The 288,358-nt window shown below is 39.5% G+C and overlaps 2 protein-coding genes, 1 long non-coding RNA gene and 1 pseudogene across 6 annotated transcripts; 1 reads left to right on the top strand and 3 right to left on the bottom strand.

The window, feature by feature from the left end:
• Window positions 1-59,088: 59,088 nt before the first annotated feature.
• On the bottom strand, window positions 59,089-270,364 carry PRRG1 (proline rich and Gla domain 1). 3 transcript variants are annotated; one of them, XM_084870520.1, is made up of 4 exons: window positions 270,305-270,364; window positions 178,188-178,238; window positions 139,242-139,402; window positions 59,089-61,514 (listed from the first exon to the last, which is right to left on the bottom strand). In XM_084870520.1, exons 2-4 carry the CDS (start codon window positions 178,195-178,197, stop codon window positions 61,029-61,031), a joined length of 657 nt encoding a protein of 218 aa, XP_084726646.1. In that variant the 5' UTR covers window positions 178,198-178,238; window positions 270,305-270,364; the 3' UTR covers window positions 59,089-61,028. The 3 variants fall into 3 exon arrangements, with proteins under 3 accessions (XP_084726646.1, XP_084726645.1, XP_084726647.1); XM_084870519.1 differs by lacking the exon at window positions 270,305-270,364 and adding an exon at window positions 184,914-185,126; XM_084870521.1 differs by lacking the exon at window positions 270,305-270,364 and adding an exon at window positions 181,049-181,151.
• LOC311615236 lies at window positions 90,697-115,549 on the top strand. The gene is made up of 3 exons (XR_014793745.1): window positions 90,697-91,322; window positions 109,977-110,085; window positions 114,969-115,549. It is a non-coding gene; the product is annotated as an uncharacterized lncRNA (long non-coding RNA).
• On the bottom strand, window positions 243,290-243,602 carry LOC311615606 (small ribosomal subunit protein uS14-like; annotated as a pseudogene). Its single transcript has one exon. The product of its transcript is annotated as a small ribosomal subunit protein uS14-like (transcript).
• Window positions 270,365-277,873: 7,509 nt separating the features above from the next.
• Window positions 277,874-279,479, bottom strand: LOC311615605 (uncharacterized protein; the record flags this gene model as incomplete). The annotated part of the gene is given in 3 exon segments (XM_084870927.1): window positions 277,874-278,112; window positions 278,115-278,381; window positions 278,384-279,479. Coding segments are annotated over 3 exon segments (1,206 nt in total). The 5' UTR covers window positions 279,084-279,479.
• Between the last annotated feature and the right edge of the window lie 8,879 nt (window positions 279,480-288,358).

Raw genomic sequence — 288,358 nt, 5'->3', positions numbered from 1 at the left:
ATATATATAAAAGCAGCAAGAGAAAAGCAGGTAGTTACCTATAAAGGAGCACCCATACGATTGTCAGCTGATTTCTCAACAGAAACCATGCAGGCTAGACAGGAATGGCAAGAAATATTCAAGGTGATGAATAGCAAGAACCTACAGCCAAAAATAATCTACCCAGCAAAGCTATCACTCAGAATTGAAGGCCAGATAAAGAGCTTCACAAAAAAAAAAAAAAAAAAAAAAAAAAAAAAAAAAAAAAGTTAAATGAGTTCATCACCGCCAAACCAGAATTATATGAATTGTTGAAGGGGGTTCTTTAGGAAGAGGAAGAAGATAAAGATAAAAATGATGAACAACAAATACGTAACTATCAACAAGTGAATCTAAAAACCAAGGGATTTAAAAAATCTGATGAACAATATTAACTGGTCAATATAATAGAATCAGAGGTATGGAACGGGAGTGGACTGACGATTCTCAGGGAAAAAGGAAGTGGAATGTGGGAAGAGACTGAACAACAACTATGCACCTATGGATGAAAACAATGGGGGATGGGGAATGGACAGAGAGTGGGGTGAGAACCTAGTGGAGGGGAGCAATTGAGGGGGCGGGAGAGAACACATTTGTAATAATCTGAACAATAAAGATTTATTAAAAAAAAAAAAAGCTAAAGGAGTTCATCACTACCAAACCAGTATTAGATGAAATATTGAAGGATATTCTTTAAAAAGGAGAATAAAAAAGAATATAAAACATATGAACAATAAAATGGCAGCAAATATATGTCCATCAACAACTTAATCTAAAAATCTAAATAAATGACCAGGAATCCAATGAACAAAATAAACTGATGAATAAAATAGGCTAGAGGCATGGAAACATGTAACAGACTGACAAATCTCAGAGGAAAAGGGAGAGAGGGCGGGAAGAAATTAACCAAAGAAGTTATATGCATATGCATCACCTATGGACACAGACAATAAGGCAGTGAAGGCCTTTAGTGGGGTAGGCTTGGGTGGAGGGGAGTTTTAAGGGGAGAAAGTAGATGTCTGTAATACTCTTTACAATAAAGATTTAAAAATAGAAAATGCTAAAAAAAAAAAAAAAAAAAGTAAATATGATGTATCTTGGTGTTTTCCTCTTTAGATTCATCTTGTTAGGGACTGCCTGTACTACTGGGTCTTGGATATCTGTTTTCTTTGTCAGATTAAGGATCTTTTTAGTCAGTTCTTCTTGGAAAAGATTTTCTGTCCTCCTCCATATATATATATATATATATCAATATATGGGACCCCTATAATGTGAATGTTAATATGCTGATATTGTCCCAGAGGTCCTTTTAACTCTTCATTTTTTAATTAATTTTTCTTTTTGCTGTTCCAGTCAGATTACTTCCAGTACCCTATCTTTCATGTCACTGACCTATTCTTCTGTATCATCTAATTAACTGTGGGTTCCTTCTATTGAATTTTTTTTTCATTTCAGTTATTGTATTCTTAAGTTCTGTTTGGTTCTTTTGAATATTTTCTATGTCTTTGTTAAAGTTCTCAATGTGTTCATCCATACTTCTCCTGAGTCTGGTTTGCAGTCTTATGACTATTACTTTTAACTCTTTATTTGGTAGACTATTTATCTTCATTTCATCTTGTTGTTTTTCAGGGGATTTGTCTTATTCTTTCATTTGATACATATTCCTGTATTTTCTCATTTTTTATTGAATTTTTTGTTGTTGTTTCTACATTTATGTAGATCAACTACACCTTGCAGTATTGAAAGAGTGGCCTTATGTAGAAAGTACACTGTGGGGCACAGTGGACACCCCCCCACACACACACACACACAATCACCAGAGCCAGGAACTCCAGAGTGTTCTCTGTATAGGCAGCATGTACTCTTCCATTGTGGTTGGGCTGTGACTCTTGTGGGTGGACTATAAGGTTAGGCTGGTCCCTGGCCTATCTGGATGTGAGTCCTGGCTACAACTGCTGCAGGTGTACTGGTATGTGGAGCATACCCCTGGCATGGCTTGCTGTGGTGTTTGGCCACAACTGCGGCTGTTGTGCTGGTACCCAGGGCAGGCCTCTGGTGTGGGTGGCTGTGAGGTCCAGCCTCTACTGTTGCATGTGCATTGGTATATGGGTACTAGCCTCACAGAGTGGGATGCTGATTTGGGGGGCTGTCTCTGCTGTCATTCAAGGCTTCCTACTGGATGGGTGGCAGGGTAACTCTTTGAAGGGGCTTCAGTGCCTCCCTGGGCCACCTGCCAGATAGTTTGTAACAGGTTGTCACTTTGGAAAAGGTCTTTAGAGAACACCATTGTGGGCTGAATGGTAAGTTGGTTAGTGGAAAGTGTCAGAACTGGCACCTATCAACATCAAGGGTGGCTGTCTGGGTGGAGAATAAAATACAATAAATAAAAATATGGCACCAGAAAGTGCTTCCATCCCTGAAAATCAGATCTCTGCTCCTCTAACACACACCTTAAAATTAGTCCATGTATCTCCATCACATATGACCCAGGCACTTCCGTGCTAGGACTCAGAATGAGTGAATTTGTGCATGGGCCTTTTAAGGGAGGAGTCTCAGTTTCCTATAGCTGTTCAACTCTCCCGACATAACCTCATTGGTTTTCAAATCCAAATGTTATAGGGGTTCCTCTTCCTGGTGCAGGTTCCCAAGGATTGGGAACCTAATGTAGGTTTCTTTGCTCTTCAAACGAGATCTCTATGGTTGTAGAGTGCCATACTGGGGGTGTGGAATCTAACTAGACCCCATATCCACCCCTCTTACCCATCCCAATTTAGCTTTTTCTTTATATCCTCAGTTATAAAGAATTTGTTCTGCTAATCTTCATGTCACACTCAGAGATATTTGCTTCACATGTACTTGTAGTTTTGGTGTGTCCATGGGAGAAAGTGAGTCCAGGATCTCTTCACTCCACTATGTTGATCCTGCCTCCCCTTAAATGTGCTTTTTAAAGTTTTGTATTAATAACTGGAAGGGCAAAACAATCAGAAAGAGTAAGTCAGAAAGGTGTCTTCCTTTGGATGAGTGATTGTTCCTGAGACTATTTCATGTAAATTGGCAGTTTCTTGAGATACAGCTCTAAAGGACAATGCACAGCAGTGAGCAAAAGATTACAAGCTATGCTTTCCTTTTCTGATTAGAGAAATAAAATTCCAAAGTTATATAACAGCAAATATGGAGGTACTGAAGTATTTTCATAAGTACATTGTATATTTACTGTGGTAAAAAAAAAAAACAAAAAAAAAACATGCACGTGCACACGTACGTGCATGTACACACACACACACACACACACTCACACACAACACCCCTGAGAAATTGTAGGTCCCTTTGTAAATATTAAGAAGACACCTTGCATTTGTTTTTCATTTTTTATTTTTTGGGGTGTGTGTGTGTGTGTGGTTTTTTACTTTGTTTCTTTTATAGCCTACATGGTTTTTGTCCTTTCCCATCTGACTTATTTCACTTAGCATAAGACTCTCAAGATCCACCCACGTTATTACACTCATAGATACAGAAAACAGAATGGTGGTTACCAGAAGGGAAGGGGTGGAAGGGTTAATTAGGTAAATAGAGTCAAATATATGGTAACAGAAGGAAACTGGACTTCAGCTGGTGACCATCCAATAAACTATACAGATACTGAATTATAATGTTGTACACCTGAAATTTATATAATGATATTAAACAATATTATCTCAATAAATACATTTTTTTAAAGTGAAAAGGGCATCTTGGATTACTGATTCAGTGATAAATATATCCTAGGAATACTGGTTCTTAAGAGTTTATATTTTCAGCCCAAGTACACAAGATCTATATAAAAGTGACGTTTTACAGGTATGGGCTTATCATAAAAGTACCAAGAATAACTCAATTCTTTATTTTCTTTGCGATGGTCATACTTTATTTCAGTGTGATGACTGGCAATGCTATTTCATAATTATCTTTAAGTATTTGACATACTCTTCCTATGAAGTACATAAATATATTAGGTTTGAATCATTTGCTATTTAGTCCATCAAAATATTTGACTATTGAGAAATCCATATACATGTCAGTGACCATTTTATTGAAAGCCTGGCAAGTCTTCTTAATCTACACCAAAAATATGTCTGCTTATATTCCTACTAGTGGCCCAATTCATGAAATTCATGCGGGAGGTGGAGGGAGGTGTCCCTCAGTCGCCCTGCACCGTCTCCAATCTGGGACTCCTAGGGCAGTGGTCAGTAAACTCATTTAGTCAACAGAGCCAAATATCAACAGTCCAACGACTGAAATTTCTTTTGAGAGCTGAAAACCAACTTCTGCACATGGGCCATGAAGTTTCAATCGCACTGTACGTGCACACCAGCACGTGGTATTTTGTGGAAGAGCCACCCACACTCAAGGGGCCAAAGAGTTGTATGTGGCTCGCGAGCCACAGTTTGCTGACCACTGCCCTAGGGAAATGGCTGACTGCCAGTTTAGGCCTGATGCCACTAACCCACAGGGATTGGGCCTAAACTGTCAGTCGGACATCCTTCTCTCAATCAGGGACTGCTGGCTCCTAAGTGCTCACATGCCTGCCTGCCTGCCTGATCGCCCCTAACCACTCTGCATACTGGTCTTATTGCCCCCAACTGGCCTGCTAGCCCTCAACTGCCCCCTGCTGACCTGCTGGCCCCCAACTGCCCCCCCACCGGCCAGCTCACCTCCCAACTACTCCCCTCTGCTGGCCTGCTTGCCTCTGACTGCCATCCCTTGCCGGCCTGTTTGCCCCTAACTGCCTCTGCCTTGGCCCCACCACCATGGCTTTGTCCAGAAGAACGTCAGGAAGGTCTCCTGATCTAATTATATATTACCTTTTTATTAGTATAGATAGGATACCACTTTAGTAGGATTATCTTCACTTCCTAATTAATTCATAAACTATCTCCTAAGAGCAGAATTTGCAAATCCAAAGGTTATATTATTCAAAGCAAAAGTTGAAACTTAGAATCTAAGAAGTATAGCCCTTGATGAGACCACAGAGGCTATCTCATTGCAGTAAATATTGCTAAGTACCACTGATATTTTTTTATATCTCCTCTCTCTATTTAGTAAAAATTATAATATTTATCTGGGAACATGGCTACCCAATACAGTCTTCTATCCCATGTATCTCTTGGAGTTAGTTGGGCCAGGTCACTAAGCCCTGACCAATAGGATGTGACAGAAATAATCGGTTTCCTCCCTTTCTGTCCCCGTTATCTAATGGATGAAATTCAGAGATGGTGGTCATTATGGTGGGTCATCGTGGACCATGTAAGTGGGGAAAATACCCTATAAAATGAATAACAATAGGGGAGGAGTCTGGACCCTGTAACCCTGAAGGTACCACACTACCCTGGAATGCTTATGCTTATACTTCTACAAAAGAGATAATGTATGTTCTGTTATACTAGTCAAATCCTTTCAGTTTATAGGTGATAAAGCAAAGACTCAGAGAGATAAACTTGCTTAGAATCACTCAGCCAGAGTGTGGCATTCCTTAGAATCTAATTCAGGCCTTTGATTTAAATGCTTATTTCTCATCATCTACTGTCTCCATGAAAATGAGGCCACTTAAACACAAAAATTACATGTAAAAAAATCACTTTTAAATTTAAACTACACTTTTACTTATTTTTAATGCTTTTTCACTAAGAATGGAGCTTTGAAACAAATTAAAGACTTTCATCAAATACAATAAAACATTAGATATTCAATCATTGAGATTTACTGATACATGTAAATTTCACTTTATAGTTACCCTTCTCAAGTTTATAGCATTGCATTTAAGTGTCTTTGATAATAAAAATAGAACTGATGAATGATAGAATATGCCTGTAGGATTTCTAAACATTTCAAATGGCTCAGCTTACTCTAAATAGCCTCAGGGCAATAATCAGGGTGCAATTATTTCTGTCAATTTTGGGTGTGGGCTGGATATCATCTAACCTTCTTTCTAAAAAATGAAATTTTCTCTAGAGTAAATTTTTGTTGTCACAATTTCATCTGCTATTTTTTTAAAGGTAAGCAAACATGCATTTATTAGTTTCTAAATAAGAAGCTTGATGACTGCTTCTTAAATTTGGAAGTTAATTAATGATTTAGAAAAGTTAGCGGGTGATCAGGCCAGCAGGGTAAGGCAGTTTGGAGGGACCAGGCCTGCAAGGGAGGAAACTTGGGGGTGATCAGGCTGGCAGGGGAGGGAAGTTGGGGGCTACCAGGCCTGCAGGGGAGGGCAGTTGGGATGACCAGGGCTGCAAGGGAAGGAAGTTGGAGGGATCAGGCCTGCAAGGGAGGACAGTTGTGGGGGACCAGGCCTGCAGGGGAGGACAGTCAGGGGCAATTGGGCTGGCAGTGGAGGGTTGTTAGAGGCAATCAGGCCAACAGGGGAGGGCAGTTGGGTAGGTCCAGGCCTACGGGGAGGGCAGTTGAGGGCAATCAGGCAAGCATGGGAGGGCAGTTAGGGGCACCCAGGCCTGCAGGGGAGGGCAGTTTAGGCCTATAGGAGAGGGCAGTTGAGGGGGGAAGACCAGGCCTGCAGGGGAGGGCCATTAAGGGCAACCAGGCTGGCAAGGGAGGGTAATTAGGGATAACCAGACCAGCAGGGGAGGGCAGTTAGTGTCAAAAGGGCAGGCAGGGAAGCAGTTATGTTTTGATTAGGCTGGCAGGCAGAAGTGGTTAGGGGAAAGCAGGCAGGCAGCAGGTGAGTGGTTGGGAGCCAGTAGCCCTGGTGACAAATTTAGTCTTTGTTACCCACAAAGGGTAAGTGCTCTCTTGACTTCTAACACTAGAGATTACTTTGCCAATGTTTGAATCTTATATAAATAAAATCACAGAATCTGACTACTTTTGCTCAAAATTATGTTAATAAGATTTGTCCACAGAGAGACAAGATGGCAGAAGAATAGGCAGACATATCCTGAGCCTTGTTCTGGAACAGAGCAGCTGAAATGAGAGGAATCCAGCCCGAATTGGCAAAGGTGATGCAGCTGGTGAGACAGTTTGCAACTGAGAAGGGCAGAGATCTCCTGGAGAAGGGGTAAAATCGGGGATCTGGGCAATATAATCTGCCAGATTTCTATGTCCAGAAGGTCAGAGGAAAACTACACAGCACTAAGCCGCATCCCTGAGGACAGGCAAAGTGTCTAACTGTGGGAAGAAGGGTCCACAGGACTGTAGGAGGTAGTGGATTTTAGACCTTGGAGTCTGGATTAGGGATATGAGCTCGAAGGCAGCCCTGGAGAGCCAGCTTCCCAGCCGCACAGTCCTGGTAAGAGAGGAGCTTGTAGAGACATGGTCCCTCCTCACGTTGGGGTCTGTGTGTTTCTCCATTGAACCTACTTCGTAGGACCTTTCAGATACAGAGGTGCAAGAGAAGTGGAAGAGTTATGGAATCTGGGGAGAGTAGGTGGTGGATGGTCTAGAAGAGGTGGAAGTGTGTCTAGTGTTGAGCCACATCTGGTCTCCACTTGCCATTTTCTCCTGAGAGATAACCCCCCCCTCCAGTCTCTAGGCAACCAATATAGCCACACCCAGATTCCACCCTGATTAACACCATGAAATCTCAATACTCTCTGAGGCCATAGGAACTGCCCAAAAGAAAAGTCTTTAGAAGCTAGGTGCCTCAATTATGCAATTACACTGCCAGGGCCATTCAAAGTGCTTCAGTATGCCTCGCTGGCAGTCTTATTGTGGGTGCTCCTGTGAGCCGCCATTGGGAGTAAGCACATATCCACCACAGGTGAAGCAGCAAAAGCTGAATCTGTCCACCCTACAACTACAGAACTCTGGGCAACACAGTCACGTCATTCTTGAGTGCAGGCCCCCTGAGCCATATGACCCTGACAGACAGTTCCTTGGTGCCACTGTGAGTCCCCACAGGGCAAGCATGATTTCAATTTAGGGTGCAAGACAACAAAAGTTGGCATACTTCCCTACATGACTGCTGACTTCTAGACACGGCAGTTGTAGCTCGCAGGCCTACATCAAAAGAACCCAAATAGTTCCAATAGGGAACTACACTAGATTACCAAGCCCAGGAGAACTGAGAGATTACACCAGTAGCACCATCCCTAAAAGAACCTGGGTAGAAAAGCAATTGGATCTACAATTAAAACATTATAGAAAAACATGGGGGGCAGGGGGTGGGGAAGGGGGGGAGACACAAAAAGGTAATCCCCAAAGGAAAGAAAAAGAGGAAACACCAGAAAGGGAGTAAAATGAACTTGAGGCTAACAGCTTAAGTGAGAAAGAATTCAGAGCATTTGTTATAAAGATATTTAAAGGGATGGATGACAAATAAACACAACTCAATGAGAACTATTGAGCTGAATGAAAATGTCACCAACATGAAAAGAAACCAAGAAGATATGAAGAATGACATAGCTGCAATAAAGAACACATTGGAAGCCTTTTAAAGTAGACTAGAAGAGGCTGAGGACCGCATCAGCGAATTAGAATACAAGGTAGGAAAAAAACACACAAACACAGCAGTAACTGGAAAGAAGACTTAAAAAGCAAGAGTAGAGCCTAAGGAAGCTTTGGGACAACACAAAATGAAACAACATTCGAATAATAGGGATACAAGGAGAGGAAGAAAAGCAAGAAATAGAAAACCTCTTGGAAGAAATAATGACAGAAAACTCCCCTGATACTGGCAAGAAAAAAAACTATGCATGTCCAAGAAGCACAGAGACACAAAAAAATTGAAACCCAAAAGACCGACACCAAGACACATCATAATTAAATTGGCAACCACTAATGACAAAGTAAGAATCTTAAAGGCTGCCAAAGAGAGGCAGAAAGTTACCTACAGAAAGATCTCCAATTAGAATATCAACTGATCTCTCAACAGAAACATACCAGGCCAGAAGGGAATGGGATGAAATATACAAAGTGATGCAATGCAAGGGACTGAATCCAAGAACACTATACCAAGCAAAGCTATCATTCAAAATTGAGGGTGAAATCAGGAGCTTAATAGACAAAAAAAAAAAGGCTAAGGGAGTTTATTATCACCAATCCAACAATGCAAAAAATGCTAAATGGACTGCTGTAAAAAGAAGAAAGAGAAAGTAAAAAAGAAACACAAACACTAAGGAAAAATATGTCAACAAACATGTACGTTTCAATAACATTAAACGTAAATGATTAAATGCACCAATCAAAAGACATAGGGTAGTTGAATGGACAAGAAAACATGACCCATATATTTGCTGTCTACAAGATACCCACCTCAAAGCAAAGGATTCATACAGACTGAGAGTTAAGGGATGGAAAAATATTTTTCAGGCAAATGGAAATGAGAAAAAAGCTGGGATTGCAATACTTATATGTGATAAAATAGATCTCAAAGTAGAGGCCATAATAGATAAGGAAGGCCACTACATAATACTAAAGGGAGCTGTTCAGCAAGAAGCAATAACTCTGGTAAACATATATACACCCAACGCAGGACCACCAAAATCCATAAAAAATCTCCTGGAAGATATCAAGGGAGAGATTGACAACAATACATTCATAGTAGGAGACTTTTTAAAAATATATATTTTATTGTTTTTTTTACAGAGAGGAAGAAGAGGGATAGAGAGTTAGAAACATCGATGAGAGAGAGTCATCGATCAGCTGCCTCTTGAACACCCCCCACTGGGGATGTGCCCACAACCAAGGTACATGCCCTTGACCGGAATTGAACCTGGGACCTTTTAGTCCATAGGCCGACGCTCTATCTACTGAGCCAAACCGGTTTCAGCATAGTGGGAGACTTTAATATAACACAGACATCACTGGATAAATCCACTAGACAAAAAATCAGAAAAGAAACAGCAATTCTAAATGACACAATAGATCAAATGGACCTAATTGACATCTTCAGAGAATTTCACCCCAAAGCCATGGAATATACGTTCTTCTCAAGTGCACACGGGGCATTTCAAAAAATAGACCACATATTGGGTCACAAGAAAAGTTTCCCCAAATTCAGAAAGATTGAAATCAAATCAAGCATTTTCTCAGACCACAATGTCATAATATTAGAAATAAACTATAGCCTTGAGGGGGACAAGATGGCGACTGAACAGACGGACTTGTTCTGACCCTGGTCCCAGAACAGATAAAAGCAGCGTCTGAGTCGCTCAGGGAATATTGATTGGCAGCTAAGGGGCAGTGGAACTCTAAAAGAAGGTAAGGAAGGGTCCGCTGGACAGGATTTCCTGATCAAGCAGCCAGCACTGCCACAGCGGCGACGACCTCTCCCTACCTCTCCTAGAGGGAAGGCTGCGCCATCTTACCAGGAAAGGAGGATCTTCTCTGAGGCCTGGAAAAGCCCACAGCAGAGGAGACCAACAAGCAGTTGTGACACCCCGATCGGCGCAAACACTTGGATTCAAGGGAGTTCTTAGGTCACCCACAAAAAGGTCAGAGTTTACGGGGATAGCATGAGGGTTCTGGGTCCCACGGTGCAGGCAGCGACTGTAGCCACGGAGCTCTGCCCCCCCCCCCCATTGTAGCCGCCGAGCGCCCAAGAGGCCACCCTCGCCGAGCTGCGCCCAAAGAAGGCCGCAGCGAGAATCCTGCCCGGTGACACCCAGTGCTGGGTTTGGCGTAATCTTCCCCAGAAGCGGGACTTTTTTTAAAACGCCAAGGGACACGGGACAGATTGTTAAGAATCGGGGCTGTCCCGCCAAGGGTGGAACATCTGGACATCTTGGCGCCTGATCCCCTTCAACCCCTTGCTTCTGAATACTAGGGAAGGACTTCCCAGTTGGGCATATCCTGGGGACTGCAGGGGGAAATTGCCTTCCTGGAAGCGGGGGTTCAGAGCCAGAAGAGAAAGTCTGGGAACCAGCAGGCACTCTGCCAGCTAGAGCCATAGAGAAAGAAGCCAGAGCAACCAAAAAGACTGGGAGGTCAAACCTGCCAGCTAGGGGCTGAATTACAAACTGCCATTTTTTTCTTTACTTTTAATTAATCAAAAATAAATGGACACAAATAACTAAGATATAGCCTACTTGAAATTAAGGACTACCTTACAAAACTGAAGTGCAGTGGAGCGCTGGGAGCTGCAAGACTGTCTGGTCCGAGAATCAGGCGTGCCAAGTACAATATCAGAGGAAGCAAATGGCCACTCCTGGACATTTTTATGCTAATTTTACTATTTTTTATTTTATTTTCATTTTTTACATCTTTTACTTAATTTTCATTTTTTTACATCTTTTACTTTAGAAACGAATTTTTTCTTTTTTCATTACTTGATTTTACCTTTTCAATCTCAATCATCACTATTACTACTGCTATTTTGCAATTTTTGTATCCTTTTTCTTCTTTTTTTTTCTCTTTTCTCTCCAGTACCATTTTATTTTTTCTTTATTTTACATTAGGAGTAATCTTCATTCTATATTAATCTCTACTATAGCATCGTTCTACCCTATCTCAACTCAACCTTTACACCATCATTTTCTTACTAAACTTTACCCTTTTAGTCTCCTATCTATCCTATCCCTTTCTGGCTTTAGTTTTTCCTCTATTCTTTCTGTATACCCCCTGCTAAAGCTCCCACTATACTTATAGACCTAAGTTCCAACCCCTGATCCAAATGTATAAATACCACTCTCTGCACTATATTAACTAGTTAAAAAAAAACAACACAAAACTGTTCTCCTCTCTATGCCTTTATCATTGTTTGTGTGAATGTTGATTATTGTGAATCTTTATGCTTTTTAGTGAAATTGTTATGCATATTCCTGGGTTGTTATTGTTGCTTTGTATTTCTTTAAAAAAATCCTTTGTTTTTGTTTGTTTTTTACTTCTGTACATCATAGCCTTACCTAATAATAGTGGATATTGTAGTTTGTATTAATCTCCAAGTATTGTTGCTGGCATTGGCTGGTATTAGTGGTTTTTCTATGGGAATTTTATCCATATATATATATATATATATATATATATATATATATATAGTTTGTTTCCCATTTCTCTCTTAGTCTGCTTTCTCTCCTCTCTCTCTCTCTCTCTCTCTCTCTCTCTCTCTCTCTCTCTCTCTCTCTCTCTCTCTTTTCAATTTTCCCAACTTCATTTTATCATTACTTTTTTTCTTCTTTTTCTATCTCTTTATCCCTATTTATTTATTTATTTATTTATTTATTTATTTTTATTTATTCTACCTTTCTTCCTTCTCTCCTATCCCCTAATTTGCCTTTCTATAGTGGTAACTTTTATTAGAGGTTATTAATATCATAAATACATTCCTGTTGAGTGACTCTTGTGTTGTACCTGGTAGTGTTGTATTTTGTGCCTTTAAATCAACGCAGGAGAAGGAACACCACATAACCTGACATCCTGAAAAGAGAGACCATGGGGAGACAAAGAAATACCCCGCACATGAAAGAAAAGCAGGCATTACCAGAAAAGGAAGTAAACGAGTTAGAGGCAAGCAATCTACCAGAGCAAGAATTTAGAGTAATGATCATACGATGGCTAAAAAGAATGGAAGAGAAATTTGACAATAACCAAGAAGAAATGAGGAAGAACCATGAGGAATTGAAGAAGAACCAAGAGGAATTGAAGAAGAACCAAGAAGAAATGAAAAATGACATCGCTACCATGAAGAACTCAATAGAAAGCATCAAGAATAGACTAGATGAAGCAGAGGACTGCATCAGTGAGGTAGAAGACAAGATGCAAAATAATACCCAATTAGAGCAGCTTCTAGAAAAAAAATTAAAAAGCAGGTGGAGAGCCTACGGGAGCTTTGGGACAATACAAAACAAAATGATATTCAAATAATAGGGGTTCCAGAAGGAAAGGAAACTAAGGTGGACATGGAAAAAGTATTTCAAGAAATAATGAAAGAAAACTTTGCTGAGATAGAGAAGAAAAGACCCACACAAATCCAAGATGCTCGCAGAGTCCCAAGCAAAATGAATCCCAGAAGACAGACTCCAAGGCACATTATAATTAAATTGGCAAACAACAAGGACAAAGTAAGAATCTTAAAAGCAGCCAGAGAGAGACAGAAAGTTACATACAAAGGAACCCCCATTAGAATAGCAACTGATTTATCCACAGAAACTTATCAGGCCAGAAGGGAATGGGATAAAATATACAAAGTCATGCAAAGGAAGGGTCTGAATCCAAGAATACTGTACCCAGCAAGACTATCAATCAAAATTGAAGGGGAAATCAGTAGCTTCACAAACAAAAAACACTGAAGGAATTTATCTCCCCCAAACGAGCAATGCAAGAAATGCTAAAGGGTCTACTGTAAAAATAAAGAATTAGGAAGTAAAGAAGGAACATGGGTATAGAATGAAAATGGTGTCAAATGAGTACCTATCAATAATAACCTTAAATGTAAATGGATTAAATGCTCCAATCAAAAGACATAGGGTAACAGATTGGATAAGAAAACAAGACCCATACATCTGTTGTTTACAAGAAACCAACCTCAGGGAAAAAAAACGCACACAGACTGAGGGTGAAGGGATGGAAAAAGGTTTTCCAGGTGAATGGAAATGAAAAAAAAGCTGGAGTAGCAATACTTATATCTGACAAATTAGATTTCAGAGTGAAGGACATAACAAGAGATAATGAAGGTCGCTTCATAATACTAAAAGGAGCAATCCAAGAAGAAGAAATAACCCTGGTAAATGTATATGCACCAAATATGGGAGCACCGAAATACATAAAAAAAACTGCTGGATGACATTAAGGGAGAGATTAATAGCAATACCATCATAGTAGGAGATTTTAATACCCCACTGTCACCCTTTGACAAATCATCTAAACAAAAAATCAGCAAAGAAACATCAATCCTAAATGACGCACTAGACTAGATGAAATTTATAGATATCTTCAGAACATTCCACCAAAAAGCCACAGAATATACATTCTTCTCATTTGCACATGGGACATTCTCAAAGATAGACCACATTTTGGGACATAGGCAAAGTATCTTTAAATTCAAGAAGATAGAAATCATATCAAGCATCTTCTCAGATCATAATGGCATAAAACTGGAAATTAACTACAATAAAAATAATCCAAAGAAATCAAACACATGGAGACTAAACAGCATGCTATTAAACAAGGACTGGGTTACCAGAGAAATCAAGGAAGAAATTAAAAACATCCTGGCAACAAATGACAATGAAAACACAACAATCGAAAATCTATGGGACACAGCAAAAGCAGTTTTGAGAGGGAAGTTCATACCCTTACAAGCCTATTACAAAAAACTAGAAAAAAATTGTAACAGATGATCTAACTGTACAACTCAAAGAGTTAGAAAAGGAACAACAAGAAAAGCCCAGTGTAAGCAGAGGGAAGGAAATAACAAAAATCAGAGCAGAGATAAACAACATAGAGACCAAAGAAACAATACATAAGATCAACAAAACCAAGAGTTGGTTCTTTGAAAGAATAAAGAAGATAGATGAACCTCTAGCCAGGCTAACCAAGAAACAAAGAGAGAGGACCCAAATAAACAAAATCAGAAATGAAAGAGGTGAAATAACAACAGACCCCACCAAAATACAATGGATTGTTACAAAATACTATGAACAACTCTATTCCAACAAATTGAACAACCTGGAGAAAATGGACATATTCCTAGAAAAATACAAACTTCCAAAACTCAAACAGGAAGAATCTAAATATCTCAATAGAGTAATGGCTTGGGAAGATACTGAAACAGTCAGCAAAAAGCTTCCAGCAAACAAAAGCCCAGGGCCAGATGGCTTCACAGGAGAGTTTTACCAAACATTCAAGGAAGAACTAAAACCTATCCTCCTCAGACTATTTCAAAACATTCAAGAGGAAGGAACACTTTGATACTTCTTCTATGAAGCCAGCATCACCCTAATACCAAAACCAGATAAAGACAACTCAATGAAAGAGAATTACAGGCCAATATCCTTCATGAACATAGACGCCAAAATCCTCAACAAAATTCTAGGAAATCCACTCCAGAAGAACATCACAAAGATCATTCACCATGACCAAGTAGGATTTATTCCAGGAATGCAAGGATGGTACAATATCCGCAAATCAATAAACCTAATACATCACATAAACAAATTGAGAGATAAAAATCATATAGTCATATCAATTGATGCAGAAAAAGCATTTGATAAAATCCAACACCCTTTCCTGATAAAAACTCTTAACAAGGTGGGAGTACAAGGATCATTCTTCAACATAATAAAAGCTATATATGATAAACCCACAGCCAACATTATACTCAATGGGCAAAAACTAAAACCATTCCCCCTAAGAACAGGAACAAGACAGGGATGCCCACTCTCACCACTCCTGTTTGACATAGTACTGGAAGTACTAGACATTGCAATTAGACAAGAAGAGGAAATAAAAGGCATCCAAATTGGAAAAGAAGAAGTAAAGTTATCCTTATTTGCAGATGACATGATAGTGTACATAAAAAACCCAAAAGACTCTATTAAAAAACTAATTGACTTAATAAATGAATTTGGCAATGTAGCAGGATACAAAATTAACGCCAAGAAATCCATGGCATTTCTATACACCAACAGTAAAACTACAGAAACAGAGACTAAACAAGCAATTCCATTTACCATCGCACCAAAAAAATTGAGATATCTAGGAATAAATTTAACTAAGGAAGTAAAGGACCTATATGCGGAAAACTATACGACACTGAAAAAAGAGATAGAGGAAGATTTAAAGAGATGGAAGAACATACCATGTTCATGGATTGGTAGAACCAACATGATCAAAATGTCCATACTTCCTAAAGCAATCTATAGGTTCAATGCACTCCCCATTAAAATACCAATGGCATATTTCACTCACCTAGAAAGAACTCTCCAAAAGTTCATTTGGAACAATAAAAGACCCCGAATAGCCACAGCAATCCTGCGAAAGAAGGGTAAAGTAGGAGGGATCTCAATACCAGACTTCAAACTATATTACAAAGCCACTGTTCTCAAAACAGCCTGGTACTGGCACAAGAACAGACATATAGATCAATGGAATAGAATCGAGAACCCAGATATCAACCCACATCACTATGCTCAATTAATATTTGACAAAGGAGGCACGAATATACAATGGAGTCAAGACAGTTTCTTCAATAAATGGTGTTGGGAAAATTGGACAGACACATGCAAAAGAATGAAACTAGATCACCAACTTATACCATACACAAAAATAAACTCAAAATGCATACAGGACTTAAACATCAGACGGGAAACCATAAAAATACTAGAAGCATCCACAGGCAGCAAAATCTCAGACACATGCCAAAAGAACTTCTTCACTGATACTGCCCCTAGAGCAATGGAAGCTAAAGAGAAAATAAACAAATGGGAGTACATCAAAATAAAAGGATTTTTTACAGCAAAAGAAACCATCAACAAAACAACAAGAAAGCCCACAGTGTGGGAGAACATATTTGCAAATAATACCACTGATAAATGTTTAATCTCCAACATTTACAGACAGCTGATACAACTAAATAAAAGGAAGATGAATGATCCAATTAAAAAATGGGCAATGGACTTAAATAGAATATTTTCAAAAGAAGACATAAGGAAGGCCAAAAGGCACATGCAAACATGCTCAAAGTCACTAATTGTCTGAGAGATGCAAATCAAAACAACAATGCAGTACCATCTCACACCTGTCAGAATGGCCAACATCAACAAATCAACAAACGACAAGTGTTGGCGAGGTTGCGGAGAAAAAGGAACCCTCGTGCACTGCTGGTGGGAATGCAGACTGGTGCAAGCACTGTGGAGAACAGTGTGGAGTTTCCTCAAAAAACTGAAAATAGAACTCCCATTTGACCCAGTAATCCCACTCCTAGGAATATATCCCAAGAAACTAGAAACACCAATCAGAAAGGATATATTCACCCCTATGTTCATAGCAGCACAATCTACAATAGCCAGAATTTGGAAACAGCCTAGGTGCCCGTCAGTAGATGATTGGATCCAAAAACCATGGTACATCTACACAATGGAATACTATGCTGCCATAAAAAAGAATGAATTCTCATCATTTGCAGCAACCTGGATGGAATTGGAGAGCATCATGCTGAGTGAAATAAGCCAATCAATGAAAGAGAAACACCACATGACCTCACTCATTTATGGATAATAAAGAACATTATAAACTGATGAACCAAAAGATAGATATAGAGACAGTAAAGCAACAAGCAGACTGTCAATTTACAGTGTGGAGGGGAGGGGGATCTGGGGGAGATAAGATATCAACCGAAGGACTTGTATACATGCATATAACTACAACCAATGGACACAAAACTCTGGGGATGGAAGGTATATATGGGAGGGAGGGAGGGGGGCAAAAAAAATTCAATAAAATATATTTAAAAAAAAGAAATTAGAAACACGAATCAGAAAGGATATATGCATCCATATGTTCATAGCAGCACAATTCACCATATCTAAGACCTGGAAACAGCCTACGTACCCATCAGAAGATGAGTGGATTAAAAAACTACGGTACATCTACACAATGGAATACTATGCTACAGTAAATAAGAAGGAATTCTTACCATTTGCAACAACATGGATGGAATTGGAGAGCATTATGCTAAGCGAAATTAGCCAGGCAGAGAAAAATAAATATCACACTATCTCACTCATTTGTGGAATATAATGAACAGTATAAACTGATGAACAAAAATAGATCCAGAGACATAGAAACATCAATTAAACCATCAAACCTCAGGGAAGGTGGGGATTGGTGGGAGTAACAGGGAGAGACCAACAGAGGGACTGTGTGCATGCATATGAGCCTAATCAATGGACACAGACAATAGGGGGGTGGGACATGAGTGCGGTGGGGAGTAATGGGGGAATAGGGACATATATGTAAAAAATAAAAAATTTATAAGAAAAAAAAATATATATATATATTAAATCTAATCTATACAAGTGGTCACCATAACCTTAAGAGAAATTGTTTCATCTGACGAAGATTTTTAAATGAAACTCTCTATGGCCTGAAAATAGAGGTTTCCTTTGAAAGTCATAAGGCTTGTAATTTAATGTCAATATATTTGGCCTCTTGAACAAAAGTAAATAATTTGTGTGTTTGCCTTCTTGACAAAGTTTATATAAAGTTACAAAAAGAAAATGACAGCCAGTTTGAAATTGAATTGCCAGGGCCCAGACCAAAGAATATCCTTACATGATATTATCCTACAATGTCATTATAATTTTTGTTATTTTACAACAGCACATTATTACACGCCCCCCCCCCAAAAAAAAAAAAAAACTTACAAACTAATTATCTGAATGTTTGGCAGCAATTTAAAAAAGGACATGAAAGGATTTAATCCCTTTCAGAAGGAATTAAGGCACTGGGAAGGCACTGGAGCTTTGTATATTGTCCCCTCTTGCCAAGAGAGACCCTCCTTTTATAATCCAATTGTCCATAGCTGTTGTCTGAGCTTTCTGTTCATGCTGAGGTTGAAACCTCGTGGTGGCTAGTACCATGGATCTGTCTCTCACCCAATGTTGTGAGCTGGGCCCTCCCTGGAGAAGAAACCTGAGTCCTCCGAGATATGTGATCAGTGCTGGGGCCCACCAACAGGTGAGGGGATTTTAAGACAGGAGCTGGGCAAGGAGGCCATGGGGGCATAGGCTACCAAGGAAACATAACTGAACCTCAAATCACCCTCCTTGTTCCCGGAGGATGGCTGCTTAGTCAGAGACGGGTAAGATTCCTCAGGAAAGGAACAACCTAAGAAGGCACAGTTGCAAAGGGGCCATCAGGAGAGAACGTGGAGATTAACAGAGGTGGGGCACAGACCCTAAACCCCCCAACCTTTCAGGGACCTGAACCCTCACCCCTGCTGAGTGAGGTCTCCTACCCCCGTGGCTGCTTTGCTTCCCACGCCCAACTCAGAACAAGACCCAGGTAACAGACAGAGACTTAGCCCAGCTCAGATGGAAACTCAGGTAACAGACAGAGACTTGCCAACAGCAGCTGCTCTATATCTAAATCCAGCATAGCACCAGGAATGCTGAGGGCCTACTCAAGAATGGAAATAATCCTTTCCACTAATATTTACAGGGTAAATAAGATTGTTTTTAGAGTATTAAATTTGACAGTAAAATAGTAATCAAATTTTCAGGTTAATTTAAATTGGTTAATAGAAATAAATGAACATCCAAGAAAATTTAAGTGTACTGGATAAAAAGCTGTTCTTAAAGTATTAACTAAAATTTCTATTGGTAGTGCATCTTGTGGTAAAGTTGCTTAACATGAAATGAACCTAAATTTGTCTTATTTTTGTGCAAAAACGTAAAATTTAAAGTTATCAAGACTACATTACAAAATTTACAAAAGCATCCATTAAAAAAAAAAAAGGAGGGATAGTAGGGTAATACCATGTAAGGAAAAATATCCTGTAAGTAAATTACATCTAGAAAATTTTTACTGTAGAAAATTAATTTTCATTTTTAATGCTAACAGCAAGACACCCATGAAAATCACACATGGTGTCTAAATAAGCCAAAGGAAAATCGTTTGGGCTAAAATAAAAAGGATCCCAAGTCAGTTTTATAGAAAAGATTCCTTTATTAACTTTTGGTCGAGAATATGTTTGTGTATTTTCAGAAAACTACTCCAAACCATGGGGATTCCTGCAACAGAGAGTAGTTGTCAGGTCTGTTCCAACCACTAAGAAACAGTCCAGAGATGGAAGACACTGACTATGCCTGGACATTCTAGCAGTCAGCAGATGTGCATTGCTGCAGGTTGCCCAGGACCAAAACAGAGAGGGTTGGACTGCATTGCCACCTTCTGTACATCATCCAGATATCATTGCTGACATATATACATAAGGAACTACTTGATGTTGAAACGGGGTCTCAGAACTGTTGGACATTGAAATTGGGACTCAAACATTTTTTGTTATTATATGTTTATTTCTAGTCTGCAGTTGCAAGATTTTTCAAAGAAAAGAAATGGGGAAAATAGTTATACATATAAAGAACCATTGAACAAACTGTAAAACTATAGCGGGAAGGCAAGGGAGGTTGGGGGTGGGGGCTTTTAGAGATCAACCGAAGGACTTATATGCATGCATATAAACATAACCAATGGATACAAGACACGAGGGGGGGGCAGGTGAAGCATATGTGCAGGGGTAGGGAATGCTGCGGGGAGGTTAAGGAGGGAAATAGGAGACATATGTACTACTATTTGAATGCTTCAAACAATAATAAAAAAAAAAGATTTATCCAAACTTATGGGTTTAGTTTCACTTAGCATAATTCTCTCCAGTTCCATCCATGCTGTTGCTAATGGTAGTAATTCCTTCTTTTTAGTGCAGCATTGTATTCCATTGTGTAGATGTAGCACAGATTTTTTCATAGATAATATTTTGTGGAAACCCTTAACACGAAACCCTTAACAGGGCCCACTCAAGGTCCAGTTTCTGGAGGCCACACACTAAAATAAAGAGAGAGAGACTAGAAAAGAGTTAATTTGGGACAAATGGGTGGCCAGGCAGGAGTCAACCTCTAGTGGGAAGACTACCACTAGGCTCTGGCCTTGCCATTCCTTTTATTGAGGCTATGGGATACACCCGTTGCCTTTAAGCAGCTTTGGGAAATACCCATAGCCCTTGGGCAGGTAATAAGTGGATTATCATATCAGTAACAGTTTACATGATTATAAGATGGGAAAGTTGCCTCAGTTACCCTTGTCTCAATTATATAGGGAGTGGTTGGCTCTGACCTTTCAGAGCTTCAAGGTTGACCAGCCTCTTTCTATTAGTGAGACAATGATTGGTTTCTGGCAATGTTTCACTATGTTAATGTATGTATTCATATATGTATGTATTCCACGGTTGAACATTACCCTGTTTTTGCCGATATAGGTAATTTCAGCTTAATGTAACTTTTGATTTAATGAAAAATTATATGTCCTCAAGTAATCAGACCATCTCTTTCTGCACCCTCACTCCCATTTCCCCCTGAGAATTGTCAGTCTTCTCACTTACCATGCCCCTGATTCTATAACATTCACCAATTTATTCTGTTCATCAAGTTTTTTATTAATCTTATTTTTTATTTTTTGCATTTTAATTTATTTATTGATGAAGGTATTACATATTTGTTCTCATCCCCCATTACCTTCCCAAGCCCCCCCCCACACACACACATACACACAAATGCCCTCACCCCCTTGTTATCTGTGTCCACTGGATAGGCTTATATGCATATATACAAGTCCTTTGGTTGATCTGTACTCCTTACCCTCACCCTCCACTACTTTCCCTCTGAGGTTTGACAGTCTGATCAGTGCTACCCTGTCCCTGGATCTGTTTTTGTTCAACAGTTTATGTTGTTCATTTTTCCAATAGATGAGTGAGATAATGTGATATTTATCTTTTTCTGACTGACTTATTTCACTTAGCATAATGCTCTCCAGTTCCATTCATGCTGTTGCAAATGGTAGGAATTCCTTCTTTTTAGAGCAGCATTATATTCCATTGTGTAGAAATACCACAGATTTTAAATCCACTCATCTGCTGATGGGCACTTAAGCTGTTTACAAATCTTAGATGTGGTAAATTGTGCTGTTATTAACATAGGGATACATATATCCTTTCTGATTTATGTTCCTAGCTTCTTGGGATATATTCCTTCAAGTGGAATCATTGGGTCAAATGGGAGTTCCATTTTCAGTTTTTTGAGGAAACTCCATACAATTCTCCACAGTGGCTGCATCAGTCTACATTCCCACCAGCAGTGCACAAGGGTTCCTTTTTCTACACATCCTCACCAACACTTGTCATTTGTTGATATGTTGATGATAGCTATTCTGACAGATGTGAGATGGTACCTCATTGTTATTTTGATTTGCATCTCTCAGGTGATTAGTGACTTTGAGCATGTTTTCATATGTTTCATGGCCTTCCTTCTCTCTTCTTTTGAAAAGTCTCTATTTAGGTCCATTGTCATTTTTTTTTTATTGGATTGTTTATCTTCCTTTTATAAAGTTGTATGAGTTCCTTGTAAAAGTTGGAAATTAAACCCTTATTGAATATGACAATGGAAAATATATTCTCCCATGCAGTGGGCTTTTTTCTTGTTTTGTTGATGGTTTCTTTTGCTGTGAAAAAGGCTTTTTATTTTGATGTAGTCCCATTTGTTTATTTTCTCATTATTTTACATTCTCCTAGGGGCAGTATCAGTGAAGACATTCCTTTGACATATATCTGAGATTTTTCTGCCTGTGGATTTCTCTAGTATTTTTATGGTTTTCCATCATATGTTTAAGTCCTTTATCCATTTTGAGTTTATTTTTGTGTATGGTGTAAATTTGTGCTCTAATATCATATTTTTGCGTGTATCTGTCCAATATTCCAAACACCATTTATTGAACAGACTGTCTTGACTTTATTGTATGTTCATGCCTCCTTTGTCAAATATTAATTGGACAGAGTGGTTTGGGTCAATATCTGGATACCCTATTCTATTCCATTGATCTATATGTCTATTCTTGTGCCAGTACCCGGCTGATTTGAGAACAGTGGCTTTGTAATACAGCTTGAAATCTGGTACTGAGATCCCTTATAATTTTTTCTTCTTTCTCAGGATTTATGCAGCTCTTTGGGGTCTTTTTATTTTTATTTTTCCAGGTGAATTTTTGGAGAATTCTTCCTCAGTCTGTGAAATATGCTATTGGCATTTTAATGGGGATTGCATTTAATCTATAGATTGCTTTGGGTAGTATGGTCATTTTGATGATGTTGATTCTACCAATCAATGAACACGGTTTGTTCTTCCATCTGTTTATGTCTTCCTCTATCTCTTTTTTTAGTGTCCTGTAGTTTTGTGCATATAGGTCTTTTTCCTCCTTAGTTAAGTTCATTCCTAGTTATCTTAATTATTTTGGTGCAGTGGTAAATGGGATTTCTTTTTTAATCTCTCTTTCTGTAAGTTCATTATTGGTATATAGAAATGCCATAGATTTCTCGACATTAATTTTGTATCCTGCTACCTTACTGAATTCATTTATTAAGTAACAAGTGTGTGTGGGTTTTTTTTTTTGTTTCTTTTTTTTAATGGAGTCTTTAGGGTTTTTTGTGTTTTTGTTTTTTTTTTCGTACACTATCATGTCATCTGTGAATAAGGACAGTTTTACTTTCTCTTTTCTAATTTGGATGCCTTTCATTTCTTATACTTGTCTTATTGTAATGGAAAATACTTCCAGTACTATGTTGAAAAAGAGTGGTGAGAGTGCACATCCCTGTCCTGTTACTGCTTTTAGAGGAAATCATTTTAGTTTTTTTCCATTGAGTGTGATGTTGGCTATGGGTTTATCATATATGGCTTTTATGTTGTTGAGGTATGATGCTTCTGTTACCATTTTGCTGGGAGTTTTTATCAAGAAAGGGTGTTGGCCGAAACCGGTTTGGCTCAGTGGTAGAGCGTCGGTCTGTGGACTGAAAGGTCCCAGGTTCGATTCTGGTCAGGGGCATGTATGTTGGTTGCAGGCACATCCCCGGTAGGGGGTGTGCAAGAGGCAGCTGGTCAGTGTTTCTCTCTCATCGACGTTTCTGGATCTCTATCTCTTTCTCTTCCTCTCTGTAAAAAATCAATAAAAATATATTTTTTTTTAAAAAGAAAGGATATTGGATTTTGTCAAATGCTTATTCTGCATCAATTAATATGATTATGGGATTTTTATCTCTCAATTTGTTTATGTGATGTATCACGTTTATTGATTTGGGGATATTGTACCATACTTGCATTTCTGGGATAAATCCTACTTTGTCATGGTGTATGATCTTTCTGATGTACTGCTGGAGTCGATTTGCTAGAATTTTGTTGAGGATTTTAGCATCTATGTTTATGAGGAATATTGGCCTGTAATTCTCTTTCATTGTGTTGTCTTTATCTGGTTTTTGTATTAGGTGATATTGGCTTCATAAAATATCACTTTGGAGGTGTTCCTTCCTAATGATTTTTTTTTGAATATTCTGAGGAGGATAGGTTTTCGTTCTTCCTTGAATGTTTGGTAAATCTCTCAAGTGAAGGCTTCTGGCCCCTGGCTTTATTCACTGGAAACTTTCTAATGACTGCTTCAATTTCTTCCATAGTTGTCAGCCTATTGAGGTTTTTAGAATCTTCTTGATTGAGTTTTGGAAGGTTGTATATTTCTTTTTATTTTTTTCATTTTTATTAAGATATTATATATGTACATATCATACCATTGCCCCCCTACCCCACTCACATACATGCCCTCGCCCCCCAGTATTTTGTGTCTATTGGTTATGCTTATATGCATGCATACAAGTCCTTCAGTTTATCTCTTATATCCCCTACCTCTCCCTTACCTTCCCACTGTAATTTGACAGTCTTATGCTTTACTGTCTCTGTATCTATCTTATTGTTCATCAGTTTATATTGTTCTTTATTATCCATAAATAAGTGGGATCATGTGGTGTTTTTCTTTCATTGATTGGCTTATTTCACTTAGCATAATGTTCTCCATTTCCATCCAGATTGCTGCAAATGGTAACGATTTCTTCTTTTTATGGCAGCATAGTATTTCATTCTGTAGATATACCATAGTTTTCTGATCCAGTCATCTGCTGACCAGCACCTAGGCTTTTTCCAAATCTTAACTATTGTAAATTGTGCTGCTATGAACATATGGATGCATATATCCTTTCTGTTTGGTGTTTCTAGTCTCTTAGGATATATTCCTAGGAGTGGGATTACTGGGTCAAATGGGAGTTCCATTTTCAGTTTTTTAAGGAAACTCCATACTGTTTTCCACAGTGGTTGCATCAGTCTGCATTCCCACCAACAGTGCACTAGGGTTCCTTTTTCTCCGCATCCTTGCCAACACTTGGCATTTATTGATTTGTTGATAATAGCCATTCTGAGAGGTGTGAGATGGTACCACATTGACATTTTGGTTTGCATCTCTTTGGTAATTAGTAACTTTTGCATGTTTTCATGTGTCACTTTACCTTCCTTCTGTCTTCTTTTGAGAAGATTCTATTTAGGTCCATTGCCCATTTTTTAATTGGATCATTTATCTTCCTTTTATTAAGTTGCATAAGTTGCCTATAGATGTTGGAGATTAAACTTTTATCAGTGATAACATTTGCAAATATGTGCTCCCATACAGTGGGATTTCTTGTTGTTTTGTTAATGGTTTCTTTTGCTGTAAAAAAAGCTTTTTATTTTGATGTAGTCCCATTTGTTAATTTTCCTTCAGCTTCCATGCCCTAAAGGCAGTATCTGAAAAAGTTCTTTCAGTAATATGTCTGAGATTTTACTGCCTGTGGATTCCTCTAGAATATTTATTGTTTCCCATCTTTTTTTTTTTCTTTTAAAATATATTTTATTGATTTTTTACAGAGAGGAAGGGAGAGAGAGAGAGAGCTAGAAACATCGATGAGAGAGAAACATCAACCAGCTGCCTCTTTCACACCCCCTACCGGGGATGTGCCCGCAACCAATGTACATGCCCCTGACTGGAATCGAACCTGGGACCTTTCAGTCCGCAGACCTCCGCTCTATCACTGAGCCAAACCGGCTTCGGCTGTTTCGCGTCTTATGTTTAAGTCCTTTATCCATTTTGAGTTTATTTTTGTGTATGGTGTAAGTTGGTGGTCTAGTTTCATTTTTTTTTAGTATGTATCTGTCCAATTTTACAACACCATTTATTGAAAAGACTGTCTTGACTCCATTGTATGTTCACACCACCTTTGTCAAATATTAATTGGGCAGAGTGGTTTGGGTCAATATCTGGATTCTCAATTCTATTCCATTGATCTATATGTCTGTTCTTGTGCCAGTACCAGGCTGTTTTGAGAACAGTGGCTTTGTAATACAGCTTGAAATCTGGTATTGAGATTCCCTCCTACTTTATTCTTCTTTCTCAGGATTGCTCTGGCTATTTAGGATCTTTTTTAGTCCAGATGAATTTTTGAAGAGTTCTTTCTAGGTCTGTGAAATATGATGTTGATATTTTAATGGTGAGTTCATTGAATCTATAAATTGCTTTGGGTAGTATGGATATTTGAATGATGTTGATTCTACTAATCTATGAACATGGTATTATCTTCCATCTGTTTACATCTTCTTCTATAGCTTTTTTCAGTGTCCTATAATTTTCCAAGTATAGGTCTTTTACCCCCATAGTTAAATTTATTCCTAGGTACCTTATTTTTTTGTTGTTGTTGTTCAATGGTAAATGGGATTGCTTTTTTAGTCTCTCGTTATGTAAGTTCACTATTGGTGTATAGAAATGCTATAGATTTCTTGGCATTAATTTTGTATCCAGCTACATTTCCAACTTAATTTACTAAGTATATCAGTTTTTTTATGGAGTCTTTCGGGTTTATTATGTACAATATTATGTCATCTGCAAATAAGGACAGCTTTACCTCCTCTTTTCTAATTTGGATGCCTTTTATTTCCTCTTCTTCTCTAATTGTAATGGCTAATACTTCCAGTACTATGTCAAACAGGAGTGGTGAGAGTGGGCATCCCTCTCTGTTTCTGTTCTTAGAGAAAATGGTTTTAGTTTTTGCCCATTGATTATGATGTTAGCTATGGGTTTATCATATATAGCTTTTATTATTTTGAGGTATGATCCTTCTATTCAAACCTTTGTGATAGTTTTTATCAAGATACTGTGTTGGATTTCATAAAATGTCGTTTCTGCATCAATTGATATGACTACGTGATTTTCATCTCTCTGTTTATGTGATGTGTCACATTCATTGATTTGCAGATATTGTACCATCCTTGAATTCCTAGGATAAATCCTACTTGGTCATAGTGTATGATCTTTCTGATGTACTGCTGCATCCAATTTGCTAAAATTTTGTTGAGGATTTTGGCATCTATGTTCATGGGGGACATTGGCCTGTAATTCTCTTTCATTGAGTTGTCTTTACCTGGTTTTGGTATTAGGGTGATGTTGGATTCATAAAAGCAGCTTGGAAGGGTTCCTTCCTTTTGAATTTTTTGAAATAGTCTGAGGAGGATAGGTTTTTGTTTTCCTTGAATGTTTGGTAAAACTCTTTTGTGAAGCCGTCTGGTCCTGGGCTTGTTTGCTGAAAGCTTTTATGACTGCTTCAATTTCTTCCATAGGTAATGGCCTATTGAGCTGTTTAGATTTTTCCTGATTGTGTGTTTGGAAGGTTATATTTTTTTAGGAATATGTCCATTTTCTCCAGGTTGTCCAGATTGTTGTAATAGAGTTGTTCAGAGTATTTTGTAACAGTCCTTTGTATTTCAGGGGGGTCTGTTTTGATTTCACCTCTTTCATTCCTGATTTTGTTTATTTTGCTCCTCTCTCTATGCTTCTTGGTGAGTCTGGCTAGTGGTTCATCAATCTTGTTTATCCTTTCAAAGAACCAGATCTTGGCTTTTTTATCTTTTGTATTGTTTCTTTGGTCTCCATGTCATTTATCTCTGCTCTGATCTTTATTATTTCCTTCCTTCTGCTTACACTGGGCTTTTCTTGTTGCTCTCTTTCTAACTCTTTGAGTTGTAGAGTTAGATAATTTGTTACCATTTTTTCTTGTTTTTTTTGTTTTGTTTTGTTTTGTTTTTTGCAATAGGCTTGTAGGGATATGAAATTCCCTCTCAAAACTGCTTTTTCTGTGTCCCATAGATTTTGGATTGTTCTGTTTTCATTGTCATTTGTTTCCAGGATGTTTTTAATTTCTTCCTTGATTTCTCTGGTAACCCAATCCTTGTTTAATAGCATGCTGTTTAGTCTCCATGTGTTTGATTTCCTTGGACTATTTTTTGTTGTAGCTAATATCCAGTTTTATGCCACTATGATCTGAGAAGATGCTTGATATGATTTCTATCTTCTTGAATTTGAAGAGACTTTGCCTATGTCTCAAAATGTGGTCTATCTTTGAGAATGTCCCATGTGCACTTGAGAAGAATGTATATTCTGTGGTTTTTTGGTGGAATGTTCTGAAGATATCGATAAATTTCATCTGGTCTAGTGCGTCATTTAGGATTGATGTTTCTTTGCTGATTTTTTGTTTAGATGATTTGTCAAAAGGTGACAGTGGGGTATTAAAATCTCCTACTATGATTGTATTGCTATTAATCTCTCCCTTAATGTCCTCCAGCAATTTTGTTTTTCTTTTAATGTATTTGGGTGCTCCCATATTGGGTGCATATATATTTACCAAGGTTATTTCTTCTTCTTGGATTGCTCCCTTTAGTATTATGAAGTGACCTTCATTATCTCTTGTTATGTCCTTCACTCTGAGATCTAATTTGTCATATATAAGTATTGCTACCCCAGCTTTTTTTTTTTTTTTCATTTCCATTCACCTGGAAAACCTTTTTCCATCCCTTCACCCTCATTCTGTGTGCATCTTTTTTTCTGAAGTGGGTTTCTTGTAGACAATAGATATATAGGTCTTGTTTTCTTATCCAGTCTGTTGTCCTATGTCTTTTGATTGGAGCATTTAATCCATTTACATTTAAAGTTATTATTGATAGGCACTAATTTGACGCCATTTTAATTCTATACCCCTGTGTTCCTTCTTCACTTTTTATTTCTTTATTTTTACAGTAGACCCTTTAGCATTTCTTGCATTGCTGGTTTGGTGGTGATAAATTCTCTTTTTCTGTTTTTGTCTGTGAAGCTCTTGATTTCACCTTCACTTTTGATTGATAGCCTTGCTGGGTACAGTATTCTTGGATTCAGACCCTCCTTTGCATGACTTTGTATATTTCATCCCATTCCCTTCTGGCCTGATAAGTTTCTGTGGAGAAATCAGTTGCTAGTCTAATGGGGGCTCCTTTATATGTAACTTTCTGTCTCTCTCTGGCTGCTTTTAAGATACTTATTTTGTCTGCCAGTTTAATTATAATGTGCCTTGGGTCGGTCTTCTGGGGTTCATTTTGCTTGGGACTATGTGAACATCTTGGATTTGTTTGGGTTTTTTCTTCTCTATCTCAGGAAAGTTTTCTGTCATTATTTCTTGAAATACGTTTTCCATGTCTTCCTCAGTTTCCTTTCTTTCTGGAACCACTATTATTCTAATATTGTTGTGTTTTGTATTATCCCAAAATTCCTCCTGCTTTTTAATTTCCCCCCCCCCCCAGAAGCTGCTCTAATTGGTTATTTTTTTCCATTTTGTCTTCTCGCTCACTGATGCAATCTTCTGCTTCTTATAGTCTACTCTTGATGTTTTCTATTGAGTTCTTTACAGTAGCAATGTCATTTTTCATTTCTTCTTGGTTCTTCTTCATTTCTTCTTGGTTCTTACTCATATTGTCAAATTTGTCTTCCATTCTTTCTAGCCATCTTATGATCATTAATCTGAATTCTTGCTCTGGTAGGTTGCTTGCCTCTAACTCGTTTACTTCCTTTTCTGGTGATGCCTGCTTTTCTTTCATATGTAGGCTGTTTCTTTGTCTCCCCATGATCTCTCTTTTCAGGATGTCTGATTATGTAGTTCTCTCTCTTCTGGTTGATTTAAAGGCACAAAATACAACACAACCAGGTACAACACACAAGGCACTGAATAGAAATGTGTTTGTGATATTAATAACCTCCAATATAGGTGACTAGAACCCAGATAACATAAACATACAATCAAACAAAAAGATTAGGCAAACCAATCTTACAAAAAAAGAAAAAACTCAATATAGTTAACATTTAACATACAATTACAAAGGGATAGAGAAAAAAACTTTTTTTTTTTTTTAGGACAGCGACGAGGGAGGTGTGAATTGGTTTGGAGCAGGGGTTTGGAAATTAGATATACACAAGTAGGATGAAATTTTAGGAGGCGGTAAACAGAAAGAATAGGGAAAATATAGAGCAGTAAAGGGTTAAGGAAAAGATTAGGAAGAGAGTGATGGCATAAAGGTAGGGTTGAGATACAATAAAGCATTGGAGAAGGAAAGATAAATATAGACTGTAGAACAGTAATCCTTAAATAAAAAATATATAAAGATAGTAATAATAATAATAATAATAAAAATTATAAAAATAAACGAAATTTAAAAAAGGTAAAATAGTAGTAGTAATAATGTTGATTATGTGTACAATGTAATAATTAAAAAGGTAAAATCAAGTAAGGAAAAAAGAAAATAGTTTCTTGAGTAAACGTTGCAAATAATGAAAAACAAATAAAAAATAAAATTAGAAAAATTTAAATAAAATTTGCAGTAATGAAGGTCATTCACTTCCTCTATTGTTCTGTTTGGCATGCCTGTTTCCCAGTCCAGACAGTATTGCAGTTCCCTGCATTTCACTGCTCCTCATGTTATAATCTGGTCCTGATTTGTAAGTAGGTCTTGCTTTGATTTTATTACACTAGGGTCAATTTGTGATTTAGCCTCTGGGGTGGCAATGTTTCTAGGTTAACTTCCCGGGCTCTAATGCCTCTCTATTTTTTCCCCCTCTCTGCGGCACTGATCTATGGGGGGGGGGGGGCGTGCAAGTCTGAGTCAACTGTAAAATCCTGTAATTCTCCGATATCCCTCTGAGTCAGATCCAAATGTGTTGCTCTTTAGATATCTCCACTATTAGGAGCCCCGTCCACTTTCATGGGTGACACCCACCCAACAACCAGGGGCTTCTACTTGTAATCACTGCCCCTGTCCTCCAGTTTCTGCGCGCTCAACGCGCCTAGGCTTTGGTCTTCACTGTGAGCACTCATTCACCCTCTCCCTGTGAAGTCTGACCTTTACACCATGCAGTGGGACACTCCTTTGTGTCCAAGTGTTCCCACTGCCTGGGATCAGCATTCTGGGGGTCAAAGCTGCTTGGTAGTCACTGTAGCTGTGGATATTCAGGCCTCTGACACAATCCAATTTTCCCTTCAAGATGGCAAAATTTCCCCGTCCAAGCGTGTACGTAGCTCCGGGAAGGGACCTAGCACCACTGTGGGTGCTTCCCTGTCAGGGGCACCCTGATCAGCAGCCCCCCAGTTTCTTCTGTTGTTTGGCTGTCTCTTGGCTTGCTAATAAACACTCCCTGCATGACCCTCAACTGCTCTCTCTGCTTCAGGACAAAGCTCATAATCCGCCTATCTATTCTTCCGCCATTTTATCCCTATTCTACTTGATGTCTTTTGATTGGAGCATTTAATTCATTTAGGTTTAAAGTTATTTTGAAAAGTACTTGTTTGTAGTCATTTTTATTTTTTGTGTGTGTGTTCTTTCTTACCTTTTTATTTCTTCCTTTTACATTCCCTTTAGCATTTCTTACATTGATGTCTTGGTAGTAATAAACTGCCTCAGCCTTTTTTTTTTTTTTTTTGTCTGGCAAGCTTCTGATTTTCTCTTGAATTTTGATTGATAGTCTTGCTAGATAGAGTATTCTTGGATTTATACCATTGATTTGCATCACTTTGTATTTCTCTTTCCATTCCCTTCTAGCTTGATGTGTTTCTGTTGAGAAATCATTTGATGATCTAATGGGAGATCCTATGTAGATAACTCTGTATCTCTTTCTTGCAGCCTTTAAGATTCTCTCTTTGTCATTAACCTTTGCCATTGTAATTAAGATGTGCCTTGTTGAGGGTCTTTCAGGGTTCATCTTGTTTGGGACTCTGTACTTGTGTGATGTTTTTCTTCCCCATACCAGGAAAGTTTTCAGTCAATATTTCTTCAAATAAATGTTCTAATCCTTGCTGCTCTTGTCCTTCTGGCAGCCCTATTATATGTATGTTATTTTGTTTTTTGCATTGTCCCAAAGTTCCCTTAGGGTCTTCTCCTGCTTTTTAATTTTTTTCTCTAGTTGCTGTTCAGATTGAGCTTATCTTCTAACTCACAAATTTGGTCTTCTACTTCTTATAGTCTATTGTTGAAGCCCTCCATGGTGTTTTTGATTGTAGCTATGTCATTTTTTATTTCTTCCTGATTTTTGCAATGGTTGCTGATTTTCTCATCCATCTGGTGTATGAACTATATTACCATTACTCTGAATTATTTTTATGTCATATTGCATGCTTCTGTTTCACTTATTTCCTTTTTTGGCAATTCCTCCTTTTCTTTTCTCTGGCATTGTTTCATTATCTCTCCATTATGACTATCACTAGAAGGTTCAAATATCGAGTTTCAGGGGCCTGGGCTTGTTCAGTGGGAGTTTTTCACCCTACAGGTGTCACTAAAGAGTTCTGACACCAAGACATGTGGCTTCTATGGGTTGATGGGATCCATGCTTGCCCTGGGTCAGAGTCACAGGTGCTTTTTGTGATTTCATGTGTGCACCTAGAATCAGGGACCCTGCCTGTGCCATGTTGAAACAGAGAACCCGCTGGGGTGTGCCAAAAATCAAAGTCCCCTAGTGTGTGTCAGGAGTCAGAGGCTCCCTATGTCCATGATGAGAATCAATTATCAGAGTCTGTTGCTTGGTGCTATCTCAGACCGAGAATCAGGGTCCCTATGTGTTTGATGTGTTTCTGTTGAGAAATCATTTGATGATCTGAGGGGAGATCCTATGTAGCTTAGGATCCCATGCGCCAAGAATTGGAGTCGCTGGCTCTTATTGTGAATATACTGGGAATCAGGGGTCCAGGTGCACACCATGAGAAACAGAGTCTAGTCACTGGTGCTCATTGTTGCCTCCTGTGTGGAGATCCAAGGTACCCAATCTGCTTGGGAGGCTGGGTTGCACAGTCGCACTGTAACTCCTTCCATGCAGAAAGCAGCCTTCTGTGTGCACTTGCCCTGAATCAAAGTCAGGTGGAACTTCCATTCAGTGTGGTTGTGGAGTTTGGTCATGTAGGTGTGATCTGTGGAAATAAACTCCCCATATTAATTCACTCAGGCTCAAATTCAGTGCTGCCTCCCTGTGTGGGCCTGGAGTCTGGTCGTGAGGAACAAACTCCCCAAGTTCACACATTCAGGTTCAAATTCAGTGCAGTCTTCATGCTTGGGTGCATGGTCTGGTCATAGGAAACGAACTCCCCAGGTTTGCAGCCCCAGGCTCAAATTCAGCACTGTCTCCCTGAGTGAGCATGGGATTTGGTCACAGAAAACAATCTTCCCAAGGTAGAATGCCTAGGCCTAAATTCAGCCTGGGTGCAGAGCCTGGGTGAGGGAAACAAACTCCCCAAGTTCGCAAGTCTAGGTTGAAATTCAGCGTAGCCTCTCTGCTAGGGTACAGGGTCTGATCATGAGAAACAAACTCCAGGAATTTGCACCCCCAGTCTCAAATTCAGTGCTGTCTCCTGGCGTGGGTGTAGGGTCTGGTTGCAGAAAACAATCTCCCCAAGGTCATGCACCTATGCTCAAATTCAGCAGTCATCCTGCCTAGACGTGGAGCTTAATTGCAGGAAACAAATTCCACAAGTTTGCATGTCCAGGTTAAAATTCAGTGCTGTCTCCCTGCCTTTCATGGGTGTGGGATCTGGTCACAGAAAAACAATCTCCCTAAGATGCACACCTAGGGTCAAATTCAGCACAGTCTCTCTGCCTGGGCATGGAGACTGGTCTCGGGAAACAAACTTCCTATGTCCGACACCAAGGTTCAAAGTCAGATAGAGCTGCTGGTGCTGTGTGTGTGTGTCCAGATAGCCTGATTGTGAGGCTGGGATATGGCAGCTCCTATGTTGCTGACACAGGGGTGGTGGGAGAGGGGGATTGGCTTTGTGACTCACAGAAATCTGCAGCTGGGGTGCCTGGAGTCTTGGTGTCCCTGGGTCTGCAGCTGTGGTTGCAGCTCTTCTACTAGAGCAGCTGTAGGGTCCCGGTTTGCTACCGAGACCAGACTGGGTGGTGGCGAGACTAGGATCCTAGTCTCAAGCAGTTCTGTTCTTCCAGATGCCATTGTCTCTGTGCTTCAGGTGTCCTCCTTGGAGTGTTGGTGGCAGCATCGGGATTTTACAGTCTAAGACTGCCCGGATTTGGCAGCCCCTTGGAATATCTGCAGGATCAAACTGTCCCTATTTCACTCACACACACATCCACACACGTCCACTCACTCCCTTACTCTCTCACATACTCTCCCTCCCTACTTTCCTGCCAGTCACCATCTTTTTTCCTCCTATTCATTTGATTTTTAGATTCGCTTATTGATAGGTATGTATTTGTTGTCACTTTGTTGTTTATAATTTTTTATCTTTACCTTTTTTCTTCTTCTTCCTATTCTTAAAGAATACCCTTCAGCATTTCATATAATACTGGTTTGGTGATTATGAATGCCTTTAGCTTTTCCTTGCCTGTGAAGCTCTTTATATGACCTTCAATTCTAAATGATAGCTTTGCTGGGTAGAGTGATCTTGGTTGTAGGTTCTTTTTATTCATCACTTTAAATATTTCTTGCCACTCTTTTCTGGCCTGCATAGTTTCTGCTGAGAAATCAGCAGACAGTCGTATGGGTATTCCCTTGGAGGTATATATATCTCTTCTTCTCTTGCTGCTTTTAAGATTCTTTCTTGTCTTTTGCCTTTGGCAATTTAATGATGATGTGTCTTGGTGTTGTCCTCTTTGGATTCCCCTTGTTTGGGATTTTCTGAGCTTCTTGGACTTATAAGTCTACTTCTTTCACCTGGTGTAGGAAGTTTTCTGTCATTCTTTCTTCAAATAGGTTTTCATTTTTTTTTGCTCTCTCTCTTCTTCTGGCACCCCCATAATTTGGATGTAGGTACATTGAAGTTGTCCCAGAGGCTCCTGACACTCTCTTCATATTTTTGGATTCTTTTTTCCTTTTGCTCTTTTGGTTGGGTGTTTTTGTTTCTTTGTATTTCAGATCTTTGATTCTTAGGATCCTCTGGTCTACTGTTGAATTTCTGTATATTATTCTTTATTTTGGTTAGTGTATGATTAATTGTGACTGATAATTTTCCTTTTTTTTTTCATTCTCACTAAGATCCTTGAAGGTCTCATTAAGTTCCTTGGAGGTTTCTAAAAGATTCTTGAGTATCCTTATAACCATGGTTTTGAACTCTATCCAGTATTTTGCTCTCTTTCATTTCTTTCATTTGTGACTTGTTTCTTTGTCTCTGAATTTTGACCTCTCCCCGTGTTTGTTTCTATGAATTGGGTAGCTGTTAAGTCTCTTTAAGTTGATAGAGTGGCTTTGTGTGGTAGGTGTCCTATAGGGCCCAGTGGCTCAGCCTCCCCAACAAGAAATTCTTGTTGCACTCTTTTTTGGGTTGTGTGCACAGTTTTGTTGTAGTTAAACCTTGATTGCTTTTGGTATCACTGGGAGGAATTTAACTTCAGGCCCGTTGGTTGTGAGGACCAGCTGTATCTACAATGGAAGAACTGCTGTGCAGGAGACACTCTTATGGGGTAGTACTTTCTTCAGTGGGGTTTTGGTGATCACTGAGTCTGCCCCTTGAGTTGTTAATTATGGATGTGAAGAGTTGTAATTTGGTATAGTCTCACATTGGCTCTTGGATACATTGGTTCTTGGATCTTTAAGGACATGCAAAGTGAGCCACCGTCTGGGGCCACCCAATTGGAGCTACAGATACATCTGCAAATTCTTCCTCTATGTGTTGGGTTTTGAAGTGCCCAGACGAGGCCCAACTGTGAAGCAAGGCAGATTGCTGATGCTGGCATTGGGTGTTCTTTTGATAATTTGGGGGCTCCCTGATCCAGCTTCTGCCTATTTGACATGTTTTTGGCTGAGAAAAGACAGACCATTCATATGCAAAAGCTGCTGTGCACAGTTTGGGTGTGGTTGCAAATTGGGTAGGGCAGGGTCTCAGGGAATCCCCAGGACAGAGCAAATAGCAATGACTGCTAATCAGCCCTGCTCTGGAGAGTCCCCAGTTCAGGAACAATGACTACTGGGAGCACTTCCATCTGAAAGAAAGCCGCCCTTTCATTCTTGCTCCAATGCCAGACAGTCCAATTTCTCCCCATATGTGTCTGGGTCACCCAGAGTCTCACTCGGAACTGGAGTTCAGAGCAAACAGGAACTTGTATCTCCCTTTAGATTAAAAAAGCAGCACACCTGGGTGCCAGCCCGTTCTGGGCCTCTGCATCTCCTATAATTCAATGTGTTTTCTTCTTTACCTCTCTGGTTGTAGTAATGCCACTCAACCAGCTTTCCCTTGGTTCAGGATGATAGTTGCTTTGTCTTTTAGTTGTAATTTTGATGTGGTTGTGAGTGGAAGCAAGTACAGTTGTTTACCTATGCCACCATTTTGGTTCTTGTCTAGCGTTATCTTTAAGGAAGGGGAATGACGGAGCCTTCTTGGGGTGTCAGAAATTCCTTGACCTAGGTGTTGGGTTTCATGAATGTATTAATCAATATGTAATTTATATAAGTTTTAGAAATTGTATGTTTTTTTAAATACATAAAAAGTTTATTAAAAATAGGTTGGAATTGAATACAGTAGAATAGAAGTTGGGATGTATTTGCAGTACTGCAGTTATGAAAAGCCCTCCCCTACCTATGCCAGCTGACCTCCCCAAGATGGCCAAGCCAACCCCCTGTGCAGGAGACAGTTTACATGAAGTTCACTTGCTTGTTGGAAGGGGCCTTTCTATATATTAACAAAATAGCAGTTTGACAACATCATCTCTTGGAGGCATGTGTGGAATTTGCCCTGTGGGGTTGCCACTGTCTGAGGGTGCCTAGGAGGAGCCCTCTCAGACTATGCAATTCTTCATAACTGAGCAGGCCCCTCTACTGACTTACACACACCTCCCAACCAAAGCCCTGGCCACATGAACATATTTACACTCGCAACGAAAAGGCTTATCCTACGACTCTCACCCAAGTGGTTCCCAGGTCAGAAGCCCTTGCCCCTTCTATTTGAAGTGTGTGTCTTTTCCTAACTGACAAATTTGTAAGAGAACAAAAAAGAGAGATCATGGGGAGACAAAGAAAGAGCCCACATATGAAAGAAAAGCAGGCTTTACCAGAAAAGGAAGTAAATGAGATAGAGGCAAGCAACCTACCAGAGCAAGAATTCAGAGTAATGATCATAAGAGGGCCAGAAAGAATAAAAGACAAATTTGACAATATGAGTAAGAACCAAGAAGAAATGAAGAAGAAGCAAGAAGAAATGAAAAATGACATCACTACTGTAAAGAATTCAATAGAAAGCATCAAGAGTAGACTAGAAGAAGCAGATGACCACATCAGTGAGCTAGAAGACAAGATGGAAAAAAAAAAACCAATTAGAACAGCATCTGGAAAAAAAAATTAAAAAGCAGGAGGAAAGTCTAAGGGAACTTTGGGACAATAAAAAACAAAACATAACAATATTAGAAAAATAGGGTTTCAGAAGGAAAGGAAACTGAGGAAGACATGGAAAACGTATTTCAAGAAATAATGACAGAAAACTTTCTTGAGATAGAGAAGAAAAAAAAAACCCACACAAATCCAAGATGCTCGCAGAGTCCCAAGCAAAATGAACTCCAGAAGACCGACCCCAGGGCACATTATAATTAAACTGGCAAACACCAACGACAAAAAAAGAATTTTAAAAGCAGCCAGAGAGAGACAGAAAGTTACATATAAAGGAACCCCCATCAGACTAGCAACTGATTTCTCCACAGAAACTTATCAAGCCAGAAGGGAATGGGATGAAATATACAAAGTCATGCAAAGGCAGGGTCTGAATCCAAGAATACTGTACCCAGCAAGGCTATCAATCAAAATTGAAGGGGAAATCAGGAGCTTCACAGAAAAAATCAGACTAAGGGAATTTATCTCCACCAAACCAGCAATGCAAGAAATGCTAAAGGGTCTACTGTAAAATTAAAGAAATAGAAAGCAAAGAAGGAACACAGAGGTATAGAATAAAAATGGCATCAAATAAGTACCTATCAATAATAACTTTAAATTTAAATGGAATAAATGCTCCAATCACAAGACATAGGGCAACAGATTGGATAAGAAAACAAGACCTGTTGTCTACAAGAAACCCACTTCAGAAAAAAAAGATGCACACAGAATGAGGGTGAAGGGATAGAAAAAGGTTTTCCAGGTGAATGGAAATGAAAAAGAAGCTGGGGTAGCAATACTTATATGTGACAAATTAGATCTCAGAGTGAAGGACATAACAAGAGATAATTAGGCCACTTCATAAACCTAAGGGAGCAATCCAACAAGAAGAAATAACCCTGGTAAATATATATGCACCCAATATGGGAGCACTCAAATACATTAAAGAAAACTGCTGGAGGACATTAAGGGAGAGATTAATAGCAATACAATTATAGTAGGAGATTTTACTAACCATCTGTCACCCTTCGACAAATCATCTAAACAAAAAATCAGCAAAGAAATATCAATCCTAAATGACTCACTAGACTAGGTGGAATTAATCGACATCTTCAGAACATTCCACCAAACAGCCACAGAATATACATTCTTCTCAAGCGCACATGGGACATTCTCAAAGATAGACCACATGTTGGGACATAGGCAAAGTCTCTTCAAATTCAAGAAGATAGAAATCATATCAAGCATCTTCTCAGATCATAGTGGCATAAAACTGGAAATTAACTACAAGAAAAATAATCCAAAGAAATCAAACACATGGAGACTAAACAGCATGTTATTAAACAGGGACCGGGTTACCAGAGAAATCAAGGAAGAAATTAAAAACATCCTGGAAACAAATGACAATGAAAACACAACTATCCAAAATCTATGGGACACAGCAAAAGCAGTTTTGATAGGGAAGTTCATATCCCTACAAGCCAATTGCAAAAAGAAAACAAAACAAAAAAAAAAAAAACAAGAAAAAATGGTAACAAATGATCTAACTCTACAACTCAAAGAGATAGAAAAAGTGCAACAAGAAAAGCCCAGTATAAGCAGAAGAAAGAAAATAACAAAAATTAGAGTGGAGATAAATGACATAGAGACCAAAGAAACAATACAAAAGATCAACAAAACCAACATCTGGTACTTTGAAAGGATAAACAAGATAGATGAACCTCTATCCAGGCTAACCAAGAAACAAATAGGGAGGACTCAAATAAACAAAATCAGAAACGAAAGAGGTGAAATAACAACAGACCCCGCTGAAATACAAAGGATTGTTACAAAATAGTACGAACAAATCTATTCCAACAAGCTGAACAACCTGGAAGAAATAGACATATTCCTAGAAAATACAACCTTCCAAAACTCAATCAGAAAGAATAGAAAAATCTCAATAGAGCAATGGCTTGGGAAGAAATTGAAACAGTCATCAAAAAGCTTCCAGCAAACAAAAGCCCAGGGCCAGATGGCTTCACAGGAGAGTTTTGCCAAACATTCAAGGAAGAACTAAAACCTATCCTCCTCAGACTATTCCAAAAAATTCAAGAGGAAGTAACACTTCCAAACTCCTTCTATGAAGCCAGCATCACCCTAATACCAAAACCAGATAAAGACAACTCAATGAAAGAGAATTACAGGCAATATCCCTCATGAACATAGATGCCAAAATCCTCAACAAAATTCTAGCAAAGCGGCTCCAGCAGAGCATCACAAAGATCATACACCACGACCAAGTAGGATTTATTCCAGGAATGCAAGGATGGTACAATATCTGCAAATCAATAAACGTGATACATCACATAAACAAATTGAAAGATAAAAATCATATAGTCATATCAATTGATGCAGAAAAAGCATTTGATAAATCCAACACCCTTTCCTGATAAAAACTCTCAACAAGGTGGGAGTACAAGGATCATACCTCAACATAATAAAAGCTATATATGATAAACCCACAGCCAACATCATACTCAATGGGCAAAAACTAAAACCATTCCCTCTAAGAACAGGAACAAGACAGGGATGCCCACTATCGCCACTCCTCTTTGACATAGTACTGGAAGTACTAGCCATTGCAATTAGACAAGAAGAGGGAATAAAAGGCATCCAAATTGGAAAAGAAGAAGTAAAGTTATCCTTATTTGCAGATGACATGATATTGTATATAAAAAACCCAAAAGACTCCATTAAAAAACTAATTGACTTAATAAATGAATTTGGCAATGTAGCAGGATACAAAATTAACGCCAAGAAATCTATGGCATTTCTATACAACAATAGAAACAGAGACTAAAAAAGCAATTCCATTTATAATCGCACCAAAAAAATTAAGATACCTAGGAATAAACTTAACTAAGGAAGTAAAGGACCTATATACGGAAAACTACACGACACTGAAAAAAGAGATAGGGGAAGACGTAAACAGATGGAAGACCATGCCATGTTCATGGATTGGTAGAATCAATATCATCAAAATGTCCGTACTGCCTAAAGCAATCTATAGATTCAATGCACTCCCCATTAAAATACCAATGGCATATTTCACCAACCTATAAAGAACTCTCCAAAAGTTCTTTTGGAACAATAAAAGACCCTGAATAGCCACAGCAAACCTCAGAAAGAAAAGTAAAGTAGGAGGGATCTCAATACCAGACTTCAAGCTGTATTACAAAGCCACTGTTCTCAAAACAGCCTGTTACTGGCATAAGAACAGACATATAGATCAATGGAATTGATTTGAGAACCCAGATATCAACCCAAATCACTTTGCTCAGTTAATATTTGACAAAGGATGCACAAATATACAATGGAGTCAAGAAAGTCTCTTCAATAAATGGTGTTGGGAAAATTGGACAGACACATGCAAAAGAATGAAACTAGATCACCAACTTACACCATACACAAAAATAAACTTAAAATGGATAGAGGACTTAAACATAAGGCGGGAAACCATAAAAATACTAGAGGCATCCACAGTCAGCAAAATCTCAGACATATGCCAAAAGAACTTCTTCACTGATACTGCCCCTAGGACAGTGGAAGCTAAAGAGAAAATAAACAAATGGAAGTACTTCAAAATAAAAGGCTTTTTTATAGTAAAAGAAACCATCAACAAAACAACAAGAAAACCCACTGTATGGGAGAACATATTTGCAAATTTTATCACTGATAAAGGTTTAATCTCCAACATCTACCAACAGCTTATACAACTAAATAAAAGGAAGATGAATGATCCAATTAAAAAAATTGGCAATGGCCCTAAATGGAATATTTCCAAAGAAGAGAGAAGGAAGGCTAAGAGGTACATGAAAACCTGTTCAAAGTCACTAATTATCTGAGAGATGCAAATCAAAACATCAATGCGTTACCATCTCACACCTGTCAGAATAGCCAACATCAACAAATAAACAAAGAACAAGTGTTGGCGAGGTTGCAGAGAAAAAGGAACCCTCGTACACTGCTGGTGGGAATGCAGACTGGTGCAACCACTGTGAAGAACAGTATGGAGTTTCCTCAAAAAACTGAAAATGGAACTCCCATTTGACCCAGTAATCCCACTCCTAGGAATATATCCCAAGAAACTAGAAACACCAATCAGAGAGGATATATGCACCCCTATGTTCATAGCAGCACAATCTATAATAGCCAGAATTTGGAAACAGCCTAGGTGCCTGTCAGCAGATGATTGGATAAAAAAACTGTGGTACATCTACACAATGGAATACTATGCTGCCATAAAAAAGAAGGAATTCTCATCATTTGCAGCAACCTGGATATAACTAGAGAACATCATGCTGAGTGAAATAAGCCAGTCAATGAAAGAGAAATACCACATGGCCTCACTCATTTATGGATATTAAAGAACATTATAAACTGATGAACCAAAAGTCAGATATAAAGACACTAAAGCAACAAGCATACTGTCAAATTACAGCTGGGAGAGTAGGGAAATCTGGGGGAGATTAGAGAGCAACCAAAGGACATGTATACATGCATATAAATACAATCAATGGACACAAAATTCTGGGGAGGGACGGTATGTATAGAAGGGGCAGGGCAATGTTAAAATATGTACACAGATAATAATTTAATTTAAAAATTTTAAAAAATTTTTGTAAGAGAACAATGTGGTACAGAAAAATCTTTCAGACTCCTCCTCAGGACTTTGTCAAAAAAAAATCTGTTTATAATCACAAAGTAATTAATAATTTTAACATCACAGAATATAAAACAGTGTGAGGCCCGTCTCCCAAACATCAGCCACAAATTCATAGCTGAAGAAATGACGGTGGTAACTAATAATTCAACAAATGGAAATTAATTAATTCTATTAGAGTATAAAAATAGCTTGATTGCCACACAAGTTATTCTTAGGAATTTAAATAAGTTGCTGGGTGGGAGCATCCCTCCCTCCCTGCAGCACATGGATATCACTCTTGGTTGAATGTAAAATCCCTGAGTAGTAGCTTAACCTGGTGTCCCTTGTTACTCACATCCTCACTCTGTGCTCCTATTCATGCAACACTGAATTAATTAGTGGCATCCTTACAGATCTCCTCGAGCATCCGACATACTTAATGTTCTAACTCCAACTGCCACCCCAAAAATCACCAGTAGTTTAATATAACTAATCTAATATTTATAAAAATAAAATATTATAAACTCAAAATTTTCTGTTGGGAAAGTTTTCCCAACAAATATATAAGTGAATCATAAGGGGTTGCACCTGTGAGGAGCCGGCAGAGAAAAATTTCTATATGTTTTTAAAAGTGTTAGAGAGTGAAAATGTTGGAGCATGCTTCTAGAGAGGCTGTGGACTATGCCCCAGATAGAGTTAAAAGTGCTGACACCAGGCCAAGCCTTGAGATACAGTCTCATGGCCCCTTCCCAGAATGTGGGCCTTCTTTCAAGGGCAAAGGAGAACTGACTCCGTTTTGTACTGTGTCTTCCATCTTGTGTAAGTATGTCTCCGACATAACTCCTTTCCGAAAAAAACCACAAAATGTATCAATTAACCAACCCACCCTTAAATCAGCCAATAGAAATGCAGAGGGAAGTAACCCAGCGTAACTGGACCCTGGCCCTCACCCCACCAATCAGAACCAGCCAACTCAGTGGTCCGAGCATCACCCCAGCACCCAACCTTAAACCCTATAAAAGGACTACACTTTCAGAGCTCAGGGCTCTCTGCATCCTGCCACTATGTCAGTAGAGTCAGGAAGACCAGGCTCGAGTTTGAATAAAGGCACTTTTGCTTTTGCATCGGACTCAGCTCCCTGGTGGTCCTTGGGAGATCTTGAAATCTGGGCATAATATTTGTGGGCTCATCCAGGATCCCCAAGATCCTGAGGGACCTCTGATCCAAAGAGCCTGACTGGCCATGGTAGGTGTCTGTTTGTTCTTTGTCTCTCTTGTGTGAGCTCATTTCTGAATTTCTGGTAATGCCCGACACGGTCTAAGTGGACACACTGCTGGAAGGCCACAGGTGGGAGGAATTGGGAGACATTCTGATCCTCCTTCAGGAGAGACGTGTATTCCCCTCACGAAGAAAGTGTATTCCCCTTAAACTTTTGGGAGAAGGTGGGTTGCTCCCACCAATTGGCGTGAGGCCGTCGTCTGATTTTTGGTTTTGCTTCCATGGGGTTGGAAGGCTGTTCTTTGGGGCCATTTGTTTGTCTATATTTGTATTTCTCTGTTTTATTCTGTGGACATATGGGAGTATTTGTTATCTCTGTTGTTTAAATTGTTAAAGATAGGGCAGACCTGCTGTGATGGTCTGCAAACGTTTAAACAGTGACGATGAGTTATTTTTCTCAGAGATGTTTGCTCTCTATCTATCACAGTAGATAGCCCATTTAGCTAATAAAAATTTCTCTCTCTGTTTATATGTTTGTATAAGTAAGGGTTTCGTTTGCTATGATTTGTAAATTTACTATATTAAATTGAAATTGTAATTCCTAAGGTTAATTTAAAGGTATACATTTATAACATTTCAAGGAACAAAGAACTTTTATTTATGGCTTTATTATCTCTTTTGGTAATTGGAAACTTTCAAGGAAAGGGCGGAGAGATTTAAAGACCCTGTCCCTGCCTGTGACATCATAGTCTAACATGGAACTAAGGCTGGAGTTATTATTAACCATCTAAGGACCCCTAAGTCTAATAGCATCCATAACTGGATTAAAGGTCTTTTCTTTAGGAGGCCATCCAGGCTTTCAGCTTGCAAGAAATCTCCCTACACACCCTTTTTTTTCATCCTCCATATCTTTCCAGACTGACTAATAGTCATTTTTTCACAGGTCAAAACTCAGCCTTCAAAAGGGAGGACTGCTACAGCGGTAGTCTGTAGTTTTCTCTGAAACTCCCACTGTTTCTATTCTCCCCTCTGTAGAAATTGTCTTATTCTGATTCACAATCCAAAAGAAAGACAAGCAACTGGACCAGGGGACAGGACAGGGTGGGAGGGGATGGTCGGAGAAATTAAGAGTGGTAAAGGAGTGTAGGGGCTTAGAGCAAAGATCTATGAGGAAAACAAGAGTTACAGATTTAAATGAGAAAAAAAAGTATCCTTAAATGTAAAAAGCCTGGTTATACAGGATCTCAGACCACTTTCCTTGTTTCCCCTGCTAAGGACAGAGTAAATGGTTAATGCAGAGAGGGGGAGGGGGTGTCAGCAATTGATTATGAAGCTGGAAGAGATAGGGTTTTGTTTATTTTTACTGGCTGCAGACAGCTCTGCTGGCCTTGGTGTCTTATCAGAACTTCTAGCTGCCCTGGTGATTTAAAACTGGTTGCTAGGCAGACTCATCCCCCAAGAACCAGATGAAAGAAGGAAGCTTGAGTTGGCAAAGTCGCCAAGTCTGACAAAACCAGTTTGGCTCAATGGATAGAGCGTCGGCCTGCGGAATGGAAGGTTCCAGGTTCGATTCCAGGCAAGGGCATGTACCTTGGTTGCGGGCCTCTGACAAGACCCACTTTTCCTTTAAAGGTGGAGAGATTTCCCTGTCCAAGCCCATAGGTAGCTCTGGGAGGAGACCCAGCTTTGCAGTGGGTGCTTCCCTGTCAGGGGCACCCTGATCAGCAGTCCTCTACATTCTCTTGGAGTTCGCCTGTCCCTTAGCTTGCTAACAAACACTCCCAGCGTGACCCTCAGCTGCTTTCTCTTTCTGCTTCAGGACAAGGCTCAGAACCTGTCCATCTATTCTTCCGCAATTTTGTGTCTCTAATAATATCAAATTTAAATGGCCAAATGAGACAAACAGTTCTGAGACCGTTCCTCCACCACTGATCAAGACTGGGTGGTGCCAGGTGTCAGAAATAAGTTCAGTTTTTGAGCTTGTTGGGCAGACTTGGCGACTTTTTTTTTTTTAATACATTTTTTAAAGTGGGGGGTGTGCAAGAGGCAGCTGATCAATGTCTCTCTCTCATCAATGTTTCTAACTCTCTCTCTCTTCCTCTATGTAAAAAATCAATAAAAATGTATTAAAAAAAAAAAAAGTCGCCAAGTCTGCCCAACAAGCTCAAAAACTAAACTTATTTCTGACACCTGGCGCCATCCAGTCTTGATCAGTGGTGGTGGAACGGTCTAAGAACTGTTTGTCTCATTTGGCCATTTAAATTTGATATTATTAGAGACACAAAATTGCGGAAGAATAGACGGACAGGTTCTGAGCCTTGTCCTGAAGCAGAAAGAGAAAGCAGCTGAGGGTCACGCTGGGAGTGTTTGTTAGCAAGCTAAGGGACAGGCGAACTCCAAGAGAATGTAGAGGACTGCTGATCAGGGTGCCCCTGACAGGGAAGCACCCACTGCAAAGCTGGGTCCCCTCCCAGAGCTACCTATGGGCTTGGACAGGGAAATCTCTCCATTTTTAAAGGAAAAGTGGATCTTGTCAGAGGCCTGAATATCCATAGCCACAGCAACCACCGAACAACTGTGAGCCTCAGAACCCCAGTCCCAGGAGGCGCAAAAACTTGGACTCAAAGGAGCGCTCAATGAGCGGTCAGATTTCGCGGGAGTAGGGTGAAAGACAGAAGCCCACGCGCTATGCAGAAGCTGGAGGACTGGGGCAGTGTTTACAAGGAGAAACCCGGGGCTGTTCGGCTGGTGTATCCCCTTATTATAGAACGGGCTCCTAATAGGGGAGATATCTAAAGAAAAACACGTTTTAATCTGACAAGGAGGAACATCTGGAGAATTACAGGGGAGTGCAGTTGGCTCGGACTTGTACCCCAGCCTCCACAGATCAGTGTCACAGAGAGAAAAGAAAAAAGCTAGAGGGGCTTTAGAGCCCTGGAAGTCAACCCAGAAACACTGCTACCCAGAGGCTAAATCACAAATTGACCCTAGTGTAATAAAAAAATCAAAGAAAATCCCGCTAAAAATCAGGACCACATTACAACAGTGAAACGCAGGGATCTGCAATACTGTCCTGACTGGGAAACCGGTGTGCCAAACAGAACGATAGAGGAAGTGAATGACCTTTACTACTACAGATTTTATTTAATTTTTTAATTTTTATTTTTTAATTTTTGTTTTTATTTTCATTATTTGCAACATCTACTCAAGAAACTATTTTTTTTGCCCTCACTTGATTTTACCTTTTTAATTAATACATTTTTATCTGTAATTAGCATTATAACTACTACTATTTTACCTTTTTATATTATTTACTTTTGTTTATTTTTATTATTATTTGTTTAATTGTCATATTATTTGCTCTTTATGTTACATCGAGATTAGTGTTCTAAAGTCTATTTTTACCTTCCCTTCACCAATGCTTTATTCTATCTCAACCCTACCTTTATGCCGTCACTCTCTTTCTAACCTTTCCCCCTTTAATGTCCTGTTTATCTTAACCCTTTCTGCTCTAGATTTTCCCTATTCTTTCTGTTTACCCCCTGCTAAAATTTCACCCTATTTCTGTATATTTAATTTCCAACCCCCTGCTCCAAGCCCATACACACCTCCCTTTTCGCTGTCCTTAAAAAAACAAACCCACCACAAACAAACAAACAAAAGAAAATAGTCTTTCTATATTTTGTAGTTGTATGTTGAATGTTAACTATATTGAAGTTTTATGCTTTTGTGTGAGACTGTTTTGCTTATTCTTTTTGCTTGATTGTATGTTTTTGTTAGCTGTGTTTTAGCTGGCTTTTTACTTCTGCTTTCCCTTTCCACGCTTGATAATAGTTGGTGTAAATTGTATTAAAATCCAGATACTTGTTGCTGGCATTTGCTGTGATTAAGGGTTGTTCTATTGGGATTTGCATCTCATATATATAGTTAGTTTCTCCTTTCTCTCTTAGTATTGTTCTAGTTTTTCTATTTTTTTCCACCTTCTCTCAACTACATTTTACCACTCCTTTTTTTTTTTTTTTAACTCTTCTATCTCTCCTACCTCATTATTTGCCTTTCTCTAATGCTCACCTTTACTGGAGGTTATTAATATTATAAACACATTTCTGTTCAGTGCCTTGTGTGTTGTACCTGGTTGTGTCGTATTTTGTGCCTTTAAATCAACCAGAAGAGAGAGAACTACATAACCAGACATCCTGCAAAGAGAGATCATGGGGAGACAAAGAAACAGCCTGCATATAAAAGAAAAGCAGGCATCACCAGAAAAGAAAGTAAACGAGTTAGAGGCAAGCAACCTACCAGAGCAAGAATTCAGAGTAATGGTCATAAGATGGCTAAAAAGAATGGAAGACATTTGACAATATGAGTAAGAACCAAGAGGAAATGAAGAAGAACCAAGAAGAAATGAAAAATGACATCGCTACTGTAAAGAACTCAATAGAAAGCATTAAGAGTAGACTAGAAGAAGCAGAGGACTGCATCAGTGAGCTAGAAGACAAAATGGGGGGTGGGGAATACCCAATTAGAGCAGCATCTGGGGGAAAAAAATTAAAAAGCAGGAGAAGAGACTAAGGGAACTTTTGGACAATACAAAACAAAACAATATTAGAATAATAGGGGTTCCAGAAGGAAAGGCAACTGAGGAAGGCATAGAAAAACTGTTTCAAGGAATAATTGCAGAAAACTTTCCTAAGATAGAGAAGAAAAAAACACACACAAATCCAAGAAGCTCGCAGAATCCCAAGCAAAAAGAAACCAACCCAAAAGACCAATACCAAGGCACATTATAATTAAATTGGCAAACACCAACGACAAAGTAAGAATCTTAAAAGCAGCCAGAGAGAGTCAGAAAGTTACATACAAAGGAGCCCCCATCAGACTAGCAACTGATTCCTCAATGTAAACTCATCAGGCTAGAAGGGAATGGGATGAAATATACAAAGTCATGCAAACAAAGGGTCTCAATCCAAGAATGCTGTACCCAACAAGGCTATCAATCAAAACTGAAGGTGAATTCAGGATTTTCACATACAAAAACAGACTAAGGGAAGGTATCATCACCAAACCAACAATGCAAGAAATGCTAAAGGGTCTGCTGTAAAAATAAAGAAATAGGAAGCAAAGAAGGAATACAGGGGTATAGAATAAAAATGGCGACAAATAAATACCTATAAATAATAACTTTAAAAGTAAATGGATTAAATGCCCCAATCAAAAGACATAGGGTAATAGATTAGATAAGAAAATAAGACCCATATATCTGTTTTCTACAAGAAAAACATTTCAGAAAAAAAGACACACACAGACTGAGGGTGAAGGGTTGGGAAAAGGTTTTCCAGTTGAATGGAAATGAAAAAAAAAAGCTAGGGAAGCAATACTTATATCTGACACATTAGATTTCAAAGTGAAGGACATGACAAGAGAAAATGAAATCCACTTCATAATACTAAAGTGAGCAATCCAACAAGAAGAAATAACCATAGTAAACATATATGCACCCAATACAGGAGCACCAAAATACATTAAAAAAAAAAAAAAACTGCTGGAGGACATTAAGGGAGAGATTAATAGCAATACAATGATACCGTGTTTCCCCCAAAATAAGACATCCTCCGAAAATAAGACCTACTTACAGATTTCCTTTTGAGTGAAATATAAGGCATACCCCCAAAAGTAAGCCCCCCCCCCCCCTTAGGCTAAACATGAGAGATTTGGTCCACTGATTCTGAAAGAAATGGAGTCACAAGAAATTCAAGAGGAAATTCAGGAATTGGATTGTTATGATCATGTTCAAAAGATGATGACATGATTGTTATTGAATAAATAAGTAAATTCTTGATACTGTAGGATTAACAGTTTGTCTGGTTTGTGTTGACAACTGCCATACTACCATACCGTATAGAGGTAATAAAATTACTTTAATAATTAATGTGTACTGTATTCTTCTTCATGGAAAAATAAGACATCGCCTGAAAAGAAGACCTAGTGCAGCTTTGGGAGCAAAAATTGATATAAGACACTATCTTATTTTTAGGGAAACAGGGTAGTAGGAGATTTTAATACCCCATTATCACCTTTGGACAAATCATCTAAACCAAAAATCAGCAAAGAAACATCAATCCTAAATGACGCACTAGACCAGATGGAATTAATCGACATCTTCAGAACATTCCACCCAAAGCCACAGAATATATATTCTTCTCAAGTGCACATGGGACATTCTCAAAGATAGACCACATGTTGGGACATAGGCAAAGTCTATTCAAATTCAAAAAGATAGAAATCATATCAAGCATCTTCTCAGATCATAGCTGCATGAAACTGGAAATTAACTACAATAAAAATAATCCAAAGAAATCAAACACATGAAGATTAAACAGCATGCTATTAAACAAGAACTGGGTTACCAGAGAAATCAAGGAAGAAATTAAAAACATCCTGGCAACAAATGACAATGAAAACACAATAATCCAAAATCTATGTGACACAGCAAAAGCAGTTTTGAGAGGGAATTTCATATCTCTACAATCCTATTGCAAAAAAAAAAAAAAAAAAAAAAAAAAAAAAAAAAAAAAAACAGGTAACAAATTATATAATTCTACAACTGAAAGAGTTAGAAAAAGAGCAACAAGAAAAGCCCAGTGTAAGCAGAAGGAAGGAAGGAAATAAAAATTAGAGCGGAGATAAACGACATAGAGACCAAAGAAACAATACATAAGATCAACAAAACCAAGAGCTGGTTCTTTGAAAGGAAAAACAAGATTCATGAACCTCTAGCCAGGCTAACCAAGAAACCAAAAGAGAGGACCCAAATAAACAAAATCAGAAATGAAACAGGTGAAATAATAACAGACCCCGCCAAAATACAAAGGATTGTAAAAAAAAATCCTACGAACAACTCTATTCCAACGAACTGGACAACCTGGAAAAAATGGACAGATTTCTAGAAAAATACCACCTTCCAAAACTCAATCAGGAAGGATCTAGAAAGCTCAATAGACCAGTGACATGGGAAGAAATTGAAACAGTCATCAAAAAACTTCCAGGAAACAAAAGCCCAGGGCCAGATGGCTTCACAGGAGAGTTTTGCCAAACATTCAAGGAAGAACTAAAACCCATCCTCCTCAGACTATTCCAAAAAATTCAAGAGGAAGGAACACTTCCAAACTCCTTCTATGAAGCCAGCATCACTCTAATACCAAAACCAGATAAAGACAACTCAATGAAAGAGAATTACAGGCCAATATCCCTCATGAACATAGATGCCAAAATCCTCAACAAAATTCTAGCAAATCGACTCCAGAAGAACATCACAAAGATCATTCACCATGACCAAGTAGGATTTATTCCGGGAATGCAAGGATGGTACAATATCTGCAAATCAAAAAACATGATACATCACATAAACAAATGGAAAGATAAAAATCATATAGTCATATCAATTGATGCAGAAAAAGCATTTGATAAAATCCAACACCCTTTCCTGATAAAAACTCTCAACAAGGTGGGAGTACAAGGATCATACCTCAACATAATAAAAGCTATATATGATAAAACCACAGCCAACATCATACTCAATGGGCAAAAACTAAAACCATTCCCTCTAAGAACGGGAACAAGAAAGGGATGCCCATTCACACCACTCCTGTTTGACATAGTACTGGAAGTACTAGCCATTGTGATTAGACAAGAAGAGGAAATAAAAGGCATCCAAATTGGAAAAAAAGAAGTAAAGTTATCCTTATTTGCAGATGTCATTGTACATAAAACACGCAAAAGACTCCATTAAAAAACTAATAGATTTAATAAATGAATTTGGCAATGTAGCAGGATACAAAATTAATGCCAAGAAATCTATGGCATTTGTATATACCAATAGTGAACTTACAGAAAGAGAGACTAAAAAAGCAATCCCATTTATCATCACACCAAAAAAATAAGATACTGAGGAATAAACTTAACTGAGGAGGTAAAGGACCTATATAGGGAAAACTACAGGACACTGAAAAAAGAGATAGAGGAAGATGTAAACAGATGGAAGAACATAGCATGTTCATGGATTGGTAGAATCAACATCATCAAAATGTCCATACTTCCCAAAGCAATCTATAGGTTCAATGCACTCCCCATTAAAATACCAATGGCATATTTCACAGACCTTGAAAGAACTCTCCAAAAATTCAGCTGGAACAAAAAAAGACCCAAAATAGACACAGCAATCCTAAGAAAGAAGAATAAAGTAGGAGGCCTCTCAATATCATATTTCAAGCTGTATTACAAAGCCTCTGCTCTCAAAACAGCCTGGTACTGGCACAAGAACAGACATATAGATCAGTGGAATAGAATAGAGAATCCAGATATCAACCCAAATCACTATGCTCAATTAATATTTGACAAAGGAGGCACGAACATAAAATGGAGTGAAGACAGTCTCTTCAATAAATGTTGTTGGGAAAATTGGGCAGATACATGCAAAAGAATGAAACTAGATTATCAACTTACACCATACACAAAAATAAACTCAAAATTGATACAGGACTTAAACATAAGTCAGGAAACCATAAAAATACTAGAGGCATCCACAGGCAGCAAAATCTCAGACATATGCCAAAAGAACTTCTCCACTGATACTGCCACTAGGGCAGTGGAAGCTAAAGAGAAAATAAACAAATAGGACTACATCAAAATAAAAAGCTTTTTTTACAGCAAAACAAACCATCCACAAAACAACAAGAAAGCCCACTGTATGGGAGAACATATGTGCAAATGTTATCACTAATAAAGGTTTAATCTCCAACATCTACAGACAGCTTATACATCTAAATAAAAGGGAAATGAATGATCCAATTAAAATATGGGCAATGGACCTAAATAGAATCTTTTCAAAAGAAGACAGAAGGAAGGCCTAGAGACACATGAAAACATGCAAAAGTCACTAATTATCCGAGAGATGCAAATCAAAAGGACAATGTGGTATCATCTCACAGCTGTCAGAATGGCTATCATCAATAAATCAGCAAAGGATAAGTGCTGGGGAGGTTGTTGAGAAAAAGGAACCCCCGTGCACTCTTGGTGGGAATGTAGACTGGTGCAACCACTGTGGAGAACAGTATGGAGTTTCCTCAAAAAACTGAAAATGGAACTCCCATTTGACCCAGTAATCCCACTCCTAGGAATATATCCCAAGAAACTAGAAACACCAATAAGAAAGGATATATGCACCCTTATGTTCATAGCAGCACAATCTACAATAGCTAGGATTTGATATAGCCTAGGTGTCTGTCAGCAGATGATTGAATAAAAAAACTATGGTACATCTACACACTGTAATACTATGCTGCCATAAAAAAGAAGGAATTCTTATCATTTGCAGTGACCTGTATGAAATTAGAGAACATTATGCTGAGTGAAATAAGCCAGTCAATGGAAGAGAAATACCACATGATCTCACTCATTTATGGATAATAAGGAACATTATAAACTGATGAACAAAAAGATAGATACAGATACAGTAAAGCAACAAAGAGACTGTCAAATTACAGCGGGGAGGGTAGGGAGATCTGGGAGAGATAAGAGATCAACCGAAGGACTTGTATGCATGTATATAAGCATAAGCAATGGCCAAAAAACTCTGGGGAGTGATGGCATCTATGGTAGTGGGGGGTGGGGTGGGGATTGGTAAGGTATGTACACATATAATACTTTAATAAAAAAATGAGAAAGAAAAAAAATTTGATGTGATTAATAATTACAGTACATTGTATAATCTTTAAAAAGAATGGAAAATATATTGTGGGCCACTTGGTCCTTGTGTGTATGTGTGTCAACTCTTGTTATAATTTTAAAATCAGTAATATTAATGGAAACACACTCAAGCAGAGGAGCTTTTAAGAAAGGTCAGGGAGTCTAATTACAGTACAGAGGTCACTGGTCCCCTGCCATGCCACGTTCGTCATCAGGAGGCAAGCGATTTTCCCAGAGGACCGCCAGATGAAAACACCCTAGTGGGAGCACCTCCTTTGCCACCTGGGACCCATGCCATGTTCCCTGCCTCTGCCCACCGGCATCCATTGTCCATCTCCTCCAGGGGTTGTTTTGAGTAGTGGTGGTAGGATCAAGGAAGGGAATTCCCTTGTGACTCCCTGCATCCCAATGAGATCCAAGAACTCCCAGCGACTCCTTGGGCACTTTTCACCGTGTTCTGTTAGGTGGCTTAAAGTTGCAGCTAGAAATTCTCCCATTCCCCTTTCAGGCTTATCAGAATCTGAGGTCCATTTGTATAGGGGAAATGTAGTATTTATTTTAAATTTTAAGTGTCTGGAGGCCTGTGAACAGGGTGCTGGGCCTGCTCCCTCTTCCCTCTGCCTTTTCTAAATATTTTTAAATTATAGAAAATTTGAGGCATGGTTATACATTAAAAAAAAAAAAAAAAAAAAAAAGGCCAGCAGCAAATAGGAAGGAATTAGTATGCCTATTATAGGAAGCAGGAGCACTGAAAGAGAGAATGTCTTGGCAGGTTAGCTAGAGAAGCAAAAAGGGAGACTCAGACTCCAAAGTTCTTTAACTTAGAGAAAGAGGACTGACAGGACTGGGGCTCCTTTCCATTAAGCCCCCAGGGTAACCTTACAAGTTGGGGCAAACCTGTTAGTTTCCTGGTGGACACTGGGGCAGCCTATTCAATCTTGACAGAGCCAATAGGACCCGTAACCTCTAAGAAAACATCAGTCCAAAGAGCCACTGGACAAACTGCCTGTTTTCTTTGGATATCAAGAAGGACTGTGGACCTCAGAAGAAACACGTACTGGAGGAACGCAGCCGCTAAACTAGACCAAAGTGGAACAACGGGCCTTTGAGGCCCTTGCACCTCTACCTGAGCGAGGTAAGAGGCATTGCCAAAGGGGTTCTCACTCAGACTCCAGGTCCCTGGAAGAGACCTGTTGCCTATCTGTCTAAGATACTAGACCCCGTGGCAGCAGGGTGGCCAGTGTGCCTCCGGGCAGTGGCCATCACAGCATTGCTGATAAAGGAGGCAGATAAGCAGACTCTGGGCCAGGAGATAGCCCTGACAGCACCCCATGGTGTGGAGGCCTTCCTTTGAGGTGCTCCAGAGAGATTGATGTCAAACACCATAATCACCCAGTGCCAAGCTCTTCTCCTGGACCAGCTCTGTGTCTGGTTCCATAAAACACTGGCCTTCAACCCTGCCAGCCTGCTTCCAGATGATCAAGAGGAACCCATTCATGACTGCATAGAGGTAACAGACGCAGTACAAACAGCTCACCCAGACCTGACAGATGCCTCACTTTCATCATCAGATGAGGTACTGTTCACGATGGGAGTAGTTACATTCAGGATGGGATCTGAAATGCAGAGGGAGCAGCAGTCACCCTGGACTGCACCATTTGGGAACAGTTCCTGAATAGAGGAACCAAGCACAAAAAGCCGAATTTTTTACCTTAATCCAGGCCCTTTAATGGGGACACAGTGCCATCCCCCGGGAAAGAGGGTCACCAACTGCAGCCAGAAATGATATTAAAAATAAGGAAGAGAGTTTAGCCTTATTAGAGGCCATCTGGCTTCCAAAGGTAGTTGCAATAGTGCACTGCAAAGGACATCAGAAAGGGGAGACAATTAAAGCCAGAGGAAATAGAGCCGCAGAGCAAACTGCCAAGGAAGCCACCCAAAAACCAATGGCGCCTTTACAAGTCTTAATAACCCTGCCGGACTTCGACCTACGATGGACCCCCTCCTACACCAAACAAGAGGAGGAATTGGCAAAACAGAAGCAAGCCATCAAAAGACAAATGGTTTGTGAACCCTACCAGATGACAGACTGTTGGTCCCAGAGGCTCTTGGTCAGACGTTAATTGCCCAGTTACACCAGGTTATCCACTTAAGCATCACCAAGACTTCTGAACTTCTGCGAGGCAGATACAACCAAGATAAGATAATTAAAAGCATAGTCATTAGAAGTACTGTCTGTGCACAGGTAAATGCTAAGCAAGGTAATAAGGTCCCCCTGGGAATTCAAGCCCCAGGAAAATTCCCCAGGAGAGCATTAGGAGGTGGATTTCGGAGATTAAACCACCAGCATCAGGGTACAAGAACATGCTAGTTTTTTAGACACCTTCTCAGATTAGGTTGAAGCATACCCCACTAGGACAGAAACTGCCTCTATAGTAGTCAAGAAATTACTCCAGGAGATTATACCTAGATTTGGGCTGCCAGTAGTTATAAGATCATATAACAGCCCCACCTTTGTAGCCAAGATATCTCAAAGTATATAGCTCAAGCCTAGGACAGGCACAAGCAGGACTCTAAAACAGAGTTTAACTAAATATGTCCTAAAAACCAGTGAAAACTAGACCAACCTTCTGCCCTTCCACCCTTTTATGGGCCAGGTGTACCCCCTACTGGAAAGGGTTCTCCCTTTTTAAGATCATGTATGATAGATTTCCCTCCATCTTTCCCAGGGTCAGGGAGAAACTCGAAGCTAGAATTCATAACCATTCCCTTGCTCAAGTTCTTATAGGCTTTACAGTCTACCCAGAAAGCAGTCCAGAAGCATGTATACCAACTTCTGATCTCGTCCATCCACCCTGGTGACTCTGGGTAAATAAATTTACCACACAAGGACTGACTCCTACCTCGAAAGGACCATCCTGACAGCAAAGTTGACGGGATCCCGACGTAGCTTCATCACACCTGGCTTAAGACAGCCCAGGCAGAATAGAGAGTCCAGGACTCTTCGGACCCTCTAAAGACTGCTCCTGGCCCTCATTCTGGGCCCTTATCTTATAAATGGGCCCACTGACTTTACTCATCAAAGAATTAATTCTATTAAGCTTATTATCCTCATGGGTCAATATAACTTCCTCACCAACAATGACCCAAAAGAGTCAATGTTTTGACTCATGTACATAAAACAAGGGGGGAATGTTAGAGAGTGAGAATATTGGAGCATGATTCCAGAGAGGCCATGGACTATGCCCCAGATAGAGTTATCAGCGCTGATACCAGGCCAGGTATTGAGATACGGTCTCATGGCCCTTTCCCAGAATGTAGGCCTTCTTTCAAGGGCAAAGCAGGATTGACTCTGTTTTGTACTGTGTCTTCCATCTTGTGTACCTATGTCTCAGACATAACCACTTTCCGAGAAAAACCACAAAATGTATCAATTACCCAACCCACCCTTAAATCAGCCAATAGAAATGCAGAGGGAAGTAACCCAGCGTAACTGGACCCTGGCCCTCACCCCACCAATCAGAACCAGCCAACTCAGTGGTCTGAGCATCACCCCACCACCCAACCCTAAACCCTATAAAAGGACCACACTTTCAGAGCTCAGTGCTCTCTACATCCTGCCACTATGTCAGTAGAAGCAGGAAGAACAGGCTCGAATTTGAATAAAAGCACTTTTGCTTTTGCATCGGACTCTGCTCCCTGGTGGTCCTTGGGGTATCTTGAAATCTGGGCATAACAAAAGTACCTTGTTATGATATTTTGAACAACTCTCTGGGGACTGATGCTTAGAAAATGAATACTTAGACTTATAATATAGTCTTAAAATTCCTCCTCAAATATAATTCAAAATTTTATACCATAAAAATCAAGTCATATTTACATTTGTTTAATGACATATCACATTAACCTTTAGTTTTTGAGGTAACTACACTTAAGAAGCTTCCCTGTTATTACATATGTTTTCTGTGATTTCCTTTCTAATTTTCTAAATATCAAGTGCAATCTATTCTGCTAAGGAGGAAAAAATCCAGGTCCTTGATATCTTTAGATAACACTATTTCCAGTACTTGGCAATCTACACCACTGCAGGGAGTTCAGTCTATCCTTTTGAAGCAAGTGTTTCCATTTTGTGTCATGCTAGCATCATTCAAAAGTAGTACAGAAAGTTCTTTCTTGCTGAGAACACCCTGAGGTTGTCACTAGATAATCTTTTATTTCTGGAGTAATATTACTTAAATCCTTAAAAAAAAGAAAAATAATTTTTACCTTGTTAAAAAGACCATAATTCATAAGAATTTATGCAACATGTTTATTAACTAGTCATAATATAATTAAAACATGGTAGAAAAAGTCTCTTGAGTTTAAAAAAAAGCTTTATTTAGCATACCAAAAACATAGAGATATAAGAAAAACATTACCTAGTATAAACATAAAAATAGTTAAATACCATAATTTAATGTAAACCAAGTGTTTAAAAGTGTGAAATATCATAATGAAACTTACACAAAACCAAGTTAAAGCAACCTCTAGTTATCATATCAGATCATCAGTCTTTAAGTCATATTTAACAATGAATCAAAGACAGCATCAGTATTGTATTGTTCAATATAAAAAAAGAAATATAATTTATTTTAAACAGATACAATTAATTGTGATATTCAAAAATAGAGAGGAAGATAGTTCTAGTATTCTAGTTATAACTACTACATGTGTAAGTTTGGAAACCTTTCCACTGGAAGAACTCCCATTAAGCTCATTCTTTCATTTAAATGCGAACTGGTTGATTCAGTTTAATTACTGCTTAAGAAAGGCACTAAATATATCTGAAAAACTAAATCTTTATTAAAAATGATCAAAGGTGAATGTGGTATCTGTCAGGTAAGAAAGGCAAAAGCATAAAAATATATTTATTCCAGACAAGCCCCTTTAATTATAAAACATATTAAGAAACTCAGTTTATAAAACCAGGTGGCATAGCAAAAGGGTTTTTAAAAATGTAAAACCCAAACAAACAAATTCAAACCAAACTAACCAAACAAACCTAAGAGAATGCTTCTTAAAGAAAGTGGTATTTTGTTTATCCTGTCATCATGATGCCAATGCTGCCAGGAGGGAGACCTGTTACTGATGCCACTTATCACTATGGAGTAGGAATGCTTTCTTTAACCAATAGTCTGAAAAGCTGTGGTCATTGATCAGTTTAAACATTTGGATTTTGTTTCAAGGATCAACACTGCAGTTCAGGTATCACTAAAAGGTAACATTAAGCCCAGTATCAGGTGTTTGAAATGTAAAATAAAGTTGCAAAAAAATATATATATATAAAAAGAATATATACTTAGTAACAGAACATTCTGATCCTTTGTATAATCTTGTAATTCTGAAACTTTTGGTCTCCAGATCTCCTTATATTCTTAATTTTATTGGGGATCTGGGCGCCAAAGAGCTTTTGTTTATGGAGTTGACATCTATCCATATTTGCCATATTAGGATGTGTACAAATTTAAAAAGTATTTATTTATTTAAAAATTAAAAAGTCCACTACGTGCTAACATAAATAACTTTTTAAATAAAATAGCCATATTTTCTAAAACAGAAATAAGATCTGAGGGAAGATGGCATTGTTTTATATTTTAACTATTTTGAGGGTTAGAATAAAAAGATAAATAATAGCTTTGTAATATTATAATAGTTTTGATCTCACTTATCCCCTAACGGGTCTCAAGGACACCCCAGAACTCATGGGCTGCACTTTTGAAAACTGCTGTTTAATCTAAGGTCTGATATTAATGACATAAAAATCTATACAAAAGGAGCCTTAATTTTCATTGTAGAATAAACCAAAATACACACACGAGTCACAGTATTAAACACTTCAACTTTAAGCTTTAACTAGAAGCCAAAGATCACCATGGCTAAATTCAAAACAGTATTGTCATTTCTGCTGAGACCAGGGAGAAGATTTATTCATTTTTAGCCCATGAAAGCTACAAAACCTATTAACTAAGCACACCTGTTCTATTTCTCTTTCTATTGATTTTTTTTTACAGAGAGGAGGGGAGAGAGAGATAGAGAGCTAGAAACGTCGATGAGAGAGAAACATCGACCAGCTGCCTCCTGCACACCTCCTCCCGGGGATGTGCCCGCAACCAAGGTACATGCCCTTAACCGGAATCGAACCCGGGACCTTTCAGTCCGCAGACCGACGCTCTACCACTGAGCCAAACCAGTCTCGGCTATTTCTCTTTCTAACATTTGCTTAATCCTGTTTGTGTTAAACTGGCTGTCTCTTTAAGTTGGCACAGCCTTGATATAGACCAGAGAATGACAGTTTAACTAATAGCCTTCACACTCAGATCAGGAACATGTCAGCCATTTACGGGGCAGCCTATTTTATTTCTCATTATGTAAAAACTCAGAAAAATTTTAGGGGTACGGGGAGAAAATTCTCTCTTAAGGACAATAAGAACAATGCTATGACCTCTTCATATCTTACAAATTGCTTTCATACACACCATATCATTAGATCCTTTGATGTAACTGGAGGACAGGGCAAATGATTTTACTGCCATTTCAGAGTTAAGGAATTTGAGGGCCAGATATCGGACTTTCCTGAGGTACCATGGCAAGTATATTACAGAGAGGGATTAGAATTCATGTCATCTGACTCCTGGTTCAGGATTCTCCTAAGCATTTCCTCTTCCTTTGGTTTCAGGGCAAGATTGAGGGAGGGGTCAGTGGGGATGGAGATGGAGGCAGTAGTGTATGATACTTACTAAACCTTCATTCCATTGCTTCATCCACTATTTTACCCAACACCAAGGAAGCCTGGGAGTGGCAGAGACATCTTTCTGACTAATAAAATGAATTTCCCACTAGTGACATAAATTATGGAACTTTGTATAAAAACACTGTCGTACTTTTCTTTCTGAGCTAGTTTATATTGGCAGTTCATTCATAGCTGTTCACTCTGGTTCAAAGAAAAAGTAAAAATCATGAAGTTAAAAAAAAACTGATGAAAAAAAACCCAAAATGAAATAACAAGAACAAGATCTTTGTTAAGCTATTATAACTAGATTTATTGTGCATCTGGCACAACTGACTTTGCAATATTCCTCCACCAACTAGAGAACAATATAAAAATTACAATTCTCAATTTAATGGGAAATTGGCTCAATCATCTTGACACAGAGACTTCAGTCTATAAAAAAGGATTAAGAAAATAATTTTAAGAATTTTATTTTAACTAAATTCTTAGGTACTTGATGATTCTATGGTGGTAGGAAGAGTAGAAAGTAGAATAAAAAGTAATAAAACAGTGAGAAGAAAATAATTGTTGTCACCAAAGAGCAATGGAGAAATCTTTATTCACTGTCATTAATACATATTTGTACTTTAGAAATTATTCTGTTTGCAGGAAATCCCCTCTACCAAGATGTTAATACAAATAGCATGAGACATTCAAAACTAGTAAGCAAACACTGTTTAATTGGGAGGTGGAACAGTCAACAACAAAAAAATTCCCTCCTATAAAATTAGCCAAATCCAACTATTTACCAATAATTTTCTTGCTATACACTATAAGTAAGTTATTATTTACTGTCCCTTACATTTATCTTCCTGGGATGTTCTGAAAATCAAGATGGACTACATGCATTTTCTTCTACTAAGGTAGTTGAAGAAAAAGTTTAACAAAAGCCAGTAAGAAACAGAGAAAATACTAAGTTCATCTTATTTTCAAAATTGAACTGCATTTCACTCTCTATTACACAACTTGACAGTCTCCCCCCTCCCCCATTTTTAGTGAGTAATTTACAGGTGATTTAGACAGAAGTTAATGGCTATTTAACACATTGCACATATGTTGGGCTGATGTACACACTGGTATATATGCATATATGTATATATGCATGAATACACATACACACATATGTATAACTCATCACATCACATAAAGACCACTGTTTTCCCCTCTTCACATATTCCTATTACCTAAAATGAGCATGTATAATGATTTTATAGTAGGAACCAAAACTAATTAAAATCAAATCAGAAAATGTGAAGTGATATACTGTCAGAGTCCAATAAAATAAGTCAATGCATACTTATGTAGTGGTAAAGTGGTAGACAGTTGTTTTATTAGTATTCTAAAAATGATTATAGTAAAAAGAAGTTTGCTGTTTCATTTGATGGTGGTGACCACAGGCACCATAGCAATGGCACAGGATGAGTTGGAATTGATGATGTCCTCATACTCCGGGGGGGGTCCTAAATGAGCTTCTGTTTCAACCCTCTGAAGGTTCATCTGTCCCGTGGCTTCCTCATAGGTTGGTGGAGGATCGCAGTTGGACAGGTGAGTGGAGACAGAATCTGAGCGCCCAACTACATATTCCAGAAAGCCTGGTGAAATTCCACTGCTATCAAACACTTCATCTGGTGGGGGAGGTGGAGTGATAATATTAAGGTGCTGAGGGAAAGGGATGTGATCTTCAGTCACTGTCTGTCTGCGAGTTTTGTTTTTTAGAAAGCATCTCCAGATTAGGAAAATGACAAGGAGGATAATAAAAAGGCCAAAGATTAATGGAAAGGTGAGGTAAAATTGAAACCAGTCACTTCCTCTGCTACTTTCACCTTGTTGAGCTTTTGTATAGGTGTTCCAAAACTCTTTCTGAAAGTAAAAGACAAAATTATTGAAAATCAGTATGATCAAAAGATATGAAATATCAAATGAACAAATGTATGGGGTCTACCAATATAATGAAAAAACAACAACAACAAACCGGCTTTCTTTGTTTAAATGACCTACAGTCTACATTTTTCATGAAAAGAAATTACAAATAAATCATAGTGCTCACTCTGGATCCTTCCTAAAATAGAACATGAGTCATCTTCAAGACTTGGAGTTATTTATAATTTTAGCTATGACATTTTATTTATTTATAGAATTTAAAAAAATCTTTCCATTACATTTAACATACAATATTTCATTAGTTTAAGGTATAAAACATAGGTATTAGGCATTTATATATATAACTTACAAAGTCATCAATCCAATAACTCTAGTACCTGACAACAAACATAGTTATTATAATAATATTTGCTATATTCTCTATTCTATACTTTATATCCCCATAACTGCTTTTATAATTGGCAATTTGTACTTAATCTCTTCACCCTTTTCACACATCATCCTCAATCCCCCTCTCATCTGGTAATCATCATTTTTTTCTCTGTATCCATGAGTTTGTTTCTGTTTTGTTTGTCCATTTATTTTGTTTTTTGGATTCCACATATAAATGAAAACATGTGGTATTTGTATTTCTTCTTTTTAATAATTCTTTATTGCTGAAAATACTATATATGTCCTCTTTTTCCCTTCCCCCTGTGAAACCCTCCCAGCTCCCCCTGCACCCCAAGGCCTTCAGTACCCTATTGTCTGTGTCCCTGAGTTATGCATACAAGGTTGAGTACCTCCTACCAATCCACACTCCCCCACTTTCCCTATAAGATTCTGCACTCTATTCCATGCTTCCATGCTTTTGGATCCACTCTATTCATCAGTTTATTTTGTCACTTAGATTCCACATATGAGTGTGATCATGTGAAACTTGTCTTTTCCTGACTGACTAATTTCACTTAGCATGATACTCTCCAGGTCCCTTCATGCTGTCTCAAAGGGTAAGATCTTTCTTCTTCTTCTTCTTCTTCTTCTTCTTCTTCTTCTTCTTCTTCTTCTTCTTCTTCTTCTTCTTCTTCTTCTTTCTTCCTTCTTCCTTCTTCCCCTTCTTCCCCTTCTTCCTCCTCTTCCTCTTCCTCTTCCTCTTCCTCTTCCTCTTCCTCTTCCTCTTCCTCTTCCTCTTCCTCTTCCTCTTCTTCTTCTTCTTCTTCTTCTTCTTCTTCTTCTTCTTCTTCTTCTTCTTCTTCTTCTTCTTCTTCTATTAGAGGCCTGGTGCATAAAATTCATGCATGAGGGGGGAGGGCCTCAGCCCAGCCTGCACCCTTTCCAATCTGGGACCCCTTGGAGGATTCCAACTGCCAGTTTAGGCCCAATCCTGCAGGGACATCCCTATCGCAATCCAGGACTGCTGGCTCCTAACTGCTCGCCTGCCTACCTGCCTGATCACCCTTAACCACTCTGCCTGCAGGTCTGATGCCCCTAACTGCCCTTCCTTGCCAGCCTGATTGCCTCTAACTGCCTCTGCCTCAGCTCTCACCACTGTGGCTTGGTCTGGAGGGATGTCTGGTCTAATTAACATATTACCCTTTTATTAGTATAGATGGTTACTGAACAGTGCATTCTGGGGAACATGGGGAAGTGGTCCGATGACTAAGAGACCAGGGTCATCAGAAGCTGGGAGGTTTGGTTTCACTCAGCAGAAGATGGGCCTGGGATCATGGGCGAGGCCTGAACTGTGTTTAGGTTTGAGGAGCCTCCCTCCTCCAAGCAACACTTGCTCAGTGGACTCCCGCACAGCACTAACCCTGACCCGGGTTTAAAACTGCAGCGTTTCAATGTACAGGATAAAGCTCCAACCAATGGAGCCACTTGGCCAGGGAAGTTATTCTTGGCTTTCTTTTCCTTTATAATTTTCTTTTATTTTTTACTCTTTTTATTAAATCTTCATTGTTGAATGGTTTACATAGGTCCTCTTTCCCCAACTAACCTTTTCCAGCCTACAATCCACACCAGGCCCTCACCATCCCATTGTCTGTGTCCAGGGGTGATGCATATATGCACACAGGCCATTGGTTGATCTCTTCCCACCCACCCACCCTCCCCCACCTTCCCTCTGAGGATCCACAGTCTGTTCATGCACCTGTGTCTCGGGATCCATTTTTGATCATCAGTGTATTTGACTCATTAGGGTTAAAAGTACTCTGCTTGTGATCACTTGGGTTTTCTAAAGATGCAGTTGATCATGTACAATTTTTTTTTCTTTTTCCAAATGTACTTGTGTACTCATTGGGAATATAGATAACAGAAATAAAAGTCTGTGAACAAGTTGGGATTAGGATGCTTTTTCTTTCGTGATGTACATGATCCTGTGCTCCGCCCTGTTGAGAACACCGAGTACTGTGGTTGCAGGGAGGCTCTCATTAGCAACTCATCCACATAGAGCCATAGCCTCCCTCTCCATCAGCCACAGCTCCTAGGACAGACATAGGCACCCTTCAGTAGAGGTCGGGGCACTTGGACACCTTCCGCAGGCTTGTCTCCTGTCATCACCCTGTGGTGCCCACCTTCCACATATCACCCTCTTGTTCCTACTCCCAGGCCTTTCCATGCACTTCCTCTCATCCTGCCCCTTCTCTCCTCCCGTCATGTCAGGAGCCTCAGGTGCTGTCCCTGTAAAGTCTGTGACACTCTCTATTGCACTGTTTCATCTAATTCTTCCATGGCATCCAGTGTTTCTTCTGCCTCGTTAATTTGGTTTGAATCTGAATGGAAATAGATCCATCTTCTATTCCATTTGTGTCCTTTCCACCCCTAGATGGTCAATGTTGTGTCCTTAGTATGTAGCTATAAGATGTCTCTGTGACTGAGCTGTGAAATCTTTCTCATTTCTCTTTCCTTTTCTTTCATCTCAGGATAACTAAGCTGTGCGGTTTGTATGTAACTAAAGGCCCTGGGAGTACAGTGGTGAGCCCTATGAATTCATTTTATTCTTTATTATATTATTTGATTCCTGGGGTTGAATTAAACATGAAAACATACCCTTAGATATAGAATCTGAGATTTCCATGGGAGTTGACACTGAGACATGAGACATATGTGTTTATTGGTCAGTTTCCTCAACTATGAAACAAAGGTTGAACCTATCCCTTGGATCTTTCTGAGGGTGGATATGATACATCCAGAGGGATTAACTGGGAGCTTGGAGAATAAGATTGGAAGTCAACAGACACTTGTTTCCTTTACCCAGACAGAGTTAGAAAAAAACAGCTCTTTTTATCATATCACCAGGAAGGGCTATGCCTGTGGGAGGAGGTGCAGGGAACTGGGGCTTCCTCCTTGCTCCTTCCCTGCCCTCCCTCCCTCCATCCCTGCACTGGCCCAGCTGCCATTGTGAAAATGACCAACTCAGGATTTGGCCCTGTCCATCTCTCAGGGAGGAGCATGCACAATTCTTGCAGACATGGAAGCAGCTATGGAGTAGGGAGGTGGCGGTTTTTCCCAAGGAGGGTGTTTGTGCTTTAAAGTTGACGCTCTTTTTCCACCTCCCAGCAGTGAAGGCTGAGGGTTGCTGCAGATGTTGAAGTCCTTGTTGAAGTGTCCACTCTGGAGTATTTCACAGCAGTGAGTCCACATCTGGGAGGCTGTGCAGTGAAGGTGCCACGTTCCTTTCAGAAGAAACTGAGGATCAATGGGAGTCTGTAGCTGGGGGGAGGGACCAAGAGGTCTGCCTTGTGCCCACTTGCCAGTCTCCAGACTGGTTCCCCTTGGTTCCCTGTTGGCCATTCATCGATGGGAGCATGGGAACGGGATGGGGGGAGAGGAAAGGACCTAGAGGTGCTCCATGCACTTCCTGGTGTTCGGGCCTCTGTTCGGTCATTTTGGATGTTATGGAACCTGGCTTTTTATAGTGTTGACTAGAGGACAAGTGCATGAAATTCATGGACAGGGGTGTGTGTCCCTCAGCCCAGCCTGCATCTCTCCAATATGCACCCTTTAAAATCTGGGAACCCTACTGGGATTGGGCCTAAATGGGCAGTCAGACACTCTCACAATCCCGGATTGCTGGCTCCCTACTGCTCGCCTGCCTGCCTTCCTGATTGCCCCTAACTGCTTCTGTCTGCCAGCCTCATCACCCCCTAACCAATCCCTTGACAACCTGATTGTTGCCTAACTGCTCCCCTGCCAGCCTGGTCACCCCTAACTGCCCTACCCTGCTGATCACCCACAACTGCCCTCCCTTGCAGGCCTTGTCCCTCCCAATTGCTCTCCCTTGCTAGCCATCTTGTAGTGGTCATCTTGTGTCCACATGGAGAGCCATCTTTGACCACATGGGGGCAGCCATCTTGTGTTGGAGTGATGGTCAATTTTCATATTATTCTTTTATTAGATAGGATAGAGGCCTGATGCATGGTGGGGGCCAGCTGGTTTGCCCTGAAGGGTTTCCCAGATCAGGGTGGGGGTTCCCTTGGGGCATGGGGTGACCTGAGCGAGAGACCTGTGGTGGTTTTCAGGCCAGCCATGCCCCCCTGTGACCCAAGTGGAGGCCCTGGTATCTGAGATTTATTTATCTTGTATGATTGAAACTTTGTAGCCTTGATCAGAGCCAAGCCTCCTGCTTGCTCTGTGGCTGCAGCCATTTTTGTTGGGGTTTATTTAATTTCTATAATTGAAACTTTGTAGCCTTGATCAGAGGCCAAGGCAGGCCAGGGCTGTGGAAGCTTGGCTTCCTCCATCACTGGGGGAAATTCAAGCCTCCTTCTCTCTCCAGCTCTGTGACTGCCACCATTTTTGTTGGGATTTATTTATCTTCTATAATTGAAACTTTGTAGCCTTGAGTGGAGGCCTGACCTGGCCAGGTTGTGCAGAAAGCTTGGCTTCCTTCACTGCTGGGGAAACCCAAGCTTCCTGCTCACTCTGTGGCCGAAGTCATCTTGGTTGGGTTAGTTTGCATACTCCTAATTGGCTGGTGGAAGTGGTTTGTGGGTGTGGCAGAGGGATGGCTAATTTGCTTATTACTCTTTTATTATATAGGATTGTATGAAGTATTACAAATAGTATTTATGTTTCCTTTTCCCCCAATGACCTCCCAGACCTCCCTTACCCCACAACACATGCCCTCAACTTCCCCTACCCCCAGTGCCTGTGTCCTTTGGTTATGCTTATATGCATGCATACAAGTCCCTCAGTTTCTTACTCCTCCCAAACTACCCCTGCCATCCCTCTGTAGTCTGTTTGATGCTTCATTGTCTCTGTATTTCTTTTTGTTCAACAGTTTATGATGATCTTTATATTCCACAAATGTGTGAGATGATATAATACTTATCTTTCTCTGATTGGCTTATTTTGCTTAGCATAATGCTCTCCAATTCCAGTTGCAAATGGTAAGAATACATTCTTTTTTACAGCAGTGTAGTATTCCATTATATAGATGTACCACAGTATTCTAATCCACTCATCTGCTGATGGGCATTTAGGTTGTTTCCAAATATTAGCAATTGTAAATTGTGCTGCTATGAACATAGGGGTACATATATTTTTTCTGATTGGTGTTTCTCATTTCTTTGGATATATTCCTAGAGTGGGATTACTGGGTCAAATAGCAGTTCAATTTTTAATTTTTGGAGGAAATGGCATACTGTTTTCCACAGTGTATACACCAGGGTCCATGAGAGTTCCTTTGTCTCTACATCCTCACCAGCACTTGTTGTTTGTTGCTTTTTTTTTTTTTTAATATATTTTATTGATTTTGTACAGAGAGGAAGTGAGAGAGATAGAGAGTTAGAAACATCGATGAGAGAGAGTCATCGATCAGTTGCCTCTTGCACACCCCCTACTGGGGATATGCCCGCAACCAAGGTACATGCCCTTGACCGGAATCGAACCCGGGTCCCTTCAGTCCCCAAGCCGACGCTCTATCCATTGAGCTAAACCGGTCTCGGCTGTTTGTTGCTTTTTTGATGATAGCTATTCTTTGTATCTCAAGGAAAATTTGAACATGTTTTCATATTTGGCTTTCTGCATGTTCTCTTTTCAAAAGTATCTAGTTAAATCCTTTGCCTATCTTTTGATTGGATTGTTTATCTTCCTTTTGTTTAGTTGTATAAGCTCCCTCTTAAACCCTTATTGGAGATAACATTGGCAAATATGTTCTCCCATTCAGTGGACTTTATTGTTTTGTTAATGGTTTCTTTTACTGTGAAGAAGCTTTTTATTTTTATATAGTCCCATTTCTTTATTTCATCCTTAGTTTCCATTGCCCTAGGTGTTTTATTGGTAAAGATATTGCTACAACAAATGTCTGCTATTTTGCTGCCTATGACTTCTTCTAGGATTTTTATAGTATTCAATTTTACGTTTAAATCCTTTATCCATTTTGAGTTTATTTTTATATATGGTGTAAGTTGGTGGTCTAGTTCCATTTTTTTTTTTTTGCATATATCTGTCCAATTTTCCCAACACCATTTATTGAAGAGACTGTCTTGACTCCAGTGGATGCTCTTGCTTCCATTGTCAACTATTAATTGAGCATAATGGCTTGTGTTCATTTATGGGTTCTCTGTTCTATACCGCTGGTCTATATGTCAATTTTGAGAACCATGGCTTGGTAATTTAGCTTGATATTTGGTATTGTGATCCTACAAACTTTGTTCTTCTTTCTCAAGATTGCTGCAGCTTTTGGGAGTCTCTTTTTATCCCAGATAAATTTTTGGAGGGTATGTTCTAGGTCTTTGAAGTATGCATTTGGAATTTTAATGGGGATTGCATTGAATTTATAGATTGCTTTGGGTAGTAGGCACATTTTAATGATGTTGATTCTACCAATCTAAGAACATGGTAAATTATTCCATTTGTCTGTCAACCTCTATCTCTTTTTTCAATATCCTATAATTTTTTGAGTACAAATCCTTTACTTCTGTTGTTAAATTTATTCCTAGGTATCTTAATTTTTTTGTTGCAATGGTATATGGGATTGTTTTCTTAGTTTCTCTTTCTGTGAGTTTATTATTGGTGTGTAAAAAAGTGATGGACTTCTGGGTGTTAATTTTGTATCCTGCTACAATGCCAAATTTATTTATTAAGTCTAGTAGTTTTTTTATGGAGTCTTTAGGGTTTTCTGTGTACAATATCATGCCATCTGCAAATAATGACAATTTTACTTCTTTTCCAATTTGGATGCCTTTTATTTTTTCCTCTTGTCTTATTGCCATGGCTACTGCTTCCAGTACTATGTCAAACAGGAGTGGTGTGAGTGGGAATCCCTGTCTTGTTCCTGTTCTTAGGGGAAATGGTTCTAGTTCTTGCCCAAACCATTGGCTGTAGGTTTGTAATATATGGCTTTTATTAGTTTGAGATATGATCCATCTGTTCCCACCTTTCTGAGAGTTTTTATCAAGAAAGAGTTTTGTCAAATATTTTTTCTGCTTCAATGGATATGATTACATGGTTTTTATATCTCAGTTTGTTTTATGTGGTGTATCATGTTTATTGATTTGCAGATATGGAACCATTCTTGCATCTCCAGATTAAATCCAACTTGGTCATGGTGTAGGATCTTTCAAATGTAATGCTGGATTCAATTTGCTAAAATTTTGTTGAGAATTTTGGCATCTATGTTTATGAGGGATATTGGCCTGTAATTCTTTCTTTGTATAGTCTTTATCTGTTTTTGGGATTAGGATAATGCTGGCTTGGTAGAAAGAGCTTGGAAGTGTTCCTTCCTCTTGAATTTTTTGGAATAGTTTGAGGAAGATAGGTTTTACTTCTTCCTTGAATGTTTGATAAACCTCCCCTGTGAAGCTGTCTTGTCCAGGGCTTTTGTTTATTGGAAGTTTTTTGATTACTGCTTCAATTTCCTCCACTGTTATCAGCCAATTTAGATTTTTTTATTCTTTCTGTTTCAGTTTTGGAAGGTCAATATTTTTATAGGAATAAGTCAATTTCTTTTAGGTTGAACAGTCTGTGGAATACTGTTGCTCATAGTATTTTTTTTTTTTTTTTTGGTGATTCTTTGTATTTCTATGAGCTCTGTTTTTATTTGGACTCATTTCTGATTTTGTTTATTTGGGTCCTCTTTCTTTGATTCTTGGTGAGCTTGGCTAGAGATTCATCAATCTTGTTTATCCTTTCAAAGAACCAGCTCTTGGTTTCATTGATCTTTTGTATTATTATTTTTTCTTTGGTCTCTATGTCATTTATTTCCACTCTGATCATTATTAGTTCCTTCCTTCTGCTCACTTTTATTATTTTCTTCCTTCTGCTCACTCTGGGCTTTTCTTATTTCTCTTTTTTTAATTCTTCAAGTTGCAGTGTTAGATGGTTTATTACCAGTTTTTCTGTGTTTTTGTTTTGTATTGTTTGCTTCTTTGCGCGCGTGTGCATGCACGCATGTGTGTGTGTGTGTGTGTGTGTGTGTGTGTGTTTGTGTGTGTGTGTTTTAACTTAGGTCTGTAATGCTATAAACTTCCCCCTCAGGACTATTTTATCTGTGTCCCATAGATTTAGCATTGTGTTTTGATTGTCATTCATTTCCAGGATGTTTTTTTTAATTTCTTTTTTTATCTCTATGGTTATGCAATCATTGTTTAATAGCATGCTATTCATTCTCCAAGTGTTTGAATTTTTGTGATTGTTTTCATTGTCATTTATTTCTAATATTATGCCATTGTGATATGAGAAGATGCTTGATATGATTTTAATATTCTTGAATTTAAAGAGCTTTTGCCTGTGTCGCAATATGTGGTCTATCTTTGAAAATGACGCATGTGTCCTTGAGAAGAATATATATTCTGTAGCTTTGGGGTGAATGTTCTGAAGATGTTGATTAAGTCCATCTGATCTACTGAGTCGTTTAGAATTGCTGTTTCTTTCCTAATTTTTTTGTGTAGTGGATTTATCTGGTGATGTTAATGGGATATTAAAGTCTCCTACTATGATTGTATAGCTGTCAGTCTTTCCCCTTCCAGGATTTTTTTTTTTTTGTTATGTACTTGGGTGTTCCTGAATTAGGTGCTTATGTTTTTACCAGAGTTATATCCTCTTGTTCTATTGATCCCTTTAGAATTATGAAGTAACATTCCTTGTCTCTTGTTATGTTCATCACTTTGAGATCTATTTCATCAGATATAAGTATTTCTTGTCCATTTTTTTTTTTCATTTCCAGTTGTCTGAAAGATATTTTTCCATCCCTTCACTTTCAGTCTGTGTGAGTCCCTTGTTCTGATGTGGGTCTCTTTTACACAGCATATACACTGAGTGGCCAGATTATTATGACAACCTGACGTTTGTAGACAAATTAGCCATACACTGCCTAGTATGGGATATGGAAGCTGAAGGCCTGTTCAAACACCTTTGCTGTCTGCAGTTACCAAAATAAAATGTTTCAAATTCGCACGGGAACACAAGTATTGGATAGTTGAGCATTGGATAAAAGTCATGTGGTCCGATGAGTCACATTTTCAGTAGCATCATGCAACTGAGAATTTTGTGGAAACAGCATTAAAGCATGCACCCCACACGCATAAGTACAACCCTTCAAGTTGGTGGGGGGAAGTGTTATGGTTTGGGGCATGTTTTCTTGGCATGATTTTGGCCCTTTAATTCATGTGGAACAATGTCTGAAAAGCACAACATACCTAAATATTGTTGCTGATCAAGTTCATCCTATCATGTTGATGGTGTATCCAATGGAGATGGCGTCTTCCAATAAGACAATGGGTCATGCCATGGTTCTTATATTGTGCAAGAATGGTTTCAAGAACATAAGGGAGCTGAAACTGGTTTGGCTCAGTGGATAGAGTGTCGGCTTGTGGACTGAAAGGTCCCGGGTTCGATTCCGGTCGGGGGCATGTGCCTTGGTTGCGGGCACATCCCTAGTGGGGGGTGTGCAAGAGGCAGCTGATCGATGACTCTCTCTCATCGATGTTTCTGACTCTCTATCCCTCTGTCTTCCTCTCTGTAAAAAATCAATAAAATAAAATAAAATAATTTAAAAAAGAACATGAGGGAGACTTTACCTTGCTTAGGTGGCTCAATTATGAATCTAATTGAGCCTATGTGGGACGAAGTTAAAAGAGCCTTCAAGAAGCTGGTTCCACAACCATCAAATCTCACAGAACTGGACAGTGCTATTCATCAAGCATGGTGTCAGATTCCTCACATCACCTTTCAACATCTTGTGGAGTCAATGTCAAGAAGAATCGCTGAAGTATTGAAAGCAAAAGGGGGCCCAACAAAGTACTATGGCATAGTCATAATAATCTGGCCACTCAGTGTATATGCGTCAGGTTTTCCCATCCAAGTACTAACCAGGCCCGACCCTGCTTACCTTCCGAGATCAGATGAGATCGGGCGCGTTCAAGGTAGTATGGCCGTAGACTGCATCAGGTTTTCTTATCTATTCAATCACTCGATGTCTTTTGATTGGAGCATTTAATGCCTTTATGTTTAATGTTATGATTGATAGGTATTTGTTTGTAGCCATTTTGGTACTTTATGCCTATGTTCCTTACTCCCTTTATATTTCTTCTTTTTTAAAGCATTCCATTTAGCATCTCTTGCATTGCTGGTTTATTTGGTAGTGATAAACTTCCTTAGCATTTTTTTTTTTCTGCAAAGCTCCTGATTTCCCCTTCAATTTTGATTGTTAGTCTTTCTGGATAGAGTATTCTTTTATTCAGTTTTGTTTTGCATTTCTGTATACTTAATTCCATTCCCATCTAGCTTGGTGTGTTTCTGTTGAGAAATAATTTGATAATATGATGGGGCATCTTTTGTAGGTAACTCTCTGTCTCTCTCGCAGCCTTTAAAATTCTCTCTTTGTTGATAACATTTGCCATTGTAATTATGATGCGTCTTATGTGGGTCTTTTGGGATTCATCTTGCTTGGGACTCTCTGTACTTGTGTGATATTTTTCTTCCCATATCAGGGAACTTTTCTGTCATTATTTCTTCAAATAGATTCTCTAATCCTTGCTGCTCCTCTTGTCCTCTGGCACTCCTATTATACATATGTCACTTCGTTTCATGTTGTCCCAAAGGTCCTTTAGGCTCTACTCCTGTTTTTTAATTTTGTTCTCCAGTTGCTGTTCAGATAGGCTTGTTTCTCTACCTTGTCTTCTAACTCACTAATTTGGTCCTCTGCTTCTCCTAGTCTACTATTGAAACAGGGTATCACATTTTTTATTGTAGCTACATCACTTTTTATTTCTTCCTGATTTTTGTATAAGTTGATGATTTTCTTGCCCATCTAGTTTATGAACTGTATGACCATTACCCTGAATTATTTTTCAAGCATATTGCATGCTTCCATTTCATGTATTTTCTTTCTTGGTGATTCCTCTTTTTCTTTCCTTTGGGAATTTTTGTTGTTGTTGTTGTGTCCGCATTCTAGCTATCACCAGAAGGTCAAAGCACTGAATTGTTGGGCACTGAGCCATGTGTGGTGGGAGTGTGTTGTCACCCGAATGTCACTAAAGAGCTCAGACACTGAGACGTGTGGCTGTGGTGGGTCAGCGGGAGCCACGTGCACCCAGAATCAGAGTCCCCGTGTGCCTGTGCCAAGAATTGGAGTCACTGGTGCTCGGTTCAGATTTGCATGTGTGCCTAGAATCAGTGTCCCCACACGCATGTGCTGCAAAACAGAGTTCCTATATGTGAGCACCAAAAATCAGAGTCCCCAATTGTGCTCCTAGAATCAGAGTCCCCATGGGCTTACACCAAGAATAGAGAATCAGAATCTCTAGTGCTCAGTGTGGTCTTGTGTGCGCTATAAGAATCAGGGTCCCTGTGAGCTTGTGATGAGCATACATGCAGGGACCTGAGAATGAAAGTCAGTGGCACTCAGGGCGACCTTGCGTATTCAACAAAAGTCAGTCCATGCACACAGGCCAGTAATTAGTGTCCCTGGCCTGCTAGGGGGCAGGGCTGCACAGCTGCCCTGTGTTGGCCATAGGCCCACTCACACACTGTGGGTCGCGCAGACTCTATGCAGCTGTGGCAGGCTGGAGGGAAGAGGGATGCACTCTGTGACTCAAAGAAATATGAAACTGGGATGTCTGGAGTCTCATTGTCCCTGGGTCTGCAGCTATGGATAACAGGTCTTTCTCCAGAGTGGCTGTAGGGTCCAGATTTGTGTCTGAGGCCAGTCTAGGTGGTGGCGAGGCTAGAATCCTAGACAGAGCAGTTTTTCCCTTAAAGATGGCATGGTTTCTGTGCCAGCGCCGGCCACCTGGGAATGTTTGCAGTGGCAGCAGGGTTTTGCAGTCTAAGACTGCCTGGTCTGCCAACCCTGAAAGTCCTGCATGATTTAAGTATCTCTAGCTCACACACACACTCACCACACATGTCTACACACTCCCTTTCACCCGCTCACTCTCTCACACACTCTCTCTCCCTCTGCTGTCTTGCCAGTTGCCATTTTCCTCTCCCAATATTCTGTTTTTTCACTGCTGCATAGTATTCCATGGTAAAAATGTACCACAGCTTTTTTATCCACTCATCTACTAATGGTCACTTGGGCTGTTTCCAGATATTAGCTATTGTAAATTGTGCTCTATGAACATAGGGGTTCATAGATTCTTTCTGATTGGTGCTTCAGGTTTCTTAGGATATATTCCTATAAATGGGATCACTGGGTCAAATGGCAGTTTCATTTATAATTTTTTGAGGAAACTCCACACTGTTTTTCCATAATGGTTGCACCAATGTGCATTCTCACTTGCAATGTACTAGGGTTCCCTTTTGTCTACATCTTCGTTAGCACTTGTTATTTGTCGATTTGCTGATGCTACCCATTCTGACAGGTATGAGATGGTACCTCATTATTGTTTTGATTTGCATCTCTTGGGTGATTATTGACTTTGAATATTTTTTCATATGTTTCTTGGCCAATGTATTTCTTCTTTGGAGGAGTTTCTATTTAGGTCCTTTACCCATTTTTAAATTGGATTGTTTGTCTTCCTTTTGTTAAGTTATATGAGTTCCTTATATACTTTGGATATTAATGCTTTATCAGATGTATCATTGCTAAATATGTTCTCACATACAGTAGACTCTCTTTTCGCATTGCTGTTGGTTTCTTTTGCTGTGAAGAAGCTTTTTATTTTTATGTAGTCAAATTTGTTTAATTTCTCCTTAGTTTCCTTTGCCTTAGAAGATATATCAATAAACATATTGCTGCAAGAGAAGTCTGATATTTTGCTGGTTATGGTTTCTTATATAATTTTTATGGTTTCAAGACTTACATTTAAGTCTTTTATCCATTTTGAGTGTATTCTTGAATAAGGTGTAAGTTGATACTCTAGTTTCATTCTTTTGCATATATATATATATTTATATATATATATATATAAATATATATATATATATATATATATATATATATATATATATATATATTTTTCCCCCTCCAACACCATTTATTGAAGATTGTGTTGGCTCCATTATATGCTCTTGCCTCCTTTATCAAATATTAATTGAGCATAATGGCTTGGGTCAATTTCTGGGTTCTCTGTTCTGTTCCATTTATCTATATATCTGTTCCTATGCCAGTTACAAGCTATTTTGATTATGCTGGCTTTGTAGTATACTTTGAAATCTGGAATTGTGATCCCTCCAAACTTTTTTCTTTCTCAAAATTGCTCCAGTTATTTGGGTCTTTTTTTTAATTCCATATAATTGTTGGAGTATTTGGTCTGGCTCTTTGAAAAATGCCCTTAGTATTTTAATGGGGATTGCTTTGAATATGTAGATTGCCTTAAGTAGTATGAGCATTTTAATGATGTTGATTCTACCAATCCAAGCATATTCTTCTACTTGTTTATATCTTCTTCTATTTATTTATAACATCCTGTAGTTTTCTGAGTATAGTTCTTTTGCCTCCTTGGTTAACTTTATTCCTAAGTATCTTAATTGTTTTGTTGCAATGGTAAATGTGATTGTTTAATGCCTCTTTCTGATAATTCATTATTGATGTATGAAAAAAGCCATCAATTTTTGAGTGTCGATTTTGTATCCTATTACATTGCCAACTTCATTCATTAAATCTAGTAGATTTTTGGTTGAGTCTTTAGGGTTTTCTATGTACAATATTATGTAATCTGAAAATAATGAGAGTTTTACTTCCTCCTTCCCAATTGTAATGCCTTTTATTTCTTCTTCTTGTTTGAGTGCTGTGGTTAGGACTTCCAGTACTATGCTGAATAAGAGTGGTGAAAGTGGACACCCTGTCTTATTCTGGTATTTGTCTTTCTCAGACTTATTTAACTTATTATAATATCCTTTAGGTCCATCCAAGCTATCATAAATAGAAATATTTAGTTCCTTTTTATGGCCAAGTAATATCCACTGTATATGTATACCAACTCTTCTTTATCCATTCATCCATCAATGGGCACTTAGATTGCCTCCATAGCTTGGCTATTGTAAATCATGGTGCACATATCATATTGAATTAGTGTTCTGGATCTTCAGATAAATACCCAGAAGTGGATTTGCTAGGTCATATAGTAATTCTATTTTTAATTCTTTCAAGTTTCTCAATATGGTTTTCCATAATGGCTGTAATCATTTACATTTCCACCATCAGTGTGTGAGGGTCTCCCTTTCTCCTTATCCTCTCTAACACTTGTCATTTCTTGGCATTTTGATGAGAGATTCTAACAGGTACGAGGCGATATCACAGTGTACTTTTAATTTGCATTTCCTAGTAACTGATGATATTGACTACCTTTTCACCTGACTGCTGGCAATGTGTATATCTTCTTTTAAAAATGGCTATTCAGATCTTCTGCTCATTTCTAAAAAAATCCTTACCCTAGGATATATTTTTCATGGATTTTTGAATGATGGAGGAAGGGAGAGAGGAGAGAGAGAGAGAGAGAGAGAGAGAGAGAGAGAGAGAGAGAGAGAGAGAGAGAGAGAGAGAGAGAGAGAACATCAATCAGTTGCCTCCCACATGTGCCTCAACCAGGGATCAAACTCCCAATCTGGTCATGTGCCCTGATGGGGAATTGAACCAACTGTTCAGATGACGCTCCAACCAACTGAGCCACTCCTCTGCTTATTCTGTAATTAGGATTTTTGTTGTTGAGATGCATGAGTTCTCTACTTATATTAGATATTAACACCTTATTGGATGTATGATTAACAAAGTATCGTTTCACATTTGCTAGGTTGCTTTTTCATTTTATTGATGCCTTCCTTTCTTGTGCAGAAGATTTTTAGTTTTATGTAGTCCCACTTATTTTTGCTATTGTTTCCCTTGCCATAGGAGTCAAATTCACAAAAATATCACTGAGACCAATAACAAGAAGCTTACTATGTATTCTTCTATGTATTTTATGGTTTGGGGTCTTCTATTCAAGTCAAAACCATGTATTGAAAATACTTTCCTTTACCCATTGTATTTTCTTAAAATCTTTATTATAAACTAAAAGCCCAGTGCTTGAAATTCATGCACCCCTGAGGGGGGCCTGTGTCCTCTCACAGTCTGGGAGCCCTTCAAATGATCGCCCCAAAGAAATAGGCCCTGCACACCCAACAGGGGCTCTGTGATGAACTGCCCCTGCAGAGGGAGGCCCAGGCTACACAACACAAGTGCCACCAGCTATCCATAGCCTAGGCAATCATGTAGCCCTCCTATTCATCAATTGCCATGCTGGCTGGTGGCCTGGGCCTCCCTCTGCAGGATGATCACGGGGAGATGGTCAGGACCCTGACCAATTGCATTGCACCCACCTTGGCTGGCTTTGTGCCATTGGGTGTCATAGCGTGGTCATCTGGAAGGTCATCTGGACAGTTGTTCTACTGTTGGGTTGTTCAGTTGATTTGCATATTACACTTTTATTATTATAGATTAGTTGTCCATATAAGTGTGGGTTTATTTCTGAGGTCCAAATGCTGTTCTATTGATTGATCATTTTGTCTGTTTTTCTGCCAATACCATACTATATTGTTTACTGTAGCTTTGAACTAGTATAGTCTGAAATCAGAGAATATGATACCCCTGGTTTTGTTCTATTCATCATTTGCTTTGGCTATTCAAGGTCTTTTATAGTTCCATGACATTTTAGGAATTTTTAGTTTTATTTCTGTGAAAAATGTCATTGGGAATTTAGTAGGGATTGCATTGAATCTGTAGATCGCTTTAGGTAATATGGACATTTTAACAATGTTAATTCTTCCAATCTATGAGCACTAATTATCTTTCTATTTTTTTATATATTTTTCAATTTCTTTCAACAATTTCTTATAGTTTTTGGTGTACAGGTCTTTAACCTCCTTGGTTATATTCATTCCTAGGTATTTTATTCTTTTGGATGCAACTGTAAATGGGTTTGTTTCCATTTGTCTTTCTGATTTTTCACTTTAGTATATAGAAACACAACAGATTTTTGTATACTGACTTGGTTCCTAACAACTTCACTGTATTTTTTTAATTACTTCTAACAGGTGTTTTTGGTAGATTCTTTAGGGTAAAATCATGTCATTTGCAAATATTGACAGCTTTACCTATTATAATGCAATTTGGGTGATTTTTATTTCTATTTCTGCCTGACTATTTTATCTAGGACTTCCAATATTATATTGAATAATAGTGGTGAGAGTGGGCATCCTTGTTTTGTTTCCTTTTATTTACTTATTTATTTTTAATATATTTTATTGATTTATTTTTCACCCCTCCCTCCTATACATACCCTCCCTCCCCAGAGTTTTATGTCCATTGGTTGTACTTATATGCATGTATACAAGTCCTTTGGTTGATCTATTATCTCCCCCAGATCTTCTTCCCCTCCCCACTGTAATTTGACAGTCTGCTTGTTGCTTTACTATCTCTATATGTCTTTTGGTTTATCAGTTTATAATGTTCTTTATTATCCATAAATGAGTGAGGTCATGTGGTGTTTCTCTTTCATTGATTGGCTTATTTCACTCAGCATGATGTTCTCCAATTCCATCCAGGTTGCTGCAAATGATGAGAATTCCTTCTTTTTTTATGGCAGCATAGTATTCCATTGTGTAGATGTACCATGGTTTATGGATCCAATCATCTGCTGATGGGCACCTAGGCTGTTTCCAAATTCTGGCTATTGTAGATTGTGCTGCTATAAACATAGGGGTGCATATATCCTTTCTGATTGGTGTTTCTAGTTTCTTGGGATATATTCCTAGAAGTGGGATTACTGGGTCAAATGGGAGTTCCATTTTCAGTTTTTTGAGGAAACTCCACACTGTTCTCCACAGTGCTTGCACCAGTCTGCATTCCCACCAGCAGTGCACGAGGGTTCCTTTTTCTCCGCAACCTCGCCAACACCCGTCGTTTGTTGATTTGTTGATGTTGGCCATTCTGACAGGTGTGAGATGGTACCGCATTGTTGTTTTGATTTGCATCTCTTGGACAATTAGTGACTTTGAGCATGTTTTCATGTGCCTTTTGGCCTTCCTTCTGTCTTCTTTTGAAAATATTCTACTTAGGTCCATTGCCCATTTTTTAATTGGATCATTCATCTTCCTTTTATTTAGTTGTATAAGCTGTCTGTAAATGTTGGAGATTAAACCTTTATCAGTGGTATTATTTGCAAATATGTTCTCCCACACCATGGGCTTTCTTGTTGTTTTGTTGATGGTTTCTTTTGCTGTAAAAAAGCTTTTTATTATGATGTAGTCCCATTTGTTTATTTTCTCTTTAGCTTCCATTGCCCTAGGGGCAGTATCAGTGAAGAAGTTCTTTTGGCATGTTCATGGATTGGTAGAATCAACATCATCAAAATGTCCATACTTCCTAAAGCAATCTATAGGTTCAATGCACTCCCCATTAAAATACCAACGACATATTTCACTGACCTAGAAAGTACTCTCCAAAAGTTCATTTGGAACAATAAAAGACCTCGAATAGCCACAGCAATCCTGAGAAAGAAGAGTAAAGTAGGAGGGATCTCAATACCAGATTTCAAACTATATTACAAAGCCAATGTTCTCAAAACAGCCTGGTACTGGCACAAGAACAGACATATAGATCAATGGAATAGAATCGAGAACCCAGATATCAACCCACATCACTATGCTCAATTAATATTTGACAAAGGAGGCACGAATATACAATGGAGTCAAGACAGTTTCTTCAATAATTGGTGTTGGGAAAATTGGACAGACACATGCAAAAGAATGAAACTAGATCACCAACTTACACCATTCACAAAAATAAACTCAAAATGGATACAGGACTTAAACATCAGACGGGAAACCATAAAAATACTAGAAGCCTCCACAGGCAGCAAAATCTCAGACGTATGCCTTGTTTTGCTTCTGACATTAGATAAAAAAGTTTTGTTTTCAATGGCTGAGTATAATACTAGCTGTGGGTTTATCACATATGGCATTTATTTTGTTTAGGTACTTTACACTCATTTACTGAGTTTTTTTTTTTAATCATAAACTGATGTTGAATTGTTCAAATGCTCTTACTACATCTTATGAAATGATAATATGATTTTTATACTTCATTTTGTTAAATGGTGTGTCACATTGATTTGAAGGTGTTAAACCATCCTTGCATCCCTGGACTAAATTCCACAAGATCATATTATATGATCCAATTAACATATTGCTGCATTTGGTTTGCAAATATTCTGTTGAGAATATTTATAAATGTGTTCATCAGGGATATTGGCCAGAATTTTTCATTTTGTGTGTTTTGTCCTTCTCTGATTGGTTTTAGTATCACTGTAATGTGGTACTCCTGAAATTAATTAAGAAGCCTCCCCACCCCCCTTAGTTCTTTGGAAGAGTTTGAGAAGGATAGGATTTAAATCTTCTTTGAATGCCTGTTAGAATTCATCATTGAAGCCATGTGTTACTAGACTGTTGGTTTTATTATTATTATTATTATTATTATTATTGTTATTATTGTTTCAACTTTGAAAGGTTTTAGCATTCTAAACATCAATTTCCTCTTGATTTGTTGCTTGGTGGTATATATGTACTTATGCCTTTTATGATTTTATGCATTTATGCGTATCTACTGTAACTTCTCTTTTTTAATTTTAGTTATTTGAACCTTTTCTTTTTTTTTCTTTAGTGAGCCTAGGTAAAGGTTTATATACTTCATTTATCTTTACCACTTCTTAGTTTCACTTATCTTTTCTATTGTATTCTTTTGTGTGTGTGTGTGTGTGTGTGTGTGTGTGTGTGTGTGTGTGCGTGTGTGTCTACTTCATTTATTTCCAGTCTGATTTTCATTATTTATTACCTTCTATTGACTTTGAGCTTTGCTTGTTCTTCTTTTCTAGCTTCTTAAGATGTAAGGTGAGATTGTTGGAAAATTTTCTTGTGTGTGTGTGTGTGTGTGTGTGTGTGTGTGTGTGTTTAGGTAGTCCTGTATTGCTATAAGCTTACCTCTTGGTACTGCTTATTCTACAACTCATACATTTTGTTGTTTCATAATTTCATTTGCCTCCATATATTTTTAAAATTTCTACTTTGATTTTTTTTTGTTGACCCAATAAATTGCTGCCTAATATACTCTTTAGTTTCCACATATGTTTTTATCTTTCCAGGTTCCTTCTCATAGTTGATTTCTAATTTCATACCATTGTGGTCAGAAAACATGCTTGATATATCATTCTTCTTAAATTTGTTGAGACTTGTCTTGTGTGCTAACATCTGGTTTATCCTGGAGAATATTCTGAATGCACTTGAGTAGAATGTGTATTCTGTTGCTTTTGAAAAGAATTTTCTGTACATCTATTAGGTACTTATGTTCTAATTGCTACTTAAGGTCACTATTTGCTTGTTGACTTTCTGTCTAGATAATCTATCCTCTGATATAATTGGGGTGTTAAAGTCCTCCTACTATTATTGTGCTGCTGTTATTTTCTCCCTTTAGGTATGTTAGTAGTTGCTTTATGTATATTTTGTTGCTCCTATGTTGAATATATACATAATGATAAATATTAAGTGCTGTTGATGGGTTATATACCAGTAATGTCCCTCTCTGGCTCTTGTTACCCTTGTTGGCTGAAGTTTGTTTTGCCTGTAAACTACCATTTGCTTGGAGCATTATCTTCCACCCCTTTGTTTTGAGTCTCTGCTGGACTCTAGAGTTTAGATGAGACTCTTGCGGCATCATATAGTTGGGTCTTATTTTTAAATCCATCCAGCCATTCTGTGACTTTTAATTGGTGAGTTCATTCTACTTGAATCAAGGGTAATCTATATATATAAAAGCCCAAGTGACTGTCTGACTGTCCAACCAGTAGCTATGATGTGCAAGGACCACCATGGGGCAGACACACTGACTGGTAGCTATGATGTGCACTAAGCACTATGGGACAGACACTCAATGCAGGAGCTGCATGACTTGACAGCTGCAGTTTTCAGGTGATGCACCCAGAACCAGAGAGAAGGGAGCACAATTCCAGGTTGTGTCACCAGAGAACTGCCCTCTCACAATCTGGGACCCTTCAGGGAATGTCAGAGAGCCAGTTTGGGACCCCATTGGTGTACAAATCTGTCACTGGGCCTCTAGTTGTTAATATGAGGGCTTACTACTGCTATTTTTTTTATTTGCTCTTTATCTTCATTATTTTCTCTGTTGTTTCTGTCTGTCATTTTAGTTTGGTGATTTATTATTATTTTTTTCTGTTTCTCCTTTTTCATTTTTGTCTCTGCTCTAGATCTTTGTTTTGTGGTTGCCATGTGTTTTGTATAAAATGTCCCACAGATAAAATAGTCCTTTTTCTTCTGATAGCATCTTATCTTCATTTGTCTATACAGCTTCTATAATTTTCTTTAACCCCTTTTATTATTATTTTTATCACAAATTGTTCCTTTTTCTGTTGTGAGTTTTTAACAAATTGAAGTAGCTATAATTTTAATGTGCTTTTTCCTTCAACCTTTTTTATTTATTTATTTATTTATTTATTTATTTATTTATTTATTACATATTTTCTTGATTTTTTTTTATTGCCCCCCTCCCTCCCTCCCACACATCCCCTCCCTCCCCATAGTTTTATGTCCATTGGTTGTACTTATATGCATTTATACAAGTTTTCCTTTAACCTTTATGTTACACTTTAGTGGTTCTGAAGTAGCTTCACAATTCTGATTCTTTCTATTATATTGATATTACTCAAAGTTTTGTATACCTTTGTTTTTTCATTTCAGTTGCAAGAGATACTTTCAACATTTCTTGTAAGGCAGGCCTAGTAGTGGAAAACTCCTTCATCTTTTGTTTGTCAAAGGAAGACTTTATTTCTCCTTCATATCTGAAGGATGACTTTGTTGGATATTCTTAGCTGGTGATTTAAATCTCTCAGTAGTTTGAATATGCCATTCTTTTTTCTGCTGGCCTGTAGAGTTCCTGCTGAGAAATATGCTGATAACCTAATGGGGATACATTTGTAGGTTACTGAATTTTTATCCTTGGCTCCCTTTAAAATTCTTTATTGTTGACTTGACAATTTTAACAATATGTCTTAGAAATGGTCTTTTTGTACTGAGGTAATCAGGTGTTCTGTTAGTTATTATTTCTTTAAATTAGCTCTTTGCCCTCTTCATCCTCCTCTTCTTTCCGGGATACCCATTTTCCTTATGCTTGTTTTCCTAATGGAGTTGAATACATTTCTTATAGTTTCTTCATATTTTTAAGATCTTACTTCTCTCTGCTCTTCCATCTGAATCATTTCTAGATTTTATAGGTTTCTATCTTTTGAGCTCATCAATTCTCTCATCCATATAATGAGCTGTATTTCCATTGCTTTTAAAATTAATTCTCCATCTTGTTTCCTAAGTTCATCAGCTCCATAATTTCTGTTTGGTTCTTTTTTTACAGTTTTAATCTCTTGTGTTCATTAATTTTATTTCTGAGCTCATTGAACTCTTTCTGAAGTTTCTTGTGGCATTTTGAGTTTCTTCATGACAACTATTTTGATTTATCTATCAGTTAGATTGCAATGTTCCATGATGTTAAATTTAATTTCTGGAGAATTGTCCATTTGTTTTGGTGGTGCCAAATTACTGTACTTTTTCATGGTGCTTGATGAATTGTTCTTATTCTAGCACATAAATTAGTGAACATCTTTCTGAGTTGACTCTATTTATATTTGAGAGCTAGCACTTTCCAACCTCCACTGCATTTGCCATTGCCATCACTGGTGCCCTTATTGCTGCTTTTGCCTCTGAGGTTGGTGGTGCCTTGCTGCTGTTGGTGTTGCTGGGTTGTAGGTGATACCACTGTTCCTAGGCATCAGGTAATAAGCATGACTACTACTATTGGCACTGGGGCATTGGGTACAGCTCCTACTGCTGGGACAGTTGAGGTTGCAGGCACTGCCACAGTTTCTAGAACCTCCGATAACAGGTGCTGCTGCTAAGGGTACCAGGTTCTTAGATGCAGCCACTGCTGCTAGGAAGGCCTGAAGTTGCAGTCGCCACCACTGGTGGAGGGCAGCATGGATCTTGGGTGCTGCCATGGTTCCTGGAGCCTCCTGTGGTGGGCTCTGCCACTGTTATTCTTCTGGTTCCATGGACTCCAGGAGGTCCAATCTGCCTATTTTCAGATGTATGGATCTTTGGACATCTTAGTGTGTTGTATAGAGGATCCTATGTTATGCTATTGATGTCCTATTGGGTATAATTTAAAGGGGAGAGACAAAGGGAATGACTCACTTCTCTATGATGCTGACATCCCTCCAGGAAATAAAATTCTTAATCATGTACTTATGGAACCCTACCAAGTACCTCATTTATATTCAATTTTCTTTTATCTGCTGATAAAAATTTCCCCTATCACTTCCTAATCTCTCACATCACCATCTCTTTTCTTCCATTTAATCTTATCCAATAAAATGAACAAGTACATATGATTTCAAATAATTATATAATTATAACTGTACATAAACACATTAAAAAGTGACTGTTTTATATTATCTGCATCACCTGGATAATTGACCATCAATAATGAACATAAAATTATTTTTATGGTTGGCTTGCAATTCAATTTCTCTGGTGTCTTTGACATGCTGGAAATAAAATATACACAGACTAAAAGAAGAAAATAACCAGATTTTAATTTTGAATGGTTAAAAAGAAAGCCTAGACAAAAATGAAATTATAGCACTGGAGAGTATTATATTAAATGAAATAAGCCAGTCAGATAAAGATAAATATCACCTGATCTCACTCATTTGTGGAATATAATGAACAACATAAACTGATGAACAAAAACAGATCCAAACACATAGAAACATTGTTCAGACCATCAAACCTCAGAGGGAAGGTATGGGAGAGTGGGGGTAAAAGGAGGATATCAACCAAAGGACTTATATGCATACATATAAGCCTAACCAATGGACACAGACAACAAGGGGTGAGGACATGGAGTGGGGAAGATGGGGAGTAATTAGGGAATAAGGACACATATGCAACACCTTAATCAATAAAGAAAATTTTAAAAATCTAGATTTTTACTTTATTGATAGTAACTCAATCCAAACTCAGTAATGTATGTATAATTACCATCTTCACTTGAAGATGAGGAAATTAAGGCTCAGGGAGGTTACCTAATAATATACCTATGGTCATTAAACATGAAAACATTGGAACTGGAATTTGAACCCAAGAGGCCTGCCATTCAAGCAAACCGAAAAGCAATCTGCCTTAATATATGAGACATTTTGACCCTATCTGGCTACTTTCCTAGAAAATTCAATCCATCATGGTAAATTTAAGTCAAAAGTGAGCAGGCTCAGTTTATAAATAAAATATTTTCAATTAAAGTAACATTAATCTGATAGAAAGGTACTTACTGACAGAATTCTTTGGGAACTAGACGTATTTTGTTCTTTAAGTCAGAGAATCAGATGAAAATTCATTTGAAATCAATACTAATATAATTTTCATTAAAAAATTACACTTGGCTTATGCCTCTGTAAGCCATTTTTTAAAGTTCTTTATTTTACTGAAAGTAGCAAAGGATATTCAGAAAGAGCAATTAATTCTAATACTTGGTAAAACAGTGTTTTAGAGGGAATTTTTTTGTTTAATGAAGAAAAATCTCATAAGAGGTTCTCAGTAATTTTATATCAGGCTAAAAGTACAATATAATAAATGTAACCTGAATGTTTCAGAGAGATCTGAGCCAATTGTGAAGGGAGAACCCCAAGGGGTAGAAGTTTCAACAAAGTAGATGAGTTTTAGAATAAAATTTGCGAGGTCAAAATGGTGGAAGAATAGATGGGCGGATTCTGAGCCCTGTCCCGAAGCAGAAAGAGAGAGTAGCTGATGGTCTTGAACTGTGAGTGTTTATTAGCAAGCTGGGAGACAGAGAACACCAGAAGAATCTGCAAGGGGGCCACTGACAGAGGTACCCCTAACAGGGAAGCACCCACGTGGGTTACGTCCCTTCCCGGAGCTACCTGCCGGCTTGGACAGGGAAATCTCGCCATCTTGAGAGGAAGATTGGATCGTGTCAGAGGCCTGAATATCCACAGACGCAGTGACCACCAAGCAGCTGTGACCCCCATAACGTGGATCCCAGGTGGCGCGAACACTTGGCCTCACAGGAGTGCCCCACCGCACGGAGAAAAGGAGACAGAGAGCTAGACAACCAGACATCCTAAAAAGAGAGATCATGGGGAGACAAAAAAACAGCCCGCATATGAAAGAAAAGCAGGCTTCACCAGAAAAGGAAGTAAACGAGATAGAGGCAAGCAGCCTACCAGTGCAAAAATTCAGAGTAATGATCATAAGATAGCTAAAAAGAACGGAAGACAAATTTGACAATATGAGTAAGAACCAAGAGGAAATAAAGAAGAACCAAGAAGAAATGAAAAATGACATCGCTACTGTAAAGAACTCAATAGAAAGCATCAAGAGTAGACTAGAAGAAGCAGAGGACTGCATCAGCGAGCTAGAAGACAAGATGGAAAAAAATACCCAATTAGAACAGCTTCTGGAAAAAAAATTAAAAAGCAGGAGGAAAGTCTAAGGGAACTTGGGGACGATACAAAACAAAACAATATTAGAATAATAGGGTTTCAGAAGGAAAGGAAACTGAGGAAGACATGGAAAACGTATTTCAAGAAATAATGAAAGAAAACTTTCCTGAGATAGAGAAGAAAAAACCCACACAAATCCAAGATGCTCCCAGAGTCCCAAGCAAAATGAACCCAGAAAACCGACCCCTAGGCACATTATAATTAAGCTGGCAAACACCAACGAGAAAAAAAGAATTTTAAAAGCAGCCAGAGAGAGACAGAAAGTTACATATAAAGGAACCCCCATTAGACTAGCAACTGATTTCTCCACAGAAACTTATCAGTCCAGAAGGGAATGGGATGAAATATACAAAGTAATGCAAAGGAAGGGGCTGAATCCAAGAATACTGTATGCAGCAAGGCTATCAATCAAAAGTGAAGGTGAAATCAGGAGCTTCACAGACAAAAACAGACTAAGGGAATTTATCTCCACCACACCAGCAATGTAAGAAATGCTAAAGGGTCTACTGCAATATTAAAGAAATAGAAAGCAAAGAAGGAACACAGGGGTATAGAATAAAAATGGCATCAAATAAGTACCTATCAATAATAACTTTAAATGTACATGGACTAAATGCTCCAATCAAAAGACATAGGATAACAGATTGGATAAGAAAACAAGACCCATATATCTGTTGTCTACAAGAAAGCCACTTCAGAAAAAAAGATGCACACAGACTGAGGGTGAAGGGATGGAAAAAGGTTTTCCAGGAGAATGGAAATGAAAAAAAAAAGCTGAGGTAGCAATACTTATATGTGACAAATTAGATCTCAGAGTGAAGGACATAACAAGAGACAATGAAGGCCACTTCATAATACTAAAGGGAGCAATCCAACAAGAAGAAATAACCCTGGTAAATATAGATGCACCCAATATGGGAGCACCCCAATATATAAAAAAAACTGCTGGAGGACATTAAGGGAGAGATTAATAGCAATACAATCATAGTAGGAGATTTTAATACCCCACTGTCACCCTTTGACAAATCATCTAAACAAAAAATCAGCAAAGAAATGTCAATTCTAAATGACTCTCTAGACCAGATGGAATTAATTGACATCTTCAGAACATTCCACCCCAAAGCCACAGAATATACATTCTTCTCAAGCGCACATGGGACATTCTCAAAGATAGACCACATTTTGGGACATAGGCAAAGTCTCTTCAAATTCAAGAAGTAGAAATCATATCAAGTATCTTCTCAGACCATAATGGCATAAAACTGGAAATTAACTACAATGAAAATAATCCAAAGAAATCAAACACATGGAGACTAAACAGCATGCTATTAAACAAGGACTGGGTTACCACAGAAATCAAGGAAGAAATTAAAAACATCCTGGAAACAAATGACAAAGAAAACACAACTATCCAAAATCTATGGGACACAGCAAAAGCAGTTTTGAGAGGGAAGTTCATATTCCTACAAGCCTATTGCAAAAAAACAAGAAAAAATGGTAACAAATGATCTAACTCTACAACTCTAAAGAGTTAGAAAAAGAGCAACAAGAAAAGCCCAGTGTAAGCAGAAGGAAGGAAATAACAAAAATCAGAGCGGAGATAAACGACATAGAGACCAAAGAAACAATACATAAGATCAACAAAACCAAGAGCTGGTTCTTTGAAAGACTAAACAAGATAGATGAACCTCTAGCCAGGCTAACCAAGAAACAAAGAGAGAGGACCCAAATAAACAAAATCAGAAATGAAAGAGGTGAAATAACAACAGACCCTACCGAAATACAACGGATTGTTACAAAATACTACGAAAAACTCGATTCCAACAAACTGAACAACCTGGAGGAAATGGACATATTCCTAGAAAAACACAACCTTCCAAAACTCAATCAGGAAGAATCTAAAAATCTCAATAGAGCAGTGACTTGGGAAGAAACTGAAACAGTCATCTAAAAGCTTCCAGCAAACAAAAGCCCAGGGCCAGATGGCTTCACAGGAGAGTTTTACCAAACATTCAAGGAAGAACTAAAACCTATCCTCCTCAGACTATTCCAAAAAATTCAGGAGGAAGGAACACTTCCAAACTCCATCTATGAAGCCAGCATCACCCTAATACCAAAACCAGATAAAGACAACTCAATGAAAGAGAATTACAGGCCAATATCCTTCATGAACATAGATGCCAAAATCCTCAACAAAATTCTAGCAAAGCGGCTCCAGCAGAGCATCACAAAGATCATACACCATGACCAAGTAGGATTTATTCCAGGAATGCAAGGTTGGTACAATATCCACAAATCAATAAACATGATACATCACATAAACAAATTGAAAGATAAAAATCATATAGTTATATAAATTGATGCAGAAAAAGCATTTGATAAAATCCAACACCCTTTCCTGATAAAAACTCTCAACAAGTTGGGAGTACAAGGATCATACTTCAACATAATCAAAGCTATATATGATAAACCCACAGCCAACATCATACTCAATGGGCAAAAACTAAAACCATTCCCTCTAAGAACAGGAACAAGACAGGGATGCCCACTATCGCCACTCCTCTTTGACATAGTACCGGAAGTACTAGCCATTGCAATTAGACAAGAAGAGGGAATAAAAGGCATCCAAATTGGAAAAGAAGAAGTAAAGTTATCCTTATTTGCAGATGACATGATATTGTATATAAAAAAACCAAAAGACTCCATTAAAAAACTAATTGACTTAATAAATGAATTTGGCAATGTAGCAGGATACAAAATTAACACCAAGAAATCTATGGCATTTCTATACACCAACAGCGATCTTATAGAAACAGAGACTAAAAACCAATTCCATTTATCATCGCACCAAAAAAATTAAGATACCTAGGAATAAACTTAACTAAGGAAGTAAAGGACCTATATGGGGAAAACTATACGACACTGAAAAAAGAGATAGAGGAAGATGTAAAGAGATGGAAGAACATACCATGTTCATGGATTGGTAGAATCAACATCATCAAAATGTCCATACTTCCTAAAGCAATCTATAGGTTCAATGCACTCCCCATTAAAATACCAACGACATATTTCACTGACCTAGAAAGAACTCTCCAAAAGTTCATTTGGAACAATAAAAGACCCCAAATATCCACAGCAATCCTGAGAAAGAAGAATAAAGTAGGAGGGATCTCAATACCAGACTTAAACTGTATTACAAAGCCACTGTTCTCAAAACAGCCTGGTACTGGCACAAGAACAGACATATAGATCAATGGAATAGAATCGAGAACCCAGATATCAACCCAAATCACTATGCTCAATTAATATTTGACAAAGGAGGCACGAATATACAATGGAGTCAAGACAGTTTCTTCAATAAATGGTGTTGGGAAAATTGGACAGACACATCCAAAAGCTATCTAATTGGGGAAAAGTTGGAACATTCCAGCAAGAAGATGACCACAAAATTTAAGAATATTTATCAAGATGGATTTTCTGGGAAAAATGGCTGGTGAGACACAAGGCACTTAACATCTTTGTGTTAATGTATTTTTGTCTACAGGGTAGAAATATGTAGATATAATTTGGGAGAAAATAGAAAAATAAAACATTTGTAAGTTACTATGTAAAAAGTAAGGCAGCCCTAACCAGTTTAGCTCAGTGGATAGTGTTGGCCTGCAGACTAAAGAGTCCCAGGTTTGATTCTGGTCCATGGTACATGCCCAGGTTGCAGGTTTGATCCCAAGTAGGGGACATGCAGGAGGCAGCCAATCAATTATTCTACTCATTGGTGTTTCTATTCCTCATTCTCCTTTCCTCTCTGAAATCAATAAAATATTAGAAAAAAATTTAAAAGGTATTACTTGAAAACTGCCACTAGGGTATAGACAAATTGCTATAAGAAGTAATATTTATGTTGAGTATAATGCCAATTAAGTTTATTTTGTAATTCAGTTTAAAACAATAGAGCTGAGGGATAAAGAAGGAATAGTTTTGTGTGTTTTAAAAAATAATTATGAGAACTATTGTTTTTGCCAGGTGGCACATAGCTTACATAAAGCAAAACATCTGTAATTTAGATATAATTATTTGGAAAATGTTAAGATTTGGATTCAGCCTACTTGAGGCGGAATTGATATCTATACTGGTTTAAGAGGCAGTAGGAGGAAACTCAAGTCCCAAAATTTACCCCATGACTAGTATTCAAAATTGACTGCTAAAAATCCATTCTTTCAGGGTTCTAGTATAGGACAGCAATATACAATGATCCAGAACTTAACTACTCCCATGGACATACCAAATCTATAGCTACATATGGAACAAATTTCTGTGAAAAACAAAAAACAAAAAACCCCCAACACACATAAGAATTACCTGAGTTACTCCTACACATTGGGTTAAAGGGGGGAAAAAAACCATATCTAAGCAGGTAGAAGAGGCTGAGACAAGTTCTCACCATAAAGCCACACCCTGCTTCAGTGAGTCATAATCAGAAAGGAACTCAAAACCATGAGCTTCTCCCTGCGGAGCAAAGTATTTGAACCCCACTTCAGGCACCCCAACTTTTAAGACCTGTACTGGAGAGATGAAGCCCTAAACCAACTAGCTTTGAAATCCAATGGGGCTTACTTCCAGAAGGCCCACAAGGCTACAGCAAACTGAGAAATGCTTCTTTCTTTTAAAAAAAAATATATTTTATTGATTTTTTACAGAGAGGAAGGGAGAGGGATAGAGAGCTAGAAACAGCAATGAGAGAGAAACATCAACCAGCCACCTCTTACATCCTCCCTCCACCACCACAGGAGATGTGCCTGCAACCAAGGTACGTGCCCTTGACTGCAATCGAACCTAGGACCCTTTAGTCCGCAGGCCAATGCTCTATCCATTGAGCCAAACCGGTTTCGGCAAGAAATGCTTCTTAAATTGTTCATGTGAGCAGACTCGCTTAGCTCTAGAAGCTGACTGAAAGGCAACCAGACTTTGTGTGAAAGATGTGGATGAAAAGGGCCACACATTAACCTGACTAACTCAAAGAAGGCCTGTGTGATGGCCTTGCAAACTCAGAGTCTAAAGTAACCACAAAGGATGATCTGAAATTAAACTTTTTGTTTGTTTAAAGTATTGCAAATAGTACGTCTCCTTTTTCACCCCCATTGACCTTCCCCCGGCCTCCCCTACCTCCCAGCACATGCTTTCACTCCCTCCCCACCCCCGCAATGTTTTGAGTCCATTGGTTATGCTTAAATGAATGCATACAAGTCCTTCGGTTGATCTCTTACCTCTCCTCCCTCCCCAGCCTTCCCACTGTAATTTGACAGTCTGTTCTATGCTTCTCTGCCTCTCTATCGTTTTGTTCATTATAAATGAGTATATTTTATATGCCTCTTGGCCTTCCTTCTGTCTTCTTTAGAAAAGTATCTATTTAGGTCCATTGCCCATTTTTTGATTGGGTTGTTTATCTTCCTTTTGTTAAGTTGTATGAGTTCCAAATGAATGAGATCATGTGGTATTTTTCTTTCACTGTTTGGCTTATTTCACTTATTAAAAAGCAGTCTCTGGTGGGTAGTCGTGTCCTAGGCTGATATATTCCCTGACAAAGATCAGCTTTCATCTTAACTGAGACTATTGTCTTTTTGCATCTAGATAACATACCTTGGGAATGCCAGGTAACTTGTAACTTCCTTTTATTCACACCCATCGAGGCACAATGTACCAGGAAGGAGACAACAAATTCCCTCATAGTTATTGTTATCTTATTAATTATTGAATGTTAACTATCCTGTACCCACCTAAGTTAAAAAAGCATGTGTCTATCACTTATACTTTTTATCCAATCTCAGAGATTTCCTGCTTTGCTTTCTCCCACCTCCATAAAATATCACCAATGGATTTCATGTAACCTACTTAAGTCTCCTCCTTTGATTGTAATGTATAAAACAAAAGTGAAAAACTGCCGTTCTCCAGAGCATTGTCTCAATATGTTGAGATTCTGTTTTTCGGCAATTGTCAACAGTTTGGCTCAAATAAACTTACAAAAATTCTTTATAGGTTTAAATGTTTCTTACCTTAAAGAGGTTTACTTGCTTACCTTAAAGATTTTGCCTGAGCCGTATGCCATGTTGCTCAGTGAATAGTATGTCAGGCATGTACTGGGTTGCAGACTATGCTGGTGGGGGCAAGTGCAGGAGACAACCAATCAATGTATCTCTTTCACATGGATGTTTCTCTCTCTGTGTGTCTTCCCCTCCCTTTCACTCTTTCTAAAAATCAATGAAAAAATGTCCTCCAGTGAGGATTAATAAAACAAATAAACAAAAAAGATTTAGCCTGAGGGTCAGGCATTTAATTTAACACACATACTGGGTCCTGGCAAAGTACGTTCTAGGGATAGAGGACAACAGTGTAATCCCTCTGCCTTCTTTCAGCTCACTGGTCTCTCTCCCAGATAGGAGCTAGTATAGTACCCTCCTCTGGCACCCTGATTTTTTCAACTATCATCCAGAAGTTGATGGCCAATAGGGCTTATGCTCATAGGTCCCACAGGACTGTAACCAATTAGGAAAAAAAAAATGTTAACCAGCTACCACCCCCAGGGCACAGCAAAACTCAACAGACTGAGGTGCTAAGTCTTTATGTGAAAGAGACCCATAACTGCAGCCTGAGGGGCAGGCTTTAATTAAGTAGAAGACAGGAAACAATAAAGAAAATAGAATTCAGTACAATAGAAAATAAAAAAATAGACAATATAAATAAAACCAAACATAGATTTAAGATTTTTAAAAAGCCCACATAAATCTCCAGCTATACTAATTGAAAAATAAAGGGAGAAGATAAGAACTATCACTGTCAATGATGAGAAGATATTACTACAGATCATGAAAATGGAACAATATTGCCATAACTGATCTAGACTAATGATTTTTAATTGATTTAGAGAGAGGAAGGGATGGGGGAGGGAAGAAAAGAAGGAGTGAGAGGAAGAGAGAGAGAGAGAGAGAGAGAGAGAGAGAGAGAGAGAGAGAGAGAGAGAGACTGATATGAAAGAAACAATGATTGGTTGGCTCCCACACATGCCCAGACAGGGAATGAACCACAACCTGGGTATGTGCCCCCAGAGGGAATCTAACCTATTGCCTTTTGGTTTATGGGACAATGCTCCAACCAATTGAGCCATTTGGCTAGGGCATATAGTAATAATGATTTACCTCTAGCAACTGGGTATATTATAACTGGGCATATTATTACAAAATTTTAGTTCTTTTAGCAAGAAGGGGGTAAAATGCTTTTTAGATCAGTAATCAACAGTGTCTGCCACAATTCTATTCATTAGCAAATTAGACTATAGTAATTTAAGAAATTACTTTCTTTTCTCCCCAAGAATATTTGTGGTAGGGCAATCCATAATCAAATAGCAAAGAACATAGTATTTCTAGGATAATGTAAATAATACAAAATGTGATAGAGTAAAAAGCAAATAGAATGTTCACTGCTGGAACAAAGTATATTTTTGTATTTCAAGGAATACTGAAACACCTAGTAATTACTTACCTTTTTTGTCTAAAGTTTGCCCTAAATTTTAATATTTTTAAATGGAGAAAACAGCAAAGTGGAATGTAACAGTTTCGATGAAAAAAAAACACTAATATAAAGTCCAAGTTTATGGGGAATCACTATTTTTATTAGTTTACCTCATTTCAGTTTCTAATATGCACCTGGATCTTTGTAATGTAATCTAAGTAATAACAATGAATCTCTATAATTGAAGTTTCATTCAAACTTTTTATAGGCAGGGGAGAAAATGGTGGCTGAATAGGCAGATGTGTCATGCAACTGGTCCTGGAGCCAGACTGGAAAAGCAACTAAATCGGAGAACATCAACCCGGAATTAACAAATTAAACACAGCCGAGGAAACAATTTACAACAAGGAAGGGAAGAGGACAGTAGGAACAAGGATCTGGACTGGAGAGGGCCAGCCAGCCACCAGGCTGAGAGGGTGAGGAGGAAACTGTGTTGCACCAAAGCCGCATGCCTTGGGGTCAGGCATAAAACTCAACTAAGAAAAGGTAAGGCCATAGGGCTGCTGGCAGCTGGGGAATTGAGATCTAAGACCACAGCTGTGAAAGGCTGTACCCTGAAAGGAAGCCTGAAAAGCAGCCCAAACAGTGCAGTGCCAGAGGGATAGAAACCCACAGTTTTATGGTTGATTTGCTTGAGTTTTGTCTTTGTTTTTATTGATAAACCCAGAACATAGCATTTTTCCATTCCAAACAGTCACTCAAGAAGGCTGCAATGCAGGAAGAAGCACAGGCTTCAAGTTCCTGAGGATAGACTTGAGAGGGAAGCAGGGCAGGGAGATGTGCTCAGGACGCTGCTGGCTTTAGGACACTTACAAATCTAAGTGACCATTTCTCTCCTGAAGAGCCAGCCCCACTCAGTAGCCTCAAAACAGCCTGCCACACACTGCTTACATTTTGAGCTATATAAAGGAAATAAAGGCTCTGAATAGCCCCAAAGAGCTCAGTGACTGGGTTGGAAGAGGGGCCAGTCAGCCCCATTATTCTCAGAACTACACTGATAAAAAATCCAGGTTTCCAGACAACCCCATTGGTATCCATACAAGGATCTCTTAACATCAAAGGCCAGAGTTATGTTTTGAGCCACTCATGGAGTAGTTGTTCTAGGTCAGGGAAAAAACATCCATCTAACTCCCGGAAAGTGAAACAGCACCACCCCCACCTAAAACCCTGTCAGAAACAGACACTTAAGCAATTATGATTGACAGCTGGCAGACAGGCAAAACAGGCATATTGGCCCTTCCTGCTTGAAGCCAAAGCCTGTGGAGACAGACACAAGCAGAGGAGCAGTGGATGGCTTTGAGCTTCACCAAGGTGCTAAAAGCCAAAGACAGTGCCTGACAGTGGTCAGCACCTAACTATTTAACAGGAAGCCCAGAATTGGCAGACAGAACAAAAGAATGGGGTTCTAAATCAGTCTTCATTGGGCATTAAAACATGGGTGAAGTGAATGACACTTCACTTTTTAAAAAAAATATATTTTATTGATATTTTACAGAGATGAAGAGAGAGGGATAGAGAGCCAGAAACATTGATGAGAGAGAATCATCAATCAGCTGCCTCTTACACACTCCCCACTGGGGATGTGCCCGCAACCACGGTACATGCCCTTGACCGGAATCGAACCCGGGACCTTTCAGTCCGCAGGCCGATGCTCCATCCACTGAGCCGAACCGGTTTCGGCACTGAGCCAAACTGGTTTCGGCGACACTTCACTTTTTAATCTGATCCAGCATTACATTAGAAAGATCATACAACATGAGCAAGTGGGATTTATTCCAGAGATGAAAGGTTGGTACAATATATGCAAATCAATAAACAGGATACATCACATAAACTAGGGGTGTCGAACTCAATCAGAGAAGGGGCCAAAATCTAAAATCCAGCCTAAATCGCGGGCCGAATGGTTTACTGAACAGTCATAAACTGACAATGTCATAAACTGACAGCGGAGTGCAGTGATGACAGCGCGGTGCGGGCCACATTGCAAGGCCTGGCGAGCTGGATTTGGCCCGCGGGCCTTGTGTTTGACACATGTGACATAAACAAATTGAGAGATAAAAATCACATAGACATATCAATTGATATAAAAATGTATTTGAAAAAATCCAATACCCTTTCTTAATAAAAACTCTCAGCAAACATAATAAAATTATGTTTATCATAATAATTATGTTTATCATCAACATAATAAAAGCCTTATATGATAAACCTACAGCCAACATCATACTCAACTAGAGTCCCAGTGCACAAAATTCATGCACAGGAGGCAGGGGTCCCTCAGCCTGGCCCACACACTCTAGCGATCCAGGGCTGCTGGCTCTTAACCACTCACCTCCCTGCCTGCCTGCCTGATCACCCCTAAGCATTCTGCTTGCCTGCTTCTTCACACCTAACCACTCTGCCTGCCTGCCTAACTGTGTCTAACCACTCTGCCTATCTGTCTAATGCCCTTAACCACTCTGCCTGCCAGCTTGACACCCCTAACTGCTTGCCTGCCTTCCTGATCACCTCTAACCATTTGCCTGCCTGCTTGATGCCCCTAACCAGTCTGCCTATCTGCCTGATACCCCTAACCACTCTGCCTGGCTGGCTGATGCCCCTAACTGCTAGCCTGCCTGCCTCATCACTCTAACTGCTTCTGCCTTGGCCCCGCTGTCTGGTCTAATTAGCATATTATGCTTTTATTATTGTAGATCATTATTGATGGGCAAATACTGAAACCATTTCCCCTAAGAACAGGAACAAGACAAGGATGCCCACTCTCGCCACTCCTGTTTAACACAGTATTGCATATGCTAGCCATAACGATTAGACAAGAAGAAGAAATACAATGCATCCAAATTAGAAAAGAAGTAAACTGTCATTATTTGCAGATGACATAATATTGTACATAGAAAGTTCTAAAGATTACATTAAAAACCTACTAGTCTTAATAAATGAATTTGGCAATGTAGCAGGATACAAAACTAACAGCCAGAAGTCTATTGCTTTTTTATATACCAATAATAAACTTACAGAAAGAGAAATTTTAAAAATAATCCCACTTACTATTGCAACAAAAAAAATTAAGATAGATAGGAATAAACTTAACTAAGGAGATAAAAGATCTATATTCAGAAAACTACAGGAAATTTTTAAAAAAAAGAGATAAAGGAAGAAATAAACAAATGGAAAAATATGCCGAGTTCATGGATTTATAGAATCAACATCATTGAAATGTTTATACTATCAAGGCAATCTATAGATTCAATATAATTTCCATTAAAATACCAATGGAATATTTCACAGATCTAGAACAAACTCTCCAAAAATTCATACACAATAAAAAATAAAACACCCCAATAGATGCAGCAGTCCTGAGAAAGAACAAAGTAGGAGGGATCTGAATACCAGATATCAAGCTATATTACAAAGCCACTGAAATATATTACAAAACTTCCTGATACGGGCACAAGAACAGACATATAGACCAATGGACCAGAAGAGAGAAGCCAGAAACCAACCCAAGCCATTATGCTAAATTAATATTTGACAAAGGAGGCAAGAGCATACACTGGAGTCAAGATAGTCTCTTCAATAAATGGTGTTGGAAAAATTAGACAGATGCATGCAAAAATTGAAACTAGATCACCAACTTACACTATACACTAAAAAACAAAACAAAACAAAAAACACAAAACCTCAAAATGGATAAAGGACTTAATTGTAAGCCAGGAAATCATAAAAATCTTAGAGGAATCCACAGACAGCAAAATACAGACATTTGTCATGGCAATATCTTTACTGATACAGCTCTTAGTACAATGGAAAATAAGGAGAACTAAACAAATGGGACTTCATCAAAATAAAAAGCTTCTATACAGCAAAAGAAACCACCAAAAAAAAAAAAGAAGAAAAAAAAAAAGTCCACTGCATGGGAGAACATATTTACAAATATTATCGCTGATAAGGGTTTAATCTCCAAAATTTACAGGGAATTCATACAAATTAACAGAAGGAAGGTAAAGAATCAAATAAAAAAATGGGTAAAGGACCTAAACAGATACTTTTTGAAAGAGGATATACAGAAGGCCAAGAGACATGAAAAAAATGCTGAAAAGTTACTAATCATCAGAGAGATACAAATCAAAACTTCAATAAGGGACCCTCTTACACCTGTCAGAATGCCAATTATCAACAAACAGCAAGAATGGTGAGAATGTGGAGAAAAAGGAACCCCATGCACTGCTGGTGTGACTGCATACTGGGGGCAGCCACTGTGAAAAACATTATGGAGTTTCCTCAAAAAATTAAAAAATGGAACTCCATTCAACCCAGTAATCCTACTTCTAGGAATATATCCCAAGAAATCAGGAACACTAATCAGAAAGAATATATGCACCCCTATGTTTATAGCAGCACAATTTAAAATAGCTAAGATTTGGAAACAGACCAAGTGAACATTAGCAGTTGAGTGGATTAAAAAATGGTGGTACATCCACACAATAGAATACTATGCTTGTATAGAATAAAAATGGCGTCAAATAAGTACCTATCAATAGAATACTACGCTACTGTGAAAAAGAAGGAACTCTTACCATTCTCAACAGCATGGATGGACATAGAGAGCATTATACTAAGTGAAATAAACCAGTTGGAGAAAGATAAATATTATATGATCTCACTCGTTTGTGGAATAAAATAAACAACATAAACTGATGAACAAAAACAGATCCAGAGAAAGAGAAGCACTGAGCAGACTGTCAAAGTTCAGAGGGAAGGCAGGGGAGAGTGGGGAAGTGGGTAAGACATCAACCAAAGGACTTGTATGCATTCATATAAGCATAACCAATTAACACAGACACTAGGGGTGTGAGGACATGTGCTGTGGGGTGGGAGTGGTTGGGAAGAGGTCAATGGTAGATAAAGGAAACATATGTAAGACTTTAATCAATAAAGAAAAAGAAAAATTAAATTTTAAAACATTTATTTTTATTTTATTGTTATTTTATTTCTTTTTAAAAATCTTTTTCTTCTTCTCTTCTCTAACTTTCATCCTATGTTTCTTCTCTTTCCCCCAATTTATTTTTTCTCTTGCCTTTCATTTTAACCCTTTTTAAAAAGTGATCTTCTATATATGATTTATTGATGTATTATTATTATTATAGTCTTTGTTGGCTTGCTCATATATCTAAATTCTTCTTTCCTGCTTCTTCTCGTTTCTCTTTCTTTGGTACTCAAATTTTTTCCTTCTTTTTCCTCTCCTCTCTTGCTCTTTTCTTCCCCTAATTATTTAATTAATTGCAACAAATGGAAAAACTGTAAGAAATGGACATATTTCTAGAAAAATACAGCCTTCCAAAACTCAATCAGGAAGAATCTAAAAATCTCAATAGGGCAATAACTATGGAAGAAATTGAAGCAGTTATCAAAAAGCTTCCAGCAAACAAAAGCTGGGGGCCAGATGGCTTCACAGGGGAGTTTTACCAAACATTCAAGGAAGAACTAAAACATATCCTCCTACTCCTCCAAAAAAATGCAAGAGGAAGGAACACTTCCAAGCTTATTCTATGAAGCCAGCATCACCCTAATACCAAAACCAGATAAAGACAGCACAATAAAACAGAATTACAGGCCAATATCCCTCATGAACATAGATGCCAAAATCCTCAACAAAATTCTAGCAAATTGGCTCCAGCAGTACATCAGAAAGATCATACACCACGACCAAGTAGGATTAATCGCAGGGATGCAAGGATGGTACAATATCTATCTGCAAATCAATAAATGTGATATATCACATAAACAAATTGAGAGATAAAAATCACATAGTCATATCAATTGATGCAGAAAAAGCATTTGACAAAATCCAACACCCATTTTTTTTTTTTATTGTTCACCAGGTTTTTTAATTACCTTGGTTTTTACAATAGATTCACTTGTTGATAGTTAGATATTTGTTGTTCATAATTTTTATCTTTATTTTCTTCCTCTTCCTGAAAAAAACCCTTCAGCAATTCATATAATTCTGGTTTGGCGGTGATGAACTCCTTTAGCTGTTATTTTTTGTTTGTTTGTTTGTTTGTTTTTTGTTTTGTTTTTTTGTGAAGCTCTTTATCTGGCCTTGCTGGGTAGAGTATTTGGCTGTAGGTTCTTGTTATTCATCACCTTAAATATTTCTTGCCATTCCCGTCTGGCCTGCATGGTTTCTGTTGAGAAATCAGCTGACAATCATATGGGTGCTCCTTTATAGGTAACTACCTGCTTTGCTCTTGCTGCTTTTAATATTCTCTCTTTGTCTTTTGCTCTTGGGATTTTAATTATGATGTGTCTTGGTGTGGTCCTCTTTGGGTTCCTTTTGTTTGGGGTTCTGTGCGCTTCCTGGACTTGTAAGTCTATTTCTTTCCCCAGGTAGGGGAAGTTTTCTTTCACTATTTCTTTCAATATGTTTTCGATATCTTGCTCTCTCTCATCTTCTGGGACCTCCATAATTCTGATGTTGGTTCACTTAAAGTTGTCCCAGAGGTTTCTTACACTATCTTCAACTTTCTGGATTCTCTTGTCTTCCTGCTTCTGTGGAGGAGTGTCCTTTGGCTCTTTGTGTTCCAAATCTTTGACTTGATTCTTATGATCTTCCATTCTGTCTTTAGGACTCTGTACAATATTTGTTTATTTCACACAATGTATTCTTTATTTCCAATTGATACCTTTTCATATCCTCGTCTCGTTCATTTTATCGGCCTTTTCTAGGAAACTCTTGAAAAACCTTATAACTGTGGTTTTGAATTCTATATCCAGTCGCTTTTGGTCTTCCGTTTCTTTTGTTTGTGATCTGTTTCCTTGTCTCAGCATTTTCGCTGCTTCCCTGAGTTGGTAGGGTGGCTTTGTGTGTTAAGATGTCCTATATGGTTCAGTGGGTCAGCCTCCCAGTTATCTGAGGTAGACACTCTTGGTGCACCCCTTTGTGGACTGTGTGTACAGCCTTTTGTAGTTAAGTCTTAATTGTTGTTGGTATCACTGGAAGGAACTGACCTCCAGGCCAATTGGCTGTGAGGATCAGCTGTGTCTATGCTGGAAGACAGCCTTATTCAAAAGCCTCTGTGCTCAGCTTGGGTGGGGCAGGGTTTCAGGGTGGAGCCTACAGCCTTGGCTTCCTGTCAGCCCCACCCTATGAGGTTCCTGAGTCTCAGTGTTCTTCAGCGTCCTTTGGTACTCATTGCTTTGGTACTTGCTGCAAGCACCTCTGAGAGAAAGGTACCCTCAAGTTTCGCCCACTACCAGACGGTCTAGTCTCTCCTACAATGAGCCCAGAACTGGGGTTCAGTGCAGTTGGAAGTGGGGGTCAGTGCAGTCCGGAGCTTTTGTCTCCTTCCCGCTAGGGCAATCCAGCGGCACAGTCAACAGTCCGTCCTCTGTGCACAATGTGTGCGACTTTGGGGCTCTGTCTTTCACCGCTATCCCGAGTTTCCGCCTTACAGCCCAGATTCCCTCCGTATGAGCTTGGGTCCCCAGGGTCTGGTCTAGAACTGGGGTTCAGATCAGTTGGAACTGGGTCTCAGCACAGTTTGGAGCTTTTGTCTCCTTCCCGCTAGGGCAATCCAACAGCATAGTTAACAGTATGTCTTCTGTGCACAATGTGCACGACTCCGGGGCTCTGCTTTACGCCACTCCCCTGAGTTTCCGCCTTACAGCTTAGAATCTCTCTGTATGAGCCTGGGTTCCCAGGGTCTCTCCCAGAACTGGGGTTCAGTGAAGTCGGAATTGGGGCTCAGCACAGTCCAGAGCTTTTATCTCCTTCCCGCTAGGGAACGCCAACCAGTCACTCAGCCGCCCCTCCTCTCCAGCTCCGTCCTCTCCCCACATGCACACGTGTCTCCATACCTTAGGCTTTTACAGCTCCTCTGATTTTCCTTCTGGTTTTCTCTTTCCTTCTAGTTGTAGAATTTCCAGTCAGTCAACTTTCCTGTAGTTCTGGATGATGTCCACTTTATATTTTAGTTGTATATTTGAAATTGCTGTGTGAGGCTGCAGTTAGGCGTTTACCTATGCTACCATCTTGGTTTCTCCCTCCTGTGTACAACACCCATTTTTGATAAAAATTTCAGCAAGGTGGGAATAGAAGGTTCATACTTCAACATAATAAAAGCCATATATGACAAAACCACAGTCAACATCATACTAAATGGGAAAAAACTAAAACCATTTCCCCTAAGAACAGGAACAGGGCAGGGATGCCCACTCTCACCACTCCTGTTTGACATAGATCTGGAAGTACTAGCCATTGCGATCAGACAAGAACAAGAAATAAAGAGCTTCCAACTTGGAAAAGAAGAAGTAAAACTGTCATTATTCACAGATGACATACTATTGTACATAGAAAACACTAAAGACTCTGTCAAAAAAACTCCTAGATTTAAGAAACGAATTTGGCAATGTAGCAGGATACAAAATTAACTCCCAGAAATCTATGGCATTTTTATGTACCAATAATGAACTCATAGAAAGAGAAGCTAAAAATAAAATAAATCCACTTACCATTTCCACAAAAATATTAAGAACACTAGGCATAAACTTAACTAAGGAGGTAAAAGACCTGTACAGGATGTAAAACAACAGGTTATTGAAAAAAAGAGATAAAGACATAAACAAATGGAAGAATATACCATGTTCATGGATTGGTAGAATCAATATCATTAAAATATTCATACTACGCAAAGCAATCTATAGATTCAAAGCAAACCCCATTAAAATACCAACGCCATATTTCAGAGACCTAGAACAAACTCCTAAAAAATTTATAAGAAATTTAAAAAAGACACCCAAAAGCCGCAGCCATTATGAAAAATAAGAACAAAGTTAGAGGGATCATAATACCAGATATCAAGCTTTATTGCAAAGCCACTGGTCTCAAAACTGTCTGGTACTAGCTTAAAAACAGACATATAGACCAATGGAACAGAACAAAGAACACAGAAATTTGACCTAAGACATTATGCTCAATTAATATTTGACAATGGCGGCAAGATAGTCTCTTCAATAAATGGTGCTGGGAAAATTAGACAGATAGGTGCAAAAAAAATGAAACTAGACCATCAAATTACACCATACATTAAAATAAACTCAAAATGGACAAAAGAGTTAAACATAAGCTCGGAAACCATAAAAATCTTAGAAGAATCCACAGGCAGCAAAATATCAGATATATATATGATAGCAATATCTTTACTGATACATCTCTCAGGACAATGGAAACTAAGGAGAAAATAAACAAAAAGGACTATATCAAAATAAAAAGCTTCTTCACAGCAAAAAACAAACAAACAAACAAACAAAAACAAACAAACAAAAAAAAACATCAAAAAAACAACAACAAAGCTCACTGCATGGGAGAACATATTTGTCAATGTTACATCTGATAAGGATTTCATCTCCAAAATTTATAAGGAACTTATATAACTTAACAAAAGGAAGATAAACAATCTAATAAAGAAAATGAGAAGAGGTCCTCAATAGACACTTTCCCAAAGTGGACATACAGAAGGCCAAAAGATATATGAAAAAATTATCAAAGTCACTAATCATCAGAGATATACAAATCAAAATGACAATGAGGTACCCTCTCACACCTTTCAGACTGGCTATCATCTATCATGGATAAATCAACAAATGATAAGTGCTGGAATGGATGTGGAGAAAAAGGAACCCTCATACATGGCTGGTGGGAGTGAAGATTAGTGCAGCCACTGTGGAAAACAGTATGAAGATTCCTCAAAAAATTAAGAAATGGAACTTCCTTTTGACCCAGAAATCTTACTTTTAGGAATATATCTCAAGAAATCAGAAGCACCAGCCGGGACCGGTTTGGCTCAATGGATAGAGCGTCGGCTTGGGGACTGAAGGGTCCCGGGTTCGATTCCGGTCAAGGGCATGTACCTTGGTTGTGGGCATATCCCCAGTAGGGGGTGTGCAAGAGGCAGCTGATCGATGACTCTCTCTCATTGATGTTTCTAGCTCTCTATCTCTCTCCCTTCCTCTCTGTACAAAATCAATAAAATATATTTAAAAAAAAAAAAAGAAATCAGAAGCACCAATTAGAAAGAATATATGCACCCCTATGTTCAAAGCAGCACAATTTACAATAGTTTAAGATTTGGAAACAGACCAAGTGCCCATCATCAGATAGTGGATTAAAAAATGGTAGTACATCTATAAAATGGAATACTACACAGCCATAAAAAGGAAAGAACTCTTTTTAAAAATATATATATTTTATTGATTTTTTTTACAGAGAGGAAGGAAGAGAGATAGAGAGCTAGAAACGTCGATGAGAGAGAAACATCGGCCAGCTGCCTCTTGCACACCCCGTACTGGGGATGTGCCCGCAACCAACGTACATGCCCTTGACCGGAATAGAACCTGGGACCTTTCAGTCTGCAGACTGAGCTCTACCGCTGAGACAAACCGGCCTCAGCAGGGAAGAACTCTTATCATTTGCAACTGCCTGGATTCACCTGGAGAGCATTATGCTAAGCAAAATAAGCCAGTCATAGAAAGATAAATATCATATGATTTCACTCATTTAGGAAATATAATGAACAACATAAACTGATGAACAAAAATAGATCCAGAGACAGGGAAGCATCAAACAGACCACCAAACCTCAGGGGACTGGGTGGTGGTGGTGTTGGTAAGAGATCAACCAAAGGACTTGTATACATGCATATAAGCATAACCAATGAACACAGACAGTAGGGGGGTGAGGGCCTGTGCTGGGTGTCAGGAGAGGGTAGGGAGAGGTCAATGGGGGAAAATTGAGTCATATGTAATACTTTCAACAGTAAAGAATTTTTAAAAAAATACTTTTTATAGAACTAATTCTTTCCTCTATCTCTTCAGACATTACTGTAGAATTATAGTAAACCTCATCAGTTTAGTTAACTTAAAGATAGCTTTCTTGAAAATAATTTCACCAGCAAACCAAACCAATTCAAAAGTGTCTAATAGTTCAGATTGCCACTTATCAGATAATAACAAGAAATCTCAGTCTACCTCTATATTTTTTTCTAATTGGCACAATTATATTACAAATTCTAATAGGTTTTCTTCTCTTCAAGACATCCTGTCATATCTAAGTGTGTCAGCTACATGGAATGATGCTCTTGAATACTAGATTAGGAATCAAAACCAGGAGTTTCAATTCCACTTGGAAGTCAGTCATATCACTGGTCTTCTTGACAATCACAATATTGGTCTAAAGATGGAAAGGAAATCACCTACTCTGCTTGTCCTAATTGTTGTTCTAAAGCATTTTAAAATAGTAAAAAGAATACAGTGATGAGTGGGTGGGTACCAGCAACCAATTTTTCATTTCAATCATATCTGGGATTGAATAAGTATATTGTGATATGCCTTTATTAACAATCTAATAAAACCAGCATAAGAAATCTAGAAATAAATTGATCTATTGTACAAACTTTGGCATAACCATCACAAGTTAAATTAAGAGGGAACTGTGTTCAATGCAGAGGAAGGGAGGGAAAACACTGAATTAAGAGACTGGATCTCATTTGTTGCTGCACCAATCAGTAACTTGCTTTGGGAAAATGAGCAAAAGAAAATTTTCTCTGGGGCTGTTATTTTTGAAATGAAGAGCTTGACCTGTTTGGTTTTTCTGAACCCTATAAGTTAAATGATTGCAGCCTATCCCATCAGTCTTTCTTCTACAATGAAATGAAGAATCAGCCTTTAGTCTATTCATTATAAGCAATTATTGGTATCAAATGTTAGCTTTGGGAATGATATAATATCTTTACATTCAAATAATAATACTATTTTATGTTATTAGAATTATGTTATTAGGGCATTAGTGTGACCCTCTAGAACATACAATTTAAGAAAAGGCAGAGACTTCTTCACTCTGCTGGTTGCTGTATGTGTAATGGGAAAATGAATCCCATTTCAGATTGATGGCATCCAAGACCTAGGGCTGACTGTCACAAAGTTCCAATTTCCTTTGCCACTGATTTTATTTTACTGTGGAAGTGGCTAAACTGAATCTTATTTATATTAGTTACCAATAAATACTCCAACCATAAGAGCTATTCACAGTCAGAAGCTTTGCTCTCGCCAAAACTGGTTTGGCTCAATGGATGGAGCGTCGGCTTGGGGACTGAAGGGACCCGGGTTCGATTCCGGTCAAGGGCATGTGCCTTGGTTGTGGGCATATCCCCGGTGGGGGGTGTGCAGGAGGTGGCTGATGGATGATTCTCTCTCATCGATGTTTCTAGCTCTCTATCTCTCTCCCTTCCTCTCTGTACAGAATCAATAAAAAATATATTTTTTTTAAAAGAAAGAAAAAAAAAGCTTTGCTGTGGAGGTGCCCTACCACTGGGGGAAAGAACCAGTGACAACCTCCAATATTAAAGGAATCAGCAGCTCCCCACTGTAACAGAAACTGATTTAAAGTAGTGGTCCCAGATAGGAATCTCTGAGGAGTAGGTAGGGGTGGTGAGTGATTGCTGTATTTTATACAATATACCACAGAATGAATAGCATACTGATTTATACAATAAAAAGGGGAAGAAAAAAATATGCTTCCAACTAATCCATAATAGTGATGTATCTCAGAGAAGTTAAAATGTGAATAAAAGATCAGAGAACCTATGAAATCCTGCAATATTTATTAGGTTTTGCCATTCACTTACCTGAATATATTTATCAAAGTAGATACTTTTTTTTTTTTTTACTATTAATGTTTGTCCCAGTAGTCTACAAATGTGCAATGATAGAAAACATTTCTAAAGGAAAAATGGGCATTTTCATTTAACAACACTTCAGCCTCCTCCTAGTATGGGTGGTTTCTGACTTTTTTCTTCCTTCTATTCCTTTTTCTGGAGGCAGAGGTTTAGTGTATTAGACTAAGAAATGTAATTCCTTGGGTTAACAGGTAAACAAATACCTGTTCTCTGAATCCCTATCTAATCCCCCTCTTAGTATGCTATGGGAAACATGTGACATCACTATTTCATTCAAAATAATAGATGCATTAAACAATTACCAAGCAAAGTTGCTGATCTAAGATCCTACTCAGATCCCATATTGAACGCGAAAGTTTATTCACATCAATCCTACCGACTAACTGCAGCTCACTGCTGGATAATACGAGCATTTCTAACAATGATAGTGCTGCCCATCAAGTAGTCAAGCATCCCAAAGCATCAACAAAGTAGCTATTAGGGCCACTAGGATCACTAATGCACATGCTAGGTTGGCTTGTCGCACTTTCATAAACTCAAAGTTACTGTTTATCCCGAAAACTTTGAACTACTGAGGGAGCTACAATAAAGTCATATGTAGGGTACTGCCATTTTATTCCCTGAGTGGACATCCACTTAAGTAGTAGACTGGCTGATGTGCCTCACTCCCGACCCCTGTGTCCATATGAAGGGCAGGGTGCATTTGAGGAAAAGTGAGGTAGAGAATGGGGTCAACACTAAAACAGACACTTTCCAAGGATTAAAGTGAGGTGGGTACTGTGGAAAGCTTGAGCCCTGTCTCTGATACTTTGCCCCACAAAGCTGTTTGCCAGGCAAAGGGCCCCCAAAGCAAGGAAGTGAGGTGTGCATATCAGGATAGGAGCCTGCTGAGGAATAAGGCAAAAGAGGACCACCCCATACTTGCCCCCCACTGGAACTATGTTGTGGGGAGGTTTCTTCTAGCACTCCTTGAACATAGTGTACCTCCCACCCAACTTATAATTAAGCCCACCAAATAATTAATTACAACCCAGATGATGCTACTACCATAATACCAATTAAGTAAAATACATCTGTCCCCTTTCTCTCTCCCCCCCCCCCGCCAGGTTCTCAAAATACCAGAGAAGAGAAATGGGAGGGGCAAGGGACAAAGCAAATCTTGTCTCTTCTTACTCCACAATCATAAAGTTAAGCTTTAGCAGAAGCTGGAGGAGCAGAGGAGGAAAAGATGAGCATAAAACGAATACAACACTAAAGTTTTGAATGAAAGAGAGTGGATAGGAGTTTTTATGCTCAAAGTGCCTATAAAGGTGAGAGATCTGCCTATCTCTAAGGAACATAAGTTTAGATTGTCACTGTAAAGTGGCTACACAAGACAAGGTCTTTTTAGATATGGGACTCATCTTTTATGTGACCTTAAACTCTGGTGCAGTATTGCTATGGAACCCATGGAATTCTACCAGGTCCATTAGAAGAACTCCTCTGGCAAATTAATTCTAACAAGGAGCACTGATTAATTCTGAAATTCTATATGTGTATTCAGTGCAATCATGGGTAAATAGCAGCATATTTTAAAATATATTTTATTGATTTTTTTACAGAGAGGAAAGGAGAGGGACAGAGTTAGAAACATCGATGAGAGAGAAACATCGATTAGCTGCCTTCTGCACACCTATTGGGGACGTGCCACAACCAAGGTACATGCCATTGACTGCAATCGAACCCGGGACCCTTCAGTCCGCGGGCCAACACTCTATCCACTGAGCCAAACCAGTCAGGGCAACAGCAGCATACTTGGAGATTAAACAGAACATCACTAACTAGACACTGCTGTTTATAATATGCAGATTTATATTAAAGCTATGGTATAAATTATTCTACAAGTGAAATAAAAGGACCCATCAGTCCTACACTACACAGTCTCAGAGGGAATGTCTGAAAATGATGAACTGGCACTGGAAAAGAAAACTGATGAGGTAACTTATGGTCAATGTTCACAGATTGCTGCCATGGGCAGGAGAGACCCACACTGGAGCCAAGTCCACTTCTTTAGAAATATACAGGCTGAAACTCTCCAAATTGAGCTGCTATCATAATCTGAAAAGAATAACTGAGATTACATAGGACTTACAATCTAAAAAAGAGCCCATCTGACACAGAATAAAGTTCACCAATAATTTAAAACCAACAATATAATAAAAAATTAAAATAAATTATCATATAAAGTGATACCTGCCTGTAGAAGTCAGACCTTCCTCATCTCTCTAGTAGCTCATAATACCAACTGCATAAAATAACATACTTTGGCCCCATTTAACTTATTCTCAAGCGATCCCAAAAAGAAATATAGAGAAAGCCTGTGGGAGTGCCAGGAAACCACCCTCATGTGATTGAAGGGAAACTTCATATTTGGATCCTCCCCCAGGAAGGTGTGGGATGGGTCTAGCAAAGTGAACATGTGGGAAGATTTGGATGGAAATGTATTGAGCATGGCTGGGAGATGGCCACAGGGCCACTCCATACTTGCCCCCCATATGTCTATGCCCACCTCCTTTCCTTACTGAATTCCCTCATCTCTCAAAGGGCAAAGTTCTGAATTAGTGACTACAGTGCCATCGATAGATCATGAGAAGCTAAGTGAAATAGGAGTTTTCTTAATAATCCTCAAGAATCTGAGTTTTTACCTGTAAGAATGATGCGTAATCTCCAGGAAATTACTGACCAACTCTTAAATACCTAAGACATTGAGCATCTCTTGTAATCACTATCTCTACCCAGAGGTGTTGACATGCTAGTTCCTGCCATGGGATGTGAACTCAAAGATTTCCAATGTAGCTTTATGTAGAGGGGAACTGTTGGAGACCGGGTGTAAGCTGACAGAGTCCTTGCACCCTAAGGGACTGATAAGATTCAGTCCCCTACCCACACAGATTTCCCAGACTTGTTTGGATGGCAATTTCCCATTATTAGTCTGTAACTATTTACTGAGATTTGCTGTACCGAGAATTTGCCTTTCTGCTCTATCTCTCCCTTAGAGATTAAGAGGAACAAAGAGTGCATTCCTCTTGACGGACATCCCATTCAGTGTTTGTGTATAAAAGGCATTATGCAGTTAATAAAGCTGTCTTGTCTTTCTTTTCTTAATTCCCACCTCCCTACCTCAGCCTGGTTCACCTGTCTGGCTGGCCCTGGCAATTGACACCCGAACCTGAGGCCTTGGGAAGCAGATAGAGAGGAACTCCTCCAGATAAAGAGTACACTCTGAATATTAAAGTAAGGGAGGAGCAATTTTTTGATAGTTGGGAGTAAAGCATGGGACAGCTAGAGTCTAGGGAAAATACCCTTTATAGGCAAATGTTAAAGTCTATGCTCAACAGTAAAGGAACTAAGGTTAGTGACAAGCAGGTAGAAAATTTTTGAAATTCATTCAGGAGATCTGCCCTTGGTTTCCTGAGGAAGGGACCATTAACTTAGAAACATGGCAGAAAGTTGGAGAACGAATGCACAATTATTATAAAGCCCTTGGGCCAATTAAGACCCCAATTGATGCATTTTCCTTATGGAATTTGGTACGGGATTGTTTAGATCCCAAGTGTGACCATAATCAACCATCTCTTAAGCTAGGAAAAAAAGAGAAGGAGTGTGATGGCACAAAAAAGGGGTCTAAAAAAGACAGTATATTAAAAAGAAATAATGTAAATTTTGAAGATAAGTTAAATCCCCAAGATGAGGAGGATCTTGAGGAAGCTGCTGCCCATTATCATGATGATATGTATGTTGTTCAGGCAAAAGAGGAGGAAGAATATTTTTCTGCCAGAACTGAAGAGGGTAGTGATATAGAAGATGTATTAGAACACTTTTTAGAAGCATTAAAGCTTCTTGGCAAGAAGAGATATTATGGGCCAGTCCCCACCATTCTCCGCTGCCTTGTGCAGCACCAGTTCCACTTTCCCCTCTCCAGATAGCTCTACAGGAGGCACAAAAAAGTGGTGAGGAATTGGGCATTCATGCCTTCCCCATTATGGAATGGGTAAACCCTAATTCGGGATAGCGTGAGCATACTTATGACCCACTTCCTTTTAAAACCCCGAAGGAGTTAAAAACAGCCTGTGCTCAGTATGGGCCCACTTCCCCTTATACTTTAACCATCTTAGAAACTATAGCCTCAGAGGCTCTCCCACCCAATGATTGGAGAGCTATTGCCAAGGCTTGTTTATCAGGAGGGGATTATCTCTTGTGGAAATCAGAATATAGTGAAAAGGCTAAGGAACAAGCTGCTCATAATCCAGCTGCCCAGATTAATATTTCTTATGAAATGCTGATAGGAGAGAAAGCCTATACTGATACCCATAATCAAAGTCAATAACCCAGGAATCTTATGGGAAAAATTAATGGAGCTGGGACCAGAGCCTGGTAAAAGTTGCCCACCTCTGGTCAGAAAACAGAGGAACTCTCAAAGATTATTCAAGGGCCAGATGAAAAGTATCAGGATTTTGTCTCTCAGCTATTACAGGCTGTTGGCCAAATAGTGGTGGATGGAGAGGCTGGCATGTTAATAGTCAAAAAGTTGGTGTATGAAAATGCCAATCCTGCCTGTCAAGCTGCATTGCAGCCCTATCAAAAAAAACAAAAAAAAGGGGACTCTCTCAGATTATATCCGAATTTGCGCAGACATTGGCCCCTCATATATGCAAGGAGTTGCCATTGCAGCCACATTGAAGGGAACCACCATTGAAGAAATTCTTCAGCAATAGTTTAGCAAAGGAAAAGTCAAACACACAAGTGTTTCACTTGTGGAGGGACAGGACACATGGCAAGGCAGTGTCCCTCTAACAAAGCGATTAATAAAGGAAATATTATAGCAGAGGTCCTAAACAACCTGGACTATGCCCAAAATGTAAAAGAGTTAGACATTGGGCAAATAAGTGTAGATCCAAGGTAGATGTCCAGGGAAATTCCTTGCCTCAACAGCAGTCCAGAAAATCCTGAAGGGGCCAGCCCAGCCCCGACAAATAATTGGGGCATTATCTGTTTACCCTCCTGTCCCTGCACCATCTCTGGGCCAGCTGGCTGCACAGCACCCAGCCTGCCCCAGGGGGCAAAACGGATAGGAGAATTATTCCGAGCAACCCCTGCAAGTGCCAGATTGGAGCTTGGATCCACAGGATGATATGTATTAACTGCAGAGTTGGGACCACAGGCTATCCCTACAGGAGTATATGGACCTACTCCTAAAGGGATGTTTAAGCTTTTACTAGGAAGAAGCAGCTTAACTATGAAAGGGTTACAAGTTTTTCCAGGATTAACTGATGCAGATTATGAAGGGGAAATTAAAAGTATGGCCTCTGCCCCCAGAGCTATCATCACCATCATCTTAGTCATAAAAATTGCTCAGTTGATTTTTGCTCCCACTGCCTGCCACAGGCAATCAACTTTCCACACAGTCTTGGGGTCTGGGGGAGGGGCAGGGTTTTGGCTCCTCAGACAAGGCATATCGGGTACAAGCCATTTCTCATATAAGACCTGAAAGAACTTTACTTATACAAGTGAAAAGATTTACAGTGATTTTTAGATACAGGAGCAAATATTTCTGTCATAAGCATAGCTCACTGGCCTAAACAGTGGCCCTATAAAGAAGCTATGACACAACTTCAAGCAATATAAATATGTCAGATCAACTCTCCTTTACAGAATTCACAAATATTAAAGTGGCAAGACAATGAAAGTCACTCTAGGTTGTTTCGGGCATATGTCTTGCCAGGGATCTCTGTGAATTTATGGGGATGAGACATTCTGTCTGCCCTGGTTTACCACCAGCTCAGGAAAATTTTTAGGGTTAGGGGGTCATTGTTTCTCCTGTTATCTACACAGCTGGCAAGATATCTTGAAAGTCAGATGATCCTGTGTGAATAGAGCAGTGACCCCTTTCCAAAGAAAAAAATCCAAGCTGCTCATGAGTTGGTACAGGAACAACTCCGGTTAGGGCATATAGAAGAGATTACCAGTCCTTGGAATACTCCTATTTTTATCATAAAAAAGAAATCAGGAAACTGGTGCCTTTTACAAGATCTAAGGGCAATAAACAAGACTATGGAGATTATGGGACCTTTACAGCCTGGTCTCCCTTCCTCTGTAGCAATCCCTAATAGGATAAAGCTATTGGTACTAAATTTAAAGGATTGTTTCTTTACTATTCCTCTAGACCCCTCTGATTGCAAACAATTTGCATTCAGTGTCCCATCTACTAATTTTCAGGAACCTATGTGCCACTATTATTGGAAGGTATTGCCTCAGGGAATGGCTAATAGTCCTACCCTGTGTCAAAAGTTTGTTAGTTAATTCGAGGAGTTCTAGAGAAACACCCATGGGCTTATATCATACACTATATGGATGACATTCTTTTAGCTCACTATACAGAATGTCAATTAGAACAAGTGTATGATGACTTACAACAGGCTGTTCTTAAATCTGGATTAATTATTGCACATGAAAAGGTTCAAAGACAAGACCCTTAATATATCTTGGTCATATCATAGAGGGAAGAAAAATTCATCCTCAAAAGATTTAACTCAGAATAGACAAGCTAGAGACTTTAAATGATTTCCAAAAATTTTTAGGGGATGTCAACTGGATTAGGCCCATTTTGGGCATAACTACTAATGACCTTAAACCTTTATTTGACATTCTTCGTGGGGATAGCGACCCACTCTCCCCTCGTCAGCTTACTCCTGCAGCTCGCAAGGGTATCTGCCTTTTCTCAGGGCCGTTACTTGGGATGACCCCAGGGTTCCCGTTTTTTGTTAACGATACAGATATCATGGGCCACCCAAGCACAGATTATCTTACTCCTCAATGGGTAGAAGATTATAGATATAAGGGAAGGTCAACCAGGGTTCCATATGTTTCACAGCCATTAAATATTGGAATAACGGTCTTACTATGGAACCTTCACCAAGGTATATCCATGGCATTAGCATAGGTGGAGAGCCTGAAGAGTATGAGGGGTGGATCCAACGAGAATGGTTCCTTACTATATATGGCCTGTCTCCCGGGGAGTCCAACCTAAGTTGCCTCCACGTCTGTATAGTGAATACAGGCCATTTCTAAAGTATTCCCCTTGGAGGCATTGCCGTCATGAGTTGGCTGTTGTACATACTCCCATTAACAATTCCTTTCAGTTACTTGATTGGTCCTATCCCAAGTAGTTTTAAGGTTAGAGAGACCCCTGGAGGCTGAAGAGCTACCACCAAGCCCGGAAGAGTACAGCTAGAAATATTTAAGCTTATGGCCACTCTGGGCAGCATTTCTTTGCATCATGATAACCTTACAGTGATCACGGGTCTTACTGCCTGTGTATCTCTTCCTTATGTTCTCCTTATTGGAATTGTAGATATTGTACATAAGGGCAACTTGTGTACAATTCCTGGTAATCATTGCAATTTGTCTAACTGTGTATCTAGATACAACTTTAGTTTATGAGGTGGTAGTATTACATCAACCTTCCTTTGTCATGCTCCCAGTTAATATTATTGGACCTTGGTACAGGGATACAGGCTCCCAGGTATTAAAAGAACTGAATGATTTGCTAAGCCACCCTAGGAGATTCATTGGAATCCTTATTGCTGGCCTCGTTGCTCTAGTCTCTCTCTTTGCTACTGCCACTACTGCGGCCATAGCTTTAACGCAAGAAATACACACAGCTCATTTTGTGGATGGCTTGGCAAAGAACGTTTTGGATGCCTTAAGAGCTCAAGAGCTCATAGATAAGAAAATAGAACAAAGGTTCAATACATTAGAAGAAGCTGTGCTCCTTATAGGAGATCAAATGCACAGCTTAAAAGTGCGTTCTTCCCTTCAGTGTCATGCTGAGTTTAATTGGATTTGTGTCACCCCTAAGATATATAATGGTACTAATTGGCATTGGGATTGAGTTTGCAACCACCTGTTAGGAGTTTGGGATCAGAATAATTTTACTTTGGATGTCAGTAGATTACATGGATAGATTCAAGCTATTAATGATGCTGGCTCTGCTCTGTTGCCTTCTAGCAAAGTAGCACAGAATATTTTTAATGAAATTCAAAGCCGTATGTCCTTTCATGGGTTACAGTCTTTCATTTGGTCTCTGTTAATTGTTGTTATCCTTGCTCTCTCTATAGTCTGTTTACTTCCAGTCTGCATCCAAACCACCGGATCTAGCATCCGATCCCTGCAAATAGGACTACATGAACTCCGCTTGAAATATAGAGAAGAGGGATCTGTTGGAGACCAGGTGTAAGCTGACAGAGACCTTGCGCCATAAGGGACTGATAAGATTCAGTCTCCTACCCACACAATGTTCCCAGACTTGTTTGGATGGCAATTTCCAATTATCAGTAGAATGAGAGCAACCTTTCATGCCTTATCAGAAGTCTGTATTTACTGAGATTTGCTGTACCGAGAATTTGCCTTTCTGCTCTATCTCTCCCTTTGAGATTAAGAGGAACAAAGAATGCATTCCTCTTGATTGACCTCCCATTCAGTGTTTGTGTATAAAAGGCATTATGCAGTTAATAAAGCTGCTGCAGTCTGTCAATGGCTTGTAGGCCTCCAGATCCTGCTTTCTTGTCTTTCTATTCTTTATCCCCACCTCCCTACCTCAGCCCGGTTCACCTGTCAGGCTGGCCCTGGCAGGGAACTGCATATCTCTTTTTTTAAATTCTCTTTAAACAATTTCCACAATAAAAATTTTTTAATGGCAGCACATGGAATGAGGTATTATCTAAAAAGAAATCTCTGGGCTTGGATCTAAAATCCTTGGAGAGGGATACTCCAAAATGACGGCAGAGTAAGTAGATGGTAAACTGACATAGTCCCACGACCAAACTGTAAACACAAATAAATACAGAAGAATGACCCTGAAAAATAAACTGAGGACTAGCTGGAGAGAACCCTGATAACCAGGAATGGAAAGTGGAGACCACATAGAGATTTGTAGGAAGTGCAGAAGCGTGAAAGGGCTGGCCAGACTCCCACAGACAGCAGCTGAAGTCCTGGAGGGATATCTACAAACATATTGCTACAAGAGATGTCTGATATTTGCTGCTATGGTTTCTTCTAGGATTTTTATGATTTTGACTTACATTTTATCCATTTTGAGTAGATGAGTAGATTAAAAAGCTATGGTACATTTACACTTTGAATAATATGCAGCTGTAAAAAAGAAGGATATCTTCCCCATTGAGATAACATGGGGGGACCTGGAGAGTATTATGCTAAGAGAAATAAGCCAGGCAGAGAAAGACAGTATCACATAATCTCACTTATATGTGGAATCTAATGAACACAATAAACTGATGAACAAAATAGATCCAGAAACATAGCAGCATGAAACTGAATCTCAGAGGGAAGGTGGGGGTGGGTGGGTGGGAAGAGATGAACCAAAGAACTCATATGCATATATGCATAACCCATGGACACAGACAATAGGGTGGTGAAGGCCTGGGGTGGGAGATGGGGGTGGGCTAGATGAGGTCAATGGGAATAAAAAGGGGACATAAGTAATACTTCCAACAAAAAACATTTAATTTTTTTAAAAAAAGAATGGTTGCCAGAGATGGGGATGGGAGATGCGTAAAAGGAGTCAAAGGGGAAAGATGATTACTAGAATTAGTGTGGTGATCATATTATAAGGTATAAAAATCCTACCTAATAAAAGAGTAATATTCAAATTAACCATCACTCCACTACACCCACAAGCCATGCCCACCAGCCACGCCCACCAGCCAATCAGAGCAAGTATGCACATTAACCCCAATCAAGATGGCTACAGCCACAAAAAGCAGGATGGAGGCGTGGGTTTCCCAGGCAATAGAAGAGGCCAAACTTTCTTTCTTTTTTTTGTTTTCTGTTCATCATATTTTTATTGACTTGATTTTTAGATTTTCTTGTTGATAGATATGTTTTTTTAATTAATTTCTTTATTGATTAAGGTATCACATATTTGTCCTCAACCCCCCATTCCAATTACCCCCCCACTTATGCCCCCACCCCAATATTGTCCTTGACCACTGGTTAGGCTCATATGTGTGCACTTAAGTCATTTGGTTGATCTCTCCCTTTTATCCCCACCCTCCCTTTGAGGTCCTACAGTCTGACCCATGGCTCCTTGTCTCTGGGTCTGTTCTTATTCATCAGTCTATATTGTTCATCATTTCCCCTACATGAGTGAGATCATGTCATACTGGAAATACACTTATAAGAATCAAAAATGAGACAAGCAATAATTGTTATGCTGAAAGGCACATGAATCAGTCTGTAGTGAGCTTCTTTCTGGGCCACCAGTTCTTTTGAGACCCAATTTCAATGACAAATAGTTCCTTATGTGTACATGTCAGCAGAAGCCAAGCTTTCTGCACACCCTGGCCAGCACAGGCCTCCACTCAGGGCTACAAAGTTTCAATTATAAAAGGTAAACAAATCCAACAGAAATGGCTGCAGGCCATGGAACAAGCAGGAAGCTTGGCTCCGCTCCAGGCTACAAAGTTTCAATTGTAGAAGGTAAATAAATTCCAGATACCAGGGCCTCTGCTTGGGTCACCAGAGGGCGTGGCTGATCTGAAAACCACCATAAGCCCCTTGATCAGGCCTCCTCATGCCCCAAGGGCACCCCCACCCTGATCCAGGATACCCTTCGGGGCAAACCAGCCAGCCCCCACCTGTACACCAGGCCTCTATCCTATCTAATAAAAGAGTGATATGCAGATTGACCATCATTCCAACTCACAAGATTGCTGCCCCCACATGGTCAAAGATGGCTGCCCCCATGTGGACACAAGATTGGCCAGCAGGGGAGGGAAGTTGAGGGGGACCAGGCCTGCAGGGGAGGGCAGTTATGGGTGACCAGGCAGGCAGAGGAGGGAAGTTGGGAGCAAACAGGCTGGCAGGGGAGCAGTTAGACATCAATCAGGCTGGCATGGGAGTGGTTATGGGGTGATCAGGCTGGCAGGCAGAAGTGGTTAGGAGCAATCAGGAAGGCAGGCAGGTGAGCAGTTGGGAGCCAGCAGTCCTGGATTGTGAGAGGGATGTCCGACTGCCAGTTTAGGCCCAATCCCAGTGGGACATCCCTAAAAGGGCAGTCGGATATCCCTCCAGGGGTCCCAGATTGGAGAGAGTGCAGGCTGGACTGAGGGACACCATTAAACTGCCCCCCGACCCCCCCATCTACAAATTTCATGCACCAGGCCTCTAGTGTTAAATAACTCTATTATTCATGTGAAAATAATATATGATTGTATATTACCTATACTTTAAAAAGAAATTTTAAAAAGGTACAAACATCAAATTTTATAAAGAGGTAATATGCAAATTAACCAGGATGCCCTAACAATCACGACTGGCTCAGGAGGAGTTTGCATGTGCAGATGGGTGGGAGGGGACTGCTTGCACTGTGAGGCAAGCCATGGATGGCACAGGGGCGCTAAGGGGCATGCACAGGTTGCTGCCACCACTGCATGGGACCAACAGGCCCAGGAGCAGGAGCAGAGAGGCAGGAGGGTGTGCCCAGGCTGCTGCCCTGGTGCAGGAGTGAAGAGGAAGGGGAACATGCTTTGGTCACTGCTGCCCAGCTCCAGCAGGCCTGCCTCTGTGCCTCAGCTGTAGAGGAAACACCTTTTCTGACCGTTCATTGACTAAGCTCCCAGAATGCTACTTGCAACATTATTTTTTCTAAAAAATTCAAAATGCAAACAAGAAAGATGTTTATCAAGTAGAAATCAAAAGTCCCATAATCTAATTTGGTTCTCCTCCACACACTATGGATAGCTGTGCTACTTGGTATGCCAATATGACATGAAGCAAGTGAAACAGACATGGTTTACAAAACAGAGTCATGGCTCGATCAACTTATTTTCCCCCCCCTTATCTCCCGATTATCTCACATCCTCCCACTCATGCCCTCATATGCCTTTTGTCTGTGTCCATTAGTTCAGTTTATATGCATGTAAGTCCTTCGGTTGATCTCTCCCACTTATCCACACCCTTCCCCTACCTTCCTCCTGAGGTTTAATGGTCTGATCAATGTTTCTTTGTCTCTGGGTCTCTTTTTGTTCATCAGGTTATGTTGTTTATTGTATTCCATAAATGAGTGAGATCATTTTATACACAAACACTTTTTTATCAACAAGTGATATTTATCTTTCTCTGACTGGCTTATTTCACTTAGCATAATGCTCATCAGTTCCATCCATGTTGTTGAAATGGTAAGAACTCCTTTTTTTTTTTTAACACAGTGTAATATTCCATTCTGTAGATGTACCACCATTTTTTGTTTGTTTTTTTCTGTTTTGTTTTTTGTTGTTTGTTTTTTTTACAGAGAGGAAGGAAGAGAGAGAGAGAGAGAGAGCTAGAAACATCCATGAGAGAGAATCATTGATCAGCTGCCTCTTGCACACCCCCTACTGGGGATGTGCCCGCAACCAAAGTACATGCCCTTGACCAGAATCAAACCTGGTACCTTTCAGTCCGCAGGCCGATGTTCTATCCACTGAGCCAAACCAGTTTCGGCTGTACCACGGTTTTTTAATCTACTCATCTGCTGATGGCCACTTAGGCTATTTACAAGTCTTAGCTATGGTGAATTATGTTGCTATGAACATAGGGGTGCATATATCCTTTCTGATTGGTGTTTCTAGTTTCATGGGATATATTCTTACAAGTGGGATCACTGGGTCAAATGGGAGTTCCATTTTTAGTTTTTTGAGGAAACTCCACAGTGGCTGCACCAGTCTGCATTCCCACCAGCAGTGCACAAGGGTTCCTTTTTCTCTTCATCCTCACCAGCACTTTTGTTGATTTGTTGATGATAGCTAATCTGACAGGTGTGAGATGGTACCACATTTTCATTTTAATTTGCATCTTTCAGATGATTAGTGACTTTGAGCATGTTTTCATATGTCTCTTGGCCTTTATTCTGTCTTCTTTTGAAAATTATCTATTTAAATAAATGGAGTTAATGGGAGGACAAAATGGCGTAAGAATAGATGGGCGGATTCTGAGCCCTGTCCCGAAGCAGAAAGAGAGAGCAGCTGATGGTCTTGAGCTGTGAGTGTTTATTAGCAAGCTGGAAGACAGCGAACACCAGAAGAAACTGCTGGGGGGGCGCTGACAGAGGTACCCCTCACAGGGAAGCACCCACGTGGGCTATGTCCCTTCCCGGAGCTACCTACCGCCTTGGACAGGGAAATCTTGCCATCTTGAGAGGAAGATTGGATCGTGTCAGAGGCCTGAATATCCACAGCCGCAGAGACCACCAAGCAGCTGTGACCCCCATAACACGGATCCCAGGTGGCGCGAACACTTGGCCTCACAGGAGTGCCCCACTGCACTGCAAAAAGGTAAGATTTCACGGGGAGAGGGTGGAGAGTGCTTGCGGCGGAGACAAAGCCTGTTCGCACAGAGCGTGCGGAAGCTGGAGGACAAGGGCGGTGATTACAAGTAGAAGCCCCAGCTGTTGGGCGGGTGTCACCTGTGAAAGTGGACGGGGCTCCTAACAGGGGAGATATCTAAAGAGCAACACTTTTGGATCTGGCTCGGAGGGATATCGGAGAGTTTCGGGAGATTGTAGTTGCTCAGACTGCCCCCTCTCCCCCTCCATAGTTCTTCCATAGTTCCTGCTGCAGAGAGGGGGGCGGTGGAAAAGCTGGAGAGGCTCTAGAGTCTGGGAAGTCAACCTAGAAACGCTGACATCCAGAGGCTAATTCACAAATTGACTCTAGTGTAATAAAAAAAAAGCAAAAGCTACTTAAAAATCAGGATTGGATCATAACAATAGAAGAAGCGAATGACCTTCATTACTGCAAATTTTATTTAATTTTTTTCAAATTTATTATTTTTAAAATTTTTTTTAAATTTTTGTTTTTTATTTTTGTTTTCATTATTTGCAACGTTTACTCAAGAAACTATTTTTTTCCTTTTTCTTCACTTGATTTTATCTTTATAATTATTACATTGTATACATAATCAACATTATTACTACTACTAATTTACCTTTTTCATCTTTTCTTTTATTTATTTTTATTATTTCTATTTTATTATATATATATGTATATATTTATATATTTATATATATATATTTTTTTTCAGGATTACTGTTCTACAGTCTTTATCTATCTTTCCTTCTCCAACGCTTTACTCTATCTCAACCCTACCTTAATGCCTTCACTCTCTTTCCGACCTTTTCCTTTGGTACCCTGTTTATCTTAACCCTTTCCTGTTCTAGATTATCCAAATTCCTTCTGTCTACCCCCTCCTAAAATTTCACCCTATTTGTATATATCTAATTTCCAACTCCCTGCTCCAAGCCCATTCACACCTCCCTCGCAGCTGTCCTAAAAACAAAACAAAACAAAACAACAACAACAAAAAACAGTCTTTCTCTCTAACTCTTTGAAGTTGTATGTTGAATGTTAACTATACTGAAGTTATATGCTTCTTTTTATAAGATTGATTTCCCTATTCTTTTTGTTTGATTGTATGTTTTTATTAGCTGGGTTCTAGTCACCTTTATTGGTGGTTATTAATATCGCAAACACATTTCTATTCAGTGCCTTGTGTGTTGTACCTGGTTGTGTTGTATTTTGTGCCTTTAAATCAAAGCAGGAGAGAGAGAACTACACAACCAGACATCCTAAAAAGAGAGATCATGGGGGGATAAAAAAAACAGCCCGCATATGAAAGAAAAGCAGGCATCACCAGAAAAGGAAGGAAACGAGTTAGAGGCAAGCAACCTACCAGAGCAAGAATTCAGAGTAATGATCATAAGATGGCTAAAAAGAATGGAAGACAAATTTGACAATATGAGTAAGAACCAAGAGGAAATAAAGAAGAACCAAGAAGAAATTAAAAATGACATCGCTACTGTAAAGAACTCAATAGATAGCATCAAGAGTAGACTAGAAGAAGCAGAGGACCGCATCAGCGAGCTAGAAGACAAGATGGAAAAAAATACCCAATTAGAACAGCTTCTGCAAAAAAAAATTAAAAAGCAGGAGGAAAGTCTACTCTAAGGGAACTTTGGGACAATACAGGACAAAACAATATTAGAATACTAGGGGTTCCAGAAGGAAAGGGAACTGAGGAAGACATGGCAAACGAATTTCAAGAAATAATGACAGAAAACTTTCCTGAGATAGAGAAGAAAAAACCCACACAAATCCAAGATGCTCCCAGAGTCCCAAACAAAATGAACGCCAGAAAACCAACCCCTAGGCACATTATAATTAAGCTGACAAACATCAACGAGAAAAAAAGAATTTTAAAAGCAGCCAGAGAGAGACAGAAAGTTACATATAAAGGAACCCCCATTAGACTAGCAACTGATTTCTCCACAGAAACATATCAGGCCAGAAGGGAATGGGATGAAATATACAAAGTCATGCAAAGTAAGGGTCTGAATCCAAGAACACTGTACCCAGGAAGGCTATCAATCAAAAGTGAAGGTGAAATCAGGAGCTTCACAGACAAAAACAGACTAAGGGAATTTATCTCCACCAAACCAGCAATGTAAGAAATGCTAAAGGGTCTACTGTAAAATTAAAGAAATAGAAAGCAAAGAAGGAACACAGGGGTATAGAATAAAAATGGCGTCAAATAAGTACCTATCAATAATAACTTTAAATGTAAATGGACTAAATGCTCCAATCAAAAGACATACGGTAATGGATTGGATAAAAAACAAGACCCATATATCTATTGTCTACAAGAAAGCCACTACAGAAAAAAAGATGCACACAGACTGTGGGTGAAGGGATGGAAAAAGGTTTTCCAGGGGAATGGAAATGAAAAAAAAAAAAAGCTGGGGTAGCGATACTTATATCTGACAAATTAGATCTCAGAGTGAAGGACATAACAAGAGATGATGAAGGCCACTTCATAATACTAAAGGGAGCAATCCAACAAGAAGAAATAACCCTGGTAAATATATATGCACCCAAGATGGGAACACCCCAATATATAAAAAAACTGCTGGAGGACATTAAGGGAGAGATTAATAGCAATACAATCATAGTAGGGGATTTTAATACCCCACTGTCACCCTTTGACAAATCATCTAAACAAAAAATCAGCAAAGAAATATCAATCCTAAATGACTCTCTAGACCAGATGGAATTAATCAACATCTTCAGAACATTCCACCCCAAAGCCACAGAATATACATTCTTCTCAAGCGCACATGGGACATTTTCAAAGATAGACCACATTTTGGGACATAGGCAAAGTCTCTTCAAATTCAAGAAGATAGAAATCATATCAAGCATCTTCTCAGATCATAGTGGCATAAAACTGGAAATTAACTACAATGAAAAAAATCCAAAGAAATCAAACAAATGGAGACTAAACAGCATGCTATTAAACAAGGACTGGGTTACCACAGAAATCAAGGAAGAAATTAAAAACATCCTGGAAACAAATGACAAAGAAAACACAACTATCCAAAATCTATGGGACACAGCAAAAGCAGTTTTGAGAGGGAAGTTCATATCCCTACAAGCCTATTGCAAAAAACTAGAAAAAATGGTAACAAATGATCTAACTCTACAACTCAAAGAGTTAGAAAAAGAGCAACAAGAAAAGCCCAGTGTAAGCAGAAGGAAGGAAATAACAAAAATCAGAGCGGAGATAAACGACATAGAGACCAAAGAAACAATACTTAAGATCAACAAAACCAAGAGCTGGTTCTTTGAAAGAATAAACAAGATAGATGAACCTCTAGACAGGCTAACCAAGAAACAAAGAGAGAGGACACAAAAAAAACAAAATCAGAAATGAAAGAGGTGAAATAACAACAGACCCTACCGAAATACAAAGGATTGTTACAAAATACTACGGAAAACTCAATTCCAACAAACTGAACAACCTGGAGGAAATGGACATATTCCTAGAAAAACACAACCTTCCAAAACTCAATCAGGAAGAACCTAAAAATCTCAATAGAGCAGTGACTTGGGAAGAAACTGAAACAGTCAACTAAAAGCTTCCAGCAAACAAAAGCCCAGGGCCAGATGGCTTCACAGAAGAGTTTTACCAAACATTCAAGGAAGAACTAAAACCTATCCTCCTCAGACTATTCCAAAAAATTCAGGAGGAAGGAACACTTCCAAACTCCATCTATGAAGCCAGCATCACCCTAATACCAAAACCAGATAAAGACAACTCAATGAAAGAGAATTACAGGCCAATATCCCTCATGAACATAGATGCCAAAATCCTCAACAAAATTCTAGCAAATCGGCTCAAGCAGAGCATCACAAAGATGATACACTATGACCAAGTAGGATTTATTCCAGGAATGCAAGGTTGGTACAATATCTGCAAATCAATAAACGTGATACATCACATAAACAAATTAAAAAAATAAAAATCATAGAGTCATATCTATTGATGCAGAAAAAGCATTTGATAAAATCCAACACCCTTTCCTGATAAAAACTCTCAACAATGTGGGAGTACAAGGATCATACCTCAACATAATAAAAGCTATATATGATATACCCACAGCCAACATCATACTCAATGGGCAAAAACTAAAACCATTCCCTCTAAGAACAGGAACAATACAGGGATGCCCACTATCGCCACTCCTCTTTGACATAGTACTGGAAGTACTAGCCATTGCAATTAGACAAGAGGAGGAAATAAAAGGCATCCAAATTGGAAAAGAAGAAGTAAAGTTATCCATATTTGCAGATGACATGATATTGTATATAAAAAACCCAAAAGACTCCATTAAAAAACTAATTGACTTAATAAATGAATTTGGCAATGTAGCAGGATACAAAATTAATGCCAAGAAATCTATGGCATTTCTATACACCAACAGTGAACTTATAGAAACAAAGACTAAAAACCAATTCCATTTACCATCGCACCAAAAAAATTAAGATACCTAGGAATAAACTTAACTAAGGAAGCAAAGGACCTATTTGCGGAAAACTACACAACACTGAAAAAAGAGATAGAGGAAGATGTAAAGAGATGGAAGAACATACCATGTTCATGGATTGGTAGAATCAACATCATCAAAATGTCCATACTTCCTAAAGCAATCTATAGGTTCAATGCACTCCCCATTAAAATACCAACGGCATATTTCACTGACCTAGAAAGTACTCTCCAATAGCCACAGCAATCCTGAGAAAGAATAGTAAAGTAGGAGGGATCTCAATACCAGACTTCAAGCTTTATTACAAAGCCACTGTTCTCAAAACAGCCTGGTACTGGCACAAGAACAGACATATAGATCAATGGAATAGAATTGAGAACCCAGATATCAACCCAAATCACTATGCTCAATTAATATTTGACAAAGGTGGCATGAATATACAATGGAATCAAGACAGTCTCTTCAATAAATGGTGTTGGGAAAATTGGACAGATACATGCAAAAGAATGAAACTAGATCACCAACTTACACCATACACAAAAATAAACTAAAATTGGGTACAGGACTTAAACATAAGACAGGAAACTATAAAAATTCTAGAAGCATCCACAGGCAACAAAATCTCAGACATATGCCAAAAGAACTTCTTCACTGATACTGTCCCTAGGGCAATGGAAGCTAAAGAGAAAATAAACAAATGGGACTACATCAAAATAAAAAGCTTTTTTACAGCAAAAGAAACCATCAACAAAACAACAAGAAAGCCCACTGTGTGGGAGAACATATTTGCAAATGTTACCACTGATAAAGGTTTAATCTCCAACATCTACCAACAGCTTATACAACTAAATAAAAGGAAGATGAATGATCCAATTAAAAAATGGGCAATGGACCTAAATAGAATATTTTCTAAAGAAGACAGAAGGAAGGCCAAAAGGCACATGAAAACATGCTCAAAGCCACTAATTGTCTGAGAGATGCAAATCAAAACAACAATTCGGTACCATCTCACACCTGTCAGAATGGCCAACATCAACAAATCAACAAAGTACAAGTGTTGGCGAGGTTGCGGAGAAATAGGAACCCTCGTGCACTGCTGGTGGGAATGCAGACTGGTGCAACCACTGTGGAGAACAGTGTGGAGTTTCCTCAAAAAACTGAAAATGGAACTCCCATTTGACCCGGTAATCCCACTTCTAGGAATATATCCCAAGAAACTAGAAACACCAATCAGAAAGGATATATGCACCCCTATGTTCATAGCAGCACAATCTACAATAGCCAGAATTTGGAAACAGCCTAGGTGCCCGTCAGCAGACGATTGGATCCAAAAACCATGGTACATTTACACAATGGAATACTATGCTGCCATAAAAAATAAGGAATTCTCATCATTTGCAGCAACCTGGATAGAACTAGAGAACATCATGCTGAGTGAAATAAGCCAGTAAATGAAAGAGAAATACCACATGGCCTCACTCATTTATGGATATTAAAGAACATTATAAACTGACAAACCAAAAGTCAGATATAAAGACAGTAAAACAACAAACAGACTGTAAAATTACAGCAGGGAGGGTAGGAAGATCTGGGGGAGATAAGAGATCAACCGAAGGACTTGTATACATGCATATAACTACAACCAATGGACACAAAATTCTGGGGAGGGAGGGTATGTATGGGAGGGGGGGAAATGTTAAAATATGTAAATAAAATAAAATTAAATTAAATTAAATTAAATTAAATTAAAAAATAATAAAAATTAAAAAATTAAAAAAATAAATGGAGTTATTAATCATCAGCAAATTGGATTTAGCAAATCAGATCCCCTAACTGCTCGCCTGCCTTACCACTCTGACTGCGTTCCTGTTGCTAAGTTGCATGCCCCTTACCACTCTGACTGCCTTCCTGTTGCTAAGTTGTATGAGTTCCCTATAAATGTTTTGTTGATGGTTTCTTTTGCTGTGCAAAAATGTTTTATTTTGATGTAGTCAATTTGTTTATTTTCTTTTTAGTTTCCATTGCACTAGGAGCAGTATCAGTGAAGAAATTTCTTAGGCATATGTCTGAGCTTTTTCTGCATGTAGATCCCTCCAGTATTTTTATGGTCCTCCATCTTATATTTAAGTCCTTTTCCATTTTGAGTTTATTTTTTTTTATTTATGGTGTAAGTTGCTGGATTGGTTTCATTTTTTTGCATGTATCTGTCCAATTTTCCCAACGCCATTTATTAAAGAAATTGTCTTGACTCCATTTTATGTTCTTGCCTTCTTTGTCAAATATTAATTGAGCATAGTAGTTTGGGTCAATTTCTGGGTTCTCTATTCCATTCCATTGATCTATATTATCTATATGATTGTTCTTGTGCCAGTACCAGGCTGTTTTGAGAAGCGTGGCAGTTGGATATCTGGTATTGTGATCCCTCCTACTTTGTTCTTCTTTCTCAGGATTAGTGTGGCTATTCAGGGTCTTTTTTTGTACCAGATGAATTTTTGGAGAGTTCTTTCTAGGTCTGTGAAGTATGCCGTTGGTATTTTAATGGGGAGTGCATTGATTCTGTAGATTGCTTAGGTAGTATGGACATTTTAATGATGTTGATTTTACCAATCTATGATCAGGGTATGTTCTTCCATCTGTTCATGTCTTCCTCTATCTCTTTTTTCAGTGTCCTGTAGTTTTCCACATATTGGTCTTTTACCTCCTTAGTTAAGTTTCTTCCTAGGTATCTTCATTTTTTTTTTTTTTTTTTTTTTTTTTTGGTGCAATGGTAAGTGGGATTGCTTTTTTAGTCTCTCTTTCTGTATGTTCATTGTTAGTATATAGAAATGCCATAGGTTTACTGGCATTAATTCCGTATCCTGCTACATTGCTGAATTCATTTATTATGTCTAATAAGTTTTTGATGGAATATTTAGAGTTTTCTATGTATAGTATCATATTATCAGTAAATAAGGAAAGTTTTACTTCTTTTCTAATTCAGATGTCTTTTATTTCTTCATCTTATCTGATCACAATGGTTAATACTTCCAGTACTATGTCAAACAGGAGGGTGAGAGTGGGCATCACTGTCTTGTTCCTGTCCTTAGGAGAAATGGTTTTAGTTTTGCCTATTGAGTATGATGTTGGCTGCGGATTTGCCATATATAGCTTTTTATTATGTTGAGGTCTGATCCTTCTAGTTCTACCTTGTTGAGAGTTTTTATCAAGAAAAGGTGTTGGATTAAGTCAAATGCTTTTTTGAGTCATTTATATGACTATGTGTTTTTTATCTCTCAATTTGTTTATATGATGTATCACGTTTATTAATTTGCAGATATTGCAAAATCCTTGCATCCCCAGGATAAATCCTACTTGGTCATGGTGTATGATCTTTCTGATGTACTGCTGGAGCTAATTTGCTAGAATTTGATTGAGGATTTTGGGATGTATATTCATGAGGGATATTGGCCTGTAATTCTCTTTCATTGTGTTGTCTTTATCTGGTTTTGGTATTAGGGTGATGTTGGCTTCATTGAATGAGCTTGGAAGTGTTCCTTCCTCTTGAAATTTTAGGAATAGTCTGAGGATGATAGGTTTTAGTTCTTTCTTGAAATCTTGGTAAAACTCCCCTGTGAAGCCGTCTGACCCCTGGCTTTTTTTTTTTTTTTCTTTTTTCTTTTCTGCAAGCTTTTTTTCTTCCATAGTTATCAGCCTATTGAGATTTTTAGAATCTTCCTAATTGAGTTTTGTAAGGTTGTATTTTTCCAGGAATGTGTCCATTTAATCCACGTTGTCTAGTTCGTTAGAGTTGTCCATAATATTTTTTAACAATGCTCTGTATTTCTGGGTGGTTTGTTGTTATTTTACCTCTTTAATTTCTGATTTTTTTATTTGGGTCCTCTTTCTTTGCTTCTTGGTGAGCCTGGCTGGAGGTTCATCAATCTTGCTTATCATTTTAAAGAACAAACTCTTGGTTTCATTGTTTTGTGTGTGTGTGTTTTTATGTCTCTATGTCATTTATTTCTGCTCTTATCTATATTATCTCTTTCCTTCTGCTCAGTCTGGGCTTTTCTTGTTGCTCACTTTCAAATTCTTTGAGTTGTAGAGTTAGATGATTTATTATCAGTTTCTCTCCTTTTTTTTTTCTTTTTTTTTTTTCCTTTTCTTTTCTTTTTGAGGTAGGCCTGTAGAGCTATAAACTTCCCCCCTCAAGACTTCTTTCATTGTGTCCAATAGAATTTGGATTGTGTTTTTATTGTTATTATTTTCCAGGATATTTTTAATTTATTATTTTATTTCTTTGGTAACCTAATCATTGTTTAATAGAATGCTATTCAGCTTCCATGTGTTTTAATTTTTCAGATTGTTTTTATATTGTAGTTTATTTCTAATATTATGCCATTGTGGTGTGACAAAATGCTTGATATGATTTCAATCTTCTCGAGTTTAGAGAGAATTTTCTTGTGGTCTGTTTTTTAAAATGCCCCATTTGCATTTGAAAAGAACATATATTCCGTAGCTTTGGGGTGAAATGTTCTGACGATATCAATTAAGTCTGTCTGATCTAGTGCGTCATTTAGGATTGCTGTTTCTTTGCTGATTTTTTTGTCTACAGGATTTATCCAGTGATGTCAGTGGTGTATTAAAGTTCCATACTATGTTTATATTATTATTGACCTCTCCAATGATATTTTCCCGGAGGTGTTTTTTTGTTTGTTTGTTTGTTTGTTTGTTTGTTTGTTTTTAATGTATTTGTGTGCTCTTGAATTGGATGCATATATGTTTACCAGAGTTATATCCTCTTGTTGAATTGCTCCCTTTAGTACTGTGAGGTGGCCCACCTACCTTATCTCTTGTTACGCCCTTCACTTTATGGTATATTTTGTCATATATAATTATTGCTACCCCAGCTTTTAAAATTTCCATTTGTCTGAAAATTTATTTCCCATTCCTTCACTATCAGTCTCTGTGATTCCTTTATTTTGAGGTGGGTCTCTTGTAGACAGCAAATATATGGCCCATGTTTTCTTACCCATTGAGTCACTCTATGTCTTTTGATTAGAGCATTTAGTTCATTGACATTTAAGGTTATTATTAATAGGTACTTGTATTGTATGTAGCCATTTTTCTTCTTTACGCCTGTGTTCCTTTTTCTATTCCTTCTTTTTACAGCAGTCACTTTAACATTTCTTGCATTGTTGGCTTGGTGGCAATAAACCCCCTTATCCTTTTTGTGTATGTAAAGCTCCTCATCTCATCTTCAATTTTGAATAACAGTCTTGCTGGATAGAATATTCTTGGATTCAGTCCTTTGCTTTTCATCACTTTATAAATTTCCTTCCATTCTTTTCTGGTCTGATGTGTTTCTGTTGAAAAATCATCTAATAATCTAATGAGAGATCCCTTGTATATATAACATTCTATTGCTCTCTTGCAGCCTTTAAAATTCTCTCTTTAGCCGAAACCGGTTTGCCTCAGTGGATAGAGCGTCAGCCTGCAGACTGAAAGGTGCCAGGTTCGATTGTGGTCAAGGGCATGTACCTTGGTTGCGGGCACATCCCCAGTAGGGAGTGTGCAAGAGGCAGCTGATCGATGATTCTCTCTCATTGATGTTTCTAACTCTTTATCCTTCTCTCTTCCTCTCTGTAAAAAATCAATAAATATATATATTTTTTTAATTCTCTCTTTGTTCTGAACATTTGCCATAGTAATTATAACGTGTCTTGGAGTGGTTTTTTTCAGGTTCATCTTGTTTGTGACTCTCTGTGCTTGTGTGACTTATTTCTTTCCCACTAGTGGGAAGTTTTCTAACATTATTTCTTCAAATAGGTTTTCTAATCCTTGTTCTTCTTTCTGTTGTTCTGGCATCCCTATTATTAGTACGATGTTTCATTTCATGTTGTCTCATAGCTCCCTTAGGTTCTCCTCCTATATTTTATTCTTTTTCTCCAATTGCAGTTCAGTTTGGGTGTATTTTGCTTTCCTATTTTCTAATTCGCTAATTCAGTCTTCTGCTTCTCCTAGTCTACTGTTGAAACTTTCCATGGTGCTTTTTATTGCAGCTATATCACTCTTCATTTCATTTTAATTCTTACATAAGTTATTGATTTTTTTAGTCCATTTCTTCTTGATTCTTATATAAGTTGTTGATTTTTTTTCCTTCATCTGGTTTATGAACTGTTTTACACTTATTCTCAATTCTTTTTTTGACATATTGCATGCCTCTGTTTCACTTAGCTGATTTTCTGGTGCTTTCTCCTTCCTTTGCTTTGGAGGTTTCTTTGTCTACCCATTTTTTGTCTCACCGACTGATCTAGATGTTAAGTCATAGAGGGTCTGCTCCTTGGGCTGCAGTTGTTCCTTGTGTGGTTGCAGGAGCAGATGCTCCTCATTTGGCAGTGGCTTCTCTGGTGGGTACTTTTGCAGCAGTAGTGTCTCCTATGTCTGGTAGGGGATGTTGCTCACACAGCTGCTCTTCCTTGGACTGGGGTGTGTTGATCACAGGCTGCCGCTTCTCAGATGGGGGCATACTGTGAGTGGTTACTGCTCCTTGGATGGGGTTGGCTCCTTGCTTGTGCAGCTGTTGCTGCTAAGGTGGAATGAGTTGCACATTTGGCTGCTGCTCCTCGGACCAGTGCAAGCTGTGCAGGGCTGCTACTCCTTAGATGTGCTCCTGAATCTCCTTCTACTTGTATGGCTGTTGTTCTTTGGTCTGGGGTGGACGGCTTGGGAGGCTTCTGCTCCTTGAATGGGGACAGGTTGTTCATGGCACTGCTTTTCCTCATATGGGGGTGGGATGCTCACATAGCTGCTGCTTCTTGGATGGTAGGCTGTTTATGCGCCTGCTGCTCCTCAGACAGGCACAGGGTGTGGGCCGTGTACAGCTGCTGCTCTTCAGATGGGGGCAGATTGTGCAGGGCTGCCTCTCCTCAATCATGGGTGGCCTGCTTGTGTGGCTGCTTTTTGAATGTGGCAGACCACTTGTGTGGTTGCTGCTGCTTGGATAGGGGAGCAGGCTGTTCACACAGCTGATGCTCCTTGGACAGGGCAGGCCACATGAGGCTGCTCTTAGGCCAGGGGTGGGCTGATCATTGGCTATTGCTCCTTGGAGAGGAGTGGGCTACTCAAGTGTCTGCTACTCACATGGTTGCAATGTCCTGGGCTAAATCGTTGGGCCAGCCAGAGGGGAATGCTCTTCAGAACTCACAGGAGCCTGCACACAGGGTAGCTGGGGATTCATTGACCATGGGACCACAGCCAAGGTAGCAGATCTTTGGCAGGGGTGGCTTTTTCCAGGGATCCTCTGCTCTTCCTGGCTGCAAACTGTCTCACCAACTGAGTCTCCTTTGCCAATTCTGGTTGCATGTTCTTTGCTTCAGCTGCTCACCCTATTTGCTTCAGGACAAGGCTCTGGACATGTCCATCTATTTCGCCACTACTTTTCTCACCTCCATAGCATTCTTAATAACTTGAGTAATAAGAATCAAAGAAGGAAAAAAAAAGAATCAAAGAAGGTGATCTAGGGTTTTCCACCTCACTCATGGAGGAAAAAACAAAGTTTTGCTGCTGGAGGGGTTAAGAAATGTCATATCCTGCCCTAGCCAGGTTGGCTTAGTGGATAGAGCCTTGGCCTGCAGAATGCAGGGTCCGGGTTCAGTTCTGGTCAAGGGCATATACCTAGGTTGCAGGCTCCTCCCTGGCCAGGGCCCAGGTCAGGGCTCATGCAGGAGGCAACCAATTGAAGTGTCCCTGTCACATTGATATTTATCTCTGTCTTTCACTCTCTCTTCCATGCTCTCTAAAAATCAATGGAAAAATATCCTCATGTGAGAATAAAAAAAGACAGAAAGAAATATCATATCCTACAAAAGAGACATCTTGAGAATGCCTAAAGAAAATTGTCATTTTTCGTGGTGAAGGGTTTGGAGTCTATGTTGGTGAAAACACCTTTGTGGCCGGCAATGGCAACAGCAGTGGGGTGATGGGGGTAGCACCTTCCCCTGAAACAGCCTGTAGAGGAAGGCCATACTGCAGTTTAAGCCTTCTCCTGGCAGTAGGACATCCCTTGAGGGCTCCCGGACAGTGAGAGGGAGCAGGCTGGGCTGAGGGACACACCCCCTCCAGTGCACAAATTTCATGCACTGGGCCTCTAGTTTAATTATAGAATTTAAAAAATCATGGAGATATAATATACAGCATGGTGACAGTAACTATAGTTAATAATACTGTATTGTATATTTGAAAATTACTAAGAGAGTATATCTTATAATTTCTCATCACGAATAAAAATTGTGTGATGATGGATGTTAACTAAACTTATTGAGGCAATAATTTTACAACATATTTATATGTCAAATCATTACATTGTGCACCTAAAGCTAATATAATAGTGTATGCTAATTATATCTCAATTTTAAAATTATTGTTAAAAAAGAAAATAGGTGAAAGACATAACAGGAGATTTCACAAAAGAGAATATACAAATATCAAATAAGCACATAAAAAGTTGTTTGACATAATTAGCCATTAAGGAAATAGAAATTAAAATGTGATGTCCCTACACACCTATCAGAATTACTCAAACAAAACAGTAGCACCACCAAGTGCTGGCGAGTAATCAGAGAAGCTCGATCTCTCAACCACACTGGAGGAAATGTAAAATGGTAATTTGTACAATGACAAATTAGTTTGTCAGTGTTCTAAAGAAGTACATATATACAATCCAACAACTTTACACTCCCAGAGAAATAAAAAGTTATGTTCACATGGAAGCTTGTATATAAATATTTATAGCAGCTTTATTTGTAATAACCTCAAACTGGAAACAACTCATATGTCCCTGAAGGAGTGAATAGTTTTAAAAAAATATGATACATCCATACCATAGATTACTACTCAGCATGGATGTAAAAAACCAATATCAAAAGGTTTCATATTATATGATTCCATTTATAAAACATTCTTGCAATGACAGAATTACAGAGGTGAGGGAAAAGATTAGTGATTACAAAAAGTTAGAGATGGTGGGTTGGGAAAGGGGGAGGTATGACTATTAAGGAAGAATTTTATAAAACTGATGAACAAAAATAGAACCAGAGTCATAGAAGCATTGAATAGACTGTCCAACATATGAGGGAAGGTAAGGTTTGAGGGAGTAAGAGGTCAACCAAAGAATTTGTATGCATGCATATGAGCATAACCAATGAACACAGACAGTAGGGGGATGAGGGAAGATGCTGGGGGTGGGGGTGGCTGGGGAGAGGTCAATGGGGGAAAAGGAGACTTATGCAATAATTTAAACAATAAGGAACTTTAAAAAAAAAAGAATTTTGTGGTAGTGAAAAAATTCTGTATCTGTATTACTAGTTGTGATTATAGGATCTACACATGTGATAAAATGGCATAAAACTATACACAGAATGTGTACCAATGTCAGTTTCCTGTTTTTGATATCCTATATAATAAAAGGCTAATATGCAAATCAACTAAACAACAGAACAACTGGTCGCTATGATGTGCACTGACCATCAGGAGTCAGACACTCAAAGCAGGAGCTGTCCCTTGGTGGTCAGTGTGCTCCCACAGGGGAAGCACCCCTCAGCCAGAATCCAGGCTTACAGCTGGCAAATGCAGCAGCTGTGGCGGGAGCCTCTCCTGCTTCCGTGGCAGTAGGACATCCTCTGAGGAGTCCCGGACTGTAAGAGGGCACAGGCTGGGTTGAGGAACCCTCCACCCCAATGCACAACTGTCGTGTGCTGGGCCTCTAGTTGTACTATAATTATGTAAGATGGTAGCTATTGGGGAGAACTGGGTAAAGGTTACAAGGAGACTCTCTGATTTTCTGTGGATCTATAATAATCTCTGAATAAAAGGTTTAACAACACATAATGCATCCTTGAAAGTATAACTTAGACCTTTAGATTTCTTAAAACTCAAGTCAAAATAAATACATCTTTATTTAATTAAAAATCAATGGTTTTGTATATAAGTATTCATAGTAGCTTTATTTGTAATAACTATAAACTGGAAACAATCCCAATGTCTAAAAAACAAATGAACTATTGGTACATGTAGTATGTATGCATCTGAGCATAGTTATGCTGAGTGAAAGGAGTCATACAAAAAAGAGTACATAATGTATGACTTCATTTATAGAAAATTCTAGAAAATATAAATGAAAGAAGAAATTATATGGAGCAAGAAGGTACTTTTGGGGATGATAAATTTGTTTACTATCTTGATTGTGGTGATGGTTTTATATATATCCAATATAATAAAGAGCTAATATGCTAATTAGACTGAACAGCAGAACAACCATCTGGACAACCATCCAGATGAAACCAAGGCCACCACAGAAGTGAAGGCTGAGGCCCTTGCACAGATTCCGTGCATTGGGCCTCTAGTATATATATGTGTATATTTACCAAATTGATAAAATATGTATGGTTAATGGTATCTATATATATAAAAGCCCAGCAACCTTACAGCGGAACAACTGGACAACCAGAATGACTGGTTGTTGACTTTCACTGACCACCAGGAGGCAGAAGCTCAACGCACAAGCTGTCCCCTGGTGGTCAGTAAGATCCCACAGTGGAAGTGCCACTCATTTAAGCTGGGCTCATGGCTGGCGAGCACAGCAGCAGTACTGGAAGCCTTTCCTGCTCTCATGGCAGTGCTAAGGAGCTGTGAGCCAAGCAGTAAGGAGCAAGCAGGAGGGCAGTAAGGAGCAAGCAGGAGGGCAGTAAGGAGTGAACAAGTGGGTGGTTAGGAATGGCAAGCCAAGGAGTAAGGAGCAGGCAGGCAGGTGGTTAAGAGCGAGCAGGCAGGCAGTAAGGAGTGAACAGGCAGGTGGTTAGGAGCAAGCAGGCAGGTGGTTAGGAGCAAGGGGTCCCAGACCGTGAAAGGGATGTCTGACTGCTGTTTTAGGCCCCCTCAGAGTCCCAGATTGGGAGAGGGCACAGGCCAGGCTGAGGGAATTTTGTGCATTGGGTCCCTAGTGTCAATTATAATTCAATTAGAGAAAGATGACTGCCAATGCAAAGGCAGACTACAAGATAGTGTGTGAATGAGAGAAGGAAAAAAGTGTGTAGTTGCAGGGGAATGTTTGTTTCTGAGTTAAGTGAGAGCTATAACTCCAGGGGACTGTGAGGGATAGCCAGATGAGGCAGCCTCCACTGCTGCTGGGATCCCTCCTGGAGCAACTAGCTCTGATGTGGAGACAGCTACATCTTGAAGGGGAAAGTGGATGTTATTGGAAGCCTGAAAACACTGAGAATCTACAACACTAGCACCCACTGAATAGTGACAAATTCTGGAATACCCTAAAGATTCTACCAAAAACTATTAGACTTAATAAATCAATTTGGCAATGTAGCAGGATACAAAATTAACATCAATAAATCTACAGCAATTCTGTACACCAATAGTGAATTTACAGAGAGACTAAAAAAGCAATCCCATTTACCATCATACCAAAAAAATTAAGATATCTAGGAATAAACTTAACTAAGGAGGTAAAAGACCTATATGTGGAAAACTACAGGACACTGAAAAAAAAAAAATAGAGGAAGATGTAAACAGATGGAAGAACATACCATGTTCATGGATTGGTAGAATAAACATCATTAAAATGCCATATTACCCAAAGCAATCTATATATTCAATCCATTCCCCATTAAAATACCAATGGTATAATTCACAGACCTAGAAAGAACTCTACAAAAATTCACCTGGAATAAAAAGTCCCCAAACAGCCACAACAATCCTGACAAAGAAGAAGAAATTAGGAGAGATCTCAATACCAGATATCAAGCTGTATTTCAAAGCCACTGTTCTTAAAACAGCCTGGTACTGGCACAAGAACAGACATATAGACCAATGGCATAGAATAGAAAACCCAGAAATCAAGCCAAACTACTATGCTAAATTAATATTTGACAAAGGAGGCATGAACATACAATGGAGTCAAGACAATTTCTTTAATATATGTTGGGAAAATTGGACAGATACATGCAAAAAAAAAATGAAACTAGACCAGCAACGTACACCATACACAAAAATAAACTCAAAATGGATAACGGACTTAAACATAAGATGGGAAACCATAAAAATACTAGAGGCATCCACAGGCCAAGAAATCTCAGACACATGCCAAAGAAATGTCTTCACCAATACCGCTCCTAGGGCAATGGAAGCTAAAGGGAAAATAAACAAATGGGACTACATCAAAATAAAAAGTTTTTGCACAGCAAAAGAAACCATCAACAAAACAACAAGAAAGACCATTGTATGGGAGAACATATTTTCTTCTCCAACATTTACACAAGACTCATATAACCTAATAAAAGATAAATGATCCAATAAAACAAATGGGCAATGGACCCAAATAGATACTTTTCGAAAGAAGACAAAAGGAAGGCCAAGAGACATGCAAACATGCTCAAAGTCACTAATTATCTGAGCAATACCAATCAAAATGACAATTTGGTATCATCTCACACCTGTCAGAATGGCGATCATCAACAAATCAGCAAATGGCAAATGCTGGCAAGGATGCGGAGACAAAGGAACCCTTGTGTACTGCTGGTTGGAATGCAGATTGGTGCAGCCACTGTGGAGAACAGTATGGAGTTTTCTCAAAAAACTAAAAATGGAATTCCCATTTGACCCAGTGATCCCACTTCTAGGAATATATCCCAAGAAACTAGAAACACCAATCAGAAAGGATAAATGCACCCCTATTTTATAACAGCACAATTCATCATAGCTAAGATTTGGAAACAGCCCAAATGCCCATCAGCCAATGAGTGGATTAGAAAACTGTGGTACATCTACACCATGCAATACTACACTGCTATAAAAATGAAGGAATCCTTACCATTTGCAGCAGCATGGATGGAACTGGAGAGCATTATGTTAAGTGAAAATAACCAGGCAATTAAAGAAAAATACCACATGATATTACTCATTTATGGAAAATAAACAACATTATAACCTGATGAACAAAAAAAAATAGATACAGAGGCAAAAAAGCATTGAACATACTGTCAAATTACAGCAGGAAGGCTGGAGAGTGTAGGGGAGGGGTGGGGGAAAGAGATCAACCAAAGGACTTATGTACATGTATATGCATGTAGGCACAACCAATGGACACAAGATACTGCGGGGGTTGGAGGATGAGGGCATATGACAGTGGGTAGGGGAGGCTGAGGGAAAGTCAATGGGGGATATATGTACTACTATGTGTAATACTTTAAACAAAAACAACAACAAAAATACGGCCTTGGATTATGACACTCGTGCTGGTTTTCAGGAGACACCTGGCAGCTGCTTTTATATTGTTTCTTCCTTGTGGAGCATCTAGGGAGGTGAAGAGGCCACAGTGCCTGAGGCCAACTTCAGGAGGCCAGCAGTAGTGTCAGGATCATGCTGGTGGTGCAGGTCCATCGGTGCCTGGCCCATTCTCTAAAGATTGGACCTGCAGGACTACTGAGGGAGTGAGTGGCTGCCACCTGACTGATGTGCCATTAGGGCGTGTGGGTAAGCTAAGTGGTGCTCCCACTGAGGGAGTGCACTGACCACCAGGGGGCAGCTCCTGTGTTGAACGTCTTCCCCCTGGTGGTCACTGTGCATCATAGCAACTGCTCATTATGGTTGGTCAGGTCATTTGGTTGTTTGGTTGCTTAGTCTTTTATATAGATAGATAGATGATAGATTAGATAGATAGATAGATAGATAGATAGATAGATAGATAGATAGATAGATAGATAGATGATAGATAGATAGATGATAGATAGATGATAAATAGATAACGTTTAAAGACTCAGTAATAGAACAATGCTTAGGAACAACCTTGAGCTATTAGACCTTGAGCTTTTACTCCTGATTTCCTCTCTATCTATCAAGATAAAATCCCCTATCCTTAAAACTTCAATAAAATTTTACTTCTGTAATAAAATTTGATGTCCCTCTAACACATCTGACATCCCTTGTTTAGTATCAAGTGTTATTTTCATGGTACACAGGAATGCATGTTTGTATAAAGACTACCTCTGGCAATGCAATTTAGAAGTTCAAAGCAGTTCTATAGAATTTATACCACTGTGTTGTGCTTTTACCAAAGTATTTTCTTTGGTAGGAGAAGTAAAGCATTTTAAATTAGTGTCAATATATATTAGCTTCCTCCACAATTTCTCTCTGATTAGGCAGAGTAAAGGGATGATGTCAACTATAACTTTCCCTGAATGAAACTTCTTATGAAACAAACACTTGCTTCCCCTTGCTAAGATGACAAATCTCAGTTCAGCAGAGTCCTATGGAAACAGAACCTGCACAGTTAGGCCAACATACAGGGATGTGAATCTAGCCCTCTATCCACACAATAGTTTAAGTTAGATGCAACTTTCAGAGTTCTTCACAAGGGTAACTTTTAATTGCTAGCAATGCACACCATAAGGGGATGCAGATTTCAAACATATATCAAAAGGTAGGCAAATCTGTCAAAAAAATTTAAAAGTACCAACATACTTACAGTTTTTTCATTATTTTCAAACGCTTCTCTTGCTTCTTCAAATGTGCAGAATTCTTCTTTGCATTCACGCTCAATATTTCCCTGTCGTATTTCTTCAAAAAGTCCATTAGCTCTTGGGTAGCGTTTCAGTACCGAATTTGCTTTTCCTCCTGTGAGGAAAACTAAAAAGAGATACAATAATATGCATTCACTTGTAATAAAAAAATGTGTAAAGTTGATATACAAGATGAAAACTGCTAGATAGTCTTTAGAATACAGAGTCAACATCCTAAACCTCTTTCTGTGTGAATCAGCAATGAAGTAGCATTTAGCTCCAAACCATCACATCTGCCATATTCTTCATCAAATTAGTATGTCTTTTCAATAGCAGGTGTTCTGGGAAGGGATAGTGATATAGTTTACTATGTTATATTCAGACTTTAGCACATTCTTGCCAACTATGGGTGTTTAAATATAGTAATAATGATACCACCATCTATTTTTTAATAAATTTTATTGATTTTTTTTTTTTTTTTACAGAGAGGAAGGGAGAAGGATAGAGTTAGAAACATCGATGAGAGATAAACATTGGTTAGCTTCCTCCTGCATGCCCCCCACTGGGGATATGCCCACAAGTAAGGTACATGCTCTTGACCGGAATCAAACCAGGGATCCTTCAGTCTGCAGGCCGCCGCTCTCTCCACTGAGCTAAACCGGTTAGGGCTGATACCACCATCTATACTTATTATTTTAAGTTGGCACCCTGAGTTAACTCTGCTGTTGGACAGCATTAAGCAAATCAATATCCAGTCTCTAGACTATCAGTCTTTGTCCCTTAACTAAAAAACATAAAACTCAAAATGACCTAATGATATGAACCAAAAGGAGCTTTACTTGAATGAAAAACAAAGATGTGACAAAACAATATAAAAAATTAAGGTAAATTTAGCCATAATTCATTCCAAGGAATGCTAATAATAATTTTTTTTCTAAATTCACTTAAGTTAAACATATTGAGACATTTAAATATATTCAACCCCATTTTACTGTCCTTCAGAAAAAGAAAATTCTGAATGATCTAGAGGCATTTTACATAAACATTCAAAATGCACACTTATAATATCCAATAAAATAAAGGCAGGAGTTACACAGTTACAGAAAATTCATTTTATTTTTACATACTGATTCATTTATTTATTTATTTTTACAATTTAACTTTTTGTTGTTGTTGTTTGCTTGTTTTTTAAATATTTTTATTGATTTCAGAGAGGAAGGGAGAGGGAGAGAAAAATAGAAACATCAAGGTTGAGAGAGATTCATCGATAGGCTGCCTCCTGCACTCCTCACACTATGGAATGAGCCCCCAGCCTGGGCATGTGCCCTGACCAGAAATCAAACTGTTACCTCCTGGTTCATAGGTTGACATTCAAACACTGATCCATGCTGGCTGGGCTCATTTTAAAATATTTCAATTACATTCTCCTAAAAGTGTCATGTTTGTTTGCAGAGATACTAGAAATTAATCTCCGCTACTGCAAAAACAAATTAGAAAATTCCCTAATCTGGTATACTTCAAACATGGGGAAAAGCACATTACAGATCCTTCAAGATGTTTAAAAATGTCTATATGTTGTAAAGAATATATTGAAGTAAATAAAAAACAGTGAATGTTCTTTTTAAAATGACAATATCAATGAATTTAAGGTTTACTTCATTATAGAGATGTGTTTCACTTTATATGAGATATGGATTTATTACTGGTGATTCTTTAAATTATCCAAATTGATACCAGCTAGATGAACCTATATTAGATTGAAAACTATGGTGGACTTCCATAAGAGTTTCCTTCTTTATGTACCTCAGAAGGTTAACCATCTATAAAATGAATCAGAGTGATAAAACATCATTAGAAGAAATCTATAAAATTGTGGTAAGTGGTATGAAGGAAACTAAAAGGCTGATATTGATGAGATTAAGAAAATCAATGGAGAGTAGAAAATGGAGGCTGAATAGGAAGACGTGTCAGGCACTTTGTCTCAGGGCCAGGCTGGAAATACAACTAAAAAGGAAAACATTCACCTGGAATTTCCAGCTGAGGAGGTGACTTATAACAAAGAAAAACAGAAGGCACCTAGAAACCTGTAGGAAAAGTGAGATTAAGAGGGGGTGGGGTGCCCAGAGCATACACAGCAGCCTGTGGCAGCAGTGGTGACTGAGGAGCAGCACCTCTGGACCCACAGTGGCATGACCTGCAGTGACCATATCACCCAAGGTGCTAAGAAAACTAGCAAGACTGATGGTGGCAGTAGAGTCTAGACATGGCAGAACAGAGCCACTGGGGATAAAGCTGCATATTTTATTCCCTTTACTTTTTTCTTTTTTATCCCTAAACACAGAGCATAGGAGCTTTCATTTGCCACTACACACCAAAGGCAGGGAAGGAGGCATGGACTTGAGTTGCCTGAGGAGAGGTGGGGAAGGGAAGCAGGACAGGGAGACTTGGAAAAGTAGTAGCCAGAAGTCCTGCATTGGAATGTTCTTAGGCTTCCAAACTGAAATGGCCATTTTCCCTGGGAAGAGCTACCTTCTCCCAACACCCAGAGTGTAGGTGAAGGACAAAAACCCTGCCTTAGGTAATACAGCCTGCCACACCTTGAACTTTGAACTTTACTGAGGAAACAAAGGCAGAGACCAAGCTTATGGGTCTGAACACATTCAAGGAGCCATCAGTGATTGGAGTGGAAAGGGGTCAATTGCCCCACTATTCTAGGAACCAGGATAATAAAAACTCCAGGGTCCCAGATGACCCCATTGGTCAGTAGCAACTGGAAAACAATTTAAAAAGCAAGAGCATCTAAGGGAGCTTTGGGACAACATGAAATGAAACGTCATCTGCATAATAGGGGTGCAAGAAGGAGAAGAGGCTGAGCAAGGGATAGAAAACTTGTTTGAAGAAATAATGACAGAAAACTTCCCTGACTTTGAGAAAAGTCATACAAGTCCATGAAGCATAGAGACTCCCAATCAAGATAATCCCGAAAAGACCAACATCAAGACACATCATCATTAAATTGACTGACAAACATAAAAGACAGAGAATCTTAAAGACTGCAAGAGACAAAAAGTTACCTACAAGGGATCTCTCATTAGACTATTAACTGATTTCTCAATAGAAACACATCAGGCCAGAAGGGAATGGAATGAAGTATACAAAGTGATACAAAACAAGGGATTAAATCTAAGAATATACTATCAAGCAGGGCTATCATTCAAAATTGAAGGTGAAAACAGGAGATTCGCAGACAAAAAAAAGGCTAAGGGAGTTTATTACCACTAAGCCAATAATGTAAGAAATGGTAAAGGGACAGTTATAAAAAAAGAAATAAAAATGGAAGAAAGAACACAGTCATAAAAAATAAAAATGGCAACAAACAAGTACATATAATAAAACTTTAAATGTAAATGCTCCAATCAAAAATCATAGGGGAGATGAATAGATAAGAAAACATGATATATATATATATATATATATATATATATATATATATACTGTCTACAAGAAACCCACCTCAGAACAAATGACTCACACAGACTGAAAGTGAAGGAATGACAAAATTTTCAAAGCAAATGGAAAAAAAAAAAAAAAGCTGGGGTAGCAATACTTATATCTGAAATAATAGACCTCAAAGTGAAGGCCAGCACTTCAAGCCTCAGAGAGAAGGCAGGGTAGGATAGGGTATGGGCGGGGCGGGGGGGCACAAGACATCAACCAAAGGACTTGTATTCATACATATAATCATAACCAAAAGACACTGACAGTAGGGGATTTGTGCAATGGGGGGTGGCTGGAAAGAAGTCAGTGGGGGGAAAGGAAACATATGTAATACTTTCAACAATAAATAATTTAAATTAAAAAGATACCATTGCAGACCTCAAAAAAAACCACACAAATAAATAAATAAAACAAAACAAAACAAAACAAAAAACAACAACAAAAGAGATAAGGAAGGCCACTTTATAATACTAAAGGGATCAATAAAATAACAGGATATAAGTCTGGTAAACATATATGCACCTAATATAGGAATATCTAAATATATTAAAAAATTCTGGAGGCTATCATGTGAGAGAGTGACAGCAATGTAATCATAGTAGGGGACTTTAATACTCCACTAACATCACTGGATAAATCTTCTAGAAAAAAAAAATCAACAAGGAAACAGCAATCCTAAATTACACTCTAGAACAGAAGGAACTGATTTACATCTCTAGAATATTCTATCCTAAACCTATGGAATATCCATTCTTCTCAAGTGCACATAAGGTTGGGGGGGGGGTGACCAAGTGTCCCACCTCTGCTGAGGGGTGCATGCGTCTGTCCTAGGAGCTGCAGCTGATGGAGAGGGAGGCTATGGCTCTATGAGTTGCTAATGAGAGCCTCCCTGCAACCACAGTACTCCATGTTCTCAACAAGGCGGTAGCACAGGATCATGTACAACACGAAAAAAAAAGCATCCTATTCCCAACTTGTTCACAGATTTTTATTTCTGTTATCTATATTCCCAATGAGTCCACAAATACATTTGGAAAAAGAAAAAAAAATTGTACATGATATGACTGCATCTTTAGAAAACCCAAGTGATCACAAGTAGAACACTTTTAACACCTAATGAACCAAATATACTGATGATCAAAAATAGATCCCGAGACACAGATGCATGAACAGATTGTGGAACCTCAGAGGGAAGGTGGGGGAGGGTGAGTGGGTGGGAAGAGATCAACCAATGGCCTGTGTACATTTATGCATCACCCCTGGACACAGACAATGGGTGGTGAGGGCCTGAGGGGGGGATTGTAGGATGGAAAAGGTTAATGGGGGAAAAGGGGACCTATGTAAAACTTTCAACAATATTTAATAAAAAGAGTAAAAAATAAAGTAGAAAAGTAAATAAAAGCCAAGAAGAATTATTTTAATACTAGAGGCACCTGGCCTCTAGTATTAAAATAAAAAGCTTCTGCACTGCAAAAGCTTCTGCACCCAACTGCCCTGGTTGGGTGGATCCATTGGTTGGAGCTTTGTCCTGTACATTGAAAGTTTGCGGGTTTCAACCCAGGTCAGATTGTGTGAAAGAGGCCACTGAGCAAGTGGTGCCTGAAGGAGGGAGGGTCCTTGGACATAAACACAGTCCAGGCTTGGCCCATAATCCCAGGCCCATCCTCTGCTGGGTGAGACCAGACCTTCCAGCTTCCTGTGGAGTCCCCGGTTTCTGAGTCATAAGGCCGCTTCCCCATGTTTCCCAGAATGCACTGTTCAGTAACCATCTATACTAATAGAAGGGTAATGTGCTAATTAGACCGGTGACCAGACATCTTTCGGATGTTTGACTTCCTTCTGAACAAAGCCACAGAGGTGGGGCCAAGGCAGAGGCAGTTAGGGGCGATCAGGTGGGCTGGGGAGGGCAGTTGGGGGCCATCAGGCAGCAGTTGGGGGCCATCAGTCCAGCAGAGGAGGGCAGTCGGGAACCATCAGACCTGCAGGGGAGAGCAGTTGGGGGCCATCAGGCTGGCAGGGGAGCAGTTAGGTGGTGATCACATTGGCAGCAGGTAAGCAGTTAGGAGCCAGCAGTCCAGGATAGTGAGAGGGATGTCCAACTACCAGTTTAGGACCTATCCCGCAAGGATCCCAGATTGGAGAGGTTGCAAACCCCCCCACCCTGTGCATGAATTTCATGCACCTGGCCTCTAGTATTAAAATAAAAAGCTTCTGCACTGCAAAAGAAATCATCAACAAAATAACAAGAGAGCAGCATGGGTAAACATATTGGCTATGTGGATTGGAGTGGGCTATAAGAAGTTAGTTGGATGCAGGCCTGCCGAAGCCGGTTTGGCTCAGTGGTAGAGCGTCAGTCTGCGGACTGAAAGGTCCCAGGTTCAATTCCGGTCAAGGGCATGTACATTGGTTGCGGGCACATCCCCGGTAGGGGGTGTGCAAGAGGCAGCTGGTCGATATTTCTCTCTCATCGACATTTCTAGCTCTCTATTCCTCTCTCCTCCTCTCTGTAAAAAATCAATAAAATATATTTTAAAAAAAAAAAAAGAAGTTAGTTGGGGCCGAGACCGGTTTGGCTCAATGGATAGAGTGTCGGCTTGGGGACTGAAGGGTCCTGGGTTCGATTCCGGTCAAGGGCATGTACCTTGGTTGCCGGCATATCCCCAGTAGGGGGTGTGCAAGAGGCAGCTGATCGATGACTCTCTCTCATTGATGTTTCTAGCTCTCTATCTCTCTCCCTTCCTCTCTGTACAAAATCAATAAAATATATTATAAAAAAAAAAGAAGTTAGTTGGGGAAAAAGGAGGACCTATGTAACACTTTAAACAATAAAGTTTAATGAAAAGAATGCCAGTGAAATTTTCTGGTAGTGCCTCTCACAGTTTGGCAGCATCACAGTCTCCTAAAGGTCCTATTATCAAAGAAATTGCAAGACCCATGTCCCAGAATTTCTGATTCCATAAGTCTGGGTAAGGCCATGAAGTTGAATTTCTAAGTTCATAGGTAATGCTGGGTGCTGCTCTTCCTACTTCCACAGTTTGAGAATCACTACATATTTAAAAAATATATATTTACTATATGACTTTTAAGGGCCCTTAATATATATTTAATATATGTTTGTAAATCTCCAGAAAAGGAACATGACACATGCATTTGTCATTTATTTGACTATGGTACCCTTTTGTAGGAGATTTTTCACTGAATTAACAACTTCCTAGCCATTGTTCTTATTTATACCCTCCTCTATATAACAAGGTCAACTAATACATAAAGACAGAAAATGATTTCAATTAAGTCTTACATTTTCCAGGATAAATATGTCTAGTTCCTTCATCAATTTCTCATGTAAAATATATAGGAGTATTTACATCATATTTATCTCATAAAATAATGTCCTACATTGAGTACAATACTCTAATTGTGGTCTGAGAAGTCTAAAAACTGATTAGAACTATCTGTTTCCTTGTAATAATACACAATAGATATGTTAATGTAGTCTAACATATCCTTGGCTTTTGGGACAGTTTTCTTTTTTTTTTTTTTAATGAAGTAAGTTTTATTTTATTTTATTTTATTTTATTTTTGTTTGTTTTTTTTTATTGTTTGAAGCATTACAAATAGTAGTACATATGTCTCCCTTTTCCCCCCTTTGACATCCCCCAGACTTTCCTACTCCCCCCCCCACATATGCCTTCACCTGCCTCCCCCCCCTCCGTGTCTTGTATCCATTGGTTATGTTTATATGCATGCATACAAGTCCTTCGGTTGATCTCTTACAGGCCCCCCCCCCCCAACCTCCCTTGCCTTCCCGCTATAGTTTGACAGTCTGGTTCCATGGCTCTTTATCTCTATAACTATTTCCCCCCATTTCTTTTCTTTAAAAAATCTTGCAACTACAGACTAGAAATAAACATATAACAATAAAAAAAGTTTGAGTCCCAATTTCAATGTTCAACAGTTCTGAGACCTAGTTTCAATGTCAAATAGTTCCTTATGTGTACATGTCAGCAATGATATCAGGATGATGGACAGATGGTGGCAATGTAGGTCCGACTTTCTCTGGCTTGGTGGGACGGTTTTCTTGAAGATAAACCAAACAATAATATACACTGAGTGGTCAGATAATTATGATCTCTGAACGCATAATAATCTGGCCACTGAGTGTGTGTGTGTGTTAGAGGCCCAGTGCATGAATTCATGCATGAGTGGGGTCTGGCCAGCATGGCCAGGAGGAGGGGACATGGGCGGTTGGCCGGCCTGCCTGCTGGTCAAACACCTGTTTGAGAGGACAATTTTAATATTAGTCTTTTATTATATAGGATATACACTGAGTGGCCAGATTATTAGGTGTTCAGAGATCATAATAATATGGCCACTCAGAGTGTGTGTGTGTGTGTGTGTGTGTGTGTGTGTGTGTGTATAGAGAGAGAGAGAGAGAAAGAGAGAGAGAATGTATGTGTAATTATACATAGCATTTTACCTGTCCTTTAGCCTTTATCCTTCCACTTTCTTCTCATCATACCCCCAAATGGAGGGGGAAAGGCCATATTAAAAGTTACTTACAATAGACCTGGTTAATAAATAATGAAATTATGCATTAGAATGGTGGAAATAGGAATGGAAAGAAAGGGACAGACTTGAAAGATGCAGATATTGGGTAATTTCTTTGGCCACTACACTCACCATGCACCTTATTCCTCAGTCAAACCAAATCTTACCATTCTCCAAACAAGCTCTTTGATACCACCACAATTTTATATTTAATATTTCCTCTGTCAAGTGAACTCTTATTCCATATATATATATATATATATATATATATATATATATAGGCAGTATCTATCACAACCAGGATGACCAAAGAACTGACCAGTCACCTCCTCCCAGCCCATAGGGGACTGGCAAGCTGCAGCGGGTGGCAAGCAGCAAGCAGCTTGTGCTGGGCTAGCCCCTACATTCACCCACCAGTGTCACAGTGGAGCCTGTGCCAGGTGGGGACAGGAGAGGTGAATCCCGCACCCCATCAGGTTCTCAGATTCCCACGCCAGCATTGAGGCCTTGGATGCCAATGCTTTGTTATCCTCCACAACTCTGCGACCCCAGTGCTGCTACGGCAGAAGTTTTGCGTGCCTCACCTATATGACCTAGGGCCAGATTATCCATCTACTCTTTCCACCTGCTGCCCACCCACTGTTCAGACACCCGAGCCAGGGCCTTGCTGTGGGATGGGCCCAGATGCTCCTTTCCATCCCCAAGGGTCTGGTGACCTTTGAAGCACCTGATCCTGTGACTTGCCCCTAAGAGGGTGGGCCTGAGCTTGATATCCAGCCCCTTCCTCCACAATATCCCACCCAGCAGTGGGGGAGGGGGCAGCCTCCCTCCTTTCCAGCTCCATCCCAGGGCAGAGGCTATGGCATGTCTCAGCCCCCAATACCTTCCAGAACTCTGGGAAGAAGTGCCCGCCCACCTAGCTAGGACCAGTGCCTCAGGCTCCCTAACCTCCTGAGTCCACACCTGGCCTCGACAATGGCTGCTGTTTCCCTTAGCTATCAGACCACTGGCATGGGAGGAGAGGAGAGGAGGAGGAAAGCTATTGGTGCAACTTTGTTGGGTTTAGCTGGCCTGCCTGAAAGCTCTCCCCATGTGCCTCCCTGCTCTGCCTCTGCAGAGGAAACCCTGCCCTTGATGCACATTCATCAGGGTTGCTGCCATCTTGGAAAGATCAATGCCCAGCTGACTGCAAGATGCCCTGTGGTACCATGACAAAGAGGTCATGGAGTGTCAAGACACTGTCTCTGGTTGAAACAGGTGCTGTGGGAGCAAAGGAACCAAAAAAATGGTTATGTACAACATCCCTCTAACTCCACATGTGGTGTGCAAATTAGTCATTGTTAGAACTAAATTCAGTACTGGTATGCCACATTTTAAGCAGATTCCCCAAACAGACTCACCATGTTGATAATTCACTTTACTACAGAAAGAATGCACAAATATTCTTGAAATAAGCAAAATATTTTGCACCTCATAGTATGAAATGTTTAAAAATAATTAAAAATCTATATGCTGATCCAAGATGGTAGCTTAGGTAAACACCTAAACTGCTGCCTTGCACAACAATTTTAAAAACATCCGTCACCCAGAACCATGGGAAAGCTGGCTTACTGGAAGTTCTACAACTAGAAGGAAAGAGGAAAGAGCATTGAGACATGCACAGCGATGAAAAGCTGAGGTATAGAGGCTCGATCCGGGATGGCAGCAGGCATTGTATTTTTCTACCTGAAAGGAGACAAGCTCCCAATTACTCTGAAGTCTAGTTTCTGGGAAGACATGATAGACCCAAACTCCTATGGGGAGAAGCTGGACTGTCTGCCATTGGGTCCAAAAGTGAGGGTGGCTTGCTTGCAAAGCTGAGCACAGGAATAATAGTTTACTACGCTGGGATGCGGGACATGGTCTGAGAAGCAGAAACAGCTGACAGGCAACCATCACTGTTTGCCACGCCCTAGCCTAGTGACACCCTGAGACTCCACCCCACACAACCTACAAACCCACCCAAGCTCCAAGCAGCAGCTTTTGCATATGAATGGCCTTCTCTATTGCTGCTTAACCTAGCCAACTTGCAGCCTGGGTCAGACATCTCCAAAACCTCCAAAACCCAAGCAAAGAGAAGAAAACTGTAGTTCTTGTTGTAGCTCCTGTTGGGTGGCCTCAGACAGTAGCTGACCTGTACCCCATTGCAGATCCAGAAGCCAGTGTACCTAGTAGTCAGTGTGAGACACCAGATTTCAACTCCTCACATCCATAGGAGACACATTCAGGAGGCAGACTCAGTGAGGACCAAAGCACCACTGAAACAAATTCTGCACCATAAGCATGTCTCCAGGCCAGCAGTTCTTCCTTATAGACAATCAGGTCCTCACAGCCAATTGTACCAACAGCAATCAAGGCTTAATTACACCAAGACCTTGCACTCAGCCCACAAAGGGGTGTAACAAAAGCATCCACCTCAGGTGAGTGGGGAGGCTGAGCTACTGGCCCTCATAGGTCACCTACCACACAAAGCCACTCCATCAACACAGCGAAGCAGCCAAAATGCGGATACAAAGAAACATGTCATGAATGAAAGAAACGGAAGAAAGCAAACTACTGGAAGACATAAAGTTCAAAACCAGATTTATAAGGTTACTCAAGAATCTTCTAAAAACTGCTGAGAAACTTGATGAGACCTTCAAGGACCTTAATGAGAATATCAAAAAAAAAAAAAAAAAAAAAAAAAAAAGGAAAAGGACTAGTCAGAAATTAAGTATACACTGACTGAAATAAATAATATACAAAAACTCAACTGTAAATCAATATACCCTAAGAATCAAACCAAAGACCTGAAATATGAGGAAACAAAAAACACCCAACCTAGAAAAACAAAAAGAAAAAAGAATACAAAAATATGAAGATAGTGTATGGAGCCTCTGGGACAACTTTAAGCGTATCAATGTCCGAATTTTCGGGGTTCCAGAAGAAGAGAGAGAGTAAAGTATTGAAAACCTACTAGAAGAAATAATGACAGAAAACTTTCCCAACCTGGTGAAAGAAATAGACTTACAAGTTCAGGAAGTGCACAGAACCCCAAACAAGAGGAATCCAAAGAGGACCACACCAAGACACATCATAATTAAAATGCCAAGGGCAAAAGACAAAGAGAATCTTGAAAGCAGCAAGAGAAAATCAGTTAATTACCTACAAGGGAGCACCCATAAGAATGTCAGATGATTTCTCAACAGAAACTATGCAGGCCAGAAGGGAGTGGCAAGAAATATTCAAAGTGATGAACAGCAAGAACCTACAACCAAGATTACTCTATCCAGCAAAGTTATCATTAAGAATTGAAGGTCAGATAAAGAGCTTCACAGACAAGAAAAAGCTAAAGGAGTTCATCACCACCAAACCAATATTACATGAAATGCTGAAGGGTATTCTTTAAGAAGAGGAAGAAGAAGAAAGGGGTAAAGATGAAAATTATGAACAAAATGACATCAAATGCATACCTACCAACAAGTGAATCTAAAAATCAAGTGAATAAAAAAATCTGATCAACAGAGTGGACTGATGAATGTAATAGAGTCAGGGACATAGAAAGGGAGTTGACTGACAATTCACAGGGGGAAGGGGGTGTGAGGGATGCGGGAAGAGATTGGACAAAGGTCTTACACCCATGGATGAAGACAGTGGTGGGGGGTAAGGGCATGGGGTGGGGTGGGGAATCAGGTGGAGGGGAGCTATGGGAGGAGAGGAACACCTGTAATGATCTGAACAATAAAGATTCATTTAAAAAATAAAAAAAAAACCTCTATGCAAAAAGGGAGTTGATATTAGCAAAATCTAATATAGCCGATTCAAAATGTCATTCAGAAATGCATCTACTATGTAAAATCAAAGTATGGGATCTATGGTTTGGAAAAAGCCACTTTACTCTACTCTACCTACTCATACCCCCAGCCTTATGATTTGCCAAAAGGTCTCAATAAAGAAATGGAGCAGAAGGAAAAGTAATGTCTCATGACACTGAAATTTATCAGTTTCTTCAACAAATATTTATAAAAGTTGTATTAACTTTGTGCCGATATTATAGAAACACAATACAGCTCTGTCCCTATCTTCAAAGGACTTAAAGTCTTTGTGAGTTCCCAGTAAGGTAAACCCGTAAACAGCCAAAGAAGGAGCAGGTTCCAATACAATTCTTATATAAAAATTATTGAGTAAAAAAAACTGTCCTCACTCTCCCTCCAGAATAAGAATTAAAAGGAGCAAATAAATATAATGAATTAATCCAAACTCCTTTGGGAACCCCAACCCTCAGGAACTAACACAGGTTTTGTGAGGCCTAAAGTTTACTAAACCTAAAGGACTAATTTTAGCGGTGTGTGTGTGTGTGTGTGTGTGTGTGTGTGTGTGTGTGTGTGTGAAGGTTAATAAGATTCAAAAATGACTTTATTTGGAATAAGAAAATAAATTACAGATAACTATAGGCTTGGGGCTTGGGGAATCTGTCCCTTTCTCTTTTTAAATCATTTCAGGCAGGTTATCCAAAATGCTGCTGGTTGCAACTTGCTTGCTCTCTCCTGCAGAACAAATCCAGCCCTCACAGGGGTTCTGAATCTTCCTTAGCTTTACCATAAAACAAACAAACAAAAACCACTTTAACAACACTCCTTTCTGGACAAAATTCTTTCCTTTTAGATTTTATCAAAGTAGTAAATACATAATTCATAATGTATCCTTTTTTTTCCCTAATAGGTGTGTGGTGTAGTAGTATGTCATTGTTGTTTTTATTCTATTGTTGACACTATTATTGATGTCTCCTATTTCTTCCCCCTTTAATCTCCTCCACCCAGCCACCCCCCACCTCTGACCATCACCACACTTTTGTCTATGTCCATCCCCCTCCCCTCTAATCTCTGTCAGTCCCTCCCATCCTATATAATAAAAGGCTAATCTGAAAATTGACCAAATGGTGGAACAGCAAGTCTCTTTGATGCACACTGATCACCACGGGGCAGAAGCTCAATGCAGGAGCTGCCCGCTGGTAGTCAGTGCACTCCCACAGGGGGAGTACCACTCAGCCAGAAGCCATGAGCTCGGTTCATGGCTTGCAAGCACAGCAGCTGTGGCCAGAACCTCTCCTGCCTCCATAGCAGAGCTAAGGATGTATGAATGCTGGCTTAGGCTCGCTCTCCCAAGGATCTCGCCTGAGGGCTCCCTGACTGCAACAGGGCACAGGCCAGGCTGAGGGATCCCAGCCACATGCACATTGAGAGCAACCAGGCCGTCAGGGGAGGGCCATTAGGGGTGACCAGGCAGGTAGGCAGAGGCAGGTAGGGGTGATCAGGCAGGCAGGCAAGTGAGTGATTAGGAGCCAGCAGTCCCGGATTGTGAGAGGGATGTCCAACTGCCAATCCCGGCCTGATCCCTGGAATTAAGCCTAAACTGGCAGTTGGACATCCTCTGAGGGGTCCCGGATTGGAGAGGGTGCAGGCTGGGCTGAGGGACCATCTCCCCCTGACCCCCATGCACAAATTTCATGCACTGGGCCTCTAGTCTCTATACAATTTCGACTGATAGCTATTATGCCCACTGACCATCAGGGGGCAGACAACACAGGAGTTTTCCCCTGGTGGACAGTGCACTCCCACAGCAGAAGCACCACTCAACTGACCAAGGGGCACCAGATGCCAAGGTCATGGCTGTTGAGTGCAGATGTGGATGCACGAGGCTCTCATGTGGACACTCCTCCTGAGTGCCTCTCCCACATCCAGACCAGGACCGGGATTGGGATTGGCATTGGGAGTGACTGGGCACAAGCCAGTGGCTGCCTTTTGGTCATGGGTGAGCTGGTATCACTCTAGGACAGGCATGTGGAGACATCAGCAGCGAGCTTACCGAGTGGTGGTATCAGGCACAGTGGGGCCAAGAAGAGCAGGAGCAGCGCGGTGTCTAGCCTGGGCTCAGGTTGCTCCCTGGCCGCATGCTGCTTTGTGCACTACTACATCCCTTGGGGGATGTAGGATGGCTGGTTTCAGCTGATCCCCATAGGCCAGGCCGAGGGACCCCACTGGTGCATGAATCCATGCACCGAGCCTCTAGTTCAAATATAACATCCTCTATAAACCTTCCCCAGAGTTTACTCCCCACTTAATTAGACAAAGCTGCTATAGACTCAGTTTTTACATATAATTAAATTACAGCAATTAATTAAATTATATTATGATGTTTGGTTATCTAGTTTTCCCTCAAGATTAAGGTTCTCAAAGGCAGGTCCCATGACTTATTAATATTTTGATCCAATCTATGTATTTCATAACACCTAGTAAATAACTTGGTATAAGTTTCAGTAAGTATGGAATACATGAAAAGGCAGAATGGGAGAAACTTGAAGGCTGAGTTACTCAGAGCTGGGAAACCATGGACCATGCCTCTAAATATGAAACAGTATGACAAACTTACTATATGATTTTTAAATAAATACATTCACAGCAACATTTCTAGGGAGAGAGCACTTGAATATTCTATTTTTAACAAACAAAATTACCTTTTGAAATTTATGTAATACTAGTACTTCTATCTGTGCTTCCTTTGGAATAGACATTTTTGTTAGATAAAAACAATTTGATTTCCACTAATAGCTGTGTGGAAGGCTAGCTGAATACCTACCATTCTGCAAAGGGGACAAAGCCAGATGCCTTTTGGCTTATCAAGGAACTAATACCTTGATTCCCAAAGTGTATACCCCCAAGGTGCATGTATAGCATAGTGTTAGTATGCTTGCCAACATCAATCACAGCTCTTTCAAAGCAACTTATGTAATCCTTTTGAAAACCCCCTTTTTCTGTCTTTATAAACTGTCTCTTTCCTCCTTAGAACACAGTTGAGGTTTCTACCCAAAATTGTGTTATCTGGATTGCAATTCCAAAAATAAATAAATAAATAAATAAAGCTTTTATCTATCCTGCAGTTCTTGGTAAAAAAAAAAAAAAAAAATTACTTTAGAGGGGGCGGAGCTTGAAGATGGCGACCGAACAGACGGACTTATTCTGACCCTGGTCCCAGAGCAGATAAAAGCAGCGTCTGAGTCGCTCAGGGAATGTTGATTGGCAGCTAAGGGGCAGTGGAACTCTAAAGGAAGGTAAGAAAGGGTCTGTTAGATAGGATTTCCTGACCAAGCAGCCAGCACTGTGGTGGCGGAGACCTCTCCCAGAGCTGCGGGCTCAGAGGGAAGGCTGCACCATCTTACCAGGAAAGGAGGATCTTCTCTGAGGCCTAGAAAACCCACAGCGGAGGAGTTTATCAAGCAGCTGTGACACCCCAATCGGCGCAAACACTTGGATTCAAGGGAGTTCTTCAATCACCCATGGAAAGGTCAGAGTTTGCGGGGATAGCCTGAGGGTTCTTGTGGCGCAGGCAGCAGTAGCCGCAAAGCTCCGGTAAGGCCCCGCCTCCAATGTAGCAGGGAGCGCCGCAGCAACCCATGCCAGAGCTGCGCCCAAAGAAGGTCTCAGCGAGAATCTGACTGGCGACACCCAGTGCTGGGTTTGGCATAATCTTCCCCAGAAGCGGGACTTTTTAAAAACCCAGGGGACATGGGACAGATTGTTAAGAATCGTGGCTGTCCCGCAAAGGGCGGAACATCTGGACACCTCAGCACCTGATCCCCTTTACCCCCTTGCTCCTGAATACTAGGGAAGGACTGCCCAGTTGGGCATATCCAGGGAAATTGCAGGGGGAAATTGCCTTCCTTGGATCAAAGGATCGGAGCCAGAAGAGATAGTCTGGGAGCCAGTTGGCATTCTGCCAGCTAGAGCCATAGAGAAAGAAGGCCAGAGCAACCAAAAAGACTGGCAGGTCAAACCGGAAACACTGCAACCTAAGGGCTGAACTAGAAACTGCCTTTTCTTTTTCTTTTTCTTTTTTTTTTTTTTTTTTTACTTTTTACTATTTACTTTTAATTAATCAAAAAGAAATGGGCACAAATAACTAACATATAGCCTACTTAAATTAAGGATTACCTTACAAAACTGAGGTGCAGTGGAATGCTGGGAACTGCAAGACTGTCTGGTCCAAGAATTAGGAGTGCCAAATACAATAACAGAGGAAGTGAATGACCACTACTGGACATTTTTATGCTAATTTTACTATTCTTTATTTTATTTTCATTTTTTACATCTTTTAAATAAGAAACGAATTTTTTTCTTTTTTTCTTACTTGATTTTACCTTTTGAATTATTACATTTTTCAATCTCTATCATCAATATTGCTACTGCTATTTTGCAACTTTGTTTCCTTTTTTTTTTCCATATTGGGAGAAATATTCATCCCATTTTAATCTCTACTATAGCATCATTCAACCCTATCTGAACTCGATCCTTTTAGTCTCCTGTTTATCCTCTCCCTTTCCGGCTTTAGTTTTTCCTCTATTCTTTCTGTATACCCCCTGCTAAAGCTCTCACTATACTTATAGACCTAAGTTCCAACCCCTGATCCAAGTGTATAAATACCACTCTCTGCACTATATTAACTAGTAAAAAAAAAAAAAAACTGTACTCTTCTCTATCTTTTTCTCATTGTTTGTGTGAATGTTGATTATTGTGAATTTTTATGCTTTTTAGTGAAATGGTTATGCTTATTCCTGTGCTGTTATTGTTGCTTTGTATTTTTTTTTAAAAAAATCCTCTGTTTTTATTTGTTTTTTTACTTCTGTGTATCATAGCCTTACTTAATAATAGTGGATATTGTAGTTTGTATTAATATCCAAGTATTGTTACTGGCATTGGCTGGGTTTAGTGGTGGTTCTAAGGGAATTTTCCATATATATAGTTTGTTTCCCATTTCTCTTTTAGTCTACTTCCAGTCTCTTATACTCTGGTTTCTCTTCAGATCGTATAAATCTTTCGCCTTTTAGTCTACTTACTCTGTCTCACTCTCTCTCTCTCTCTCTCTCTCTTTCACTCTTTTTTCTTTTTTCCCCGTTTTCCAACTTCATTTTGTCATTAGTTTTTTGTATTCTTTTTCTATCTCTTTAGCCCTCTTTTTTTATTTACTTATTTATTTTTCTTTATTTTATTTTTACCTTTCTTCCTTCTCTCCTATCCCCTAATTTGCATTTCTCTAGTGGTCACCTTTATTAGAGGTTATTAATATTGTAAATACATTCCTGTTAAGTGCCTCTTGTGTTGTACCTGGTAGTGTTGTATTTTGTACCTTTAAATTAACGCAGGAGAAGGAACACCACATAATCAGACATCCTGAAAAGAGAGGCCATGGGGAGACAGAGAAATAGCCCGCACATGAAAGTAAGGCAGGCATCACCAGAAACGGAAGTAAACGAGTCAGAGGCATGCAGAATACCAGAGCAAGAATTCAGAATAATGATCATAGGATGGCTAAAAAGAATGGAAGAGAAATTTGACAATAATCAAGAAGAAATGAGGAAGAACCATGAGGAATTGAAGAAGAACCATGAGGAAATGAAGGAGAACCAAGAGGAATTGAAGAAGAACCAAAAAGAAATGAAAAATGACATCACTACCATGAAGAACTCAATAGAAAGCATCAAGAGTAGACTAGATGAAGCAGAGGACCGCATCAGTGAGCTAGAAGACAAGATGGAAAAAAAATACCCAATTAGAGCAGCTTCTAGAAAAAAAAGATTAAAAAGCAGGAGGAAAACCTACGGGAGCTTTGGGATAATAGAAACAAAATAATATTCGAATAATAGGGGTTCCAGAAGGAAAGGAAACTGAGGTAGACATGGAAAAAGTATTTCAAGAAATAATGACAGGAAACTATTTGAGATAGAGAAGAAAAAACCCACACAAATCCAAGATGCTCGCAGAGTCCCAAGCAAAATGAATCCCAGAAGACAGACTCCAAGACACATTATAATTATATTGGCAAACAACAACGACAAAGTGAGAATCTTAAAAGCAGCCAGAGAGAGACAGAAAGTTACATACAACGGAACCCCCATCAGACTAGCAACTGATATCTCAACAGAAACATATCAGGCCAGAAGGGAATGGGATGAAATATACAAAGTCATGCAAAGGAAGGGTCTGAATCCAAGAATACTGTACCCAGCAAGGTTATCAATCAAAACTGAAGGGGAAATCAGGAGCTTCACAGACAAAAAGAGACTAAAGGAATTTATCTCCACCAAACCAGCAATGCAAGAAATGCTAAAGGGTCTACTGTAAAAATAAAGAAATAGGAAGTGAAGAAGGAACACAGGTATAGAATAAAAATGGCGTCAAATGAGTACCTATCAATAATAACCTTAAATGTAAATGGATTAAATGCTCCAATCAAAAGACATAGGGTGTCAGATTGGATAAGAAAACAAGACCCATACATCTGTTGTCTACAAGAAACCCACCTGAGAAAAAAAGATGCACACAGACTGAGGGTGAAGGGATGGAAAAAGGTTTTCCAGGGGAATGGAAATGAAAAAAAAGCTGGGGTAGCAATACTTATATCTGACAAATTAGATCTCAGGGTGAAGGACATAACAAGAGATAATAAAGGCCACTTCATAATACTAAAGGGAACAATCCAACAAGAAGAAATATCCCTGGTAAATGTATATGCACCCAATACAGGAGCACCCAAATACATAAAATAAAAAAAACTGCTGGAGGACATTAAGGGAGAGATTAATAGCAATACAATCATAGTAGGAGATTGTAATACTCCACTGTCACCCTTCGACAAATCATCTAAACAAAAAAATCAACAAAGAAATATCAATCCTAAATGACTCACTAGACCAGAGGGAATTAATTGACATCTTCAGAACATTCCACCAAAAAGCCACAGAATATACATTCTTCTCAAGTGCACATGGGACATTCTGAAAGATAGACCACATTTTGGGACATAGACAAAGTCTCTTCAAATTCAAGAAGATAGAAATCATATCAAGCATCTTCTAAGATCATAATGGCATAAAACTGGAAATTAACTACAATAAAAATAATCCAAAGAAATCAAACACATGGAGACTAAACAGCATGCTATTAAACAAGGACAGCATTACCAGAGAAATCAAGGAAGATATTAAAAATATCCTGAAAACAAATGACAAAGAAAACACAACTATCCAAAATCTATGTGACACAGCAAAAGCAGTTTTGAGAGGGAAGTTCATATCCTTACAAGCCTATTGCAAAAAACTAGAAAAAAATGGTAACAAATGATCTAACTCTACAACTTAAAGAGTGAGAAAAAGAGCAACAAGAAAAGCCCAGTGTAAGCAGAAGGAAGGAAATAACAAAAATAAGAGCACAGATAAACGACATAGAGACCAAAGAAACAATACATAAGATCAACAAAACCAAGAGCTGGTTCTTTGAAAGGATAAACAATATAGATGGACCTCTAGCCAGGCTAACCAAGAAACAAAGAGAGAGGACCCAAATGAAAAAAAATCAGAAATGAAAGAGGTGAAATAACAACTGACCCCACCGAAATACAACAGATTGTTACATAATACTACGAACAACTCTATTCCAACAAACTGAACAACCTGGAGGAAATGGACATATTCCTAGAAAAATACAACCTTCCAAAACTCAATCAGGAAGAATCTAAAAATCTCAATAGACCAGTGACTTGGTAAGAAATTGAAACAGTCATCAAAAAGCTTCCAGCAAACAAAAGCCCAGAGCCAGATGGCTTCACAGGAGAGTTTTACCAAACATTCAAGGAAGAACTAAAACCTATCCTCCTCAGACTATTCCAAACTCTTCTATGAAGCCAGCATCACCCTAATACCAAAACCAGATAAAGACAACTCAATGAAAGAGAATTACAGGCCAATATCCCTCATGAACATAGATGTCAAAATCCTCAACAAAATTCTAGCAAATCGACTCCAGAAGAACATCACAAAGATCATACACCATGACCAAGTAGGATTTATTCCAGGAATGCAAGGATGGTACAATATCCGCAAATCAATAAACGTGATACATCACATAAACAAATTGAAAGATAAAAATCATATAGTCATATCAATTGATGCAGAAAAAGCATTTGATAAAATCCAACACCATTTCCTGATAAAAACTCTTAACAAGGTGGAAGTACAAGGATCATAGCTCAACATAATAAAAGCTATATATGATAAACCCACAGCCAACATTATATTCAATGGGCAAAAACTAAAACCATTCCCTCTAAGAACAGGAACAAGACAGGGATGCCCACTCTCGCCACTCCTGTTTGACATAGTACTGGAAGTACTAGCCATTGCAATTAGACAAGAGGTGGTAATAAAAGGCATCCAAATTGGAAAAGAAGAAGTAAAGTTATCCTTATTTGCAGATGACATGATATTGTACATAAAAAAACCAAAAGACTCCATTAAAAACTAATTGACTTAATAAATGAATTTGGCAATGTAGCAAGATACAAAATTAATGCCAAGAAACCCATGGCATTTCTATACACCAACAGTGAAACTACAGAAACAGAGACTAAAAAAGCAATTCCATTTACCATCGCACCAAAAAAATTAAGATACCTAGGAATAAATTTAACTAAGGAAGTAAAGGACCTATATGCGGAAAAATGCACGACACTGAAAAAAGAGATAGAGGAAGATGTAAACAGATGGAAGAACATACCATGTTCATGGATTGGTAGAATCAACATCATCAAAATGTCCATACTTACTAATGCAGTCTATAGGTTCAATGCACTCCCCATTAAAATACTAACGACATATTTCACTGACCTAGAAAGAACTCTCCAAAAGTTCATTTGGAACAATAAAAAATCCCAAATAGCCATAGCAATCCTGAGAAAGAAGAGTAAAATAGGAGGGATCTCAATACCAGACTTAAAACTGTATTATAAAGCCACTGTTCTCAAAACAGCCTGGTACTGGCATAAGAACAGACATATAGATCAATGGAATAGAATTGAGAACCCAGATATCAACCCAAATCACTATGCTCAATTAATATTTGACAAAGGAGGCACGAATATACAATGGAGTCAAGACAGTTTCTTCAATAAATGGTGTTAGGAAAATTGGACAGACACATGCAAAAGAATGAAACTAGATCACCAACTTACACCATTCACAAAAATAAACTCAAAATGGATACAGGACTTAAACATCAGACGGGAAACCATAAAAATTCTAGAAGCATCCACAGGCAGCAAAATCTCAGACGTATGCCAAAAGAACTTCTTCACTGATACTGCCCCTAGGGCAATGGAAGCTAAAGAGAAAATAAACAAATGGGACTATCTCATAATAAAAAGCTTTTGCACAGCAAAAGAAACCATCAACAAAACAACAAGAAAGCCCTCGGTGTGGGAGAACATATTTGCAAATAATACCACTGATAAAGGTTTAATCTCCAACATTTACAGACAGCTTATACAACTAAATAAAAGGAAGATGTATGATCCAATTAAAAAATGGGCAATGGACCTAAATAGAATATTTTCAAAAGAAGACAGAAGGAATTCCAAAAGGCACATGAAAACATGCTCAAAGTCACTAATTGTCCAAGAGACGCAAATCAAAACAACAATGCGGTATTATCTCACACCTGTCAGAATGGCCAACATCAACAAATCAACAAACGACGGGTGTTGGCGAGGTTGCGGAGAAAAAGGAACCCTCGTGCACTGCTGGTGGGAATGCAGACTGGTGCAACCACTGTGGAGAACAGTGTGGAGTTTCCTCAAAAAACTGAAAATGGAACTCCCATTTGACCCAGTAATCCCACTTCTGGGAATATATCCCAAGAAACTAGAAACACCAATCAGAAAGGATATATGCACCCCTATGTTCCTAGCAGCACAATCTACAATAGCCAAAATATGGAAACAGCCTAGGTGCCCGTCAGCAGATGATTGGATCCAAAAACCATGGTACATCTACACCAGTGTTTCCCAAACTTCTCTCATGATGAGAATCACCTGGTGGAGTTGTTAAAATACAGATTCCTGAATCCCAACTAAGAAGTGCTAAACTAGAATTTTTGGGAACCTATTGGTAAAATTGTATACTTAACCAGTGCTCTAAGCTTTGTGCATCAGGCCTCTAGTTTTATATTTATAAGCTTAGAGCACTGGTTAAGTATACAATTTTACCTATAGGTTCCCAAAAATTCTAGTTTAGCACTTCTTTTTTTTTTTTTAAATATATTTTATTGATTTTTTTTTTGCCCCCCTCCCTCCCTCCCACACATCCCCTCCCTCCGCAGAGTTTTGTGTCCATTGGTTGCACTTATATGCATGTATACAAGTCCTTCGTTGATCTATTATCTCCCCCAGATCTTAGTTTAGTACTTCTTAGTTGGGATTCAGGAATCTGTATTTTAACAACTCCACCAGGTGATTCTCATCATGAGAGAAGTTTGGGAAACACTGATCTACACAATGGAATACTATGCTGCCATAAAAAAAAGGAATTCTCATCATTTGCAGCAACCTGAATGGAATTGGAGAACATCATGCTGAGTGAAATAAGCCAGTCAATGAAAGAGAAACACCACATGACCTCACTCATTTATGGATAATAAAGATCATTATAAACTAATGAACCAAAAGATAGATATAGAGACAGTAAAGCAACAAGCAGACTGTCAAATTACAGTGGAGAGTGGAGGAAGATCTGGGGGAGATAATAGATCAACCGAAGGACTTATATACATGCAGATAAGTACAACCAATGGACATAAAACTCTGGGGAGGGAGGGTATGTGTGGGAGGGAGGGAGGGGGGCAAAAAAAATCAATAAAATATATTTTAAAAAATTACTTTACAACAGTTCATCATTAGATAATTCTATATTCACTTTGTGAAGCTAGATTTTTTTACTGTGATTTTTAAAAAAGTGTTGTGTGAAAAATCAATATGGAATAGGAAATTGAGATGGTATCCTTCTATATCCAATATCCTCCATTATCAAATCTGATCCCAAAGTTTGGGAAGTTGTACACTGCTCATCAGGCACATTTATCCTTTTAATAAGTAACTGCATGGCTACTTAAGGTTGAAATAAAAATATTGCTTTCTTGTAATTTGTTTAGATTATATTTCAAATGTCTACTAAGCTCCTAGGATATAAATATTTAAGTTGTTTGTACATAATTATTTAATAATTATAACTATTAAGTATTCCTTTTGACCTATAGCTGCTATGGAAAAAAATCACTGTGGCAACTAAGGGCACTGTAAATCAGAAAATTTGAAGACCTCAGACCTAGGGGTTCTTGAAACAAATGTACTCTTGCCACTCTCTTCCAAGTCCATTTGGCACACCAAGCTCAAATGGGCTGGGGAATTTCTTCCCTGAGAAAAGAGACCAAGATCTCATTTGAAAGTTCATAATTATCGGAACCTGTCAGATGGGTTATTGCTATCCTGATAAGAGTTACAAATATCAGGAAAAGTACACAGTGTAGTCCACTACATTAGATCACTCAGTTGTTGGTTACTCTCAACTAGCTCTTCTGTTTCTATGAGCTTGAAGGAGAGGTCAGAAATATTAAAACTGAAACAATAGGACCACCAATTAGCTGAAACATTGGGAAATAGGCCTACTATTTTGTGAGCAAAAGTGAATGAAATGCTAGGTAAAAAGATGCCCTCCTCTTATTCAAGCCCAGCTGGGAAAACCTATATTTCAGTTACTGTGGTGATTCCTTTAGTGCCCTTGAACTCTTTTAGGTGCTTACCAGCAACATTGGCAAGAATATCAAGAGCAAGAGACAATGGGGACTTTCTATAAATTAACTTAACATTTTATTATCTTTCCTTCTATGCAAGAGTCAGAGCCCACTCCTGTAGACATAATATGCAACCCCAGATTTCTTGTATTTCTCATAGGAACAGGTTTGGTTAAGGAAGGAAGAATGATATTCTTAAATTACCAATGGCTGTAGTTGTTTAATGTGAGTAACAAATGCAATCTGTAACAAATGTGATTTCTTTGGTATCCCAAGCTTATTAAGTGGTGCACATAAGTAATACATTGTGAAAGAAAAAAAAGTTTTTAGAGCAAATAGCTATGTGAGGAAAGCAAAAACCATAAGCTTCCCTTCTTCATCTGTAAGTTAGAATAACAGCACCAATCTCATAATTCTAAATGAGGTAATATACATAAATACTTTGATCAGGGTTTGGCAAAGAATGGATGTTTAATAGATGTGTTGCCACTGTTATAATGATAATTATTCAGTGAAAGGAAAACCACAAGATTTACCAAGCTGATAATAAAAATGCACGTAGAAAATATAGAATAAATTAGAAAGGATAAAGTTAATTTGCACTTTGTATGCTTAACTCCAAGGATGCAGAAGAGTTTGTTCCCCTTGATCAAGCTTGAGAAGAAATGTAGTAGGGCTTTATAAAGTGCTTTTAAAATCTTAAACCCCCTTGGAGACACTCTATACTAGCTTGTCTATACTGTTTGTTTATTGAAAATGTGTAGATTGTGGTTTGCATCTGATTTAATTGAGCATGCAGACTACTTTCAGCTACATAACCAGTGGGGTATCAAAGATTCTAGGTAACCTGTGCCTTAGCTCCCATAAAATAATATTATCTTGCACATACATTGGTGGTTCACAATTAGAACACAAAACATGTCCTTTGTGACTAAAACTGGCCTTAGAAGCCATCTGTTTCCTGCTGCACTGGACTTTTAGCTATTATTAAAGCCTTATGAGAGCCTCATAGGTCTTTTTAATTATCTAGTGTTATACAGTGGCTACAATATACTTTGATGATTCATAAATATTTTGGGATATCATGAGAGTTTAAAATTTCAGAAATTCTTCATAAAGTAAATTAAGGCCTATTTCTCATCCTTATTTAAAAGGACCTAATTGATAATTGTAAGAAACTCCAAGGAAACATCTTTTACCATAACTTACCATATGTACTTACTTTTATTAGCTTCGATTTTGGTCAAATGTATGTTCATAAGCTATCATCATTAGAATTTTAACAATAGATCATAAAGAAGCTCTTAAGGACAGGTTAAGAAATGAAAATTATATATATGACAGATATATATGCTTAGAGAGCATGAGTACCTACAACAAAATACACTAAACAATCATTTTCTACTGATTTTAGGTTATGTTATTTAATATTTTATATAATCACTATAGATATTAATCACAGTAATACATCATTATGCAGAAGCAACTCAAACCCAGTTTAATGAACTTAGAAAGAAGAAATGACCTAGCTTATAACTTACTAGAGACCCAGTACACAACATTCGTGCACTGGGAATGGGAAGGGGGGGTCACTCAGCCCATCCTGCACCCTTTTGTAGTCCAGGACCCCTTGGGGGATGTCAGTCTGCAGGCTTAGGCCCACTCCCTGTGGCCAGCAGGAGGACATCCCGCTTGGGGTCCTTAGAGCTGCCATGGAGGCCGGAGAGGCTCCTTCCACTGCTGCTGTGCTCACCAGCCACTCCTGCGTTAAGCATCTGCCCCCTGGTGGTCAGTGCATGTCATAGTCACCTGTTTGATTGCTGTTTGGTTGATTTGCATATTAGCATTTTATTATATATAAGGATGTTTTACCTACAGCTCCCTTAAACTAATCAAGGATACATTTATTTAACCGTCATCCAGAAACCTGGCTATGAGACATGGAAGCCTCATTGCACATTATTGCTGAAAAGTAGAAGAGCAATAAGAAGTGAAAACTGATTAATCTGAAGACAAGGGAACTAGTAGATAGAGTTCCTTTGAGGAGGCTCTAACCACCCTCATAGTTCCCAAAGTTCTAGGCATCAATGATTATATTCAAAATGGTAAATAAGAGTGACCAAGAAAGGAACATATGATGTTTAGGATGTAGTTTAGGAAGGCAGTAAATTATATGATCTATTTTAGAAGTGTTTCCATAAAATAATTTTTTTAAATATATTTTATTGATTTTTACAGAGAGGAAGGGAGAGAGACAGAGAGCTAGAAATGTCGATGAGAGAGAAACATCAACCAGCTGCCTCTTGCACACCCCCTACTGGGGATGTGCCCGTAACCAACGTACATGCCCCTGGCCGGAATCAAACCCGGGACCTTTCAATCCGCAGACCGATGCTCTACCACTGAGCCAAACCGGTGTCGGCCATAAAATAGTTTTTAAAAAGCTTTAAACACTTATTTAACAGGTGAGCATGAACACTCAGCAAAATGTATTTTTTTTAAATGGAAAGTCTCTTCCTAGACATTGTGGAAATGTTGGTTTATCAGGTAATCTGTCACAAATCCACACACTAACCAGCTGTTTTTCTCTCCTGAAAAAGTATCTATCTTGGTTAGTTGTGAATTTCTCATAAATACTGCAGAGCATACCAAACTATACACTTAACTGAACCTTCACATGAAAATTGCCTTTTGAGACTATCTAAAAGTCTAAAAAATTTTTATACTAAAATCTAAAAAACCCAATATCCATGAACTTACTGTCACACTTTCACCAACCCTGTATTGAGACAAATGAAAAGCAGGAAAAGAGAACAGTGTGATATGGTAAAAAAAAAAAAAAAAAAAAAAAAAAAAAAAAAAAAAAAAAGTCCTGAATTTGTACTAAGAGTACACAGATTCCTGTTCCAGCTCTGGCAATAAAGCATGATTCTGCATTTGTTGCTTAATTTATTTATGCCTGTGTCCTAAGGAGCTGTACATGACTTTTTAGGTCCTTACAGTTGTAACTGTGAAAAGTTTTGTAATTGGAAAGATATTTGTTCAGTGGGAGTAGTGTATCATATCCAAATTCTCTGGGGATATGAACACACTATTTTCCAGCCAAGCAGCCACCATCTTCTAAACCAACAACAAAAAATAAACAAGAGAAAATCAATAAGGCATACTCCCACCCAACCCTGTGCTCAGATTTATATTTTTAAAATCTTAAGAGGTGTCACACTCATAATTCCTTGTTTTCTTATTTCTAAGCCATTTTGGCACTATTATTTACTCAGTTGTGCCTGCATACAATGCCTTCAGGGTTTCTCTCTCTCTCTCTTTTTTTTTTTTAAGCTGAAATGGGTATAAAATAGGTACTTTTAATCACAGATTGATAGAAATAACTTTCCCCATAAAAATAAAGCCTCACATTATAAAGTGACATTTCACTTAAAAAAAGATGCTATTTGGATCATCCTCTTATTACTTAATTGGAAAAAATAGAATATTTTCCAATTGTATTTCACTACTGTAATCTATTTGTGGAAAATAAACTTAATTTTGTTTTCATACCAAGTAGGTTTATAATTCAGAATTTGTTGTATGGTGGTGCTCATGTACTCAACCAGGTTGTCACAAACTTACAGCTTAGTTAGAATGGCATGTAGTATGTGTTCACAGCAATTAGTGAGCTAAAACCCATTCAGGAACTCAGGTACTTAAAAATAATTTTAAGTTACAAGATTGAGCTAGTGTGAGTGAGATGTCTCGGGGTTTAAGAGAATAAATAATTGTTATTATATTTTATATCCTAAACCTGCTTCTTAAGGACTATGTGGTAGTTATAATCACTACCTAAAACTTTTTAAAAAGGACATCTTTGTCCTAACCAATTTGGCTCTGTAGACAGAGCATCGACCTGTGGACTGAAGGATCCCAGGTTTGATTCTAGTCAAGGTCACATACCTTGTTGCGGGCACATCCCCAGTAGGAGGTGTGCAGCAGGCAGCTGATCGATATTACTCTCCCATCAATATTTCTAACTCTCTATCCCTTCCTCTCTGTAAAAATAAATAAATAAATAAATAAATAAATAAATAAATAAATAATATATATATATATATATATATATATATATATATATATATATATATACATTTTAAAAAATATCTTTATGCTAGCAGAGGTAATACAATAAAATGCCAGATGATAACAGGCAGACTTCCAAGAATAAGTGTGGAGAAAATGCCCGAAATGGATTTCTATACAAGAGAAAACAAAAGAGACCATGTAAAAAGTCAATATTCTTTAAAAACAAATATGTTCCACCAGGGTGAGTCTTACTAACTCAATATGGTTTTCTTTTTTTTCTTTTTTTTAACAATAAAGCATTTATTTATTTATTTATTTATTTATTTATTTATTTATTTTAAATAAATCTTTATTGCTAAGATTTTTACAATTGTTTCTCCATTTTCCCCCCATTGCTCCCTTCCACCCGGTTCCCGCCCCACCCTCTACCCTTACCTCCCCCCGCCATTGTCCTCATTCATAGGTGTATGATTTTTTAAATATTTTATTGATTTTTTACAGAGAGGAAGGAAAGGGGAGGGATAGAGAGTTAGAAATACCGATGAGATGAGAGAGAAACATCGATCAGCTGCCTCTTGCACACCCCCCACTGGGGATGTGCTGGCAACCAAGGTACATGCCCTTGACTGGAATCGAACCCGGGACCTTTAGGTCCGAAGGCCGACGCTCTATCCACTGAGCCAAACCGGTTTCGGCCATAGGTGTACGATTTCAATCCAGTCTTTTTCTGCACCCCCACACCCCTTTTCCTCTGACAATTATCAATCCACTCCCTTTCTTTGCCCCTGATTCTATTATATTCACCAGTTTTTTCTGTTCCTCAGATTTTTAATTCACTTAATCTTCTTCCTCTTCTTAAATAATATAATACTGGTTTGGTGGTGATGAACTCTTTTCATATAATACTGGTTTGGTGGTGATGAACTCCTTTAACTTTTTCTTATCTGTGAAGTTCTTTATCTGCCCTTCAATTCTGAATGATACTGTGTTTCCCCAAAAATAAGACATCCTCCGAAAATAAGACCTACTTATAGGTTTCCTTCTGAATGAAATATAAGGCATCCCCTGAAAATAAGCCCCCCCCCTAGGCTAAACATGAGATATTTGATCCACTGATTCTGAAAGAAATGGAGTCACAAGAAATTCACCAGGAAATTCAGGAATTGGATTGTTATGATGATGTTCCAGAAGATGATGACATGATTGTCATTGAATAAATGAGTAAATTCTTGATACTGTAAGATTCATAGTTTGTCTGGTTTGTGTTGACAACTACCGTACTATCATACCGTATACAGGTAATAAATTTCCTTTATTTTCATTCAACAATAAATGTGTACTGTATTCTTCTTCATAGAAAAATAAGACATCCCCTGAAAATAAGACCTAGAGCATCTTTGGGAGCAAAAATTAATACATATAAGATACTGTCTTATTTTTTGGGAAACAGGGTACACTTGAAGTTGTCCCAGAGGCTCCTTACACTATCTTCAACTTTCTGGATTTTCTTTTCTTCTTGCTTCTCCAGAGGAGTGTCTTTTGGCACTTCATATTCCAACTCTTTGACCTGATTCTTGTGTTCCTCCATTCTGCTGTTGGATCTCTGCTTAATATTTTCCAATTTAGTCAGTTTATGTTTAATTTCTAGTTAGGTCTCATTAAATTTATCAGCCTTTGCTAGGAAATTCTTGCATAACCTTATAACTGTGGTTTTGAATTCTATATCCTCCATCTCTTTCGTTTGAGATCTATTTCCTTGTCTCGGCATTTTCTCTGCTTCCCAGAGTTGGTAGGATGTGTGTTTGGTGTCCTATATGGCCCAGTGGGTCAGCCTCCCCAGTTACCTGAGGAAGACACTCTTGGTGCTCCCCTTTGTGGACTGCGTGTATAGCCTTGTTGTAGCTAAGTCCATTGTTGCTGGTACCCCTGGGAGGAATTGACCTTCAGGCCAATTGGATGTGGGTATTAGCTGTGTCTATTCTGGGGTACCTTCTGTTTTGGAGACAGTCTTATAAGATCAGACTTACAAAATTGTACAAGCCTCTGTGCTCAGCTTGGATGGGGCAGAGTCTCAGGGCTGAACTTACAGTCTTGGCTTCCCTTGTGTACTCGCCTGAGTTTCCGCCTGACCTCTGCCTTCCAAGGCTCCCCTGAGTTTCCGCCTGACCATCCCAGATTCCCCGTGCAAGAGGTGGGGTGCCCCAGGGGCTTACCCAGAATTTGGTTGGGTCTCTGTAGTCTGGAGCTTCTCCAATATGGAGAGGCCGCGGCACACTCCGTGGTCAGACCTCTCTGCGTGCACTCACTCACGCACGTGACCATAGACCCTGCCAGCTGGGGCTCCCAGCTCCCCCAGTCTCCCAGACTCTGAATCTCCAGATGCCTTTCTCTACAGTCTGGACTCCACCTGTCTGAGCCTGGGTCCACGGGGTTTCAGCCGGGGTTGAGGTTCAGTGTAATCGGGAATTCCTTTCCCCTCCCGCCAGCCAGGCATTTGGCCACACTTCCTCTCTGAGTGCGAGCATCTCCCTACCTCAGCACTTTGTGGTTCCCAATCTGATCCGTGAGCCTCTCTCCTTTCTAGTTGTAGATTTCCCACTCTGCCAGCTTTCCTGTGTTTTTGGATAATGTCCGTTCTGGTTTTAGTTGTTGTTTTTGAAATTGTTGTGCGAGGCAGCAGTTTAGATGCTTACCTAGGCTGCCATCTTGGTTCTTGATCCTCAATATGGTTTTCTTAAAAGCTAAATTCTGGATGGTATATTCAGATATCTCTTGTCTCATGATTATTTTGCTTCATAAGGAATAATGAGATACAAAGAAATGGTCTAATTGTTTTTACCACAAAGGAAGATGAAAGGCCACATTTTCTTTGATGGAGTCTTACAATTTATCCAAAATAATTCTTCATTAAATAATAGGTGACAACAATAAAGCTGCTAGCAATGGCAACAATTGATTTAAATGTATGGTATTCTAATACATGATTATTTATGGACTAGGGGCTATGCCTTATCAACAATAAACAAAAAAATATGGAATTAGCAATGGTAAAATTTGCACAAAATTAAACATACAATAATGTGGAATCATGAAAATCAGAGAATTCCCAAGATGGGTATTTTTTTTTCTGTCGCTATTGCCTCAAACATACCGTATTTTTTGGACCATAAGACGCACCGGACCATAAGACGCACCAGTTTTTAGAGAAGGGAAATGAAGAAAAAAAGATTCTGAAACAAATAGTGTCCTAAAATATTTTATGTGCATTAAAACCCAACATCACAGTCATAAACATATGTAATCAACCCTGTAAAGTAAACAGCAGCATTTAGAACCATTTTAGAGCCGGGCAAGCACACAGAAACCACACAGAGCCGGGCCAGTAAAAAAACTTTTTTTTTTACAGTATATGTGTAGGCTATATTTGGACCATAAGACGCAGGGACTTTTTCCCCCCACTTCTGGGGGGGAAAAAGTGCGTCTTATGGTCCGAAAAATACGGTATTTGTTACAAATATAAAACTTTTTTTTAGTTTATGGATCATATCTACACTGATTATGGTTCTGTCTAGAAATAACAACAACTATAATAATCACCATTTAATGGGAAAAAAGCAGAGAGAACTCATAAAATTGAAATAGGGATTTAAGTACATAACTATGTTATAATGAATGCTTTATAATTTGTCAACATAGACACTATGATTTTATCTATATGATAGTTTAATCTACATTCTAGAAATGGATAATTATCCTGATAGAGAACACACTACATTTAATCAAAAACCCACATTCTAGAAATTGCTATTAAGATAACATTCAGCTTTCTCTCCTTCCCACAATAGCAGAGAACATAATGGATTTAAGAAATGGAGTCTCATTGGCAAATTAATGCTTTTATTAATTATCACACGAATTTTAGAAACAACTTTCACTGGTGAAATTAATATTATTTATGCCTGAATTTATTCTAGAAATTATAGAAGAATTCAAAATTTGCTTGCTCTGCCTGAAGGGGAGTTGATATATACCAGGAGCACTTCACTTTCATTTCCTTCATGGTGGCTTCCTTTAGAAAACCTGCCCAATACTGAGCACACTGGAAACCACTAATCTATTTCTATCCCTTCATTTTACTGACAAGAAAACTGAAATTATGAGGTTATGTTACTTATCCAAAAACATAGCTGCTTGAATATATGGTTTTCCAGAACCATATCATGCTCTTCTTTAGACTCAAATTACTTCTATTAAAAACATTATAATACTAGGAGTCCAGTGCATGAACTCGTACACTTTGAAAGGAACTGTGGGCTGTGAGGCTGTGGTGGGTAAAGCAGAGGATCTCAGCCAATCCTCCACACCCCTGCTTAGCCCCTCCTGTCTCAGCCCCCTAGTCCCCTCTCTGCGATAGCCCTGCTCCTGCCACCACCACTCCCACCCTCTGACAGTGAAGAGCAATTGAGGCCAGTGGCAGTAGTGTGTGCGAACTGTGGCTGTTGCCCCAATCACCCCTCAAGAACTGGGAGGTGGAGAAGCCCTCAGGGGACGATCAGTGCCGGCAGCCACCACTCACACCCACTGACAGGGTTAAACAATCAGAACCAGCACTGGGAACCAGCAGTAGGTGTGAGCTGTTGCTCCAGCAGTGGCTGCAGGTGCAAACAAGGCCAGCACTGGCAGTGGGAATGAGTGACGGCTCCTGCGCTGGCAGTGGTGAGAGTAGGGCCCTCGCCAGCAGCAGGTACGAGAGGCGGCTACCAGCCCTGATCACCCCTCAGGAGAGGTGGAGAAGCCCTGAGGGGTGATCAGGATGGGCAGCTGCCACTCACACCCGCTGATAGCCCTGAGCGATCAGAGCCAGCACCAGATGTGAGCGGTGGCTCCAGCACCGGCAGCGGGTGTGAGCTGGCCAGCACCAGCAACAGGTGCAAACACTGGGTGGGACCACGTGCATGGAGGCAAAGAATTTTCAGTAACCACCAGAGGCTCACCCCAATGACAGCGACCAGTGCCCTGCCTTGATCTGACACCCTGCTCACCTGCTCCACAATCCCACCACCACTGACACACCATGTTCCGCAATCTACCACTTATTGATGATGCCCACCAGGTTCTGCATGCATCCTCTTGTGGTCAGCACACATCATAGCGACTGGTTGTTTGGTTGTTCCTCTGTTCTGTCTATTTGCATATTAGGGTTTATATATACAGTGGTGCCTCGCATAACGAACGCCTCGCACAGCGAACTTTGGACAGGTTTTTCATGAAACCATCGGCCAAAAAGCAGAAAATGGATGAAGATGTGCAAGATTCGGTAGACTCTACTTAGTCTGTCTTAAAATTAAAAAAATGTGTGTGTTTTTTTTTTAAATTATGTTTTTAGATGTATCTAAATAAAAATATGTCATCTTAGCATATTTTTTTATGTCATCTTAGCATATTTTATGCTACAGAACGAATTATTTTTTTAACATGTATTGTTATGGGAAAATGCGTTTCACATAACGAACTTTTTGCATAACAAGCTTGCTCCTGGAACGAATTAAGTTCGTTGTGTGAGGCACCACTGTATAGCTTATCTATAAAGACTTCCTTTCCTTTACACCAAATCAGTGGTTCTCAACCTTGGGTTATTTTGCACTCCAGAAAACATTTGGCAGTGTCTAAAAACATTTTTGGTTGTCACAAGTTGGAGGGATATGTGTTACTGGCATCTAGTGGAGAGAGGCCAGGAATGCTGCTAAACATCCTACAATGCACAGGACATCCACTCACAATGAAAAAATTATCTGGCCCAAAATGTCAACAGTAATTCCTAGGTATATATCCCAACCAATTGAAAGCAGATATTCAAACAAAAACTTGTACATCAATGTTAACAGCAGCACTATTTATAATAGCCAGAAGGTGGAAATAACCTAAACGTCCAGTAACTGATGAATGGACAGTCAAAATGTAGTATAATCATACAATAGGATATTTTTCAGCCATAAAAATGAATAAGGACTAGTATTTCTTAGTAATTGAGCATTGGCTCATGAACCAGGAGATCACAGGTCAATTCCAGGTTAGGGCACATGCCTGGGTTGTGGACTGGATCCCCAGTAGAGGATGTGTAAGGAGGAAGCCAAGCAATTCTTTCTTTTTCACTGATGTTTCTATTTCTCTATCCCTCTCCCTTCTTCTCTCTAAAATCAATAAAAAAGTCACTCTCTGTGCCTCAGTTTCCTCATTTAGTAAAACAAGGATAATACCACCTTCCTCACAAAGTTGTTTAAAAAAAGAATAAGTACTAAATACAACATGAATAAACCTAAAAAATATGCTAAGTGAATATGTCAGATATTAAAGGCCACATATTGTATTATTACATATGAAATAGGTAAATCCATAGAGATAGAAAGTAGACTACAAGGTGTCAGGGCCCGGGGAGAGGAAGGAATAGTGACTGACCATAATGGGTTCAGGTTCTCCTCCAGAAGTGATGAAAATGTTTTGGAACTAGTTGCTTGCACAACATTGTGAATGTACTAAATGCCACTGAACTATATACACTTTAACATGGTCAATTCTATGTTATGTGATCTTTGCCGGAATTTAAAAAATGTCAGTAGTGCTGAGGTTGAGAAACTATTCTAAACGTATGTACCAAAGGTTATTTTTGTCTTAAATAGGTAAAACCAGAAAGGACTGCATGAAAGACAAAAAGCATCAAGCACTATAATGAGTTTTTTCTTCTTAAGGAGTCTGACCCATAGTTAATTACTTCCCCACTGGTATAGCTCTGTGGTTGAGCATCAACCTGTGAACCAGGAGGCCACAGTTTGATTCCTGGACAGGTTGCCTGGATTGTGGGCTTGATACCCAGTGGGTGTGCAGGAGGCAGCTGATCAAAAATTCTCTTCGTTAATGTTTCTATATTTCTTTCCCTCTTCTTTCCTCTCTGAAATCAATAAAAATATATATTTGTTAAAAAGTTAATTACTTCACTTCTTTTTTTCCTGATGGGAAAGACTTGCCAGGGAAGAGGAATGGCCCAAGCAGATTTTACATTACTGCTATAAAATTATGAATATAATAATTTAAGATAAATTGATGACATCATCTAAACAGCAGAGGCAGAGGCATGAATATGCTACTGTAATAAAAGAGATTATCAGATTTCACACAGGCCAGAACATGAAATAATTTTCTTTAAATGTGTGCCTGCACTTGAACTATAAACCAGGGAGCTGTCAAATAAAATTAAGCACTACATTATGAGATAGTCACTTTACAAGGCTTAGCAGTATGAACATTCATTCGCCATTTGAAAATATGGAGATGTATGCTCAGAGTGAAAATTTAGGATTGGCCTCAACTAAATAGTTTGACTAAATAGTGCATCAAAGAGCTTAGAGATTTACTGTGGTAGCTATAAACCATTTTTTCTTCCACAAAGTCTTAATAAGTGGGAGGACAAGCTTGGGTTCCTTGGGCTAAAGGAGCCAGGCACATCCAGGGACCCAAAGGAATTATGCTGCTATGTTTTAATTAACACACACACACATACATACACACACACACACACACACACACACACACACACACACACAAAGACTATGCCTGACAGTACTGTCACTGTTTCTCTATGGCAATATGTTCATGAATACTAGACCATCAAAAGCATGTCACTGTTAAGTATAGAAAATGAAAATGGAAACTGACTTTTCAAATTAAGATTTTTATAAACATAAGATTTTCTTACAGGCTAGGTAAAAGTTATTTCCAAAGACTAAATACAAACAGAGGAAAAACAGAAAAAAATGCTGTTACCTTCATGTTTTTTTATCTTAATTATTCCCCACAAATCCTGTCAGTTTGCTATCACCCAGCTATTCCAGATATTATTTTCTGTACAACAACATAAAATTCATCCCTTTGAAGATACATGGTTAAATTATTATTCCTATTTTATTAAAAAAAAAAAAAAAAAAAAAAAGTAGTACCATAATGTGGTTAGTTATGATTGAAACAGCATGATGAATTGCTTCCATAAGCTGTGTTCTTAAGTTAAAGATAGCAAAATTAGCAATTAATAACTGCATATGCTAGTAAATACGACAAATTACTGCTATAGCACTTAGAAAATGCACTAAGATCAAAATAAAAAGCTTCTGCACAGCAAAAGAAACCATCAACAAAACAACAAGATAGCCCACTGCATGGGAGAACATATTTGCCAAAGTCCTCACTGATAAGGGTTTAATCTCCAACATTTACAGGAAACTCATACAACTTAACAAAAGGAAAATAAACAACCCAATCAAAAAATGGGCAATGGACCTAAATAGATACTTTTCCAAAGAAGACATAAGCCAAAGCTGGTTTGGTTCAGTGGATAGAGCGTTGGCCTGCGGATGAAGGGTCCCGGGTTTGATTCTGGTCAAGGGCATGTACCTTGGTTGCGGGCACATCCCCAGTAGGGGGTGTACAGGAGGTGGCTGATCTATGTCTCTCCCTCATTGATGTTTCTAACTGTCTATCCCTCTCCCTTCCTCTCTGTGAAAAATCAATAAAAATATATTTAAAAAACAAACAAACCAAGAGGACATAAGGAAGGCCAAGAGATATATGAAAACATGCTCAAAGTCACTAATCATCTGAGAGATGCAAATCAAAATGACAACATGGTACCATCTCACATCTGTCAGAATGGCTATCACCAACAAATCAACAAATAACAAGTGCTGGTGAGGATGCAAAGAAAAAGGAACCCTTGTGCACTGCTAGTGGGAATGCAGACTGGTGCAACTACTGTGGAGAACAATATGGATTTTCCTCAAAAAACTAAAAATGGAACTCCCATTTGACCCAGTGATCCCACTTCTAGGAATATATCCAAAGAAACTAGAAGCACCAATCAGAAAGGATATATGTACCCCTATGTTCATAGTGGCACAATTCACCATAGCTAAGATTTGGAAACAGCCTAAGTACCCATCAGCAGATGAGTGGGTTAAAAAACTATGATTCATCTAAAAAAGAAGGAATTCTTATCATTTGCAACAGCATGGATGGAACTGGAAAGCATTATACTAAGTGAAATAAGCCAGTCATGGAAAGATAAATATCACATGATCTCACTCATTTATGGAATATAATGAACAGCATAAACTGATGAACAAAAACAGAGACATAGAAGCATTGATCAGACTGTCAAACAGTCAGAGGAAAGGTAGGGGATTGTGAGGGTAAGGAGGAGAGATCAACCAAAGGACTTGTATGCATGCTTATAAGCCTAACCAATGGACACAGACAACAGGTGAGTGAGAGCATGAGTGGGGTGGGGGTGGGGGGAAAATGGGGGAATAAGGACACATATGTAATACCTTAATCAATAAATAAATTTCAAAACATAAAGGGGTCAACACAAACAGTTGATCACTTTACAAGCTTCTGTTTGTTTGTAAAAGTAGACTTTTTGAAGCACTTCCCTTATCTCATTTCAAGGTAGGAAGCATGCCCATCTTGCAGATTACATTACCATGCCCTGTGCTTTATCAAATATTCTATTAATTGCCTGATCATTTAAATAAATACTTGCTGAGGAACTTTTTAAAGTAAGCACCTAATGATCTCTTTGCTAATGACCTGATAATTAAAAAGGAAAAGAAGAAACAAGAAAAAATGTGTTGCCCTTTCTCAGTGTAGCTCTCTTCTCTAAATCCAACCAAAGTTTGCGATTAGTTGAAGACCAAACAGGGTGAGATACTCTGGAAACAACTGACTTGGTGTTAGGAAATGGCATGGATTAGTCTGAAAATTGATGTTTTCTTTTTAATTTATTCATTTTTTTAAAATTTCTAAAATATCAGAGATTAGTATCTTTTGTTGAGTTTGATAAAAGAATCATAATCTCTGGGGTTACTCAATCTCCAAGGAAAGCCCCAGGGTTGAAGGGAGAAGGCAAAATCTGATTCAGTAGGTTCAGGAAGATATTTTCCATGATTAATCCAGGGCCTACCAGGGTCAATACTAAACTGGGGCATATAAAGTGCCTAGAGCTCAAAACATAAGGTGGAATTCTCTTTCACTTGCACAACCCTAGTGAGCCCTGCTGATAAAAATAACTTCATTTTAACTAATAAAAAGACAGAACCAATGAAGATATACTTATTCAATAAGGACAAAAAAGAGCAGATACCACTGCTCTCTTTGATTGTACTTTATAGAGTTCTCAACACGCTTTTCATATGCATTATCACATTATGCCAACCTTAGCTTCCTGAGGCTCGAAGTGCAGAATATATTAATCCTCCCTCAGATATGAACAAACAAGTTTAGGGGAGCTCTAGGATTTGGTCAAGGTAGTAGGGGTAGACTTGAATTCATATCTTTGATTATCTGTGTCTAGTACTCTTCTCACAATACTACACAACACCAAGTCTCATTGTGAGGTCCTTTATAGCATCAGATTTTATAGTCTACATTGATTAGAATTATTTATGAAGTCATTAGTAGCGGGTTTATACTAGCAATGAAATGACCTTAAATTTGTCTATTAGTCACTGACCCTAAATAGCCTTATAAGAAAGGAAAAATAACAAATGGAATTCATCTAATGGTTCTTAATGTCGGGCTTTAAAATTTTAGGGGAAATCAAAACCATTTATAAATCAACTTTTTAATATTGTCATTGGTTGCATGTTTTAATTTATGTTATTATCAACAAGGCTTAGAAACAATTAGAAGCATATTTTGCTAAGAACTGTAAAGAATCTGGGATTAGGACAGGTCTATATAGTATCTAGTTTGAGCTTTCTCTTTTTGTGCTGGGAGGTGTTTAGAAAAGAGAAGAAAAAAAAGACCCTTTCCAGTGAGCAACATGTGGTCTGTTGGTTTGTCTCTGTATAGGCCCGTTTCAGACAAAATCTTTCTAACACTAACCAAAAATATAATTTAAATATACCCCAACACACACACACACACACACACACACACACACACACACACACATATGAAAACCTTGGAGTTGCAAATCTAATTTCCTGGGTACATTGGATTAATATGGAGAGAGTCTAAATTATTTAAATTATTTAAAAGTGAAGGGAAACTTACTCCTCCCCATGTTTTCTTGTGGTCTCTGGGAGGTCCCTGGATGATGACTCCCTGTAAAAGCACAGAACATACACACAGTCAGATTCACAGAGGCTGAGTCACTACATCAAATGAGTCCTTTGAAGCCGATGATGTCAACATGAGCGTTCATTTCAGTGCATTCTAATCTTTCCCCTTTACATAAATGTTTTCTCCATCACAAATAGATATCTAACTTCAGAGGAAAGAAACAGAGTATCCTGGAAGCATGAAGTCTATATGAAGTTACTGTGACCTTGTTTATCTGGCATTGGTTTCTGTCCTTACCAAATAAAACTCAACAAATTGGTCACATGCTTATCTCTTAGGAGATAGCCATGATATCAATAAAAATGGTAGACAAAAATTCCAAAAGGCCAATTTAATAGCAAAGCTATCATATTATTAGTTTGCCTGGCTTCTCATCAATGTTATTCTGTCACAAATCCAATGCTCTCTATAGTGTAACATTTTCCTGAATGGTGTTAAACAGCAGTACTTCTAATCAAATTATTTCTGAAGCAAAGCAGTCCACAGAGTTATTACCCATAAACAGTATGAAGCAATGACCCTGAACTATTAACCACGAAACTTTGGAGGAAAAAAACACATATTGAAAATGCAGGAGGGAGGAGAAAATGGCGACTGAATAGACAGACATGTTCTGAGCCTTGACCCGAAGCAGATAGAAGGAGCAGCTGAGGGTTGCTCAGGGAATGTTTGTTGGCAAGCGAAGGGATAGCAAAACTCTAAAAGAGGGTGGGGGACTGATAGATGGGGTTCCCTGACCTGGCAGCCATACTGCAGTTAAGATCTCCCCCAGAGCTACGGTTCAGACAGAAAACTGCTTCATCTTGCAAGGGAAAGTGAATATTATCTGAAGACTGAAAACCCACAACTGTGGTGAACACTGAACAGTTGTGAGTCCCCAATGGGCACAAACACTTGGATTCAAGGGGCTCTTCACTCCACCATGGAAAGGTCAGCTTTCGCCAGGTGAGGTATCTGGGTCCTGGTGGCCACAGCGGAAACGGCGGCAGTGGCAGTGGGAGAGAGAAATGTACGTGCTATAGGACCTGGAGGACTGGGGAAGTATGTGCCTAGAAAAGTCCCTGGTTGTTGGGTCTGGTGTGATCCATGAATGTGGAAGGGGTACCAAAGCTGATAACAGAAGGGATCTCTAAAAAGCAACCCATTCCAATCTGAAACAAAGGGAGAGCATATGGATTTGAAAGGTGAGCAAGCTGCTTAAACTTGCGCATAGACCAATCATTTGCACACTTGAGCTCTTTCCTCTTCATTCCCTTGCTTCTGATTACTAAGTAAAAATCACCCAGTTTGGCATACCTGGGAGACTGCAGGGGAAAGTTGTTTTTCTGGAAACTGGGGATCGGAATGGGAAGAGACCACTGGAGAGCTAGCTCTGAGGCAGCCCACCTCCTCAAACCAGTATTAAGTGCCACAGAGAAAGAAGGCTAGAACAGCCACAGAGTCTGGGAAGTCAATGCAGAAACACTGGCACCTAGGGGCTGAATTACAAAATGACTTTATTATTATTATTATTTTTATTTAATAAAAAATAAAGTAATACAAGAAATTAAAACACTGCCTACTTAAAAATAAGGACTGGCTTACAACACTGAAGAGCAGTGCAATGCAGGGAACTACAATACTATTCGGACTGAGAAACAGGCATGCCAAACAGAATAGAGGAAATGAATGACCTTCACTACTGCATATTTTTTTATTCTAATTCTTCTTATTTTTTAATTTTATTTTCATTTTTTCAATCTTTTACTTAAGAAACACATTTTTTTTCTTTTTTCCTCACTTGATTTTATCTTTTTAATTATTACATTTTTATTTTCAATCAGCATTATTACTTCTGCTATTTTACCTTTTTTTCTTTCTTTTTTTCTTTTTTTAAAAAGTGTCATATTATTTTCTCTTTATTTTACATTGGGATTAGTATTCTACATTCTATTTTCATCTTTCCTTTAACATCATTTTACCCTATCTCAACATGACCCTTATGCCAACACTCTCTTCCTAACCCTTCCCCTTTTGATGTCCTATTTATCTTAACCCTTTCCTGCTTTAGATTTTCCCTATTTTTTCTGTCTATCCCCTGCTAAAATTTCACCCCAGTTATATATCTAATTTCCATTCCCCTGATCCAAGTACATACACATCACTCTCTTCACTGTCTTAACTATCAACAAACAAATAAACAAACAAACAAAAAACACCTTGTATTTCTCTCTGTCCTTTTGTTGTTATTTGCTTGAATATTGATTATATTGAATTTTTATGCTGTTTAGTGAGATTGTTTTGCTTATTCTTTTTTTGCTGTTGTAGTTTGGTATTTTTTATTTGCTTTGTTTTTGTTTTTTTACTTCTGTTTTCCCTTGCCTCACTTATATTAGTTGGTGTAGTTTATATTAATCTCCAAATACTGTTTCTGGCATTGGCTTTGGGATTAGTGGTTGTTCTATTGGAATTTAATCCCCATATATATAATTTTTCCCCCTTTTCTCTCTTAGTCTTGTTCTTTTCTCTCTTACTTTTTTTTTTTCCTGTTTCCCAATTTCATTTTGACACTCCATTTTTATTTATTTTCTTTTTACTCTTCTTCTTTCTCTCCTATCCCATAATTTGCCGTTTTACAGTGATCACCTTTATTGGAGGTTATTAATATCACAAATATATTTCTGTTCAGTACCTTATGTGTTCTACCTGGTTGTGGTGAATTATGTGCCTTTAAATCAAAGCAGGACAGAGAGAACTACATAACCAGACATCCTGAAAAGAGAGACCATGGGGAGATAAAGAAACAGCCATACTTGCACTGATTGGTTGGTGGACATGGCTGGTGGGTGTGTCCTGTGGGTATAGCAGAGTGAGTTAATTTGCATATCACTCTCTTATTATATAGGATGCTGAAGGGTATTCTGTAAAAAGAGGAAGAAGAAGAAAAAGGTAAAGATAAAAAATTTTGTACAACAAAGTGAAAACAAATATATATCAAATGAACCTAAAAATCAAATGCATAAAAAACCTGATGAACAGAACAGACTGTTGAATGTAATAGAATCAGGGGTATGGAAAGGGAGCAGACTGACAATTCTCAGGGGAGGGGAGGTTATGGGATGTGTGAGAAGAGATTGGACAAAAAGCTTACACCTATGGGGAGGTCAGTGGGGGAGGGGCCTCGGGGGTGAGAACTGAGTAGAGGGGAGCTATGGAAGGGGAGAAGAGAAACATCTGTAATGATCTGAACAATAAAGTTGTTTTTTTTTTAATAGAAAGAGAAAGGAATAGAAAGGGAAGAAGGAACACAGCCTAAAGAAAATGGATACAAACAAGTACCCATCAATGATTCTACCTAACAAAGTAATATTCAAATTAACCATCACTCTGCTTTACCCACCAGCCACGCACACCAGCCAATCAGAGTGAGTATGCAAATAAACCCAACCAAGATGGCTACAGCCACAGAGAACATGAGGGAGGCTTTGGTTTCCCAGGTAAAAGAAAAAGCCAAGCTTTCCTCCTGCCCTAGTGGGCCTAAGCCTCCACTCAAGGCTACAAAGTTTCAATTATAGAAGGTAAACAAATCCAAACAGAAATGGCTGCTGGCCATGGAGCAAACAGGAGGCTTAGCTCTGCTCCAGGCTACAAAGTTTCAATTGTAGAAGGTAAATCATTTCCAGATACCAGGGCCTCTGCTTGGGTTGCCAGGGGGCATGGCTGACCTGAAAACCACCATAGGCCCCTTGCCCAGGCTACCCCATGCCCCAAGGGAACTCCCACCCTGATCCAGGACACTCTTCAGGGCAAACCAGCTGGCCCCCACCCATGTACCAGGCCTCTATCCTATTTAATAAAAGAGTAATATGCAGATTACCCATCACTCCAACACACAATAGCTGCCCCCATGTGGTCAATCATCCTGCTCCTATGTGCACACAAGATGAGCACTACAAGATGGCCAGCAGGGTAGGGCAGTTGGGAGGCACCAGGCCTGCAAGGGGGGGGGGGCAGTTGAGAGGGACCAGGCCTGCAAGGAAGGATAGTTGGAGGCAATCAACCCTGCAGGGGAGAGCAATTAGGGGTGACCAGGCCAGCAGAAGAGTGAAGTTGGGGGCAAACAGGTTGGCAGGGGAGCAGTTAGATATCAATCAGGTTGGTATGGGAGTGGTTAGGGAGAGATAAGGCTGGCAGGCATAAGCGGTTAGGGGTAATGAGGAAGGCAGGCAGGTGAGCAGTTGTGAGCCAGCAGTTCTGGATTGATCCCTTGAGAGGTCCCAGATTGGAAAGCATGCAAGCTGGGCTGAGGGACCCGCCCCCCCCCCATGCACGAATTTTGTGCACCGGGCCTCTAGTAAACTTATATATAAGTGCATTAAATGTTCCAATCAAAGCACACTGAGTGGCTGTATGGGTAAGAAAACCTGGCCCATATATATGCTGTCTACAACAGACCTACCTCAGAACAAAGGGTATGGAATAATATTTTTTAGGAAAATTGAAATGATAAAAAATTGGGGTAGCAATACTTGTACCTGACAAATTAGAATGAACTCCATAACAAGTGATAAGGAAGGCCACTTCATAATACTAAAGGGATCAATATAACAAGAGGATATAAATCTGGTAAACATATATATGCACCCAATACAGGAGCACCCAAATACATTAAAACAAGCAAACAAAAAAAACTTCTGAAAGATATCAAGAGAGAGATCAACAGCAATATATTCATAGTAGGTAACTTTATTACCCCATTTACATTACTGGATAAATCTTCTAAACAAAAACTGAACAAAGAAACAGCAATCCTAAATGATTCACTAGAACAGGTGGAATTAGTTGACATCTTCAGAATATTTCACACAAAAGCTACACAATATACATTCTTCTCAAGTATTCATGGGACATTGTCAAAGACAGGCCGCATAATAGGACACCAGCAAAGTCTGTTCAGATTTAAGAAGATTGAAATCATATAAAGCATCTTCTTGGAATACAATGACATAATATTAGAAATCAACTACAATGAAAACAAATAAATTCAAACACTTGAGAACTAAATAGCATGTTATTAAACAACTAGAGGCCCAGTGCACAATTTTATGCAGTAGGGTCCCTCAGCCTGGCCTGCAGGATTGGGCCAAAACCTTTTCTCCAAATCCCCTGAGGTGTCCCAGATTGTGAGAGGGAATCGGCCAGGTATATGATCAGAGCAAGGGAGGGACATGGGAGGTTGGACAATCCGGGACGGACCACAGGAAAGCTCCAGGATATGTCCAGCCCATCTCATTCAGTTCTGATCGGATTTGTCCCAGCATCAAGCTAATCTACCAGTCAGAGCATCTGCCTCCTGTTAGTCAGTGCACGCCATAGCAAGCAGTGGAGCAGCCATAGCATATCATTAGCATGTTACACTTTGATTGGTTGAATTGATTACTGAACAACTGGACACTTAGCATATTAGGCTTTTATTATATAGGATGATTGGGTTACCAAGGAGATCAAAGAAGAAATTAAAAACATCCTGGAAACAAATGACAATGTAAACATGCCAATTCAAAATCTATGGGATACAGTGAAAGTAATCCAGAGATGGGGGTTCATAGCATTACAGGCCTACCTCAAGAAACAGGAAAAAATGGTGAGAAATTATCTAACTACAACTTAAAGAAATAAAATGAGAGCAACAGGAAATTTCCAGAATGAGTAGAAGAAAGGAAATAATAAAAATCAGAACTCAAATAAATTACATAGAGATAAAAAAAAATAAAATAAAATAAAATAAAATAAGAGCTGGTTCTTTGAAAAGGAGGCTCACCAAGAAGCAAAGACAGAGGAACCATATTAAAAAAAAATCAGAAATGAAAGAGGTGAAGTAACAACTGACCCCACATAAATAGAAAAGATTGTAAAAAAAAAATAAAAAAAAATAAAAAAAAATAATAAAATAAACAACTCTATTACAATAAACTCATCAACCTAGAAGAAATGGACATATTCTTATGCCACAGTCTTTTTACAGCAAGGGTTCAGGAATCTGAAGAAGGACTGAGCATACATGATTACTAGTTAAAAAATATAAATCTGAAAGGCATTTTGGGGGAGCTAGATGGAAACTTAGTTCTAGTGACTAAGCTCTCCAAATCTTTGGACCCACGGCTTTTTATTAACACATTTCCCTTTAGCAAAGCAGATATACATATCAAAGGTAAGGTTTGGTAAACAAAGGATTATTAGGTTAGGGGAATTGCCCTCAGCTGTTTGGCAGCAGGTAATAATATGCAGATCTTCATCCCTGCTGAAAATGTGCATCAGCCTTCTGATGAACTTGTTGCATTTATTACACTAACTACTGTTCTTAGCCTCAAGCATATCCCCCTTTTTGATTTAATAAATTTAATAAGAATGTCTACCATCTGCAGAGCTCGTGTCCTTTTGAGATTTTTAAATTCAATTGAAAGGATTGAATTATTTCATGTCCTTTTAAATTGCAGCCATGCATCAAAGTGATCAGTCTGAAGTAAGCTCCTTTCTGGGCCAACTGCTTTCCAAGCAATGTCCAACATTTTTTTTTATGGGTTCCCTTCTCAATCACTGTCCCCTGTGACCTGACAGCAATGATATTTCAGTTCTGGATGATTGACAAATGATGAGCAATGGCAATGCAGGTCCGACCTTCTTTGGCTTGGTCTAGGGCAACCTGCAGTGACACACAGCTGATGACTGCTAGCATGGCAAAGCATCTTCGCCATTCCCCATCTCTAGACAGTTTCTCCTCAGTCTCATCAGCATGTTGCTTGGGGCCACTGCTATCTGTGGTTGGAGCAGTCTGGCCAGTTCATCTCTTGGATCCATTGGTGCAGGAATCCACACAGGCTTGGAGGAATTTTCTGGAAATATACAAGCATATCCTTGACCAAAGGTTAATAAAGGAATCCTTCTATATACTAGACTCCATATCTTTTCATTCTGCCAAACCATTTTCCTTTAGCTTATTCTGACACCATGGGTGTCTTGCCATTAGCACTACAAGTGAAAAAAAATTTTAAGTAAAATATTTAAGTAATTAAGGCTTTATATAATTTACTTACAGGATATTTCTCCACTATGCCCCCATTTTTGTTTTAAATAATATCAAGAGTCTTTTGAAAATCTTGCAATGCAGCATTGATAGCTTTTAATTAAATTATTTGTAAAGAAGTATGACTGGTCTGAATTCCTTGCATGGTAATCAGCTTTTACTATGAGATGAACTATCAGTGAAAAATAGTTAATGCTCCAGGAATAGATTCCTGCCTAGTAAAACTAAATTCCTCTGAATACTATATTCACTTTTTTTAATTTGCTAATTTAAATTAATCTGAAATAAGGCTTATTTTCTAACTTTATTTGTCTTTGGCTATGGATAGTAATGACACTATTTGAAAATCTATCAGTCTTTGAGTACAAGCTTTGTTAGGGAGGAAAAATGCAAATTATTTACTTTTCATTCTTAAAGCCTAATACATTGACTTTTAATTATAGTATGGCTTTTCATAAATTTGAAGGAAACCTCCCTTTATTTCCTCCCAGGATATAAACTTCTAGGCCATATTTAAAATTTTCCTTTTTAAAACTTTTTTTTCTTTTAAACCAAAAAACATACTTGGTTGCTTTAAGATGCTGGCTAATGCTACCTTCCCTATATTTGAAGTGACTCTCTTTTTATTTATGGTGACTTTATTAATTATCAGATTTAAGGCTTAAATAATAACCTTCAGCTCACCCTGTAAATATTAGCAGAAGAGATTTAAAATTTTTTAAATTTCTCCTTTTTATTAAGCTTAAAATTTGCTTTTAAACAGCATACTTTTTTGGCTAGTGCTCATTTGCATACACAGAGGGGTTATGGGAATTTTTACCTTGGCCTTTGTTAAAGCCAATTGTTTATAAAAACATTGGCTTCTCATTTAACTAAAATTATATGAGACCTTGATTATATTATGAAAACCTAATTCATTAAGTAATTAAAGTTGGCATATTTATTGAAAAAGCAAAGCAAGAAAACTCATGTCTGATCTATAAAGTAGAGATGTTGCCCTACCCTCCAGCCCTTTCAAAAGACAGGCCACCTGAGGGCTCCTGTTTGCTTTTGTTTTTAAAATTCAACTGCTGAAGAAATATTCAATAACTATGCCTTGTCCTCTCTTAGAGGTTAAAATCTTTATAACATTTAAAATATATGTATATAAATAAATATATTTATTAATTTTTATTTGATAAAACTCTCCATGTGATTTTAAGTATATTAGATTAATCTCATTCAATTTAAAAATATTTTTTAAGAAGACAGAATAGGTCCTTGAATGACTCCAGGACCCTTGGACTGTTCCAAAGTAATCTCTAGGTTAAGGTCTTGAAATTTAACTTGGAAAGATCATCGTGTGTGTGTGTGTGTGTGTGTGTGTGTGTGTGTGTGTGTGTATCCCAAAGATTATATTATATACTATTTTAATTATTCTAAAAGGTACTAATTAAATTTAAACTGGTATTTATATTAAATATTTGGTTGAGACCACAGAATTATTCCTCTTTTTTAATTAGACCATATAAAATACAATAATTATTTTCTCAAAAATAAATTTCTATACTTTATCACAACGATATAATTTCTCCCAACTTAATTTGAACTTTAAGCTCTTAGAAGCCTTAATTTTTTTAAAATATATTTTATTGATATTTTTTTACAGAGAGGAAGGGAGAGAGATAGAGAACTAGAAACATCGATGAGAGAGAAACATGGATCAGCTGCCTCTTGCACACCCCCTACCGGGGATGTGCCTGCAACCAACGTACATGCCCTTGACCGGAATCGAACCTGGGACCTTTCAGTCCGCAGACCGAAGCTCTACCTCTGAGCCAAACCGGTATTGGCTATTTTATAATTTTTAATTTTTTTATTGATTATGGTATCACATAATTGTCCTCATCACCCATTCACACCCTAAACCCCTCCCCAGGTATGCCCCACCCCCCTGTTGTCTGTGACCACTGGTTAGGCTATATACATGCATACAAGTCCTTTGGTTGATCTCTCCCCCTTCCCCCCACCCTCCCCTACCTTCCCTCTGAGGTTTGAGAGTCTGATCAATGCTTCCCTGTCTCTGGGTCTGTTTTTGTTCATCAGTTTATGTTGCTCATTATTTCCCTTAGATGCGTGATGAGACCAGCCATAATGGTTATGCTGAGAGGCAAATGAATCAGTCTGTAGTGAGTTTCTTTCTGGGCCAATAGTTCTTTTGAGTCCCAATTTCAATGTCAAACAGTTCCTTATGTGTAGATGTCAGCATTGATATTTCAGTTCTAGATGGTGGACAAATGATGGTGATGCAGGTTGAACTGTCTCTGGTTTTGTCCTGGGCATCCTTCAGCAATGCAAGAAGCCTTAAATTTTAGGTGGCAAGTTAAATACTTAGCATTTCTTAGATTAGTAATCCCTTCACATTTTTAAGAATATATTTCAAATAAAATTCAAGACATATTTAATTAATAGATTCAAATCTATTCTCTAGATTTTTCATCTGAGGCAAACTCAGATTAACATTTGAGTATTTTGTCATTTCAAAATACCTAGATATTTAATAAATTGTTATTATTTAATTTAGGAAACTCCAAAGTTCCAAGTTGCCATGGGCTCTGGAAAACCATGTTTCTGGCTGGCAAAAGGAGTGGAAAGCCAGGAAACAAGTATGTAGATATTTAAATGTAAAACCACCACATTCTTTCTGTTCGGGGAAATGCAACCAGCCCCCTCCTTCAACAAGGAACAAGTCCCCACTATTAATATATCTATAATTATAACTGAAAAGCTTTACTACAAATTCTTTTTTTTTAATATACTTTATTGATTTTTTTACAGAGAGGAAGAGAGAGAGAGTTAGAAAATTCGATGAGAGAATCATCTATCAGCCGCCTCTTGCACACCCCCTACTGGGGATGTGCCCACAACCAAGGGACATGCCCTTGACCAGAATCGAACCTGGGACCTTTCAGTCCGCAGGCTGATGCTCTATCCACCGAGCCAAACTGGTTTCAGCTACTACAAATTCTTTATTTTAGCTATATCTATCTATTTATGTTCAACAATTTTGAGATTCTAAAGCCAATTATTATCCAAGGCATTTTCTTTGGCAAATTATGTAACTGAGATAATTTACTGATTTTCAGCAGTCTTAAGGTTAACTTTGGAATGTGGTTCATTATTATTCAAAAACCGCCTTCTATTATGGAAAGAATAATCTTGTTGCTTAGAACAGCCTGTATTTTTTTTCCTTGGGTCATTTTTGTCATCTTTCTTTTGAAAACACACACACACACACACACACACACACACACACACACACACACACAGTCTTAGGGTTTATTCTACATCATCCATAAAGAGATTGAGCTTAGCCCAAAACCTGTCCAAAATTGGACAGAGCACTCTTTTGTTCTAAGCTAGCTTTCTCTTCTTTCGAGTACAGAAATCCCAAATGCATTCCTAAATTCTGCCAAATTTTTAAATGATGGACCAGGAAAAAACATGGTGTGAATGAGACTTTTTAATAGCACTCTCAGGCGGGGTTATCCATTTTAGAGGATGACCACCTATCTCTCCTCCCCCCAGCCCCCACACCAATCCTTCTTGCTTTGGGGAAATTCAGTAACTGGTCTGGCTGCCCAGGTGGTTTCTTTTCTTATTAAACTAAAGGCATGCTTAATAGACACATTAAACTAAACAAAAATGACAGATCAACAAACATATAGACAAGACTTAATAAGTCAGTTCTTTTCATGAATCTATTCCTATTCTGATCTGGATAGCATTCACTGGCTGTTAAAGTTATTTTAGCTAAAATCTGCCTGCCCAAGGCATCCTATGGTAATTTTTTAAACAAAGTATCAGAGTCTCCCTGTGTGAGAGCTGATGGCTCTACCCTCTCTATCGGCCTAGACTTTCCACAAAAAAGGCAGAGGATGTGGTTGATTTTTGATCCCCAATATGAATTAGGCATTTTGCAATTTGAATAAGACCCCACATAGTTAAATATTGTAAATATGGCAATGGCACATTTCAATATCTTTGTCTTTTAACAGAAATCTTCCCCATTTTGGCCTGGCTTGAAAAAGACACCCTTGATCTCTTTGGATCATAAATTTCAAAGCTGGTATGAGATTTACGTGCTCATACTCCCCAAGGAATTTTTGGTGAACCCCTCCTTTACCAGTGATCCCCACCTTTACCAATGGTCCTCTTCCTTCACTCAGGTGAATAATCTTATACTGCAGATGTCCCTTGTTGAGGTACTATAAATGCTAGGGTCTTTCTGCAGCAAGGGTTCAGAAATCTGGATAAGGGCTGAGCATAAATGAATAATAGACAAGAAATATAAATTTGGAAGGCATTTGCGGGGAGCCAGACAGAAACTTGGAGCTAGTGACTAAGCTCTCTGAAAGTCTGAAGGTCGAATGCCTGGACCCAAGGCTTTTTATTAATACATTTTGCCCCTTAGCAAAGCAGATACACATATCAAAGGAAAGGTTTGGTAAACAATAAAGGATTATCATGTTAGGGGAATTGCCTTCAGCTGTTTGGCAGCAGGTAATAATATGCAGATCTTCATCCCTGCTGAAAATGTCCATTAGCCTTCTGGTGAACTACTCTCATTTATTATGCTAACTACTGTCCTTAGCCTCCAGCATTCCTAGAAAAATATGACCTTCCAAAACTCAATAAGGAAGAAACAAAACATCTGAATAGGACTATAACTATGGAATAGGCCAATAACTATGGAGCAAATTAAAGCAGTAATAAAATAAAAATAAAAAACTTGGTTCAGATGGCTTCACAGACTATTTTAACCAAAAATTCAAAGAAGAAGCAAAACCTTGCCTCCTCAGACTTTTCCAAAAAGTTCAAGTGGAGGGAATACTTCCGAGCTCATTCTATGAAGCCAGAATTACCCTAAACCCAAAACCAGTTAAAGACACACAAAGAAGGAGAATTAGAGGCCAATATCACTGATGAACACAGATGCTAAAATCCTCAACAAAATTGTACCAAATATGATGAGTATTACATTAGAAAGATCATATACCATGACCAAGTGGGATTTATTCTGGAGATGCAAAGATGGTACAACATATGAAAATCAGTAAGCAATATACCACATAAACAAATGGAGAGACAAAAACAAAACAAAACACATAATCATATCAATTGATGTAGAAAATGCATTTGACAAAATCCAACACATTTCTTGATAAAAACTCTTATCAAAGTTGGGATAGAAAAATCATACCTCAACATAATAAAAGCCTTATAAGACAAACTTTCAGCCAACATCATACTCAATGAGCAAAAACTAAAACTATTTCCCCTAAGAACAGAAACAAGACAGGAATGCCCACTTTCACCACTCCTGTTCAACATAGTTCTGGAGTGCTGGCCATAGCGATCAGACAACAGGGAGAAAAAAAAGAAGGCATCCAAATGGGAAAAGAAGTAGTAAAACTGTCATTAATGGCAAATGTCATGATATTGTACATGGAAAACCCTAAAGCACATGTGTCAAACACAAGACCCGCGGGCCAAATCCAGCCGGCCAGGCCTTGCAATGTGGCCCACACCGCGCTGTCATCACTGCACTCCGCTGTCAGTTTATGACATTGTCAGTTTATGACTGTTCAGTAAACCATTTGGCCCGCGATTTAGGCTGGATTTTAGATTTTGGCCCCTTCTCTGATTGAGTTCGACACCCCTACCCTAAAGACTCCATCAGAAAATGACTGGACTTAATAAGTGATTTTGGCAATGTAGCATGATACTATTATACATTAACACCCAGAAATCTATGGCTTTTATACACCAGTAATTAACTCAGATATAGAGAAACAAAAAATCCCATTTACCATTGCAACAAAAAAATTAAGATACGTAGGGATAAACTTAACTAAGAATGTTAAAGTTCTGTACTCAGAAAACTACAGGATGTTGAAAAAAAGAGATATAGAAACACACAAACAAATGGAAAAATATACTGTGTTTATGGATTGGTAGAGTCAACTTCTTTAAAATATCCATACTACCCAAAGCCATCTATAGATTCAATAAAATCTCCATTAAAATACCAATGTCATATTTCAAGGAACTAGAGTAAATACTCTAAAATTAATACGGAATTAAAAAAAGAGCCTTAATAGCTGCAGCAATATTGAGAAAGAAGAACAAAGTTGGAGGGAATCACAATACTAGATATCAAGCTATATTACAAAGCTACTGTTCTCAAAACTGCCTGGTACTGGCATAAGAACAGACACAAAGATCAAAGGAATAGAACAGAGAACCCAGAAATTGACCCAAACCATTATGCTCAGTTAAAATGTGACAAAAGAGGTAACAGCATACAACGGAGTCAAGACTGTCTCTTCAATAAATGGTGTGGGTATAATTGGACAGATACAAGCCAAAAAATGAATGGTGTTGGTATAATTAGAACACCAACTTACACCATACAAAAAAATAAACTCAAAATGGATATAGAACTTAATGTTAGATGGGAAACCATAAAAATCTTAGAAGAATCCATAGGCAGAAAAATATTAGACAAATGTCATAGTAATATGTTTATGGATACAGCTCCTATGGCAATGGAAACTAAGGAGAAATAAAACAAATGGGACTACATCAAAATAGAAATCTTCTGCACAGCAGAAGAAACCATTAATAAAACACCAAGAAAATCCAGGGCAAGAAAAAAACATATTTGCCAATGTTATATCTGATTAGAGTGTAATCTCCAAAATTTAGAGGGAACTCATACATATTAACAAAAGGAAGATAAACACTGCAAATAAAAAATGGGCAAAGGACATAGACACTTTTTAAAAGTGGACATACAGAAGGCCAAGAGACACATGAAAACATGCTCAAAGTCACTAATCATCTGAAGGATGCAAATCAAAACGACAACGAGGTACCATCTCACACCTGTCAGAATGGCTATCATCAACAAATCAACAAATGACAAGTGCTGATGAGAATGGGGAGGAAAAAGAACCCTCATGCACTGCTGGTGGGAATGCAGACTAGTGCAGCCACTGTGGAAAACAGTTTGGAGTTTCCTTAAAAATTAACAATGGAACTCCCATTTGACCCAGTAATCCCAGTTCTAGGAATATATCCCAAGAAATCAGAAACACCAATCAGAAAGGATATATGCACCCCTGTGTTCATAGCAGCACAATTTACAATAGCTAAGATTTGGAAATAGCCTAAGTGCCCATCAGCAGATGAGTGGATTAAATGACTGTGGTACATCTATACAATGCAGTACTGCACTGCTGTAAAAAAAAAAAGAACTCTTACAATCCGCAGCAGCATGGATGAACATGGAGAGCATTATGCTATGTGAAACAAGCCAGTTAGTGAAGCGTAAATATCACATGATCTCACTCATTTCTGGAATATAATCAAAACATAAACTGATGAACAAAAGTAGATCCAGAGACATAGAAGCATGAAGCAGACTGTCAAACCTCAGAGGGAAAGCAGGAGAAGGAGGTAAGAGATCAACCAAAAGACTTATATGCATACATATAAGCATAACCAATGGACACAGACACTAGGCAATTGAGGGCATTTGATAGGGGGTGGGAATGGCTGGGGTGAGGTCAATGGGAGGCATGAAGGAGACATATGTAATACTATGAATAATAAAGAATTTTTTAAAAATCTCTGCCCTAATGAAAGCTACAATCAAAATTGGGGGGAAAGCAGTAGTATATGTATACAATGAATGTTTAACCTATGTAAACAAGCAAATGTTTGCTATGTTAAACTGTGATCAATAGTGGTAATACCAGGAAGGAAAAAAATAAGTCAGGAAAGGAGGACAAGAATTATTTAAATGATAATTGCATAGTAAGGCAAGCACTTTTATAAATACCGTGTTTCCCCAAAAATAAGACATCCTCCGAAAATAAGACCTAGCGCATGGAAAGATAAGACATCCCCTGAAAATAAGACCTAGCGCAACTTTGGGAGAAAAAATTAATATAAGACACTGTCTTATTTTTGGGGAAACTGGGTACTTGCCTTTTAATAGTTTATTAATGACACATCTGTTGGTATATATTAGGAACCAACAAACTCTTTCTGTAATGGGCCAGAGAGTACATATTTTAAGCTTTCTAAGCCATGGGTCTTTGTCACAACTACTCAACAGCAGCCACATAAATGAATTTGTGAGTGCTTTCATTCTAATAAAACTTTATGGATACTGAAATTGAAATTGTATATAATTTTCAACTGTCATGAAATTTTCTTTTAAATTGTTTTTAACCATTTAAAAATGCAAAAACAATTCTCAGTTCATGGGCTATACAAAAAAAAAAAAAAAAAAGGCAGCAAGACATTATATGCCAGTTTCTGGAGTACACAATGAAATGACTTACTGACTTTTCATAAATCAACAGTCAAAAGAAATATAAGTAAGCCTAGGATACATATTAGTGAAACATAAAGATCCAGCACTATCAATAATAACAGCTAGAATGCTCTCTAATAACTTAGACTCTAAGTCTTAGAGATATTAATTTCATATAGTAGTGGAACTTATCATTCAAGTACACAGTAAAATATTAAAGACAATGGTGAATCTAAATAAATCATGCTACAACTACAGAAGTACCTCTGTGCTCTGTGAATGAAAAGAACTCATTACAAATAATCTAGATGGCCTATAAAATGACTTGGTGAAGTCAGCTATATTCCCTAACAGAAATATATTGTTTCATCTATAGTGATGTTTCAATTATCACTTCCATCCCAATAAAACACAAAACTATATATACAGCCTTGATATTTTCCCTAATTTTCACAGTTCCAAATGTCTGAGAAATCTACACCTGGATATTGTACCACTACCTGAAACATCACAGATCTAAAAACAAATATTTTCTACATTACATATATAACGTAGTGTCCCCTCCAAATTTCATAATTATATTAATTACATCTTCATTGTAACACTCAACCCAAGTGTTGAGGGATGATATTTTTAAATGTTTACAGTTTTACTTCTTCCAATAGTTCAATTTTCTACGCTGCCTTCTTTCTTTACTCTTTACCTACCACTTCTCCAAAATGTAGCTAAGCCATTCTGTGCTCATTGGTCCAAATGAAAGATAAGCTTGGGTCTGACAAAGAGAGAGGGAAAAAAAAGCTGTTCTAACTTTGCCATCCAAGGACTGGGGGAAAACAAGAGGTCTTCTAGCAGAGACAATATGATAGAAGAAAATAATGAGAGGAATGGTTCCACCTTCAATCCCATTCAGTCATTCCTCCTCCCCAGGCTAGAAAGGCTTCCTTGGATTAAAGGGAAGAGAAAAGTCAGTGAGATCTAGGATAGAAGGACCATACCTGAAGGGACCAAGTAAATTCAAAATGATGTGTCATTTTTAGTGAGGAACATTGCTTGAATGCTCAGGAATCCCTTAGGCATGAGTTTAGCATCAGCAGACTTTAAGAGTAAGCACATGGACAGAACCTTTCTTGGTAGTCCATAGTGAAGGTTTCTCTTGGACAGTAGTCGTTCCTTGTAGATGATCTCACTGCTAGGAAGCCAATCCAAGCCTGAAGCTTTACCAGGTCCCCATCTAATTTGCTCCATGTAAACAGCCCTCTTTTCATCTTCCCTAGACCATAAGCACTGAAGGACAATAAAGACCTGAACACTCGATGAAAGTAATGGTGCTGGAGATGCAAGATGGCTGCCGACAGGATGGAAGCCTGGAAGATAGTGTGTGAGTGAGAGAATGAAAGGAGAATGTGTATGTGTGGGGAGTGGTTGAATGTGTGAGTGAGGGACAGCTATATTCCAAGGGACTGTTGGGGACTGGCGGACTTGGCTCCCCAGGTTGGGCAGCATTTACTGCTACTGAAATCTCTACTAGAGAGGCCAGCTCTGCCACAGAGACTGCACCAACTTGAAGCGGAGAGTGGCTGTACACAATGAAATGACTTACTGATTTTTCATAAATCAACAGTCAAAAGAAATATAAGTAAGCCTAGGATACATACTAGTGAAACATAAAGATCCAGCACTATCAATAATAACAGCTAAAAAACTCTCTAATAACTTTAGAGATATTAATTTCATATGGTAGTGGAACTTATTCAAGTACACAGTAAAATATTAAAGACAATGGTGAATCTAAATAAAGAAGCCCAGATTAGAACCACATAGTCATATCAATTGATGCAGAAAAACCATTTGACAAAATCAAACACCCTTTCTTAATAAAAACTCTCAGCAAAGTTGGAATAGAAGGATCATACCTCAACATAATAAAAGCCTTATATGACAAACCTACAGCCAAATTCATACTCACTGTGCAAAAATTAAACACTTTTCCTCTAAGAACAGGAACAAGAGAGGGATGTCCACTTTCACCACTCCTGTTCCATGTAGTACTGGAAGAGCTAGCCATACTGATAAGAAAAGAAGAAATTAAAGGCATCCATATTGGAAAAGAAGAAGTAAAACTGTCCTAATTCACAAATGATATGATACTATACATAGAAAACCCCAAAGACTCCACCAAAAAACTATTAGACCTAATAAATGAATTTGGTAATGTAGTAGGATACAAAATTAATGCCCAGAAATCTATGGCATTTTTATACACCAATAAAGAACTCACAGAAAGAGGAAAAAAAATCATATTTTACCATTGCACCAAAAAATTTAAGATACCTAGGAATAAACTTAACTAAAGATGTGAAAGACCTGTACTCAGAAAACTACAGAACATTGAAAAAAGAGATAGAGGAATACATAAACAAATGGAAGATCATAGCATGTTCATGGATTGGTAGAATCAACATCATAAAAAGGCCCATACCACTCAAAGCAATCTACAGATTCAATTCAATCCCCATTAAAATACCAACAACATATTTCAAAGATCTAAAACAAACTCTCCCAAAATTCATCTGGAATAAAAAAAAAAAGACCTGAATAGCCACAGCAATCCTGAGAAAGAAGAACAAAGTTGGAGGGATCACAATAGCAGATATCAAGCTATATTACAAAGCCACTGTTCTCAACACTGCATGGTATTGGCACAAGAACAGACATATAGACCAATGGAACAGAACAGAGAACCCAGAAATTGACCCAAGCGCTTAAGCTCAATTAATATTTGTAAAAGGAGGCAAGAGCATACAATGGAGTCAAAACAGTCTCTTTAAAAAATGGTGCTGGGAAATTTGGAAGATACATGCAAAAAAAATGAAACTAGGTCACCAACTTACACCATACACAAAAACAAACTCAAAATAGCTAAAAGACTTGAATGTAAGACGGGAAACCATAAAAATCTTAGCGGAATCCACAGGCAGCAAAACCTCAGACATATGCTGATGCAATACTGTCACCGATACAGCTCCTAGGACAATAGGAGAAAATAACCAAATGCAACAGCATAGGTGGAACTGGAGAGTATTATATTAAGTGAAATAAGCCAGTTGGAGAAAGATAAATATCACATGATCCCACTCATATGTGGGATATAATGATCAGCATAATTTGGTGAACAAGAATAGATCCAGAGACAAATGACAGGTGAGGGAGGTTAGAGAGCATCCAAAGGACTTATATGCATGCATATTAGTATAACCAATGGACACAGACACTGGGGCAGTGGGGGCCTGCCCAGGGTGGAAATGAGTCAGGGGAGGGGTCAATTGGGGGAAATGGAGGCATATGTAAAACTTTAGACAATAAAAACAAAAGTGATGGTGATGAAGGCAAGCCCTCTACTAGAATTAGAAAGATGAGGAAAGGGGAGATAGGCACTAATGAACACTACCCTGATTTCTTACACCACAGATGAGTTTTACATATTTTTTACCTTTATACAAATGGACTCATAGTGTATAATCTTGAACCTGACTTCTGCATCTCAACTTCATGTTTGTGAACTTTATCTATATTGTATGTGATTGTAGTACATTCATTCCCAATATTGACTGTGATTAGATATACACTGAGTGGTCAGATTATTATGATCTCTGAATGCATAATTATCTGGCCACTCAAAAGAGGCTCGGTGCATGAATTCGTGCATGGGTGGGGGTCTGGCCAGCCTGGCAAGGGGGAGGAGACATGGGCAGTTGGCTGGCCTGCCTGCTGGTCAAACTCCTGGTTGAGGGGACAATTTGCATATTAGCCTTTTATTATATAGGATATACAGTGAGTGGCCAGATTCTTATGCATTCAGTGATCATAATAATCTGGCCACTCAGTGTACATTCCCATATATTTATTCTTTCTACTACTGATGGACATTTGAATTGTTTTCACACACCCATTATGTGGGTTTATGCACCCTTAGTAAAACCTACTCACTCTTCCTTTGCTGTATCTGTAATACCCGATCCCAGTCTTTCCATAGTCACTGCTACAAAATTTAATCATATTTCTTCAATTGGATAGTCAGTTTCATAAGGAATAGCTATTGTACATGTATAATCTTTACTATCATAGTGATCAATAACAACTTTCAATGTAGAAATAAATGCAAGTGCCACTCTGACATCTTGACTTAAAAGGCTTGAGATTTTTTTTTAAATAATCCTATTTTAGGTATCTCTCAGAATATGAAATGTCTCTAAAATATTATCTAAATAAAAAGAGCCTAGTGTTTAAAACATACCTTTCCTCAACTTAAGCAAGGGGCTCAGAAGGAAGTGATACAGAAGTAAGAGTGAAAAGAAGTATGTGCTGGTAGAATACTAAAATACAGGGCTCTATCAAATCATAGGTTTAATATCATCAGGAGAGGGGACCTAAGCTTTTAGCATAAAAACCCAGGAGAATAACAACAGCAAACAATAACATGGAGCTTTATTATGCATATTACTTATATGTTAATTCCTTTAATCTTTGCAATTTTATAATGAGTTAGGTATAGGACTATCATAAGGAATTTGATGCAGAGTAGTTAAGCAATTTGTTCAAGATCCTACAGTTTGTAAAGTGACAGAGCTAAGATTCTAACCCAGGCCACATGGCTTTCATATTCTTGACTGGAGTAGAGTGGAGGTGGATACTTATTTTTCCAAATTGGGTAAGAGTTCTACAATTTAAACAAAAATTAGATTAAGCTATCAGTATATGTAAGTACAGATTTTAAAGATAGTTTATATGTGTAAATAAAGCTTTTCAGAGAGAAACCAAGATGGCGGCATAGAGTAGACACCTGAATGTAGCCTACCACAACAGTTTTGAATTTAGAACTGGAAAACAGGGGAAACATCACCCTGAAGCACCAGACGGCTGGCTGAGAGGAGGCTCTACCATCTGGGAAGGAGAGAGAAGGCATGCTTAGCCTCAGGAATTGTGAAGGTGCGGTGAACTGTGCACGTGAAAGGGCTGCCGCCCGAGTTAGCTGTTGGCTTACTCCAGGTGCGCAGAGAGGGCGGACAGCTAATGCGTCGCTGGCTTCCTTGTTTGGGAGGAAAACAGAAGCACCCTATTGCTCTGATAGACGGCCCCAGTCAGGGAGAGGCCAGACTGTCAGGCAGTGGGCAGAGATCTCTCGGAGGTGTGTGAAGCCAGCGACCATTACTGCATGGCTCAAAAACTGGACTCTCGTAGGGAGGGGCTGATGGGAAACCAGAGCTTGTTTACACCACCCCGAGACTCTGCCCCATCCAAGTGGAGCACAGAAGCCCTCCCAGAGGCTGGCTTTCTTCTTCGCTGCTAATAGGACTTTCCTAGGGAGGGACTGACAGGAATCCAAAGCTTGTCTGTGCCTATACCAAAGAGGAGTGTGCGCGCCTGCAACCAATCTTGCGGGACTCATCAAAGCTTGTCTGAGCCACCCCGAGACTCTACCCCATCCAAGCAGAGTACAGAAGCCCTCCTAGCTGAGACACTGCTGATCCTCACAGCCAATTGGCTTGGAGAGCAATGCTTCCCAGTGATACCAACAACAAGCAAGGCTTAACAACAATACTGCACACACAGCCCACAAAGGGCTACACCAAGACTGTCCACCTAAGGAAACTGGAAAGGCTGTGCTACTAGGCTCTACCAGAACACATCGCACACAAAGCTATTCCATCAAATCAGGGAAACAGCTAAAATGCAGAGAAGAGGCAGGACACAAAGGAAGGAGATGGAGGAAAGTAAAACAATAGACATTGAGTTCAAAACTACAGTTATAAGGTTTTTCAAGAATTTCTTAAAAAACGCCGATAAAATAAACGAGACCTATGGCAATATGAAAAGGGATCAATTAGAAATAAAAAGGGATCAATGAGAAATAAAGAAAACATTGTTTGAAATAAAAAATATTATACAGGGTCCTAAAAACAGTCTGGAAGATCACAAGAATCAAGACAAATATTTGGAACACAAAGAGCCAGAGGACACTCCTCCGCAGAAGTAAGAAGATAAGAGAACCCAGAAAGTTGAATAGTGTAAGAAACCTCTGGGACAATTTCAAGCGAACCAACACAGAATTATGGGGGTCCTAGAAGAGAGAGAGCAAGATACCAAAAGCATATTGGAATAAATAGTGACAGAAAGTTTCCCCCACCTGGTGAAAGAAATAGACATACAAGTCCAGGAAGCACACAGAACCCCAAACAAAAGGAATCCAAAGAGGACCACACCAAGACAAATCATAATTAAAATTCCAAGAGCAAAAGACAAAGAGAGAATATTAAAAGTAGCAACAGAAAAGCAGATAGTTACCTATAAAGGAGTACCCATACGATTGTCTGCTGATTTCTCAATAGAAAACATGCAGGCGAGACGGGAATGGCAAGAAATATTCAAGGTGAATATTTCTAAGTACAGCCAAAAATACTCTATCCAGCAAAGCTATCACTCAGAATTGAAGGCCAGATAAAGAGCTTCACAAATAAAAAAAAAAAAGCTAAAGGAGTTCATCACCGTCAAACCAGAATTACATGAATTGCTGAAGGGGGTTCTTTAGGAAGAGGAAGAAAATAAAGATAAAAATTATGAACAACAAATATCTAACTATCATCAAGTGAATCTAAAAACCAAGGGAATTAAAAAATCTGATGAATGCCGGGACCGGTTTGGCTCAATGGATAGAGCGTCGGCTTGGGGACTGAAAGGTCCCGGGTTCGATTCCGGTCAAGGGCATGTACCTTGGTTGCGGGCATATCCCCAGTAGGGGGTGTGCAAGAGGCAGCTGATCGATGACTCTCTCTCATCGATGTTTCTGACTCTCTATCTCTCTCCCTTCCTCTCTGTACAAAATCAATAAAATATATTTTTTTTAAAAATCTGATGAACAATATTAACTGGTGAATATAATAGAATCAGGGGTATGGAAGGGGAGTGAACTGACGATTCTTAGGGAAAAGGGGAGTGGGGGTGTGGGAAGAGACTGAACATAAACTATGCACCTAGGGATGAGGACAATGGGCAGAAGGTGAGAAGGTGGGGTGGGAACCTGGTGGAGGGGAGCAATTGGGGGGGGAGGGCGGGGGAGAGGAACATTTGTAATAATCTGAATAATAAAGATTTATTTAAAAATAAATAAATAAAGCTTTTCAGCCATTAACAATGATGAAAGGAAGTATTATAATAAAGGGAATAGAGGTCTAGTGCATGGAATTCATGCACAGGTAGAGTCTCTAGGCCTGGCTGGTGATCAGGGCTGATCAGGGCCTTTTGGCTGCTGGCCATGCCTTTCTTCATTCCGCACCATCCCCTGGTGGTCAGCACACGTCTTAGTGAGTGATAGAACTCCCAGTCTCTTAGTCGAACTCCCAAGGGGACACTCTGCATATTAGCCTTTTATATCCTATATAATAAAGAGGCAATATGCAAATTGACTCTCACACCCTCACACAAGATGGCCACTTCCATGTGGTCAAAGATGATGACCCCCATGTGGTCAAAGATGGCTACCACAAGATGGCCAGCAGGAGACGATAGTTTTGGGTGATCAGGCCAGCAGGGGAGGGCAGTTAGGGGTGACCAGGCCAGCAGGGGGGGCAGTTAGGGGCGACCAGGCCAGCAGGGGGGGCAGTTGGGGGAAACCAGGCTGGCAAGAGAGGGTAGTTGTGGGGAGGACCAGCCAGCAGGGAAGGGAAGTTGGGGGTGTCCAGGTCAGCAGGGGAGGGCAGTTAATGGCAACCATGCTGGCAGGGGAGGGCAGTTAGGAGCGATTGGCCCAGCAGGAGAGGGCAGTTAGGGGCCACCAGGTCAGCAGAGGAGGGCAGTTGGGGTGACCAGGCTGGCAGGGGAGGGCAGTTGGGGGTTACCAGGCTAGCAGGGGAGGGCAGTTGTGGGCAATTGGGTCAGAAGGGGAAAGCAGTTGAGGGTAATCAGGTCGATAGGGGAGCAGTTAGGTGTAGATCAGACTGGCAGGGGAGTGGTTAGGTGTTGATCAGGCTGGCAGGCAGGTGAGCAGTTGGGGGCCAGCAGTCCCAGATTGTGAGAGGGATATCCGACTGCTGGTTTAGGGATAGGACCTAAACCTGAAGTTGAACATCCTCTGAGGGGTCCCAGATTGGAGAGGGTGCAGGCTGGGATGAGGGACACCTTCCCCCCCATGCATGAAATTCATGCACCAGGCCTCTAGTATATCGATAGGCGGAAACATTTTGGAGTGATAGATTACTTGTTATCTTAATTGAGATGACAATTTCATGGGTACACATGTACATAAAAATCTATCCAATTGTATATTTTAAATATATGCATGCATGTCAATAGTGTGTCAACTATACCTAAATAAAGCTACATGAAAATAGCATAAAATAGATAAAAACACATATAAACACACACACACCATATATATATATATATATATATATATATATATATATATATATATAGTCTGTGGGCTTTGTTTTTTTAGCTTTCACTGAGGCTTCTGTCAACAGGTAGGTGACTGAGCCACCTTGTAGCAAATTCTCCAGTCCCCTTCAAGCCTTCACGTAACTTCATGCTTTAGAGATATTTTGGTAACAACCTCATGAGAGACCCTGAGCCAAAACCACCCACCTTAGCTACTCCTGGATTGCTGACTCTCAGAAACTATGCAAGATAAATGTTTCTTATTTTAAGCTGCTACCGTGTTTCCCCGAAAATAAGACATCCTCCAAAAATAAGACCTAGTGCATGGAAAGATAAGACATCCCCTGAAAATAAGATCTAGCGCAACTTTGGGAGAAAAAATTAATATAAGACACTGTCTTATTTTCAGGGAAACAGGGTAATTTTATGGGTAAGTTGTTATGTAGGAGGAGAAAGATAATTCAGCATTTATTACACTTTTATATATAATATTAAAATATAGCATACATATACAAAGTGAGCACACCCATGTAAAAAGTACCCACATCAGGACAAAGAACAGAACAATACTAGCACCCCAGAATCCTCCCTTGTGACCCTTGTTTATTTACTGCCTAACAACAAGGGTAGCCACTAGCCTGATTTCTTAAAGCATATATGGGTTTTGTTTTGTGTTTTTTTTTTAACTTTATACAAGTGGAATCATAATATATATTCATTTGAATATAGCTTCTTTTGTTCAATATCATGTTTATAAGGTTAATCCAAATTTTTACATGTAGTTATAGTTCATTCATTCTCAATACTGGTTCCATGTTGAGTATATAAACCCATTAATGAACTTGTTTTATTACTGATGCATATTTGTGTTGTCTCAAGTTAGGTTTACTATAGTATTGTGAAAATTCTTGTATGTGCCATTTTATGAACCTATAAACCTTATTTTTGTTGTGTATGTGCCTAGAATGAATTACTGGATTATAGGCATGCCTGTAGTATTCAGCTCTACTAATTATTTGAAAAATCCTTCTCCAATTTGGTTGCATGAATATACCATCTGAGCAGCTATATAGAGGAGATCCAATTGCTCCACATTCTTGCAGACTCTTGGTATTGTCTTTTTAATCTTTGCTATTTGGTGGGTGGTAGTGGTATTGCATTGTACATTTTACTGATTTTTGTATGTTAATTGGCCATTTGGCCATCTTTTGTGACGTTCCTGTTTCAACCCTTTGTTCATTTAAGCAAATATTACTTTTATTATTTTAAAGCAATTTTACTTTTTATAAATTAATAGGATCTCTCTGGTACTGTGAAAATAGTACCTTACAGTGTTTCCCAAAGTGTGGTATGCGTACCCCCAAGGGTACAAGAAGAGTTTGGTGGGGGTACGTGTTGCACCGGAGTTGGTGGGGATATGCACTGCACCATGCTTAGCTGTGCCTAATTCTACGTTCTCATGAGTACGAGGGGTACTCAGTGTTACGAAAATTATAGAAGGGATACACATATGTCAAAAGTTTGGGAAACACTGCACCAGAACAGAGTTATGAAAAAGAAAAAGAAAGATAGTACTAATAACAGGAATATGGTTAGATGCCTATTCTAAATCTAGAATGGTGTTGAGAAGAGAAACAAGAAAAACAGCACGTCAAAAAGAACCCTCAACTTAAAAATGAGAAAAAGGACAAGGTGGCTTCAGGAAAAGAAAGGTGGCTGCCAAAATGAAGGCAGACTGCAAGACAGTGTGTGAGTGAGAAAACAAAGGGAGAGTGTATGGTCACACAGGGAGTGTTTCTTGGTGAGTTGAAGAACAGCTATACTCCAGGAGACTGGGGGGACTGCTGGATGCGGCTTCCATGACCAGTCAGCCCCACTGCTGCTGGGTTCCCTCCCTGAGTAACCAGCTTGGACATGGAAACCACACCATCTTGAACGGGAAAGTGGATGTTGTCTGGAACCTGAAAAGCCCGGAGAATCTACAACTGTGCCACCCACCGAACAGCTGAGAAGCCCAGAACATCGGTCCCCAATTGGTGCAAACATGCGGAATCAGAGGAGCTCTACACTCCACCACAAAAAAAGTCAGATTTTGCCTGGGATAAGTTGAGGTCTGTGGTCTGCAGCACACTGCGGGCTGAAGGGCCATGGGAAATCTGCACCTAGAAAAATCTGTGGCTGTTGGGGCTGGCGTGATCCATGAATGTGCAAGGGGATCTTCATAGCAGCTAACAGAAGGGAACTCTAAAAAGCAACCCATTTTGTTCTGAGTGCAAAAGGACAGCCTAAACATTTTAAAAGTGGCCAGCTGATTAGACCCAAGGGGGAAAAAAATACTGCACAGACTTGCGTGCAGCCCCAGAGTTCGCACACTTACTCTGGCTCTTTGTTGCTATTGTTTTTTGTCCTCTTTAAATCCTTGCTTCTGATTACTAAGTCCAAAACATAGGATCACCCAATTGGGGATACTCTAAGAGACTGCAGGGGACAGTTGTTTTTCTGGAGCCTGGGGATCAGAGAGGGGAATAACCATGAGAGAACCAGCTCTGGGGCAACCCACTCCCCCAAACCGGTATTGACTGCCACAGGGAAAATAAATCTAAGCAATACCTAGAAAGGACCTATAAACCCAGAAGTCAATCCAGAAACATTGCTACCCAATGGTTGAATCACAAATTGACTCTTATGTAAACAACAAATAAAGGAATACAAGAAATTAAGACACACTGCTTGCTTAAAAATCAGGACTGCCTTACAACACTAAGGAAGTGTGGAATGCAGGGAACTTCAATACTGTCCTAACTAGGAAACAGGTGTGCCAAACAGAACAGTAGAAGTGAATGATCTTCACTACTGCATTTTTTTTTTTCATCTTTTACTTAAGAAACGATTTTTTTCCTTTTTTTTCACTTGATATTATTTTTTTAATTATTACATTTTTATTATCAATCAGTATTATTACTACTACTATTTTACTTTTTTAAGTGTCATTTTATTTTTTCTTTATTTTACTTTGGGATTGGTGTTCTACATTCTATTTTCATCTTTTCTTTAGCATCATTTTATTCTATATCAAATTTACCTTCATGCCATCACTCTCTTCCTAAATTTTCCTCTTTTGTTGTCCTGTTTCTCTTACCATTTACCTGCTTTAGATTTTCCCTGTTCCTTCTTTTTACTCCCTCTTAAAATTACACCCTACTTATATATTTAACTTTAAACCCCCTGCTCCATGTCCATAAACATCTCTCTCTGCTCTGACTTCACTATCCAAAATTTTTTCTCTCTCTGTCCTTTTGTTGGTGTTTGCTTGATTGTTGATTATATAGATTTCTTATGCTTGTTTTTGAGATGGTTTTGCTTATTCTTTTTGATTTTTTGATTGCTTGTTTTGTTTTTGTTTGTTTTTTGCTTCTGTTTTCCCTCATCTCACTTAATATTAGTTGTTTTTTTTAGATTGTATTCATCTTCAGGTACTCGGTGCTGGCATTTGTTGGGATTAGTGACTGTTCTATTGCAGGTTTCTCCGCACATATATAGTTTGTTCCCTTCTTCTTTCTTATCATCTTTCATTTCTCTATTACAGTGTTTCCCAAACTTTTCTCATGATGAGAATCACCTGGTGGAGTTGTTAAAATACAGATTCCTGAATTCCAACTAAGAAGTGCTAAACTAGAATTTTTGGGAACATATAGGTAAAATGTATACTTAACTTAGTGCTCTAAGACAGAGCACTAAGTTAAGTATACAATCTGTATTTTAACAACTCCACCAAGTGATTCTCATCATGAGAGAAGTTTGGGAAACACTGCTCTATTACATTTTATTTCTTTTCCCAATTTCATTTTTTCACTCATTTTTTTCTTACTTCCCCCCCCCTCTTCTTTTTTCTCTCCTATCCTCTAATTTGCCCTTCTCTGATGGTCACCTTTATTTGGGGTTATTAATATTGTGAATACATTTCTGTTCAGTTCCTTGTGCTTTGTACCTGGTTATGTTATATTTTGTGCCTTTAAATCAACACAGGAGAGAGAGAACAATATAACCAGACATTCTGAGAAGAGAGACCATGGGGAGACAAAGAAATAGCACGCATATCAAAGAAAAGCAGGTATCACCTGGAAAGGAAGTAAACAAAATGGAGAGAAGCAACCTGTCAGAGAAGAATTAAGAGAAATGGTCATAAGGTGGCTGAAAAGAATGGAAGACAAATTTGACAATGTTTAAGAACCAAGAGGAAATGAAGAACCAAGAAGAAATGAAAAATGAAATTGCTGCTGTAAAGAAATCAATAGAAAGAATCATGTTTAGACTAGAAGCAGCAGAGAACCACATAAGTGAGCTAGAATACAAGATAAGAAAAAATACCCAAGTAGAGCAGCTTCTAGAAAAAATTAAAAAGCAGGAAGAGAGCCTAAGGAAACTTTGGGACAACACAAACAAAACAACATCTGCATAATAAGGGTCACTGAAGGAGAGGAAACTGAGCAAGAAATAGAAAATTTGTTTGAAGAAATAATGACAGAAAACTTCCTTGATATAGGTAAGAAAAAAAGAACACAAATCCAAAAAGCTCACAGAGTCCACTGAAAAATGAACCCCAAAAGACTGACATCAAAGCACAATATAATTAAATTGTCAAACACCAAAAACAAAGAATCTTAAAAGCAGCCGAAGACAGACAAAACGTTACCTGCAAAGGAACTTCCATAAGACTATGGAATTATTTTTCAACAGAAACTCAACAGGCCAGAAGAGAATGGAATGTAATATTAATATATAAAGTCAAGAAAAGGAAGGGTATAAATCCAAGAATACTGTACGCAGCAAGGCTATCAATCAAAATTGAAGATGAAATCAGGAGCTTCACAGACAAAAACAGAATAAGGGAATTTATCACCACCAAACCAGCAATGCAAGAAATGCTAAATGGTCTTCTGTAAAAAAGAAATGGGAAGCAAAGAAGGAACACAGGGGTATACGATAAGAATGGCAACAAATAAGTACCTATTAATAATAACTTTAGGAGGCGGAGCTTGAAGATGGCGACCGAACAGACGGACTTGTTCTGACGCTGGTACCAGAACAAAAAAAAGCAGCGTCTGAATCGCTCAGGGAATGTTGATTGGCAGCTAAGGGGCAGCTAAACTCTCAAGGAAGGTAAGGAAGGATCCGCTGGACAGGATTTCCTGACAAAGCGGCCAGCACTGCGGGAGCCGCGACTTCTACCAGAGCTGCGGGCTCGGAGGGAAGGCTGCGCCATCTCTGAGGCCTTGAAAACCCACAGCAGAGGAGTCCATCGAGCAGCTGTGACGCCCCAATCGGCGCCAACACGTGGATTCAAGGGAGTTCTTCAATCACCCACGGAAAGGAGAAGGAACACCACATAACCAGACATCCTGAAAAGAGAGACCATGGGGAGACAAAGAAATGGCCCGCACATGAAGGAAAAGCAGGCATCACCAGGAAAAAAAAGTAAACGAGTCGGAAGCAAGCAGCTTACCAGAGCAATAATTCAGAGTAATGATCATAGGATGGCCAAAAAGGATGGAAGAGAAATTGGACAAAAACCAAGAAGAAATGAGGAAGAACCATGAGGAATTGAAGAAGACCCATGAGGAATTGAAGAAGAACCAAGAGGAATTGAAGAAGAACCAAGAAGAAATGAAAAATGACATCGCTACCATGAAGAACTCAATAGAAAGCATCAAGAGTAGACTAGATGAAGCAGAGGACCGCATCAGTGAGCTAGAAGACAAGATGGAAAAAAATACCCAATTAGAGCAGCTTCTATAAAAAAAGATTAAAAAGCAGGAGGAGAGCCTACAGGAGCTTTGGGACAATACAAAACAAAACAATATTCGAATAATAGGGGTTCCAGAAGGAAAGGAAACTGAGGTAGACATGGAAAAAGTATTTCAAGAAATAATGACAGAAAACTTTCCTGAGATAGAGAAGAAAAAGCCCACACAAATCCAAGATGCTCGCAGAGTCCCAAGCAAAATGAATCCCAGAAGAAAGACTCCAAGACATATTATAATTAAATTGGCAAACAACAACAACAATGTAAGAATCTTAAAAGCAGCCAGAGAGAGACAGAAAGTTACATACAAAGGAACCCCCATCAGACTAGCAACTGATTTCTCAACAGAAACTTATCAGGCCAGAAGGGAATGGGATGAAATGTAAAGTCATGCAAAGGAAGGGTCTGAATCCAAGAATACTGTACCCAGCAAGACTATCAATCAAAATTGAAGGGGAAATCAGGAGCTTCACAGACAAAAAAAAGACTGAAGGAATTTATCTCCACCAAACCAGCAATGCAAGAAATGCTAAAGGGTCAATTGTAAAAACAAAGAATTAGGAAGTGAAGAAGGAACACGGGTATAGAATAAAAATGGTGTCAAATGAGTACTTATCAATAATAACCTTAAATGTAAATGGATTAAATGCTCCAATCAAAAGACAGAGGATAACAGATTGGATAAGAAAACAAGACCCATACATCTGTTGTCTACAAGAAACCCACCTGAGAAAAAAAGATGCACACAGACTGAGGGTGAAGGGATGGAAAAAGGTTTTCCAGGTGAATGGAAATGAAAAAAAAGCTGGAATAGCAATACTTATATCTGACAAATTACAATAGATCTCAGGGTGAAAGACATAACAAGAGATAATGAAGGCCACTTCATTATACTAAAGGGAACAATCCAACAAGAAGAAATAACCCTGGTAAATATATATGCATCCAATACAGGAGTACCCAAATACATTAATAAAAAAAAAAAAACTGCTGGAGGACATTAAGGGAGAGATTAATAGGAATACAATCATAGTAGGAGATTTTAATACCCCACTGTCACCCTTCGACAAATCATCTAAACAAAAAATCAGCAAAGAATCATCAATCCTAAATGACTCACTGAACCAAATGGAATTAATTGACATCTTCAGAACACTCCACCCCAAAGCCACAGAATATACGTTCTTCTCAAGTGCACATGGGACATTCTAAAAGATAGACCACATTTTGGAACATAGGCAAAGTCTCTTCAAATTCAAGAAGATAGAAATCATATCAAGCATCTTCTAAGATCATAATGGCATAAAACTGAAAAATAACTACAATAAAAATAATCCAAAGAAATCAAACACATGGAGACTAAACAGCATGCTATGAAACATGGACTGGGTTAACAGAGAAATCAAGGAAGAAATTAAAAACATCCTGGCAACAAATGACAATGAAAACACAACAATCCAAAATCTATGGGACACAGCAAAAGCAGTTTTGAGAGGGAAGTTCATATCCTTACAAGCCTATTGCAAAAAACTAGAAAAAAAAAATGGTAACAAATGCTCTAAGTCTACAACTCAAAGAGTTAGAAAAAGAGCAACAAGAAAAGCCCAGTGTAAGCAGAAGGAAGGAAATAACAAAAATCAGAGCACAGATAAATGACATAGAGACCAAAGAAACAATACATAAGATCAACAAAACCAAGAGCTGGTTCTTTGAAAGGATAAACAAGATAGATGGACCTCTAGCCAGGCTAACCAATAAACAAAGAGAGAGGACACAAAAAAACAAAATCAGAAATGAAAGAGGTGAAATAACAACAGACCCCACCGAAATACAACGGATTGCTACAAAATACTACGAAAAACTCTATTCCAACAAACTGCACAACCTGGAGGAAATGGACATATTCCTAGAAAAATACAACCTTCCAAAACTAAATCAGGAAGAATCTAAAAATGTTAATAGGGAAGAAATTGAAACAGTCATCAAAAAGCTTCCAGAAAACAAAAGCCCAGGTCCAGATGGGTTCACAGGAGAGTTTTACCAAACATTCAAGGAAGAACTAAAATCTATCCTCCTCAGACTATTCCAAAAAATCCAAGAGGAAGGAACACTTCCAAACTCCTTCCATGAAGCCAGCATCACCCTAATACCAAAGCCAGATAAAGACAACTCAATGAAAGAGAATTACAAGCCAATATCCCTCATGAACTTAGATGCCAAAATCCTCAACAAAATTATAGCAAATCGGCTCCAGAAGAACATCACAAAGATCATTCACCTTGACCAAGTAGGATTTATTCCAGGAATGCAAGGATGGTACAATATCCACAAATCAATAAACGTGATACATCACGTAAACAAATTGAAAGATAAAAATCATATAGTCATATCAATTGATGCAGAAAAAGCATTTGATAAAATCCAACACCCTTTCCTGATAAAAACTCTTAACAAGGTGGAAGCACAAGGATCATTCTTCAACATAATAAAAGCTATATATGATAAACCCACAGCCAACATTATACACAATGGGCAAAAACTAAAACCATTCCCTCTAAGAACAGGAACAAGACAGGGATGACCACTCTCACCACTCCTGTTTGACATAGTACTGGAAGTACTAGCCATTGCAATTAGACAAGAGGAGAAAATAAAAGTCATCCCAATTGGAAAAGAAGAAGTAAAGTTATCCTTATTTGCAGATGACATGATATTGTACATAAAAAAAACAAAAGACTCCATTAAAAAAATTAATTGACTTAATAAATGAATTTGGCAGTGTAGCAGGATAGAAAATTAATGCCAAGAAACCCATGGCATTTCTATACACCAACAGTGAAACTACAGAAACAGAGACTAAAAAAGCAATTCCATTTACCATCACACCAAAAAAATTAAGATACCTAGGAATAAATTTAACTAAGGAAGTAAAGGAACTATTTGTGGAAAACTACACGACACTGAAAAAAGAGATAGCGGAAGATGTAAGGAGATGGAAGAACATACCATGTTCATGGATTCGTACAATCAACATCATCAAAATGTCCATACTTCCTAAAGCAATCTATAGGTTCAATGCACTCCCCATTAAAATACCAACGATATATTTCATTGACCTAGAAAGAACCCTCCAAAAGTTCATTTGGAACAATAAAAGACCCTGAATAGCCACAGCAATCCTGAGAAAGAAGAGTAAAGAAGGAGGGATCTCAATACCAGACTTCAAACTGTATTACAAAGCCACTGTTCTCAAAACAGCCTGGTACTGGCACAAAAACAGACATATAGATCAATGGAATAGAATTGAGAACCCAGATATCAACCCAAATCACTATGCTCAATTAATATTTGACAAAGGAGGCACGAACATACAATGGAGTCAAGACAGTTTCTTCAATAAATGGTGTTGGGAAAATTGGACAGACACATGCAAAAGAATGAAACTAGATCACCAACTTACACCATTCACAAAAATAAACTCAAAATGGATATAGGATTTAAACATCAGACAGGAAACCATAAAAATACTAGAAGCATCCACAGGCAGCAAAATCTCAGACATATGCCAAAAGAACTTCTTCACTGATACTGTTCCTAGGGCAATGGAAGCTAAAGAGAAAATAAACAAATGGGACTATATCAAAATAAAAAGCTTTTTTACAGCAAAAGAAACCATCAACAAAACAACAAGAAAGCCCATGGTGTGGGAGAACATATTTGCAAATAATACCACTGATAAAAGATTAATCTCCGTCATTTACAGACAGCTTATACAACTAAATAAATGGAAGATGAATGATCCAATTAAAAAATGGGCAATGGACCTAAATAGAATATTTTCAAAAGAAGACAGAAGGAAGGCCATGAAAACATGCTCAGTCACTAATTGTCCAAGAGGTGCAAATCAAAATAGCAATGTGGTACCATCTCACACCTGTCAGAATGGCCAACATCAACAAATCAACAAACGACGGGTGTTGGCGAGGTTGCGGAGAAAAAGGAACCCTCGTGCACTGCTGGTGGGAATGCAGACTGGTGCAACCACTGTGGAGAACAGTGTGGAGTTTCCTCAAAAAACTGAAAATGGAACTCCCATTTGACCCAGTAATCCCACTTCTAGGAATATATCCCAAGAAACTAGAAACACCAATCAGAAAGGATATATGCACCCCTATGTTCCTAGCAGCACAATCTACAATAGCCAGAATTTGGAAACAGCCTAGGTGCCTGTCAGCAGATGATTGGATCCAAAAACCATGGTACATCTACACAATGGAATACTATGCTGCCATAAAAAAGAAGGAATTCTCATCATTTGCAGCAACCTGGATGGAATTGGAGAACATCATGCTGAGTGAAATAAGCCAATCAAAAAAAGAGAAACACCACATGACCTCACTCATTTGTGGATGATAAAGAACATTATAAACTGATGAACCATGAGACAGATATAGAGACAGTAAAGCAACAGGCCGACTGTCAAATTACAGTGGGGAGGGGAGGAAGATCTGGGGGAGATAATAGATCAACTGAAGGACTTGTGTACATGCATATAAGTACAACCAATGGTCATAAAACTCTGGGGAGGGAGGGTATGTTTGGGAAGGAGGGAGGGGGACAAAAAAATCAATAAAATATATTTAAAAAAATAATAATAACTCTAAATGTAAATTGATTAAATCCCCAATCAAAAGACATAGAGTAACTGATTGGATAGAAAACACGACCCATATATCTGCTGTCTATAAGAAACCTACCTCAGAAAAAAACGCACACCAACTGAGGGTGAAAGGAGGGAAAAAGGTTTTTCAGGTGAATGGAAATGAAAAAAACAGGGGAGGGGGGTAGAAATACTTATTTATGACAACTGGATCTGAAATTGAAGGAAATAACTTCAAAATACTAAAGGGAGTAATACAGCAAGAAGAAATAACTCTGGTAAACACATACACACCCAATACAGGAACACCCAAATATATAAAACAAAACTCCTGGAGGATATCAAGGGAGATATTGACAGTAATGCAATCATACCCTGTTTCCCCGAAAATAAGACCTACTTACAGGTTTCCTTCTGAGTAAAATATAAGCCATACCCCCGAAAATAAGGCCCCCCTAGGCTAAACATGAGAGATTTGGTCCATTGATTCTGAAAGAAATGGAGTCACAAGAAATTCACCAGGAAATTCAGGAATTGGATTGTTATGATGATGTTCCAGAAGATGATGACATGATTGTCATTGCATAAATGAGTAAATTCTTGATATTGTAGGATTCACAGTTTGTCTGGTTTGTGTTGACAACTACCGTACTACCGTACCGTATACAGGTAATAAATTTCCTTTATTTTCATTTAACAATAAATGTCTACTGTATTCTTCTTCATGGAAAAATAAGACATCCCCTGAAAATAAGACCTAGCGTATCTTTGGGAGCAAAAATTAATATAAGACACTGTCTTATTTTCGGGGAAACAGGGTAGTAGGTGACTTTAATACCCCTCTATCACCATTGGACAAATCCTCTAAACAAAAATCAGCGAAGAAACATCAATCCTAAATGACTCATTAGACCAGATGGAATTGACATCTTCAGAACATTTCACCCCAAAACCACAGAATATACATTCTTCTCTAGTACATATGTGTAATTTTCAAATATAGACCATATACTGGGTCATAGCCAAAGTCTCTTCAAATTCAAGCAGATAGAAATCATATCAAGCATCTTCCCAGATCACAGTGGCATAAAAATGGAAATCAAATACAATAAAAACAACTCAAAAAAATCAAACATATGGAGACTAAATAGCATGCTATTAAACAACAGGGTTATCAGAGAGATCAAAGAAGAAATAAAAAAACATCACAGTAACAAATGACAATGAAAACACAACAATCCAAAATCTATGGGACACAGTGAAAACAATCTTGATAGGGAAGTCCATAGCTCTACAAGACTACTGCTTAAAAACAAAAAACAATGGTAATGAATTACCTAACCCTACAACTCCAAGAGTTAGAAAGAGAGCAACAAGAATAGCCCTATAGCAGAAACCGGTTTGGCTCAGTGGTAGAGCTTCAGTCTGCAGACTGAGCGGTCCCAGGTTCGATTCCGGTCAAAGGCATGTACGTTGGTTGTGGACACATCCCTGGTAGGGGGTGTGCAGGAGGCAGCTGGTCGATGTTTCTCTCTCATCGACGTTTCTGGCTTTCTATCTCTCTCCATTCCTCTCTGTAAAAAATGAATAAAATATATTTAATTAAAAAAAAAAAAAGAATAGCCCTGTGTAAGCAAAAGGGCGGAAATAATAAAGATCAGAGCAAAGATAAACAACATAGAAACAAAAAAATGGAAAAGTCAACAAATCCAAGTGCTGGTCCTTTGAAAGGATAAACAACAATTGATGAACCTCTAGCCAGGCTCATCAGGAAGCAGAGATAGGACTCAAATAAACAAAATCAGGAATAAAAAAGGTGAAATAACAACAGAATCCACAGAAATACAACGGACAATAAAAATATACAACTCTATTCCAACAAACTGGACAACCTGGAGGAAATGGACATATTCCTAGAAAAATATAACCTTCCAAAATTCAATCAGGAAGAATCTAAACATTTCATCAGGGCAATAAATATGGAAGAAATTGAAGCATTCATCAAAAAACTTCCAGCAAACAAAATCCCAGGTCCAGACGGATTCACAGGGGAGTTTTACCAAACATTCAACAAAAAACTAAAACCTATACTCCTCAGATTATTCCAAAATATTCAAGAGGAAGAAACACTTCCAAGCTCCTTCTATGAAGCCAGCATCACCCTAATACCAAAACCAGATAAAGACAACACAATGAAAGAGAATTACAGGCCAATATCCCTCATGAACATAGATGCCAAAATCCTCAACAAAATTCTAGCAAATCAGCTCCAGCAGTACATCTGAAAGATCATACATCATAATCAACTAAGATTTTCCCCAGGAATATTATACTACTCGCAAATCAATAAAGGTTATACATCACATAAACTAATTTCCCCTAAAAACAGGAACAAGACAGAGATGATGATCACTAACACCACTCTTGTTCTACAGAATACTGGAAGTATTATGCATTACAATTAGACAACAAGAAGAAATAAAAGGCATCAAATTTGGAAAAGAAAAAGAAAAGCTATCCTCATTTGCAGATGACATGATATTGTACATAAAAAAAAAACAAAAGACTCCATCAAAAACCTAATAGACTTAATAAATGAATTCGACAATGTAGCAGGATACAAATTAAGGCCAAGAAACCTATGGCATTTCTATACACCAATAGTGACCTTACAGAAACAGAGACTAAAATAGCAATCCCATTTACCATCACACCAAAAAAAAAAAATTAAGATACCTAGGAATAAACTTAACTAATGAGGTAAAAGACCTATAAGTGGAAAACTACAGGACACTGAAAAAAGAAATAGAGGAAGATGTAAACAGATGGAAGAACATACCATGTTCATGGATTGGTAGAATCAACATCATCAAAATGTCCATACTTCCCAAAGCAATTTATAGGTTCAATGCACTCCCCATTAAAATGCCAACAGCGAGAGACAAAATGGCGGAAGAATAGATGGTCAGGCTCTGAGCCTTGTCCTGAAGCAGAAAGAGGGAGCAGCTGAGGGTCACGCTGGGAGTGTTTGTTAGCAAGCTAAGAGACAGGCGAACTCCAGAAGAAACTGGAGGTCTGCTGATTAGGGTGCCCCTGACAGGGAAGTACCCACAGCAGGACTGGGTCCCCTCCTGGAGCTACCTACAGGCTTGGACAGGGAAATATCGCCATCTTTAAAGGAAGAGTCAGAGGCCTGAATATCCACAGCCAAAGCGACTGCAGAGCAACTGTGAGCCCCAGAACGCTGGTCCCAGGCGGTACGAAAACTTGGACTCAAAGCAGCCCTCCACCTCATGGAGAAAAGTTCAGATTGTGCAGAGATAGGGTAAAGTCCCCACGGTGGAAAACAGAAGCCCCCGCTCACAGGATATGCGGAAGCTGGAGGACTGGGGCATTGTTTACAAGAAGCCCCGAGCTATTGGGCTGGTGTCATCCATGACAGTGGACAGGGCTCCTAACAAGGGAGATATCTAAAGAGCAACATGTTTTGATCTTATTGGAAGCATATCCAGAGAATTACAGGGGAGTGCAGTTGGCTCAGACTTACCCACCCTCCCCATCTCCACAGACCACTGTCACAGAGAGGGTGGAAAAAAAAAAAGCTAAAGAGGCATTAGAGCCCTGAAAGTCAACTCAGAAACACTGCCACTCAGAGGCTAAATCACAAATTGACCCTAGTGTAATAAAAAATCAAAGTAAGTTCCCCTTAAAAATCAGGACCAGATTACAACACTGAGGAGCAGTGAAACGCAGGAAACTGCAATACTGTCCACAGTGAGAAACTGGCAAGCCAAACAGAACAATAGAGGAAGTAAATGACCTTCACTACAACAAATTTTATTTAATTATTTTATTTTTATTTTTTAATTTTTTTTTATAAATTGAAAAAAAAATTATTTTATTATATTTTTATTTTTTTATTTTTTTAAATATATTTTATTGATGTTTTTACCCCCCTCCCTCCCTCTCATACATACCATCCCTCCCCAGAGTTTTATGACCATTGGTTGTAGTTATATGCATGTATACAAGTCCATCAGTTGATCTATTATCTCCCCCAGATCTACCTCCCCTCCCCACTTTAAATTGACAGTCTGCTTGTTGCTTTACTGTCTCTATATCTATTTTTGGTTCATCAGTTTATAATGTTCTTTATTATCCATAAATGAGTGAGGTCATGTGGTGTTTCTCTTTCATTGATTGGCTTATTTCACTCAGCATGATGTTCTCCAATTCCATCCAGGTTGCTGCAAATGATGAGAATTCCTTCTTTTTTATGACAGCATAGTATTCCATTGTGTAGATATACCATGGTTTTTGGATCCAATCATCTGCTGACGGGCACCTAGGCTATTTCCAAATTCTGGCTATTGTAGATTGTGCTGCTATGAACATAGGGGTGCATATATCCTTTCTGATTGGTGTTTCTAGTTTCTTGGGATATATTCCTAGAAGTGGGATTACTGGGTCAAATGGGGGTTCCATTTTCAGTTTTTTGAGGAAACTCCACACTGTTCTCCACAGTGGTTGCACCAGTCTGCATTCCCACCAGCAGTGCACGAAGGTTCCTTTTTCTCAACAACCTCGCCAACAGTTGTCGTTTGTTGATTTGTTGATGTTGGCCATTCTGAGAGGTTTGAGATGGTAGACATTGTTGTTTTGATTTCCATCTCTCGGATAATTAGTGACTTTGAGCATGTTTTCATGTGCCTTTTGGCCTTCCTTCTGTCTTCTTTTGAAAATAATCTATTTAGGTTCATTGCCCATTTCTTAATTGGATCATTCATCTTCCTTTTATTTAGTTGTATCAGCTGTCTATAGATGTTGGAGATTAAACATTTATCAGTGGTATTATTTGCAAATATGTTCTCCCACACCGTGGGATTTCTTGTTGTTTTCTTGATAGTTTCTTTTGCTGTAAAAAAGCTTTTTATTTTGATGTAGTCCCATTTGTTTATTTTCTCTTTAGCTTCCATTGCACTAGGAGCAGGATCAGTGAAGAAGTTCTTTTGGCATATGTCTGAGATTTTGTTGCCTGTGGATGCTTCTAGTATTTTTATGGTTTCCTGTCTGATGTTTAAGTCCTGTATCCATTTTGACTTTATTTTTGTGTATGGTGTAAGTTGGTGATCTAGTTTCATTCTTTTGCATGTGTCTGTCCAATTTTCCCAACACCACTTATTAAAGTAACTGTCTTGACTCCATTGTATATTCGTGCCTCCTTTGTCAAATATTAATTGAGCATAGTGATTTGGGTTGATATCTGGGTTCTCAATTCTATTCCATTGATCTATATGTCTGTGCTTGTGCCAGTACCAGGCTGTTTTGAGAACAGTGGCTTTGTAATACAATTTGAAGTCTGCTACTGAGATCCCTCCTACTTTACCCTTCTTTCTCAGGATTGCTGTGGCTATTCGGGGTCTTTTATTGTTCCAAATGAACTTTTGGAGAGTTCTTTCTAGGTCAGTGAAATATGTCGTTGATATTTTAATGGGGAGTGCATTGAACCTATAGATTGCTTTAGAAAGTATGGACATTTTGATGATGTTGATTCTACCAATCTATGAACATGGTATGTTCTTCCATCTCTTTACATCTTCCTCGATCTCTTTTTTCAGTGTCCTGCAGTTTTCCGCATATAGGTCCTTTACTTCCTTAGTTAAATTTATTATTACCTATCTTAATTTTTTTGGTGCAATGGTAAATGGAATTGCTTTTTCAGTCTCTGTTTCTGTAGTTTCACTGTTGGTGTAAAGAAATGCCATAGATTTCTTGGAGTTAATTTTGTATCCTGCTACATTGCCAAATTCAATTAGTTTTTTAATGGAGTCTTTTGGTTTTTTATGTAAAATATCATGTCATCTGCAAATAAGGATAACTTTACTTCTTCTTTTCCAATTGGGATGACTTTTATTTCCTCCTTTTGTCTAATTGCAATGGCTAGTACTTCCAGTACTATGTCAAACAGGAGTGGAGAAAGTGGTCATCCCTGTCTTGTTCCTGTTCTTAGAGGGAATGGTTTTAGTTTTTTCCCATTGAGTATAATGTTGGCTGTGGGTTTATCATATATAGCTTTTATTATGTTGAGGTATGATCCTTGTACTCCCCACCTTGTTCAGAGTTTTTATCAGGAAAGGGTGTTGGATTTTATCAAATGCTTTTTCTGCATCAATTGATATGATTTTTATCTTCAATTTGTTTATGTAATGTATTATGTTTATTGATTTGCGGATATTGTAACATCCTTGCATTCCTGGAATAAATCCTACTTGGTCATGGTGTATGATCTTTGTGATGTTCTTCTGGAGTCGATTTGCCAGAATTTTGTTGAGGATTTTGGCATCTATGTTCATGAGGGATATTGGCCTGTAATTCTCTTTCATTGAGTTGTCTTTATCTGGTTTTGGTATTAGGGTGATGCTGGCTTCATAGAAGGAGTTTGGAATTGTTCCTTCCTCTTGAATTTTTTGGAATAGTCTGAGGAGGATAGGTTTTAGTTCTTCCTTGGCTGTTTGGTAAAACTCTCCTGTGAAGCCATCTGGCCCTGGGCTTTTGTTTTCTGGAAGCTTTTTGATGACTGTTTCAATTTCTTCCCAAGTCACTGGTCTATTGAGATTTTTAGGTTCTTCCTGATTGAATTTTGGAAGTTTGTATTTTTCTAGGAATATGTCCATTTCCTCCAGGTTGTTCAGTTTGTTGGAATAGAGTTGTTCATAGTATTTTGTAACAATCCGTTGTATTTCGGTGGGGTCTGTTGTTATTTCACCTCTTTCTTTTCTGATTTTGTTTATTTGGGTCCTCTCTCTTTGTTTCTTGGTTAGACTGCCTAGAGGTTCATCTATCTTGTTTAGTCTTTCAATGAACTAGCTCTTGGTTTTGTTGATCTTATGTATTGTTTCTTTGGTCTCTATGTCGTTTATCTGTGCTCTGATTTTTGTTATTTCCTTCCTTCTGCTTATACTAGGCTTTTCTTGTTGCTCCTTTTCTAACTCTTTGAGTTGTAGAGTTAGATCATCTGTTACCATTTTTTCTATTTTTTTGCAATAGGCTTGTAAGGATATGAACTTCCCTCTCAAAACTGCTTTTGCTGTGTCCCCTAGATTTTGGATTGTTGTGTTTTCATTGTCCTTTTTTACCAGGATGTTTTTAATTTCTCCGTTGATTTCTCTGGTAACCCAGTTCTTGTTGAATAGCATGCTGTTTAGTCTCCATGTGTTTGATTTCTTAGGATTATTTTTATTGTAGTTAATTTCCAGTTTTATGCCATTATGATCTTAGAAGATGCTTGATATGATTTCTATCTTCTTGAATTTGAAGAGACTTTGCCTATGTCCCAAAATGTGGTCTATCTTTGAGAATGTCCCATGTGCACTTGAGAAGAATGTATATTCTGTGGCTTTGGGGTGGAGTGTTCTGAAGATGTCAATTAATTCCATTTGGTCCAGTGAGTCATTTAGGATTGATATTTCTTTGCTGATTTTTTGTTTAGATGATTTGTCGAAGGGTGACAGTGGGGTATTAAAATCTCCTACTATGAATGTATTGCTATTAATCTCTCTCTTAATGTCCTCCAACAGTTTTTTTTTAATGTATTTGGGTGCCCCTGTATTGGGTGCATATATATTTACCAGGGTTATTTCTTCTTGTTGGATTGTTCCCTTTAGTATTATGAAGTGGTCTTCATTATCTCTTGTTATGTCCTTCACTCTGAGATCTAATTTGTCATATATAAGTATTGCTACCCCAGCTTTTTTTTTCATTTCCATTTACCTGCAAAACTTTTTTCCATCCCTTCACCCTCAGTCTGTGTGCATCTTTTTTTCTCAGGTGGGTTTCTTGTAGACATCAGATGTATGGGTCTTGTTTTCTTATCCAATCTGTTACCCTATGTCTTTTGATTGGAGCATTTATTCCATTTACATTTAAGGTTATTATTGATAGGTACTCATTTGACGCCATTTTTATTCTATACCTGTGTTCCTTCTTCACTTCCTATTTCTTTATTTTTACAGTAGACCCTTTAGCATTTCTTGCATTGCTGGTTTGGTGGAGATAAATTCCTTCACTCTTTTTTTGTCTGTGAAGCTCCTGATTTCCCCTTCAATTTTGATTGATAGCCTTGCTGGGTACAGTATTCTTCGATTCAGACCTGTCCTTTGCATGACTTTGTATATTTCATCCCATTCCCTTCTGGCCTGATAAGTTTCTATTGAGAAATCAGTTGCTAGTCTGATGGGGGTTCCTTTGTATGTAACTTTCTGTCTCTCTCTGGCTGCTTTTAAGATTCTTACTTTGTCATTGTTGTTTGCCAATTTAATTATAATATGTCTTGGAGTCTGTCTTCTGGGATTCATTTTGCTTGGGACTCTGCGAGCATCTTGGATTTGTGTAGGTTTTTTCTTCTCTATCTCGGAAAGTTTTCTGTCATTATTTCTTGAAATACTTTTTCCATGTCTACCTCAGTTTGCTTTCCTTCTAGAACCCCTATTATTCGAATATTATTTTGTTTAGTATTGTCCCAAAGCTCCTGTAGGCTCTCCTCCTGCTTTTTAATCTTTTTTTATAGAAGCTGCTCTAATTGGGTACCTTTTTCCATCTTGTCTTCTAGCTCACTGATGCAGTCCTCTGCTTCATCTAGTCTACTCTTGATGCTTTCTATTGAGTTCTTCATGGTAGCGATGTCATTTTTCATTTCTTCTTGGTTCTTCTTCAATTCCTCTTGATTCTCCTTCAATTCCTCATGGTTCTTCTTCAATTCCTCATGGTTCTTCCTCATTTCTTCTTGGTTATGGTCAAATTTCTCTTCCATTTTTTTTTAGCCATCCTATAATCATTATTCTGAATTCTTGCTCTGGTAGGCTGCTTGCCTCTGACTCGTTTACTTCATTTTCTGGTGGTGCCTCCTTTTCTTTCATGTGCGGTCTATATTTTGGTCTCCCCATGGCCTCTCTTTTCAGGATGTCTGCTTATGTGGTGTTCCTTCTCCTGTGTTAATTTAAAGGTACAAAATACAACACTACCAGGTAAAACACAAGAGGCACTTAACAGGAATGTGTTTACAATATTAATAACCTCTAATAAAGGTGACCACTAGAGAAATGCAAATTAGGGGATAGGAGAGAAGGAATAAAGGTAAAAATAAAGAAAAAAATTAAAAAAAAAAATAAGTAAATAAAATTAAAATAGAGGGATAAAGAGATAGAAAAAGAAGAAAAAAAAGTAATGACAAAATGAAGTTGTAAAACAGGGAAAAAAAGAAAAGATAGATAGATAGAGAGACAGAGAGAAGAAGGAAACTAAAAGAGAAATGGGAAACAAACTATATATACGTGGAGAAAATTGCCATAGAACAACCACTGAACCCAGCCAATGCCAGTAACAATACTTGGAGATTAATACAAACTACAATATCCACTATTATTAAGTAAGGCTGTGATATACAGAAGTAAAAGAAACAAAAACAGAGGATTTTTTTAAAAATACAAAGCAACAATAACAACACAGGAATAAGCATAACAATTTCACTAAAAAGCATAAAAATTCACAATAATCAACCTTCACACAAACAATGAGAAAAGGATAGAGGGGAGAACAGTTTTTTGTTTGTTTGTTTTTAACTAGTTAATATATTGCAGAGAGTGGTATTTATACACTTGGATCAGGGGTTGGAACTTACGTCTATAAGTATAGTGAGAGCTTTAGCAGGGGGTATACAGATAGAATAGAGGAAAAACTAAAGCCGGAAAGGGATAGGATAAACCGGAGACTAAAAGGTAAAGTTTAGTAAGAGAGTGATAGTGTAAAGGTCGAGTTGAGATAGGGTTGAATGATACTATAGCAGAGAGAAAAATAGAATGGTTACTCCCAATGTAAAAAAATAAAAAAAATAAAATGGTACTGGAGAGGGAAAAAAAAAAAAAGAAACAAAAATTGCAAAATAGCAGTAGTAATAGTGATGATAGAGATTGAAAAATGTAATAATTGAAAAGGTAAAATCGAGTAAGGAAAAAAGAAAAAAAATTATTTCTTAAGTAAAAGATGTAAAAAATGAAAATTAAATATAAGATGTAAAAAATGAAAATAAAATAAAGAATAGTAAAATTAGCATAAAAATGTCCAGTAGTGGTCATTCACTTCCTCTGTTATTGTATTTGGCACTCCTGATTCTTGGACCAGTCTTGCAGTTCTCAGCATTCCACTGCACCTCAGTTTTGTAAGGTAATCCTTAATTTTAAGTAGGCTATATGTTAGTTATTTGTGTCCATTTATTTTTCATTAATTAAAAGAAGAAAAAAAAGAAAAAAAAAAGGCAGTTTGTAATTCAGCTCTTAGGTGTCAGTGTTTCCGGTTTGACCTCCCAGTCTTTTTCGTTGCTCTGGCCTTCTTTCTCTATGGCTCTAGCTGGCAGAGTGCCAACTGGCTCCCAGACTATCTCTTCTGGCTCTGATCCCTTGTTTCCAGGAAGGCAATTTCCCCCTGCAATTTCCCCAGATATGCCCAACTGGGCAGTCCTTCCCTAGTATTCAGAAGCAAGGGGGTGAAGCGGATCAGGGGCCAAGGTGTCCAGATATTCCGCCCTTGGAGGGACAGCCGCGATTCTTAACAATCTGTACCGTGTCCCCTGGTAATTTAAAAAAGTCCTGCGTCTGGGGAAGATTACGCCAAACCCAGCACTGGGTGTCGCGGGGCAGGGTTCTCGCTGCAGCCTCCTTTGGGTGCAGCTCAGTGCGGGAATCCGCTTGGGCGCTCCCGGCTACAGTGGAGGCCGGGCCTTGCGAGAGGTCCGAGGCTACCATAGCTGCCTGCCCCGCCGGGCACAGAACCCTCGCACTATCCTCGCAAACTCTGACCTTTCCGTGGGTGATTGAAGAACTCCCTTGAATCCAGGTGATTGCGCCGATGGGGGCATCACAGCTGCTCGATGGACTCCTCCGCTGTGGGTTTTCCAGGCCTCAGAGAAGCTCCTCCTTTCCTGGTAAGATGGCTCAGCCTTCCCTCCAAGCCCGTACTCCAGGAGAGCCGCCGCAGCAGTGCTGGCCGCTTGGTCAGGAAATCCTGACCCTTCCATACCTTCTTTGAGAGTTCAGCTGCCCCTTAGCTGCCAATCAACATTCCCTGAGCAACTAAGACGTTGCTTTTATCTGTGCTGGGACCAGAGTCAGAACAATTCCGTCTGTTCAGTTGCCATCTTGACTCCACCCCCTTTTAATTTTTTTTATTTTTGTTTTTTATTTTCATTATTTGCAACATTTACTCAAGAAACTATTTTTTCTTTTTTCCTCACTTGCTTTTACCTTTTTAATTAATACATTTTTATTTATAATCAGCATTATAAATATCACTATTTTACCTGTTTTTATCTTATTTAATTTAGTTTATTTTATTATTATTTTTAAGTGTCATATTATTGGCTCTTTATTTTACTTCGGGATTAGTGTCCTACAGTCCATTTTTACCTTTCCTTCACCAAAGATTTATTCTATCTCAACCCTAACTTAATGCCATCACTCTCTTTCTAACCTTTACCCCTTTGGTGACCTGTTTATCTGAACTCTTTCCTGCTCTAGATTTTCCTTATTTTTTCTGTTTACCACCTCCTAAAATTTCATCCTACTTGTGTATATCAAATTTCCAACCCCTTGCTCCAAATCCATACAGACCTCTTTTCGCTGTCATAAAAAAACACACAAAACAACAACCAAACAAACAAACAAAACAGTCTTTCCCTCTATCCCCTTGAAGTTGTATGATGAATGTTAACTATATTGAAGTTTTATGCTTTTTTGTGAGATTGTGTTGCTTATTCTTTTTGTTTGATTGTATGTTTTGTTAGCTGTGTTTTAGTTAGTTATTATTTCTGCTTTCCCTTTCCTCGCATGATAGTAGTTGATGATGTAAGTTGTATTAATCTCCAGATACTTGTTGCTGGCATTCGCTGTGATTAAGGGTTGTTCTATTGGAGTTTCCTTTCCATATATAGAGTTAATTCCTCATTTCTCTCTTAGTAGCGATCTAGATTCTCCCTTCTTCTTTTTTTCTCTCTCCTCCCAATCTCATTTTGCCACTCCTTTTCTTTTCTTTTTTTCTCTTTTCTCTTCTATCTCTCCTACCCCCCTAATTTGCCTTTCTCTAAAGGTCACCTTTATTAGAGGTTATTAATATCACAAACACATTTCTGTTCAGTGCGTTGTGTTGTAATTGGTTGTGGTGTATTTTGTGCCTTTAAATCAATGCAGGAGAGAGAAAAGTACATAACAAGACATCCTGAAAAGAGAGTTCATGGGAAGACAAAGAAATAGCCCGCATATGAAAGAAAAGCAGGCATCACCAGAAAAGAAAGTAAACGAGTTAGAGGCAAGCAACCTACCAGAGAAAGAATTCAGAGTAATGATCATAAGATGGCTAGAAAGAATGGAAGACAAATTTGACAATATGAGTAAGAACCAAGAGGAAATGAAGAAGATACAAGAAGAAATGAAAAATGACATTGGTACTGTAAAGAACTCAATAGAAGGCATCAAGAGTAGACTAGAAGAAGCAGAGGACCGCATCAGTGAGCTAGACGACAAAATGGGGGGGGAAATACCCAATTAGAGCAGCTTCTGGGGAAAAAAATTAAAAACAGGAGGAGAGCCTAAGGGAATTTTGGGACAATACAAAACAAAACAATATTAGAATAATAGGGGTTCCAAAAGGAAAGGAAACTGAGGAAGGCATAGAAAACCTGTTTCAAGAAATAATGACAGAAAATTTTCTTGAGATAGAGAACAAAAAACCTACACAAATCCAAGAAACTCACAGAGTCACAAGCAAAATGAATCCCAAAAGAATGACACCGAGGCACATTATAATTAAATTGCCAAGCACCAATGACAAAGTAAGAATCTTAAAAGCAGCCAGAGACAAAAAGTTCCATAAAAAGGAACCCCCATCAGACTAGCAAATGATTTCTCCACAGAAACTCATCAGACCAGAAGGGAATGGAATGAAATATACAAAGTCATGCAAAGGAAGGGTCTGAATCCAAGAATATTGTTCTCAGCAAGGCTATCAATCAAAATAGAAGGTGAAATCAGGAGCTTCACAGACAAAAACATACTAAGGGAATTTATGACCAACTAACCAGCAATGCAGAAAATGCTAAAGAGTCTGCTGTAAAAATAAAGAAATAGGAAGCGAAGAAGAAACACAGGGGTATACAATAAAAATGGTCACAAATAAGTACCTATTAATAATAACTTTAAGCTGAAACCGGTTTGGCTCAGAAGTAGAGCGTCGGTCTGTGGACTGAAAGGTCCCAGGTTCGATTCTGGTCAGTGGCATGTACGTTGGTTGCGGGCACATCCCCGGTAGGGGGTGTGCAAGAGGCAGCTGGTCGATGTTTCTCTCTCATAGACGTTTCTAGCTCTCTATCTCTCTCCCTTCCTCTCTGTAAAAAATCAATAAAATATATATTAAAAATAATAATAATAATAATAATAATAACTTTAAATGTAAATAGATTAAACACTCCAATAAAAAGACATAGGGTAACAGATTGGATAAGAAAACAAGACCCATATATCTGCTGTCTACAAGAAACCCATTTCTGAAAAAAAGACACACGCAGGCTGAGGGTAAAAGGATGGAAAAAGTTTTCCAGGCGAATGGAAATGGAAAAAAAAGCTGGGATAGCAATACTTATATCTGACAAATTAGATTTCAAAGTGAAGGAAATAACAAGAGATAATGAAGGTCACAGCAAGAAGATATGACCCTGGTAAACATATATGCACCCAATACAGGAGCACCCAAATACATTAATAAACTGCTGGAGGACATTAAGGGAGAGGTTACTAGCAATACAATCATAGTAGGAGATTTTAATACCCCACTATCACTTTTGGACAAATCATCTAAACAAAAAATCAGCAAAGAAACATCAATACTAAATGATGCACTAAAACAGATGGAATTAAACGACATCTTCAGAACATTTTGCTGCAAAGCCACAGAATATACGTTCTTCTCGAGTGCACATGGGTCATTTTTAAAGATAGACCACATGTTGGGACATAGGCAAAGTCTCTTAAAATTGAAGAAGATAGAAATCATAACAAGCATAGTCTCAGATCACAGTGCATAAAAAGACCCTAAATAGCCACATCAATCCTGAGAAAGAAAAATAAAGTAGGAAGAATCTCACTACCAGATTTCAAGCTGTATTACATAGCCACTCTTCTCAAAACAGCCTGGTACTGGCACAAGATCAGACATATAGACCAATGGAATAGAATAGAGAATCCAGATATCAACCCAAATCACTAAGCTCAATTAATATTTGACAAAGGAGGCACGAACATACAATGGAGTCAAGACAGTTTCTTCAATAAATGGTGTTGGGAAAATTGGACAGATACATGCAAAAGAATGAAACTAGATCACCAACTTACACCATGCACAAAAATAAACTCAAAATGGATACAGGACTTAAACATAAGACGGGAAACCATAAAAATACTAAAGGCATTCACAGGCAGCAAAATCTCAGACATATGCTGAAAAAACTTCTTCACTGACACTGCCCCTAGGGCAATGGTAGCTAAAGAGAAAATAAACAAATGGGACTACATAAAAACTAAAAGCTTTTTTACAGCAGAAGAAACCATCAACAAAACAACAAGAAAGCCCACTGTATGGGAGAACATATTTGCAAATGTTATCACTGATAAAGGCTTAATTCCAACATCAACAGGCAGCTTATACAACTTAATAAAAGGAAGATAAATGATCCAGTTAAAAAATGGGCAATGGACCTAAATAGAATATTTTCTAAAGAAGACAGAAGGAAGGCCAAGAGGCACATGAAAACATGCTCAAAGTAACTAATTATCTGAGCAATGCCAATCAAAACAACCATGCCATACCATCTCACACCTTTCAGAATGGCGATCATCAACAAATCAGCAAACGACAAGATCTGGCGAGGATGCGGAGAAAAAGGAACCCTCGTGCACTGCTGGTGGGAATGCAGACTGGTGCAGCCACTGTGGAGAGCAGTATGGAGTTTCCTCAAAAAACTAAAAATGGAACTCCCATTTGACCCAATAATCCCACTCTTAGGAATATATCCCAAGAAACTAGAAACACCAATCAGAAATAATATATGCACCGCTATGTTCTTAGCAGCACAATTCACCATAGCTAAGATGTGAAAATTGCTCAAATGCCCTTAAGCAGATGAATGAGTTAGAAAACTATGGTACATCAACACAGCTATAAAAAAGAAGGAATTCTTATCATTTGCAGCAGCGTGGATGGACCTGGATAGCATTGTGTTAAGTGAAATAACCCAGGCAATGAAAAGAAAAATACCACATGATCTCACTCATTTATGAAAATAAATAACATATAACCTGATAAACAAAAAGATAAATACAGAGTCAGTAAATCACCAAATAGACTGTCAAATTACAGTGGCAAAGCAGGGGAGTGTTGAGGAGGTGGGAAAAGAGATCAACCAAAGAACTTGTATGCATGCATATAAGCATAGCAAATGGACACAAGACACTTGAGTGGTGGGATGAGGGCATGCAACAGAGGGTAGAGGCAGCTGGGGGAAGGTCAATGGGGGAAAAACAGATATGTATGTAGTACTACATGTAATACTTTATTTTTTTATTTTATTTTTTTAAAATATATTTTATTGATTTTTTACAGAGAGGAAGAGAAAGGGATAGAGAGTCAGAAACATCAATGAGAGAGACTCATCGATCAGCTGCCTCCTGCACACCCCCTACTGGGGATATGCCCACAACCAAGGTACATGCCCCCGACAGGAATCGAACCCGGGACCCTTCAGTCCCCAAGCTGACGCTCTATCCATTGAGCCAAACCGGTCCCGGCTACATGTAATACTTTAAACAATAAAAATATTTTTAAAATAAATAAAATGAATGCTTAAAAAAAAAAGAAGGCATTTTTAAGATGATGTATGTGGGTTGGATTTGCATCTTTTTGATGAATGGGAAGTATGGCACATACAGGATATAGCTCAAGAATCATGATAGGCATACGTACTGTCTAGAAAACATTTTTTGAAGAAAACAAGGGGCTCAGATGGGCTATAAACCTATCATATAATGCTATATGATTCAAGTAAGTTTAGTGCTAATAAAAAAAAAACAGTAAACAGGAGCATCCAAGATGGCTGCCCAGGTAAACACCTAGCCACAGCCGCACACAACAATTTCAATAAAATACAACTAAAATATAAAATGGACATTACCCAGATTTACAGGAAAGTCGACTGAGTGGAAGTTCTACAACTAGAAGCAAGGAGAAAACCAGAAGGAAGCGTGGAGGAGCTGGAAAAGCCTGAGGTACGGACACACGCGGTGCGCGCGGAGAGGACAGAGCTGGAGAGGAGGGTGGCTGAGTCCCTGGCTGGCGTTCCTTAGCAGGAAAGAGATAAAAGCTCCGACTGTGTTGGGCCCCAGTTCCGACTGCTCTGAACCCCAGTTCTAGGCCAGACCCCGGGGACCCAGGCTCAAACAGAGGGAGCTGGGCTGTAAGGCGGAACCCGGGGGAGTGGCGAAAGGAGGTCCCGGCGGTGCGCACATTGCGCGCAGAGAAGGGATGGTCGGCTGTGCCGCGGGATTGCCCTGGGGGGAAGGAGACAGGGGCTCCAGACTGCTCTGAAAGCCACCTCCAACTCCATTTCCAACTGAACTGAACCCCAGTTCTGGACTCATTGGGGGAAAGCCTAGACTGTTTGGTAGCAGGCAAAAATCGAGGGCACCTTTCTCTCAGAGGCGCTTGCAACAAGTACTGAAGGACCCTGGGACCCGGGAGCCACATAGGGCGGGGCTGAGGGAAGCCAAGGCTGTAGGCTCCACCCTGAAATCCCGTCCCATCTGTAACTGCGAAATGCGACAATGAAATAGATCACAAACGAAAGAAATGGAGGACAAAAAGCGACTGGATATAAAGTTCAAATCTACACTTATAAGATTTTTCAAGAATTTCCTAGAAAAGATCGATAAGACCTATGAGGATATGAAAAGAGATCAACTAGAATTAATAAGGAATCAATAAGAAATAAAGAATATATTGTCTGAAATAAAAAAATATTATACAGAGTCCTAAAAACAAAATGGAAGATGGCAAGAATCAAGTCAAAGATTTGGAATATAAAGAGCCAGAAGACACTCTTCCACAGGAGCTAGAAGGCAAGAGAATCCAGAAAATTGAAGATAATGTAAGAAACCTCTGGGACAACTTCAAGTGAACCAACACAGAATTATGGGGGTCCCAGAAGATGAGGGAGAGCAAGATATCAAAAACATACTGAAAGAAATAGTGAAAGAAAACTTCCCCCACCTGGTGAAAGAATTAGACTTACAAGTCCAGGAAGCACACAGAACTCCAAACAGAAGGAATCCAAAGAGGACCACACCAAGACAAATCATAATTAAAATTCCAAGAGCAAAAGACAAAGAGAGAATATTAAAAGAAGCAAGAGCAAAGAAGGTAGTTACCTATAAAGGAACACCTATACAATTGTCAGCTGATTTCTCAACAGAAACCATGCAGGCCAGGTGGGAATGGCAAGAAATATTCAAGGTGATGAATAGTAAGAACCTACAGCCAAAGATAATCTATCCAGAAAAGCTATCACTCAGAATCGAAGGTCAGATAAAGAGCTTCACTAATAAAAAAAAAAAGCTAAAGGAGTTCATCAACACCAAACCAGAATTATATGAATTGCTGAAGGGGGTTCTTTCAGAAGAGAAAGTAAATAAAGATAAAAATTATGAACAACAAATACGTAACTATCAACAAGTGAATCTAAAAACCAAGGAAATTAGAAAAAAAAATCTGATGAACAATATTAACTGTTTAATATAATAGAATCAGAGGTATGGAAGGGGAGTGAACTGACGATTCTTGGGAAAAAGGGGAGAGGGGGATGTGGGAAGAGACTGAACATAAACTGTGCACCTATGGATGAGGACAATGGGGAGTGGGGAAAGGGCAGAGGGTGGGGTAGGAACCTGGTGGAGGAGACCAATGGTGGGGGGGAAGGGAGAAGGAACATTTGTAATAATATGAACAATAAAAATTTATTTAAAAGAAGGAAAAAAAACAACAAAACAGTAAACATTCTGCAAATAAAAAATGTGTATAACCAATATCTTGCTTCTATCCTGTTTAGCTAAAATAAATTCTAATAAAATCTTATAAAAAAGTTTTTAAAAGTTAAAAAAAAATGTATATAATCTAAAAGTATGGTGCCATTACATCACACTTCTCAAGAGAGGAAAAATGGTAATTTCTCCATACCCTAGAATAGCCAATAAATATAGCTTCTCTTTTCCTTTATGAGTTACCATAATGTACTATGGCATTAGCTGCTTATTTTTAGTTTACTGATTAAATTTTAATGTGATTCTTCAGGAAGCAGAACAGTCTATTAAAGAAAGTTAATATAGCTGGATAAGATCAATGCATGAAAAACTAGAATAAACCATGTGGGTTTTGTTATATTCTCTTAAATATATATAGAACAGAACTTTAACCCTAAATGTAACAAACTGGTGCTTTAAATGCGATTGTGTAAGAAGTTCAGGTATTATAAATATTTTCAAAATATATTTTATTGATTTCAGAGAAAGGAAGTGAGAAGGGAAGAGAGCTAGAAACATCAATGATGAGAGACAATCATCGGTTGGCTGCTTCCTGCACACCCCCTACTGGACATTGAGCTCGCAACCCAGGCACGTTCCTTGATGGAGAACTGTGACCTTCTGGTTCATAGGTCTATGCTCAACCACTGAGCCACACCAGCTGGACATGTATTATATGTTATTAATTAAATAAGGTCAGATATACTAATAACTTCAACACTTAAAATTCAAGCAGAAAAAATAGGGGCTTAAATTTTTAATACTGTCATTGTCCAATTGTGCATGTACATCACAAAAATGGCACTGAGAACTCATCACATCTATACTAATAAAAGAGTAATATGCTAATTAGCTTGCTCCCACCTGCTCTTCTCACTGGCCTGCTCGCCCCCAACTGCACCCCCCCACTGGCCTTATTGCTCCCAACTGACACCCACTGATGACCTACTTGTCCCCAACTGGCCCCCCCTGCCAGCCTGCTCACCCTCAATGCCCCTTCACTGGTCTGATCACCCACAACTGCCCTCCCCCCTTGGTCCTTAACTGCCTCTACCTTGGCTCTGTCACTATGGCTTTGTCCAGAAGAATGTCTGGAAGGTCTCCTGGAAGGTCTCCCAGTCTAATTAGCATATTATACTTTTATTAGTATGGATAGAGGCTTGGTGCACAGGTGGAGGTTGGGTGGTTTGACCAAAAGGGTGTCTCGGATCAGGGTGGGGATTTCCTTGGGGGGGAGGGGGGAGCTGGGTAGGGGGCCTGTGGTGGTTTGCAGGCCAGCTACACCCCCATTGGAATGGGAGTCCCCATTGGGGATGGTGCCAGCCTGGATGAGGGCCTGGGGCAGTTTGCAGGCCGGCTATGCCCCCATGGGGTAAGGATCCCTGCTAGGGGGGCGGGGCATGGCCAGCCTGGGTGAGAGGCTGATAGCTGTTTGCAGGTTGGCCAACCCCCACAGGGACCCTCACCCCATGGGGGCATGGCCATCCTGGGTAAGGAGCTAAAGGTTGTTTTCAGGCTGGACACACCCCCTTCAGGGTGTGGGACCCTGCTGGGGGACCTGGACAGCCTAGATGAGGGGTTGATGGCCATTTTTAGGCTGTCCACAGCCCCTTTAGGCTGAGGGTCCTTGCTGGGGTGCCTAGCCAGCCTGGGTGAGGGGCTGATGGCTGTTTTCAGGCTGGCCAAGCCCCACAGTGGGCACTCTCACCCCAATGGTGACATGGCCAGCCTGGGGGAGGAGCTGAGGGCCGTTTGCAGGCTCCTCCCTTGGTTGCTGGCCCAGGCAATCCAAGCCTCCCGCATGCTCAGGCTGGCTCCATGGCCACCGGCCACAGGCCCCTGCTTCAGCAGCTGGCCAGGGCAGGTGGGAAGCTTGGGTTGCTCTGGCCTGCTCTGTGGATGCCATCCACAGCCCCCTCCTGACAGCTGACCCAGGAGGGCAGGAAGCTTGGCTTCCTCTGTCACCAGGGCAACCCAAGCCTCCTGCCTGCTCTGTGGCCACTGCCATCTTTGTCCTGCTAATTTGCATATTTTCTCCTGATTGGTTGTGGGCATCACAGAGTGATGGTCAATTACCATATCTCTCTCTTATTAGTATAGATTGTTTTTTGTTTCCCTAAGCACTGCATCAAGAAGAATCTTTACATCACTTTACTTGATCTTCAATTAAAAACCCCATGAGTCCAGTTAGGTGAATATCATAATTGTCTTACAGAAAAGGAAACCAAAGCTTTTATTTGGTTATAGAGTGGCTACTTGGTAGAACCTTAGCATATTTTAGGTCAGAGTCTCACTTTAAATACTATCTCCACTACAGTACTAAACCGAAAATGGAAAATTTTCTTTTTAAAAAAATATATTTTATTGATTTTTCACAGAGAAGAAGGGAGAGGGATAGAGAGCTAGAAACATCGACCAGCTGCCTCCTGCACGCCCTCTACCGGGAATGTGCCTGCAACCAATGTACATGCCCTTGACTGGAATCGAACCTGGGACCTTCCAGTCCTCAGACCAACGCTTTATCCACTGAGCTAAACTGGTTTCGGCGAGAATGGAAGATTTTCACCTCTCAGCTTAATTTCCTGTCCTAGAGTGGATTTTCTAATACTAAAATGGCCATTTTTGCAATTTGCAATTAAAAGAAATAAATACAACTGCATCCAAGCCTGAATCAGAGGTTGACATTCTAGGCTGTGTTCTGGTCCGTTATTTGCTTTTGCACTCCCACAAGAATCCTACACATCAAATCAAGCTGGCTCTCTACAAATGCTATATACTTTCCCACTTCCAAGACTTTTCTCACACAATTCCCCTTAATTTAAATATGATGTCCTTTACTTTTGATGTCTTTGAATTCTAATGCCATTGTTAATGACAGAATAGTCCCCCATTTGCTTAGACATATATCTCTATCAGCCCTGCAGGACATAATTTCTCTGTCCCTTGGATTTTTATAACATTCAAATGTATAACATTCATTTATCAAATATTACTCTCTCTTGTTTGTTCACCAATTTTTTCAACCATTTGTGTACTATCTCCCCAAGATTACAAAATGCTTGAGGGATGAAGCCATCTCTTGGCCTTTCTGCACTGATGATAGCATCCAGCACCCAGCTGACACAGATAAAACACTCTAACTCTAACTGATGGATAAAACATCAAGACCCCTGAACAATTAAAACAAATCAGCTATATGACTCACTGTCTTTCTTTTGGGATATTAAACTCAATCAATTATTTAATATCCCATTTCTGCTTTATCTTTCTGTTCCTATTTTAACTGTCCATTACACAAAACCAAATTGCCATATATGTTTTAACATTGGATTGACTACATATTCTTATATGGGAAATATTTTCTATTCAATGAACTTATATATACTTAAGGCAGACAACTTGAAGCATGCATAAATGATCATTGTTGCTTCATAATCTTATATAATAAAGAGGTAATATGCAAATTTCTCATCACTCCAACACACAAGATGGCTGCCCCCATTTGGTCAAAGATGGCCACCCCGGAGGGAGTCGGGCCCGGGCCGCCACTGCCACCGCAGCCGCCGCCCGGATTCCCCGCCCCCGCCATGGCCGAGGACCCCTTGGCGGCCGCCTCCTACACCGAGGACGACTTCTACTGCCCCGTGTGCCAGGAGGTGCTCAAGACGCCGGTGTGGACCGCGGCCTGCCAGCACGATTTTTGTAGAAAATGTTTCCTGACTGCAATGAGAGAAAGTGGAATACATTGTCTGCTCTGCCGTGGAAATGTGACTAGAAGAGAAAGAGCATGTCCTGAGTGGGCCTTAGACCTTGAAAATATCATGAGGAAGTTATCTGGTAGCTGCAGATGCTGTGCAAAACAGGTGCAGTGAGTGTGAAATAGCTCTTGCAAGTCAAGTTTCTGTCTTGAAGTTCCTGTCTGAATATTCTTGGTGGGTATTGTTTTGAAGGAAAGAAGTCATTTAGATTGGGAATTGGAGTGAAAATGCAAAAAAAAAAAAAAAAAAAAAAAAAGATGGCCACCCTGATGTGGACACAAAATGGCCCCCACAATATGGCCAGCAAGGGAGGGCAGTTGTGGGTGATCAGGCCAGCAGGGGAGGGCAGTTAGGGGTGACCGGGCTGGCAGAGGAGGGCAGTTTAGGGTGATGAGGCCTTCAGGGGAGGACAGTTGAGGGGAACCCAGGCCTACAGGTTAGGGCAGTTGGGAGTGATCAGGCCTGCAGGGGATTGCAGTGGGGGACCAGGCTTATAGGGGAGGGAAGTTGGGAGGAACAAGGCCTGCAAGGAAGAGCAGTTAGGGGTGACCAGGCTGGCAGGGGAGGGCAGTTGGGGGTGACTAGGCCTTCAGGGGAGGACAGTTAGGGCAACCAGGCCTGCAGGGAAGGGCAGTTGGGAGGGACAAGGCCTACAGGGGAGAACAGTTGGGAGGAGCCAGGCCAGCAGGGTAGGACAGTTTGGGGCAACAAGGCCTGCATGGGAGGACAGTTAGGGGCAATCAGGCCAGCAGGGGAGCAGTTAGGTGTTGATCAGCCAGGCAGCAGAGTGGTTAGGGGCAGTCACGCAGGTAGGCAGGTGAGTGGTTGGAAGCAAACAGTCCTGGATTGTGAGAGGGATGTCCAACTGCCTGTTTAGGCCCTATCCCAGATTGGAGAGGGTGCACGCTGGGCTGAGGGACACACAGACACACACACACACACACACACACACACACACACACACTCCTGTGCACGAATTTCGTGCACCAGGCCTCTAGTCCATTATATAAATATTTACCATTTATTTATTTTTATTTTTTTAAATATATTTTATTGATTTTTTTACAGAGAGGAAGGGAGAGAGATAGAGAGTTAGAAACATCGATGAGAGAGAAACACCGATCAGCTGCCTCCTGCACACCCCTCACTGGGGATGTGCCCGCAACCAAGGTACATTCCCTTGACCGGAATCGAACCTGGGACCTTTCAGTCTGCAGGCCAACGCTCTATCCACTGAGTCAAACCGGTTTCGGCACCGTTTATTTACCAGTCTTCTTTTGGTGTTCAATTAAGATGGTTCCATTTCTTTATTATAAATAAAACTGATAATTATAACTAATTAAATTTTTATGCACATCTCACTTTTTTCTGATATTAAATTTCTAGGGTAATTGATACATGTTGCTAAATTGTGCTCCAGAAAGTTTGAAGCAATTTCATTTTCAGTTCCAGTGTACAGAAGTACTTGTTTACAGAGAGTAACTGCCTCAGGTTGGCTTTAGGGGAATTGACAGTGAAGGAAAGAGAAGGGAAGAAAGGGAACTGGACAGGGTTAGGTCTTTTTAAAAAGATGTGAAAAAAAATGGTGGACATAGAAGTTTTTATTATATTGTCCTCTCTATGTTTCAGTACGCTTCATCTGTTATAATACTTTAATAACAAACTTTGAAAGCTTATCTATTTCCCATACTCATCAGTAAGCAGAGCATTTTGTTTTCCAAACTGTGAATTCAATAATTTAAAAATGGTATCTCACTGTTTTAGTTTACAATTCCTTGATCACATGTTAGGTTGAATAAATAATATGTAATATACATATGAGCTAGCTGTATTTCTTCTTTTATGAACCTATAGCTCTCAGCTAAAAATTCATGCTCTCTGTTTCTTATCCATGCAAACACTGCCTTTTTTTTTTTTTAATTTTAGAAGCAAAAATTAAAGAACATTTTTCTCTCAAAGATAAAACTCCTGCCGAAACCGGTTTGGCTCAGTGGTAGAGCGTCTGTCTGCGGACTGAAAGGTCCCAGGTTCGATTCCGGCCAAGGGCATGTACATTGGTTGCGGGCACATCCCCAGTAGGGGGTGTGCAAGAGGCAGCTGGTCGATGTTTCTCTCTCATCGATGTTTCTAGCTCTCTATCTCTCTCCCTTCCTCTCTGTAAAAATATCAATAAAATATATTTTAAAAAAGTAAAAATAAAAAAGATAAAACTCCTACCCAAAAGATCTATTCTCTAAGTAAGATCTTTACATATGCGGTCCTTATTTGATCTCTTCCTTATTATTTATGTGGCCCTCAAAGGAAAAAGTATCTCCACTACCAAATTGCACATACATTTCCTAGAAGCAGTAAAAAATAGTGAGGCCTTCAGAAAAGGGATTTGTCTAATAGATATAACTGTAGGGTTGTTGTGATAAGTAAAGACAAGACAATTCATGGCCCAAAACAAATGCCCAGCATTCAGATAGAACATCCTGCCTGCCTGATCGTCCCTAACTGCCTCCCCACCAGCCTGGTCGCCCCTGCCAGGCTGGTCACCCCCCGATTGCCCCCTGTGCTGGCCTGGTCGCCCCACCCAACCTGCTGGTCAGTTGTTTGGTCATCCCTCACTAACCCCCCTGCCGGCCTTATCGCCCCATGCAGCCTGTGTTTAGTCATCTGTCCGGTTGTTTCAGTTGTGACAGCCTTTGGATTTCTATATATTAGGATAGGAATTCAACTTAAGCTTTATTGTCCCAGGAGTAAGAACTAGGGCCTATGGGAAGCAGAGTGGGGAAAAGTGTAAGTACATTGGACTGAGGGTTGGAAGCCTAAGTTTTAGGCATGGCCACTTCTAGGAAAGCTTGTGCTTTTTTTTTTTTTTAATATATTTTATTGAATTTGTACAGAGAGGAAGGGAGAGAGATAGAGAGTTAGAAACATCGATGAGATTCATCGATCAGCTGCCTCTTGTACACCCCCTACTGGGGATATGCCAGCAACCAAGGTACATGCCCTTGAACGGAATCGAACCGGGGACCTTTCAGTCCCCAAGCCGATGCTCTATCCATTGAGCCAAACCGGTTTCAGCGAAAGCTTGTATTTTAAGCAAATCATCTCTTCACAAAGACCTGTAGTTCTCAAAGTTTAGCCTGCCTTAGAATTATCTGGAAGACTTGCTAAAACTTTGTTGTAGGGCTCTACCACCAGAGTTTCTTTTTGTTTGTTTGTTTTTCATTAAAAAAATTAATTGATTTTATATAGAGAGAAAGAGAGAGAAACATCTATTTGTTCCACTTATTTATGCATTTATTGGCTGATTCTTGTACGTGCCATGAGTCAGGATCCAACTGAAAACCTTGACTTATGGGGGATAACATTCAAACCAACTGAACTACAGACCAGGACTGGTACCAAACTGTTTTAATTCCTGTAGCTTTGTAGTAAGTTTTTAAATTTTTTTTCAAGATTGTTTTGGCTATTCTGGGGCCTTTGAATTTCCATATAAATTTTAGGTTCAGCTTGTTCATTTCTACAAAGATGGCATTTAGAATTTTGATAGAGATTGCATTGAATTTATAGATCAATTTGGGGAAATTGCCATTTTAATATTAAGTCTCCCAATCTATGAGCATGAGATGTCTTTCCAATTACTTACATCTTCTTTAATTTTCTTAAGTATTTTGTAGTTTTCAATATATAAGCCTTGAACTTCTTTGGTTAAATTTTTCTTAAAGTATACTATTCCTTTTTGTGATAGAACATTATTGGGTAAATTACAGTGATAGAAAAAGTAATTCTTAGAAGAAATGGGCTTAGGAAACAAGCTCCAAAGGCCCTTCCTTTGTAGAAGTAAAGGAAGGGCCTTTGGAACTTGGGAGTGAAGATAATGGGAGGAAGATAATGGGAGGAAGATAATGGTAATGTGCATGGAAGGTGGGAAAGGGAAAGAAAAAGACACGGGCCTGCTCCCAGGAGGGAAAGCCCTTTTGATGCTATTATGAATGGCATTTTATTAATTTCATTTCCTTATTGTCATTTCTAGTATATATAAACACAACTGATTTTTGTATATTGACCTTGTATCTTGAAACTTTGCTGAGGCCATTTATTCTAGTATTTTTGCTGTGGATTCTTCAGAACTATATGTGTGTGTGTGTGTGTGTGTGTGTGTGTGTGTGTGTGTGTATTTTTTTTCCATCTCATCTGCAATATTTACCTTGTTTTATTTCTTCTTTTCCAAAAAAAAATTTAAAAAGAACCATTACAGGAACTTCCCCCCAAACAATTCATTTATATAGCACTATATAACAAAGTATATCAAGAACAAATTAATCTTTTTTAAAACAACTTGAAAGGTATTAGCTGTGTATCTACGAGTTCAAGAAGAAAAATATACAAATATTTTCTTTAAACATCTTATTTCTGAGATATTAAAAATATTCACTCTTATCTAATTTATTAATGGTGAGCAATTTCTTATGGTGAACGCATTGTTAATGGATTTAAATATTTACTGAATAACTATGAAAGGCATTGTAGAATCTAGCATCTGGCTCAAAACAGCAATAGATAAGTTTTTAAAAATCATTAGGCTTTATGAAAAGTTATTCTATTTTCAATACAACTTAGTGATGTGGGATCATAGGTTGCTCATAACCCCCAAAGATCCTACTTGTCATTAAATGTCTCCCCTATTTCCTTATATATGAAAAAAAAAGAGGCTAGGATATCACAACCTTTGACCTTACTAACAACATTCACTAAAGGAACATATGGTTTTGGTTTCTAAGAGGTTATTCAGTAAATTTTTCTTGTTGTTGTTTTCATGGAAACATTCCTCAAAATTTTCCATTTCTGGCATGATAAATTCATAATCTATAGGACTGTCTTCTTCCTCCATATACATACACATACAAACAGAAAACAACTATAAAACCTGGATATAATAGGAAGGGAAATTAACTTAAGGTACTGCGTGGTAACAATAGCATATAGATTCTAAAACTGAAAATTGTTGGGAGAAATAGAGACAGGGACGTATACAAATAGGTTTTCATCAACATGGCTTTTACCCTAGGCCTAAGTGCAGCACTTGTGGTGAAAAAAAGCTAGTAGAGGAGGGGACAGAAACAACAACAACAATACCCATCACTATTCTTACTTAGGGAACCATAAAGGCTGGGCTATAAAATGCTAAAGGAAAATGGAAAATATCATAAGGAAGAGAACTAGAGAGGGAATCCGCAATCACTGTCTACTCAGATCTCTAACTGAATCCTAAACCATACTGGTGTAGATCAAATGCAAAGCAAAAGAACAAATTCTGAATTAAGACTATAGCTTCCCCTCAGAAGATGCTGGTGAGTAAAGAAAAGCAGACAGACATTGTCAGAGAGTATACACTCCCTTGGAATATGGCAGATGGTGTGCCTTTTAATAGTGAACTATGTGCAAATTCAGCACATGTGGAAAACCAGGCCTGGAAAATCAGATACAAAGAATCCAGGAAATTGTGATAATTTAAGAGAAAGAGCCAAAAAGCACAGGCATAAACCCTGATTACCCACATCTCTGACTAAACTCTGAACAATGATTGCACAGATAAGACTCTTAGCAGCCCATCCAAAAACAATAGATCTGAACAAAGACAAGAGCTAATACACAAGAGTTAGCTGACCAAGCCCAACCAAGAAAACTAGCTGTTAGAACAAAGGAAGAAGGGATTCCAAAATGAAAATGGAGTAAGAGGAAGTATACTGACATGCTCCCAGGACCAAACTGGAATTAAAACTAAAATACATAAAAACCAGCCTGAATAATCAACTTAAGACTATCTGGAGAGAAACCAAGATGGCGGCATAGGTAAATGCCTAAACTGTAGCCTCACACAACAATTTCAAAAATACAACTGAGAGACAAAACGGACATCATCCAGAACCACAGGAAAGCTGACTGACTGGAAATTCTACAACTAGAAGGAAAGAGAAAACCACAAGGAAAATCAGAGGAGCTGTAAAAGCCTGAGGTATGGAAACAGGGATGCATGTGCACATGTAGAGGAGAGGAGGGGGTGGCTGAGCACCTGGCTGGTCTTTTCTAGTGGAAGGAGATAAAAGCTCCAGACTGCATTGAACTCCAGTTCTGACTGCACTGAACCCCAGTTCCAGGAGAGACCCTGGGGACCAAGGCTCATACAGAGAGAATCTGGGCTGTAAAATGGAAACTCACGGGAGCGGCAAAAAGCAGAGCTCTGGAGGTGCGCACGAGATTGTGCGTAGAGGACGGACTGTTGACTGTGCTGCTGGATTGCCCTAGCCGGAAGGTGATAAAAGCTCCAGACTGCACTGAACCCCAGTTCAGACTGCACTGAACCTTAGTTCTGGGCGAGAATTTGGGAATCCAGATTCATTGGGGGAAAGACTAGACTATCTGGCAGTGGGCAAAACTCAAGGGCACCTTTCTCTCAGAGGTGCTTGCAGCAAGTACCAAGAGACACTGAGACTCAGGAACCTCATAGGGCGGGGCTGACAAGAAGCCAAGGCTGTAGGCTCCACCCTGAAGCTCAGCCCCATCCAAGCTGAGCACAGAAGCTTTTGCAATTTTGCAAGTCTAGTTGAATAAGGCTATCTCCTGGCATAGACACAGCTGATCCTCAAAGACAATTGGCATGGAGGTCAACTCCTCCCACTGATACCAACAACAATCAAGACTTAACTACAACAAGGCTGTACTCACAGTCCACAAATGGGTGCACCAAGAGTGTCCACCTCAGGTAACTGGGGAGGCCGAGCCACTGGCCCATATAGGATACCAAGCACACAAAGCTACCCTACCAACTCAGGGAAGCAGCGAAAATGCAGAGACAAAGAAACAGATCACAAACTAAAGAAATGGAGGAAAGCAAACAACTGGAGATAGAGTTCAAAACCACGGTTATAAGGTTTTTCAAGAATTTCGTAGAAAAGGCCGATAAATTTAACGAGACCCTCAAGGATATGAAAAAGGACAACTAGAAATTAAACATACACTGACTGGAATAAAAAAATATTATCCAGACACCCAATAGCAAACTAGAAGATTGCAAGAATCAAGTCAAAGATTTGATATACAAAGAACCAAAAATCACTCAAGTGGAAAAGCTAAAAGAAAAAAGAATCCAAAAATTTGAAGATAATGTAAGAAACCTCTGGGACAACTTCAAGTGTACCAACATCAGAATTATGGGGGTGCCAGAAGAAGAGAGAGAGCAAGATACTGAAAACCTACTTGAAGAAATAATGACTGAAAACTTCCCCCACCTGGTGAAAGAAATAGACTTACAAGTCCAGGAACACACAGAATAAAAAAATTAAAATTAAAATTAAAAATTAAAAAAAAGGAATCCAAAGAGGACCACACCAAGACACGTCGTAATTAAAATGCCAAGAGCAAAAGACAAAGAGAGAATATTAAAAGCAGCAAGAGAAAAACATTTAATTACCTACAAGGGAGCACCCATACGATTGTCAGCTGATTTCTCAACAGAAACTATGCAGGCCAGAAAGGAGTGGCAAGAAATAGTCAAAGTGATGAATTGCAGGTATCTACAAGCAAGAGTACACTTCCAAGCCAAGCTGACATTCAGAATCAAAGGTCAACTAAAGAGCTTCACAGAAAAGAAAAGGCTAAAGGAGTTCATCAACAACAAACCAGTAGTATATGAAATGCTGAAAGATATTCTCTAAGAAGAGGAAGAAGAAGAAAAAGTAAAGATAAAAATTATGATCAACAAATACATCTCTATCAAGTGAATCTAAAAATCAAGTGAATTAAAAATCTGATGTACAGAATAAACTGGTGAATATAATAGAATCAGGGGCATAGAAAGGGAGTGGACTGACAACTCTCAGGGGGAAAGGGGTGTGGGGGAGCGGGAAGAGACTGGACAAAAATCATACATCTATGGATGAGGACAATGTGGGGGAGGTAAGGGAAGATGGTGGTATGGGAACCAGGTGGAGGGGAGCTATGGGGGGAAAAAGAGGAACAACTGTAATAATCTTAACAATAAATATTTATTTAAAAAAAAAAAAAAGACTACCTGGAGAGACCCTTGATAACCAAGGACAGAAAATGGAGAGTACAGGTATTGGTAGGAAGTACAGAGATATGAAAGTGAAAGGGTGTATCAGGCTCCCATAGCAGGTGAAGTCCTGGAGGGATATCCTCAGTTGTGTGGGATTCCCACTGAGAACTCTGGAGTCTAAAATCTAGGCTGAGCTCTCTGGCCCAGAGCACCAGATCTGAGCAAGGTGCCCACATAACATCTAGTTGGGAAAAGCAGTATGGTTTCTGTCTGACAGGGAGAGATAGCTGGAAATGCAAGCACCCTCTAATTTCATGTGCAGCCACTCACTTTGTGGTCTGGCAGAGGGAGGGCAGAATGGACTAGAGCTATGTGAGTAGAAGCCAGGGCTGAGGGTTCTGGAATTACAGCTCAAAAAGTAAATATCAGTTTCCTATGCTGAGTCATTCCCTCACACTGTGGAGAACATCTTTTTCCAGTGGTCCTTTGCTATGCAGTAAGTTTAAGTCGGGGATGGGGAGGAGGGAGGCAGTTGCCCCACCCTATTGGAAAATGCCTTTCCCCACCCTGTGGAGTTTCTGAGGCTCATTAAGAGACAGAATAACAATTAGCCTGTAGGCAGAATCAATTGCTCCACCCTGTTGGACAATCTCTTGCCCCAAGCTGTGGTTGACAGCCTGAGGCTAATCAAGTCTCAATACAATCAGGCAGAGGCAGGTCTCTGGAGGAGTTGAGTCTTTTTTTTTTTTTTTTTTTTTTTGAAGTGTTGTTTTTTTTTTATTTTTGTACAAAGAGATAGCATTGTCATAAGGTAGATAGATGTCTTCAATGACCCATTCACAGAAGTTCCCTTAGTCCAACTTAATGAAGCTGATGTCCTTCGTGTACTGGCGGAAACACTGGCAGCACATATTGAGGCCGTACTTCCTGATCAGGCCAGGCGGTTGGAGCAGACGTGGCAAGAGCGAGAGCCCTGGCCGAATTTCCTCGGGTGGCTCCAGTAGAGTTGCTGTTGACCCATCTTGCTCACGCAGTAGCAACGAGGCAAAAGGAGAGTTGAGTCTTTTCCTGATATAATTTTGGGCCCAAGATTAGGAAAAGTAGACCTTATTACACATCTTGGTCTTTTCCAAAGGCACCCAACCCCAGCAGAGGGAGCCACACCTGTGAATTGCAGATAGCTCCAAACAGGGTACTCAGGGCAAGTCAGAAATAGCATATGACACCAAACTGAACTAGAGATTAGGAGGTGTAGCAGATCTACATAATACACAAACACAAACAGGCAGACAAAATAGGGAGACAAAAAAAAAAAAAAAAAAAAAAAAAGCTCCAAATGAAAGAACAAGAGAATTTTCCAGAAGAAGAGCTAAGTTAAATGGATAAGGAATTTATCAGACATAGAGCTCAGAATGATGGCAAAAATGCTCAACAGCATGAGAAAAGATATAGTAGTTATAAAACATGACATAACACTAAGAAAGAACACAGTGGAAGGAATACACAGAAGATTAGGGGAAACCAAGGATCAGATCAGTGAATTGGAAGACAAGGTAGAACAATCACTTAATCAGAGAACCAAAAAGAAAAAAATTTTTTAAAACAGGAGGACAGCTAAAGGGAGTTGTGGGACAACATGAAACATAACAATATGCCAGAAGGTGAAGAAAGGAAACAAAGGATAGAGAGCATGTTTGAAGAAATAATAACAGAAAACTTCTTAACCTGGTGAGGTAAAACATCACACAAGTTCAGGAAGCACAGAGAGTTCCAAGCAAGAAGAACCCAAACAGGCCCAGACAAATCATAATTAAGATGCCAAAAATTACAATCAGCAAGAATAAAGGAATTTGTTACCTACAAAGGACATTCCATAAGGCTGTAAGCTGATTTTTTTTATTTTTTCAGGCCAGAAGGAAATAACATAAAAATTCTAGAAGAAACCATAGGCAACAAAATCTCAGACATCTCTCATAGCAATATGTTTGTGGAAACATCTCTTAGGGCAAAGAAAACTAACAAAAAAGAAAAACACAAATGGGACTACATAAAAATAAAAAGTTTCTGTGAAGCAGAAGAAATCATCAACAAAATGAAAAAGGAACCTACTCTATGTTTGGAAATGATACATCTGGTAAAAGGTTAATATCCAAAATATATAAGGAACTCATACAACATAACAAAAAGAAAACAAACAATCCAATTAAAAAATGGACAAAGGATCTAAATAAACACTCCTCCAAAGTGGACATTTAGATGGCCAAGAGACGTATGGAAAAAAATGCCAAAAATCACTGATCATCAGAGAGATGCAAGTTAAAATGACAATAGGGTATCACCTCACAACTGTCATAATGGCTACCATCAACAAATCAACAAATGATTTGGAGTATGTCGAGAAAACTGAACCCTAGAACACTGCTGGTGGTTATGCAGACTGGTGAAGCCATTATGGAAAACAGTATGGAGTTTCCTCAAAAAATTAAATATGGAAATTCCATGTGACCCAGTGATCCCACTTCTAGGAATATATCCTAAGAATCCCGAAACACCAATCTGAAAGAATGTATGCACCCCTATGTTCATAGCAGCATAATTTACAATAGTTCAAATGTAGAAACAGCCCAAGTGCTCATCAGTTCATGAATGTATAAAAATGATGTGATACCTTTACACCATGGAATATTATGTAGCAGTAAAAACGAAGGATGTTCCCTTTTAGACAGCATAGAGGGAACTGGAGAATATTATGCTAAGTGAAATAAGCCAGTCAGTGAAAGACAAGTATCATATGATCTCACTTATGTGGAATCTAAGGAACAAAATAGATCCAGAGACATAGAAGCATAGAATAGACTGTTGAATCTCACAAGGAAGGTGACGATGTGTGGGTGGATGGGAAGAGATCAACCAAAGAACTTGTATGCACATATGCATAACCCATGGACTTGGAAAATAGTGTGGTGAAGGCCTTGGGAGTGGGGCAGAGACGGGCCAGAAAGAGTCAATGGGAGGAAAGGGGGAACATAAATATACTTTTAACAATAAAGTTTAAAAATAAATAAATAAATAAATATCATTACCGTATTTAGGTAATGATATAGTTCAGAATCTTCTCTATTTAACATTCATAATATCAGCCGAAACCGGTTTGGGTCAGTGGTAGAGCATCTGTCTGCGGACTAAAAGGTCCCAGGTTCGATTCCGGTCAAGGGCATGTACCTGGGTTGCGGGCACATCCCCGGTGGGGGGTGTGCAGGAGGCGGCTGGTCAATGTTTCTCTCTCATTGACATTTCTAGCTCTCTCTCTCCCTTCCTCCTCTCTGTGAAATATCAATAAAATATATTTTAAAAATCAATAAATAAAAATAAAAATAAAAAACATTCATAATATCCTATCTAATAAAAGAGTAATATGCAAATTGACCATCACCCCAAAAAACAAGATGGCTGTCCTCATGTGGTCAAAGATGGCTGCCTCCATGTGGACACAAGATGGCCACCACAAGATGGCCAGAAGGGGAGGGACCAGGTTTGCAAGGGAGGGCAGTTGTAGGCGATCAGCCAGCAGGGGAGGGAAGTTGGGAGGGATAAGGCCTACAAGGTAGGTAAGTTTAGGGGCTATCAAGCCTGCAGAGAAGGGCAGTTACAGGGGGACCCAGACATTCAGGGGAGAGCAGATGGGAGGGACCAGGCCTGTAGGTGATGGCAGTTGGGGGGGACACCAGGCCTGCAGGGGAGGGCAGTTAGCAGTGACCAGGCCTGCAGGGGAGGGCAGTTAGAGGAAATCCAACTGGCATGGGAGCAGTTAGGCATCAATCAGGCTGGCAGAGAGTGGTTAGGGGGTGATCAGGCTGGCAGGCAGAAGTGGTTAGGGGCAATCAGGAAGGCAGGCAGGCAAGCAGTTGGGAACCAGCAGTTCTGGATTGTGAGAGGGATGTCTGTCTGCCCTTTTAGGCCTGATCCTGCTGGGATCAGGCCTAAACAGGATGTCTAGATCATGCCTAAATGGGAAGTTGGACATCCCTTGAGGGGTCCCAGATTGGAGAGGGTGCAGGCTGGGCTGAGGGACACACACCCCCATGCATGAATTTCATGCACTGGGTCTCTAGTCCAACATATAATACAACAGATTCCAACATACAAAGAATTAAGAACATATAGCACAGCATCAGAAGAAAAGGAAGTCCTCCTGGTCCAACTCTAAGGTGAACCAGATATTGGAAGTAACAGATAAGAGGGTATCCTCAATGAAACACAAAAAGGTATGTTTTAAATTCATATAAACCTGACTTCTGGTTTCTGGTCTCTCATACAAGGATCTTGTAAGTCATCGTTGCCATTCTTACAAAAAAAAAAAAAAAAAGTTGAACAAACTAAAAATCAACAATTCTTCCACGATTCAGCAGAGGATTAAGCTCACAGGGCAAACCACTGCCCACAAAACTGTAGACAACAGGTAGTCACAGAAAATCCAAATTACCAAAGCAGAAGCCCAGGAACAGAAAATTCCAGAAACAATACAAAAGTAGGAAAACTTAAACTGTCATTGATTGCTGGAGGTTCAGTGTAGACAAGTTTAAGAGTTAAAAACTCCAGGGGAGTCCAATGTTAGAGAGACCTTCACACTTTAGGGAGTTTTACCTGTATAAACTCTACCAGGTTCCTACAGTGAAGATCAAATAAAAATTCCCTCAGACTTTCAGCAGGAGGAGGGGAAAAGTAGCCATTTTATAATATGCCCAGAATATTCTCTCCTTCACAAGACCTGACCTCAAGAGAAACTACTTATCAGAGCCTAACAAACCTTGGGGAAGTGAAATACCCAAATTGTCTTAAATCCCCAAATATCCAGTTAATTCTAACCCTCCTCTAGCCTTCCACATGGGATAAATACCCAAATCCATCCCCCATGTAGCCTCCTTATATCATGTAAGAAGGGGAGGGGATTGAGAAGTACCATATTTTTCGGACCATAAGACGCACTTTTTTTCCCCCAGAAGTGAGGGGGAAAAGTCCCTGCATCTTATGGTCCAAATATAGCCTACACATATACTGTAAAAAAAAAAGGTTTTTACTGGCCCGGCTCTGTGTGGTCTCTGTGTGCTTGCCCGGCTCTAAAATAGTTCTAAATGCTGCTGTTTACTTTACAGGGTTGATTACATGTGTTTATGACTGTGATGTTGGGTTTTAATGCACATAAAATATTTTAGGACACTATTTGTTTCAGAATCTTTTTTTCTTCATTTCCCTTCTCTAAAAACTGGTGCGTCTTATGGTCCGGTGCGTCTTATGGTCCGAAAAATACGGTACTTGTGAAGGTCAATGCCCTGAAGCACAGGCTCACTGAGACTAATAATATTATTTATTCACTCCTTTTTTTCTCTTCTTCTTTATCTCCTATACTCTAAATCGCCTTTCTCTGATGGTCACTTTTATTTGGGGTTATTATTATCATGAATACATTTGTGTTCAGTGCCTTGTGCATTGTACCTTGTTGTGTTGCATTTTGTGGCTTTAAATCAATGCAGGAGAAAGAGAACTACATAACTAGACACCCAGAGAAGAGAGACCATGTGGGACAAAGAAACAGCTCACATATGAAAGAAAAGCAGGCATCACCAGGAAAGGAAGTAAACAAAATGGAGGCAAGAAGATAGAAATTATATCAAGCATCTTCTCAGATCATAGTGGCATAAAACTTGAAATGAACTACAATAAAAACAATCCAAAAAAATAAAACACAAGGGAGACTAAACAGCATTCTATTAAACAATGACTGGGTTACCAGAGAGATCAAAGAAGAAATAAAAAACATCATGGCAACAAATGACAATGAAGACACAACGATCCAAAATCTATGAGACACAGTGAAAGCAGTCTTGAGAGGGAAATTTATAGCTCTAAAAGCCTCCTGCAGGAAAAACAAAACAAAACAAAACAAAAAAACAATGGTGATAAATTACATAACACTACAACTCACAGAGTTAGAAAGAAAGCAACAAGAAAAGCCCAGTGTAAGCAGAAGGGCAGAAATAATAAAGATCAGAATGAAGATAAACAACATAGAGACCAAAAATAAAATACAAAAATTAACAAATCCAAGAGCTGGTTCTTTGAAAGGATAAACAAGATTGATGAAACTCTAGCCAGGCTCACCATGAAGCAGAGAGAGGACCCAAATAAACTAAATCAGAAATGAAAGAGGAGAAATAACAACAGAACCCACAGAAATATAAAGGATTATTAAAAAATAATGCAAAAAACTATTCCAACAAACTGGACATCCTAGAGGAAATGGACATATTCCTAAAAATATGTAACCTTCTAAAACTCAATCAGAAAGAATCTAAACATCACAATAGGCCAATAACTATGGAAGAAATTAAAGCAGTTGTCAAAAAGCTTCCAGCAAACAAAAGCATGATGCCAGATGGCTTTCCAGGGGAGTTTTAACAAACATTCAAGGAAGAACTAAAACCTATCCTCCTCAGACTATTCCAAAAAATTCAAGAGGAAGGAACACTTCCAAACTCCTTCTATGAAACTAGCATCACCCTAATATCAAAACCAGATAAAGACAACACAATGAAAGATAATTACAGGCCAATATCCCTCATAAATATAGATGCCAAAATCCTCAACAAAATTCTAGCAAATTGGACCCAGCAAAACATCAGAAAGATCATACACTATAACCAAGTAGGATTTATCCCAGAGATGCAAGGATGGTACAATATCCTCAAATCAATAAACCTGACACATCACATAAACAAATTGAGAGGTAAAAACCAAATAGTCATATCAATTGAGGCAGGAAAATCATTCAACAAAATCAACACCCATTTTTGATAAAAACTTTCAGTAAGGTGGGAATAGAAGGATCATACCTCAACATAATCAAAGCTATATATGATAAACCCACAGTCAACATCATACTCAATGGGCAAAAACTAAAACCATTTCCCCTAAGAATAGGAACAAGACAGGGATGCCCACTCTCACCATTTCTGTTCAACATAGTACTGGAAGTATTAGCAATTACAATTAGATAAGAAGAAAAACAAAAAGCATCCAAATTGGAAAAGAAGAAGTAAAACTGTCCCTATACGCAGATGACATGATATTGTACATAAAAAACTCAAAATACTCCATCAAAAAACTAATAGTTTTAATAAATGAATTTGGCAATGTAGCAGGATACAAAATTAAATATATATAGAAATGCATGAAATCTATGGCATTTCTATACACCAATACAGAACTTACAGAAAGATGAAAAAAGCAATCCCATTTACCATCACACCAAAAAAATTAAGATACCTAGAATAAAGTTAACTAAGGAGGTAAAAGACCTATATGTGGAAAACTACAGGACACTGAAAAAAGAGATAGAGGAAGACATAAACAAATGGAAAAACATATCATGTTCATGGATTGGTAGAATCAACATCATTAAAATGTCCATACTACCCAAAGCAATCTATAGATTCAATGCACTCCCCATTAAAATACCAACGGCATACTTCACAGACCTAGAAAGAACTTTCCAAAAATTTACCTGGATAAAAAAAGACCCCAAATAGCCTCAGCAATACTGAGAAAGAAGAACAAAGTAGGAGGGATCTCAATACCAGATTCCAAGATGAATTACAAAGCCACTGTTCTCAAAACAGCCTGGTACTGACAGATGAACAGACATGTAGACCAATGGAATAGAATAGACAACCCAGAAATCGACCCAAACCACTATGCTCAATTAATATTTGACAAAGGAATCATGAACATACAATGGAGTCAAGACAGTCTCTTCAATAAATGGTGTTGGAAAAATTGGACAGATACATGAAAAAAAAAAAATGAAACTAGACCATCAACTTACACCATACACAAAAACAAAGTCAAAATGGATATAGGACTTAAACATAAGACGGGTAACCATAAAAATACTAGAAGAATCCATAGACAGAGAAATTTCAGACATATGCCAAAGCAATTTCTTCACAGATACCGCTCATAGGGCAATGGAAACTAAACAAAAAATAAACAAACAATCAACAAACAACAAAAAAGCCCACTGTATGGGAGAACATATTAGCAAATGTTATCACTGATAAAGGTTTAATCTCCAACATCCATAGGGAATTTATACAATTTAATAAAAGGAAGGTAAATGATACAATAATAAAATGAACAATGGACTTAAATAGAATATTTTCAAAAGAAGACAGAAGGAAGGCCAAGTGACATGAAAATATGCTCCAAGTCACTAATTATCCAAGAGATAAAAATCAGAATGACAATGTGGTACCATCTCATACCTGTCAGAATGGCAACCATCAACAAATTAACAAACAACAAGTGCTGGTGATGATGTGGAGAAAAAGGAACCCTCATGCACTGCTAGTGGGAATGCAGACTTGTGAAACCACTGTGGAGAACAGTATGGAGTTTCCTCAAAAAACTAAAAATGGAACTACCATTTGACCCAGTAATCCCACTTCTAGGAGTATATCCCAAGAAACTAGAAACATCAATCAGAAAGGATATATGCACCCCTATATTCACCATAGCTAAAATTTGGAAACAGCCCAAATGCCAATCAGCAGATGAGTGGATTAGAAAACTATGGTACATCTACACAATGGAATACTATGCTGCTATAAAAAAGGAGAAATTCTTACCATTTGCAGCAGTATGGATGGATCTGGATAGCATTATGTTAAGTGAAATAAGCTAGGCAATGAAAGAAAAATTCCACATGATCTCACTCATTTATGGAAAATAAAGGACATTCTAACCTGATGAATAAAAAGATGGATACAGAGGCAGTAAAGCACTGAACAGACTGTCAAGTTACAGCAGGAATGCTGGGGAGTGTTGGGGATGGGGGGAAGATATCAACCAAAGGACTTGTATGCATGAATATATGCACAACCAATGAACACAAGACACTGGGGTGAGGCGGGATGAGGGCCATGTGACAGGGGGTAGAGGAGGCTGGGTAAGGTCAATGGGGAATAAAAAAGAGACATATTTACTGCTATATGGAACACTTTAAACAATAAAAAAAGAAGGATATACTTTTGGGCTGATAAGTTTGTAAGTTTTCATGTTTTAGTTGAAGTAGTACACTATTAACTAATGTACTAAGTAGTACATTATTAACTAATTAAGTGGATTGTGAAAAGTTATGTTTGTATATTGTTATGCCTAGTTCAACCACTATAAAAATGGTAAAACACACATACAGCTAAAATTATAATAGGCCTAAGCCCAATCATGTCAGTTAATACATTAAAGATTATTGGACTAAAAATATCCCCATTAAGAAGCAGAGATTGTCAGAAGGCAAAAATAAGACAAACACACACACCCAAGGATACACTGTTCAAAAGACACTCATTTTCAATAGAAGTACACAGACAGATTATAAGTGAACAGATAAAAAAATACATACCTTGAAAAGAGTGAGCAAAAGACTGGTATGGCCATTAATAACACAAGACAAATTTAAAACCCATATGCATTATCAGAGATAAAAGCATGGCTCTTCATAATCATAAAAGAGTCAATTCGACAGGAAGACATTATTCCAAATGTGTATGCATCCCACAATGGAGTTTTAAAATATATGAAACAGGAATTGACAAAACTGAATGAAGAAAAAAAGAATTACCCAATCATAAGTGGGGACTTTAACACTCCTGTCTCAGCAATGGACTGAACTAGGGGGAAAAAATCTGCGGAAACAGAAGATCTGAACAGCATTATCAGCCACTTTACCTAATTGATATTTATAGACAAACTAGAGGCCTGGTGCACAAAATTCATGCATGGGAAAGGGAGGGGGTGCTGTTTGACCCTCAGCCCAGCCTGCATCCTTTCCAATCTAGGACCCCTTGAGGGATGTCCGACTGCCTGATTATGCCCAATCCTACCAGGATCCTCGTAGGATTGGGCCTAAACGGGCAGTTGGACATCCCTCTCACAATCCAGGACTGCTGGCTCCCAACTGCTCACCTGCCTGCCTTCCTAATTGCCCCTAACCACTTCTGCCTGCCAGCCTGACCACACCCTAACCATTCCCCTGCCAGCCTGACCGATGCCTAACTGTTCCCCTGCTAGCCTGTTTGCACCTAACTGCCCTCCCCTGTAGGTCTGGGTCCCCCTGCCAACTGCCCTTCCCTGCAGGCCCGGTTGCCCCCAACTTCCCTTCTCTACCATCCTGGTCACCCCTAACTGACCTCCCCTGCAGCCCTAATCACCCCTAACTGCCATGCCCTACAGGCCTGGTTCCCCTGACAAATGCTCTGCTCTGCAGGCCTGGGTCCCCCCCCCCACAACTGCCCTTCCCTGAAGGCCCAGTCGCCCCCAACTTCCCTCCTCTGCCATCCTGATCACACCTAACTGCCCTCCCCTTCAGGCTTGATCGTCCCCAACTGCCCTCCCTTGCAAGCCTGGTCTCTTTCAACTGCCCTCCCCTGCTGGCCTGATGGCCCATAACTGCCCTCCCTTGCAGGCCTCGTCCCTCCCAACTGCCCTCTCCTGCTCACCATCTTGTGGTGGCCATCTTGTGTCCATATGGGGGCAGCCATCTTTGACCACATGGGGCAGCTATCTTGATCTTATGTGTTGGAGTGATGGTCAATCTGCATATTACTCTTTTATTAGATAGGCTAGGCTAGAAGCCTGGTGCATGGGTTGAGGCCAGCTGGATGACCTGAAGGGTGTCCCAGATCAGGGTGGAGGTTCCCTTGGGGTGTGGGTTGGCCTGGGCAAGAGGTCTGTGGTGGTTTGTAGGCTGGCCATGACCCCCAGTGAGTCAATCAGAGGCCCTGGTATCTGGGAGTTATTTATCTTCTATGATTGAAACTTTGTAGTCTTGAATGGAGGCCAAGGCAATCTAGTGCTGCGGGAGCTTGGCTTCCTCCATCACCAGGGGCAACCCAAGCCTCCTGCTCTCTTGGCTCCATGGCTGTTGCCATTTTTGTTGGTATTTATTTATCTTCTATAATTGAAACTTTGTAGCGTTGAGTGGAGGCCTGGGCCAGCCAGGGTGTGTGGAAAGTGTGGCTTCCTCTATTGCTGGGGAAACCCAAATCTCCTGCTCACTCATGGCCTCAGCCATCTTGGTTGGGTTAATTTGTATGCTTGCTCCTGATTGGCTGATGGGTGTGGCTTGTGGGTGCAGCAGAGTGATGGTTAATTTGCATATTACTCTTTTATTAGATAGGATATACCCAATAATAGCAGAATATACATTTCTTTCAGATTTACCTGGTACACTTAGTAGGAGAGACCACATTGTAGGTTGTAAAACAAGTCTCAATACTTAAAAAAAAAAAAAAAAAAGCTGAAATCATAGTGTATGTTCTCTGACCACAATAGAATTAAATTATAATACAGTTTTAGGACACAGGACAACCCTCAATTTTCTGGTTCACCAGAAGAACTCAATGGCAATTATTCTCAGGACTAAGTTTCATTTATCACAGCAAAAGTACAATAAAAGCAGCAGGAAAATGATATGCATTGGGTGGAGTTCAGACAGGTCAGACACAGGCTTCTTATACAAGCTTTCTCTCAAGTAGCAAAATACAGGAACAAGTACAAAATATCTCAGATTATAGCAGAAAGAGTATTTGTATCTCAGTGTTCATGGCTCCAGGGCTGGCATATCCTGCTATGCAACCAGGTACACTAACTAAAAGCTCATGACCACAGCAATGAAACCAAGTGCAAATCATCAATCTGTATGTTTGTACAAAGTAATTCTGACAAACATGTACAGCATAGTCTATTACTCCTGGTGTACAAAACAAAAATCAACCATGAACAAAAAAGCATTCGGGGGGCTACATTCCAAGAAGTTAAGCAAGAGTCAATCGTGTTTCTAGGTTTCCTTAGAGACAATAAAGGAGTTAGCAATCACACCTGCTAGGTTAACATTTTTCCCATTAGTACCAATATAGAAACCAGGAAAACCATACATATTTATAAAATAAACAATAAAACTCTAAATATTAACCAGTGGGTCAAATAATAAACTGCAAAATAAGTTAATACAATATTTTGAATGAAATGATAATAAAAACACAATATTAAAATCTGTGAAATGCAGTTAAAGTAATGCTTAGAAGAAAATGTATCTTCTTAAATGTCTAAATTTAAGAAGATCATAATATAAAATCAACAAATACTATAGAAAATTTTTCAAAAAATATATAAATAGTAGCCCTAGCTGTTTGGCTCAGTGGATAGAGCGTTGGCCTTCAGACTGAAGGGTTCTGGGTTTGATTATGGTCAAGGGTACATGCTTGGATTGCAGGCTTGATCCCCAGTAGGGGGTATGCAGGAGGCAGCCAATTGATGATTTTCTCTCATCAATGTTTCTATATCTTCCTCTCCCTTCCTCTCTGAAATCAATATATATTGAGTGGCCAGATTATTATGATATGATCTCTGAATGCATAAGAACACATAATAATCTGGCCACTCAGTATATATATATGTATATTAGAAGCCTGGTGCATGAATTTGTGCATGGGTGGGGTCCGGCCAGCCTGGCCAGGGGGAGGAGACATGGGCAGTTGGCCAACCTGCCTCCTGGTTGAACTCCTAGTTGAGGGGACAATTTGCATATTAGCCTTTTATTATATAAGATATACACTGAGGGAGGGAGGGGGGCAAAAAAAAAAGATATACACTGAGTGGCCAGATTATTATGTGTTCAGAGATCATAATAATATGGCCACTCATGTGTGTGTGTGTGTGTGTGTATGTATGCATATATATATCCTTCCATATTGTTTTCTATTCTTCCCAGATCTAATAACAAAATAAGAATGTTTTGTAGATGCTTGTATGGGGAAACATTTGTTTTCTTTGGAAACCAAAATTCCACAGACAAGAGACCACAGTGTCTATGAGCAGGAGAAAACAACCACCTGAGTAGGAATGCACCCTTCTGCCCTAGGAGGTTTGGCTCAGTGTATAGAGCATCAGCCTGCAGACTGAAGGATCCTGGGTTTGATTCAAGAGTACATACCTTGGTTGCACGTTTCTTCCCCGTGTTGGTTAGGCTCCTGTAAGAGGCAACCAATCGATATTTCTTTCTGTCTTTCCCTCTCTCTCCCACTCTCTCTAAAAATCAATGAAAAAATATGCTTGTGTGAGGATTAAATAAATAAAGTATATCATTCTGAGTAGGCCCAAACCCTGTGATTAGGCTTTTTTTCCTATCACTATACACACACCTAACTAGGTGTGTGTATAGTGGGAAGCTTCAGAATTTGTGTGGTCTTCCTAATTGTATAAATAAGATTTTCCAATGAGCAGGGTTTGGTATTTTCCCTGACCTTGCAATGTGAGAAAAGGATAATTCCAATAGAAAGCACTGGCTTCTGTTCACCTGAAAACTGGGGGCTTGCTCCATTCTGCCCAGAAACAAGTAGAAGACTCAAAGAGCATGTCATGGTACAAGTAGCAGTTGATTGTTTGGTCAGTGAAAGCCCCTCTGTGTCACAGAGACAAACATTCCCAAAGCAGCAACACAGTGGGTAATGGGGCCACAATATTACTACTTTAGCTGTTAGGTTGGCTTACCACACTTCCATAGTTTCAGTTGGTAAGGTGATAATGAGATCAAATGGATTCAGACAATTTATTATTTATATAGACAGCAAAAGCAAAATCAGCATGATGTCAGTAAATCAAGTCTTTAGTCCCACATGATGACATCAATAGGAGAGACCAGATAACAGATGGCCCAAAGGATGTGGCATGCTGCTGTTGATGATCCACCTCTAAACTAAACCCAAGCAGTTTTATAGACTTACAGATACCTGAAGTTGTATCCCACAGAGTATAAGGTAGAAAGTCCTGCACTTAACTGAAACTAGGAAATGAATGAGAAATGGCCTTATTGCAGTTTCCCACAAGGTCTGTTATGAGAAACTGCTTCATATCAGCTCCTCACTAGGCTGCTTATCTCCCCTTCCTCTAAGAGGAATTACAGGGCAGTTTGCCTTGACTTGAGTCAGACTACAGTCAAACATTGTCTGGATGGCCTGAATGAAGATGAGCCAGATTGCCAGGGTGCCATACAGAGAAGTTTTTCTACAATATATTAAACTTACTTGCTTCTTCCCCAAACCAGAATTACTGGAATGATATTCAATGCCAAAATTTCTGAAGCACTTAGTAAGAGGTGACACTGAGTATTTCAGCTGGGCCCTGAATTAATGAAAAGAAAGTGATGGTGGAGTGATATAAGTGTAAAGTTTTTAACAGAATAATCCTCTGTCTTCTACCCATACAGAATAATGGAATTAACCACTCCAAATACAGGAGGCCTATTATGAGATGTGTAGTGCACAATGAAAGAAGTACTGTATCAGCTATATGAATTCCCTAACCACGGACCTTTGATCCTTGATACTCCTTGAAATTAGTGCTGCTGCTTCTGGTCAAATAGAGTAAGGTCAGGTCAAAGGTTACGGTTTTAAAACATTCAGTATACAGAATGAAACTAAAGTCTTGGAAATGGATGGCATTATACAGGGAAAGAGTAGAAGCCAAAAAAGGAATTTTAGGAAGTGAATGAGTAAGAGGTCTAGTAAGATGAATATGATATGAATTATTCTTTAGAGGAATGCAAAGGAAAAAGAAACCATTAAAATCCATCTTTTCTTCACAAAAAGACTAGACCTATGACTCAAATACTTATATTCACCATCATTTGTATTAATAAGAGTACAACTGATAATTTAATTAATTCAATGACATTTGAATGGATACGTTCATGAATTCAACAAATATTTTGAGCATCTACCATATGCCTGCCACTGTGTTAAACTAAGGGCAACTACCATTTCTAACTAATATACATGGTATCCTCTCATTCATTCTACATTCATTAAGCACTTAATGCTCGCTAGACCATGTTTGATGCTGGAAATGCACACATAGTGTTTCTCTCCTTAAACACAGTTTCACTGTGTGTTTACTGTGTAAAACGGACAATGGGAAGAGGTAGCCCAAAAGCATGCTACATGCAATGGGGTCTCCTGAAAAAAGCTCCAAGAATTAGTGTCAGATAAATCTAGTTTAGAATTTCAACTCCACCACGTACCTCAGAGTGAACTGGATCACTTAACCTCTCTGAACTACAGTGTCCTCTAAAATAGGGATAAATGTCATGTACCGTACAAGGTAATAAAAATATTGAAAGTTAAATATCTGATACAATTTAGCAGGGTTATTGTCATTGCTGTTGTTGTTATTATTACTTCTAGAGGCCCGATGTATGAAATTCAGGCAAGAGTAGGCCTTCCCAGCCTCAGCTTCATCCGGAAGGTCGTCCAGATGGTCATTCCGCTGTTCGGTCATTCAGTCGATTTACATATTATGTTTTTATTATTATAGATAATCCATGTGTTGTATTTATTATTATAGATAATCCATGTGATACAGTAGAAGAAAAAATAATTTGGGCAATCTTCTGAATAAGGAATTCACTATATTTCTATAAAGAATATAGCTTCCAAGAGTGAATTTGGATTTCAGAGAAAAAGCAAAAGTACATAGGACATTCCACAGACCCCTTCCGGGTCTTCTGAGGGCCCTGCTATCTTCTTCCTCTTATCAATCCTGATGAAGTAAAGTCAACCCACTACAATGGCAATGAGTTCAAGAATATTCAACATCCTGATTCCTGGTGCTGGTAATCAGACAGAAATTAAGTAGATAAAGATAATATAGATGCTCTGACTCCTGGCTAATGAGGCTGCGAATCCAGCAGAGAACTAGCCCCAATTAAATGGTTAAGAACTGAAATGCAAATGAAGAACACAAACAGAAAAAGTAGAAGCCAACTTAGAAAGATTAGGCATAAACAACCTTTGAGAAATGATTAAGTCTATAGAGGTAGATGAGGCTTTCTAGAAGGGTAGTACCTGCAAGTTGGAGGCTTTCAGTATCTATGAATGGGCACATTTGGGCTAAGGACTAGTAATAAATGACTGGAGAGACTATAAAAAGGATATGGTTATAGTGTGAGTAAAGAAATAATAAATCTTGAATTCAGACAATAGCAGTGAGAATTGACTATTCAAAACTTTGCAAATGTCAATTCCATAAATTGGATAAAGATTCAGTTTAGAGAAAGAAACAAAGTAAATGTTAATAATAAATATTAACACCTACATTTTCATTTTAAAGAACTTTAAAATTTGAAGAACATATTGATTTTTGCAGTATAGCTCATATTATTACCACAAAACATATGTATTTTCAGACTAGCTGCTTATGAACATAAGAAAAAAATCTCTTACTTCTATATGTAGTAATATTTTTACGATAAATCCTAGGGAAAAATGAATAAGATACTGAAGTATGATAAAATTACATAGTAAAAGATTAAGAAGGAGGGGACAAAATGGCGGAAGACTAGATGGACGGGTTCTGAGCCTTGTCCCAAAGCAGAAAGAGAGAGCAGCTGAAGGGCGTGCTGGGAGTGCTTGTTAGCAAGCTAAGAGACAGGCGAACTCCAGAAGAGGGTGGGAATGATGATTCCCTAACAGGGAAGCACCCACAGCAGGGCTGGGTCCCCTCCCTGAGCTACTTACAGGCTGGGACAGGGAAATCTTGCCATCTTTAAAGGAATAGTGGATCTTGTCAGAGGCCTGAATATCCACAGCCGCAGGGATAACCAAGCAGCTGTGAGCCCCAGAAAGCCAGTCCCAGGCGGCAAAAACACTTGGACTCAAAGGAGCACAGCACAGCACAGCGAAAAGGAGAGAGAGAGCTACATAACCAGACATCCTGAAAAGAGAGATCATGAGGAAATAAAGAAACAGCCCACATAGAAAAGAAAAGCAGGCATCACAAGAAAAGGAACTAAATGAGTTAGAGGCAAGCAACCTATCAGAGCAAGAATTCAGAGTAATGATCAAAAGATGGCTAAAAAGAATGGAAGACAGCCGAAACTGGTTTGGCTCAATGGATAGAGCATCAGCTTGGGGACTGAAGGGACCCGGGTTCGATTCCGGTCAAGGGCATGTACCTTGGTTTCAGGCATATCCCCAGTGGGGGGTGTGCAAGAGGCAGCTGATCGATGACTCTCTCTCATTGATGTTTCTAGCTCTCTATCTCTCTCCCTTCCTTTCTGTACAAAAAGAATAAAATATATTTTAAAAAAATAAATAAATAAAAAGAATGGAAGACAAATTTGACAATATGAGTAAGAACCAAGAGGAAATGAAGAAGATACAAGAAGAAATGAAAAATGACATTGGTACTGTAAAGAACTCAAAAGACATCATCAAAAATAGACTAGAAGAAGCAGAGGACCGAATCAGTGAGCTAGAAGACAGGATGGAAAATATACCCAATTAGAGCACCTTCTGGGAAAAAAATTAAAAAGCAGGAGGAGAGACTAAGAGAACTTTGGGACAATACAAAACAAAACAATATTAGAATAACAGGGGTTCCAAAAGGAAAGGAAACTGAGGAAGGCATAGAAAACCTGTTTCAAGAAATAATGACAGAAAACTTTCCTGAGATAGGGAAGAAAAAAACCCACACAAATACAGGAAGCTCGCAGAGTCCAAAGCAAAATGAATCCCAAAAGACCGACACCAAGGCACATTATAATTAAATTGGCAAACACCAACAACAAAATAAGAATCTTAAAAGCAGCCAGAGAGAGACAGAAACTTACATATAAAGGAACCCCATCAGACTAGCAACTGATTTCTCCACAGAAACTCATCAGGCCAGAAGGGAATGGAATGAAATTTACAAAGTCATTCAAAGGAAGGGTCTGAATCCAAGAATACTGTACCCAGCAAGGCTAAAAATCGAAATTGAAGGTGAAATCAGGAGCTTCACAGACAAAAAAAAAAAAAAAAAAAAAAAAAAAAAAAAAAAAAAAAAAAAAAAAACTAGAGGAATTTATCTCAACTAAACCAGCAATGCATGAAGTGCTAAAGGGTCTACTGTAAAAATAAAAAATAAAAATGAAGCGAAGAAGGAACACTGGGGTATACAATAAAAATGGTGTCAAATAACTACCTATCAATAATAACTTTAAATATAAATGGATTAAAAGACATAGGGAAATGGATTGGATAAGAAAACAAGACCCATATATATGCTGTCTACAAGAAACCCATTTCAGAAAAAAAAAAAAAAGAAAAGAAAAAGAAAGGAAAAAGGCGCGCACAGACTGAGGGTGAAAGTAGGAAAAAGGTTTTCCAGGTGAATGGAAATGGGAAAAAAAGTGGGGTAGCAATACTATATCTGACAAATTAGATCTCAGAGTGAAGGACATAACAAGAGATAATGAAGGCCACTTCATAATACTAAAGGGAGTAATCCAAGATGAAGAAATAACCCTGGTAAACATATATGCACCCAATACAGGAGCACCCAAATATATTTTAAAAACTGCTGGAGGACATTAAGGGAGAGATTAATAGCAATATAATCATAGTAGGAGATTTTAATACCCCACTGTCACCCTTCGACAAATCATCTAAACAAAAAATCAGCAAAGAATCATCAATCCTAAATGATGCACTAGACCAGATGGAATTAATCAACATCTACAGAACATTTCACCCCAAAACCACAGAATATACATTCTTCTCAAGTGCACATGAGTCATTTTTAAAGGTAGACCACATGTTGGGACATAGGCAAAGTCTCTTCAAATTCAAGAAAATAGGAATCATATCAAGCTTCTTCTCAGATTATAGTGGCATAAAATTGAAAATCAACTACAATAAAAATAATCCAAAGAAATCAAACACATGGAGACTAAACAGCATGCTGTTAAACAAGAACTGGGTTACCAAAGAAATCAAGGAAGAAATTAAATACAATCTGGCAACAAATGACAATGAAAACACAACTATCCAAAATCTATGGGACACAGCAAAAGCAGTTTTGAGAGGGAAGTTCATATGTCTACAAGCCTATTGAAAAAAAAAAAAAAAAAAAACTAAGAAAAAATAGTAACAAATTATCCAACTCTACAACTCAAAGAGTTAGAAAAAGAGCAACAAGAAAAGCACAGTGTAAGCAGAAGGAAGGAAATAATAAAAATCAGAGCAGAGATAAATGACATAGATATCAAAGAAACAATACATAACATCAACAAAACCAAGAGCTGGTTTTTTGAAAGACTAAACAAGATTGATGAACCTCTAGCCAGGCTAACCAAGAAACAAAGAGAGGACACAAATAAACAAAATCAAAAATGAAAGAGGTGAAATAACAACATACCCCGCCGAAATACAAAGGATTGTTACAAAATACTATGAACAACTCTATTCCAAAAAACTGGATAACCTGGGGAAAAAATGGACATATTCATAGAAAAATATAATCTTCCAAAACTAAATCAGGAAGAATCTAAAAATTTCAATTGACCAGTGACTTTGTAAGAAATTGAAACAGTCATCAAAAAGCTTCCAGCAAACAAAAGCCCAGGGCCAGATTAGCTTCACAGGAGAGTTTTACCAAACATTCAAGGAATAACTAAAACCTATCCTCCTCAGACTATTCCAAAAAATTCAAGAAAAAGGAACACTTCCAAGCTCCTTCTATGAAGCCAGCATCACTCTAATACCAAAACCAGATAAAGACAACACAATGAAAGAGAATTACAGGCCAAAAAGAGAATTACATACATGACAAAATCCTCAACAAAATTCTAAACAAATTGGCTCCAGCAGAACATCAGAAAGATCATACACCGTGACCAAGTAGGATTTATTCCGGGAATGCAAGGATGGTACAATATCCGCAAATCAGTAAACATGATACATCACATAAATAAATTGAGAGATAGCCGGGACCGGTTTGGCTCAATGGATAGAGCGTTGGCTTGAGGACTGAAAGGTCCCAGGTTCGATTCCGGTCAAGGGCATGTACCTTGGTTGCGGGCATATCACCAGTAGGGGGTGTGCAAGAGGCAGCTGATCGATGACTCTCTCTCTCATCGATGTTTCTGACTCTCTATCTCTCTCCCTTCCTCTCTGTACAAATTCAATAAAATATATTTTGAATAAATAAATAAATAAATAAATTGAGAGATAAAAACCTATCAATTGATGCAGAAAAAGGATTTGATAAAATCCAAAACCCTTCCTGATAAAAACTCTCAACAAGTTGGGAATACAAGGATCATACCTCAACATAATAAAAGCCATATATGATAAACCCACAGCAAACATCATACTCAATGGGCAAAAATTAAAATAATTTCCTCTAAGAACAGGAACAAGACAGGGATGCCCACTCTCACCACTCCTCTTTGACATAGTACTGGAAGTACTAGCCATTGCAATTAGACAGGATGAAGAAATAAAAGGCATCCAAATTGGAAAAGAACAAGTAAAATTGTTCTTATTTGCAGATGGCATGATATTGTACATAAAAAAATCAGAAGACTCCATCAAAAAACTAATAGATTTAATAAATAAATTCGGCAATGTAGCAGGATACAAAATTAATGCCAAGAAATCTATGGCATTTATATACAGCAATATTGAACTTATAGAAACAGAGACTAAAAAAGCAATCCCATTTATCATCACACCAAAAAAATTAAGATACCTAGAAATAAACTTAACTAAGGAGGTAAACAACCTATAGGTGGAAAACTACACAACACTGAAAAAAGCGATAGAGGAAGATGTAAACATATGGAAGAATATACCATGTTCATGGATTGGTAGAATCAACATCATCAAAATGTCATACTCCCCAAAGCAATTTATAGATTCAATGCACTCCCCATTAAAATACCAACATCATATTTCACAGACCTAGAAAGAACTCTCCAAAAATTCAGCTGGAACAAAAAAAGACCCCGAATAGACACAGCAATCCTGAGAAAGAAGAATAAAGTAGGAGGCCTCTCAATACCATATTTCAAGCTGTATTACAAAGCCACTGTTCTCAAAACAGCCTGGTACTGGCACAAGAACAGACAGACAGATCAGTGGAATAGAATTGAGAACCCAGATATCAACCCAAATCACTATGCTCAATTAATATTTGACAAACGAGGCACAAATATACAATGGAGTGAAAACAGTATCTTCAATAAATGGTGTTGGGAAAATTGGACAGACACATGCAAAAGAATGAAACTAGATCACCAACTTACACCATACATAAAAATAAACTCAAAATGAATACAGGACTTAAACATAAGATGGAAAACCATAAAAATACTAGAGGCATCCACAGCCAGCAAAATCTCAGACATATGCCGAAAGAACTTCTTCACACATACTGCCCCTAGGGCAATGGAAGCTAAAGAGAAAATAAATTGGACTACATCAAAATAAAAAGCTTTTTTACAGCAAAAGAAACCATCAACAAAACAACAAGAAATCCCACGGTGTGGGAGAACATATTTGCAAATAATACCACTGATAAAGGTTTAATCTCCAACATCTATAGACAGCTGATACAACTAAATAAAAGGAAGATGAATGATCCAATTAAGAAATGGGCAATGAACCTAAATAGATTATTTTCAAAAGAAGACAGAAGGAAGGCCAAAAGGCACATGAAAACATGCTCAAAGTCACTAATTATCCGAGAGATGCAAATCAAAACAACAATGTCTACCATCTCAAACCTCTCAGAATGGCCAACATCAACAAATCAACAAACGACAAGTGTTGGCGAGGTTGTTGAGAAAAAGGAACCCTCGTGCACTGCTGGTGGGCATGCAGACTGGTGCAACCACTGTGGAGAACAGTATGGAGTTTCCTCAAAAAACTGAAAATGGAACTCCCATTTGACCCAGTAATCCCACTCCTAGGAATATATCCCAAGAAACTAGAAAAACAATCAGAATGGATATATGCACCCCTATGTTCATAGCAGCACAATCTACAATAGCTAGGATTTGGAAACAGCCTAGTTGCCCATCAGCAGATGATTCGATCAAAAAACTATGGTACATCTACACAATGGAATACTATGCTGCCATAAAAAGAAGGAATTCTTATCATTTGCAACGACCTGTGTGGAATTGGAGAACATTATGCTGAGTGAAATAAGCCAGTCAGTGCAAGAAAAACACCACATGATCTCACACATTTATGGATAATAAGGAACATTATAAACTGATGAACAAAAAGATAGATACAGAGACAGTAAAAGAAACAGACTGTCAAACTACATCGGGGAGGGTAGGGAGATATGGGGGAGATAAGAGATCAACCGAAGGACTTGTATGCATGCAGATAAGTATATGCAATGGACGAAAAACTCTGGGGATGGAGGGCATGTATGGGAGTGGTGGTGGGGTGGGAATTGGTAAGGTATGTACACATATAATACCTTAATTTAAAAAATGAGGGGAAAAAAACATGAAGTAAAAAGATTAGGAATATATTACATTAACTTTTTTTTTCCAGTTACAGCAAATTTTAAAACTAGTCATATGTTTTTCACTTTGCAAGCTTTCTCCCTGAAGCAAACATGTCAGAGAAGATTACTGTGGCTAGTTAGTCATATAGATTTTCTTTTTACATTATTAGAATGCATAACATTGGAAACCAAACCACAAAGAACATACACATTGGAGACAAACTGAAGCAGAACATACAGTGCTCTGAATAACAGGATTTTACCATTCAAATGGAAGAGTTTGGTTACCTACCACTCTAGAAAATAATACATATCTTCTAAAAACACAATTTTAAAAGGAGGAAAATAGAACACAAGGAAGTTAGTTCAAGTCAGGGATGTGAAATACAACAGATTTTCCTAAAGAAATCCTAAGTTCTAAATTTCAAGGGACTAAAAAAATGTACCTAAGAAGTTCAAATATTTATTTAAATTCTGGCCCATTTAATTGCCAAACCTTTCAAATTCTTCATCAGTATGTGAATGAGCTTGAAAATAAGTATATCAGATACTACCACTTAATAATGGAGAAAGTAGAGCAACCATTGAACATTTTTAATATGTTTTTTATAATTGGTTTTTAGAGAGAATGACTTTTTCTACTAGGGATCAAGCCTGCCATCCCGTGTGTGTGCCCTGACCAGGAATCAAACCAGGGGACTCTTGATTCATGGATCTATGCTCAACCATTGAGCCACACTCGCCGCGCCCATTGAGCATTTTTAAGAGCTCTGATTATCCCTGCCTTGTAGCACTTTAACTCTCAACTCATTGGGCTCAATAACATTTATGTTTTTACTTTTAAAAGGGTAAAGCTAGTATACACAACAAAGGTGTTCAGTAAATGCCGAGTTAAAGCTTGACATGTATTGTATAAAGCTATTTCCTTGAAAGATTGTAAAAGTCAATTGCACTGACAATATTATTCTAAAGTTTTCAGGAAAACCAAACATTGCACTTAGTATTTCCTGTCAAAATCCCTAAAAAAAAAAAAAAAAAAAAAGAAGCTTTACATGTTGTCTGTTACTCCCATACATATCTATATAAGAACACACATGCACCCACTTGCATAAATTTGTCCTTTTTAATTTTGCCTCATGTCAACCCAATAAATTTAATAAAATTAAAAATTAAAAAAAAAAATGAATGGTACTATGTCAAACTAAAAAGCTTCTGCTTAGCAAACGAAACTGAATACAAAACGAAGAGACAACCAAACATATGGGAGAAGGTATTTGCAAACTGTAGCTCTGAAAAAGGTTTAATTTCCAAAATATGTAAAGAACTCATAAAACTCAACACCAAACAAACAAATAATCCAATAAGTGGGCAGAAGACCTGAAAATACACCTCTCCCAGGAATACATATAAACAGCCAATAGATATATGAAAAGATGTTCAACCTCACTGGCAATCAGGGAAATGAAAATCAAAACTACAATGATATACCACCTCACACCTGTTAGAGTGGCCATTATCAACAAAACAAGCAATAACACATTTTGGAGAGGTTGTGGGTAAAAAGGGAACCCTCATTCACTGCTGATAGGAATTTAGACTAGTATAGCAACTATGGAAAGCAGTCTGGAAATTCCTCAAACAAATAAGAAAAGAACTACCACACAACCCAGCAATCCCTCTCCTGGGTATATACTCAAAATCATGTATTCACAAAGATATATGTGCACCTATGTTCATTGCAGCATTATCCACAGTGGCCAAGACATGAAAACAACTGAAGTGTCCCATGATAGAGGACTGGATAAAGATGTGGTACATATACACAATGGAATAGTACTTAGCCATAAGAAATGATAAAATAGGGCCATTTTTAACGAATTCATCTTGAAAATATTATGCCAAGAGAAATGTCAGTCAGAAAAAGCAAAGAACCATATGATTTCACTAATAAGTGGAATATAAAACTGAAACTTGCGAACACAAACAGCAGTGTGGTGATTGTCAGATGGAAGGAGGTGTGTGTAGCCGGGGTAGGGGGAGTCCTAATATAAGGTTACGGGATTTGACTTTGGGTGATGAGCACATGGTGCAATATACAGATCTTGTAACACAGAAGACCACACTTGAAACCTATTCGTTAATGTTGAGCAATGTCACCCCAATAAGAACCATTATCTCACATACCTGTCATATATGTTTTTCTAGTCATAATAATGACAATGTTCCACCAATTGGATTGTATAATTAAATCAACCCTCTGTATCCGACACGTACCAAAAACAAACAAAAAGGCTCCTGGTCACCAAATCCAGCTGTGTTCTCTGAGAGCTATCCTTTCCAAGCTTTACATGATATCTAATACAATCAGATTTAAGCACACTCCTCTCTTATCTTTGATTACTTTTTGGCCTTTTGGTCTCCTCTCACCTTCTTCCCTGCCAACTTGTCTGAATGCCATTTGATCAGCAACACTCAGTGTGAACTGAGGGCCAGCAGCTATCATTTGGAAACTTGTTAGTAATGAAAAGTCTCAGGCAGCATCCCATACAACAGAAACTCTGGGCATGGGGCCCATAGATCTGCACATTCTTATGATTATTGTGCACACTGATGTTTGAAAACCACTGTATTAAATCACTTGTTGAAGATATATGGGAGGAATCTACAAATATAGGACTGGAACTTGAACAGGATGGGAGATGTTAATACAGCCACATTTTGAAGTTAATGGCTACTGAAATTGTTTCTTATAAGAAACAGCAAATAAAAGTAGCTACTATGAGTGGGGGTGCGGTGGGGATTGGAATTGGGGGTTGAGGACAAATATGTGATACCTTAATCAATAAAGAAAATTTTAAAAAGTAGCTACTCTTTTAGGTATTATGATGCCATGCTTTGATATTATGATAAGATGTTAATATAACTGATATTTGCATCAGGTATTATAATTACATTTTACAGGTGAAGAAACTGACACTTAGAAAAGGAAGTTTAATATGTTGCCTTCAAATTCCATGCCCTTGACCACCATATTATTGTATCTTGCATAAAGTGGGAAATAAAGTATTGCACAGAACCCTATGAAGAAGACTCAGCAGAAATGACTGAGGTTGACTAGTCAAAGAATTGAGGAAAACCCAAAAATATGGGAAGGAAATCTAGGTGAGGAAAGTTTTAAGAAGTAAGCTATAATCACAGTGGTTTGGATTTTTTTTTCAGTGAGTCTAAAGACCACAGAAAATGTAGAACTTAAAAAAAAACTTCCATGAAGAAAAAGTGCTTTACATTTAGGTAGAGAGGGACAAATTAAGTGGGGGGGGGGGGGGGATGAAAGTGACTAACAGCCAGAATAGGTTTTCGGCTTTTCAGGCACAGAAACCGTTCACTTAACGCTTGGGTTGGAGGGAACTGTGCCTTTAAATACATTTCAGATCTGAAAGTATAAATTTATAAAACAGAATTCACAATCAAGGGAAAGGGGTGGAAGAGGAGGAAGTTCAATTTTTGTTGTATTGTTAAACAAATCAGTAAAAAATCAAGATTTATGTTTGAGAGCACATATATTATTTTTCATAATGATGCTAAGCCTGAAATGAAAGCCATATAACCTAATCAAATATTACATTTGCCCTAGTGTTTTGCATTCCCAAAACCATTTTAAGGGTTCAAAAGTGAGTCTGCCCAAGAATTTGGCAGCACCTCCACACACCTCCACACACACACACACACACACACACACACACAGTAATCCACTCTTGATTGAAACAATCAACAGCACCCTAATCAACTTTTCACTTACCCTTACTGAAGCACCTTCATAGTCTTCAAAATCTAGCTTTATTTATATTACTAGAGGCCGGGTGCATGGAATTTGTGCACTGGAGGGGGGCGTCCCTCAGCCTAGCCTGCACCCTCTCCGATCTGGGATCCCTCGAGATGTATCCAACTGCCAGTTGGACATCTCTCTCACAATCCAGGACTGCTGGCTCCCAACCACTTGCCTGTCTGCCTGCCTGATAGCTCCCTAACCACTCTCCTGCCAGCCTGATCAACACCTAACTGTTCCTCTGCCAGCCCGATTGCTCCTAACTGCCCTCTCCTGCCGGCCCGGTCACCCCTAATGGCTCTCCCTTGCCAACCTGGTTGCCCCCAACTGCCCTCCCCTGCAGGCCTGGTTCCCTTCCAACTGCCCTCCCTTGCAGGCCTGGTCGCCCCCAAATTCCCTCCTCTCTCAACCCAGTCATCTCTAACTGCCCTCCCCTGTAGGCCTGATTGCTCCCAACTGCCCTCCCCTGCTGGCCATTTTGTGGCGGCTATCTTGTGTTGGAGTGATGGTTTATTTGCATATTATCTCTATTATATAAGATAACTATCACAAGGCATTAATTTAGCTCTAAGTTTTAACACCACCTCTTCACCCTTTCCTTCAATTATTTCCTCTTAAATGCTATTAGTTTCACTTTTCTCCTGACGGGACATTTAAAGACTACTTCAACAGCCCAATGACAAAACCAGAGGCTGCAGCCTGAGTATGAATACAAATTCCCAATCCTATCTCCCTCTCAAGACTGTTCCTACCACTGATCAACACCAGTGAACCAGGAAGGGAGGGCGGGGGGAGGGCTGAGGCAAGGACTTTCCCTTCCTTCCACTTCCTCCCATGCCTGCTCCCCTGCTCCCCAAAGCCCAGGACCAAAGAAGGACTTCATTCTAACCCCATCCACGGACCCGCCTCCACTGTCACCCGCCACAGCTTAGAAAACAGCCATCGCCTTTGTTAACATGTCCATGATCACAATGCACCAGAAGATGGGCACATTCTCTGGGACCGGGAGAAGGAAAGTCACAAGAATGCTGTGCTCTCCTTGGCACTAGCCTGAAGTGACAGCCCATGTCCCCTAAATCCTCTCCCCAGCGAAGAAGAACGTTCTTGGTAACTGCACTCTGAGACGACAGAGCGGGGGAAGGGATGGCCTAGGACACTGCTCAGGGGCACCAAGCAGAGGTACTGAACTTGAAGCTAGGACACTCTCCAGCCCCCTTAACAAGCCTCGCGGTGCTGCCAAACCTGAGTTCACACTTCCAGCCTGTGGAGCCCTTTGCTTTAATTTTTCTCCTCACACACACCCCTACCCGCTCCCGCCACCAGGCACTCTGCTTCCCCAGAGGCCCATCCCCTGGACACTCCCAGGCAGCGCAGCCAACCCTGCTGCCGCCTGTCTGGCCGATTTCTCCTTACAGGACCCAAGCTACCCGAAACAGTCACCCGTACCCACCCCAAACCCTCTCGGGAAGTTCAGCCTGAACCTCGTTCCTCCGCTGCGAGCCCCCAAGGCCACCTCACTTACCGGGGCGTCCTGCGCCGCTACTCCCAGCTCTGCGAATCACCAGCTGCGCCTGCGTGCTCCCAACGCCTCCCAACCCAGTTGCAGTCCGGAGCAGATGGGCTGAGCGGAGGGGGGAGGGCAGGGCGGGGTTAGGAGGGGGCGAGGCCTGGCGGAGGGGCGGGGCCTCCTCTGTCTTGGTATAGAAGACTAAGGGTTATAGGAGTCAGGCTTGAGGTCTGTTTATAACACTGGCAGAGAAGTCATAGAGGTTCCCTCCACACTCAATGTCTAGAAAGCTTGGCTTAGTTGAGACACCTGGAGCCACCTTGGATCCTCCCTAGCCTTTCACTCTTTTGCATGCCTATTTCCCCACACCTTACCCACCCCACTCCAGGACATTTTCCTTATCTTTGGCAGTCCTCAGCCATCCAGAGGTGAGGGACATGGAGATTTTTCACCCACAAATCGCCTAGTGTATCCTAGTTAACATGTCTTTGCCGTATGGGAGCCCAGAACTTGGTTGGTAACCATACAACCACAACCCAGAGTTACAACTCAGCTCTTACCATAAAAACAAATTATAATGTTGCTCTTTTTACACTTGTGACAGTGATCTGCTTTTTTCTTAAAAGGAGTTTTGAACATATCCGAATATCTGGGGAAGAAGAACATGAGTTGTCAAATAAGATCTATCTTTGACCGTGTATTTTAGGTAGCTACCTTAGAATTTGAGCCTTCTAAAAGCCCCTCTGAGAAACAGAATACTTGGCCTGTGTTGTTGTTTGGACTTTGCCCTAATGGCTACAGGTTTTCTGGCATTTAGCATTTTAGGAAGTCTAACTTTATTATTCCATGCTGCATGTGTGCTTAGTTTTTAAGTTCTATAATTTTATGCTCAGAATCTGGTTAGCTGTGAGATCTCACATGCCTTCAGAACAGCTATTAAAAGAAATACACTTGAGTGAATCCAAAGTGAATTGGTCTGTGGGCCTGAAGTGATTTCTTCCAAATTATTTTCCCTTCTTTTTACTTTAGTTATGATAAAATTGAGAATCATTTGTCTTATTAAGAATAAAGGAGACAGAGGAGAAGAGAATCCAAGATGGCTGCTCGGGTAGGCAACTAGCCGCAGCCGCACACAACAATTTTAATAAAATACAACTAAAATATAAAATGGACATTACCCAGAACTACAGGAAAGTCGACTGACTGGAAATCCTACAACAAGAAGCAAGGAGAAAACCAGAAGGAAGCACGGAGGAGCTGTAAAAGCCTAAGGTACGGAGACACGCGGCGCACGCGAAGAGGACGGAGCCGGAGAGGAGGGAGGCCGAGTGCCTGGCGGGCGTTCCCTAGCGGAAAGGAGATAAAACTCCGACTGTGCTGGGCCCCCGACTGCTCTGAACCCCAGTTCTGGGCCAGACCCCGGGGACTCAGGCTCAGCCATAGGGAGCTGGGCTGTAAGTCGGAACCCCGGGGAAGCGGAGAAAGGAGGTCCCGGAGGCGCGCACACTGCCCCCAGAGAAGGGACGGTCAGCTGTGCCGCGGGATTGCCCTGACGGGAAGGAGACTGGGGCTCCAGACTGCTGTGAACGCCACCTCCAACTCCACTTCCAACTGAACTGAACCCCAATACCGGGCTCATTGTGGGAGAGCCTAGACTGTTTGGCAGCAGGCGAAAACCGAGGGCACCTTTCTCTCAGAGGCGCCGGCAGCGAGCACTGAAGGACCCGCATAGGGCGGGGCTGACGGAAGCCAAAGCTGCAGGCTCCACCCTGAAACCCCGTCCCATCTGTAACTGCGAAATGCGACAACAAAATAGATCACAAACGAAAGAAATGGAGGACAAAAAGCGTCTGGATATAGAGTTCAAATCTACGCTTATAAGGTTTTTCAAGAATTTCCTAGAAAAGATGGATAAGGCCTATGAGGATATGAAAAGAGATCAACTAGAATTAATAAGGAGTCAACAAGAAATGATAAGGGATCAACAAGAAATAAAGAATACATTGTCTGAAATAAAAAATATTCTACAGAGTCCTAAAAACAGAAGGGAAGATCGCAAGAATCAAGTCAAAGATTTGGAACATAAAGAGCCAGAAGACACTCCTCCACAGAAGCTAGAAGGCAAGAGAATCTAGAAAATTGAAGATAATGTAAGAAACCTCTGGGACAACTTCAAGGGAACCAACATCAGAATTATGGGGGTTCCAGAAGATGAGAGAGAGCAAGATATCCAAAACATACTGAAAGAAATAGTGACAGAAAACTTCCCCCACCTGGTGAAAGAATTTGACTTACAAGTCCAGGAAGCGCACAGAACTCCAAACAAAAGGAATCCAAAGAGGACCACACCGAGACACATCATTATTAAAATTCCAAGAGCAAAAGATAAAGAGAGAATATTAAAAGAAGCAAGAGCAAAGAAGGTAGTAACTTATAAAGGAGCACCTATACAATTGTCAGCTGACTTCTCAACAGAAACCATGCAGGCCAGAAGGGAATGGCAAGAAATATTCAAGGTGATGAATAGCAAGAACCTACAGCCAAAAATAAGCTACCCAGCAAAGCTATCACTCAGAATCGAAGGCCAGATAAAGAGCTTCACTAATAAAAAAAAAAGCTAAAGGAGTTCATCACCACCAAACCAGAATTATATGAATTGCTGAAGGGGGTTCTTTCAGAAGAGAAAGTAAACAAAGATAAAAATTATGAACAACAAGTGAATCTAAAAACCAAGGAAATTAAAAAAATCTGATGAACAATATTAACTATTGAATATAATAGAATCAGAGGTATGGAAGGGGAGTGAACTGACGATTCTTGGGGAAAAGGGGAGGGGGGCGTGGGAAGAGACTGAACATAAACTGTGCACCTATGGATGAGGACAATGGGGAGAGGGGAAAGGGCAGAGGGTGGGGTGGGAACCTGGTGGAGGAGAGCAATGGGGGGGGGGGGGAAGGAACATTTGTAATAATATGAAAAATAAAAACTTATTAAAAAAAAAAAAGAATAAAGGAATTGCCACAAATAGTCCTTCCAAGTAGGTATTTTGGCTTTGATGGGAGCATTTGGGGGTGGGGTGGGGGGAAAGAGCCTGGTAATTACCATTAAATATGTGAATATCTTGAAATTCTTCCCATTAAACATTTGTGGTCCTTGCATTTCTGTATTTTATGAGCCGGCTTTCTTTTCCTTTTTCTTTTTTTCAAATCCTCACTCAAGGATATTTCCACTGCGGGGAGAGAGAGAGAGAGAGAGAGAGAGAGAGAGAGAGAGAGAGAGAGAGAGAGAGAGAAATTGATTAGCTGCCTCTCACATGAGCCCAGACAAGGGAATCAAATCTACAACCTAGTAATATGCCTTCACTGGGAATTGAACCTGCAACCTTTTGGTGTATGGAGACCTTGACACTCCAACCAATTGAGCCACCTGGCTAGGGCTGAACCAGACTTTCCTGAGCTCATTTTTATTTCCCATCCTATATAATAAAGAAGTTATATGCAAATTGACCCTCATGCCCTCACAAGATGGCTGCCCACAACCAGGCCAGCTGGGGGTTAGTGAGGGACAACCAAAAGACTGAATAGAAGGCTTCGTGGGGCTACCTGGTGGGGGGGGGCAGTAAGGGGTGACCAGCCCGGCGGGGGGGGGGGCATTTAGGAGCAATCAGGTCAGCAGGGATGGGGTGGTTGGGGGACCTGGTCAGCAGCAGGGGGCAGTTAGGGGCAACCAGGCCAGTAGGGGGACAGTGAAGGGCGATCAGGCTAACATGGGGAGGCAGTTAGGGGCAATCAGGCAGGCAGGCAGGTGAGCAATTAGGAACCAGGGTTCCAGGATTGAGAGAGGGATGTCCGACTGCCGGTTTAGGCCTGATTTCTGGGATTGGACCTAAATCAGCAGTTGGACATTCCTCAAGGGGTGCTGGATTGGAAAGGGTACAGGCTGGGCTGAGGGGAAACCCCCCCCCCTAGTATGTCAAATAAGCATAAGGGATTGCAGTGAGGACAGATTGCAAGAAGGTATGTATATTGGTAAATGTAGATACAGACTCTGGAGGGTGATGAAGAAATCAATCTGTGTCAGGCCTTGTCCTATTCATTTCACTAATAAAATGTTTCACATACAGAAAGTGCTATAAAAAAAAAACATTGGGTTAATAGATAGTTTTTGCATTCATTTTTAAATATATATCTTTTTATTGATTATTGAGAGGGAGAGGGAGAAAGACAAAAATATCAATGAGAGAATCATTGACCAAATGCTTCTTATATGGCCCCTACTAGGGATCAAGCCCACAACTCAGGCATGTGCCTGACTAGGAATCAAACCATGACCTCCTAGTTCATAAGTCAATGCTCAACCATTGAGCTACACCAGACGGGCAATTTTTGAATTCTTAATAAGTGTGATTACTGGTTTTATTTTCTTATTTTATGCCTGAGTTTATCAGGATATTTTATTTGAAGTGCCTTAGGCAAAAAGAGAAAGTTATTGTGTAACCCAAAGTTTCAAAAGAACAAGTCTATGATTGGCCTTAGGAATAAACTGAACTAGTAACTGGAATGCTTAAAATTCCAGGTTAGACTTTCAACCTGGCTTCTCCCAGTAGAGTCATTCATTCAAAACCTCTGAATGTCATGTACTGTAGGCTTAGAAGCATAACCTCTAGCAAATCGAGGGCTCACACCAAGTTGTAAAGAGACAGAAAGTGCCTCTCTTCCCTCAGCTCCAATTTCTATACCACCATATAAAGAGCAAGATTGGGTGAGATTGCATAACAACCATTTTTCGAGAAAAAAAGTGCATGTGGGACATAAGAATGATACCACTAGTGGAACCACATAGTTAGAGAAAAATATGGTGGAGAGAAAATTCCTAAATGAAAATAGAGTGTGAGGGAGATGCTCTTTCAGAAGAAGATAAAAGTGCTGGACACACACACACACACACACACACACACACACACACACAATGTTCACTACTATAGAACAGCTCTATTTAAGGAATACAACATTTGAATTACCTTTTATCTCTCTTATTCAAGTATTCAAGTATTAACCAGCCTTCTTAATAATGTCTCTGTATTGGTTTTCTGTGGCTACTACAATATAAAAAGATTTGCCACAAACTTATTGGATTAATACAACACAAATTTATCATAGCTCTAGAGGTCAGAAGTCTAAAAAGGGTCATACTGAGCTAAAGTCAAGGTGTCAGCAGAGTTGAGTTCCTTAATGGATGCACTAAAAGAGAATCCTTTAAAAAATATTTATTGTTCAGAGTATTACAGATCTACCCCTTTTTCTCCCCATTGCCCCCTTCACCTGGTTCCCACCTCACCCCCGACCATAGGTAAAATCTTTGGTTAATATCTTCCTGTCCCCCAACCCCCTTGTATCTGTGATTTGTCAAACTGTTCCATACTTCTATGCCTCTGATTCTATTTTATTCACCGGTTTATTTTTTCATTACATTTGTTAGTTTATTTTCATTTTAGATTCAATTGTTGATAGATATGTATTTGTTGTCATTTTATTGTTCATATTTTTTATCCATTCTTCCTCCTCCTCCTCCTCCTCCTCCTCTTCCCTCTCCTCCTCCTTTTCTTAAAGAATACCTTTCAGAATTTCATGTAATACTGGTTTGTTGGTGATGAACTCACTTAGCTTTTCCTTGTCTGTGAACCTCTTTATCTGACCTTCAATTCTAAATGATAACTTTGCTGGGGAGAGTAATCTTGGTTGCAAGTGCTTGCTATTAATCATGTTGAATATTTCTTGCCGCACTTTTCTGGCCAGGAAAGTTTCTGTTGAGATAACTTGTAGGTAACTAATTGATTTTCTCTTGCTGCTTTGAAGATCTCTCTTTGTCTCTTTACCCTTGCCATTTTAATTATGATGTGTCTTGGTGTTTGCCTCTTTGAATTTCTCTTACTTGGAACTCTCTGCACTTCCTGGGCTTGTAAGTCTATTTCTTTCACCAGGTAGGGGAAATATTTTGTCATTATTTCTTCAAATAGGTTCTCAATATCTTGCTCTCTCTCATCTCTTTCTGGCACCCCATAATGTACATGTGAGTATGCTTGAAATTGTCCCACAGGATTCTTAAACTATCTTCACTTTTTTTGTTCTTTTGCTTGGGTTTTTTGCTTCCTCATATTCCAAATCATGGACCTGACTCTCTGAATCCTCTACTCTATTGTTGAATCTCCGTAAATTATTCTTTTTCAAAATTTTATTTATTTTTTTTTATAGAAAGGAAGGGAAAGGGACAGAGAGTTAGAAACATCAATAAGAGAGAAACATTGATCAGCTGCCTCCTGCACAACCCCCACTGGTGATGTGCCCAAAACCAAGGTACATGCCCTTGACTAGAATTGAACCTGGGACCTTTCAGTCCGCAGGCCGACACTCTATCCACTGAGCCCACCTGGTATCGGCTGTAAATTATTCTTTATTTCAGTTAGTATGCTTAATTTATGACTGGTCCTTTTTCATGTCTTTGACATACTCATGAAAATCCTTAAAAGTCTCATGAAGACCCTTCATTATAACCATGGTTTGAATTCTGTATTTGGTGATTTGCTTGGCTCCATTTCTTTCATCTGAGACATGTCTCTTTGTTTCTGCATTTTGGCTGCTGCCCTGTGTTTGTTTCAATGTTTTAGATAGAGCTGCCATATTTCCTGGAATTGATAGAGTGGTCTTGTGTAGTAGGTAGGTAGGGCCCAGTAGCTCAGCCTCTCCAGTCACCTGAACTGGGTCTTGGGCCTTTTATTGATAGGTTTGTGGCACATTGTCAACATCTGCAGCTTGCTTGAGATATTTTAGCAAAGTCTGAAGCCTGAGCCAGAACAGACCATTCATATGGAAAAGCTGCTGCAAACATCTTGGGTGAGCCTGAAAATTGGGTGGGGCTGAGTCTCAGGGAATCCTTAAGGTGGAGCAAGCAGTGTGCTCCAGGCTGATGGAGATGCAGATATGGCTGCTAGTCAGCCCTGTAACAGGAGAGGTCCCAGCACAGGAACCCCCTTGCAAGCACCTCCACCTGGGAGAAAGCCACACCTGAGTCCTGCCCTGATGCCAGACAACCTAGTTCCTCCCCATATGTGTCTGGGTGTCCGAGTAAGTTTGTGTGCCAGCCTTTTATTTATTTTTTAAAATATATTTTTATTGATTTCAGAGAGGAAGAGAGAGGGACAGAGGCAGAAACATCAACGATGTGAGAGAATCATTGATTGGCTGCCTCTTGCATGTGCCATACTGGAAATCAAGCCTATAACCTGGGCATATGCGGAATTGAACTGTGACCTCCTGGTGTATAGGTTGATGCTCAACCATATTCTCATGCAGGCCGGCTGTGTGCCAGCCATTTATTTATTTATTTATTTATTTATTTATTTATTTATTTATTTTAAATATGAAAAGAAAGCAGCAGCCCTTTAGTGACGTGACCGTAACTGAATGTGTTTGAACATCTGGCGGATCTCCTGAATTGCACCAAAGGGTTTGGAAGCACTTGGTTTGGTCTCAGAGGGAACATGGAAGGAGGGGAGGGCCCAGTCCCCAAGGGTCCAGCTGGAGCCGCTCACATTTCGGAGTCCGCGTACATCCCGTTGATCAGGTAGTCCGCCTGTGTATAGTCCTTCTTCTTGTAGTTCTCGTAAGCCTGCAGCGCAAACTGGACCACGACCGCGAAGAGAAGGGCCACTCCCAGCAGGAGCATGGCCAGCAGCGCCCCTCTGTTCACCGGGGACAGGGGCAGGACCCTGGTGGTGACCGCCACGTACTGGCCCTGGGTGCTGAGCTGGCATGAGTCCGTGGGGTGGGCCCGGTGGAAGAAGTGCCCCCTGTGGCCTCAAGCCGCACCTGCTCCGGTGTGGAGGGCGTGGCGGCCCGCATGGCTGGCCCCGTGGCCCCCCATGTGGATGAAACAGTGCTTGGCAGTGTTGTGGGGGACGTGGCCTCCATCCCAGGTGTGGGGCTGGCATGCGGCACAGGAGCTGGCACCGTGCTGGCAGCTGGCCCCCCAGCGGTCACCGCAGTGGTGGACACGGAAGCCACGGAGGGGGTGGGCTCTGGGGTTGTGTTCTCGAGGGCGGGGTGGGGCTACTTGATGTGTTTGCCACGGGTCGGGCAGTCGACGGCTGGATGGTGGGACCTTGTGCGGATGTGTTAAGTGAGTGGGGACTGGTGGGGCCGGCGGTGGGGAGCACGGGGCTGGCTGTGGGGAGCGTGGGGCTGGTTGTGGGGAGCACGGGGCCAGCTGTGGAGTGGCGGGGGGTGTGCTCAGCGGGTCTCTGTGAGCCCCGGGCACCGCCTGCACTTGCCGTGGTGGCAGCAGCAGTCTGCGTGCTGGTGGCCAGCGTTGTCCGAGGTGCTGCGGTTGGCAACGTACCGTTGCTGGGTGCCTGGGTGTGGGGCGTGCTGGGAGCAGCCGTGGACGCCGGGGGTGGCCATGTGGAAGTCGGCGTGGGCACCCTGGAGTCCGTGAGGTTGGCGGGACCCGCGGCAGCTGCTGAGGTGCCCATGTCGGTCCCGGGAGTCCTCCCTGCTGTGACTGCAGGGGAGCTGTGGTTGGCTCCCAAAGTCTCTCTGGCCGACCTGACAGGAGAGGGCGTCGTCATGGCCTCTGATGTTTTGTTCAAGATGCTGCCAGTCGTTTCCCTGGTTGTGATTTTTGTGACCAAGCCAGCCTGTGTCTGGTTGAAGACCACGGGCACTGGACTCTGGGGTGCCACCCGGCTCTCAGAGAAGGACAGGGAGGAAATGCAGGCGAGCACCAGGGCTGTCCACATCTTGTGGGTGAGCCGGGAGCAGGGCTGGCGTCCCGAGGCTCCCAGCGGGCTCTCAGGCTGCTAGCGATGCCGGCGACGTGGCCGTGGGATCAGGGGCGGGTGCTCAGGGCCATTGTCCCGCTCGGAGGGCTGCGGGCTGGCGCGGCGTGCTGGCCAGGCGCGGTCCGGCTCTGCAGGTGAGCGCAGCTGCTGGGGGCGCTCCCGGGCCGCGGAGTGCTTTGCGGAACGGGCGGGACACGGGCTGATGCTTGCTCCGGCCTGGTAACTGTCGCATCCTGGTGCAGCGGGCCTGTGGTGGCCGGGCGGCCCTCGGACTGCGTGCTGCGCACGCGGTCCCGGTCCAGCGTGGGGACGTGGCGGGCAGTGGAGCAATACCACCCGGAGCCAGAGCGCTCCGGACAGCCGCCCCTGTGCCAGCCATTTAAATGAAACATCTGGGTCTCCAGTAGCCTCCATTTCACTCAGCCACAATCCCTGCTGGATTTTTACAGCCCAGTTGTTGCAGGGAATTCTCTTCCCAGCTCTGGAACCCTGGGATGAGGGTTTGGTGTGGGGCTGGAACACCTTTCTCCTCACAGGTGTCCTACAAAGAGACAATCTCACTCCCAATTAAAAAAAAAGTCACACATGGGTGTAGGACCATTCCATTCTGCACCTCTGCCCCTCTTACCAGTCTTAATGTGCCTTCTTCTTCTATAGTTATAATACTTCCATTCAGCCAGATTTCAGGTGGTGCTGAATGGTGGTTGTTCTATATTTTATAAGTTATTTTGACGTGGTTGTAGGAGGCAGAGAGTAGAAGCGTTTATTTACACCACCATTGGGTTCTTACCAGAATCCCTTTTCTTGGCTGGTCCACTTTCCTTGGTTCATTGTACCTTTCCAACTTCAAAGCCAGTAATTAAAGAACTGTGGTACTGATAATTCTGTCTACGTCCTCCACATGTCAGGACCCTTGGGATTACATTGGGCCCATTCAAATAATATAAAATAATTTTCTTATTTTAAAGTAAGCTGATTAGAGACCCTAATTCCATCTATAATTTTAATTACCCTTTGCCAGGTAACATAATATTTTCATAGGTTCTGGGCATTAGCACATAGACATTGGGAGGGGGTGGCATTATTATCCCTGTTGTAGGCAGTTAGATAGACATGAGCAGAGCAAGGGTGATGGGCTAGGTGCCTGGCAACAGACAATTAATTAGAGGGTGGGACTTCTTGCTGGCATCCAGTCTGGACCAGGGGAAGATGGGGCTTTTGCGGCCACAGGGGACCCCCATCCTTATCCACTGGACCACTTCCGGGTGCTGCCTCTGGCCCCAATCCATTCTTGGCTTGGCCGCTTCTGGCTGATCATTGAGCCAGCCCCCCAAACCCCAGTCTCCTTGTTTAGGTCGCTGCTGCCTGGCAGCAGGCATCACTGCCAGCAGGCCTTCCCCCTTACCCCCAGCCCCCCTCCCCACCTCCCGGTATCTGTGGCAACCAAGCTTCCTCCTCCATAGGTCACAGTTGCCTGCCCTTCACCTGGCCCCAACCCCTTATTGACATGACTGCCTTCAGCCCTTCGCCTGGCCCCGCCCCCTCATTGACTTGACCGCCTTCGGCACTAGGCCTGGCCCCGCCCCCTCCTTCCCGAAACCCCGCCCCCTCATTCATTGGACCAATGAGCGAGCAGCACTGGCCAGGCTGCCCTGCTCCTCACCCCGCAGTGGGTGGGGTGGCGGGGGGAGGGCTACCGTCCCACCTCTGGAAGTGTCGTTCTGGGCCTAAAAGCCCCAAGGGCAGACAGGCTTCTGCTCGCAGGTTGCCTGACACCCAGGGCCCAGGACCACAAGCATGGGGAGGCCAGCTTCCTTGTTCGGACAGCCATGGGCATCCATGAGCCTCGGAGGCCCCCACCACCCCCACCACGGGGCACCTCACAACGGCCTGTCCTGCCACACCCACGGCCCTGTCTATGGGCTTTGACCTCGGGGAGAGAGCTGTGTCAAGTCCCCCAAAATCACTTTCCACTCTGGGGGCACTGACCCGCCACTACTGAGGTACCCTGTTTCCCGGAAAATAAGATATTGTCTTATATTAATTTTTGCTCTCAAAGAAGCGCTGGGTCTTATTTTCAGAGGTTGACTTATTTTTCCATGAAGGAGAAAAGATACACATTTATTGTTAAATGAAAATTAAGGAAATTTATTACCTGTGTACCTTACAGTGGTACGATAGTTGTCAACACACATCCGAAAAACAGAGAATCCTACAGTATGAAGAATTTACTCATTTATTCAATGACAATCATGTCCACATCTTTTCAACATGATCATAACAATCCAATTCCTGAATTTCCTGGTGAATTTCTTGTGACTCCATTTCTTTCAGAAACAGTGGACCAAAACTCTCATGTTTGGCCTAGGGGAAAAGGCGGGGGGGGGGGGGGGGGCGGCGGGGGGAAAGGGAGGCTTATTTTCCGGGGACACCTCATATTTCACTCAAAAGGAAACTGAAATATAGTGGCAACCATATTTTGGTAAAAACTGCTGTTTGAATTTCAACCCTTCAAGTTTGGCCCCTGCATCTGATTAAAACACAGGGTACTTACCTCAGCTTCCAGGTGAAGACCTGGAGGCTATGGCAATTTTCCCTTGCTGGGGCCAGGACCACAGGAGATTGATTCCCACTGACTCAGTAGCTTCAGGGATAGAAACTGTAGATAACCTTTTAGAGACTAACCGCTGAGCTCTGCCCTGTGTTATCGCTATCGCAAGTTAGGGCCACATTCCAATGTCCAGCAGGATGTGACTGGGAACCAACCCTGCGGGCTGTCCCCAGTCTTTAGAATTTAGTCTTTAGGATTTTAGGAACAAAATGAAAATTCTTGCGGTTTAAACCTTTAAAAGGAATTGCCTACCCCTGAAACGGTGCAGTCATTTGGAATCCACCTGCGTGTGGTGCTCTTGTGGCTGTCCTGGCCAGTCAATAAATCCTTGCCTGCTTTTTTTAAATTAATTAATCAGCCTCCGGTGGTCTTATTTTGAACCCAGGGTTCGACCCCACAACATTTGGAGGCTCCAGTGAGATACCCGAAAGAGAGGAGAGAGGGACCCCCCAGAAGGGGCAGGAGGTTTGTCCTCCACAGGAGGCTCTCTCTGCTTTCGGGGACCTTCGCCAGAGAAGCCGCAAGGATTTATTGAAAAAGGGAAGACCAGTCTCATAAGGTAAGGCGCCCAGGTTATGGTTGAGATCTCAAAAAGGGTAAGGGTCCTTGGAGGGCTGGACACGGCTTAACCTCCAGATTCTAGTTGAAGGACACTATGGTGTGGTGTTCTCGGCCCTAGGTGTCCGGACAGGTTGTCTTGTGTTTTGTCATGTTTGTGTCAGGCCTATTTGTTTTGTGTTTTGGTCTCCATCAAAATGTTCAAGGTTCGTTTATGTCTCCGTGTTCCCCTCTACAATGTTTTTTGAAAAATTTCCAGGACTTCAAGAAACAGGCGGACAAATACAGCTCTGATGTTAATGCTTTTGATTTAACCACTCTTTTTCCCAGGTCAACGCCTTTTCAATAACTTTCCCCTCACAGTTCCTAGAGTATTAGTCTTATTTCCTTTGTCCAACATGAGTGCCATTTCTGTTTTGCTGAAACATTGTAATGTTACTTGTTTACTGAGAGAATGTAAGTACAGATGTTTGTTTGATATTTTGTTTATCTACTTGGGTATAATTATTTGTTCATGTAAGTGTGAAAATCTGTGGAAAAAAGAAAAAAAAAAAGAGAGAAAGAAATAAACCTTTAATTTGTTTAAAGCTGAGTGCTCTGATGGCTAGCAAACCGCCCCTAGTAGCCACTGGGATTCCTTTTTCCCAGGGGTGCTTTGCTTTCTGTCAGAGGGGTATCAGCCCACCTAACAATATTTATGTCTATGATTATTGATTTGAAGGTATGAAATTGTAACAATTGTGGTACAAAAAATTAAAAGCAGAGACCAAATTCTAAAGTTAACTATTTACAAGAAGGAAGCTTGAGCTGGCAAAGTTGCCAAGTCTGTCCAGCAAGCTCAAAAAAAAACACTAAGTGAATCTTATTTCTGCCCCCACCCAGTCTTGATCAGTGGTGGAGGAATGGTCTCAGAACTGTTTGTTTCAATTGGCCATTTAAGTTTAATGTAATTAATGATTACAGTACATTGTAAAATCTTTAAAAGAAAAGGAAAATATTTTGTGGGCCACTTGGTCCTTGTGTGTGTGTCAACTCTTAAGCTATAATTTTAAAATCAGTAAGAGCTTTTCAGAAAGGTCAGGGAGTCTGATTGCAGTGGAGGGGTCACTCGTTCCCCCACAGCACCTTAGCTAGCAGGAGGCAAGCAGCGGACTGCCTGATGAAAACGCCTCCAGGTGGAAGCACCGCCTTCGCCACCTGGGACCCCTTGGACCCGGGCGCTCCCTGCCTCAGCCCACCTGGTGTCTATTCCCTCCAGGGGTTGTTAGAGTAGCTGGAGGTGGCTGCTGCGAGGAAAGAAATTCCTCTGTGACCCCCTGTACCCCAATAAGACACCCCCCCCCCCGTGACTGCTTGGACACTTTTCACCGTGTTCTGTTAGGGGGCTTAAAGGCGCAGTTAGAAATTCTCCCGTTCCCCTTTCCAGGCTTATCAGAATCTGAGATCTTTATCTGTAGGAAAAATGTGGCAGTTTAAATTTCAAGCAGCTGGAAGCCTAAGAACATGTTACTGGACCTGCTCCCTCTTCCCTCTGCCTTTTCTAAATATTTTAAAATAATGGGAGATTTGAGGCATGGTTATACATTTTTGAAGGACATAGAAAGAAGGTTTAAAGGCTAATGTAAAATAGTGAAAATTTTTGTGAAGGTTGTAGATGTGATGAGAAGGATAAGCAGGAGAGAAGGAAACAGCAGAAGTAGAGGATTAGAGAGGGAGAGAGGGAAAGAACTAGACAGAGATTTAAGAAAGAGACTCTGGGAGTCCGAGAGGAAAGAGCTTAGACAGAAACAGAAACAAAGATTGGGAGAGAAAGTGATATGGGTGTATAAGTAATATGAGTGTATATGTGAGAAAGGGAGGGAGAGAGACATGAGCAAGAGATGGGAAGGGACAGAGATTAGAGAGGGAGAGAGACAGAAGGTGAGGCCAGAAGAGACAGAGACGGTCTGAAAGAAAGGGAGACTTAGACTCCAAGGGTTTTTAACTTAGAGGAAGAAGACTGACAGGACCGAGGCTCCTTTCAATTAAGCCCCCAAGGGTAACCTTACAAGTGAGAGGCAAAGCTATTTATTTCCTGGTGGATACTGGGGCAGTCTATTCAGTCTTGACAGAGCCGATGGGACCTCTAAGAAGATATCAGTCCAGGGAGACACCAGACAAACTGCCTATTTTCCTTGGACATCAAGAAGGACTGTAGACCTAAAAAGGAACACGTACTGGAGGAACGCAGCCACTAAACTGGACTGAAGTAGAACAACGGGCCTTTGAGGAGCTAAAGAAGGCTCTCTTCTCAGCACCTGCCCTAGCCTTGCCAGATGTCACAAAGTGAGTGAGGTAAGGGGCATTGCCAAAGGGGTTCTCACTCAGACTCTAGGTCCCTGGAAGAGACCTGTGGCCTATCTGTCTAAGAGGCTAGACCCTGTGGCAGCAGAGTGCCAGTGTGCCTCTGGGCAGTGGCCACCACAGCATTGCTGGTGAAGGAGGCAGATAAACAGACTCTGGGCCAGGAGCTAGCCCTGACAATACCCCATGCCGTTGAGGCCCTCCTTTGAGGTGCTCCAGAGAGATGGATGTCAAATATCACCCAGTGCCAAGCTCTTCTCATGAACCAGCCCTGCATCCGGTTCCATAAGACACTGGCCATCAACTCTGTCAGCCTGCTTCCAGATGATCCAGAGGAACCGATTCATGACTGCATAGAGGTAACAGATGCAGTACTGACAGATGTCCTGCCGTCATCACCAGATGAGGTACTGTACACTGATGGGAGCAGTTATGTTCAGGATGGGATCTGATATACATGAACAGCAGTAGTCACCCTGGACCATACCATTTGGGCACAGTTCCTGAACAGAGGAACATCAGTAAACTTTTGGCCTTAATTTAGGCCCTTTGATGGGGACACTGTGCCATTCACCGGGAAAGAGGGTTACCAACTCCAGCCAGAAAGGACATTATTTTAGCCTTATTTGAGGCCATCTGACTCCCAAAAGCAGTTGCAATAGTGGACTTCAAAGGACATCAGAAAGGGGAGACAATTGAAGACAGAGAAAATAGAGCCACAGACCAAACTGCTAAGGAAGATGCCCCAAAACAAGTGGGGCCTTTACAAGTCTTAGTAACCCTGCCGGACCCTGACCTACACCAAACAAAAGAAGGAATTGGCTGAACAGAAGCAAGCCATCAAAGGACCAGATGGTTGGTGGCCCCTACCAGATGACAGACTGCTGGTCCCAGAGGCTCTAGGTCAGACGTTAGTTGCCCAGTTACACCAGGTTACCCACTTAGGTGTCACCAAGACTTCTAAACTTCTGTGAGGCAGATACAGGTAAATGCTAAGGTAGGAGGGTTCCCCTGGGAATTTGGGCCCCAGAGAAATTCCCCAGGAGAGCATTAGGAGGTGGATTTCACAGAGATTAAGCCATCAGCATTGAGGTACAAGTACATGCTAGTTTTTATAGACACCTCAGATTAGATTGAAGCATATAGGACAGAAACTGCCTCTATAGTAGTCAAGAGATCATACCTAGATTTGAACTGCCAGTAGTCATAGGATCAAATAACAGCCCAGTCTTTGTAGCAAGGTATCTCAAAGTATAACTCAAGCCTTAGGACAGGCATGAACAGTACTCTAAAAACTTTAATTAAATTTGTCCTGGAAACCGGTGAAAATTGGACCAACCCCCTGCCCTTCACCCTCTTATGGGCCAGGTGTACCCTCTTCCGGGAGAGTTCCCCCCTACCACCACCTCTTTGGGATCATGTATGGTAGACCTCCCTCCATCCTTCCCGGGGTCAGGAAGAAACTGAAACCTGGAATTCATAACCATTCCCTTGCTCAAGTCCTTACAGGCTCTGCAGTTTACCCAGAGAGCCACCCATAAGCTTGTTCCAGATGCACTGCCAGTGCCCACCGTGGACCCTGTACACCCCTTCCAGCCCGGAGACTCTGTGTGGGTAAAGAGGTTCACTGTCCAAGGACTCACCCCAACCAGAAAGGGAGCTACACTGTTATCCTGAGCACGCCCATGGCTGTAGACGGCACCCAGACCTGGCTACACCACTTCCAGCTCCTGCACAGAAATCAACCTGGATCTTGGCAACCAGCAGCCTCACCCGTGAGATCCCTAGCCTGGGCTCCACATAGGCCAGCAGGAGACTTGATGCCTGCAGGAGGGGAATTGGACTTCAGTGAGGACGGTACTAATGGGAACTGTGGTACTAGGGGTTTTGGTAACTGTAAGAACATTTTTTTTGCTAGCCAGTGAGAAAGTCCAGGGCTAAGGAAGACTAAATGTGTTATGAAACTAAAGAACAAAAACAGAATAGAGAATGCCCTTAAAGGAAATAGGATGAGTCAATGATTTGACTCTTCATATAAGACCAGTGGGGAATGAAATATAGTGGCAACCATATTTTGGTAAAAACTGCTGCTTGAATTTCAACCCTTCAGGTTTGGCCCCTACATCTGATTAAAACACAGGGTACTTACCTCAGCTTCCAGGTGAAGACCTGGAGGCTATGGCAATTTCCCCTTGCCTGGGACCAGGACCATAGGAGATTGATTCCCACTGACTCAGTAGCTTCAGGGATAGAAACTGTAGATAACCTTTTAGAGACTAACTGCTGAGCTCTGCTTCTATGTTATCGCTATCGCAAGTTAGGGCCACATTCCAATGTCCAGCAGGATGTGACTGGGAACCAACCCTGCGGGCTGTCCCCAGTCTTTAGAATTTAGCCTTTAGGATTTTAGGAACAAAAGGAAAATTCTTGCAGTTTAAACCTTTAAAAGGAATTGCCTACCCCTGAAATGGTGCAGTCATTTGGAGTCCACCTGTGAATGGTGCTCTTGTGGCTGTCCTGGCCAGTCATTAAATCCTTGCCTGCTTTTTTTTTAATTAATTGAACAGCCTCCGGTGGTCTTATTTTGAACCCAGGGTTCGAACCCACAACAGAAACCAGTAAGTATGTCTTCTTTCGGAGGATGTCTTATTTTCAGGGAAACACAGTACTTACTGGTCGCTGGGCCCTGAGGGCGAGCTTTCTGCGGCATTATGGGGGAAAGCCCTTTCTTGAGGACAAGGGACCTTCTTGCTGGCATCCAGTCTGGACCAGGGGAAAATGGGTCATTTGTGGCCACTGGGGATCCCCATCCTCATTCACAGGGCCCCATGGCCTTATCCACTGGACCACTTCCGGGTGCTGCCTCTGGCCCCAATCCATTCCTGGCTTGGCTGCTTCTGGCTGATCATTGAGCCAGTCCCCCAAAACCCCAGCCTCCTTGTTTAGGTAGCTGCTGCCTGGCAGCAGGCTTCACCACAAGCAGGCCTTCCCCTTTACCCCCACCCCCCTCCCCACCTCCCGGTATCCCTGGCGACCAAGCTTCCTCCTCCATAGGTCACAGTTGCCTGCCCTTCACCTGGCCCCGCCCCCTTGTTGACATGACTGCCTTCAGCCTTTTGCCTGGCCCCGCCCCCTCATTGACTTGACCTCCTTAAGCACTAGGCCTGACCCCGCCACCTCGTTCCCAAAACCCCGCCCCCTCATTCATTGGACCAATGAGCGAGCAGCACTGGCCAGGCTGCCCTGCTCCTCACACCGGGTGGAGGTGGCAGGGGGAGGGCTACTGCCCCACATCTGGAAGTGTCTTTCGGGGACCTAAAAGCCCCAAGGGCAGAAGGCCTTCTGCTGGCAGGTTGCCTGCCACCCAGGGCCCAGGTGCACAAGCATGGGGAGGCCAGCTTCCCTGTTCGGACAGCCATAGGCCTCCATGAGCGCCAGAGGCCCCCACAGCCCCCTCCACGGGGCACCTCACAACGGACTGTCCTGCCAGACCCACGGCCCTGTCTTTGGGCTTTGACCTCGGGGAGAGAGCTGTGTCAAGTCCCCCAAAATCACTTTCCACTCTGGGGGCACTGACCCGCCCCTACTGAGGTTCCATGTTTCCCTGAAAATAAAATATTGTCTTATATTAATTTTTGCTCCCAAAGAAGTGCTGGGTCTTATTTTCAGGGGCTGTCTTATTTTTCCATGAAGGAGAAATGGTACACATTTATTGTTAAAT

This window comes from Pipistrellus hanaki (genome assembly GCF_964339955.1).
Source record: "Pipistrellus hanaki genome assembly, chromosome: X".
NCBI classification, from domain to species: domain Eukaryota; kingdom Metazoa; phylum Chordata; class Mammalia; order Chiroptera; family Vespertilionidae; genus Pipistrellus; species Pipistrellus hanaki.
Note: the sequence above shows the minus strand (reverse complement) of the source record. Positions and strands in the feature narration are given on the sequence as shown.

Coding starts and splice junctions, on each gene's coding strand:
- PRRG1 (XM_084870519.1), bottom strand. CDS start 184,971: ATGCTAGCAGTCATCAGCTGTGTGTCACTGCAGGTTGCCCTAGACCAA. Junction 139,403..178,187: donor ACAAGAAAACATGGGGAGGA/GTAAGTTTCCCT, acceptor ATCTCTTTTTAG/TTTTCCTCACAGGAGGAAAA. Junction 61,515..139,241: donor TTGAAAATAATGAAAAAACT/GTAAGTATGTTG, acceptor TTTTACTTTCAG/AAAGAGTTTTGGAACACCTA.